General features: G+C 35.3%; 4 protein-coding genes and 1 long non-coding RNA gene across 12 annotated transcripts; 4 read left to right on the forward strand and 1 right to left on the reverse strand.

The window, feature by feature from the left end:
• Positions 1-547: 547 nt before the first annotated feature.
• On the forward strand, positions 548-10,543 carry LOC141375372 (uncharacterized). 2 transcript variants are annotated; one of them, XR_012383313.1, is made up of 5 exons: positions 1,650-1,747; positions 4,362-4,404; positions 5,116-5,163; positions 7,609-9,449; positions 9,500-10,543. It is a non-coding gene; the product is annotated as an uncharacterized lncRNA (long non-coding RNA). The 2 variants fall into 2 exon arrangements; XR_012383314.1 differs by lacking the exons at positions 1,650-1,747; positions 4,362-4,404; positions 5,116-5,163; positions 9,500-10,543 and adding an exon at positions 548-670 and having other exon boundaries at positions 7,609-9,116.
• A 721-nt stretch (positions 10,544-11,264) lies between these two features.
• On the forward strand, positions 11,265-59,763 carry rras2 (RAS related 2). The gene is given in 6 exon segments (NM_001017815.1): positions 11,265-11,605; positions 53,243-53,330; positions 54,601-54,703; positions 56,868-56,976; positions 57,844-57,962; positions 58,970-59,763. Coding segments are annotated over 6 exon segments (609 nt in total). The 5' UTR covers positions 11,265-11,503; the 3' UTR covers positions 59,058-59,763.
• A 13,350-nt stretch (positions 59,764-73,113) lies between these two features.
• On the forward strand, positions 73,114-226,891 carry tub (TUB bipartite transcription factor). Of its 6 annotated transcripts, none has more exons than XM_009303181.5 (12): positions 73,114-73,316; positions 177,518-177,569; positions 191,010-191,172; positions 198,629-198,763; positions 209,255-209,431; positions 211,661-211,782; positions 218,315-218,506; positions 219,658-219,770; positions 222,304-222,418; positions 223,623-223,721; positions 224,696-224,867; positions 225,625-226,891. In XM_009303181.5, the coding sequence occupies exons 1-12, from the start codon at positions 73,255-73,257 to the stop codon at positions 225,756-225,758; spliced, it is 1,536 nt and encodes a 511-aa protein (XP_009301456.1). In that variant the 5' UTR covers positions 73,114-73,254; the 3' UTR covers positions 225,759-226,891. The 6 variants fall into 6 exon arrangements, with proteins under 6 accessions (XP_009301456.1, XP_697114.3, XP_073764630.1 ...); XM_009303182.5 differs by lacking the exon at positions 73,114-73,316 and adding an exon at positions 160,914-161,465; XM_692022.8 differs by lacking the exon at positions 209,255-209,431.
• Positions 74,611-82,759, forward strand: LOC110438773 (uncharacterized). Its single transcript, XM_073908526.1, has 11 exons — positions 74,611-74,856; positions 75,049-75,124; positions 76,250-76,343; positions 76,539-76,685; positions 76,760-76,887; positions 76,962-77,098; positions 78,288-78,381; positions 78,460-78,795; positions 78,888-79,062; positions 79,278-79,405; positions 79,773-82,759. The coding sequence occupies exons 2-11, from the start codon at positions 75,113-75,115 to the stop codon at positions 80,085-80,087; spliced, it is 1,566 nt and encodes a 521-aa protein (XP_073764627.1). The 5' UTR covers positions 74,611-74,856; positions 75,049-75,112; the 3' UTR covers positions 80,088-82,759.
• Positions 226,892-232,712: 5,821 nt separating the features above from the next.
• ric3a (RIC3 acetylcholine receptor chaperone a) lies at positions 232,713-243,252 on the reverse strand. 2 transcript variants are annotated; one of them, XR_012383315.1, is made up of 7 exons: positions 243,024-243,252; positions 241,025-241,233; positions 238,899-238,977; positions 238,249-238,336; positions 235,058-235,203; positions 233,450-234,982; positions 232,713-233,299 (listed from the first exon to the last, which is right to left on the reverse strand). XR_012383315.1 is itself a non-coding variant. In XM_017357039.3 (6 exons), the coding sequence occupies exons 1-6, from the start codon at positions 243,241-243,243 to the stop codon at positions 234,171-234,173; spliced, it is 1,554 nt and encodes a 517-aa protein (XP_017212528.2). In that variant the 5' UTR covers positions 243,244-243,252; the 3' UTR covers positions 232,713-234,170. The 2 variants fall into 2 exon arrangements, 1 of the variants encoding a protein (XP_017212528.2); XM_017357039.3 differs by having other exon boundaries at positions 232,713-234,982.
• Between the last annotated feature and the right edge of the window lie 12,720 nt (positions 243,253-255,972).

Consider the following 255,972-nt stretch of genomic DNA (forward strand, 5'->3'; position numbering starts at 1 on the left):
GATTTCTGTGCGCTCAGATTCCGTGTGGTCCTACTCATCAGCTCATTAACCGAAAGATCCATGAACTGGTCCTTGTGTGCCAAGTAAGAAATGCATACAAAATTTACAGAGTTGGGGGTAACAAGGACTGCAATTGAGAACCACTATCTTAAGGGGATTGTTCACCCAAAAATAAAAAAGATCCCAGTATCTATTGAAATTAGATCCAAACCTTTAAGAGTTCTTTATTCTGAAAACCTGAAACCATTGACTTCCATAGGATTTGTTTTTCCTACTATAGAAGTCAATGGTTACAGGTTTTCAGCATATTAGGATTATTTTGTTTTGTTTTGGATGATTTTTTTTTTGATTTCCCCAGAGTTATCTGAGATATCTTAGAGTCATCTTAGAGTCATTTCTTAGTAACACCTGAAAGGTCTTGCTTGTCGTCTTAATGCAGTTCAATTCATTTTTATTTCTGTAGCGCTTTTTACAAGATTGTGTCAAAGCAGATTAACAGATGAAGTTGTTAAAATTAAAACTGCTTCAGTTCACTCTTCACAGTTAAAGTTCAGTTTAATGTAAATGCCACTACTGGAACCAAAACACTGAAAAGCAAGTCCACCAATGTGCAGCTCCACTAGTACCAAGCCAAGCAAGCCAGTGACATCAGTAGAGGTGTAAAGTAAAGGTAAAAAAAAATCTTGATAGAAACCATTTCTCCTCTAGATCGATCTAGCCAAAGGTCTTGTGCAGAGCTCAGGGTTCCAACACTTCTTGAAAGTAAAAGTACTTGCATTTCAGACATATGGATTCAAGGCCTGAAAAGTCCTTAAAAACAAACACAGGTTCATGAAAGTCTTTGAATTAAATTTGTTTATGATATGGTTTCAACAATCGTACACAATTATTAAAAAAAACAGAAATTTATCAATTAAAAATCTTAAATTTAAATTGTGTACAATAACACTAATGAATAATGCACATTTGATCAGTATTTCAAAAATGGCATTTAAATATTACAAGTACTGAATTCAACAAATTTTATTAAAGTTTGTTGAACATGACTGTTTAAAAAATATCTGAGATTTGTAATGTAAATATTAAGTGTTATTTCTCAGATATGGGTTGCAGCTGGAAGGGCATCCGCTGCATAAAACATGCTAGATAAGTTGGTGGTTCATTCCGCTGTGACGACCCCAGATTAATAAAGGGACTAAGTAGAAAAAAAAAAATGAATGAATGAATATTAAGAGTTAAATACAGTAACCACTTTCATGGAGCTACATATGCTATGCTAACTGAATGGGGTATGAATTACAAAAGTGCTTGATTTAAAATGAATGGTGCTTTAAAAAGTCTTTGAACCTGCTGTTCATGAAAGTGTGGGAACCCTAAGAGCTGCAGTATAGGCGCTGGAGAACTGAGATCGATGGACGTCTGTTGCCCTTTCGAAAGTTGCACCTACAGTAGTCTGAGCACTAGTTTTTCCATTAACAGTGTGTATTCAGCTTCTCGTTAGCGCCAACTAATGCCCCAGTTCACACCACCATGCTTCATCTATGAACTTGAAGAGGGCCTGTTTGGATGCTTGGAACTGAGGCTCACTGGACAAAAGAATTGAGTTTTTTCTCTTCAAGCTCTTTAGCTTTTATTTACAATTCTTTTAGCAGGTTATCATACGGCTTCAATGTGGAGAGGCTTGAGTGTGGCCACTCCGCCAAACAGCTCAGATTGGTGGTGTATTGCAGTGATGTTTGCCATTTCTGTAAGTTTTTTCCATTTTACTTTTTTAAAATCAATTAGCGTCACCATCAGCTTCTTGGTCACCATTATAAATTAGTCTTTTTTTTCCTCCTCGAGGTATCTTTATTTCTATATGTGCAACATTTAAGGGTAACGCTTTATTTTGAAGGTCCATTTGGGTATTAGTAGACTGTCTCCTTAATATCTGTTGATACTGCTCCTGTATCTGTATCTTAAACTGACATTTAACTGACTATAAGACACTTTGCAAGTACATGTCAACTTACACTAACCCTAACACCTAACAGTCTACTTACAAACTAATGAGAATGTAACTTAAATTCAACGAACTGACTCAAAATAAACTGTGACCCATTTAAGTATTAACAATGCATTGTACAAGTATTTATGCTGCTATTTTTACTATGAACACTGTATTTATGCTTAAAACGACATAATAAAGAAGTGTTTTCATTGGTAAAGTCACATGGCACTTGAACACAGTTGGTAAAGTCACATGGCACTTTATTCTAATTAGCTGATTTTAACAATATTTATATGAAAGTGATACATTTGTTACATTATAAGTTTTGTATTGTCATACTTTAATACATTCTTGCTGAATAGAAGCAACTTTACTGACCTCAGTCTTTAGAACAGAAGCGTATGCAGTCATTGTACTTGGTCACCAGTCATTGTCCGTTAAAGTGCAGCGGAAGCAGTTTTTGATGTAAATGATACATTAGATGAAAGTAGCCTCCAGTTTCATGTAGAGTGGAGTAGATGGGTGTGAAAAGTGCTGATGTGACTGTATGTAAGTCCTGCATTTAATTCCATTAAGCTTTTATAACAAGGAATTTTAATGGCAGTAATGGAGTTTTATGAGTCTCCCAAACTTGCATATTGTTATATATTATACATGTAATCAGGGGCACAGCTAGCAGTTATGGCCCTATGAAGGAATGTTTGAAGGTTAACCTTAACCCCCTGCTAATACTTTAACCCTTATGTGCTGTTGGGGATGGTTTCGTCCACTCTTGGGGCTTAATTTGGCCCCTTTTTCTCTGTTTTTCATCAAATATAATGCGTATTGGTCTTATTTTGATACATTTTTGGAAAATGCTTCGAAAATATTTAAAAACTTAACACTCTGGTCAAATTTATTATCCGTTTGTTATGTTAGTGACTGTTTTGCCTCATTAACATAATGGCAGAAGTGCTTTTTTTATTGTAAAGCCATCCCAGGTAGCAAAGAATTCTGGCCCAGATTTGGCATAAAGCTGGCCCAGCAGGCATTCATCCGACACTGGCATACAGCATGTGGGCCAAACATAAGTGGCACACAAGACATAACCAGATGTCAAATGTAGTATTTGGTCCAGATGTCAAAATGTGGGCCACGTGTTTGGCCTTTCTTGAACCACATTTAAAATACATTTAAATTATATTTGAGGAAAGAAAATCTACCAATTAGGTTGCTTGGAGGAAAAACACGCACATAACGTGCCCTAAGCAACCTCCTTAAAGTTAGCCCCCCACCCAACTCTAAACGCTGGCACACTGCAAAAAATGCTTTTCTTGCTTAGATTTTTTGTCCTGTTTCTAGTCTAAATATCTAAAATTTCTTATATTAAGAAGCAATTTCTAGACAAGCAAAACATATAGTCTTGTTTTGAGAAATAATATGCCAATATTAAGTGAGCTTTTCCCTAAAACAAGCAAAATAATCTGCCAATGGGATAAGCAAATTAATCTTGTTTTTCTTTTGACGTAAGATCATTTTGCTTACCCCATTGGCAGATTATTTTGCTTGTTTTAGGTACTAAAGAGCGGTGTTGTCGCGCGCGTACTGAAGGGCGGGACCGAGGGTGTGTCGCGTCGCGGGGGCACTTTTGATCATTTTGGAAGGGCACTTTCTATCCAAGACTAAAAAGGGCATGTGCAGTGCACAGATTGAGCCCTATGTGTGCACGTGCCTGAGTGTAACACTAATGTAAGGTTTAACACTAGCAAAACAATGGGTCGCCAAAGTGTGTGGAACCTAAGAATCATTCTAACTGACCCCCCGCTTAGCATGTAATCAATGGAAAGTGGTAATAAAATCCCATAAAAATAAAAATGTGGTAATAAAGTTATGAGTAAACGGCATAAATTCAAAAGCTTTAGCTCCTTTTCATAAAGTTTTTCATATATCATGTAAGAACAGCCTGCAACAACTCATAATTAAAGCACCCAAGACTCTCCATTTGGCAGTGACAAAGCAGGAACTTGATTAGTTTCTTTGACATCTCTTTGCACGTCAGCTCTTTTCTTGCAAATGCAATTTCAGTATGAGACTTTGATCTATATTGTAACTAGTCAGCTGCTTTTGTTCTGATGAGACACATATTTGAACATGTTCAAAACATTATTACACTGAAGATGAAAAAAAAAAGAAGAAAATGCTGCATTGTTTTAGGTTTTCAACAGTTCAGTTGATAGACCAGGGCATTCATGTAAAATTCCAACAAAATTACACACTACTTTGCTTATATTAAACTTTCTATTGTACCTGCTATTCTGTTTGTATGATTGGTCACATTGTCTTATCATATGGCTTGTTTAAATGACATATTTTTAATTGTTTTTCACCCAAGGACAGTGGAGATTCCAGACAGGAGAGCGTGGGGAGCAGAGAGGGTAAGGATCTGTAAAGGACCTTGAGCCATGCAGGAATCAAACTTGTTTACACTGTAGTGCTATTTGTCAATGCACTAACCACAAGGCTATTGGTGCCGACATGATATGTTTTGTAAACGAACATACCATGTGTTTTTATTGTTGTTTGTTTTTGAAAATAGGCACATTTTACATGTCTCCTAAAGTTAAACAGTTGAGCTATTATTTATGAATCCATTCAGCCAATCACTGGGTCTGGTGAGAGCGCTTTTTAGCTTAGCTTAGCATAAATTAGATTAGACCATTAGCATCTCACTCAAAACATGTTTAAAAATGAGATTCGATAGTTTTAGTTTCGTCAGTCCTGGAACATGACGTGAGGGAAGAGGGAAGAGGGAAACTTTAAATAGAATTTGTTTTGGAGCGAGATGCTTATGGCCTGATAGGATTTAATGATTTATGATAAGCTAAGCTAAAATTGGAGATTGGGTGAATGGATTCAAAAATGGTAAACCTCAACTGTTTAACACTAGGGGACCTGGAGTGTTACTTTAAGTCCATAGGACAGCATTCAGTTTCTCATACATACAGGGTAGTTACTCAACAAAAACGAACATATTTGGAATAACCCAAACATTTTTGGTCTCTATTGATCACCATTGTGTTTTTTAAAAAAGACCATCAACTTTTGGTCACCAACATTTTTAAAATATCTTCTTTTGTGTGGGGCAGAGAAAGAAAACGTATACAAGTATGAAGCAACTTGAGAGTGAGTAAATGGTGAGTAAATATTCATTTTTGTGTGAACAGTGCTGTTCTTGTCAACATTTCATATATATTAAACAAGTTCTGGCTGTAAGTACAATTGTTATTATGTTTTGTAATGTTTTTACCATCTCATCAAGCACCCTTTGAAAACGTTGCACTGATTGGTCAGCCACATTTGTCATTAAAGAGTAAGTGAGTGGTGAATCACTAAATGACAAGGCTATGGTTTCTGTTTTGGTGTTACACACGCAGTAGGTGCCTTTTAATCATGCATACAGCAATAATGAAAGTGTTCCATGGTGTGAGTAATAATGTAAGTGTTTTGACTTTTGCATTAAGAGTTGTATGTTCCTTTAATTTGTAGTAGTTATTATTATTTCATTTGTAGTGGCTATTTTTTGCAACACTTACATATGCTCTTAAGCTGTTAAATGCTTGATACCAATTGGCTGATCAATATTTTAAAGTGTGCAATTCTTTTCACGGAACCACACAGTTACAATAGTTCCATAACAGCATTACAGTTTAATGTCACTATACACTAAATGATTTTATTTTATCGTCCCTACGATAGTCAAAAATCAAATTAAAACAAACAGAAGACTGGATGAGATGCGAAAGAAACTACACAGTAAAAAATAGAGGCTTCCACACAACTTCTTTATGCTGTACCAACATAAATCAATTAAGCTAATTTAATAATTTTTGCTTATTTAAGTTGATTAAACAAAACAATTAAGTTGTCCCCCCAAAAAATCCAAGCATTGTTGTTTCAACTCATTTTAAATCAGTAGTTTGAACAAGCAAGTCACTTTTCGAGTGAAGTACTACACACAGGAGCTGTTTGAGGGCAAAAACTTTACAAAAGTCCAAAAAAAAAAGTTATGCCAATATTCAACGATTAAATATATAGTAACAATGAACATGCACAATACTGATATTATTAAATCTTTTAGAGTGCCGTTTAAAAATATTCAGATTGTTGCACTGACTGTAGTGTTCATCACAGCAAGAAAGGCTTCAAGACTTAAAAGGCAATTTATATTCAAACATCTACATTTTCACATCTTAATCTGAGTGAAAATCTAAAATAGACAGACAAAGTAAGATTGAGAATAAAAATAAGAGCTATACATGCTTCCTTTGGCTTAAACCCTACTGTTTTAGACCCCCCCCCCCACCTCTCAAATTATATTTAACGGAGAGAAGATTTTTTTTAACACATTTCTTAACATAATAGTTTTAATAACTCATTTCTAATAACTGATTTATTTTATATTTGCCATGATGACAGTAAATAATATTTGACTAGATATTTTTCAAGACACTTCTATACAGCTTAAAATGACATTTAAAGGCTTAACTAGGTTAATTCGGTTAACTAGGCAGGTTAGGGTAATTAGGCAAGTTATTATATAATGATGTTTTTTTCTGCAGACCATTGAAAAAATATATAGCTTAAAGGAGCTAATAATTTTGACCTTAAAATGGCTTTAAAAAATAAAAAACTACTTTTATTCTAGCTGAAAAAAAACAACAACAAATAAGACTTTCTCCAGAAGAAAAAAAATATTATCAGACATTTTGTGAAATTTCCTTGCTCTGCTCAACATAATTTGGGAAATATAAAAAAAAGAGGGGGAGATAATAATTCTGTCTTCAACTGTATATATAAAGTTTCACACAAAAGAAAATGTGTACAAAAAGTATGGGGTCTGAATAATGCACTCAAAAACTCGAAAGTCGTAATCGTTATATTAAATGGAGACCATAACTAATCAAATTCAGTAGTATTTTTTAATAACATTATTAATGAATCTGTCTTTGTTTCACTGTTGATTTTAATCCATTAATGATACTTCATTTTAAAGCATTATCTATTATAATCTTTCTGGAATTTAATTTGTTTAAAACATTTGTTTTCTCTGAACAATTTGGTTATTATAGATGTTAAAGTAGCCTTCTTCACAGCTTAAGTCAATATCACAATAATACTGTGATCAAAGCTGAAAAGGTGACATCACTATAAGCCTACTTGACATACCAAATCTGAACTGTTTTTTTTTTAGGTGTGGTAACTAATATAAGCAGTGCCGTGTCTGAGAGCCACACATTCCCCTTAAAACATTATATTTATTCACAGTTGAGGAGCTTCATGATGAGCTTTCCTCATAACAGAAGTGGCATCAAAAATGAAAACTGTTTTAAGTGTATTTATTTCATTCTACTCTTCTTTTAAAAACATGTTTAAAAATCTTACCAGCCCCAAACTTTTGAGAGGGGTGAGCTTGGGAGGTGAACAGAAATTTTATGTGCCATTAAAGATTTCTAGTAAAAAGCAAAATAATTGAGGACTAAATAAAGAGCGTTCATACCGTAGATAAGACTGACATTTCTGGAAAAAAAAAATTATCATTTACGTAACATGTACTTTGGTTATCTTTTTTTTCTTTTCAGGACTGTGGGAGGTGGAACTTTGTCTTCCAGGCGACTGCAGTGGGACCATGTGAACTTTAGAGTTCTGGATTACGAGTTAATTGAAATTCCTCAAATTCCTTTGGGTTGAAGAGAAGGAGTCAAAGGGAATTGATTAATTCTGCTACTCAAAATAATACTGTATCGTTCTGACTGTTTGCATTCGAGGAACTGCTAAAAGAGTATGCAAACAGTGCCGTGCGAGAAAGGAGAGTTTATGCAAACCACGGCATCCTCCAACAATGGCATTTCTGGAGTTCTGCGGTGTGGAATATGCACCGAATTTACATTTTGCAGCCGATGCTTCCTCGTGTTGTAAACATTCTGTTGCTTCACATTCCCTCTTTGACGAAACCCCCAGAGGTCATAGTGCCAAGTCATGACATGTGGAGGATTGTTGGGGGTTTATTAGGATGGGTCATTGTGTTAAGAAACACTGAGTAAGTAAGTGTCGCTCACTGTTCAGCAGCTGTGGAAATAAACAGCTCCGCTATAGACCCTGGACGTACATGTGGGTGGAAAAAAGCCGTTATTGTTATATATATTTCACACATGCTCAGGTGCTAGTGCTACACTGCTAGTTAGTCAGATTTCCATACAGGGAACAACTAATTTTAAAATGTCTCCTACGGGTTTCCCACAATCTATTTTAGATGGTTTGTTCAAGAGAGTAACGTAATCAGGAGAACAAACTAAAGTAAATGAGAGTAAACAGAGTACCATGTTAACTATAATGATTGCTTCTGGCAAATTTGTGCCAATGACAATGTGCAAGTGGGTTTCAGAATCCTTTTGTCTTTATAATTTCAGTAGTGTTTGATATCAGTAATATGTTTTTTTTTTTTATTGTTACACTTATTCTACACTGTAAATATAATCAATTAGACTATATATGTTTTTTAGCTAATAGTAACTTATCAAACTGAGTTAATCATGTTCTAACTTAATTTGATTAGTTATGCAAGTCAGTTTAGCACAATGTAAGTTCAATGGACTTGTAAGGTTAATTTGATTCAGCTTAAAAATGTAGGGCAACCTGGATTTTTTTTTTTACAGTGAACAGATTTGAGGTAAAACTGCTTTTCCAGGTTGGTTATTAATATGACAGTATCAACACAAAATCAAAAACAAGTCACACTGATGGTTACTAGAATGTTTGTAACATAAATGTCCAGTTCGTTTTTGATTTTACATAATCTAAATAATGAAATTATCACTAAAAGCAAAAAAAGTTGTTCTAAAAGTGTGCATCTGTTTTTTAAATTATGCTTATATTTTCTGTCTACTTATGATACATTAACTAAATTATTACAACTGCCAATCAAAATGTTTACAATTTTATGCCAAGTAATTCATGTTCTTTAAGTCAATAAATTTAATGATATTTGAAATATGATTATTTAAACATTATTACAAATCAACAAGGCAAGGACTTTCCATTCCTGTGTTTATTCACAGAAGTGTCATGCTTCATTCATTTATTCATTTTCTTTTCGGCTTAGTCCCTTTATTAATCTGGGGTCACCTCAGCCAAATGAACCGCCAACTTATCTAGCACATGTTTTAAGCAGCGGGTGCCCTTCCAGCTGCAACCCATTACTAGGAAACACCCATGCACTCTGTGATTCCCAGAACTGACATGGTTTACAATATAATTTATACAATTATTTCTTTTAAGTATTCAAAGGATACAGTAAACAGTACACAACTTAGAGTAGTGGTTTTACCTTTTTTATGTTTTATTTTTACAATCAAGCATTTGAAATATGTTGGAGGTGGCAAGTTGGCTCTGTCCCCTCACAGCAAGAAGGTTGCTAGTTTGAGTGCCGGCTGGACCAGTTGGCATTTCTGTGTGAAGTTTGCACCTGGAAAGGCGTTTACTGCGTAAAAAATACACTGGAATAGTTGATGGTTTATTCCACTGTGGCAGCCCCTATTAAATAAAGGGACTAAGCCGAAAGAAAATGAATGATTGAGCCCCAGTAAGTCCCAGTCCCGATTTACAGGATTCAAATGTCCTTCTAATGACTGACTTTATCTGGTAAATAAATGGACATTTAGCTGCTCTTTAATCAGATATTTAAAAAGCAAAGCATAACTTAAACCAGACAAAGGCGCTTAAAGGGATGGTCATTTCAACCCATAGTGAACATTTGCAGTTTATTTACCCAGCCTCAAATATCAAAGACGTAGGTGACAATTTTCTTCAGTAAAACATTAAAAATACTTTTTTAATACTAGATTTTAAAGTTGGTAATTCGTAATGCCAGTCTACAGTTACCTTCACAGACAAAACAGGCAAATTAAAATTCATACTCGTGATTCTGGTGATGCATTGAGCTATAGAAGCAAAACAATTGGTTTGTGCTTGAAACTATACATTTCAAACATTATTACCTTTGATTCAAAGACTAAGTATGTACTTGACAGTTTGGAGCATGATATTCTTGTTTAATAATGATGTTTTGTTTTAGCAGAAACTGTTACACTTATGGGATTAAATTATTATCAGTTCATTCATGTGGAATAATGTAATAGATCATCAGCATGCTTCCTTAAACCAGCCAGTATTATTGTTACACCTGAAGTAACAAAAAAATCTAATCCTACACAAGTGGCCTTGAAATTTTTTGGGAAAAATTGGCGTTGGAATCACAAAGGTTGAGAAACACTGCTCAATACTAATGTAATGTAATGTAATGTAATGTATTGTAATAATGTAATATTATAAGTGTTGTTTGGTTGCTGATCATACTTATAACTAAACAGTCGCATTCAAATAGGGATTGTGAGAAACTTGTAGGAACATTTTTTAGCATGATTTAAATATGAAAATCTGAAGAGGATAATCATTTTTTATGCGAAAAATTATACAATCACAGTACATTATAAAGAAAATGGAAAGACAAAAAGAAAACATTTTTGGAAAAAGAAAACACAACAACAAAAACAAACAGAAGGGGTATATTAAATGAAGAGGATAACCATATTGCACATCTGTGTGGATGTGATGCGTCATTTATGCCGAATATCATTCAATTTTGGCTCATTTTAGAGGGGTTTTCCCACCTTTTTTGATGCTAACAAACAAGAATGACCACAATAATGACCATAAACTGATACTGACATAAAGGAATGACCAAAACAATGACCATAAAAACCAATATTAAATAGTTGTTTGATGCTGACATACAATAATAACCTCAAGAATGACCATAAACTAAGGAACTGGAACTACTTGATATGTTTTTGATACTAACATACAAGAATGAGCAAAATAATGAGCAGATACGTAGACTTGATACTTTTTTGATGCTGACATACAGGTAAAAAAAGAAAGAATGACCATAAACAAATACTGGATACTTTTTTCTGACATCGAATAAATAGCCTACCATAAACTTATACTATAAGGAGACACGTATGATTTTAAAAGATTGGTCAATGTGTGCAATTTATTACACAATTTTGCAAATCTTAAATAACAGAGTTAGATGAATAAATAATACATTACATTATCTCGGCAGCCAAACCATGAAGGCGGGAGTGTGAGCGCGCGCCCCCTCGCGCCCGCCGCGCGCACTGCCAGCACTGATTAGCCGTATCTTCCCCTCATCTTGCAGCACAGGCAGTCAGTCAGTGCCTGGTAGCGATTTGGACGAGGGCGTATGGACTTGAGGCAGCAGTGTATGCATTTCCCACAGACTGTGGTCGTACTTTTCTCCTGTCGGACGGATTACCACTGAGTTGACACATAGCCCAAAAGCCGCTTCGCATTTTTTCCGCTGCATTTCTCTAACTGAAGGCCTGTCACAGAGTAAAGTGGCTCGGTGTGCGTGTGTTTAGACAGCGGAGCGAGAGCAGCAGTGTGTCCCCGATGGCTGGCTGGAAGGACGGCTCAGTGCAGGAGAAATATCGCCTGGTGGTCGTCGGAGGTGGTGGCGTCGGAAAATCAGCGTTAACCATCCAGTTTATCCAGGTAAGCGTATACATGGCGGAATGTTATGTGGTTTTCGGCCCTTTAAAAAGATGTGAGGGTGTTGAGGAGAAATGGGTGGATCTTGCTCACAGAAATGGGGACCCCATGAGCGGAAAAGGGGGTTCAGGAATCCAAGCTAGGCCTGCGACACTTTAAACCTTCGCTTATATTTAGAAATAAAACAAATATGCGAACATAAACATCGAGAGCAATTCAAGAGTTAACGCATGTATCGAGAATTAAAACTCTGAAGCGAAAGTGCTGTGTGTAACATTAGTTCATAGGTATGGGAAACAATTTTGTAAACTGTTGCATATTACACTTGGAAACACAATTATTAAACAGCACACGGTTGGAATACTTGTATTGTTTTGTCGGAGTTTTAGAGGCAGAATAGTGACTGGGAATATATTTAAAGACTGCATGACAAAGTTATGCAACTGTACCTGAAACAATATTGACATAAGTTTCCCCGCTTTTTCTTTTGGAGAGTTGACTAAGCCCCTCAGAAATGTACCATGTTACTGCCAGGATACTATGGTAACTGCTGTTATAAGCTTCTTCGCTCAAATCTTTCTTTATGAAAGTGACATTTCTTGTATAACAAGTTGTTTCCACGTTACTTTAATTGTATTAAGTATTGTTTAATACTAGTTTTGTTATCCTCTAACTAAAATGTTTGTGACACAAATGTAAATTTCAAAAGATCAAATTCTCAGTCATCACCCACTACTATGCCAATAAGCACTTGTTTTCAAACTAGATCAGAATTGTATGTATTATAAAATAATGTGATGTAGAAAAATGTATTCTACTGAAAGTAAATAGGCATATACATAGATTTATATATTTATTAAATATGTTGTCTTTCTTGACAGAAGATAAAAGTGATGCTATACAGTACATATGAAAAGTTCAGATGCAAAAACCTCTAAATTCCATCTGAAAATTTCTTGTAAAGTGAGCAAATTTCTCAGCCTCCTATGTTTATGTTCAGTTATTTCACTTTAAACCAAATTAAAAGAACGTATTCGTCACTATAAAAGTAATATTTCTAAACCTAAGCACAAGAATCAGAGAAAAATTTTCATTTTAGAAGACATTTGGAGTTTTTCAAATATTTAATGTTTCTTTGCTAATTATGATTAATCAACTCCATAATTACATTTGTGCAAATACATTTTTAATATATAGTTTCCAAAGTTTTCCCAAAAGTCCTGTAAAAACAGAAAAACAAATGGGCTAATGCATTAAATGTAAAAATAAAAATATGATGATATAAATGCCATAAGCAGTGTAGATTGTAAGGTTTTCTGTCATGGATGTGTTGACAGCTCACTATATGAAGCCACAAATCATGATTTGTTACCATCCTTAGCTCTCTGTTCATTCATACAGTAAAATAAAACAAATGTTTGTAGTTGACAGTGTGCAACCTTAATATTTGAGAAAATAAAAGTAGAAAAAAGCTTCAAAACTAGTTATATATGACATAACCTTTTATTTTAGTTTTACTGTGTCATTAAATTACATTTTGGGTAATTTATGTGCACCGAAATGGTGCTTAGGTAGGTAGACACCTGACTAAGGTTTGGGACACGGTCTAAATCTGTCCCTCATAAAGTAGTAATCTCATCTCTCAGTTTGTCCTAATAAACTTTTAGCAAGCCCTTTATAACTTCTACATTACAGCAGATTACAAGGTAACACTGTGTTAAATAACTGGCGACACTGGCAATGTGTCAATGAACTAATTTGGGCATAATTCAAGAAAATGTGGTTACATGAACATGAGGGTTGATTCAGCTTTCGTTACTAACACTTAACATGAAATCAGCATTTGTTGTCTTTCAGAGGTAAATTCAAGCGTAACTATTTGATTTTGGCAAAGAAACCTATGATAAATGAGTGAAAAGGTTGAAAGTAATTTGTTTATTGTATGAAATCAATATATTATTAATATCCTACCATTTTATTTCTGCTTTAAAGCTGCAGATTAATATCAGAACAGGCTAAATTCTCTTTAACCGGTTTGCTTTATCACAGTACTGCTACATCTTCCTTTCAATCCTGCCAGATTGCTGTCTTTTAACCACAGTCTCCTCCACCATACCAGTTTTATCTTAAAATATCACCTTATTTAGTCCTATTTATTTTGCAAGCATCACTAAGAGATCAATTCAAGTAGATTAATATGCCCTTGCGATTTTTACTAATGCTTAACTTTTGCTGGCAGTGACACGTTAGAGCTTAATGATCAACATTCGTTGACATCAAGATCTGTTACTAGCAAATAGGCCGAATAAACCACTTTCAGATAGCGATGAAAATCAGACTACAATTACACATTAACCAAGCAAGCTTTTGCAAGTGGAGAAAGGAAAATCAGCTGCTTTTAAACACGGATTAGTGGAACTAAAGAATAATATTGCTGATTTTAAATGTGTGAAAACGAGAGTAGTCCAAAGAAAGCCATAAATGAGCCTTCCTGCCGGAGTGTTTCTAGAAGCCTTTGCCAGAGAGAAAGCAAAGCCCAGCTGTTTTGTGACTCCAGGCTTCCCCATTCAGATGCGTGTTACTCTGGGAGGTTTCATCTGAGTCATGTTGGGTTAATGACCATGGAGAAGCCGGAATCTGGCCTCCGAAAGAGGAAGTCCCTCCACTCCTGCTTGGTCTCCAAGGACCTCCTGGATGTGTATGGGAAACTATGCGCTCCTGAGTGCTTTGCGGGGGTATGTTAGGTGCATGCATGACATTCTTCATTAGGTATGCTGTCAGGAAAGGTAATTGATTGTGTCAAAATTTGGTTGAAGATACAGCAGTGATGAATAACCCCTGCTCGCTACACGATTGTAACATGTAGGCTAGAAATCATGGTGTCACAACGATGACTTTACTACAAAAACAGAGTAGTTGAGCTCAAACTAGCGTCATGATAGGGGCTATGATCAGCAGCAGCCAGGCATGTGACTCTGAACAAATGGTTTAGTTTACGTCATTGTGATGCAATTCAAGCTGTGATGCACAAGCATTGGCTTTCATAGAAATATTAGATAGTTAATGATTGCATTTTTTGTGTTACAGTATGATTATTTAAACAAGTAATCAACTGGCTTTATTACTTTTTAACTATTTTTAAACTTGTGTGTCGTGTATATTAGGGTCAAAGACGAAGAGGAGTTTTCTAAACAGTAGTTTATTCATTCATTCATTTTATTTTTGTCTTAGTCCCTTTATTAATCTGGGGTCGCCACAGCGGAATGATTCGTCAACTTATCCAGCATGTTTTACGCAGCACATGCTCTTCCAACTGCAAGTCATCGCTGGGAAACACCCATACACTCCCATTTACACACATACACTATGGACAATTTAGCATTCACCATACCGCATGTCTTTGAACTTGTGGGGTAAACCGGAGGAGCACTCAGAGGAAACTCATGCAAACACAGGGAGAATATGCAAACTCTACACAGAAATGACAACTGTCTGAGCCAGGGCTCAAACCAGCGACCCTCTTGCTGTGAGATGGTTGTGCTACCCACTGCACCATCGTGATGTCCCAACAGTAGTTTAATAGAGCTTTAATCTTTTACACATACATTAGAAAGTATGTTGTTTTAAGGTTGTTATTATGAAGAAAACAGTAACAACTTTTAAATGCTTTTATCATTATTTACAGAAAACACCTACTAAAATTTGAGTGTATTAATTAAAATAATAAAAAGTCTTGTAATTGGGCCTTTAAAGTTGAGCCAGAGTCAGCACCAATAGCCTAGTGGTACTGTGCATTGAAAGATTTAGCATAGAAGCGCTCATTGCGACCCGAGTTCGATTCCCGGCTCGAGGTCCTTTGCTGATCCTTATTCTCTCTGCTCCCAATGCTTTCCTGTCTGAATTCTCCACTGTACTATACCATGATAAAGGGGAAAACCCCTAAAAAATAATTATACAAAAAAAAAAAGTTTAGCCAGAGAGGGCCTGAGCCTGACAGAATTTAGCCCAAGCCTGGCATTTTGATTGACAGGCTTTGAACCCGGCATTATTTAAATGTGTGCATGCATAACTTTAAACACCCCAGACTTTGCTGTAGTTGCTATTGTTTTTTCGATTTGTACCTTGTCTGATTTTCCTCCCAATCAAAATGTAGGTAGCACATATTGATGACAAAATATGCCATCGGATTTTGCTACCATTGTATATTTAATGTGTAGTAGTGTAATATAAAGCTGTAATATCACCCTAATCCCTAAACTTAACCTCAGAACATAATCGCCAGAGGCAAGCCTCCGTTTTACCTTCTTGGTATCAATTTTTGAATCTTTCTCATGCTAATTGAAATGCATCAAATGCACTCAAGCCCAAGCCCAAGCCCAGCCAGATTCCGTTTAAAATGATAGAAATTAAGCCCGCACCTGACCAAAACCATTGGGTTCATTCGGTTTTGGGCAACGATCTTCAGCTTTAGTCAGGCATATTTTGAATAAGAATTATTATTCTAAATAATAGTGAAATTTATTACATTGCAACTACTTTATGAACCACTAGGTCTACCCTTTTGTCAGCATTCAGTATTTTATTATAAATGTATATTATTTTATTTTCATAAAAAGTTATTTAAAACAATACAATACTTACTTATAAAGTTGTTTTTGTAAACTTTATTTAGTACAGACACAATAATTATAATTGTTTAATTAATTGGCTACTAATATTTTATTATAATTAATAGATAATGTATAAATATGGATAAATAAATGTATAAATTATGTGTTTTAATTTTTTTTTAAACACCTGAAGTGAGATAAACATAGTTTAAACATAGTTTATCTTAGTTGAATTAAAGTGATATAAAGCAACAACAACTTGATCCCCCCCAATATCATTCCTCAGATGAGCTTTTCGTGAGTAACGGCTGGTCCTCATTAGCGAAAGTGTGAAAGTGAAATCGTTGTAGGCCTTACTGACCTTTTCATCGCTTCAGACAGTCTCAGAGTACACTAAGCGTAGCATGGCGCTGTTGAAGGCACGGTCACATGTTAGCTAATATTAGCTCTTATCACTGGCTCTCTCATTTCTGGGAGAAAGGACTCCCTGCAGCACCGTTTTCTTACGACTGCAACATGGTCAGACCATGCCAGTTACGTATGCGAGTGTGTGTCTTTAAACAAGGCCTTTACTATGCTCAAAGCATGCAAAACAATATTCAGTTCAGAGGATCATTGTAGACAAGATGCATTTGCCAATATGTGAGGTCATTTAGGAGAAACGCTGTACAGAGCTGTAATTGAATAAACAGAGTAAATCATATGGAGGTGGGTCTTTTCTGAGATTACTGAAGTTGTGGTGATGGTATTGGTGTATATTAGATTAGTAGTTACATGCTAAAATGTTTAAACCTTAAAGTGACCGTAACTAAGGACTTTTACTTTGTTCCCACAATAACATATTTGAGCCATCTTTGTATTGAATAATTAAAAAACATATTCAATATGATTTTAAATATATTCTATAATTAAAATAATTAGCTTTGGCGTCACAGGAATGGTTTATATTTTAAGATTCAATAGACTTGTTTTTTTTTTAATTATATAACATTATACTGTTATATATAACATTTCTGACAATATTTGACTTGATTCATTTTAAAAAGGTTTATTTTTTATTTTTTATCTGACCTCTATATATGTTAGTTTGGGGGGATTATTTCTGAGATCTGTATTTGAGATGCAGAATGTCACATACAATGGGTTGATTTCCTCTTGATCTTTTAGATATAATATATTACACTCTTAAAAACAAAGCTTCCAAAAGGTTTTTTTTAGTAATGCAGTTGAATCTTTTGCAATTGGTTAATCCGGGAACAATTTGTTGTTCCCTAAAGAATATTTCAGTGTACAGTTATTAAAAGAAAACATCTGGATAATCTCTAAAGAAAGTACCTTTTTACACCACACCTTTATTTTGCTCAATAAAATGGTTCTATGGACATTAAATGTATATGGAAGCATTACATGGTGTCCGCGGGGTCTTAAAAAGTATTATAAATACTTTATTATATTATAATATAAACTATTATTAAAGTTTATAAATCAATTATGAGAAAATTAAGGCCCTTAAAAGGTATTTAAAAGTCTTAATCATGTGAGGTCTTAAAATTCCAAAAGCAAAAATATGTTAATTTCCTTTTAATATTAACAACTGCGTACTCAATCCACGCTATTGGTTCGGGCCTGTGTGCGTTTAGCCAAGCTCCTCCATCCAGGTGATGTCATGTAATGTGTGACAAACACAGGAAGGTGATGTGATGCTCTCCAGATGTAGCGAAACCATTGAGCGAAACAGACAGCAAAATGGGAAAATGTAAGTTTGCGTACTTCTGTTTAGAGAAAGTCATCTGTCCCTGAAAACAACCGTGTAATTTATTCTTCCAAACTTTGTTTCTTTAGAGCTTATCTGAATTCTGTTGCATGGTTGTACCCCATTAATTTATTTAACTACAACTGTTTATTAAGTTAAAGGTTTGATACTGATTAGAGCTTGAAGTAGCGATGAGGTCTTAAAATATTCTAAGAAGGTCTTTAAAAGGTCTTAAAAAGGTATTGAAATTAGGATTTAGGATTTCTGCAAATATCCTGCATCAGTGCCAGTAGCGAACCTTTATTTTGAAGAGTGTGTGATGGGGATTATTTACTCACCCACATGTTGTTGTAGACATATGACTTTCTTTCTTTCTTTCTTTCTTTCTTTCTTTCTTTCTTTCTTTCTTTCTTTCTTTCTTTCTTTCTTTCTTTCTTTCTTTCTTTCTTTCTTTCTTTCTTTCTTCCAAAGGCCACAAAGAAAGAATTGTACTGGTCGGTTAGGGAGGTTTTTCTAGCTTCAAAAATGAAACAGCAGCACCACAAACGCACCATAAATGTTGTTTTATTTGACAAACAGTGTATTTTAAGTCTTCTAAAGTGATAGGACAGACTAACAGACTAAAATCTAAGTTACGGTTTTGTAAAAATCTTGAGATCCATCTTAGGTTGGCTTAGTCAGATCTTTTGAATTACTCAATTGATCTAGTCCACAGTGCAGCTCTGAATGATTTGTTCGCAAATTAGACTAATGCAAGCTGAGCTTGCTGACGCAGTGATCCTGTCTCAATGCCTAACAGCCCCCAGAGTGGAAGTTTATGAGTGAAATAAAGACATAAACGTTAATGGAAACATCTTTTTTCTTCTTGAAACAAATCACTACATTTCTACAAAGGCTTTGACTGTAGTTAGCGTGAAGATCTCTCTTTCTCTCTTTCTGTGTGTGTGTGTGTGTGTGTGTCTTTGTGTGTGAGTGGAGATGTTGTTTTTTTCCGCCAGACTCACCTGTTGATTTCTCACACTGATGTACTGATAAAAATACACACACACATACTGTATTGGTAAACATGCTATTTTTTTACTACGCTGATGTGGCTTAAAAGCATCCCTTTTCTATCTTAGTATGAGGAACCTTATAGCTTTTACCACTGATTACCCTGAGAATGCATTAAACTGGTCAAAAGACGTGTAAACAAACTAAAAAAACAAGACAAGATGTCACAAGATTCAGACATAAACAGGACAGCTCAAGCATACCTGCTTTTTTCTCATCATAGTCTCATAGAGCATAGAATTAACAATACAGTTTTAAAAATGACTCGCAACACATCTTTGTGTTTGTGTGCTTTTTAACTTCTTTAAAGTCTTTCTTTGCTAAGTAAGAATATACATCATCAGCATCACAGTGCTTCCCACACGTAGGGTCCTATCATACAGCCGGTGCAATGCGGCGCAAGGCGCGACGCAATTGTTGTTTGCTTTTTTCAGCTCGGCGCAAGAATCGTTTTGACGTTTTGTGTTACGCTGTTTAAATAGCAAATGCATTTACACTCATATGTGCACCCATAGGCGTTTTGGTCTAAAAAAGGAGGCGTGTTGAGGCGCATTGCTGGCGCGTGGCTATTTTGAGGAACTTAATTAGACTGTCCAATAGACCATATTTTTATACACAATTTGTTATTATTGTTCATTTATTTGTTTGCTGGAAATTAGAACTGAATTTAGAAATAGTTTTGAAAAAAATCTTTGCGCTTAACAAACAAAATTAATTATGTATAGGCTAATAGATGTCTGAGCGTACAACACGTTTCCCTATCCATGAGAGTGAAAGTGAAAGTAAAGAATGAGGAGGCTCGTCTCTCATTCTCGCCTGCAGATGCTCTGTTTAACTGTTTTCTTGCTAGTGAAATGCTCATTTTTTTTTACTTACAAAGTCTGGCATGTAAATAGCAAATGTGCTATGGTGCGACGCAACTGACTCTTAAAGGGAATGGGAGATGAGACTCTGATTGTTTTGTTCTCAAAACACATTAAACACATTATAACTCATTAAGAGAAGAAGCTCAAATCTTTTAGACCATGAGCCACGGCGCAAAGTGGATTTTTCCATTCTTAAAATAGCAAAAGGGGATTCTGACACGTTCTTAATGCGTTTGCACTTTGCGCATATATCGTCAAAATTTAGCCCATACTTCACTTAGGCTGGCTGCCCAGATATATTAATGACCCTACAAGTATATTTGGTGGTGACACATGAATAATACTATTATTATCACCCTTGTACACATTTTTTGTCTCCACCGTAGTTTCTGAATCTCCTAAAATGTCCAGGATTCAGATTTTGCTTTCGCTTTCTTTAGTGACCGTTTTTTGTATGTGTTTTTGCAGTATCTTTTCACAGCTGACTACTCGCACACTGCGGCTAGAAAAACATTATATGATTAATTATTTAATAAACAACTCTTATAAACTTTACCCTATACTCGGAGAGGACAAAATGACATCTATACTGGTTGCAAAATATTTGTACATCATTAGAAATGGTTAATCAATTAATTTGCTTAATTTAAATAATCTACACTTTTATTCTTGTAATTATTATAACTTTTTTGGAATATTGTCTATTTTTATTCCTTTTTTGTTTTATTTATTTCTCATTTGCTGTATATTTTATTAATTTAATGATTTTAATATATTACATACAGGACTTTATAAATATCTAAAATGCTTTGGCAATACTCTACAACATGTCATGCCAATAAAGCAACTTTAGAGAGAGAGAGAGAGAAAGAGAGAGAGCAACCTTTATCTGTCAGTGGGTGCACATGGCCCCTAAATAGCATAAAAAGAGAAATAGTACATTTCAATAACCTTTTTAAATAACTTTAATTCATTGAAAAGAAATGGAGTATAACAGTGTCATATAATGAATAAAAATATAGTCAAAATCACATTATTTTTTGTTGACTATGTGCTGTGGGTAAAAGGTGTGTTTCAAATCGGCTACCACCGCAAGTATATTTCAAACCTGTGGGAAGCACTGACACCATCATCATCATCACAGTTGTACATTGCTTTTACCTCTTTTGTGGAACCCTGCTTTACAAGACTTGTACCAGAGTGCTCTGCATTACAAATACAAAGTGAGCTACCAAGCAAACTGGCCACATCAGAAAAGTTGTCCATATGGAGATTGATCAGTAAAGCAAACGTATATAATTTAAAATCATAGGCAGCATCAAGTTGTTTGTGGTATTTTTTGTTTGTTTTTTTGGTGTTGTGTAAAGAACTGCATGAAAATAAATCCTTTATTTTTCGATAATATGTCAACATAGATATCATTAGTGTGAAAAGGAACAAAAGTTGTTGGCATCATACTGTGAATTAGCATTTATTTTACCCTGAAACTACAGTCAAAACTATGTTTAAGACCATTTTGTATTGTCACAAAATGGTAGGGTGAGTTAAATATTTCCAATTAGCCATAGTGTGAACATTAAGAGAACCAGGATGAAATATGTAATCTAATCAGCCAAGAGTATACCAAACTCAAATATGTAAACGAATAAGCCCTGGATGTCTAGCCAGATATTTTATTTTCATGTTTGTTGTATATAGAGAGTGATGTAGAATTGTTTGAGAGATGGAATAGTGTTGCAAGCTGTACTCGAACACAAATCCCATACAAAAGCACTAAAACTTAATACATGTTATATGAACTAAACAAACTGAAGATTATTTCATTCAGCCTTGTTAGTAATATCTGAGTTAAGTCATGATCACATAGTTCTACCCACAATAATGATAAATCATGCATTTTATTGAGTTAATTCACAATGATAAAGTGCTTTGGCTTCTACCACTGAAACTCCACCTATGAGCTGAGTCAGAGTTCATTTTTTTGTTCTGATGTAATACTCTCTAGAGATGCTGTCAGCTTAAGTCAACCAGTGAGGTAGCTAAATAAGTATTGTTGTATATGTACTGTTATTCATCCCCATCTACTTTATTAACTTTATTTAGCCAACCATTTAAATAAAATGTGAGTGATCGTTAGTTGGTATAAAACTGTAAAGCACTTTGAATGTATATCCATACAATAAATGCTCTATATTAGGGCTGCACAATATATAATCACAGCATCGATAACGCAATTTGTTTTCCTCTGGGGAACTATTATTTATTTTAGTTTGGCTGGAATTAAATAAATTTTTATTAATATATATATATATATATATATATATATATATATATATATATATATATATATATATATATATATATATATATATATATATATATATATATATTTTATTTTAAGATCAATATTATTCGCTCTGTTTAGAAATATTTGTTCTTTTTGGATTGTCTAATGAACAAAAGCTCTTATACAATAACTTGCCTATTTAACTTGCCTAGTTAACATTAATTAAGTCTTTAAATAGCACTTTACGCTGAATGCTGCATCTTACAAAATAACTAGTAAAATGTTATGTACTGTAATAATTGCAAAGAAATTGGTTATTAGAAATGAGTTATAAGTTACTAAAATATGTTGAAATTTTAATAAAATGTAAAATGTGTTGAAAAAAAAACACTTATTTTTAAAAGAATAAAAATTTAACAGGAGGGCTAATAATTTTGACTTCAACTGTAGATAAAAAATTGAAATTTAGTTAAACCATTAAATAAATTAACTCAGTTTGTAATAAAGCTCTTTTTGTTTGTCTTGTTAACATTTATTAGGTCAGCTCATTATGGAACTTATAGATTTTGGCGGCTTTTTTTTTTCATGTTTTCATGTCTATTATGACACAGGATATGTTGTGGGTTATTGTCAGTTGCTGATATTATGTTGATTAGAAAAACACATCCTTTGGTCTTCATATTGTAGTTGAGGAATAGCCTAAAAATAAAATAAAATAATTATTCTCATTGTCAGATCTCAAGATCTATTGGTAACCAAATAGGTTACAACAAAGCAAGTCAATGTTTAATGATTTTGGTTCTTTACAACATGTTTTTTTTTATATTTGATATGAGAAAGGTTTTTTTTTTAAAATGATATAATGGTAAGTAGTAAAGGATGAGAGAGTTTTTATTTTTGTATAGCGGATTCCTTACTCCCTTTATGTAGACAGAAGATTGCTGTACTTAGTTTACTGTTCATTCCTCATTTTTGTTTATTGCCAACAGTTTGATAATTCTGTTCTGTTCCGTGTTGTTTGGAAAAACAGGGCTATAAACAAAGCCACTTCTGTTTAAAACGTATACAATCATTGTTTTATCCCTTATGTATTATCTTCCTCTTTAACATGCACTTTTTGTTTTTGCACACCCACACTTTCACTATATTTCATTGAAAGATGCTCTGTATTATGGGAGGGATTTTTTTTATCTGTCCATATTTAAAAGTCTTATGAACTTGGGGGCTGTAAAGGAAATAACATCTGATGTCATGATTTTGTTGTTGTGAACATTTTTAAATGTGCTTGCAGAGATGCTTGATTGGTTAAACAGAGGGTTAAAATGTGAGGTTCAGAACATGGATATATCCTCTTAAGGGACTTAAATTTATTTTTGCAGTTTTAAGATGTCATTTATTTCTGTAATGGCAAATCTGGAAGTGGAATGTCTTTCAGAACTTTTTGTGTTGAAGGACATTTCTTGACATTACACAAAAAAAAATTCATAGTGTTTACTAATTTGTTTTAAGGTAAGTAGTTGCAAACAATTTATATGGGCTGAATTTAAACAAACAAGTTGAACATTACTAAATTTGATTTGTTTGTTTAAATTCAGCCCATATACAATGTTTGCAACCACTTATCTTTGAAAAGACTCCAATGAATCACTTATTTTCAGCGTAGAAAGTTTAAAAGAAACTGCATTTTTTAAAAAGTTTGAACGATTTGATTTTTGTATTTTTGTAAAAATTAGATTTTTGTAAAAATAAATAAAATCTTAAAATAAAATGTATTAGTATTTTTACATAATTATTGTCAAAGAAATATAATAAAGAAAAAAAAACGTTTCCCATTACACACTTTTTTTGGAATTTAATTTAGTTGAATAGCATGAATATGTAATTGACAAATAAAAAAGCCTTTTCCAACATTGACAATAGTAATAAATGATTTCTAGAGTGTCAAATAAAAAAAATATTATGAGAATGATTTCTAAAGGATCATGTGACATTTGAAGACTGGATAATAGTTATCAATATTTTCAAAAAGTAATCAGTATTTTTAATTAAAAAAAACAATAAGCCCACCTACCCAAAATATTTACAAAATTACCCCAAATTCCTAATTCTGTTCTATTAAACGATCAGTAGTATGTTTGTTTTATTACAAAGAATAGCAATAAATTAAATATTTTATCCTACTAAATCAACAATAAACAGACATTGAATCAAGCTTCAAATTTGTATAATTTAATTGTACAATCTGATTCAAGTTGCTATATTTAAATTAAAATAAAATGCATAATTATTTCCACATAATTATTTTCAAAGAGATACAATGAAGTAAAATGGTGACACATTTAAAATATTACATATTTTGTGCTCGTATAGTTTTAGACCTTTAAGTATCAAGAAGTTCTAGTTTAAAAAAAAGTTTTCCCATTACACACACTTTTTGAAATTTAATTTTGTAAATTAACATGTATACTGTATGTATGTCTGTTGACACAAAAAAAAAACCTTAAAAAACCGATACATTTTTTTGATCTGAAAGTGAAAGATCATGCAAGTAAAATACTTTTTATTTCTTTCAAAAACGTTTCAGAATAGTATTTATGTTTATAATAATGCTTTGTTGGAAAAAATATGTAAGCCTCATAAAAGTAGACATGTTGTAATGAACAGTCATGAATAAAGCAAATTAATTTAAGTGCAGGGAGACCTGTGCAGAAAAGCTAAATGATAAAAATATACGACATGACCTCCTTAAGAAACAGTACCTTGAACAACATCTCAACACAAGGCCTTTGCTTTTTTTAAATAAAAAAGAGGCCATGCGTCTCCCCACAACCCTCCCATTGGTTTCCCTGCGGAAATCCATTGATTCAAACTACATAGCACATTAGGCAGATGCTATAGGCGTAAACTTCAGAAAGAGCTAAGCCTCGTCCCAGCTGTAGCTCATTCACCGCTGCGCTGACTTATCCACTTCTTTAATAAAGCACAGCGACAGGCCAATTCATCGCAGTGTGTCTCAGGAGGCTACACCTCATCATCAGAAATGGAGCACACGGCGTACCTCATTTACTGCTGTAGCTTACACGCGCCCGGCTCATCTAATAATACACACCTCTCGGATGTTTTTTAAATGAAGTCACTTCTTTCCGATTTGCCGCGCTGCTGAAAACACAGCTCTGCACTGGTTGGAGTATAGCAGTTTGCAGAAGTGGTGAGTTTTGGTTACGTCTGTGCATGTGTGTGTGTGTGTGTGTGTGTTTGAAGGGAGAAGAGTGAATTGCGAGAGGGGGAGGTTTTTTTTAAGCGGTGTGTTTGTCTGATGTTTGTTGAGTGGCGCCCACACACATCTTTCACTTGCATATTGCCTCTTTCGTTGACTTGTGTGGCTTTTATGTGGCTCGTCTTCTTCTGAGGTATCCTGTTTACTTGTGCTAACTGCTGGATGAATGTATGACTGAACCGGAGCTCACACCTTGCCTGCTTTTACGCCGTGCTCTGAAAATGTATACCACAGCTTTTTTTTTTCTTTTTTTTTCTTTTAACTTGTCTTGAAGAAAAAACAACATTTCCATTGCGTGACAAACATACAGTTTAATCTGTTGTATGTTTCTGTGTCGAGCAGCATTCAAACAGTGATTTTCATGGAAAACATGCAGGCTATGTTTGTTTGTTTTCTTCCAAAGACAGTTTGTATGTCTGTTAATGTAATCGGTTATTATCTGTAAACAAGGGCAATAAAAGTGATTTGTCATGCTGAGGAGTCTGGAGAGAGTTTGACATCTGCTTTAATGTCTGTTTATTGACAGCTGTAATCAGAAGTTTTTATTTTTTTAAACAGCATTGGAATGTATACCCTGGAGTTTTTATTTTAAATTTTGTAGTTTACTTTAATTTCCCTTGTTTAAATGGCCAAATGTGAACAATTATCTTTTGTTACTGTTACTGTATTGTCCTCTTTTGGGGCGAATTGTTCTGTAACGTAATAGATTTACAACATGCAGTTGCTGTCAGAATTATTAGCCCCCCTGTTTATTTTTTTTCACCCATTTTCTGTTTAACGGAGAGATTTTTTCATCACATTTCTGAACATAATAGTTTTAAAAACTCATCTCTAATAGCTGATTCATTTCATCTTTGCCATGATGACAGTAAATAATATTTTACATATTTTTCAAGACACTAGTATTTAGCTTAAAGTGACATTTAAGGCTTAACTAGGTTAATTTAACTAGGCAAGTTAGGGTAATTAGGCAAATCATTGCATACCCGATGGTTTGTTCTATAGACAATTGAAACAATATATATATAGCTTAAAGGGGCTAACAAAATTGACCTTAAAATGTTTAAAAACAGAACAGAATAATTCTGTCTTCAACTGTATATATCATACCACAATCTTAAGACAAACATTAAACATCATTAATAATAGTATAATAGTAAAAACAGTGGCTATCTTTTCCCATTAAAATTCAGCGAATCAATCGCACAAGAAACAAATGAAAATTTAAATCTGTTGGTCCTTTCCAACCGTGATCCTGAGGGAAGGATTTGAAATGAATCAAAAAGAGGATGAGACATATCAGATGTAATCTGATGAGCTTTCTTTAACATCTGGATTTCATTCAAATTGGATAACCCCGGCACTTTCACCCCTAATATTTTGCTGCAGGTATTTAATACCGTAGACAATGAGTTCTTCTGTTTTACTTTTAAAGAAGCAAACCAACAAATCAATGAAAAGGTTCAAATAGGCCTTTTAAAAAAAATACTATCAGTAGTCCTATCAGTATTAAACTTCGCTAATTTTCGCAGACAATAAAGTCTTTGTTGGCCTCTCCTAAATAGTCTACGTATTTTCATTCAAATGTTATTTATCATAAATAATAGTACATTTCGACTAATTCAATCAGGTGATTATCAATCATATACCTAAAACTACTGCTTCCACTGAAGGTCAATGCAAATAAATGCACATGCACAATTCACGATTTGCAGTATAAGAAGGTGTTCGCGTATAGCCACCCAATGTGGCCAACATCCATCCAATCACCAGCAATCCATTCTAATAAAACATTTAATTAAATGTTAGTTTTTCACTTTATTTAGCATAATGGTTTGATTATTTTCTTACAATAATATTTGTTTAAAAGTTCTCCATGTATTTACTGCTAAGGACACTGACCTGGACAGATTGTTGTGCATACATTTAGTACATTTAGTTTATTATAGTTCAGTTTTTTTTTTAAAGTTTATGTTGAAAAAAAAATGTATGTATACAACTAGAGCTTGCTTGTTTTGACACAGTATCTAAAATATAATTTTTTGTTATAATAATAATAATTATTATTATTATTACATTGAGAGGGCAAATAAAAATATTTTCCATCTAGGCCATTTAGAAAATTTATTGAGGGTTTAGCTCTATATGAGTCTAAAATTTAATTTATAATGGTCTTAAAAATGTTTTAAGTCTTCAATATAACTTCAGCCTGGAGAAACCCTGTATATAAAACGCTACTGCTTTAAATGCTGGGATTACATTCTTGAAGGAAACATTAAATTGATCTGAAGCACATTAAATACACTTATAATACATTCACGCTTTTTCGAAATTCAAAGACTCACAGTTTGCACAAAAACAGCCGCTTCCAACATTGACGATAATAAATGATTTCTAGAGTGCCAAATAAAAGAATAATTATAAGAACGATTTCTGAAGGATCATGTGATGTTGACGACTGGATAATAGTCCAAAATATTTACAAAATGTCCCCAATAACCCCAAATTCCTAAATCTGTTCATTTGGAGTTGTTTCATTAAACAAACAGTTAAAATGGTCAGTAGTATGTTTTTTTTTTATTATAAAGGATAGCAATAAACTAAACGTTTTAATCTATTAAAACAATAATAATATACAGAATTTGAATCAAATGATCAAATCTCATTTTCTTTACTGTATAATTGAAATATACTTTCTGACTGAAGTTATTATGGTTATTTATTGAAGAGCATGGCGATGCAGTGTTGGCACTTGTTCCAGCCTCGGTTGGGTCAGTTGGCGTTTCTGTGTGGAGTTTGCATGTTCTCCCTGTGTTCACATGGGTTTCCCCCACAGTCCAAAGAAATGCAGTACTGGTGAATTGGGTAGGATGAATTGTCCGTAGTGTATGAGTGTGAACGAGTGTGTGTGGGTGTTTCCCAGAGATGGGTTGCGGCTGGAAGGGCAATCACTGTGTAAAAATGTGCTGGATAAGCTGGCGATTTATTCCGCTGTGGGGACCCTGGATTAATAAAGGGACTAAGCCGACAAGAGATTGAATGAATGAATGTATTGAAGAGCACTAAATAAATCTCGTTATTTCGATTTTTTTTCATTTGATTAACATTTAATAACAGGTGTTACTTTCAGAGATCTATAATGAAACACTAGATTGCTTTCTCTTTGTGCTTATTTAAGACAAAATTTGTTGTATTTCAAATAAAACACTCTAAGATCGACATGTTTTTATAATATTATGTGTATTTGTATGTTTAAATGATCACCCAAAACCCAAAGTATCCACTTTTGTTCCTCTTCAAATTATAGTAATATAATTTCACACTGTTACTTTTTGTTTTGATCATGATGCGATAAATGCAGCCTTGTTAATTTAAAAATCATACTGATACCAAGAGTTTGAACAGGAGAGGGTTTATATTGTAAACACTTATAAGTTTCGTGAGCCGGATGAGAAATGATTTGCTTTCTGAAGCCTGGGTGAGTAAAACAATGCAGGTCTTTATTGCTGCAGCAAGTGTGGAACAGTCGCACACAGGAGGGACGTTATGAAAGTGCTGACCTGATATCACACTCCCAGACAATTGCAATTGCAGTTGCTCAACCCCCCCCACCCCCCCCGCCCCCCCCTACTACTCTCTTTTTTTCAGTCTGTCTTTCATTGTGCTGTGGAGCAACGTCTAAGCCTTTTGGCATTGACTGCCCTGATGATTTTCCATACAGGCACGTGCCACGGGGTCAGCGGCTTTATAGTGGGCTTTGATGAAGTTACAGCTCAGCTGCTCTGTACTGTAAGTCACTGAGCTCATGGCGCCTTCCCCCGGAAGTCTGGCCAGTGAATCGGCCCCCCTCTCTTGCATTCCTCATGTGCCCTCAGTATGCATGCATACCTCACCCCGTCCCCCTGAGCAAGCCCAGTGTGAGCCACCCACACCCGCAGTTTAACACAGGAGACCACCATGTGAATTTTCAGATGACTCTTTTATGCACATTTAAAGCCGGCATGCAAAATCAACTTCTATATTTATGAGATGCATGTTATTGATCGGATATATATCGGATATATATATATATATATATATATATATATATATATATATATATATATAAAGTAGACAACATTTCAAGTGGATCAAAAATGTTTCTCAGTTCTCCCAAGGCAAGAATGGGTGATGATCTATCCATCTATCCATCTATCCATCTATCCATCCATCCATCCATCCATCCACCCATCCATCCGTGCGTTTCAGTTCTGCAGACAAAAAATGTTCAGTTGGCACAAATTAAGAAGTTTTGTTACCTCTCCAGAAAACAAATAAACCCAACTAAATGTTTCTCGGATTACTGACAAATAATTTTATGTCAGTGCAGCAGATGTTTTTCCAAAGTTGAGTGAACACGAAAAAGCGAATGGAAATATTATGTTTTTTTTGTTGTTGTTGAACTAACTTCCCATTTTTATAGTGTTTATAAAATTATTTATTTAGGTTGTTTGAGTTTACATTTTTCTTTATGCAGATTGACTTACATTTTATGTTTGTGGCTCTGTATATAATGCACATGTTTGCTGTATTGTCTTTATTTATTTTTATTTTTTGTATAGCCTAATCAGGGGCGAGAGTTGCAAATAAGCTTCATGCTATATGCCCTATGTACATGGATTGTCTTTGCATAACAATGTCAAGTGTAATGTCCCTGTAAAAAAACAAAAACAAATTAAATACAAAATAAAGCTAAAGGTTATGAAGAATTTTCTTCTTTTTAAATGGTAAAAAATTGATTGACATACGTTGATGTCATTGCCAGAGGACATATACTTTCATTATGTTATGTAATGGCATATTAGTATTTTAGAGATAAGTCTCTAGTAATAGTATTTTAGTTCCTTGCTCCCCAACTCTTTTAAATTTAACAGTATTGAAAGCAGAAAAGGTTTATGTTTTGTTGGTTTTGTTGGTTTATGATATATATTTCTTGCAAGATGCAGTGACAAACTATATTTTTTTACTCTGTAAAAATGCTATCTCAGGACAAATTAATAAAGTTAACTGTTTTTACAATTTTATGTGGATTAAACATAAAACAATTAGGATGTCCCAACAAAACCTACAGATATGTGTTCAATCAGCTCATTTTTCATATCGTATTATTCATATTAACCCTATTTGTGTAATAAACAAACGAGTTGAGAATCAAAAGACACGTGAAAGAGAAACCATTAAAGTGACAGGGTGATATTCCTGCTGCCGACTGTTTTTATCTATAATCAAACAAAAGAAGAAAATCCCTCACTGCTCTGGACTTTTGTAGCTAAAGTGTTTTTCTTACAGTGAAGATGCTTAAATCACAGTTTGTTTCATATTTTTATTCTATTGTATTTATTTCTCTTTCCTTTGCAGGGTTGAAAATAACTGTATGCAGTTGAAGTCAGAATTATTAGCCCTCCTGATTTTAGCAACCTTTTTCCTCCCCAATTTCTGTTCATTGGAAAGAAAATTTCTGAACATAATAGTTTTAATCACTCATTTCTAATAACTTATTTATTTTATCTTTGCTATGATGACAGCACATAATATTTGACTAGATATTTTTCAAAATACAAGCATTCAGATTTAAAGTGCGATACAATGGCTTAATTAGGGTAAATTAGGCAGTTCATTGTATAACAGTAGTTTCTTCTGCAGACAATCAAAAAATATATTGCTTAAGGGGGCTAATATTATAGACCTTAAAAGGGGCTTCAAAATATTTAAGCCTGCTTTTATTCTAGCCAAAATAAAACAAATAATAGAAAGAAGAAAAAATATTTGTGGAAATACTGTTAAAGTTCCTTGCTCTGTTAAACATCATTTGGGAAATATTTATAAAAAACAAAAATTCTCTGGAGCGCTAATAATTTTGACTTCAACAGATAATCGTTTTGAATTATCGTGATTCAATTATGACCAAAATAATCATGATTATGATTTTTACCAAAATCGAGCAGCCCTAATATGTGCATGAAAAATCTTAACTCTTTGAAGTTTGAATGCATCTCATTTTATGCTAATTTTTTCGTTCCAAATTATTTATGCATATATATTTTGAATTTTAATCACAGTTGATGTTTCCATCCAATCTATTTTCATGCAATATCCCAAAATTTGCACACAAATATGTGAATGGAAACCTATTTACTGTTTAGGTTTTCTGTTTACTGTTATACAAACCGTGGTAGTAATTCAACATAATAGTTTCCTGAATGTATTCTCATTGTTGGAGTAGACATGTATCCAAGTCAAGATGTAACCAATCAAAGTCTTTGTAGAGCAATAAACAACCTACTTTTAATACTAAATTCTGTAATTAATATAATAATTGTATATTCTATTTTGTTTTTAAATTAAAATAATAGTTCATCCAAAAATTAAAACCAGTTTAAGTTTTTATTGTTTGTTTGATATAATATGTTGTGTAGACATTCTGAAGGATGTTGGAAACCTGTAATCATTGATTTCCACAGCATTTCATCTCTGAAAACTGGACTGACACAGTTTCAATTTACAAGGACTTCTATGTTAAGCTGCTTTGACACAATCTATATTGTAAAAGCATTATTTAAATAAACATGAATTAAATTTAATTGAAGTATTTGTTTTTCCTACTATGGTTGTCAATGGTCACAGGTTTCCAACATTGTTCAAAATAGCTTTTGTATTCAACAGAACAACAACAAAAACAACAACGACATCAACAAAAAAACCAAACAAACTCAAGAATGAGTAGTTGATCAAGATGTCCTTGCTGCAGTCTGTAGCACGATGACGTATTTGATCAGGTCCAATACATATTGGACATTGTAATGCCCACTATGGTAATGCCCATAGTGGGATGGTTGGGTTTAGGGTTGGGGTAGGAGACGTGAATAGCTCACAATGTAATGGGTAGTTTAATAATTAATATAAATAATTCTCAATTCTAGCAACAACTGCTCGTGCATGCATGTCAACCATGTATTGGACTTGATCCAGCACATCATTGTGCTGCAGGCTGCAGTACGGATGCATATTTGTATTTTATATTTTGAAAGTGATATAGCTTTAAAGCAATTCTCATTGGCTATGTTTACATGGACATTAGAATTATTTGCCTTAATCTGAATAAGACAATAAAATGATTAAGGTGTTTACATGAGTTGCTTTTCGAATGTTCCTTTCATGAGGTTATAGCGCATAATTTGATTAACATCATCGCATCTCCACACTACCCACATTTCCTCCAGAGTTTCATGTAATTTTGGATGTTTCATTTTTATTTGTCGACTTTAACTGCAGTTTGACACTTGTTTACATGTCTGTACTGCACTTTAATAATGTGACTAAAATTGGCATACTACACATGTCGTAATCCGATTTCTGTTTTGTTAGATAATGGCCTTAATCAGCTTAAAATAATCAAAAATTGCTGTTTACATGGTAGACTCTTAATCAGAGTATTGTCTTAATCATATTAAAATCGGTTCATTGGTGTTCATGTAAACGTGTCAGCCATATCCAACTGATCTGTATGACCGTAATGAAGCAGATCCTCCCAGTCTGTTGAAGGACGAGGTCCTGTCCACGGGGGCTGTCCAGTTGTCAGGCAGCACACAGGTTCAGCTTAGATGGCCGAGTTGAGTTCATTAGTGGCACAGCTGTTGCAGGGCTGTCCCACCGAGAGCAGGAGCTGCAGAGCTTCTCAACAGGTGATGGACGTGTGTCTCACAGCCTGCTTCACGACCCGGACAGCATGTGGCTCACTATAACCACTTGGCCTCAGAGGACACATGTCAAGAGGGCTTGAAAAATGTTTGGCATAACCAACCAAAACATTTGATATTTTTGTTTTTCTTTTTTTTTCCCCCTGACCCGACCCCAGTTTGCACTCGTCTAGCTCTGGTTGCGGTAGCCTGTAATCTTGAGCGACCAAAACATTCTTTTGGGATTAGGATGTAATTCCTCTGTCAGAATAGAGCGATGTTTGTTGGGAAGGAGGAGCGCTTTGATTTAGTGCGATCCGTATCAGCCTCCCTGGGTGTAAAAATGGTGTCTGGAAATGAATTGTACCGCTTTCTCAAACAGGAGGGCTCTTGAGGACAGTCAGTGCATAGTGCCATTAGCTCTTATTTATTAGCAGCAGTCTGGTGCTTTAATAGCATTTCTGTTCTCGATGTGTTGGGAGACCGCTGGCCTAAAACGGTAATGGTGCTGTATTTCTGTCTGGCTGCCAAGCAAAGATCTCATTCAGTTGGTCTTTCTGGAACAGCGCACAAGCCTCTCTGTAACTTCCAAAATATTATAATATTACGTAGCCACAGAGCTTTTTTTGATCAGAAAACTCTTTTGTCCTTAGAAAGCCATGGTGGAAGTGGAATTCTGGTCGTGTGGGTGGTTAACATCGAGCCGAGTGGCAGTAACCATAAAAGAAGGCTGTTTGATTAGACGGGGGTCGAGAGGGTGAGTGCTCTCGGCCCTCTCGCGCCTCTGATAGTCGTTTTTGACATGGCTGACTCGTTCCACATTCCAAGCATTGAATGACTGCAGTATGCTAACACATGACTTCATCCAACTCTGTGTCATGTACTTCCTGGAATCTGAAGAGGTTCGGTAATAAGTCCTGCTGGCTAAGGCAAGTATAACTATTAGTGTTACTCATACACATGGACATTAAATTGTATGCTTTTCTGGCCAACATTTAAATTTAAAAGCTGCTAGGAAATGCACTTGCCACTTTATACGCACAACATATGCACTTCTAAAATTGTATTGTTGCTTCTTTTATAATTAGTTATTGTTGCCATTTTACCTTTTTATCTCTTGTTATTCTTGTTGTTTTTTAGGCAAATAGGACTGCACTGTTGTCTTTGTACAATGACTATAAATATTCTGATCTTACTCATACAAACATTTAACACCAAGTATTCAATTTACTTCATTTCTCATCTCATACTGCTTGTACTATGGACATGATTGAAGCTAAATTGGAATTGTTCCTGTAGCCCATAAAAATTACAGTAAATGACAGTACAGAAATGCACTGTAAAATAAAAGATGTTAAACTACAGAAATGTATTGTAAAATAAAAGACGTTAAATTACAGAAATGTACTGTAAAATAAAAGATGTTAAACTACAGAAATGTATTGTAAAATAAAAGATGTTAAATTACAGAAATGTATCATAAAATAAAAGACGTTAAATTACAGAAATGTATCATAAAATAAAAGATGTTAAATTACAAAAATGTATCATAAAATAAAAGACGTTAAATTACAGAAATGTATCATAAAATAAAAGATGTTAAATTACAGAAATGTATCATAAAATAAAAGACGTTAAATTACAGAAATGTACTGTAAAATAAAAGATGTTAAACTACAGAAATGTATCGTAAAATAAAAGATGTTAAATTACAGAAATGTATCGTAAAATAAAAACTGTTAAATAAAGAAATTTACTGTAAAATAAAAGACGTTAAATTATAAAAGTATACCATAATTCAATTTGGCAAATCATTTCGGTAATTTAACATCCTTTATTTTACAGTAAATTTCTCTTATTTAACGGCCTTTATTTTACAGTTGATTTCTGTTATTTAACAGGCGTTATTTTGTGTTTACAGATTTTTTTTTTTACACTGCACAATTGTGACAAACCAAACACATTACGGTCTTTCAGTAATTGTACCTTGATTGTTCTGAGATCTGCTAAACATGGAAAATGTTTATTTACAATGGAAAAGATGAATGGACACTAAAGGTACACCCAGGTACACCTCTATCCTCCAGCTTTTGACTTGCTGTCATTGTTGCTTGAGTTATTTTAGAGTTCCTATTAGTGGTGCAAAAACAACGAGGAAAATAGCCCTATGGGAAATTTAGTTTTTAAGGCACCACCCCGGTGGTAACAGAGTTCCTGTAACTACCCCATGCAAAAGCAGTTCATTAAAGGGTTAGAAAATAGTAGCAACCACATCATAATGACTTGTGTTGGGCGAGTCGAGCACCCCTCAAATTGGTGAGTATTTCTCAGTATGTTTTACCTGCGAGAAGTCACATGAAACCAGCAACCACCATGTGGCTTTGGTGCTGTTCTAAAGACATCACATGGAAATTATAGATGTATGAGCTCATGCATTAGAGCATTAGTGGAGTCAGAGTTACATGTGATTAATGAGGTCAAATACTGTAGTTATAGACCAAGATTAATAAGTTATCTAGGATAGCCAAGCAATTGCTGGTGAATGGTACTCTACTTTAGGTATTTGTGCCACTAAAAAGAGAATTGCTGGGTGCCAGGTTTTCAAGTCTGTCTCCAACCAAAACAAAAGGTCTTTGCAATAACAAATCAGAGGCCGCAGGGGCAGCCTAGCAACATTATTGGCTAAGCTGTGGAGCTCACAGGAAGGCTGACAGTATTTCAGTAAAAAACCTCCTACTCCTGCTCCTGTTTTTTGGTGTGATTTAGAACAATGCTTAATACCAGCTGACTAGGAAGTGTGAAAAGCAGTTCCTCAAATTGCACGCGATGATGTTAAGCGGTCAGCTGTCAATTAGAAGCCAGTTGCGTGAAATGAGCTGTTTGAGCATGTTATGAGAGGTGGTTGCTGGTCATGTGTCTTTATAGGACCCCCTCAGAGTTCAAACAGAGCATTTAGGCCATGCTGATCTTTAGCAGCACGATTGAAGCCCTTAAACTATTCGTCAGCTCTCGTAGTCTCTCTGTTCTTTTAAACTCTGCAGGGATGGTTCTCTTGTTGACCAGGCCATCAACAGGCGCCATTGAACTAGTTCAGGTTTATGAAGATACTTTTCAAAATAAACGCTCACAGGTGTCCTCACTAGTACACACACACACACACATCTATAATGTTTTGGACTTCCCCATGTGGTTCTCTGTGACTCTAATATGAGTTTATACTTTATAACAAGGCACCTGCAGATTCTTCCTGTCGCAGATGGAGGTTTTCATGCCTGACCAGCTGCTCGGAGGAGTTTCCAGGGGTTTCAGATTATTTGTTTAAGCCACTGCTGGGATTGATCAATGATCTAAATGGAATACTTGATTAAATATGGAAATTGAGTCATGTGTCTTGCTGGTTGTGCAGATTTTGCCTGAGGCTTTTGTCCATGTGATGAGAAAATGCATGGTAATGCATTTGATATTCTGAAACAAATGATGTAAACACAATGTCTCCAAATGTTCAGATGAGTATTAGACTAACTGCTTAGCAAATAATGATATAAAAGGGGAATTCAAATCAAATTCAATCTGAGGTAGTTAACACAATGCATCTTAAAAAGATGATCACTGTCTGAACTAGTTGGTGCTACATTTATTGAGGAACTTTCTTTCTGCATGCAATTGGGGCATACGGGGGTATTACAGAAAGATCACACTTTGAAGTCTTGTTCTGCCTGTTTGTTAATCATGGTAATTTATGTTAGGACCACATGTAGGATGGCTATTTCTGAAAAGCATTTTCTAAGTGAGTTATTTCATTGGAACTATAGATAGGAAGGTGGTATTGCAGAAACATTCATTCATACATTCATTTTCTGCCGCTTTTCCGGGGCCGGGTCGCGGGGGCAGCAGTCTTAGTAGAGAACCCCAGACTTTCCTCTCCCCAGACAATTCCTCCAGCTCCTCCGGAGGGATCCTAAGTCGTTCCCTGGCCAGCCGAGGGAAATAGTCCCTCCAGCGTATCCTGGGTCTTTCCCAAGGCCTCCTCCTGGTGGGACATGTCTGGAACACCTCCCTAGGTAGGCGTCCAGGAGGCATTCGAAATAGATGCCCGAGCCACCCCAGCTGACTTCTCTCAATGTGGAGGAGCAGTAGCTCTAATCCGAGCTCCTCCGGGGTGTCAGGGCTCCTCACCCTATCCATAAGAGTGAGCCCTGCCACCCTTCGAAGGAAACTAATTTCGGCCGCTTGTATCCAAGATCTTGTCCTTTCGGTCATGACCCAAAGCTCATGATCATAGGTAAGCGTAGGAATGTAGATTGACTGGTAAATCGAGAGCTTTGCCTTTCGGCTCAGCTACTTCTTTAACTTGAAATCTATCCAAAAGCTAATGAAAAGGACACACTTATAATTGCACTGTCTAACAATGGCATTACATTTATTGATGGTTGAAAATGAAGAACGAAGATGTTTAATGGTGAAAAGGCTCTTGGAGGACCCTGAAGATGTTACATTTTAATGACAAAGCACATAAATAATTACAGACTTCTGTGCAACATGATATTACAGTTAGCACAGGAACTGCAACTAGCATCACAGAGCATTCGTAGTTGGTGCAACTGACTAATGCAGAACATTTCAAAAGTTTTTATTTGGCTCATTGGCAGCATGAACAATGCTGGTTGTTTGTTAACAGTCCTAAAAGTGGATTGTCAAACCAAATGACACCATTTCTAAGATTTTTGTACCAAAGATAAAATTTTGCAAGATAGGATAAGAATCCTAAATCAAGTGACAGAAATGTAGTTGCATCGATTGTCAACTCCTCTCTTATATAAAAGAGTAAAATTGGATAGTAACATGTCCATCAGATGCTCACTTCGAAATCTTGGTAGTAGAAGTTAATCTGGATAGTTTTTGCCTACTGTTTTATCATATACTTCTTTGGCATCCAGGTTTTTGCCCACTATAGAGTAGGGTTGTCACGATACTGGTATTAAGTACCAATCAGTACTGAAACATTTGAGCACAATCTTAAACAGAGCTGATTTGCCATTGTGTTCACTTGCTCAACAGAAATGACTGTGAAGGTCATCAGTTCAACGAACTCACCACTGTTTAATGAGTGTAACCAAAGATACAGGGACACTAGAGCGTTACAAAGTCACATCGATCAGCTGGTTTGTCTATAAGCTGACATACGAGCAATCCGCTGATGAATCATGGAATTGAAACGCTCCAGTGTCCCTGTATCTGTTGTTACAATCAGCAAACAACAGTGAGTTCAGCTAACTAATGAGCTTCACAGCCAAGCACAGTTATTTCTGTTGAGCAAGTGAACACAATGGCAAATCAGCGCTGTTTAAGAACATGCTCAATCAATAGTGCTCAAATGATGGCGGGAAATGGACTTTTTTAAAAATTTCAGTATCGATTGGTACCAAATTCCAGTATCAAGACAAGCTTACTATAGAGTAGAAGAAACTAGGCTTTTTCAAATATGAGGTATGCACAGCTAGTGTTCAGCCAATTATGAATTTCCTGTGAGAGCTTTATGTGACTATTTTAAATGTCATAATGTTCCATTTACAGCATCGATGTTGTAATGTAATTACAATACGTTTTAATTAAACAAACTTTGGCATCCATATGGTTGTGAAAGCATAAAAAGAGATTAAAAACTGTTTAAATGCAGGCACCAGCGCAGAAATACCATAGAAAATACTGAAGTAAAATAAATTTTGATATTTGTTAGACATGGCATGGAAAAATATTTTTTAATGCAGCGCTTCTTGTTTGGTTGCGGCGGTTTTGTATGGGAGGACAATTCACCGGAAGCCCTGGGGCTGGCTGACTGAAGTTAAAAGTTTGTGTGCATATACCTCATTGAATTCAAACCTCTTAAATGTTCGATTCTAAATCTTGCCCAACTTTGACCTGTAGAAGCGCTTATGCTTTATGATGTACTTAATAATTGTCCACAGCCTTAGCCAGAAATGTTGCAATCCCCATGCGTTCTTTCAACAATTACTCCCTATACACTCCTTGTTCTTGTTCATATTGTTATTATTAAATGAACCTTTTTGCTGTTGCATGAGCTCATGGGAAAAATAGGCGTTTCCCCAGGAAATGGAGGCTCTTTTGTGTGCTAGTCAGTCTGTACTGAACGAGAGGGAAATGGAGGCTCTGAACTCACGATGTGGACGCCTGCACCACGCAATCCATCTGCTTCATTTTAACCTTCCCATCGCAGCTATTTGCCCATGATTACAGACAGCTGCCAAAGGCCAAGCTCGTCCACCAGCTCATGCAGAGGTCAGCCATGTGAAGACCTCTGAACATCAAGAGGTCATCGTGGGAAAAGTTGAATAAGGAGATTGTTGGCTACAGGTTGCTCAGCGTGATTGATATGCTTGAGTGGTGTGCAGCAGTCCACTACGTAACATGGCCTGATGAGGGTCATCGGCTTTAGGGAATCATTAAATAACGCAGCGTAACCGCAGTTTGTCATGTGTCCCTGACCTCCCAGTCTTTAGCATCCTATTTTTCATCCTGATTATCTTCAAGACAAAGATTCTTCCTGTAGCAGCTGGTCTTGGACTGTAAGCTGGCACTGTCTCCAGCAGTCAGCTACACTGTGATGAATTCATTCCAAGATGAATCTGTCTCTTCTTCTCTCGTTTTGTCCTGGAGCCTATAAAAATGAAAACCAGTTGGCATTGTCATTTTTTATTTCATTTTAAGCTACCCAGAAGAAGATGCGTATCATGCAACCTTAATGTAATGTTAAACTGAGCTGGACTGAACGGTAAACCACATGAAAATTCATGGATGAAGTGGAGTGCTCTCTATTTGTAAAGCATATTTGTTCTTACTCGCCTCACAGCAAGAAGGTTGCTAGTTCAAGCCCCGGCTGGGCCAGTTGGTGTTTCTGTGAGGAGTAGGGATGCAACGGCTCTTAGTTAAAAAAAAACATATCGTCCCATTGTCCTTCTACTGTTCAGTGCGCCTTGTGATTTGCGGTTCAGAATATGCATTATTAATATTGGTTTGTTAATAAAAACAAGTGCAACAAAGCAGTTCCGCCTTTGTACACCTCCGATTACCTTTCATTTACCGTGCGAAGACCTGTCCAATCACCTCTTATTACTTAAATCTGTTGTTAATATCACATTTCCTCACATGTCGGGGTGTGTGTGGAGATATAGTGCAGGTGATGTCAAATCAAAGCGAATTGCAATCAGTGGGCCACAGGCATGGGTATGGGTCGGTAAAAAATTCTGTAGATATGATAACCTTACATGAAAATTCCATGGTTTGAGGGTATTGTGATTACCCCCCCCTCCCCCTCCCCATTGAACACAATATATTTTAATTTAGAATCATTGACCTCTGACATTCTGCTGTCTTCATTAGTTTAAAAAACACAGATTTCTTTATAATTTAAAACATTTAAAACAGCATCTTTGAATATCTTTTCTGTAAATGTAACAAAAAATGTAAATACAAATTTAAAAAAAAAAAAATCTTATACTTATCTTAGGAATGATATAGCAGAACATTTCGGCGGTATACCTTGGAAGCGTTTATCGTTCCATGCCTAGTTTTAATAGACAATCAATGTAAATTCAAAACCCAACAAATTCTGTTTTTTTGTTGTTATTGCAAAGAAAGCCAAGATCAGTGGCCACTAACAGGCAGCTCGCGCTCCGTGTCCAGACCCAGAAGCGTCTCCATATGGATGCAGGCGTTCAGCAGGCCTGTTACTTCAGTCCTGCTCCTGCTGGGTGTTTTTCCACATACAATCGCTCCTGCTATCGACTCCACTATTTACCCACTGTCTGCTAAGAACAGTTTTCTTCTCGACGGATTGTTCCTACTGAATTAAGAGAGAAGAGCCGAACACTCTCTCTTTGCTAAAGTTTCATTCACTACGATGGTGCTGATTAGTGTAATGGAGTAATAATAAAATCGTATAGAAATAAAAATGTGTTGTTGCCTTTGTAATGTAAGCATGATGTAAACAGAAGTAATCAATGCTCTAAAAGTGCACAGTTATTAAGATGTTGACATCATTATTATCTGCATAATTAGATGAGACTTTTGATTCAAGATGTAAAATATAAAAGGGGAAATTTAAGCTTTTTCTCTTTTTCTTTTCTTAAGCATTTTATTGTAACATACAATTTTCAAAATGCCCTACTTAAATTAATGCAAATCTACAGTCATATTTGTGAAGCTGTTGCATTGTCAGGTGTTTGTTACTCTATACATATGTTATTGTTCTTTGAATTGTTTTGTAGGCATTTCTTTTTGTAAGCATAGCACAAACCGTGCCATATCGAAAACGTGAACCCAAAACCACGATACATACCGAAGCGTGAGTAGATTGAACCTTTGCACCCCTAGTGTGGACTTTGCATGTTCTCCCCATGTTCGCGTGGGTTTCCTTCAGATGCTCCGGTTTCCCCCCACAGTCATGCAGTATAAGTGAATTGAATAAGCTAAATTGTCCGTAGTGTATTTGTGTGAATGAGAGTGCATGGGTGTTACCCAATACTGGGTTGCGGCTGGCAGGGCATGTGCTGGAAAGCCGAAGGAAAATGAATGAATGAATTTGTTCTTACTTTAGCATATTATATCAATTGTTCACAATAGTATGTTGTTTTTAGTTTGGTTTAACCAAGACACTGTTCCAAGTCTTCAGATGCTACACAGGATATTTAATATTTTCTACTTGCAGCATGTAAAGGGACACTTTGTATTGATTAATATAAAAGAAATCTGGGATTCTGCTTAAGGCTTGGCACATTGCCCTCGAGGCGAATGTGATTTGGCTGCATAACGAAAGCCTGGCTTTAATTAAAGAAGCAGAACTGAAAGCAAGGTCTCCTTGAATCTGACTCCAAGCCATACACCTGTCATTTATAATACCTTCCCATACCTCACATACTTTTACATAGAGACACAGTTAGAAGTCTTATGGATTTTCTCTACTTTTTGCCTCACTCGCTATTTCATACGGAGACCCGTAAGGAACGTGATGGTTGAAAAAAAAATGGGTGGAAGAAAAAAAAAGTATAAAAAGAGTAGGTAAATATATTTTTTAATTTTTTTGCGTTCCCTCGCAAATATGTTGTTTGACAAACACTTCACTTCATACATGACAACCCTCCTGTTTTTGCCGGGATTATCCCGTATTTTACCATTATATCCTATTATTAGGTATTTGCCCTTATTTCTCTCATATTTTTAATCTTAAAAGCATGTTAAAATTATCATCAAAATGTCTGCATTCACTTTTCCATTAAAGCTGTGTGTCGATCAGCGCCCTACATTTGCAATCTCTGAATCAGCGATTCAGAAAATGTAATTATTTTGAAATCAAGTATGCTAATACACCCTTCATTAAAAAATGTCTCACTTTTAATATCAGCATATTTTCTGTCCAAAACTTGTTAGTGAACTATGAGAGCAAAAGCATAAAATAAATAAATAAAATAATGGTTCATTGATTGTAATCGAGTTAAATTGTTTAATTGATCAAGATTTGGATTTTAGGCCAAATCGCTCAGCCCTATTGTATAGTTTCTATAAATCACTGCTAGTTTACAGCTATGCATGGGACGTGATTCATATCCCAACGGTGTGTTTGATTGATAGTATACAGTCGAGGCATCTCTGGTTATGAAGTAAGTGAACAGTGAAATGTAGTTGGTTTAACACCCACATGCTTATCTTTGTTTGCATTTGTATTGTCAAAAACAGTTACAGATTTGTATCTTTTCATATTGCTCCAAGACTACAAACACCGCAGTCTACTGCTCTTTGCGTTGACTGTGGTTTGCAACGGTTGGCACTGAGCTCAACTCTTTCTTTCTTTCTTTCTTTCTTTCTTTCTTTCTTTCTTTCTTTCTTTCTTTCTTTCTTTCTTTCTTTTTTTTGGGGGGGGCAAACAAGCGCTTACTGTTTAAAGGTGTGAATTCATTGGCTGGACGGAGGATGCATGAATGGATGGAGGGATAGTTTGGTGTTGAAAAGCAGAGAGAAAAGAGAAGTGACTGAAGTGGAAAGGAGTGTCCTCATGTGTGCTTACAGCAATATCTCTTTAGTGAAATCATCAGCACCCAGAGGACTGTTCTTTGCTGGCTCCTAGCCCCGTAGGTGGAGTTTCCTTCCTTTAGGCCAAACGTTGGAGGTGCCATGTTGGTTTCGACTCACTGGGGTGGGCCTTTTTCCTCTCCTCTCCCAGAATGCTTTACGTCAGGTGGTTTAGATCGCCCTTTATGGCAGCCAAGATTTGTGTGACACAGTTGGAAACTCTGGCTAGCACTCTTTCATTGGTATACCTTGGCATAGAAAGCATTATAGATGAAGTATTGAGGCACTCTTAAAATGCTAAAATATAACTTGACTGAAGCCTGAAGTGTTTATTCGGGCATGGTCTGCTTTGGTAGTCCCAGCGTGCTTCTTTTTCACACATGACAGTGCAAACTAACGGGTAGAATAGTACATTTGTTAAAAGGAAAAGCTGTGATTTGCATTTAGGATGGTTGTTTTTAAGAACAAACAGCCCCTGTATGTGTGTGTGTGTTTATTTGTGGCCAGAAACAGATGGACCCCCCACTGCTGGAGTTAGCCATTAGTTCTGGTCATTCATAAATCTGATGAAGGTCAGCAGGGACGTGCTGTCACACAGAGCAAAGATAGGACAGGTGGGCATTGGGTCGGCCATGTGTACAGGTGGGCATTACTAAGCAGCTACCCACAGATACTGTTTGAAATGCAGGCTTTGTTCAACCACTGACTGGCATCTACACCTGCCCTATGCAGACTGTTTGGATTTATGTAGTAGCATTTCATTTGACTATACTGCTGAAGTCAGAACCCCCCCCCCCCCCCTTCCCCCACCCCTGTTAATCCCCCCCCCCCCCCCATTTCTGTCTAGCATACAGAACATTTTTTAAACACATTTCTAAGCATAATTGTTTCAATAACTCATCTCAAATAACTGATTTGTTTTGTTTTTGCCATGATGACAGTACGTAATATTTTACTAGATATTTTTCAAGACACTTCTATACAGCTTAAAGTGACATTTAAAGGCTTAACTTGGTTAATTAGGTGAACTAGGCAAGTTAGGGTAAATAAGCAAGTCATTGTATAATGATTATTTGTTCTGTAGACTATCAAACAAAAAAATAATCAAGTAATGCTTAATAATTAATTGCTTAAGTAATTAGCTCAATAATATTGACCTAATAATGGTTTTAAAAAATTAAAAACTACTTTTATTCTAGCTGAAATAAAAAAAAAAAAAAACTTTCTCCAGAAGAAAAAAATATTATAGTAACTACTGTGAAAAATTCTTTCCTTCTTTAATGTTTAAAAAAATTGACAGGAGGGCTAATAATATTGACTTCAACTATGTATAAATCTGTAATTTAGATATATATTTGGGTATTTTTTATTTAAATAGGTGTTAAAAAATTTGTATTTTATTCAACAATGTTTCATTAAATTGCTGAAAAGTAAAGGAAAGAAACCTAAAAAAAGTATCACAGTTTTCATAAAAATATTAGGCAGCACAACAATGTTTTCAACAATGTCTATCCTTTCTCAAAATCTACAATTTAGAATTGTCACATGCATACAGTATATAGTTATTAATTACATTTGTGGTTAATAAGATATATGATGCAAATACAAGTATTGTACAAACATGGCTTAGTTCCATCTTTGTCTTAAGCAATCTTTTAATCTGAAATATCCCACAAAAGAGGTGCGAATAAAGCAGTGTTTCCTTCCAATGAGTCAATGAGAACAAAATCGTCACTTCCTGATTAACTGGCACAAAAATATCAACAGTAAAAATGGAATTTGCTGTGATAGGAGAAGCTGTGTCAATCTTTCTTCATTTATTAAATGACTTGCGCCTCAGAAGACAATGCCGACATGCAATGAACACATGGTGGCATTTGAGATGCAAGAAATAAGAAGAGATCACATGCCATTTTTAATGCGCAGACTGGAATTTGTTCGGTATAAGTGTTTCCATCATAGTTATCAGAGTTATGTGCATATGTTTTTTATGCAGATCTTGGTGTTTGCATTAACCTTTTTTCATTCGCATGTCCAAAATAGTTAGGTGGAAACATAGCTACAGAAAGATACAATTTTATTGAGGAAGGAAATGTCAAATTGATCAAATCACATTAAACTTAATTAAAATAAGTGTTGGGGAACAGTTACTTTTGAAAGTAATGCAATACTATATTAAGTTTCTCCACAAAAAGTAACAAATTGCATTACTAATTATTTACCATAAAAAGTAACTGTTACTTTACTTTTCAGTTACTTTTGCATTACTTTTCCTTACCTTTTGTGAGGCTTGATCCCTTTCAGAAAGTGCAGGTTTTTTTTCTTCTTCTTTTTTTTACATGGATGACCACTGCAATTTACAACATACTGTATAACATGATTTTTTTTTTAAATATTTAGGAAAACGTTTTCTTCTGAGAACTTATACATTCCGTATATACAGATTATTAAAAGTTTAGCCCAATTGTGCTAATTTTGTCCTTTTTGTCTTATTAGTTGTAAAGTACTTATATGTAAATTAACTCTCCCTTGAGACAATCCCCTTGTCCTTTTCTTCGATGTGTTCAAAATAATGAACGCATTTTCTCACTGAGTGCATGATTCACTGTGACTGCAATTTATTTTTAAAAGCTAATTAATGCACCCTTTTCACGAGACTATTGTGATGCTTAAATCCTTGAAAGTTTTTTTTAATATTTCGATTTTTAAAAAACATATGAACATCTTTATGCGTTTATGTATGTATTATATCATTTTTGCGTCAAATTACAAAAAATGAATTACCGCTTATGCAAGGTGTTTCTAATGCAGCGACTAGGGGCGGGACAGTAAATTGGATGTTATTCTCTCCTCTGACTTACATCATCAGTCTCACACTTTTTTTCCCTTTTTTTCCTGAAAGTCTTGATAACACCATCGTGGAGTTTTTCTTTTATTATTTCAGCAAATAGGAGTGTATAAAAATGATTTGTCGTACTCTCCCCATTCACTCTGCTCAAAGTTTATCCAACAGTATGTTGCCTTCCGCTTCTGAGAAACCCAAAACTTTAATAAGGGTCTATTAAACTAAAAAGTAATTTACTTACATTTGCATTTGTCATGTTATAAAGTAATACATTAATTTGCCTGTTACTTAGAAAAGTAATATTATAACATATAACTCACATTACTTGTACTGCATTAACCCTCTATATGAATGAAATGAGCTTTAAGATATACTACATATGAAGTCCGTACCATCTATTGTTATAGTTAAAAATAGTTTTTCAATTTAGAACAGTGCACATATTTTGACAATTGATTATGGTTTATACTATTTTTGTGTGTGTCTATGTGTTGTGACATGTATGTATTTATTATTATTATTATTATTATTATTATTATTATTATTATTATTATTATTATTATTATTATGTAACTTTGTCCTATGCTGCCTCTCTTGACCAGAACTCCCTGGTAGACCAGATATTGTATCGCAATGGGACATTCCTAGTTAATCAATCAATCAATCAATCAATCAATCAATCAATCAATCAATCAATCAATCAATCAATCAATCAATCAATCAATCAATCAATCAATCAATCAATCAATCAATAATAATAATAATAATAAAAACAATACTGTTTTTAATATTCCCTATATAAAATGCTGTTCATCAAATAATCATGCTTTTAACAATAAAGTGATTAAGCAGAAATTAACAATGCTTATGTTTTCAATTATTCCTGAGCGCCAAATCAAATCATTAGAGTGATTTCTGAAGGATTACAACAAAAAAATTAATAATTGCAGTTTCGCTGTCCCAGGAATGAATTGCATCTTAATTAAAATTACATATTTTTTCAAAAAATTATAACCTTATAATATTTCACAGTATTATAGTCCTGTATTATTGGTACTGTATTTGTTTTATAAAGAGATAATCCGCTTTGGTGAGCTATAAGACACATTAGAAACACAAACTTGTGAATGATCGTGTCGTGTGTGTGTGGTCATCAGTGAGGGACATGCTGTGAGCTCTGAGAGGTGTTGCTCTGCAGGAAACTGTGTGGAATGTGTGGTGTGAGCTGCTCTGTTTCATCATGACTAAAGCTTTGGACTGATCACGTGCAGACCTGTGTTTTTCAAAGCTCTTTCAAACTTACTCATCAAGTGTCACTTTCACTCTGAATCGATAGGAAGCTAGTCATGACACAAACAAGGTGTTTTGTTTTGTTATGCATACTTTAATATGTGCATCCAAAATGCAATGGGTAGTTTTTTTTTTATAGTGTCTGTTGGAATTAGCAGCAGGAATCCTCTCTTGTCTGCCTGTCCATCTGTCTTGCTTTCTCTCACCTCATCCCGCCTGAATCCCCTCTGCGACGAGTGAGCGATGAAGTGGACTGCATATGCAGCACTGCTGATGAATTATTGAGCAGTGGAAAGTGGACATGATGAAGTCTTGCATACAGAGGAGCCACTGTGTGAAAGGATGACTGGTGTCAAGACAAGAGAGCGAGGGGTTACAGGCTTCGTTATGTCTAAGCACAAACACTAACATGCAGCATTTGCTCATTTTTAGAAGTGTTTGCAAATTTACTTAGGCTGTGGTTTAAATATAGCATTGTACTACAAATAATTCTGTTTTTTACAGATTTAATGAGGTTGTAAAAGAAAATGTCCATGCTTTCTGTCCTTTATGAAAAATAGATCAGATCACATGTCTCTGGGACCCCATTTACACATGGTATTAAGACACATTTTTTTAAATCCTGTGGACAATGCTAATAGAAGTATAAATGGGGTCTAAAATATCAAATTTTAATCACTTCCAGAGACTCTGTACAATCTTTAGAGGTCTTTACGATAAAAACGTAACTTATACAAGGCCCACACAGAGTCTACGCACACAAAATTTCACAGATTTCGGCAGATTTTTATCCCATCATTGAGTCTATTTATTTACTTGTGAAATTGTGAATAAATTAAATTTATTCAGTTTTTAAATTAATTTCGGTATAATTATTGACAAATATGAAAGTGTTCATTTAATTTATTTACAATACAGCTCGTAAAGTCATATTTTCTGTCTTTTACTAGATGTAATATATGAGAGACTTGCTTTGTTTACCAAATAAGTGGATCTAATTAGATTTGCATTGTAAACATTAAATAAAAGTTAAAAATGTATTATTTTTATTTCATATATTAAGTTTTTAGTTACGATACTCCTAAAATCATTCTGCATAAATCCGCAGATCCTTTATACAAATCCTCCGCAGAAATAGTTCAAAATGTCTGCGGATTCTGTCTGGCCCTACAGTATTATAACTTACCTAAGAAGCCAAATTACATAAGATATAAAAGTCAGTGTTTGTTCTGCACAATTCAGCTAACTGTATAATACATCCTACTGGACTGTTCTGCTTTACATGATTCCAGAAGGCTTTTTTATTAAATTACCTCCTGAGGACATTTTTAACAAAGTGACTCCAGGAAAAGTTTTAGAATTTTTATCATGCATTAACACTAAAAATTTATTTGTTGTTTTTATTTGTAAATGTATTAATGAAATGTTCTTGAAAATATGTTTGTGAAATGTCCATGAAAATAGCCTTTGTTGCTGAAATGACTTTAAATAACAATTCATCATCATCATCATCATCATCATCATCATCATCATCATCATCATCTTTACTTAAGACATTAGAAGATGTCTCCAACTTTTTAAAGACATTTAACAATATTGGTCAGTTGTTTTTCTTCTATTAAAAAGTTTGTTGGCAGTTGAATTTTTTTTTAGGAAGGATTTATTTAATTGATCAAAAGTAAAGGCACATCTACATTATCTAAAGTATTATTAACAGTGATAATACGAAATATTTTTAGCAGCAAATCAACATAACAAAAATATTTCTGAATGATAATTTGACACTTATTACTGAAATAAAGCATTCATATCGCAATGTGTGCATCAGCAATTGTCACATCACAAGATATGCAATGTTAAGTCTGAAAAATCTGTCACATTCACACTCAACTTTATTATCCCGTTTAGGGAAACTAAAATTGCAGCAAAGTTCACATTACTAAATTATTACCACAAAACATATAATACATCATTTTTGATGCATCTCCCTCTCTGCTGAATTTATTTAGTAACCTAATGGCCACCATTATAAAAGAATTTCTAATTCTGTTTGTCCTGCAAATAGGAACTCTAAAACGACGTCCTTATGGCAGCAGCTGAAACAATAGCTGATCCAGGGGGCATAAGATATCCTGAGCTCTCTTTAAAACATAATTGCGGTAAATTACAATTGGGCCAGTTTGGTTAAAACCGATGATCTGGCCTGCCACCTTCACAAGGCTACTCAACCTGCTCTTATTTGACAGACTCAGATTTCCGTACCATTATAGTTATAGTTAGGTTACCATAGCATTAGTTGAGCAGGAGCTACAGAATTGTATTTAATTACTGTATTTAAATGGAATTTATATGATTTAACAAAAAAAAAGCTATTTTCTTCAAATTTTTGTCTTTTTTTCTAGTCTAAGCATCTACTTTTCAAAATGAAAACAAGATTTTACTTATCCTACTGGCAGATAATTTAGCTTGTTTTAAGGACAAATTCAAACCATCTTCTGAAACTGTATTCATATTGCAATATTTAATCGCAGGAAAATAAAACATTGCATTATCAGATTTTTCCAATACCGTGCAGCCTTAATAATAATGGTTATAAATAATAATAATAATATTAATAATAATAATAATAATAATAAGAAGAAGAAGAATAGACATAAGAATAATAATAATAATTATTATTCACTCACTCACTTTTCCTCATCTTAGTTCCTAATTTATCAGGGGCTGCCACAGTGGAAAGAACCACGAATTACTCTACCATGCATTTTTTGCTGTAGATGCCCTTCAAGCCACTAAAAACAACAACAACAACAACAACAATAACAACAACAACAATAATAATAATATATTTTATTATTTAAAATTTTATTAGTATATTGTTTCTTTATACAGCTTGTTGAGAGACTTTCAAAAAACATTGTTAATTATTTTTTTAGCGAAGTATATGACATTGTTATTATTTATTTGTTTTGTTTTGCAATATAAACTTGTTTTAATTTTTTTAGAAGTTCAAACCCTTTTCATTGAATTGTTGCCACAAAAAGGAGAACAAAGTTAAACTCTCATTTTTTTAATGCTTCTCGTTTCACTGCTAAAAACAGATGACTGGAGCAGCGATTACAGGAACATCGATAGTCAAACTAATAATAAGAAACTACTGCTTTGACATTGTTGTGTGTGAGAATGAGCATGTGTTCAGTTGACACAGAGACAAGCCTGAGCACAACGTTTAGCTGTCGTCACTTCAACAGCCTCCTGGGATGGGAGGAACACAAAACATGGGAAAAATGTGAAAAATGCCTCCCTACAACTCCCCCTTCCACTACAAACTGATACCGTGTTCAGAAACATAGCCTGTGGAAACGGAAAATGTTGCGGTTAATTAACTGTAATTATCAGCCCCAAATGGAAATAATGTTGACATCAAGCTCGTGTTTGCACCGTAAACACAAGGGCAGACCTCTTTTTTTATTTTACATAACAGTTTGTCTGTTACGTTGTGTTATGGGTGTAAGCCCTTATTTTGCATAGCTTTCAAAACAAATGCTCTTTATGCATTCAAGTCGGTGTTGATGTTTGCGTACAAACTGGTTCCTCAAAATGGATAATGGTTTTAGACAAACTTCCTATGACATCACGTGTAAAATTTATATTTAAATGAGCTTCAGATATAAGTCAGCAAATATTTTGCAGCTTCACTAATGTCTTGGTAGAAATGGAATCTTAAGTTATAATAATTAATAGACAACAGTTGAAATAAAATTATTAGTATTTTTTTTCTTTTTTAAATATTTCCCAAATGATGTTTAACAGAGCAAGGAATTTTACACAGTATGCCTGATAATAGTTTTACTTCTAAAAAAAGTCTTATTTGTTTTATTTTGGCTAGAATAAAAGCAGTTTTTAATTTTTGATAAAACATTTCAAGGTCAATATTATTAGCCCCCTTAAGCAATATTTTTTAATAGTTATTTTTGATTCAATTACTTGCCTAATTACTCTAACTTGCCTAGTTAACCTAAGTAGCCTAGTTAGTTCTTTAAACTGCACTATAAGCTGAATACTAGTGTCTTATATCTAGTAAAATATTATTTACTGTCATCATGGAAAAGATCAGTTATTAGAAACGAGTTATTAAAACTGTTATGTTAGAAAATGTGTTAAAAAATCTTCTTTCCATTAAACAGAAATTTGGGAAAAAAATACACAGTGGGCTTATAATTCAGCAACTTCAACTGTATGTAATTTTAATCATCCTTTTCCATTTGTACATTGTGTAAATTTATGTGACTTTTGGACTTACTCCATTTTTACACTGACTGCAGTGTTCAAATCTGCTGTAATGTTGAGCTTTCCCATGTTCATATTTTTTATTTCAGTGTTTTGTTTTGAGTGTGAGCCAAAACAAATGCTCTTTATGCTCGTACATATCTCAGTCAAAGCTTAAGTTTAAGGCCTCCTATTTTAGCCACTTTACAAGGTGTAAGATAAGCCTGGGTGTATCCAGAATGTGTCTGTAAAGTTTCAGCTCAAAATATCCATCAGGTAATTTATTATACCCTGCTGAAAATGTTAACATTGAGTTTTGAGGAAATTTTTGCCGTTTATTTTTTATTTTTTGTAGTCTGTGCTTTAAATTAGCTGGTTCATCCCAACCACCATTACGACACGTGTGTTTGATTCTCCTTTGTCATTAATAAGCAGTCAGTGACTACGTTTGGACATCAGTAATCAAATTATTTTCCTTAATCTGAATAGGACAATAATATGATTAATGTGTTTAAATGAATGTTTCTTTCATTATCTCCTTTTGCATGTTATAGCACATACATCAATTGACATCACTGCGTCACCAGACTATCCATGTTTTCTTCTGGAGTTTCATGTAATTTCGGGTGTTTCATTTGATATTTTTCAACTTTAACTGCAGTTTGGCAGTTTCATTCATGCTCTCACAACAAACTGAGGTATTGGATGCGAGTTTGAAGTAAGGACCGGTGTTTTAATAGAATTTAATACTGCACGCGAAAAAAAAAAAAAAAACTTTCAGCATTTCATGATGTGTATGTGTGTGATTTACTTGTTGTTGTGTTAATTCAAGCCTTTCTGCAATGACGAGTCACACACAATGTCGTTGCAAAATTCACACAAGTTGAACTGTCTACTGTATTTTAAAGACTACTTGCTACCTAATATACACTACTGTATGGATAATCGTTGTTACTGTACAAAATAAACCTGATTTACATCCACAAACCGGGATTAAAACGTCCTCTTTATAGTTGTACTTACATTATGCAGCTGTGGTGATTCCAGCAGTTATGAATTACACAGCGATTTTACGTCTTTTCTTCATTACAAACATGCTGTTTTAAGAACATTTTATAGATTCAGAAAATGCAAAAAGAGCTGCATATCGATAAATAATGTTATGATAGCTGATTTAACATTAAGTTATGATTAAATTGCCTCTTGTTACAGTTATGAAATAGTATGATAACGAGCAGAAAATGTTGATGGGCCAATGACAAGACCACATTCAAATGGATGTCAAGATCTACCTTCCTAAAGATTTCATTTGCAACCAATATCAAACACACCTGCCTGTAATAATCAAGTGCTGTTTAGGTCCTAATTAATTGATTCAGGTGTGTTTGATCAGGGTTGGAGCTGAACTCTATAGGAAGGTAGCTCTCCAGGAACAGGGTTGAGCAGCCCTGGTCTAAAGCATCAAAATCTGATGAGGTTGTTTTATGGTGACCAGATGTAATCCTAACAAAAAATTTGGATGTGATGTTATGCCTGAACTGTATATTTTATTTTGAAGTTCCTTATGTTGTTTTCTTTCTGTTTTTGTGTAGTCATACTTCGTCACTGACTATGACCCCACGATTGAAGACTCGTACACAAAGCAGTGTGTGATTGACGAGAGGCCTGCACGGCTGGATAGTAAGTACACTGCTGATGGACGAAGGAGTCTGATTCTTAAATAAATCTTAGGATTATTCTACAATGTAGAAGTGCGCTTGTTTTTGCACTTGTTTTAGAACTTCCGATTCAGTAGCTATGGGAGAAATGACTAGGAATAACAAACGGCAGAAAACAGTCTAACTACTTCCTCCACAAACAAGTTTATTCATGATTATACATTAAAAGCAGAATAGTATATCAGGAAAATGTCAGGTTGCAACATCAAGCAGCATAATGAGCTATTTTTAACATCTACAAATCAATGGAAGTGAATGAGATCGAAAGTCTGAAGACAAAAAGATTTTAAGGGCCAGCTCTTACGTGAAGCATAAGGTCAATAATTCATTCCTGTGATGGTCATTATTTCAGTATTAAGTGTCAAATGATCATTCAGAAATATTTCTTATCTTATATAGATTTGCTGCTCATGAAATAATTCTTCTTCTTATTATTATTATATTATGTAGATAATGCTGTTTTCTCAGCTCTTTTTTGTACGTGAGTTTATTTTGTTATTGAGAGGAAAACGCACAGCTATGGCGATTTGGGGAAAATATCTGATTGCGATTTTTATTTTTATTATTATTTTTTGATAGATATTGCGATTTTTTTTTTTTTTTTTTTTTTTTTCGATTTGATTTGCAATTTATTTTTGTAGTCAAGTGTCAGCTCAATAATCTGTATCATAGCTTCTTACTGTTAAAATGCATTGAGAGTTATTTAAAAAAGGAACTGAAAAGATATTACCTTAAACATTTTTTCAAATTAATTTTAAAATATTCAGAAATAAAACACTTATTTTTCTCTACTAGAGCAAACAGTTTCTTATTTTGCTGGTGTTTTTTGTAATTGCATACACTTTCCTAAATTGCAGATCAATAAACTCTCTCGGCCACCATAAAAAAAGCATTTTGACATTATTTCTTAAAACAGCACAGTACAAAATAATATGAATTTGTAATTCATGCTGACTTTAATGTGAACAAGTCTTTGATAACAGAATAGGCCACTAACTCACAGTATTGCAGGCATCATTTAAGACAGCGGTTAAAAAAGGAAGCAAACTTTGGTCTCTTCATACGATTATTATTTACTCTCTATTTAAGATTCTTACATGTCAGTAAATACTCTAGTCAGTTCAAAACTGCCAAAAATACAAGACAGAGCACAGCTATGGAGCTATTATTGATGATCAAAGCTACAGTGCTAATGTGACTAAATGCTAACATGGTGGTTTTGTGTTTGTTAGTCCTGGATACAGCAGGACAGGAAGAGTTCGGAGCCATGAGAGAACAATACATGAGGACAGGGGAGGGTTTCCTTCTGGTCTTCTCTGTCACCGACCGGGGAAGGTGAGCAAACGTTCCACTCACGCTTTCTCTCTCAACTTTCTCTCCTTCTTCCCCTTTCCCTCCACACGGCCTGTCTCAGTTTCACTTTCATTCAGTTTCAGGCTTGCCGTTTTTAATTCACATCAAACCACCTCCCTTTACTCAGTCACATCGCCGTCTGTAGCTGTAAAATTAGAGATGATGCTTAATTACACCTCAGGGTTTTGTCTGCAGTTACAGTAAATAGATCTCACGCACATTGCAGAGCAGTGTGTATTTGGTCGTTGTGGGAGTGTTTGTGCCCTCTCGGTCTGTCCCAGTTTGTGTTTATGCTGTAAACAGACTTTCCTTCCTCCGTTTACATTACGGATGGCACAGACCTCTCAGAGCACACTCTCCAGAGTCCATGACAAGCATTTCCTCCTGAATGACATTTAAACGGCTCGAACTGTTAGAATCAACAGAGAGCTCATATCAGTGTCCTTTTCTTCCCAGTTTACACACACACACACACACACACTCTGTCTCTCTCTCTCTCTCTCTCTCTCTCTCTCTCTCTCTCTTTCTCTATGATGGCTTTCAGTCATCTGACAGCATTACTGGAAAGTTTATAGTAACGGCATGAGAACTGGGTGACCTTGTGTCATCCTGTGTACTGTGATGCTGCTCTGTGGGCCAGAACAGAAAGAGAGTGAGACACAAACACAAGTCTTGCCAATAAAGCTCTATTAAATTGAATTTAATAAAAATTAATTAAATTAAAATGAATTCAGTTTAATAATAAAACATTTTAAAAAATTATATATTTTAAAATGTTTAAAAATAAAATAAATAAAATAAAAAAATTAAGTACATACAATATTAAAAATGTGATTTTAATAAAAAAATGATTAATTATTGAAAATTAATTTAATTTAATTGAATAAAAAAACATAAAAACATTTTAAAATAAAATGCAAAAACTAAATAAATTTAATAAAAAATACAAAAGTAAATATTAATTTCTTTTTATAAAAAAATAAAATACATTGAATTAAGAGGTGGTTTAAAATCATTTTAGTTTCTTTTTTTGTTAAAATACATTCCTGATTTAAGCATATCCAAAATACACTCAAATGCCATTAAAAATGATTACATTCGTCAGTTCTGACATTCTAAATTATGTTATTCTGAGATATTTCTGCTGAAACTAATAACTAGGCCCATGTGAAATCTGCAGCCACAGAAATATGCCATGTTTTTTTTTTTTTTTTTGTCAGTCCATCATTGAGCCCGTTTATTTACCATTATAAAGCCTGAATGATAAGCCTGTCTGGATTTATTCTGCGGGAACAAAACTGCCTGAATTTACTTTATTCCTTACTCAATACATCAACATTATATTTAGAGACCAGTTCTATTCTTATTCTTGCTGCAATCAAACACAAAAACAATACTTAAGGATCAGGTTCTGTCAACCCTAGGCCTTTATTGTCCCTTGTTTTCCATATAGCCAATTTTGCAGTCCTTGCTAGACTTTTCTTGCTTTAGGGTTAGTTTAGAAAAAGAGCTCCGCTTTGTGTGTGTGTTTTCATTGCAGAATATATTGATATCAAATGATGTTTAACAGAGCAAGGAAATTTTCACAGTATGTCTGATAATATTTTTTTCTTCTGGAGAAAGTCCTATTTGTTTTATTTTGGCTAGAATAAAAGCAGTTTTTAATAATAAAAAAAACATTTTAAGGTCAATATAATTCGCCCCTTTAAGTTATATTTCTTTTTGATAGTCTACAGAACAAACCATCATTATACAATAACTTGCCTAATTACCCTAACCATGCCTACCTAACCTAATTAACCTAGATAAGAATGTCACTAAGCTGTATAAAAGTGTCTTGAAAAATATCTAGTAAAATATTATTTACTTTCATGATGGCAAATATTAATTAATTCAGTTATTAGAGATGAGTTATTTTGTTTAGTATAACTATTTTGTTTAGCAATGTGTTGAAAAAAATATTTTCTCTGTTAAACAGAAATTGGGGAAAAAATGTACAGGGGGGCTAATTATTCTGACTTCAACTATATATACAGTATTTTTTTAATTAGTTAGAGCAATTACAATTAGTCTAATAATTAGTTAGAGCAATTACAGCCATTTTCAAGCAGTTTTTAATGGCTGTGTATCACCTTGTTTTCCTCAGTTTTGAAGAGATCTACAAGTTTCAACGGCAGATCTTGAGAGTGAAGGACCGAGATGAATTTCCCATGATTCTAGTTGGTAACAAAGCTGATCTTGAGCAACAGAGACAAGTGAGTGACTTGAATCACGTATAGTGTCATTTCAGAGAACTACACTGAATCAGAAACAATATGTCGATCTCAACACTCTTTATCTGCACTGAAATCATAGCATGACTTGGTACTTTATTGTATCTGTTGTAGACTTTTAGTCTCTACAGTTTTTGCTGTAAAATGACACATTACAGTACTGTAAAATGACACATTACAGTACTGTATACACGTTCTTACAGTACACAATGTTGCTGTTAAGATGCAATTAAGTGTGGATGAAATTCAGTCCTGAAAAATCAATGAAGAGTGCTGAAAGAGTGAAAAATATCAGTGTGTCTGTGAGGGAGAGAGCTTGTAATAAAATATATGGGGTTACTGGGTGCATTGTGCCATTAAAGGACACTCAGATTGTGTTACACTGCCACCTAGTGATAGAACGGAGAACATCAGCCTGTCCCAGTTTACTGATTTAAAGGGACAGTTAACAAAAATTAAGGGACAGTTTTTAAAATTTGTTTACTCTCCATCAAGTAGTTCCAAACTTTTGAGTTTTAAGTTTTTTTTTCTTAACAGAAGAAGCTATTTTAAAGCAAGCTTAAAACCTGTTACCAGTTGTAGGAAAAATAAATACTATGGAGGTCAATGGCTTCAAAACATTCCTCAAAATATCTTCTTTTGTCCTCACCAAGAAACAAACTCAATCAAGTTTGGGAAAAATGCAAGGGGGATTATTGATTACAGAGTTAAAGAAAATTGATAAACGTATGCTTATTTTTTTACTTCATGGTATATTTGACATTCAATATAATTGTTTAGCCAATCAGAAAGTTAAATGTAAAAAAAAAAAAGTGCTGCATTTTAATGGAGGATGACTATTTTGTTCAGGTGACCCAAGAGGAAGGACAGCAGCTCGCTCGACAACTCAAAGTCACATACATGGAGGCCTCAGCTAAAATCCGGATGAATGTAGACCAGGCTTTCCACGAACTGGTCCGAGTCATAAGGTAAATGTGAGAGAGAGAGAGTGTGTGTGTGTGTGTGTGTGTGTGTGTGTGTGTGTGTGTGTGTGTGTGTGTGTGTGTGTGTAAATGTTGTATTATCCTGGTGGGGATTTAAACCTGAATGCACACATTTTCTGGGGACTTCCCCACCAGGATAGCAAACCTGTGTGTGTGTGTGTGTATTTGTGTCTTTGTGTAAAAAAGTGCTGTTTTCAACAGATGGTGGCAGCACACAAACAGCAGTAACTAAAATGGAATAGTGTGCTTGCTAGCTTTGAAAATCTGTGCATTTGATAAAGTTTAAAGGATTAATATATGTGAACTGGGCTATTAATCGTGTAGGGCGGGGCTATCAGTGCAACTCATTTCTGCCTTGCTTTAGTTCTGTCATCAGTTTTTTCATTTGTTAGCAACGTCCATCTTCCAACGAACCAATCAGTTCCCAGTAGCCGATATTATACACCGGCCTACATATCTTACACATTTCAAGACTTTTTCCCCTGGATTGTTATATGTCAACAGGATAATATTTTAATAAATTGGGTTGTGGCATGGTGGCTCATTAGTTAGCACTGTCTCCTCACATCAAGAGGGTTGCTGGTTCAAGTTCCATCTGGGCCAGTTAGCAATTCTGTGTGGAGTTTGCATGTTCTCCCTGGGTTCATATGCCGCCAGGTGCTCTGGTTTCCCCCACAGTCCAAAGACATAGGGTATAGGTGAATTAGGTAAACACAATTGGCCGTAGTGTGTGAACGCAAGAGTATGTGGGTGTTTCCCAGTACAGGGTTGTGTAAACCATGTGCCCGAATAGTTGGGGGTTCATTCCGCTGTGGCGACCCCTGATAAATATAGGGAATATGATTTAAAGGAATGAATGAATAACTTGAAGGAAATTAATTTGTCAGCCAGATGTCTCCTACTGTAAGAGCATCAGATCTTCATTAAATTTGAGAATGAAGAGAGTGTTTATACAGACTTTATACAGTCTTTCTCTCTCTTTTTTTTTATAGGAAGTTCCAGGAGCAGGAGTGTCCACCTTCACCAGAGCCCACGCGCAAAGAAAAGGACAAGAGTGGCTGCCACTGCGTGATCTTCTGATTGGCCGCCAAGTGCCGCCAATCACCCAGCTGCTGTCACCGGCCCCTCCCCCCACACACACCCTGCCTTCTGACATCACGTCCTGTGCGGATCAGTTCGCTGCCTTTCTACATGTGCATGTCTTCAAATCAGCAGTCGCTCTCATAGCCTTATCAGGGGGCCTTTGTGCCTCCAGGACTTCACTACTAGAAGAACCAAACTGACAAAATCTTGACAGAACTCACCATTCTACCTTCAACTAGAGTACTGACATCAGCGTGACCTAGAATATGGTAATTGTGCCCCAACACTAAACATCGCTTATTACAAAAACACACACGCGCACACACACAATTTCTTTTTTTTTTTGTATTTCGAAGGATTTTTGTTTCCTCTTGCCTTGTGACATTTGTACTCTTGCTACGATTTAAAGGATTAAACGAAACACCGTTGGGATTGCGAATGACTACTTTTAGTCATCGGTCTTTTAGAGATGACGTTCTAAAGCTTTGTTTGTGTGTGTGTGTGTCGTGCCATATCTGTTTTTACTTGCATATGTTAAGCAGCGATTGTACATAAGTGAAAATTTGTGTGAGTTGAGACCACCTTTATATTGTGTGCGCGCGAGTTTGACCAGCTTGTTTTGACATGTGTTAAAATGGTAATGTATACTCGCAGAAATGTACATATATAGATAGCCTCTAACATGATGCCAACTTTGTCAGTAGTGAAGTCGTTTTTTAATTTTTTAATTTCTTGTTTTATTTCTCGATATGCCTTTTTTTTGGTCTGCTTTTTTGCATTTTAAGGCTTCTTGGCGTGTATGGATTTGATTATTTTAAGGGATAGTTCGACTAAAGAATGAAAATTTAAACTCTTGTTTCATGTTAAACCCCTGCAGGCACAAAACATCAACATGATGTCATATTGACGCTTTACCTCAACGTCGTGGGGATGTTGGATTTTGTTTGTAAATGAAAAGCAGGTTGATGTCAGAATGTCTAACGTCCAACTTAAAATCAACCTAAAATCAACCAAATATCAACGTTTACTCATGTTACACCTTGACGTTGTGTGGACGTTACAACTATGACATCAGACGTTAGATTTTGGTCACTTTTCAACACAACCTAAAATCAACCAAATATCAGTGTAATTGGATATCATTATTGGACATCAAAATAACATTGTCCTTAGATGCTGGCTAGACATTGAATTTTGGTCACCTGACGTCATGATCTAAATCTAATCTTATAATAATATCTTATGATGTTGTGTGCCTGCTGGGACTTTTCCAAACCAAAATATTGGTCCCTGAAACACACATGCAACCTTTTAAAATAGATACTGGGTAGTTTGCTTAGAATCTATAGTTCTTACTTAAAAATTTTGTGATAAAAATGTCAGAAGGATGCATCATAATTATTTTACATGGTATTCACATGGCCATTTTGAATATTCAAAGCTAAACAATATGACATACTGTACTTTTTTAGAAAGGTCAATTTAAGTGTAATCTTATGTAAATTTAAAAACAATTACAAATACAAAATTTTACACCGTAAGAAACCCAGAGGTTTTCTGCTAAAAAAGGTCCATAGTTTAAAAGGATAGTTCACAAACTGAAACTGAAACGCCTGCTTTGACCACGATAATTCATTAGTATGGTGTAGGTCCTGCACATTGGCCAGAGGGATTTAGAGCCTTTTTTCTAGCAGACTAGTAGCCAGGTCACTACATAATGATGGTGGAGGAAAACGTTTCTTGACTCACTCCCTCAAAACACCCCAAATTGGCTCAATAATATCTAGGTCTCGTAACCGTGCAGGCCATTCACTTTCATGTTGATCAAACCACTATGTCGCCAGTCTTGCTGTGTGAACTGTTGCATTATCATCCTGATACATGGCACTGCCTTCAGCATATAATATTTATACTATTGGGTGCACTTGGTCCTCTAGAATGATTTGGTAGTCTTTGACACGCCCATTTAGCAATAGTATTGTGTCTAGGAAATGTTATGATATTGCAGTCCCAACATCACTTATCCACCCCCATGCTTCACTCTGGGCATGCAACAGTCGGGGTGGTAGACTTCCTTTGGGCTTCTCCACACCGTAACTCTCCCGGATGGGGGAAGAACAGTTAAGGTGGACTCATCAGAGAACAATACATGGTTCTGATTGTCCACAGCCCAAGATTTTCGCTGCTGGCACCACTGAGACCAACATTTGGCATTGGCATGAGTGACCAAAGATTACTTCAAAGGCCTGGCCATGTATATTGACCCTGAGGAGCTCAGATTGAACAGTTTTGGTGGACACAAGAGTGTCTTATTGTTTTATGTTTTTTTTTTTGGAGACAATCCGCGTTAGCTCTCTGGTATGTCAGTCAATGAGGATTGGCCACAAGGCTGGTCGAATTTAACAATGAAACCTCCAACACTAAAATTGGCCAGTGTTTCAGTGTCATGGTCAAACACCTGTATGTGTGTATGTGTATCTACATTAATATTATTATTTTACTTTTTTGCTAAATGGAAATCTATAGGGTTTAATGTAGGTTTATGGCCGACTAAGGCTGGACAAAAAATATATATGTACACAAAAAGTCAAAGAGGTTTGGAATGACATGACAATTTTCATCTTTTTGGTTGAGCTGTCCCTTTAACTTCTATGATTGTGAAATGTATTGTACATGTAGCCAGATTGTTCAAGCCTTCTTGACTCTCAGCTCAGACTTTCTACAGACTCTCTCCAGACTCAGGTTCCACCATATACAGTGTTTTCACATTGTTCGGACTACGTTCGCGCAGTTGTGCACAAAAGCCTGTATGTTCTCTGCTAAGTACCCCACGAGAAGTTGTGTGTTTTTCTGGCCTTGTATTTTCAATTCACTTTTGCAGTGATTTTCTTTTTAAAAGTTGGTTTGGAAAAGCATTTAAGTGACTGAATCAGTGTAAAGACGGGGGACGGTTGAACTGCTGACATCACAGGCATCTTTTAAACTTTGTTTCATGCACATAATCAGAACAAAATAAGACTTTTTTTTTAAAATATATCACACACACGAGAGAATTCATACACCATATACACACATTCCCTCAAGACTGGCCTTTTTTTATAATCCGGTTTGACATCTGTGTGACGTTCACATTTAAATCTGGTGTTTGTTATCTGATAATTCATACACCGAGGGTTCATATCACTATGGCATCGTCACACTTTATTCTCATCTTTCTGTTTTATTTCCAGCGTGCATTTCTGTATGAGGGATACAAAAAAACTCTTTTAGTTTTCGTGTTTTATCATCATGTAATATAAGAAAAAAGATGGAAGTGATCTTTTGAATGGACATGATTAAATGTTTTTACTATATACTTTTATACATTATTTTCTTATCAGACTAGTAATGAGTATTTTTATATGTTTGTAAGTGAAGAAAAAAAAATGCTTTTGCGGCACAACTGTGTATATGTAAAGAGGAGTATTTAATTATCTCAGTTTGTTTTTAACTGAAAAGGTCAATGTATGTGGAACTGTGGCTTTTTTGGTGAACTGAAGCAGATAAACCACCCAACTAGCTGTCCACCTCATAGTGTATAACGTAGAATAAGTCCATGAACTCAGGTTCATATCCTACACAAAACCTTGTTCGTTATACCAGTGAACGGCAAAATGGCTAAAGATGAAAGCGAGTAAGAACAGAAGTGCATGGCTCTTCCTCGTCCCAGAGTCTGTGTACATCCAAACCATACTGTGTTTTATTTGTTTAACACATCTTTCCTTCCCTTTGTATAGCCTTTGGTGCTATAATAAATTCTATGATTTATCTGTGATACATTATTTTTGCTTTTCCTTCCTGAGGAAACATAAAATGCGAAATGTTCACAAACATGTTCTTTATTTGTTTCCTACAATTTGTTTTTAGGAAAGGCTAGGATTTTTTTTCTACTCTTAAAAAAAAAAGTATTTGGAAATTACAGGGACATTTTGCAAATAATTTTAAGGAATTGGCTATCCATTCATTTAATTTAAGTAACACTCCCCTTTTTTTGTTAAATACATCTCCAGGTTTGTTAGGGGCAATTTTAGCTTAGCATAAATCATTAAATCAGATTAGACCATTAGCATCTGTTTCAAAATGTAAAATAATAAATAAATAAATAATTGCTTTATTTAGTTGATCTTAGTATACGATGTAACTACAAAATATGCAAGCTTCAAATAGGATTTTTTTAACGAGATGCTAATGCTAAGCTAAAAAGCTTAAGCTTTAGCTAAGCTAAAAGTGCTCCTGTCAAACCTGGAGATTGGCTGAATGGATTAAAAAATGTTAACTCTGGGGAACCTTTCAAATTTCCAAAAACAAATGTGTTGTTCGTTTATGCTTGACATTTTTGAAGAAGACTGAAATTTTCTTAAAATGTAACTGGATATAAGTTGTTTTTGCAGTGTGCTAGTGAAGCTTATGATTTCTCTCCATCAATTGAACAGTATAAAATGTATGTATTGGATGTGCAGAATGTGCTATACACCATATTAGTGTCTGTACATTTTTTTCAGTATAGTGCTGGAGAAAATATTTTATCTATGAATTTGTTCTTATGATTTATTTGTCTTTATTTTACAAAGATGTTTCTGAAGCAGGTTTTTAATAAGTTATTATTTATCTGTAGTAACTGCAGTGTTTTTTAGGAAACGTTGGGATGATTTTTACAGTGGTGTACGAGAGAGCTCAGATGTGGCTAAGAAAACACATGTACAAAGCCCCCCACTATTTTCACAGATTTGACAACAACATGCACATCAACACATGCAAATACAGAAATGCACTGCAAATAGAGCAGACCACAATGGAAATGTGTCAAGGAACCCCCCAGAAAAGTGATGAACCTGTCTGCTTCCGGTTTAGTCAGCAGTGAGACCAGAGAGGTGAGTTTTTGTTTATTTTAACATCCTAATCATATGTAGTTTCTTCTTGTTTGTGTATTTTTATTTCTGAGAAGGCCCATTCACACCAAGCATGTTGATTATAAATATATAACGCTAAATATACTTGTGTCCACCCTAAATATGGAGCCAGATCATATTATATTGTAGGTTAAATTTACAAAATAAAATTAAAACATGCACGACACAATTGACATTTAAAAAATCCAATTCATAAGTTCAAACAACGCATTGAAAATACTCAAGTCCAATTAATTTGGTGAAAAATATCACGGATTTTTACTTGTGAATTAATGAATTGTGTGTTTACAAATTTAAAAATTTAATTTTGTAAATGTGAATCTTATTTTGCATATATAAATTTTATTTTGTAAATATATAATTTTTTTATTTTTTGATCTGGCTCCATATAAATAATCTGTTTATTTTTTTTGTTTATGCTTATCATTTGGTATTACCCCTTTGTAACCAGAAGATGTCCTCAGTGTTAATAGTGCGTCTGATCAGTGAATCCAGCTTACGTAATCTACCCAATCAATCTAACCAAACTAACAACAAACTATTTCCCCCAGCAATTTCAAAGGAAGCAACATAAAGACACAAGGACTGGATATGCGGGGTAATTTTATTTTTACACTTTAATTTGCAAGCCTGCATTGCATAAGTTCCTTGTATTTGTAGGATTCTTTTGCACTCTATAACCAATTGTTTCCTATATAGTAATTTATGGTATAGTTATGTCTCAGGATGTATCTACACACTTTACTATTTCTCAACAATTATTTTTGCCCTCAAAATCTTTAATCAAACAGCATAACTTTTCCCGCTCCCCTTTTCCCTCAAAACAACTTTTCTTCACTTTTGGTCGCATGGAATGTCTTTTGGGTGTGGCTATAAGTGCATCAAATTTCTGCCCTGCTTTCATCATTTCTTCAAACTTCCAAAAATCCAGTTGGGGCCCAAAAGATGAAAGCTTGCACCACCCTAATTTTTTTCATTTTATTATCATTTCATTTGGATGTACATCACAATATGTATACTGTATTGACAGCAACTTAACTTTTGAAAATCTTATCTCCCATGTCATAAAAACTGCCTTCTTTCATTTGAGAATTATCACTAAGTTGAAAAAAGTATGCTATCCATCTCAGAAGCAGAAAAGCTAGTCCATGCTTATATGACTTCTAGGCTGGATTACTATAATGCTGTTCGCTGGTTGTTCAGCTTTATTAATAAACTTCAGTTAGTCCAAAATGCAGCTGCAGGGTTCTTACCAAGTCTAGAAAATATGATCATATCACCCCAATTATATCCTCCTTACACTGACTGCCTGTTAAGTTCCATATTGATGATAAAACATTGCTTCTTACCTATAAAGCTTTGAATAATCTAGCTCCTGTTTATCTAACCAACCTTCTGTCTCGCTACAATCCAACACGCTCAAGATCTCAAAATTCAGAGCTCAAGTCTACTAAAGGAGGTCAAGCCTTCTCATTTATGGCTCCTAAACTCTGGAATAGCCTTCCTGATAAAGTCTGAGGCTCAGACAAACTCTCTCAGTTCAAATCTAGATTAAAGGCTTATATTTTTAGTAAAGTGTACACACAATGCATCACATAACAGTATAATGCACGAGTCTGCTCCATGCTGGTGAGTCAGCTTGACAACCACCTGTAGGACACACCCCTGATAAATAAGGATCCAAGCCAAAAGAAAAAAAAAATCAAATTGTAATCCCAAAAAATTATTTCTTTATATCTTTATAGTTGTGGTCTCCCTGCTGTATTTTCTCATGCGTCACAAAGTGTCAAGTAGATTGTTATTTTGCTGTCTTCTTTGACATTGCTCCAGTGGGAAAGGAATGACAACTTACTGTGCTATGCCATCAGCTTGTTTTAATATTTATGGAGTCTGCTGGGATTTCTTGCATGAGGTCTACAAGCGTCTGGTAACATTATGTTAGAGAATGCTCCGAATTAAGTGGCTGGCTATATGTGTCAGATTTATGTGAGCTGTTTACTAGCAACTGTAAATGTAAATGTACAGTCATTGTTGAATCTTACTCTGAGACAGGGCTGAGTTTCCCAAAAGCATCCTAAACTACCGCTGCCAGTCATTTCTACCATCTAGTAGACTGCAGTGTTTTCAGAAAATAAAAGTCTGGGAAGGTTTTGCTACACTGAAATAAAATAATTGATAAATTACAGGTAAAAGAATCAGAAAAGTGTATTTATAGTCCAAGTAATTAATGATAATGTCCTTTAGCTGTGTGTGTAATCAGGGTTAACTTGAAACAGGTGTGTGAAAGCAGGGAATGATGGAGTTTGTAGTTCGGAAGGATACAGGGAGAGCTCTTCAGTGACACCTGAGGGCTACACCGCTGGTTATCACAACAATTATCTCACTTGCCTCATTGGCAGATTATTTTTCTTGTTTTAAGGAAAATCTTACCTAATTTTGACATATTATTTCTGAAAACTTTTTTTCTTGTCTAGAAAATGCATCTTGATATAGGAATTGTCAAATATTTAGACTAGAAACAAGATGAAAAAACTTTTTTTTTCTTTTGTTATAAAAATCTACCAGACAGGTGATAAACCATACACACTAATAGAGGCAAATTAAAAGTGTAATCCAAAAAGGTCATGACCAGTGGCAAAGAATCACAAAACAAGACTGGTCAAAAACAGAATAGAAAGAATGAGAATAAACACTTAGAATTTAACAACAAACAAGATTCAGCAACAGATGTGCGAAATAAAAGTGTATTTATAGTCCAAGTAATTAATGATAACGTCCTTCAGCTGTGTGTGTGATCAGAGTTAACTTGAAACAGGTGTGTAAACGCAAGGTATTATGGGGATTGTAGTTTGTAAGGATACAGGGAGTGGTCTCCGGCGATCCATGAGGCCTTAAAAATCACTTACCCCATTGACAGATAATTCTGCTTGTTTTAAGGAAAATTTCCCTTCATTTTGACATATTATTTTTAAAAAGAAGACAAAATTTTGTTACTTGTCTAGAAAAAGCATAAGAATTGTTAGATATTTGTACTAGAAACAAGATGAGAAACTTTTTTTTCTTTTGCAGTGTATTGCCATGGGTTACAACACTCATAAGTGGGATAAGTGGGCTTTAACACTCACCAATACCTGTTGGCAGTAGATACTCATTATAAATGGTGAGTGAGTTAGGTAACAGTGTGTACTGTAAACATACAGGTCTGTGAATGTAGCTGGTCTATAAGCTTGCCACACTTTTATTTCCACCCCTGATGAGCACGCAGGGAGAGCATTGCTGTTCTTGGGGTCAGAATGTACAGTGCCTCAGACTGGCTGTTCTGGCTGTTGTTTGGCAGGCATCTGGGTCATGAATGGCTGGATTGACAGCTTAATGTCACTGGGCTTGCAAACATATGTTTGAAGCTCCACTTGCCTGGCAGCGCATGTACAGCCAACCCAGAAAAAAAAAGTGTGCTTCACCCTGGTGACAGCAGCCTTTTTAGATCTCAAATATACTGCCTGATTCTGTGATTTCTGGATTGGTATAAACAGTATAAAATTGAGCCCAATGGGTATTATATCCATGCTTTCATTCTTAAGGTTAATTTTTTCATAAGAATTCACTATTAAGACTATTCTTCAGGACCCTATTCATTAAAGATCTCCTGAAGTGCTTTGAAATGTGCACTTAGACATGAAGACAAGGTGGAACATAGAGTAGATCCTCCTCTTAGCCAATAGTGTTTTGTTTTTAATCACAGCTGTACCAATGAGAGTGGTTGAGCTCAAGCGCATCACATCAAAACCAAATGAGAAGTGTCACTATGGGGGAGGAACATGTCAGACACTAGAGAGCATTTGATTGGTCAGAAGATTTAAGGAGAAACTGAAGTATGAGGTCATGTCAAAAGAAATCGGTAACCTATTTAGGTGCAAGTGAAAGCAGGCTTTGGATAATTATCTTCGACATAGTGTTTGTTTTATACTGATTACTTTATCAAACAATATTTGTTTTCAACATGCACTCGCTGTATTTAAAAGTAGCACTATAAGCTTTCAAAATCAGGATATCTTCTGAACATTGCATATCCGTTTTAAACCAAAAAAGAAAAATTAAGAAAACAACCGTTTTTTCTTTTGCTCACAAAAAACTAAAAAACAAGATTTTGGTGGGATTTTCGTATTTTTAAATTAAGGGTAGAAAAAAAAAGACTTTAAAATTCATTACACACATGTAGGCCGTGATGAAACATCCATTTTCCATTGATTGGTCAACCAAATCTGAGCTTATGACATAGCCCTCAAAATAAAGGTCCTCTGGAGAAAAGCACTCTGGCTTTTAATTATCATTATTTAAATATACTGTATATATAAACTAAGTTTACATATTCAGTCATTTGATAAGTTATCAGGCCTATATTCATTGCGCCTTTGTAAAGCTCTGACAAGGTGCCTTTATTTAGCTTGTAGCCTATATAATAGTTTAGATTTGTTTTACATGTTCCATTACTTCAAATGTAATTATTTTTATATTATAGTTCATATAAAATATTAAAATGTTTTATTATTGCATATTCATCTTCTTCAGTAGATTCGTAAATGTAAGGACTGAGCTATTAATAACTGTAATTCTCCAAATGGTAAAGGCTTGATTAAAGTCCTGTCATTTTAAAGATTTTCTACAATTTAAGCAGAATTAGGTTAAAGAGAACTTAAATCTGCATAGTGCGCTGATTTCTGTGCACATCACAAGCTTTACTGAACTCACTTCCCTTTTTTATTATTTCATGTAATAGAAAATGCATAAAATAAAATGCAAACAGTAGACAGCATCGTATAGTAGCCTATTATGCAATATTTATATGTGCAATATGGAACTGGGCCACTGTACCACTTTAACATAACTTTCTCACGAAGAGCAAATGTCAAGTTTACTATTAGAGAAAACACATGAGAAATAGGCATTGTGGCTGACCGTATTGTATAAGCTTATTGCCCTTAAACTTCCTTTAGTTCAGCTCCTAAATGAGTTGGCTACCTAGAGATGTTGCTTGATCAACAGATCCTAGTGTATTTTATTTAAACCTACTTATTTAAAATACTCCCTGGAGCCTGCCATGGGCTAGACCTATAAATAATAATAAAAAAAATAGTATTATTATCAAAAAATAATAACATATATGTATAAAATAACACATTGGGCACAGTTGCTATAACAAAGGGTACCATTTGTTTTGATTTTATTTTCTCCTATTATAATTATATTATATTTATTATGAATATAAAAGGAGGAAATAAAATCCAAACAAATGGTGAACAATATTATTATTATTATTATTATTATTATTATATAGGCCTTTCTCGGAAACAACCATGCAAACCAGGTGCTGCTAATGACTTTCTTTGCTCACCATCAGGTGGGCAGCAGCAAGACGTTTGGCAGCGAACTATGACCTTATTTTTAATGGCAAATGACTAATAATACTGCTAATTTACGTTTTAATTTAATTTATACATACGCAATCAATGTAAGCCTGATAACTGATCAAATGACAGAATATGTAAACTGAATTTATATATATAATTAAATAATAATATTTAAAAGCCCGGGTGCTGGTCTGCAGAGGGCTCTTATTTTGAGGGCTATATCATGAGTTCAGAATTGGTTGACCAATCAAAGGAAAATGGGTGTTTCAGCACTGCCTACATGTGTATAATAAATTTTAAAGTCGTTTATCCATTAATGAATTTTCCTAATTAAATTTTAATAGTATGAAATAATTATACTAATGGATGAATTTTTTATGTATTGTTATTAATATTATTATTATTATTTTTTGCGTTTCACACCGTGGGCCATGTACTCAGAATGAAGGTCAGTATTTTTTTCTTTCCTATGTTATGGTGTATATTCAAGTAAATATCTTCTCGAACAATACAACTGTGAAGAGCAGGACTTGATTTTGTCCATCAAGAGCTGGCTGGATCGTTGGATCATTGTGGTTTGACATGCCAGTAAATGTGTTATGAGAGAAGAGATGTCCTTGTAAGTGGGTGGGGGGAAGCTATTTTAATTAAAGATTTTATTTACCCCTTAGCGTTTCCAGGTTTCCTGTAACTATGGCTTAGCACAGTGGCCAAAATGCTGGATCGCTAAGGGGTTAAAGGAGACACAAATTGCAAAGAAATAAACAATTTCATATTTCAGGCAATAATATAAGCATATTCCAATTCTTTTTCAATTTTATAAGTAATATTCCACATTTTTTTTTATAAAAAAAATGAATCAAGCTGTAAGTACACTTATTTATAGTCCAACTTTTTATAGATGATTTCTAGGTGTCTTAAGTATGCTACTATTTATTTTTAGTAGTTTTAACTTCATAATTTTTCTTCTAATCTTTCAGTCTTACACTGACTTGCATTTACAAAATAATAATGACCATTTTACGGCGACTTAACAGCTATTTAGTCATTCTAGGCATTAGTCATTATCAGAGCATTTTATATATATTAATAATATATTATATTATACTTCATATACTTAAAATGTGAATAAAATGAGACATCAATATTATTGGTCCAAAGATAAAGGAATATTCTTCTACTTCTTCCTCTTTTTTTTATTCTTCTTTTTTATACCCAACATAAGGTCATTTCAGGAGTACATTAGCATATGACTAAAATGCATTCCCAGTTTTTCAATTAACATTTGCATGCTCAGTTGCACCTGATTTTCTTGCATTTTTTTGGATGCTTTGTGATTTTTGTCTTCCTTTTTTTATTTGTACGTACCTTATTCTCTCCAGTATTTTGAGGGTTAGTGACTTTGTCCACATAATCCGCTTCTTTGTTTACTGAATGACAGTTGGACTCTCCAGATCACCCGCCTCTGCCCCAGCAGTGTTTTTCTCAGTCCATTCATGCTGTGATCCGGTCAAGGAGTGCAGAACTTACGTAGGCAGATCACTAACTGATCCTCATTACTTTCTTTCTCTCTATTAATAGATGTCTGTTTGCATTTTAGCACAGGTTGGTGATTCAGAAATAAAGCAGCTAGCAACTTGAAAGTAAATAACAGCATTTCATGTTTTGTAAAGATTATTTTTAGAACATTTTACCATGGCAACCACAAATTATCTATTTTTTGGTAACAGTGGTTTAATCATGGTATTTTGTTGTTTATATTGTAATATATTGACTGCCAAATTACATAGTAAATCTTTACTGTTAAAACATATGGTTACCTTAACAAAAAAAGACGTAACAAATAAAGTAATAAATGAATAAACTAATAATACAAATAAAACTGTTGTAAATTATACACTATATGAAATTTGGACTGCAGTGATTGGTTTAGCACCATAAGAATTTTTTGTCCAATGACTACATATTCATAGTTTCTATTGCAGTTGCATCCTTCATGGCATTCAGTTGGCCTATTTTATTTTTCAGGTGTAATTTAAATCTGTTTTGTTACATTATGCATTGTTTCATATGCAAGCAAAAAAAAAAAAAAAAAAACCTGGCAAGCGATATAGTGTTTCACCCCCTTATTCTTAATATAGTCTTTTATTAAGTCAGTAAATCAGTTTTCCAAAAGAACGTTGACAGTATAGCCACTTTATTAAGTGCACCTTACTAGTACTGGGTTGGAACCTCTTTTGCCTCCTTAATCTCTCGTGGCATAGACTCAACAAGTTACTGGAAATATTCCTCAGAGATTTTGGTCCATATTGACATGATAGCATCACACATTTGCTGAAGATTTGCCGGCTGAAGATTGGATTAGAATCTGGTGACTGTGGAGGCCATTTGAGTACAGTAAACTTATCATCATGTTAAAGAAACCAGTCTGAGATGAATTGTGTTTTATGACATAGTGTGTTATCCTGCTGGAAGTAGCCGTCAGAATATGGGTACACTGTGGTCATAAAGGGATGGTCATGGTCGGCAACAACACTCAGGTAGGATGTGGCATTGACACAATGCTCAATTGGTACTAAAGGGCCCAAAGTGTGCCAAGAAAGTATCCTCCACACCATTACACCACCAGCAGCAGCCTGAACCATTGATACAAGGCAGGATGGATCCATGCTTTAATTTTATTGATGCCAAATTCTGACCCTATCATCCGAATGTTGCAGCAGAAATTGAGACTCATCAGACCAGGCAACGTTCTTCTAATCTTCTATTGTCCAATTTTGATGATCCTGTGTGAATCGTAGCCTCAGTTTCCTGTTCTTAGCTGACAGTAGCACCCAGTGTGGTTTTCTGCTGCTGTAGCCCATCCACCTCAAGGTTGGACGTGCTGTGCATTCAGAGATGCTCTTCTGTATACCTCGGTTTTAACAAGTGGATATTTGAGTTACTGTTGACTTTCCATCAGCTGGAACCAGTCTGGACCAGTCAGACCTCTGGCATCAACAAGGCATCTGCGTAGAACTGCCGCTCACTGAATGTTTTCTCTTTTTCCTACCATTCTCTGTAAACTCTAGAGATGGTTGTGCATGAATCCCAGTAGATCATCAGTTTCTGAAATAGTCAGCCCGTCTGGCACCAAAAAATATACCATATTTGAGTCACTTAAATCACCTTTATTCCCCATTGCTATGCTCAGATTGAACTGCAGCAGATCGTATTGACCATGTCTACATGCCTGAATGCGTTGAGTTGCTGCCATGTGATTGGCTAATTAGAAATTTGCATTAACAAGCAGTTGGACAGGTGTACCTAATAAAGTGGCCGGTGATTGAATACATACATATTGATTTGGAACTAGTAGACCACAATTTGCTTTTGGAAAACTGGTTTATTGTCTTGATAATTTTGCATGCATTGCATATAAATAATGCATCATCTATCTTCATCCCTAGATGTACTCTATAGCCATTTGGCTGCTTGCCATATAAAAAAAAAAGAAATAACACAAGTTTCCTCGGTTTACACTGGCTGAAAGGCGCATGACTGCAATATTTCTTCGGATATAATCTATAAGGTGTGCAGAGAATATAATCCAGAGGTTTGCTCTCATTCATTGTTTTCCACTACTGACATTTCCCCTCTCTCAGTCAGTGGTTCAGTCCGCCTGTTTTAAAACCCTCAACCAAACGCTTTTGTATTGTAAGGCTTTCAGCTCTCCATTACAAACATCTGAAGGCGTTCAGTGTAGCGAAGAAGAAGAATAAGAAGGTTTAACACAAGACGCAAACAATATTATCACACAGCTCGCGTCGCGCATAATCGAGGGTTTGCTGTTCACCGATGACCATGGACGGACTGAGCAACAATAAGAGCATGTCTTACAGCCGATGGAGTTATGACAGGTAGGGACGCCGTCATACAGTAAACAGTCTACCAAAATTTGAATTGTTATGTTAGTGTTGAATAATTTAAACGATTTAAAGTAAAACGCGAGGAGGAATGTTGACCACCTAATCAACCCACAGCTCATTGCAGTGATATGAGACGCTGGTTTTAATGACAGAAGTTATCTACAAAGTTCGTGGTTCGTTTGAGAAACAACAACAAATGGCTTCTTTTAGTCAAAATGAATGATACTTCGCAAACGTGATCCTTTTCGTAAAACCGCTTGTAACACGGCGACTGGAGACATTTTTCCTGTTTGACAGCTGAATGGAGAACTGAAGGTCTTCTGTCGAACAGTGCTGTTTTATGTTCATTTAAGCGTCATTTTTGTGTTGTACAGTAGTGGTTATTGCGCATCAGCGTTGCTTTTGGAGAGCCAAACGTCACGGTTTTATTTCAACACGTGCTGTTTGCAGCGTAGGCTATCTCTGCTTTATTTATTAGCCAGGCTTCAGCAGCATCCTCTCCGCTCCACTGTCAGCATCCAGCTCTCTGGAGGCATCATGAGATCTGCCTCGGTGCCTCTGTTTATGATGCCAGAGTTCATCATGTCTGCAGTAGGTGACACATTTGAAATTTCAGTCAAAACCAAGGATGTGATTGGTATGCTGTGACTGCGCTCGTTGCTCCCCAGAGGAACTAGTCTTACTCTGTAGCATTTCTCCATAGGGCATGCTAAAATAGAGCATTTGGAGTACATATTATGTATTATGTGCCCCAATCTGCACACCTCTAAATATAACATTTGCTAAGGTGTATTTGCTGTATGAATCAATAGCTTTATCTAATAAGCTGTAAGATTCAAATGTGATTTAAAAAAATGGGTGGGGCTATGGTATATTAAAATTCTGGTCAATTAGTAAACTACATTTTAAATAGTTCTTTAGCAGTGCTGGTTGTAAAATTCATTCATTTTTCGGCTTAGTCCCTTTATTTTTCAGGGGTCGCCACTACGGAATGACCTGCCAACTTGTTCAGTATATGTTTTTCACAGCAGATGCCCTTCCAGCTGCAGCATACACTCTTACATGCACACATATACACTACGGCCAATTTAGTTTATTCAATTTACCTATACTGCACAGCAAATTGTGAGGTGTTGAATTTCTGGTGTAAGCTCATGTAGTGTTTTAGTGTTAAAATCTAAGTGTACATATACTGTTTTTAACGCTGGTGTGGGTTAAATTGTGACTTTAACAGTGTGTATCATTGGTGTTGCCTTTCCATACTCCTCATCGGTGTTAATTGCACATACGGGAACTTGAGGTGACTGAGTCAATACGGTCCGCATTTGACGATAAACTTTTCATTAATGGCTGCTCCTGCTGGACAGATTCCTACCGGAAACTTGACATAAACGCAAACGAAAGACACGCGAGTCGGAATTTTTACATTTTAGAATTAAGAAGCCGGTTTAGCAACTTTAAAATCCGGGATTGTGGGACTATACCCGTGAATCATTGCAGCATCAGCCACACAAAGCCATCAGGTGTTGAGGTACGTCATTTTCCTCATTTAATAGCACAAACTTCAGTTTTTTTTTATTTGTAATGTTATATATACGCCTGGGCTATTTGTTAATTACACAAATTGTCCTAAATACTTTTGTAAAACCTTAATGTCACGAATCATTTTAAATGATTTTTGGCGCGGGATTCTACACCACTTCAGTGTATATTTTACATACAGGACCCCCTCGTGAGTCATCAACACGGAGCGGAGCGATGGCAGCAGCAAGTTTTCCGCTCATTTAATGCCAAAACAGGTGAGTTGTTTTGTACGTTTTTATCGAAATTATAACGTAGTAATTTTATTTGAACAAAGAGAGTATTGCAGAGTAGTGTAAGTTACGCTTTCTGCCTTTAACGTTAACTTACTGCGAATGCCTCATAAAATGTCACTCATAAATTTAGTTTTAGACAGCTTTCCTATCTTTACACATGCTTAAAATCTAAATTTTACCGTCTGTTTATTCGTTTGTGCGTAAATGGTAGGGGTATGTTGTTGAAACTTATTTTAAATGTGATTGAATCAACCAATGCAATCCAATTTATTATTTAACGTCGCAAATTATGTGCTATTGAGCATTTTACACATGGTACACGATAACTGTAAGTGATTCTGATCGGGCATGTGGAGAATGAATTCGTATCCTTACATGTATACCGTTAACAGCATTTCTTTTACGTTTGCCGTCAGCTAGTGCGTATAATTTTGAAAGATTTTAAGGCGGGTTAATGTACACTGATTTAGTGTTCCTTTTTTCAAACGGAGACTCGACGCCTTGCGTGTCACGCTGGAAAAATAACGAACTATGCATGAAGCAAGTAGAATAAAAAGTAAGTTTTTCCTTTTCATTTTTGCTTGAAAACAAAATCATTAGCTTAACTTTAAGTTATACCGTTTTACATTAAGGATAGCAATTTAGTGTATGACGTCTGCTGCTGTGGTAAATGTTTTATTAATACTGCAAATGCTACTGATAATATATTCTAATATTCGTTTTATCATCTTTCTCCTGGAAAAGTCTAATGTTACTATTTACTAATATTATTTTTCATCGACGTTTGAAGGAAAAATGTACTAACCAGTCAATGTTTTTTTTTATATTTCGAGTTAAAATCCTGCACTAAGACCGGTTTTGTGCAAAGATTTGAATCTAATGTTTTTTGTGACTTGTCCAACTATTGCAAGAATCCACAGAATGTTAAACTCTCCATAATGTGCAAAGTTGGATGTCTACTTTTACATTTCGTAAAAGAAATGTGGTAAACCAGACTTAGAATTTTGAAGAACATTGATATTTATTTATGTAAATGTTTTTCTTTTTTTGTTTGTTAGTGTTTATTGCCCAAACTCTATTATAATCATATCTTTTATTTCTAACCAGATGATCAACAGAATGCTGTTTAAAGTACAGTATCAAGCTCGTAAGAGATACATGAAACTTCCAGTATTGGCATATGATGCCCTTATACGGGAAGGTAAGTTTTCATTCAATTTTTTTTGATACCTGGCATTTTTTTTGTTTTTTGGCTAATGTCTCTATATATTAGTTTAGCCTAAAACACGTTTAGAAACAGATATCATGAAACAACTGATGGAAAATTGTAATTTATTTAAATATTTGTTTTTCTATTCACCTAATTATATTATTTATTTTATGCCATTTTGTGTAGTCAAGGAGAAATTTGGTATATCTCCAGATCATACCATTTATTTGGCAGACGAGACCGGAACTGAAGTGGATGAAGATGTTTTTGCTGATATTATGGAACAAAAGCCTGACACACTTTGGACAATTGTTGATTCTATGGCTACAGAAGGTTTGCAAGGCTGCAAATGCAAATATGTGTGTTTTAAATAGTTATGTATTTGTAACATTTCATTTTCTTGTTAGATTCTACTGCCCCACCAACCTCTCAATTTTCAAGTGAAATGAAAACGTTGTCACCAACAGACAGCTGTGTTTCTGTTCCCTCAACAAAAAGACCTCGAACTGACGACCAATTTACTGAGGCCAAGGAGGTAGAATACATGATTAAAACCTATATAAATGTTGCCTTATGAAATGATTTGATCAATTTATCTTTGTTTTTAAGCTTGTAAAAGATGTATTGGGGAACAAAAGTGCAGGGGAGAAGATTTTTCAGGAGTACAGAGCAACTGGGAAAATCACAGATTCTACAAAGCGAATTCTTGTGAATGCTGTAGTTGGAGACATGATTGAAAAACATGGGTAAAGTATTTAAATATAAGCTGTTTTTACAATGCATTGTCATCCCAATTAAAGGGATAGTTCACCCAAAATTGAAAATTTTGTCATCATTTACTCACCATTTACTTGTTTTTTTTTTTTCTTTCTGCTGAACACAAAAGAAGATATTTGAATAATGTTGTAAACATGTAACCATTTTCCCACTGATGGGTTGCAGCTAGAAGGGCATCCGCTGCGTAAAACATATGGTGGATAATTTGGTGGTTCATTCTGCTGTGGCGACCCCAGATTAATAAAGGGGCTAAGCTGAAAAGAAAATGAATGAATGAACATGTAACCATTGATTGTGCTAAGGAAATCAATGGTTACAGAGTTCTAAAAGAATTTATTAAAACCACTAATTTGTGTTCACTAGAAAGAAAAAAAAAGTCAATGGTTTCAAAGAACTTGAGGATGAGTAAATAGAGGAAATCTAAATTTTGGGGGACCCATCCCTTTTTAACAGACTTGAACATTCAAATCAAAATCTTTGAACTGTCTAGAAACTTGAGTCCAATTTTGCATATTAAATGGACATTTAAACTAAAACTGAAAATTTACTTGCTATTTGCTCACCCTTAAATAGTTTCAGACCCTTATGGCTTTCTTTATTCAGTTGAACACAAAATAAGATATTTTGAAGAAAGCTGAAAACTTGTAACCATTGACTTTGTTAGTAGCAAATGCAAATACTATGGAAGTGAATGGTTACAGGTTTTCAACTTTCTTCAAATTATCTTTTTGTGTTCATAAAAAAAAGTCTAGCAGGTTCGATAGAAGTAAAGTCTGGGTAAATGATTGTTAATATGTGGGGTATAAATGAGAATCGGTTGTACAAAGTGTGTTACCTTGTGCAGCAAAACTGTTGCATCACTTCACTACCTCATCATGGGATAGTAAAGTGTGCATATCAGAATCTTTGTGACGGTAATTTATCTAAATACTTCTCACTCAGTGTCCTATTAATACTTTGTTTTTGGAAATGGTACTCTGCTTACATACTGTTTCATATGGTAGTATGTGTACTATGTGAGTTTGTACACAGCATAAGTCTGTATTGCTTGTTAAAGATTAAACTCTGCAGAAGCAGCACCCATGTTCTAGTTATTTGTTTTAATGAAGTACACAGGTTATTACATATTACACACTATAATTTTATTTATCTTTGTAGGAACATTCCACCAAAAGAAATACGAATTAAATATGCTGTTGGAATAGTGACTCTGTTCCCCTCCCTCAAAGATCCCTACTCCAAAAGAGGCTATGTGAGTTGTTGTTTATTTTCCCTAAAAAAATAAAGTGTCTTTTTAATTTAACTAAAACATCTTGTTTTTTTATTGCAGGAACATTTTTATGATCCAGAAGGTAACTCTAGATACATAGCCTGGAGACTGAAAACAGTTCAGCGCAACAGTCAAGTCAGTAGGACCAGCATTCCACAAGGCATCTCTGAGAGGAGGGGCCCTATCACTGAAAGAGCGTTTTTGACAACGAAGATACAGCTAGAGGGAGATAGCTGCCAGGAAGCCATTTCATTTCTAAAACACTGTTCTGATCTGGAGCAAGTGGCTGCAAAGATGAAATCTACTTTCCAGTATCGGCAGGAACTGATCCGCAATCCTGAAAAGTCGTCATCTGTTTTCAATATATTCCCTAGGTTTCTTGACACAAAAGGCCTGGTATGTGCTGCACCAACTGATGGTGGTTTAAAATGGATTTTAATCTGCTGATGTGACATGACATTTCTGTTTTAATCTATATAAAACATTAGGTGCTTCAAGACTTTGAGTTGCTGTTTGGAGTAGAGACTTCAGCAAAGCTGGAGAAGTGGGGATCTTCTCTTAAACACAAAGTAATTGGAGAAGCCAAAAACCTGACCCAGTCATTTCATCTGAGTCGTCTGATCGAGTCTGCAGAGCAATGTGAAAGCAGTCAAGAAGTTACAGGTAGTTATTTATGTATCTCAATAATTGTGTGTTTCTTTTATGGCTTTTAGGCTTTATTATAAGTAATTTTAAGTCATACACATAGATTATCTTGATTTAATTCATGTTGATTGAAACAATTGTGGGCCATGGTGTTTTCTGAAAGGATGTGATTAATCATATGCATTTGTTTTAAAAATAATGGGCCATGATGTTTTTCTTTTCTTGACTTTTAGAGTGGGACAGTGACATGTCTTCACTGTTGTTGCTTCTCTATCTCCTTCCACCACCTTCAAGTGGAAAGAAGAATATTGTAAAGATCAGTGTCCAAGAAGCATTAAACCACATAGTAAGGTTCCACAAGGTATGCTTTGTGTTTGGGTTGGACTAATTAGTGTTCCAAATGTTCTAAGATGCAAGTTAACAATGGATATTAACTTAAATAGTGGTAAATGATTGCAAAAAATAAAATAATTTAATAAACTAGGCACATTTTGCAATGACTAGTGCTGCACTGACCGAAATAGTCTTGCATAACAATAATGTTGTTTATCACAATATATTGTACAACAAAAATTTGAATTTGTGACAGGCCTACTGTACACACTTTGTGGCTGAATTCAAACATTTATTTTGCAGACGTGTTTGGAGCAAATTTACGGTTGATCTGTAATTCTTAGATGTACATCATACCCTCTTTTGTAAAATACTGAAATTTTTTTTTTTTTCAGTCCTGTTGCAGTTTCGATGACGTGCTGAGGGCAGGACAGACAACACAGCCGTACATCTTGGCAGTCGGAACTTTGAAGAATTGCATCCATGACTATTACATCATCGTGGATGGACAACTCATTCCCTGCAAGGCGATGTCCTCTCTGGCTGCTTTTGATGAGCTTTTCAAAGCACATTATGTGTTCGGCATTTCATATGATGCTGCTTTACACAGTATGTACACGTTTCTTCAAACAACGGTTTACAACATTGACGTTGGTGTCACTCATGAAAGCCCTCGAGTCAGGGATCTTCGAGCCAAGATTCTAAATTAGGACACTACTGCAGAGCTTAAAAATGTTTAGGTGCTTTGTTTGCAAGTTGACTTGCAGTACAGTCAATGATCTAATACGCCATCTAAAACTTTCTCATGCTTTTTATCCTGGCAGAAGATTACAGTTGGTATGCAATCAGGATGATTGTTGTCTAAGATTTGTTTCATATTCAGGGTTTAGAAAACATCTTCAACGTAGGCACAACAGTGAGGTCTCTGACATGTCTTTATTTGAATCCTCCCCGGCTCCTTCTGTTGAAAGTGGACCAGCATCTGTAACACAACCTTCCAACTTAGTTTCAGGAAATCCAGGAACATCTTCAAACACTGATGAGAGAAAGTTGAGAACTCTCTTAATATTTCTCCATTCTCACTTGGCTGGACAAAATGCTTTTGAATTTCTACATTTTTGAACATAAATTTCAAAGTCTGCAATAAAGGAACATATACAAATTTATCAGTAATTGGAACCTGATCATATGTACCTGTAGTTCTATTGCGTCTACTGTCATATCTCACTCCTAAGGGTATTTCAATAGGTTCTACAACACCCCAGTTTCTCTTCAAAATTCTCTTCAGATACAACTCTTCTATGATGACTTTGAAACTTCGAATCCCCTTGGTTCTAAGCATGGAATCCATAAGATTGGAAGTATTTATTTTGTTTTGAGAAACCTGTCATCAAAGGTAAACTCTGCTTTAATGAATATTCATCTTCTGGCACTTTTTCACACACAAGATGTAAAGCGATATGGCTTTAATGCCATTTTGGATCCAATTGTGCGTGACTTTAAAATTCTTGAGACATCTGGAATTACATTGCCGATCTCAGAGGATCCTGTCCATGGAACTATAGCTCAAGTAACTGGAGATAATTTGGGAATGCACACACTTTTTGGATTTGTAGAATCTTTTAACTCAAATTATTTTTGTCGTTTTTGTTTGGTTGACAAATGTGCTTCACAGAACATTTTCTCTGATGACCACCCAGACATAATACTGCGTGACAGACTTCTACATGCTCAACATTGTCAAAGCCTCTTTTCAGATGCTGGTCCACAATCATCCTTTGGTGTGAAAAAAACATGCTTGCTGAATGAGCTACAGTATTTTAATATTTCGGACAATTTTGCATTCGATATAATGCATGATATATTAGAAGGTGTAGGACAGTTAGAAATGAAATTGCTTTTTAACCATCTATCACACAGCGGCATTATATCTTCACAAACTGCAAGCAATAGAATTTACTCATTTAACTATGGCTTTGTTGAACGTAAGAACAGACCAACAATGATTAATTTTGAACAAGCTGGGAATGGTTTGGGTCTCAATGCTATTCAGACATTTTGCCTTATTAGAAATCTGCCTTTAATTTTTGGAGATCTGGTTGAAGTTGGAGATAAACACTGGAGTTTGCTACTGCTTTTACTTCAGATAATAAATATTGTGTTTTCTCCAGTCATCTCAGAGGGCATGACTATTTATTTAAAGCATCTGATTTGTGAACACCATACACTGTTTAAAAAACTTTACCCAAGGAATCTTATTCCTAAGCACCACTTCATAACCCATTATTCCAGATGCATCAGGAAGATAGGCCCGCTGGTTCATGTGTGGGGAATGCGTTATGAGGCGAAACATAGCTTTTTCAAAAAAAGTGTGAAGAATTTCAAAAATATTACCAAATCTTTAGCGCTAAAACACCAGATGTGTATTGCATACCACTGGGAATCTCAGCCATTTAAGAATATTGACTGTGGGCCTGCAACAAACGTTCAGCTTTGTGACCTGATTGACTGTGAATTCATTGCAGAAAGACTGCAAATTGAAAATGAAAGTAATGTAGATCATCTTTCTTGGATTACTTGTTTTGGAACTGAGTATCGGTCAGGCCTTTTTGTTTGTTCAGATTTAAGAGATGACATTCCTGTGTTCAGTAAAATTACTGATATTATTGCATTTGACAGTCAGTATTTTTTGCTGACATGTGAATTTGAAACTGTATGCTTTGTTGAACATCTTCACTCCTTTAAGGTTAAGGAGGAGCTTTGTAGAAAAGTTTCCCTTTTGAATGTTGAAACCTTGCGTTTTTTTAGGCCATTCGACCTTCAGATAAGTTATGGATTAGAGGAAAATGACTTTTATATAGTTCCTGTACACGTTTTCATATGAACCACTTTAGTTCAGTGATGGTACATTGCTGAGGCTTTCCTGTATGTTTAGATTTGAAAGATGCTATTTCTGTGCTCAGTAAAACGTCTGATATTGTTTGATGGACAGCATTTTTTGCTTGCTTATGAAATTGAAAGTGTGCTTTTGTTGAACATTACTAATTTCAAGGAAATCCCCCTTTTTGAATGATTTTTGCTGTGGTTTTAATCCATGTATTTTTTTTAAACAACTGTATGCAAAAATTACTTTTATATTTTTATAAAGCATTTTGGTTCAGGAATGAGGCTTTAGCTCATGTTGTCTTGTTTATGTTTGGCAGTGATAGGTAAAATATTAAACATTTCCACTGAACTTTTTTCAATGTGACAAATGTTTGTCTAAAAAATGACATTAATGACAAATTAAAGTTTTCAGGTATGAAATGCATATTCTGTGAAGTGATTTAATGTTGCCTGTGCTGTGTATTTTAAAGAAAATAAATTCTGTTTTGTAACTTTCTCCATGATTGTTTAATTTATGCGCTAAACACTTATTTTAATAAGGCTGTAACAGAAGAATTTATTTAGATTTTGTTATTATTCCAGGGTGTTAAAATTTTCAAATATAAACTTATCTTTATGAGTTTCATGTGTGGAAAATGTTAACTTTTACTCATGTTAGTTCAAAGAAAAATAGAATTTATGCTGAATATGACCTGGCTATGGTGATGGAGTATTTACTATTCACTATATCTAGTTTATAGTTTTTACACTCTTAGTGTAAAATTATTTACTCAGCTTAAGTGTATATATTCAACACTTTTCAAAGAGTAACTTATACACTGGGCTGGTGGGACTCGTATATACACCAGAAGAGAGTGTAATTTGACACCTGAGGAGTTATATGTACACTGGACAATTTGCCCTGCAGGTGTTAAAAATGTTTAATGTGGTGTGCATTTTTACACTCTAAGTGTAAAATATTTTACACTGCAGAGGTGTACATATTCAACACTTTTCAAAGTGTAATCTGGACACTTCGCTGGTGGGACTCATATAGACACCAGAAAAGTGTTAAATTCAACACCTGTGGTGTAAAATGTACACTGGCAAATTTGCTGTGTGGATGTCTTTGGACTGGGGGAAACTGGAAACCCACACAAACACAGGGAGAACATGCAAACCAGCAACCTTCTTGCTGTGAGGCGACCACTGAGCCACCATGTCGCCGGTTGTCAAATTCTATTTGTAAAAAAATAAAGGTGCTGGCTAGGGAGAACCAAAAAGGAGTTTTCACAATGATGCCATATAGATGAACCTATTATGACTTCCCAAATAATCCTTTAGTGAAAAGTTTAAAGGACCACAAGTCAGTCATAGTGTAAAGAACCTTTTCATAATCTGAAAAAAAAAAAAAAACGTTTTCTACTGTATATAATCTTTTGTGTAATGAAAAGATTCCATAATGGATCAATCAATGCTGTTTTCTTCCATAGGGAATTTAACCATTAAACCATGAACCTAACCAACATAAGTGGATGAAAATGTGATGAAAAGACAACTGTACAAACTGTTAATTGACAGCTTTTATGTTAGATAAACTGCATCTACATTCATTAATTTTTCTTCGGTTTAGTTCCTGATTTATCAGAGGTTGCCACACCTACATGTATTATATTTAATAATATTTTGAGATCATAGGGATGTCAAGTCAATGACATAATTTGTAGCATGTAAAAAATAAATAAATGCATGACACTTCCTGTTTTAGAAATGACCTTTTTTTTTTTTTAAGAAAAATTTAATCAAGTTTAACTTTATTGTTGTTCTGCTACATGTGTGGAAATTCACTGGAATGTCTAGGTATGGGCTGGACTATATGATTCTGATAGTATGATAACTGTGGATAAAAATGTCACGGTTTCACTGTATAGAGATCACTGCTCTAAAATGTATATTTATTTTAAATGTCTGAGAAAAAAATAAAAATGTTTTCCACCATTTGAACACAAAATATTTTATTTTCAGAAACATTTGGGAAATATTTTGGCACAGTAAACATGTCAGGGTAAATAGATCAACTGAATCATTGACTTCCGCTGTCTTGATTAGTTTCAAAAACACAGATTTCTTAACAATTTAAAATGGCATCTTTGGATATCGTTTTTGCTGGAGATGCAGTTGTCCTAAAAAGCAAAAAAAAAAAAAAAAAGCAAAACACTTTTATTTATTTTTATTTTTATTTTTTACATATAACGTAGGAATGGTATTACAGAAAATATTGGTGGTTTTCCAAACCGCAGTATACCTTGAAAACAGTTATCTTCCCATGTCTAGTCATGTCTCCCACGACCACAGTGCTACACAAATAAACAAAATTATAAATATGAACACAGCATTGGATGTAAGAGCTAATTTAAACAATGCATATAAGGGCTGCACGATATCAGAAAAATCCAACATCGCAATATTTTGTTATTCTGCGATTTATATATTGCTATCTCTATTTACAAAAAAAAAAAATCTATTTACAAAAAAAGTATAATTTTAGATTGCACAAATCATAATAAACAATCTACAATCATAGATAAATACAATAAAGAAAAATATACAAATTAAATTCACAAGGTTTTATTGTTTTCCAAGGAGTTTAACAGGTAAGAAGTTATTGAATAATCAAATGCTAAATTTTATTAGTTTTCATTGTATAAATAATTCAATAAAAGGAAACGTTAATAAAGTTACGGTACAATTTCAACATGTGACTCTTGCGAATGATCACATTGCGATATCAATGCTGAAACGATATATTGTTCAGCCCTAATGCATAAACTATACATACTTAAACTATACACATAAACTAAGACAGACTAAACAAGTGCTTTTAAGTAAGACTTACCGATATTGTGCAAGATATATTTCTTTCACACTTTGACAAAAACAAGTAGTGCAACATGATTTATGGTAAATACACAAGTAAAAATATATATTTTTATTGAGTTCTTGTAAGGTGGAGTTTTAGTAAAGGATATGGAGCATATGGAGAAGAGTGTTTCTACTGGCGGTTTATCAAGTCCACTCACCTGTGTAAAGCACACTCAGAAATGCACAATGTTTTTCAAGACATATGTAGTGAGTTGAGGAAAGTACCTGGTGCAAATGCACAAAACTATCAGTTAAAATGTCAGTTTAACACCCCAAGTCTAGGGGATAACAACATGGGCGTAATAAAGTAAAACGACACTCAGTTGAGAGTAATTGAATAGATTCATTGTAGAAAAAAAGTAGCAATTTAAATGAGCATCTCTTCAGGGTGGACACAGGCCAAAATTACAAACAAAAGAATCTGGAAGGTAAACAAACTAAATAACCTGTAAATCTTTTAAGCTTACTTTCCTCCTTGAACATAAACAAAGTCAAAAGTAATCAAAATAAATAAGCAGACCACACCCAACAAGCTTAAACTCTCAAAAAGTTGCAAGCACACATGAACATTTGGACAATATTAAAGTTTAGTTGTCTGCCGGAAGGGTAGGGAAATCAAGGAGCTCTCCACTCCCAGCAATCATTGCACCACAAATGAGCTCCTCTAATTCTGCCGGAAGTTCCCTTTTATAGCTCTCTGCGACCAGCAGCCGATCAGAGCCTGGACCATATTGAAACGATAGCCTATGGGATAACAAAAAACAACACAAGAAGGAGGAACAGAAGAAAAAGACATATGCAATGCACAACAAAACTAGATAAGTAAATAAATAAACTTTAGGCGTAACAGTCAGATAGATTAAAGAAGGTGCTTTCAATTTGAATTATTAATTAAATAACACAAATAACGAGGTTTGGCTACAAAAAACTCTTCTCTGAATCTGAATGTTGTGAAAGATGACTGAAGGGATTTTTTTTGTATCTGTCTTAAAATAATGTCATGTTTGGTATTTTTGGTTTTTCATTATTTGTGTTATTAGTGTTACAAGGATATCTGTGGCAAGAAAGTCCCTTCTGTTTGGCTCCTCCAGATCAATTTCTCTTTGTATTCTGTACAACAATAATGCTGCAGAAAAAGCTGTCTCAGGTTTTTTGGGATTATTCATGGTTTGCTGAAAGCAATTTGTTAATTCTTGTAACTGTGAGGAGAATAACGCCACCTCATTATCCTCACTTCTCAGTGAAACACTTTTCTGACTGTTTGCAGTTGAATGGAAGTTACTTTGATAATTAAGGCATAAGGCAAATCGCATAATTACGGGTTGGTTCACTGAGCCTGGTTTCTCTCAAGGTTTTTCTCTATTTCTGTTACCTGATGTACTTTGGGTTGCTTTTCACTGTTGCGTTTAGATTGCTTAGTTATGTTCTAAAATACATTTAATTTGCAGGAAATAAAATTGAGTTTGATGGCACTGAACCTTTTAAACGATGCTTCAAATTGTTTTACAATGAATACATTTTTGAGTCAGAACGGTGGCTCACTGGTTAGCATTGTCACCACCACACAGCAAAAAGGTCACTGGTTCGAATCCTAGCTGGGCCAGTTGGTATTTCTGTTTTGAGTTTGCATGTTCTCCTTGTGTTGGCGTGGGTTTTTCTCCAGGAGCTCCGCTTTCCCCTACAGTCCAAAGACGTGTGCTAAAGGTGAATTGATTTAGCTAAGTTGTTTGTGAATGCGTGTATGGGTGTTTTCCAGTGTTGGATTGTGGTTGAAAGTCTGCTGGGGCGACCTCTGATTAATAAAGGGACTAAGTCGAATAGAAAATGAATGAATGAATGAATGAATGAATGAATAACTGGGGCGGCACAGTGGCTCACTGGTTGGCATTGTTGCCTCACAGCAAGAAGGTAGCTTGTTCGAGCCCTGGCTGGGCCAGTAGTCATTTCTCTGTGGAGTTAGCATGTTCTCCCCGTGTTCACAAGAGTTTCTTATGGTTACCTCTGGCAAAGATCGGTGCTATAACGCCCCATTTACAGGGGGCGTCAGCATCAATGCTTTCCATTCACCTTTAATGGGTGACGTTAGGCGTTGCCGGAATGCATTGTGGATCCGTTGGCGCCTCTTCAGAAGCGTTGCTTGCTGCAGAAGTTGGGACTAGCTCAACTTTTCAAGCGCCGACGGAAGTGTCAGCCAATCAGACCGCTGTATGCAAATACATCAGCTCAGACAGTGGCCTATTGCTGACTGAATTTCATTGGCTGACGCTTCTATGATGATCGCTTCAGCCCCAACTTCAAACACGTCTTCAGTCAAGCGTTAACGCTGAAGCCCCGTGTGAATGGGGCGTAAGGGAATTACATACACTGAATGAGTGTGTATGGGTGTTTCCCAATACTGGGTTGCAGCTGCAAGGACATCTGCTGTGTGAAACATATGCTGGAATATAGCTTAGAATAGAGACTAAGCTGACTAAGCTGAAGGAAAACGAATGAATGAATAACTTTGTAGTTGAACTTGATTTGAATAATGCCACTGATACAGCTGTTTTTTTTTTACTAACAATTCAGATTGGTCTTATCTTGAGGTTTACATAACAATATTATTGGTGTTCGATTAATCTATTCTTAGAGAGTAGGAAAATATGGCACATTTTATTAGGTCAGAAGTAGGGCTGTGCAATTTGGGGAAAATATCTAATTGTAACTTTTTTTTAAAAAATAATAATACAAATATATTTCATATCTCAGCCCCTTGCGATTTAGCTAATTGCAACGTTTCTATTTGCGGTTGCGATCCGAATTTGATTAATCGCACAGCCCTAGTGACAGGAACAATATGACACACGATACATCTGGGATTGTACTTGTACACACCTGGATTCCTTAAAAAAAAAAAAAAGGACACACACTTTATCGTCAGTACACGATTTCAGACACAGCACATGTCCCCCTGTCTGTTTCCCCAAGACCCTTTTGGCTAGTTCATTGCTGGCGGATGCATGTGGGTGATAGGGCACAGAGGTAAATGGAGAAAGTGTTCCTATGGCAAAGACAGTGCTTCAGAGAACAGCTGGTGCTTCTCCTGCAAACAAAGGGAATACTATCCATCACTGAGCACTGTCTCTGATGAATGGATAAAAGAGACAATTCCTGCCAGCACATCAGACTCGAGTACATCCCAGATCATAGTTCTGTCTGTATGATACCCTGCAAATACGCTTGCTGCGACAGAAACAAAGCAGCACAATGTTTTGTTAAACTGATTGTAGTCATTTTTTAACCAGCACCGCCATAAGAGCATTTCCCTCATCTATTTTATTCAACCCATACCTTCTGTTAGATCAGCTCCAGAATGATGCTCTGAGCTAGTTTAAGATTTAACAGAAGCAGCTCTGATTACAGATTCATACACGCACAGCTCACGCGAGCATTACAATCGACAGCCGTCCTCATCAGCTCTGGAGTTGCTCTCAGGTTGTCTAATCAACAATCCCACATCCCCATTAACACAGAGGCAAGGTGTTTGCTGGAGATAGTTTTCAGCACAGGCGAACTTCAATAGACGTAGTTAAGCATTTTTATATTTCTGTCAAAGAGTAGGGAGGCTGCTCCAATTATCCAAATTAATGTCAAGTGATCTCATTAGGAAGCTGATAAGGTGCCTCGCAATGGCCATTAGACAGACCTGATGATAATTTATTCCTGCTTTTTTTTCTCTTCTTTTCATAATAATCACAGTAGCAGACAATCGTTGTGTTTAATTGACCCTTTGCTATGCTCAGCCTGCTTGGTTACTGTTGCCAATGCTGGTTGCACTACACACTAATAGATTTATGTTTTGAAGATTTATTTTTGCCATTTTAGCTTTTTTTTGACAGGACAATGTGTATTGACACGATTAAATGTTGGAGAAAGAGAGGGGGTGGGACTGGAAAATGTTTGTGAGCCAAGACTTAAACTCGGGATGCCTGCGCTATATACAGTCGGTCGGCACACTGCCCACTAGCCTATTACATTGACGCACTAAATGTTTTTTTTTTTATTCTTTTCTTTTGAAAAGGTGTGAGAGATGTGTGAGACCATAAACACAAAGGGAAAAAAAATAGATTTAACTGTTTTGTTCTACCAAAACTGTTTGTCACTGTTTGTGACACCACACACATGCAGTCCCAACTATGAACAAAGGAAATTTCACAAAATCTCCCAACACAGATGTTGTTAGCTATGTTTCCATCCACTCAGTATTCTTTAGGTTAGTCTCTGATTTATCAGGTGTTGCCACAATGGAATGCCAATTATGTTTCCATCCAAAGATACAAATTAGATTTGTATGCAAAACTGGAATATTGCATGAAACATGTGCGAATAAAGCACAATATACACCCAGTCAATGAGAATAATATTGTAACTTCCTAATAGACTGGCACTAAATTATCTAAAAGAAAAATGGAAGTTGTTGTGGTAAGAGAAGCAACTGTTGATATTTTTTTCTTAAATAATACATTACTTACGACAAGCCGAAATGCAACATGCGGGGGCTTTTGGAGGTGCAAGATCGCTTTTTGGGAGTGCAGCCACGCAATACAATTCTGGGTGTTAATAATACCACTCGTATGACAGATTTTGGCAATGACCAAAGGGATTTTAGAATGACCAAAATAACATTTCAGATGTTGAGCAATGTGGTCGCCTGGTCGGTCTGATGGATTGTCTTCTAATGACATCTCAACACTCCCATTTTTTAAATTACATGATCTATTTTAGCATGATCTCTTAAGTTTTTACTTATTTATTTAGTTATTTTTCATGCGCATGCTGGAATTTATTTTGAAATGTGTTTCCATTGTAGTTTATGAACATTTATTTTTAATCAGATATAAAGTTTACCCTACTTGTGCACACCTTAGCAAATATGTATGCGCATCTTTCATCTTTCCATTAAACATTTTTATGTCCATGTCAGAAATATAAAGTATACAACACATACCAAAACATAGCTAGTGAATGCATTCACATCCATGTACATGCATATGTCCACGATCATATTTATATACTTTTTAAATGTTAGTGTATGCTTTATTCTTCTGTTAAAACTATGACGGCTCAGAACAATGTTGTATGTCTAATTTGTATCAGTTTTGTGGCAAGTAACTATGTAATAAGGAGAATTAAGTACGTCAGTGTGGTTGTTTTCCGAGTTTTTTTAAATGCAACAGCTGATTTAAGTGTTGACAAATGTGTCAATAAGCCTCTCTGGCTTTAGTCTGTAATAACAGTTGCCTGTACAGGATGTACTTTATTCCTTACTTAACAAGCACAACTTTATATTTTAACAATGCATGTACTACCTAAATAACTAACTAAATAACTAAATAACTAACATTTAATGGGACATTATTATAAAGTATCTCCGAAACAAGGTTATATACATTGTATTTCTCATACCTTCACACGTCTTACTATAGTGAGACACATGAGAACTGAGATGGTGCAAAATTGGTGGGAGGCACACACTTCTCACATCATTCATCACCGCAGCTCATGGACTGAATTCCAATATGGGTTGAATTGCTTCATGAATTACACAGAACGTCGTCTGTGTTCTTCTGACTAATACAAGGAACCATAGTATGACTTTTATGTAAAGACATACTCTCTCAGTGGCAGATGCTTGATTTGTGGGATTAATTTTGTATTTCTGCTCGGAGCCAGAAGGAATGTTAAGATTGCTCAGGGGAAAGAGGTCTCCAATGGATGACATCTCAATTTTCTCATCACAGAGAAGGTCTGCATTACCTGTAGAGAGAGCTACCTGTTAGCATTTATATTAGTCTCGGTGCAGTGATTTATCTTGTGCATTCACCCCAGAAGTACTTGACCTGATGGTATCCATCTTTGATAATGGGCGTGTGGGTCTTCTGGTTTTAGATAGCAAGAGAAAATGTCATACATTATGTTTAACTCTTAAACAGTCTGTGACACAGAGATGTATATAAATAGATGCCTCATTACTGGCTATTTCTGCGGCCAAGAATAGAAAGGGATGGTCAAAGTACTGTATGAACGATCCAAAGCAAGTTAATAATCCTGCATCCAGAGTTTTATCCATATATCTACAGTTTATGAGTATCTATATTTTAGCAGATTATTTATTTAAAAAAACAACAAAAATATTATTAGCATTTAAATGTCATGATTCAAAGACTTTATTTTTAATCAACACATGTAAAACCAAACTTAATACATTTTTAATAACCTGTGAAAGGTTATCCTCTTTCATTTGAGAATTCAACATTTACAGTATAACCACAGGCAGCAATGTTGTGGCATCTTGGGAAACTTGGGTTTGTAATTGATGACACATTAAACATTTACATTATCACCAACATACATAAAGTACACATATACACTCACCGGCCACTTTATTAGGTACACCCTACTAGTACTGAGTGTGGCTTCAAAACTGCTTCAATCCTTTATGGGATAGATTCAACAAGGTACTGCAAATATTTCTCAAAAACTTTGGTCCATACTGGCATGATAGCATCAAACAATTGCTGCAGATTTGTCAGCTGCACATCCATGTTGCAAATCTCCCATTCCACCACATCTCAAAGATGCTCTATTGCATTGAGATCTGCTGACTGTGGTGGCCATTTGAGTACAGTGAACTCGTTGTCATGTTCAAGAAACCAGTCTGAGATGATTCGTGCTTTATGACATGGTGCGTTATCCTGCTGGGAGTAGCCATCAGAAGATTGGTACACTGTGGCCAAAAAGGGATGGTGATGGTCAGCAACAATACTTCGGTAAGCTGTGGCATTGACATGATGTTCAATCGGTTCTAATGAGCCAAAAGTGTGCCAAGAAAATATCCCCCACACCATTACACCACCACCAGCAGCCTGAACCGTTGATACAAGACAGGATGGATCCATGCTTTCATGTTGTTGACGCCAAATTCTGACCCTACCCTCAGAGTGTCGCAGCAGAGATCAAAACTCATCAGACCAGGCAACGTTCTTCCAATCTGCTATTGTCCAATTTTGATGAGCCTGTGTGAATTTGTAGCCTCAGTTTCCTGTTCTCAGCTAACAGGAGTTGCACCTTTCCACCTCATTCTGATGCTCTGTTTGAACTGCAGCATACTGCAGAGTTGCTTCCATGTGACTGGCTAATTTAGAAATTTGTACCTAATAAAGTGGCCCTTGAGTGTATACTGTACTTTTAGACTCGCATACACACACACACACACACACACACACACACACACACACACACACACATACACATACAGTAAATATTTCTTTAATGCTGGAAACAGTTCTGTTAAAGCATACACTAATATTCAGTAGTTTCAAAAAGTTATTACACTCTAAAAAATGCTGGTTTAAAAAAAAAATGAAATAAAGACATTTAACCTAACCACTCCTAGGTTTGTTCATATTTGACCGAATGTTGGGTTACAACATCCAAGCTTTTTTAGAGTGTACCGACTACAATTGTTGGTTAATATTATTGCATTTGCACCTTTTTTTATTGTCTTAAGGCTGTAGTTCCTGGATCCACCAACATGGGATAAAGAGGTGATGCTTTACTTTTTCTGACCCATGGGTTGGTTTAGTGAAAGGTTTAGGAGATGCATCTGGGTTGTATTCATGGTAGTGCTATCATATTGATCCAGATTTGGTATTTGTCATTCATTCATTTTCTTTTCGGCTTAGTCCTTCTATTACAGTTTTTCTCAAATGCTAAAACACATAAGCCAATCCTCTAAACCAAATGGCCAGTTGTCTAAACACATTTACTAAATCTAGACACCATTTTCCAATATCATAAACACATTTCACATGAAGACACAATTCATAAAACACAGTGCTTTCGTTCTCATAAATATAAACTCATTTTTCCTTGCTAAAACAAAAGTTGCAAAAGAACTTTGCTCATATTCTCAAATGAAAGCTCATGTTATGCTAAATGCTTGCCACAGTCAGAAATATTAGAACACAATGAACACACCAGGCATCATTCATTACACACGATGCCTCAAAATTGAAGACACTTGTTTCTAATGCTGTGACCACATGTATAAAAGCAAATTCAGAGTGCAGTTTGCTGAAGATTACAAACAAACACAATGGATGAAGGCAGAGTCAGGGGAAGAGGAATTCGAGTCAGAGGAGGGAGAAGAGCTACAGTAGCCACAGATGAAGAGCAGTAGGCCAACGAGAATGAGGAGGAGCAGACCAACGAGGAAGAGGAGGAGGCCAACAAGGGAGAGAAAAAGGTCCAGGAGGGAGAGAAGGTACCCCCAAGACAACTTCAAAACATAATTATGGACAATATTACTCTTTGTGCTGCCATGGGTTCATGGCTTGTCCACCGGCATGCTGTCCTTGAGTCTTACAACACCCAATGTCTTCTAACTTTCCTTAAGGAGCTAAGAGACATCCTCCTGGACCACCAACAACACCATCCTGGGCCCGCGGCCCCGCACAACTCATTCATATGATCATTTAGGACAATGTCCACTTCAACAGAAGAAACCAAGTCAGAGAGTTGTTCATCACCAACAGTAACCACTTATTAAACGTCTTTCTGCCACCCTACTCCCCTTTCTTGAACCCTATAGAGGAGTTCTTCTCATCGTGGAGATTTATGATAGACAACCATACACTAGAGACAACCTCCTAAGGGCAATAGAGCCGGCCTGTGTTGACATCCCAGTGGAGGCCTTCCAAGTTATTCGCGGGGGTTTTACTCATGGTGCCTGGCAAAAGACCATATAGCCTGCAATGTGGATGAGGTAATGTGGCCCGATGCAGCTTAGTGACATGATGCTGCACAGTGATTGTGGTGTGAATGATAATATATATAAGTAAATAGAAAAACTTCACACACTGATCATGTTTTCAAGAGTACTGTTGTTGTATGCAATAGATTCTGTTTTTGCATTGAGTTGTGTAACAGATATGTACATGCATTATTTCTATAAATGTATACTTTTCATATGAAACACACAAATCTAAATGTCTAATCCTCTGCAGGGAATTTAAAAAGATCTCTCTTTACTGTAAAGTTTCTAAAAACATGCATTGGCAGTTATGAAACAAAGAACCTTCTCACAAATTGAGCATTGTGTTTTCAATTGTTTTGCTGTAGTGTGTAATGATGTGTATAGTGTTTATATTTTTGAAAGCTTCGAGCTGCTCTTTTGGTGTGAAAGTCTGAATTTTGAAGTGAGAAGGTTTGGTTGTGTTTATGTAGCTTTAGAATATGATGTTGTGTTTAGACATTGGGGAACATGGAGGAAACGTTTGTGAAACGTGTTTTGGCATTTGAAAAAAACTGTAATCTGGGGTCGCCACAGGGGAATGAACCGCCAACTTAAACAGCAAATGTTTTACGCAGCGGATGCGCTTCCAGCTGCAATCCATCACTGGGAAACATCCATATACACTCATTCACACACGTACACTATGGACAATGTAGCCTACACAATTCACCTATACCACATGTCTTTGGACTTGTGGGGGAAACCCCCACAATAACCCACTCGAACACAGGAAGAACATGCACACAGAAATGCCAACTGACTCAGCCGAGGCTCGAACCAGCGACCTTTTTCCTGTGAGACTATATCGCTACCAACTGTGCCACCGCGTCGCCTTTGTTATTTGTAAGAATTACAAATCCAAAGGAAGAAGTGATGTTGTATTTTTGATGCCCCTCTGCTAAAATATGATGGAAAATGCTCCTCGTGAACAAACGCTGGAAAAAAAAAAACAGCAAACATTGTAATAATGCCTTTCTAAATGATTATGTTTTTGATCTTTGTTGTTTGTCGGGTTAATTAGAGGATGTCCATGCTGCTGGAACTCAGCAGACAGATGTCCAAACAGAGCAATTTATGTGAAGCTAAGTAAATAAGTGTTCTTGTCTACTATCGACATTTTGGAGGTTAGTCTGGAACAGGGAAGTAGATTTATAAGGCTTGTTGTTGATTCTGTTCACAATGCACCCTGTTGTACTGCAAGCAGACGACATGTTTGTTTTGGTATACAGTATGTGTGTGTGTGTGTTGGTACGAGTGTGTTGCCTGGTCTTATCGAGTACATAAGTGCTGTCCAGTTTTGGCCCCTATAGCAGTGACCCCTGACATACAGTGGACTCAGCATATATGATTCATTTGGGACTTGTTTCTGTGGCAACCGTTCACCTTTGACTCTATGTAGTTCAATTTTCATTTACTGCAGCTTTAAAATGGATGCTCTGTTTCTATTTCTTATGGAGTCGGTTGATGCCTTGGCTATTGAGGATGGAAACGGCAGCAGTCTTGGCTGGGATTTTCAGTTTGTTTACCATTTGAATGAATCTTTTTACTATTGTTGTGTTGAATATTAATATGCTTACTTGTGAATTTTGGTTATGTTTGTGTGAACTTTTTTTCATTTGCATTTAAAAAAAAAGATTATATAATAATGTAATACATAAATGAAATGTAATAATTCATATTCATATTTTGCACCAGGTCAATCTGTTTTAAAATAAATAAAAACATTTGTTATTTAATAATTGCTCTACTGATATTTCTTTGAGGACAGTTTACACTTTTAATCTGCAAGGATAGTAAAAATTGTTACCAATATTGCAAAAAAAAAAAAAGAAAAGGTTAAAAAAAAACTTTTATTTTTTTCTTATTTTATATATCGAATAATATTACACTCGAAGTTTTTATATATATATATATATATATATATATATATATAAATGTATGTGTATATATATATATATATATATATATATATATATATATATATATATATATATATATATATATATATATATATATATATATATATATATAAATGTATGTGTGTATGTATATGTATATATGTATATGTGTGTGTATATATATATATATATATATATATATATATATATATATATATATATATATATATATATATATATATATATATATAATTGTATGTGTGTGTGTATATATATATATATATATATATATATATATATATATATATATATATATATATATATGTGTGTGTGTGTGTGTGTGTGTGTGTGTGTGTGTGTGTGTATATGTATATATACATTTTTGCTGTTTGTTTGAACTACTTGAACTACACAATTCTTGAGATATTTTTGGGGAAAACTTAATTGTTTTTTGTTCAGTCGACTTAAATTTGCTAAGTTAACTAGATCTGTTTGTGTTAGGACAACATGAGTTATGTAAAACATCTGCATTTTTTACTGCATATAAAATATTTATCATAGTTTACACATAGTTTGTCAGTGCCTAGCTCTTTGCAACTCTTACGCGTTCAACCACTGAAGCTAAGCAGGAATGCGCCCGATCAGTACTTAGATGGGAAACCACCTGGAAAAGCTAGGTGGCTGCCGGAGGTGGTGTTAGTGAGACCACCAGGGGGCTGTGTGGGTCCCAGCGCCCCAGTATATTGATGGTGACTATATAGTGCTCAGTGAGCACAGTTTTTTGGACGAAACATTAAATCGAGGTCCTGACTCTCTGTGGTCATTAAAAATCCCAGGATGTCCTTTGAAATAGAGTAGGGGTTTAACCCTAGCATCCGGGCCAAATTTGCCCTCTGGCCTCTGTCCATCATGGTGTCCTTACCATCCCCATATCATTATTGGCTTCATTACACTGTCTCCTCTCCAACAATCAGCTGGTGTGTGTAAAAACTTTTTACCCCCACAGGATTTAATGTTTATGCTGTTTGTTCAAACTACACATGAGTATTTTTCATGCAAATATCCAACATGACAAAAAATTTCACCAAAGAGTTTTTACCAAAATAGCGAAACCTATTCTAAGTTTTTTTTGTGTAGTAACTGTAAAAAATACTCAATAATGTCTCTGTAAATGTTTTCCAACTACTATATTTGATTTAGCAAAGTCACGAAAGTGGCAATTTCACATCTGTCACATCCATAACGCAGAGGTGTCACATCCACAACAAAGCTTTTTCCTCAGAAATGCAAAAAAATCAAACAAAATAAAGTCAGTCATGTTTGTTCTCTAGAGAGCCAACTCTTGTCTTTTCAATTAGCATTATTTCTTTTGGGTTGTGCAGTTTAATCACAGAATTTCTACAAAGTATGCTGTAGACTCTATACTTGCAGGTCACATCCACAACGCATGCCTATTTTCCTCATTTAAAATATAAAAAACATATAAAGAATGAAATTGTTTTGATTTCATAACTCTGTGGTGAGTTTTTTTTTTTTTGAAAATGTAAACAGATGTTTCAATATAATGCTAACATATACTTTCTCTGTGTATTTGTATTTTAAGTTTTTAGTGAAGTCACATCCGTAATGCTGGAATTGCTTTTATTTAAAATAAGCTAAAATGGCACAATTGATGAGATTTTGGGGGACAACCTGATGGATTTATGTCTAATCCACTTAAATCTGTACAAACCAATATCCCAATTTAATTCCTTCATGTTGTCCCAACACAAATTGATTGTGTAGAACTCAACATTTTTTACAGTGAAAGGAGAAGAACAGTATAATAAAAGAAAACTCAATTTTTCGTACATTTGAAGTAATATTTAACAATGTTAGAATTTCTGATCACATCAGTCCAGATTTGGTGAGCAATGAGATTATTCTAAAATGAAAATGTGTAACATACTCATATTTACTCATTACATATTTATTTTATATTTAGTCTATATATCGGTTGTTCACTAAAATGTACAGATGAGATAGACGCTGAATACTATTTTGTCTCTTACTATTTAAAAAACCAAATCAATTTCACTTTATTAAATATCACTAAAACACATCTGCAGTATGGCAGTAGTCACAGTGTTGCTCTTGGAAAAACATGTTAAGCAAACAAATGCTGCTCTTTTGATTTCCTCACTGTAAGGTGTGAGTATAAGCCTTTTCTCCCTAAAGGCCAGAAACGGGGCACAGAACAGAGAAACTGCACTGCTCTAATTACTGTCTCACACTCAGAGATGTGGAGCTCACCAGGGAAATGCAATCGCAGGCTGGAATATGTTAAAACAGAATTGCTTAAAGCACCAGTGAGAGAGAAAGAGAGCGATATAGAAGATCGCCCTGATGTCCCTGTAACACATCAAATATGAGACATGTTTCTTCCTGCTATATCTACTTCTCTCTGCCTCTCGAAAATCAGCTCTAATTGTCCGAATGCCTCTGAAATGACACTTAATTATGAATACTGTGGTTTTGATTTTATTACGGCCAGTTACTCATCCACATATATTACCTCTGAATAAACAGACAGATGATAATTATAAACCAAAACAGGCTGAAGACGTGTTGAGTGGCGTTGATTGTTTATTTATTCTTTATCCTCTCAGTTCACCTCAGAACCTTTCTGCCAGTTGAATCATCTGAGGGTTCTGATTAATTTTCAGTGATGAAGGGTACTCGGTTGTGTGGGAGGAAATGATTCAAACCTAGAAGCTTTTTAGAAATTAAAAGGCGTTAGGATGACATTATTAACATTAGCTTAGGAATGATTTTTTTTTTTTTTTAGTGAGCTGCCTGCATAGAAAGTGTTTAGGGGATAAAATTTATGATCTCAACAATATATGACTGTTTTAAAAGATGAAACACAATTTGTAAGTGATTTTTGGGACAACTTAATTGTTTTATGTTTAATCCACTTTGGAGTAATACGTTACTTTAGGATTAACTAATAAACATGAGACAACATGAAGGAATTGTGGGTGTTTTAGGTAAGCTCTGGTAATTTTTTAATAAATTAACTGTATTCTGAGTATCTTGCATTTTAAATTTGCGCTATACACACACGTTATTTAATGTTTTGTTTACAGAACTTTTCTTTTTGTTTTGGTCAAGGTGATCTGCGACAATTTACCTACACCGGAAAACTATTGCAAGTAGGCCTGGCACCTGGTGTAGTGATCAGATATCACCAGAGAAACAAATGGCAGATACAAAAGCTGAAACCCTGTTGCTCTGGAAAATTGACATTTTTGTGGAACCCAGCATACTTTACACTGTAGGTGCTAGGCAGGATGAATATGCTATATTTGACCAATATTTGTGTGAGATATGCATTTTCAGTATATTACAGATAAGCAGATTTGAGTACTTGTGGCCACCACACGTAGTTGTTTCTTGGTAACATTATAAAAGCTTGTAAAGCTCTATTATTAACTTCATTATATATATATATATATATATATATATATATATATATATATATATATATATATATATATATATATATATATATATATATTTATGTGAATAACATTTTAATAGCTTCAAAAGCTTCAATAGATATTGGCGGGGACCTAATTTGACTCCACCCCCCACCCCCATTGTAAAACTTAAATGAAACTTCACATTTAAAATTTTAAGTTAAAGAAATGTCTGACAAAAAATAGTTTAATAAGCACTTCTGTGCATAATCAACCTCCACCGAATCTGAACACATTTTTTGCAAGTATAATATTGCCATTTAGGCACTTTAAGCGAAAAGATGACATAACATGTCCATGTTCTTTTCCTTCTCTGAGTGTGCAAACAGAACAGCACATGTTCTATTTCGCTCTTAAAAAAACTTTAAATCAATCAAATACAATTAGAAATAAAAACAACATTAAATCAAGCATGTTGTATGGTGCAAAAGTAAATTTACATGATTTTACTTTGACATGGAATGAATGCAGACATCTGGAAAGGGGAGGCATGTGATACAATAACCATTTTATCTCGATTGTTGTTTTTTCATGTTCATCGTGAAGGCCAAAATTAAAATAAATTTTTATTAATTGCACATCTATTAATATTATGGTGGACTTTTAGCGAACTTGACTTCAAGTGACTGACACTTTTCTTTGAAGTGTAGCTGCTTATGTCCATGTCTCACCCGGGTCTTGCACAGTAAGCCTGACTGGACAACTTCTACCAAGCATTATATTATTTTGGAAGTGATTTAAATTATCGGTGGGGACATTTTAATAACCTGTGGAAATTGGTGGGGACATGCCCCATCTGTTCATGCTAATTCTACACCTTTGCGTTTGGTTCATGATTTTAGTCAACTATAAATCCATATTCATTTTGCACAATGTTTTGCAGTCATTTTACATTCGTAGAGCCATTGGATTGTGTTTTTTATTTTTTTTAACCCAGGCTTATTCTGATTACGGACCTCTATATACATTTCTGGAGAGAGCGAAATATGTCTCAGGAACTACATTTTTTTTTTCATTTTTTGTTTTCATAAATCCACCTGTGGCCCCTGTGTAGGATTTTTTAATCTCAATTTTCTTACTAGAGCCATTTGTGCCTGCTCTTCTCGCGTAAAACCAACAGGCCAATGTCAACTGACTGACTGATACCCCGACTCACCTCCTAAACCCAACCAATTGTGTTTTAAGGAGCACAGATTGACCAGCACTAACCCTCTTCCCTAAACCCAACCAACATTTAAAAAAAAATAAATCCAGAAAAAGAAAAGCCCTCACGGCAGCCTGATTTTTACCACCTTTTCAGATTTTACCACATTCTCACCCTGTTATTTATTTGTTTATTTTATTTTTTGGCTTTTGTTTTTGTCTTACCTGCTTTCTGGAACCGTTATTCGCCGGACTCAAACCCTGTCATCGTGGTCAACTTCGCTCTGTGTCTCAGATCCTCTGATGTATGCGACAAGCTCTAAACCCAACTTGTAGTGTTTTGATAAGCAATCCAAAAAAAGAAAATCCCTCTCGGCAGCCGCATTTTTAGCCCCTTTTTTTGGATTTGACAACATTCTCACCCTGTTATTTTCTTTCGAACCCTGTCGCCATGGTCAACTGCGCTCTGCGTCTCAAATCCTCCGACGTACGCAATGAGCCACTGGACAAACTGGTAATAACGAAAAAGCTGTCCACTTATAGGTAAGCGGTCAGCTGGTAAGCGTGAAAAAGAACTGCATAATACCGCACCGTAGCATTCATTTTAAAGATTAAATGCAGCCATACGTTTCTCTGGCTACATAATTTGCGATCTCCAGAAATGTAAATAGGGCTACAGTTCCTTTTCAGAATGAGCCTATGTTGATTTTTTTTCCCCCTGCATACCACACAATTCCATTTTACCAGCCATGGTAACCATGGTAAGAATCAGTCAGTCTTGAAAGATTGTACTGAGGATTGAAATGTATCATTCTGATGTCAAGTAACTATTTATATCCATCTTTGTGGGTGCTTTCAGTTAGTTTAAGTATTCATTTATTTTAGACTCCATTAACCATTCTTTTAAATTAACCTGAATAAAATCGAGGTGAATTCTGAAAGCCTAAAAAGGCTTTTTTTTTTTTTTTTAGCAATTCTATTTTGCTAATCGCTGAGTCATTTTGCTGCAGGAGCTGAAAATGACAGATAAACAAAAAGAGTAAACTGAAGACTTTATAGGGATTATTGCATCTTTTATTCTTATTTAAGGAGAGTGAGAGCCATACATTGTATTCCTTTAAAATTGCTCACACAAGTATTTTTGTTTCCTATTCATCAGTCAGGATGATATTGACATTATTATTAAGGAGCTCTGTCTCTTTGGTTGCCAGTAGACATTTTCCCCCAAAGTAAAATAGCTTTTATTGATCCTACTTGGAAAATAAATTAACAGTTGTTTATTTTGATCATTTAAACAGTAAAGGTTTTTAAACCTTTTCAAGTGCCTATATTAGGAAGTATTTACAGTATTTGAAGTCTATATTTTTATTTTCTGTGTCTTATAAACCACTGGGTTTTATCCATTTCCCAACAAAGAAAATCATTTAAAATAATACATAATATAATAATACATTCTACTATGATCACTTATTCTTTTATTTTATGTATTCATAAGTATTGATTGAATATGCATTTATTATTTTGACATTGACACTGCGACATTATTACCCGTACATTTGAAAGTAAAACACTAAAACTATACTTACACTGAGTATAGGATACTGCTTGTGTATATAAAGATATATATATATATATATATATATATATATATATATATATATATAATTTTTCTTATATACTATACACATTTATATAAAAAATAACCTGTTTGTTCTGTTCTCAAATGATGATGCATTGATAATGAAACTGAAGGCCTGTAAGTGCTGGATGTGCAAATGTATATTCCATGAAAACCTTTTTTCTTTTCTCGAGGAAACACCTCTTTGTTATTGTATAGCCGATTGTTTGACGTCATCCTGAATGACCAATGCTCCCCTTCGCTGTACTTATTGGTAATGTAATGGTTGACATCAATCACTAGATAGACATTATCCTGAGGTGAAGCTCTTATAAATCAAATACAGGAAGAGGGTGATAAAAGATATAGTGTAATTCAATGCAATATCTTTATCCTTGGACTGAACTGGCCATAAGGAATAACTGTTTCCTGATCTGCCAGACAGCTTAAGCCTTGCTTGTCAAAACCGAATTTATATTTTCAATTATTTAAAAATGTAGTCTGCTATCATCACACAGTACAATATGATCAAGTCAAGATTGAGTCACAAAATAAAGGCATTCAAATGCTTCTTATGAACCAAGATCTTCTAATTAAACATGGATTTTATGCATCTACACGTAAATGTTAACATTTTTATGTATTTTTTTTATTTATTCAATTATTTGAGAGTATTATCACATTAAAATAACTTCTGAGAATGCTCTGGTGTAACTATAGAACTATATGCACAATGATGTGACACTGTTTTAATACAACAGTTCAAAGAACAAAACATTAAAGGGCACCTATGATAAAAATCTTCTTTTGTAAGCTGTTTAAACAGAACTGTGTAGATATAATGTGTCCGCTGTCATATTGGAGTGATAGCAGCACAATATATATATATTTTTATTTCCTGACATTAAAATAGAATCTAAATCTCTCCTATTTTGAGGCCAACCGCTCTGTGACATAGGAATCCAGTTTCCCCACCCACCAAATTGATTTACAGCCGCACATTAATATGTCTGGCTTACACTGGGTTAAAAAGATCTGTTTAGCTCACTGTGATCTTCAATCATCATCATCAGTTGTAATCAAGAATGAGTTTTACAAATTTAAAAGTTTTTAAAACATTGCATGTTTGTAATGAATTACAGCGATTTTACCGTCTTTATCACCAAAGCCTCATGTCAGTACAACTATAAAAGAAAACGCTTCAATCCTGGTTTGTGGGCATAAAATCAGGTTTTTTTTGTTCATTAACATAAACGTTACGTGAGATCTGCTTCCTTCATGTCTGTCACTGTGCTGTTTATCTGGCACAGCCGAGGCAAAGATTGAGGCACACTCTGGCAGGCACTTGGGAGCGGTGGGCAGAAAGAACTAGCATTGAAGGCACAGGCAACAAAAATGGCTACATTGTGTTCAAAGCAGAAAATTTTAATAAATAATCTGATTAGTGTTTTGAGCTAAAACTTTACAGACACATTCTGGAGACACAAAATACTTATCTTAAATCTTGAAAAAATGGTAAAATAGGTGCCCTTTAATGTTTAACTTATTAATATTACGACCACGGTCACAACATCAAATGAGGGAAAACACAAATGGACCGGTCTAGGGGTTTTATTAACACAAGAACCAAAAGTAAACTAAGTATGGGGAGAAAACACAACAAACCTAGGAACACAGAATGGAGCACAACTCCGCGTCTAGAGGGCCGCTCAGATTCCCCATCACTGAAGTGCTGCAGTGTAAGTTCTTAAAGGAACTCTACTTAATCAAAACAAAAACATCAACAAAACTCTAGAGGCTGACAAAATAACAAAAATAAACAATTAAATACATTTATGGACATGTAACACCTTCATTCCCCAGAAGTGTTTCATCACCACAAAAACATGCCATATAAACACCTTTTCCCGAACACCGTGTCATTCCTCCAGTTGGCTTCTGCATTCTCATCATCCTCATCTTTATACACCTCTTCCTCCCAAGCTACTTCATCAGGCACCAGCTCTCCCTCTTGTGAGGGTCTGACAGACAGAATGTCCCGAATCCAACCTGGTGTAGCCGTTTCCTGATGGTACATGTCATACACATAATCATCCTCTTTCTCTCGATGTTCAGTCCCGAGTCCAGCTCCCAAAACGATTCAATGCTTCAACGCTTCAACCCTTCAAATGATCTGGCGCTGCCAAACACTGGAACCGTAATCAACAAAGACTTAATATTCTCGAAAGCACATTGGCATGCATCGGACCACTCAAACTGATTCTTTGGACTTAGGAGGTCAGTTAACGGAGAAACAACCATAACAAAGTTCTTGCAGAATGCACAGTAGTAACCAACCATAGCTAGAAAACGAAAAATCACAAATTGCCGTCGCCTTAGCTGCAACTGGGCATATATATATATATATATATATATATATATATATATATATATATATATATATATATATATATATATATATATATATATATATATATATATATATATATATAGCAGAACCTTCACAAACCATACAATCATCTATTCTTGGCAACGGATAACAATCACTTGTAGTTACGGCATTTACACGTTGATAATGCGTACAAAATCTAAATTTGCCATCAGATTTTTCTACCAGCAACACGGTGAACTCCATGGACTAGTACTGGACTCAGCGATGTAATTTTTCCAACATGTACTCAATTTCTTTTTGCAGAAACTACCTTTTAAGTGGATTAACACGATATGGATGTTGCTTTATCGGCTGAGTTAAACCGTTATCAATATCATGCTCAATAAAAAATGCTCAGGAACAGTGGTGCTTTTTGAATCAGAGAGCTACTACTCTTTCACTACGGCCAAAGGACCGTGAAAATTGTGCCCAAACCCAAGTTTTGCAGTGCTTTAACTTAAAGCCTTTTTTTTTGCATTTGGTGACCAATAAAAAATCCAAAGCAGACTCAATGACCCACACTTTGACTGGTGTTTTGTTGCGGTCTGAATCTGATTTTATATGAATTAGTTCTGTAAAGCATTGAATGACTAATTTATAAAAAGTCACTTATTTCTGTCCTGAATGAAAGCATTTTGAACAAGTCAAAGTGGATGACTCAAATGAATCACTCATGAAGACTTGCCAACACATACTAACATTGAACCTACACTGAGTCACTGAAGAGAAAACGGTTTCTGTGTCTGGTTTTGGTTTGGTTGAGCATCCCTAGTCATATGTGATGATAATATAATATAATGATAATAATATGGCTGGGCTGTGTGTCATTGGGAAAAAAAAAACTATGCATTGTGTCAATAAGACTTGATGACTGTTATTATATGAGCTCAAACAAACAGGTAAATAAGAACAGTGATCATAACATGAAACGCAAATGATAAATGGCCATAAAATACAGTAAAAACAATTTGGGGGTCAGAAAAAATGGCTCAAACTAGAATTTGATGATGACAAAGCTAGAATGTGTTTTTCAGAAAGGCATTTAAGCTCGCATTGGAGAGTTGCATGACCTGTTGCATGAAGTTGCATGAAGCAGAATAAACCCTGGACCCCAGGGCAATGGAAACATGTAATGTAGTCTGATGAGTCATCTATCACACGTCATTTTCTATATTCGGACTGCTTTATGTTGGCAGAAATACAAAGCGCACCTTTAACACAATGTTACCCCTGGATAAACACTGGAAACTGGAGACCATCTTATATGGTAAAATACATTTGCAAACCATGTACTGAGGCAAATCTCAGAAATAAAGGTACCAAAGCTGTCATTGGGGTGGTACCGTTCAAATGGTAAACACATGAACCTTAACCCATTTATTCACATTTATTCTGAATGGTTCTTGCATGTAGCCTTGTTAACAGTGTCTATGTATATGAACATGTTTTGTGTTTAATATTGCCCAGGTTTTTACATTTTTTTTCTAGAAAATTGTATTTAAATATTCAGCAGCTATATTTTTGATTTTGGTTTGATTTATTTATTTTGAACAGAAAAATCATACATAAAACAATTCTTCATGGTTAAAATGGAGCAGTATGAAGAATAAGCTTATTAAGCACAAGCCGGTGGGCAAATATGTAGTATGCACCCTTCAAGGTAAAATTTGAATAGGAGTAGAGCATCTGGTATTCTAACTCAAAACAACTGCTTTCAACAGATCAATTCATATTCATAAACACATTTAATATGTTTACTAGTAGAAAACCACTTGATATGAACCCCAAAAATTATCTATCATTTAATTTTATCAATATGAAAACACAAATAACTAATACATTTTTCTTAAAGTGATTATGCACTCTATTTGCCTCAACAGACTACTGTGTATTTTTACGGTTTAATATACAGTTGAAGTCAGAATTATTAGCCCCCCTGTTTATTTTTTTCCCCAATTTCTGTTTAACGGAGAGATTTTTTTTAAACATATTTCTAAACATAATCAATTTAATATCTCATTTCTAATAACCATAATAAATCATATATTTTTTTTTTATTTGCTTCTATATTATATGAAACATCACATATATCTAGTTTTTTGTGAAACTATGTAAATGAATGCGTAAACAATATGTTGTTTTTGCAGAGACTATCGTTGGTTGTGTTGATTATGTGGCATATGGTGTCTTTCTACTGGTGCACATGTATCAATTAGGTGTTTTAGATTCAATATATTGAGGGAAGGCGATGGCATAGCATGCATATTTAATCAGGTCAGATGGATATACAGATCAATAGGTTGTTTGAATACGTATGTTTTTTTTTTTCAGTCACTCTGTTCCAAATTTAATTATTATTATTATGTTGTTTTTCATTCAACCTTAATGACCAGCAAATAAAAAAAAATCAAAAATAAATACTAAAGGGTTTTAAATAAATTAAGAAACACACTTATATTTAAAATAATTAGATTATAATTCAAATTATATTTTTTTTTGTCCGAAATATGTATAGAGTATTTTGTCATTGGTTTATTGCTGTATTCATATAAAAAACAACTACTGGTTAATTTATATTAGTGTATAAGGCATGCTTTCTCAGTGTTGTTTATACATTTCTTAAGACCCCCTTGGCTGCTTTCGTTACTCCAAATCAAAAAGTAATGCAAGCTGCATAGATTCTTTTGTCTTAAATGCTATGAATGCAAATGAAATGTGAGTATCTGCTCATATTTGAAATGAGGTTTTTATTAAAGGAGGAGGCTGTTGGACTAATAAGCACAGCTTTGCACTCAATCTTTTTCACATGTCAGAAACCAGAAGACCTGTAATGCTGAGAGATGTTTTCTTTGCATGCATTTTGATTTGAATGTAATGGTGTGTGTGTGTTGTGCTGCCACAAGTGTGCACTTAATTGCTCATGGTTTCATGGCTAGCTCTTATACCACAATGCAATTTTTCGCATTTAAACCAACATAAAAGCTTGTTGAGAACAATGAAAGAGCCTTATTTTTCCACTGGTCGTGACTACTATAAATCAAAGTGACAAGTCACTCTGTGCACTGTATTAGAGGCCAGCATGATAACACACTACAGCTGACCTCAGAAAAGATCTGATTCAGTAGAGAAACACTGGCACCCTCCGCCTCTCATTAATTTCAAGGTGACACATGTTGCTGTGATTGTGATCTACAGCTGCTGAGTGGAAATGTTCTGCGAAAAAAAAAAATAAATAAATAAAAGATGGAAAATGGATGATGCATAACATTATCCATTTCTCCCATTGTGAAAATGTTTCCAATAAACTTGTGAAGATGGACTTTACATAGGCCTGGTGTATGTAACATTACAGATGCAAGCAACAAATGCCTTCCTAATGTCATTTTGACCGAATAATTCTAAATACAAATGATAGATATGCCAATTCTGGGCCAAAAACTAAACCCTTTAGACAAAAACCAAAACTAAAAATGCTTTGTAATAATTATTCCTTATTTTATAAAATTAAGTCATTTTGTAAGACTTTTTCAATTTTACTCATTAACTTGAATTACACGGATTTAAAAAATGCAAGCTGAATAAAATAACCACATTTTACTGACGGTGAACAAGTTGTTATTGCATCTTTATTAAAAGAACATAGTTTTATTGTTAAAGGGATATAGTTTACCCAAAAAATATATATTTGAGCTATTAATATACCATTGTTTTGATACTTTTTTATTGTATACGTACATGCATCTATTTATTTATCTACAGTACTTGTAATTTTTTTATTTTCTTTTTATTATTGTTTTTTTATTTTAATGTTTTTTATTTATATATACACAGTTGAAGTCAGGATTATTAGCCCCTCTTTGAACTTTTTTTTCTTTTTAAAAATATTTTCCAAATGATGCAGGGCAAGAACATTTTCACAGTATGTCTGATAATATTTTTTTTCTGGAGAAAGTCCTATTTGTTTTATTTTGGCTAGAATAAAAGCAGTTTTTAATTTTTTTAAAAACCATTTTAAGGTCAAAATTATAAGCCCCTTTAAGCTATATTTTTTTTCGATAGGGTACAGAACAAACCATCGTTATACAATGACTTGCCTAATTAGCCGAACCTGCCTAGATAACCTAATTAAATGTGACTTTAAGCTGTATAGAAGTGTCTTAAAAATATCTACTAAAATATTATGTACTGTCATTATGGTAAAGAAAAAATAAATCAGTTATTAGAAATGAGTTATCAAAACTATTATGTTTAGATATGTGTTGAGAGAATCTTCTCTCCGTTAAACAGAAATTGAGGAAAAAAAATAAACATGGGCTAATAATAAACTGTTATTTGGGGGGTGGACACTTAAAGGAATTATTTATTTATTCTTTATGGTTTTATTTTGGTTTATTTATGTTTTGTATGTATATGTTTTTATGTCATTAGTTGTTGTCACTATGTGAGTTTTGTTTTGTGGTACTGTTTGTGGTACTGTTGTGAAATATTGACTCTTGATTGCAAACCAAATGTACTTCCGAGTATAAATAAAGTAACCTAACCTTTTATATATATATATATATATATATATATATATATATATATATATATATATATATATATATATATATATATATATATATATATATATATATATATATATATATATATATATATATATGAGTGTCACAAAAAAATACAGGCAAAACAAAATTAATACCTAGGGCTTCTGATGATACACTGAAGTTTTGAGTGAAAGATTTGAACTCTGCTAGGAAAAGAACATTATTTACAATGTGATTATCTTTAATCCACAGTCTTGACAAACACATTCAGCACAGTCTGGAGCTCAAGCTTCCTCTGGCATATTGACATCTATATCAAACTTTGAGAATCAGCGAAGCCAATAATCCTGACTGATTTTTATTTATTTTTTTTTTAAAGCTGCATCATCCAGGATAAGCACAAGTACTATTTTGATGAATCATTCAACACCGCATCCCTTGCATTTGAATTTGTGCTCATGCATTTATCATTATGACAGAAACTTCAGACTGTAAAGGTTTAATCTTCATAATCATTACAGCTGATTGCTGAGGCCGTGAGGTAATAACATTGTAAAGGAAGCTATACAATATTATATTTGTGCATATACATTAGATTAGTCAGTACTGAAGCCACATCTGGAGCTTACCTAACAAAATAACTTACGATAATGGTCCAAAAACTAGTACACCCAAATTTATGTTTCAGAAAAATATTAAATTCAAAATTTTAAAAAGAAGAAAAATCAAGAGAAATAAAAAAATAGAAAAGTTTTGTAGGTTGTAATTTTTTATTTTGCAATATTTTGCTTGAATTAATTTGTAAAAAAACCTAAACAACAGTGCTCAGCATAATTAAGTACACCCTATTTTGAAAATCAATATTTGTATCTATTTCTCAGTGAATATAGGCAATGTATTTTGGGTGCATTTACAAACAAAACAGATTTATTGAACAGATATATTTATTAAAACAATATTTTAGTCACCAAACATATTTAGAAGTTGTAAAGATAATACAATTAAATCCATGACATAAAGATGTCGACCATTGACAGATGGAGATTCGGCTGTGGGGAATAAAGGGTTAAAGTTAATTTTCACAACAATACTAACGATACTGCTGTGTTTGTTCCTGTCATATTTCTGGTTTTTGATAAAAACCTATGCTGCAGCGTGGGATTCGTCGACCATTTGCTATTAAAGGAAGGGGCAGCGAAGACTATTACGCATACGACTTTGTCAGACTTTGACAGGGACTTTGTCAGAAACTATTGCAGTTCATATGGACCAGTTTCTTTTTCCAGATGCCTCATTTTCTGTAGTTTGCAAAATATGTATTTAATAGTGTGCTGTAACTTGTAATTGCTCAAAGTGACTTGTAATCACGTACCTAATATAGATCAGTGCTTGTACTGTATCTCTCAGGTTATTTCTGTATGGGCTATCATATCTATCCAAAACCACCGTGCCATTTGACTTTGCTATGGTCACCATCTGCTGTTCCTTACACGGGAGGCGTGGTCATTTTTTTAATAATAGTTTAACTTTTGTTGCTGAGTTGATAAATACTGAATGTGTGTTGCTGTAATTACTCGGGGTTAGGCTTAGGAGTAGAGAAATATTGGTGTTTCACTGCATTGCTTTAATGCATTTCTGCATTGGGCTCACACATGCTTTGATCAATCAGCGCAAATAGCCTCACCCAAAGGAGGGGTTTGGGAACAAATGAATCGCTGAACAAATCAAATGGGAGAAATTGAGATAATTAGGTAAAAATAAATGCATATTTAAGACAATAAAAGTGTTTTTGACCTTGCATGCATATCAGCCTGTTGTTGGAGACCACCAAAACCAAAATATGATCTTGTATAATGCAAAATAGGGGCTCTATAAATAAAGCTTAGTATATGATAACAACGTATCATATAGACTTGTAACATATACACTTGTAATCATGTTTATCTATCCCTGTACATATATTCATATATTGTAACATATTCACTTGTAATCATGTTTATCTATCTGCACACTACTGATTATTAAGAGCAACCTGTACATATATTCATATATTGTAACATATACACTTGTAATCATGTTCATCTATCCCTGTACATATATTCATATATTGTAACATATACACATGTAATCATGTTCATCTATCCCTGTACATATATTCATATATTGTAACATATACACATGTAATCATGTTCATCTATCCCTGTACATATATTCATATATTGTAACATATACACTTGTAATCATGTTCATCTATCCCTGTACATATATTCATATATTGTAACATATACACTTGTAATCATGTTCATCTATCCCTGTACATATATTCATATATTGTAACATATACACTTGTAATCATGTTCATCTATCCCTGTACATATATTCATATATTGTAACATATACACTTGTAATCATGTTTATCTATCTGCACACTACTGATTATTAATAGCAACCTGCACATATATTCATATATTGTAAATCTGTTCATAGCTTATCCAACCTGTATATAATGTTCATAGTACATCCATCTGTAAATATCACCATAGTTTTCTATAACTGCACTTTATAATTTATTCCTGTATCCTGCACTTGCTGCTATTGCACTGCTGGTTAGACCTAAACTGCATTTCGTTGCATTGTACTTGTACATGTGTAATGACAATAAAGTTGAATCTAATCTAATCTAATCTAATCTAATCTAATCTAATCTAATCTAATCTAATCTAATCTAAAAACACAGTATTCAAAGCTTTTGTCCTTATATAATATGTAGAATATTAATTGTGTCTGTTTAAGTTTATCTTAACAGTGAAGAATGCATTTTGACACAAAGTTAGCTTCTCATTCTCACCATGTCTTTAAAATTCATGAACTCGCTTTGCAAGTCAATTTTAATCATAGGTTTAAGAAATCACTTGCAAAGTACCAATCATTTTGACAGATACTGATCATTTTGTGACTAGCTGAAAGCAGATAGAAGCAGATTACAATCAACTGTTCAGTGCATTCCCGCGCAAATAATCTGCATGCTGAAGACTGAATCTAAAGACATCAAAATCTGTTACGTCCTGAACAAGAAAAGAAGGAGAAAAACCCTCCAGAGGTCCAGCTGTGGGAACAGCTTGTGGCATAAATTAAGATCTCATTTCTGGCACAAGAGCCATTGCCCCAAGCACTGTTACCATTTCTTGTTCCTGTGCCCTGAAATTATTTGTTGCTTGAAAAATCAAGTATATTCACAATTTCAAAAGGTTGAATTTAGCTCTCAATTATGTGCCAGCTGGCAGTGAGAGGCGTCTGATGACTGAAGCCTCCAGGGCTGCAAAGGTCTAAAAGAATTTAATTTAATTTAATTTAATTTAATTTAATTTAATTTAATTTAATTTAATTTAATTTAATTTAATTTAATTTAATTTAATTTAATTTAATTTAATTTAATTTAATTTAATTTGACTTAATTTAATTAAATTTTTTATTTAATTTAATTTTATTCTATTTTATTATTAATTCATTTTACTATTTTATTTTATTATAATAAAATTTGATCATTATTCTGTTTCTTATGAATACAAAAAGAAGTAAAATAAAAAATCCCCATGTTTCTTTTACGATTTTTATATTTTACTTTTTATAAATTTTTGTATTTGTTATCAAATGTCGGTTTATCGTAGTTGACCTAAAAAAATAAACACATTAGTCAAACACATTAGTTCTACATAAACTTCAAAGTTGTTTGAGTTGACGTGTCTTTCTCTGATGGAATCTTCACAGGCCTTGAACATACAGTACAGTCATCATGTACATGCACAACACAATGACAAATGTGTGATTCAGCTTAATGGTATATTTGAACCCCAGCTGCTGTTGATGAAGGGTGGGTGGTGAACCTGCTGCTACACTGTTTCATTGCTTACTCTAATGTGCTAATGTTACGTGACTGGACAAGATATACCGGTTGTTCTTAAGAAGTCTTTGCTGATTTTAAAATGGTTTTAAATGCATCCATCTCATTTTATTCATGCTACTCTTAAGATTAATACAGTAGCTGAGCCATTCACCAGTACGTATATACTTTAAGACATATTATCTGTATGTAAAGCCTTTATCAAAAATAAAAAATGTATATTTTCATTTGCCTAAAATATATATTTTTTCTTTTATGAGAGTGAAATCAGGCTGAAATTAGGGCTTTATTTTTATTTTTTACATTCTTTTAGCTCTATATTCACTAAGGCTCACTTTGCTTATTATATGACATGATGGTGTCTTAAAAGTTTATCCACACTGTAAAACCCAACAGTCAACTTTATCAAATGAAATAGGTTAATTAAATACCTCATTACTTCAACTAAAATGGAGTAAGCTCACAGTACTCATATAGATTAGATTAGTTTAACTCAAATGGTTTGTTGCAATTGGTTTCCTCAAACTGTTTTAGTTGACTTACAGTACTCAGTTGGTTTGAGTTCTCTTCAATTACTGGGTTTTACTGTGCTCGAATTGCTTCATTTACTCATAGATTAAGTTCACAGTACTCATTAGGATTAGTTTTTGAACTGAAATGGTTTGGTGCAATCAATTTCCTCTTATAATTTGAGTTACCTTAACTCATTGGCTTTTACAGTGCAGAGATTAATACAAAAACATGATTTATGAAGTCAGCTATAAATTGAAGCAGCTTTCATACACGTAAACACAGCACATGTCTTATAAGTAACAGAGTGAAATTTGTGCTGTCATTATAGGCGCATCGTTTCGAAAAAGCATCCTGTTATTCACTTTTCCTAATTTCACATTGATGTTTATCTGTTTATCTGCTCGGCACCGCAGGCATCATCGTTTCATTTTGTGAGCCGTGACATGCTCTTTGAAGCAAGGGCGTTACTTAAAGTGCTCTCAGTCACTGATAATCTCCACTGGATGTTCTGCGTCATCTGACATTCATCACTATTTAGGCTAAACAGCACTTCAACAAAAATAGCAGCTCAGGCAATTTATGATCATGAGGGTATGTAGGATTCAGCTACCTTTCATGTGTACTGATTTTACAAAGCATATTCCATGTGATTTTGTTATTTATTTATTTTTTATCGTATTTTTTTATTGAAATAAACACTTCCTGTACTGACATTTTTAGTTTTATTTATTTTATTGTTCTCATACGAATGATTCTGTGTGGAGTTTAAATGTTCTCCCAATGCTTGCTTGGGTTTCCTATGGGTGATAGGGTTTCCCCCACAGTCCAAAGTCATGCACTATAAGTAAACTGGGTAAACTAAATTAGCCTTGGTCTTTGAAAGTGCAAGTTTGTGGGTGTTTCCAAGTACTGGGTTGCAAATGGATGGGTGTACGCTGTGTAAAACATATGCTGCATAAGTTGGTGGTTCATTCCACTGTGGCAACCTCTGATAAATAAGGGACTAAGTCGGAGGAAAATGAATGAATTTGAAATAAGGATTTCATGTTACATATGTTAAATTCTATATATTTTTTATTATTCATGCAGGCAGAAATAAGAGCTAGACATTGTAAATGATCAGTTTCTGGGCATGGTGAAGCTCAAATGCAAGCATTATGTTTTGTTATGGTTTCTAGATCGAACGTCATGTTCATAAAAACTGTGCAGCATGGCTCAACAGGGTTTGAGATAAGTTTTTTTGTTTGGGGTGTGTCAAAAATTTCAGCCCAATCAGCAGCAATATGAAAGTAAACCTCATGGTAGCTCTGTGCGATTAATCGATTTAAAACATTGCAATTAGCTAATTGCAAGAGACTCCGAAATAAAATATATATGTGTAATATATAATTTCCCCCACCCGGAGCAAATGCGTGAAAGTCGTCTGCGTGTGACTGTCTTACTAGCCAATTGAGTGAGCACACTTTTGTTCTGCCCAATCAGAATTGCATGACCAAACTATGCGGAAAGCCCATAATAAAACAAACAAACAGAAAAACGTGGACGAGTGGGATGATGGCGTCTGCTGATTCAGAAGTATATTAGACAAATTTAGATCAAAGAAAAACAGCATGTCGTTAATATGGGAATATTTTGGTTTCAAAGTCACCGAACAAAAACTGGTCATTTGTAAGAGCTGTCGCAGAATGGTTGCCACAGCACATGGAAATACCAGCACCTAAAAAAGCACCATAGGCGACTATATGAGGAGTGTCTTGCTAAAATGTAAACTAAAAGGATTGCTAGTGACACTCAATCTAGTAGCTAGCAACAGCAAAATACAATTTCAGAGTTGTTTGCAGCTGTTACACCATATGATAAAAATATTACAAAGGCACCAGGAGATAACTAACGCCGTAACTCACTACTGTTTGCTCTAGAGAAAAAATGGTCACACTTTACAATAAGGTTCATTAGTTAATGTTAATTATTGCATTTACTAACATGAACAAACAATGAACAATACATCTACTACTGTATTTGTTCATGTTAGTTAACGTTAGTTAATGAAAATACAGTAGTTCATTGTTAGTTCATGTTTACTCATGGTGCATTAACTAATGTTAACAAGCACAGACCTGAATGTTAATAATGCATTAGTAAATGTTCAATTATGATTAATAAATGCTGTACATGTGTTGTTCATGATTAGTTCATGTTAGTAAATGCATTAACTAATGAACCTTATTGTAAAGTGTTACCGAAAAAATTGTATTTCATTTCTGAATATTTCTAAGCAAATTTAAATAAAGTTGAGTAAGTTAATATCTTTTCACTTTCCTTTTTTAACTAACACTCACAGCATTTAAGCAGCAGGAAGCTATGATACAGATTATTGAGCTGAAGCTTGTCTACAAAATTAAATAGCAAATCAAATCAAAATGGCAATATCTGTTAAAAAACAAAAAAACGCAATACATTTCCCCCCCCTCAAATCACACTGCCCTACCATGCGTTATTAAAGTAACAGCTCAAACAACTGGTCTAAGAAAAATCTGTTTTCTTTTATTCTGGATGGCAAAAGCAGTGACTAATGTTGAGCATATTTTGCCGTATTAAAAACCTATTTAGGACTATATCTTTAGGCTTTAAAAATTGTTTCAAATGAATACAAAGCATGGCCTTCAAAGCTGCCATTGTTGCAACTCCTGCAACTTCAGAACACCCCAATGTTTAACACACTGTTTCTCTTAAAAAACATTTTGCAATGTTTTGTTGTTTAATTTTCATTTGTTCTGTTTCTCACCATTCATCAATTTCCGTAGACTTTAATTTCTATAAGTTTTTAATTTAGTTCATTATTAGATCATTAATTAGTTCATCATCTCAGTGTACTCAAGTTCATCAGTTCCTTCTAGTCATTAGCTATGTGTTTATCCGAAAATACCAACTAAATGTGCATACAAAACTGAAGTATTCATTCATTCATTTTTCTTTAACTTAGTCCCTTATTTATCAGAGCTTGCCATAGCAGAATAAACTACCAACTATTCCAGCATATGTTTTGCGCAGTGGATGCCCTTCCAGCTGTAACCCAGTACTGGGAAACACCCAAACACTCTAAATTTCACATATGCACACATACACTATGGCTAATTTAGTTTATCTAATTACTGAAGCACCCAGAAAAAAACCCACACGAACACTGGGAAAACAAGCAAACCCCACACAGAAATGCCAGGTCGCCTGGAATATTGTAATTAAACATTTGGAATGGAATATAAAACATTTAATAAAACACCTTATTTTAGTTTAGTTTCCATTCAATGAGTCAAAGAGAACAAAACTGTCACTTTTTAACAAACCTGCACCAAGCCTATGGCCCTTTTTTCTTAAACAATAAATTACTTGAGCCTCAGAAGACGAAACAAAGGAAACATGCGATAGCTTTTAGAGACATGAGGCCTCTCTTTAGGAGTGCAGCCACTCAAGACTGTTCTGGAAGGTTATAATGCCGATCCACTTTGATGACAGACTATGGCTACGGCATTTTAGGATGACCAAAACAACATTTCAGGTTTTGTGCAATGTGGTCTGTCTGCTGGTTTGTCCATTAGTCCCATCCTATTGTGCCACAGTTCTGATAGAAAAATGGATTGCCATTGTGCATGTGTAAATTGACTAGGTTCACCTTTTAAAACAAAACCTCATGTCTTTTTCTGATACTTATATTAAAATTTATTCTGTAAATGTGTCTGTCTAGCCTATTACATCTCATGTTTAATTACGTTTGTGTCAGGATATTAGTTGGGTCTAGGGATGTAACGATTCACCTGACTCACAATTTGACACGATTCATGATTCTAATCTCACGAATCACTTTTTAGTCAAGATTTTTAAACAAAATTATTTGAAACAAATTTAAGGTGAGCCCTTTTATTAATATATTTATATATTTTTATTATATATTTTATTCTGCCATAATTAAATTGCTATTTTGAAGAACAACATAAAAAATATATAAAAAATAATAATACAAACTAAAGAAGACTCATTAATAAAAACAAACTTAAACTGTGACTGTGTTAGTATTTGACATCATTTTTAAATGAATATATGCATATCTATGTTTTTAGGCATAAGCCGAGGTCTTTGCACATTTACAATGTCTCCTGCTGATGAAAAAACTGTTTCACTGGTGGCTGAGATTGCTGGTGTGGAGAGGAAAGCCTTTCCTAAACCAGAGAGCAGTGTGTACAGAGGTGGTCATTAGGCCCTCTGCTCCAGGGGACGGGCCACTGGCATAAAACAACTGATTATAAAATGACTAATTAGATAGTAGGATAGGGACTGGAGTTGAACATGATTATGGAGGTGAATAATTAATAGTGGTGTGGCTTATTAATAGTTTTTTGTGTGTATAGACATCTGTGACAACAGTTTTTCACTGTGCTAATGGTTTGTGCTCATGATATTCATAGTTTTGTTAGTGTAAGTAAACGCCTTTTTGCAGTATTTGCACACAGTTTTGTGTTTTAGCTTTCTCTGTCATTTTACTCTGCTGCCCCACCTCTTGCTCGATGCTGATGTGCAGGTAATACCTGGTTTATATTTCTGCGCCGTGTGATTGGCATGACCTACGGCGCATTTCTTGTGCATAATTGTGCACTTCTGTGTTCTGTTTGTGTTGCTCTGCAATAACACTTTCAAAAACGCTAGCTGGCAGTGAGGTTTTTATGTTCTTCTGTGTCGAGTTTCTTTGCTGGTGTTGTGTGTTTTTTTCTGAACGCTAACTTAATGTACAATAGATCAGCTGAAATTACACTCGAATCTGCGGTTTCATACTAATCATCTTCCCGCCCACACATAGTTTTATCTGATATATGTATCCGCACTCAATCTGCACCCGATCGTCACTTTAATAATTTAAATCTTTGTTTTAGGCATGATGATAGGTCAACGTGGATATTAACAGCAGATTCAGTGAGCTTTTATCTGCGCATCTCTGATAGTTAAATAATATGTTAATCCTAAAAGTTTTTGAATGAACATTTATTTATAAAAACAAAAGTTTGTGTAACATTTTCTTTTCATTTTCAAATAGATACAGAAATTAAAATAAGACATTTTAGCTTTTACAGATACAGGAACAAGTTACCAAAAAAGATGCCACTTCAGCCTAAACGGCAGCTATGTTGTGTTTACTTGGCCTTTTTCTTTGCACTGTGCAAAAACAGAATAGCATCCACTGTGCCTGGATTCGGGCGATTCCGCCTCTCCTCCAAAACGCAACCATCTACACTGAATGAGCGTTCACGCGCACACTTGTTGTAGGAATAAACAAGATTCTCCTCACAAGGTGCTGCAGTCGTGGAAATAAGCGATCTCTCTCAGAATGATAGCAGATTTTCCTCTGACTCTTGCAATTCATCCATTATTTTGGGCGTCTCATCTTCCCATTCTGCAAGGTCCACTCTCTGCTTTTTTGGTGGTCCACTGCCATGTCCCGCTATATCCACCTGCAACCGACCCGCAATTAATTATAATGTATTTTTTTATTACCCGACCCGCCCAATGCGTGGATTATTCCCATTATAACCACCATCATCCGCGCATCCCTAATGTACAAGTGACACAAACTCGCTCATTTTGAGGCTGGAATGCCCAATAACTTTAATCATGAGGTAAACACAAAACAAAACTTTCCACCTGGAGCTCTTTCAAAGGACTCCACACTTGTAAACACTCACTCCAACAGGTTTGCGTGGCTCTCGGTTCCACACACTCTTATCATCGCTACCAAGCCATTAAATCACAGAGCTTGCGCTACGTGTTGTTGCGAGTGTAGTTACATTTTTTTTAAGAGGTGTGCGTCAGCAACGGTGACGGCGAGAGCCATATGACCACACGAAGGCTGCGCCGGAGCATAAACTCATGCTTGACGCACAAGTATAAATCAGCGTTAAAGCGAGCTTGCAACTGTAAACACAGCTCCCCCTCTGTTTAAAACATGTATCACAATTGACTCAACATTTCTACCGATTTGAATCGTCACATATTTCAAACAATTTTTAACCGGCTCACGATGGGTCGTTACATCCCTTGTTGAGTCCTTGTGGTTTAATCAATATTGTGCGTTTTTATCTTATACTTTTTAGTGACACCAGTAGTGGTTATTTTATTTCTGTATATTTTTTTTACACAAGGGTTGTCCAGGTCGGTCCTAGAGGGCCACTATCCAACTCCAACTTAACTATATTTTATTGTGTTTTTTTATGGTGCTGAATGAATTAACTGTGCAAACCAATTTACCTTAACTCTAAAAACACTGAAAAAAGTAACCCCCCCCTCCGCCTTCGTTTTGTTTGCCAAAGCACAAAGTGGTTCTGACATTTGGGATTTGAGTAAGCACATTGCAGCAGCATGTAGCTTGACAGTACATGAAGGGTCGGTCTAATTAAACGCTAAAGCTCTTGTTTCAAAGGTCAATTTTCCTGGCCGATCTGCCTCCCTGGGCACTGATTAGATGTCTTTTGTCTGCAAAACCTCCGCAAGCAACACCCCCTTCGCCCGCACTCCGCGTCTTGACAGGATTCCTGAAATGAGTGGTGTAGGTGGCAGTGCCATTTCATCACCGCTTTGATGATGAATCACAGAGGTCTGACAAAGCACTTGCCAATTGTGCCGGTTAAAAGGAGAACTGCATTCTTGGGTCTCACCAGCTCTGGCCCACATGAGGAACCCATGTGGCTTGTTGCTATGGTGAACAATCATGGTGGAGATGGGAGTTGACAGGAGGAAGCACGGCTGTGGGCAATAAGGCTGCCTTAGTAATTACAATCTACTCCCTCCGCAGTGAGTGAGGGGTGTAAAGAGAAGGATTGTGACAGCTTTATGTGTGAGCCTGGCATTGCGTTGCTGTGTAAATAGGTTGTTTACTGATAGGCTGCTTTACAATGAAAAAACCAAATGCTGTATGGAAATTCATGATTCATTATTCCCAGATCTAATTAATCCTTGGTAATCCTAAATTAAGATAATTTTAATGCAAATATTGAGTTTAGTTTTAGGGAAATGATTGTGATAATGGTCAACATAAATGTTTTAGTGAATTTGATAAATTATTGGAAGTCAATTATTAAATGTAGTTTTATCAGTATTAATATTTCTTAAACTTTTTTACTATTGGCTAGACAATGATTTTTTTTTCTCATAAGCAAAGCCTAAAATAAGACTTGTGGTTTTATGACATCCATTAATGCTTGGGAAAAATATTGTAAAGAAAAAAGGGAAGTAATAAAGCAGATCCTGAAATAAGCTCTGCATGATTGGTGGCTGACGAAGTGAGGTAGTTTTTTTTTGGATTTGTATCTTAAACATTTGTCATGCCCCAAAACCTTGAACTCATCTAATGTATATTAATGAATCCATTGCAAAAAAATTGAGCTCTTTATAAAAGGTCCTAGCGAAAAGTTTTTTTTTTTCCCAGGAAATCAGTTTTGTAAGTTTGTTTGCAGCCACATAAAACAAATGTCTGTATTATTCCTGAATGAGCAATGGCACTATGTCAAAAGTCTTTATATTATGCACTATGATCATCATAAAGTACATTGCACTGAAAAATATTCTGTACAGTGGCTTGGAACTGTCAAACCACTTCTCAAACAGGGTGTCCGCTGGGTCTTATAGTATTAAAAGTTGATTAAACCAATTCTGAGAAAATGAAGGCCCTTAAAAGGTATTAAAAAGTCTTAATCGGGTTTTTACGAGTTTACGAGTAATTTTTCTTCAAGCGTTGTCCAAGGTGTTTGACTCTTAAAAAGCATAAATATATTTATTTTTCCCCTACAATTAACAACTGCGTGCTCAATCCATACGATTGGTTCAGACTGTTATTAACAACTGTTTATTAAGTTAAAGGTTTGATACTGATTAGAACTTGAAGTGGTGTTGAGGTCTTAAAATATTCAGAGAAGGTCTTTAAAAAGTCTGAAAAAGGTATTGAAATTACTTTTAGGTTTCCTGCATATACCCTGTCAAAACCTCTTTCTTTAAATGCAAACATAAAAAAAACAGATATCTCTCAGATGTCATGCCAAGCGCTGCCATATGGCACACTTTGTGAAGTTCCTTTCTAAACTAATTTCGAGAGGATCACTTGCTAATGATTGTTCATGGCTGGTCCCTCATTAGCTATGCTGACTCATCCAACAATGGTGATTCCTAACTCACTATAAATAAACAGAGTTTCTTATCTCAGTATCTTCGTCTTAAAGAATTAAACCCACCCACCCACACTCCCCCTCCTTTCTTGATGGGTGACGTGGCGGCCCAATGATTAGCACTGTTGCCTTACAGCAAGTAAGTTTGCTTTATCAAGCGGAGTTTGGTCTTTCTCTTCGCGCTCGCGTGGGTTTTCACAGTCCAAAAAATACACATCCTAAGTAAATGGAACACACCAACATGGCATTGTCCAGTTCTTTGCAAGCTGTATATCTTATTAGCCATCTAATATCTGCTATTAGCCAGAAATAAGTCGGGGGAGTTCTCGAGATCTACCTGAGCTCAAACTGCTCTCTTGCTCTGCTAACGGAAGGGAGCCCAGGGCATGAGGATCTTATAAGCTCATGGCTCTCTCCCGGGACAGCATGCCAAACTAGTTTATTATCAATCATCTGCTAAGTGTGAACTCTTGAAATATGACCCCACATGAAATACTTTAGCAGATCTTCTGTCATCTTCTGATTGATTTAAGTATACAGGATTTCCGAGAGACGAGTTTGCAGCAATCTTATTCAGCCCGCATGGAAACAAGTCTGAGCTGATATAAAACTTTCCAAAACATTCATGAATTCTTGATTTACTGCCTGCAAACCTGTCTATTATTGTGAGGATAATTTTGTGCAATGAGCATTTATCAATTTGACTCAAATGCTGGATTATTACAAGTATGCAATACTCAGTGCCTAAAAGCTTTAACTAGGGTTGGGTGATAAATAGATTTTATCGATTAACTCGGGTGTGAAGTTTACATCGATTTGTTTGAATGAAAAACGGTTTCACCCTAACACGTGACACTCCCCTCTGAGTCCCTGTAGTTCCCCTCGCATTTGCCATAAAACACACAAATAAAATGCAGCATCAGGGAGCAGGGAAGAACACTGAGAAATGTTACGCTCTTTAAAGTGGAAAAAAAAACAAGAACACAAACACGTCCTTCAAAACAAACGGCATAATTTAGGGCTCTCAGTCACACATTCACCATCAGACACACGCATTTGAACAGCACCATTGGTTTTTCATGGTAAGAAGTAATGGAGAAGACAATTAACAAAGAAGACGCGTATATGAAAGGAACTGTTACCGATCTAATGTTGGAATACAAAGTTTCTATTTCCATATAAATTACGTGGCCCAGCCGCAAAGACATTTATTACTGTAAATATTAACACTGACAAAATTCGCTTACTGCGCTAGACTAATCTACCAGATGCAACGACCCCACGCAAATAAAAGCAATAAAATGCAACCCACTAGCCTAATGCGAGTCATTTATATGGACTGATATATCACAAAATAAAAAAATAAAATAAACCTCTAAATGCATGTTCTTTAAAAAAAACTAAACAAAAACAAATAAATCATCTTGAAAAAATCATTTTAGTTCAGTTTCACTGTAGTTTACTTTCAATCTAATTGTATAAAGTGGTTACATTTAAATTATTATTATTATCATCATTATTATAAAAGTCTTTTATTGAATTATGAATACAGCTTGTTGTGAAAATAATCTGGGATTTAAAAAATGGCCATATTGCCCAGCCCCCAGCTTCAACACATGATGTCAACTAACACAACAAACTTGTTTTTTTTATTTTTTATTTTTGGCAGTGAAAACCTTCGAATATTCTCTCATTTTGGTCATAAAGATAAGACATCGCTCAAAACAGTAACTCTAGTTTTTTTTTTTCGTTTGTTTTTTAGTGGATACTGACAAATACAACAAAGAAAAGTTCACTCAGTCTTCCTGAGCTTTTTGTAGAAATACTTCACCAAAATAATGGACGGATCTCAGTACAACGTCTACAGACCTGTCCTACTGATTTCCTATGTATTTCTAAAATATTATTCAAAGTACGGATGTGCTGTTGTTGTACACGTTTAAAGACGTAAGTTAATGAATGATGCACGGTTGCATGATGAGATATTATTCTGAGGACCTTTCCACATCCACAAACATGGCACAGCACAAAGCGAAACATGATTGGTTGGTAACCTGTCTGTCATATAACATACTGGGCAGTCCTTGACCAGTTGTCAAAGTGGCCAAAGTTTAGCTATCAGTCTGTGGATGTTAAATAAACTACAGGCAGTTGAGTATATTTGCTGCACTTGTTTGCATATAATATACACGAGACTGAATGACGATTGAGCCAAGCAGTGGCACAGTAGATATTGCTGTCGCCTCACAGCAAATAGGTCGCTAGGTCGAGCCTCAGCTCAGTTGGCGTTTCTGTGTGGAGTTTGCATGTTCTCCCTGCGTTCCCGTGGGTTTCCTCCGGGTGCTCCAGTTTCCTCCTCAAAAAACATGCTGTACAGATGAATTGGGTAGGCTAAATTGTCCTTAGTGTATTGTATGAGTGTGTATGTGTGTGAATGTGTGTGTGGACGTTTCCCAGAGATTGGTTGCGGCTGGAAGGACATCCGCTGCGTAAAAACTTGCTGGATAAGTTGGCGGTTCATTCCGCTGTGGCGACCCCAGATTAATAAAGGGACTAAGCCGAAAAGAAAATGAATGAATGAATGAATGAATGACGCTTATATACTCATGGTGAGGTTATTTTTATTATTTTCTGTGAAATAAAAAGAAATGGGAAATAACTTTGCACTTATATATTGATAATAAAAACAAGAAAAATGACTAATGAGAAAACAGTAGTTAAGAGAGCATCTGATCATAGCTCTGAAATTCACTTGTATTGACAACATATGAGGTCATTAAAATGACACTGTTGCGATAGTTTAAATATTTGAGATTATAGACCTATGTAGATCTGACTGTGAGACTCTCATTTCAATAAATGATTATTTTTTATGGCACCTTGATATTGCAGCATAGAACAACTCTTTAGGCATTGTCTTGAACACCATACAACCATTCCTGTGTCATTTTGGGAGTGCATGTAAATGTTACACACTAATTAATTCTTTCTATTGAAATGTTATTTATATTAGGTTCACATAAGAAACATACAATATAGTTCCAGTGAAATAGGAAGCTATCCTTATGTGAAAATGAAAGGGGAAGGAAAATTCAGCTGTCAGACAAATGCACTGCAGTGAAAATGTCTTTTCTGACAATCTACTAACATCACAGGATACATTTGGGCAACTCTGAATAGTGTTATTCTTTGTGCCATTGAGGTCAGCGGTAGTGGCTTCCAGCAAGGCGATGTCTCTAAAATACAGTAGCCAAGTAAAGCTTGCAGGAATAGATGGCTCCATCTATAACTTCAAAATAGATGTCAAAAATGTCTTTTTGGCAGTGAAAAAATTAGAGGATCTCCAGGTATATCCAAATGCAGAAAGTCTGATAGAATAGAACATGCTGCTTTTAGATTTATAACATAAATGACAATACAGATCAGATTTTGTACATGATATGCACTCAGTGGCCACTTTATTAGGTAACCCTTAGTAGTACCGCATTGGACCCCCTTTTGCCTTCAGAACTGCCATAATCCATCATGGCATAGATTCAACAAGGTACTGGAAATACTCCTTAGAGATTTTGGTCCATAATGACATAATAGCTTCATGCAGTTGCTGCAGATTTGTCAGCTGCATTTGTCGGATCCCAAAGGTGCTCTATTGGATTAAGCTCTGGTGACTGTGGAGGCCGTTTTAGTACAGTGAACTCGTCATGTTCAAGTGACCAGTCTGAGATGATTTGTGCTTCATGACATGGTGCATTATCCTGCTGGAAGTATAGCTATCAGAAGATGTGGTCTTAAAGGGATGAGCATGGTCAGCAATAATACTTGGGTAGGCTGTGGTGTTGACATGCTAAATTGGTACTAATGGGCATAAAGTGTGCCAAGAAAATATCCCCCACACCATTACACCACCACTAGCAGAGTGAACCATTGATACGAAGCAGGATGGAGCCATGCTGTCATGAACTGCAGCAGGTCCTCTTGACTGTGTCTATATGCCTCAATACATTGAGTTGCTGCCATGTGATTGGCTGCAGTAACGATCAGTAGGACAGGTGTACCTAATAAAGTGACCAGTGAGTGTAGGCCATATTGATTAGTTTATAAAATATTATATTATTCAAAGATTTTTAGATGCAGTAAAACATCTATTCCATAATAATCAGGTTGAGCAAAGCCTTCCTTTCCTCAGGTGTGGATAACTGGAAGATAAGTGGACTGCAGTAAGAGGATTGAATTAGAAATCTTTGAAAATCGCATCCCCTTGATTTGTCTTAAATCCTTCACATTAAAATCACTGGGCGCATCTCAAATGAATGGATGCATTCTAGTAAGGCTGCTTATCTAGGCTGCCACATTTCTGAAGGATGACTCAATTCAGTGGATACTTAGTAGGCAGTCTGTTTTGTGTCCTTCATTTAGCATCTTTTGAAGTATTCATCAGGAGTCCTTCAGTCACGTCCTTCAGTCATCCACAATCCTTTGCACACATTCCAGTTCATAAAAAAGAATTAGTTGAACTTTTCAGTTTCATAATTTGATGCGAGACAAAATAAAAATGTTTAGTAGATGCAGGGATATTACTTAGTTTGGTAAATTAAGCAATTCAAAAGTTACATTAAAAGAAACTGTAATTCTAAAGAAAATGCATGAAAACAACACAACTTGAACAGCCTGATCTCACAAAGAAATCTATTTTATGTATTAAGATAAAAGTGGCTAAGTCATATGAATTCTTATTGAAATTAAGTATTTTTTAAAAGAGGCATGCCATAAATCCCCACCCCTAAACCCCCATCATCATCAGGGAGGAGCAAAAAGTATTCAAAGGTATGAATGAGATTGTACAAATTAGGGCTGCACAATATATCAGAAAATTATCACTATTGCAATTATAGTATTTGCAGTATACTTATAGCAAATATGTTAAATCATACTGAATCACCCTCTAGCTCTTCCCAGGATTCTCCCATATTTTACAATTCTATGCCACTATCATCCCGTAAAGGTATTTTCTCGTATTTTCAATCTTTCTATAAAGAAAAAAGCAATAAGCATTAAAGGATCGATCCTCCCTATAAGCAAAGCATACTGCCAAACCACCAGGGTCAATGAATTTTATCAATTATATATTAATAGCAATGTTTTTCACATGCGTTGGCGCCAAACTTGGTAGTGTGCAATTTAACATAATTGCCTTTAGGAGTCGCCAACGGAAATAAAACAAATGCACACAAAATACACGTACGCCAGACATGAAGTTGGCACAGACCAACGCACATTCTCACGTTATTTTCATCAATAGTAAATCCTAACTTGAGCATAAAACCTGGCATACGCAAAGTTTTTGTGCATACACAGCGTTAATACATGAGACCCTTGGTCTATTGCACAGTCTATTTCAGTTTCTTAAAATAGCAGAGTGTTTTCTTTGTGCATTTATAAAACAAACAAACAAAATTGCAAAAATGTAATAGTTAAACCTGGTAAACCTTTATAAAGTTTTATTTATGGATGTGATTGTTGTAGTTCTGCATGTAGCCCAGTAAGATTTCAATGTAAAGGTATTGATTTCTTTGTATATTCTTATTCACACAGCGATATTGTAGTTATATATCCAGTTGAGATAATCTTGACCTAACACTGATGATATACACACCATGATTTGAAGCTACAGTCCTCACAGAAACCTCTGGCTTTTTAAGACATCTATACTAGGTTAAGAGAATATGCTTTGATTATGACACTGCATGCTTCTTCAGAAGATTTAAGAGTGGGTTTGCAACAAAGAAAGCTGCCATGTGTAAGTTCACAGGAAACGGAGAGAGCCAAGGGCAAGTGTTTCACAAAGATTACTTGTACATTCTGTACTAAGAGCAGCTTATAGACCGGCACACGTCCCCATGAATATAAATGAAGCATCTCCACAGGTGCGGTGTGTGTGTGTGTGGGGTGTAAGACTTTCTGCATGCTTATGTGTGAAGACATGGAGGAACCATTAGTGGATGCTGACGGAGTAAAACTGTAGGCTGGAAGTGGGTCAGTAGTCTGCTGGATAAATGAATTCACACACTTTATATGACATTAAAACTACATGTTTCATCAGTCATGATGTTCTAGAGTGGTATATAGATCTCTTATATAAGCCATGGTGTTTAGTTTAGATTGTTGCAGTGTGGCTATGGATATTGCAACTGCTCTTTTATGGCTTAACATTTCACAATGGTCTTTATGTTGGTGTTCGTACTTAGCATATGCATCTTTCTGATCAGAATGAGAAAATGAAAACAAGAATCTTTAGATGTCTTTCCACATAAATCAATGTGCCACCTTTAGATAAATCAGCTGAAATTTTAATATAAGACTAGTGCTCCATCTTGTGGCTACATACAGTAGTTTACACTGAAAGGACAGTGTTTAGGTGGTTAGCATACAGTACATACTCAAGCCCGAAATTATTCATACCCCTGGCAAATTTAGACTTAAAGAATTTGTTCAATTGCAAATAAAAGAATTTTCCCATAACGATGCTATATTTACATCATTTTATGAATAAAAGTAACTTTTAAGTCCAAATTTGCCAAATACCCCCACCCCCCACCCCCTTTCCTTTCTTCATCAACCACTCTTCCCGGTCTTCACTTAGGTCACTTTTACTTTCGCCTCTGTTGCCAATTTATATACAGTGCCCAAAATTATTCATATCCCTGGCAAATTTGAACTTAAAGTTACTGGATATTTCATCAGCACTCAGCATTTTCCCTTGTGTCTGACATTGTGTATGGTCTTGGGAAGGCATCAATAACTCACTAACATCAATATTATTGTCAGGAAGTCATTTTCCTGCAGCTCAAGTGCAAAAATGGCAGAATTTAAATTATACTGTGTACAGTTGAGGTCAGAATTATTTGCCCCTCTGAATTATTACCCCCCCTGTTTATTTACCCACAAATTTCTGTTTAATAGAGAGAAAATTTTAAATTTTAAAAGTTTAAATTTTTTTTAAAAACAAATTTCTAAACATAATAGTTTAAACAACTCATCTCTAATAACTGGTTTATTTTATCTTTGCCATGATGACAGTATATAATATTTGACTAGATATTTTTCAAGACACTTCTATACAGCTTAAAGCGACATTTAAAGGCTCAAATAGGTTAATTAGGATAACTAGACAGGATTGGGTAATTAGGCAAGTTGTTATACTGCAGATGGTTTGTTCTGTAGACTTTCGAAAAACAATACAGCTTAAAGGGGCTAATAATTTTGACCTTTTAAAAAAACTGCTGTTATTCTAGCCCAAAAAAAAAAAAAATTCCTTGCTCTGTTGAACATCATTTGGAAAAAATGGGGTCCTGGGTCACCACGCGAACGCAGTGAGGACATGTAAACTCCACACAGAAACGGCAACTGACCCAGCCGAGGCTTGAACCAGTGACCTTCTTGCTGTGAGGCGACAGCACTACCTACTGCGCCACTGCGTCGCCAGAAAGGGAATTTGTATACTAGTAATTTTCTTCAGGAATTCCAAACCTTCTTGGCAGAAATGCATGGGCATGTGATTCTGCAGTAACTGCTTTAAAGTCCCCAAGAAATCAAAACTAATCATATGATTTTGTTAGCTCACATTGCTAGTTTTGTGGTCAACAAATCATCTGTGCAGGTCATTAAGAAAAAAAAAAAATTGTTTGCCCTTCTAATCTTTGATTGAAATCTGAAAATGCACTTCCTGTTTGTTTTCAGTTAACTTAGGAACTGAGGAAATGGGCGTGGCTAACAAATTTAGTTCAACTGTCAGTTTTGACAACAAACAGAAATGGTGAGCAGGAGGAGTCTGTTAGGTTCTAATAACTCTTCTAAATCCCCTTTACCGATCGTTCTGAATGAAATGCCTACTTTACTACATCTATTCAGGTAAAAAAGCCACACCCACTGTTTGCTCATGGAATATTCTGTTTCTCTAGGAACTTCGTCACAATATAAAAATCAAATATAAAGATCGCAGCTTCCAGTTCATGGGGACTTTAAGTGTTAAAATGAACATGTAATTATTTATAAATTTTTTTTTTAAATGCAGTTTATTCAACCATTCTAAAAACAGAATATGCATGTATGTTCAAATATTAGGTATGCGTAATATCATATCGCTTGCAATAAACTAGTAAATAAAATTCTCTCCACAATTTTATTTTACTTATCAAATAGCAAACATACATAGCAATACGTAATACATGCTTCAGTTAATCAAATGTATGCATTTGTTTAAATTGTATCTAATTTATTAATAAAACTTATGTTTCTCTGATTATGTCAGCTCTGATTAGCTGTGTAAAAGTTTACTCTGTGGGTCAAATTATACAAACTACGAGTCTTATTTTCGTTTACTTTTAGGCTATATGTAGTAACACCTATAGACAGAAACCCCTATTTTACAAGACAAGTATCTTGTGAACTGTCACAGTGTGTATCAGTGCTCTAGATCTGCTGGTTTCAGATTGTTGAATGACTTCTTGCATTCACAATGGTATGAACTGTTATAGGGGTGGTCAAATGTATATTTGTATTTTAATATTTTAATTATTCAAATTATTATTTAACATATATATCAGAGGAAATAAATTCTTACAATTAAAAGGCTGAACCTCATGCATATTGTTTTGACATCCTTTAGTGGGAATCAAATGGTAATTAGAGGGGTCAATCCCCCCCAACCTCCGTGTAATTCGCACCCTGTTTAGCACGATGAATAAACATTTTTGTAGGAATAATTTCTCAGCCAAATTTAATTTGAAACTAACCTGCAATTAATATGGTAAATTATTCGCCACATAGTGTACTTAATTGGTTTCAATGCTTTTTAAAACTAATTAACATATGTAGGCGTCACGGTGGTGCAGTGGGTAGCACTGTCGTGTCGTCTCACAGCAAGAAGGTCGCTGGTTTGAGCCCCGGCTGGGTCAGTTGGCATTTCTGCGTAAAGTTTGCATGTTCTCCCAGTGTTCACGTGGGTTTCCCTTCACAGTCCAAAGACATGCAGTATAGGTAAATTGAATATGCTAAATTGTCCGTTGTGTAAGTGTGTCAATGGAAGAGTGTATGGGTGTTTCCCAGTGTTGGGTTGCGGCTGAAAGGGCATCCGCTGTGTTCGAGCATCCTGCTGGATAAGTTCATTCTGCTGTGGCGACCTCAGATTAATAAAGGGACTAAGCCGAAAAGAAAATGAATGAATGAACATTTGTAATGGTTTATCTATGAATCATTTTTTTTAAAGACTATTATGAGAACAGTGATTTGAATAACAGAGATGGTGCAAAATGTATTTTCTCTTGTTTATTTATTTATTTATTTATTTATTTATTTATGCAATTGTCTGAATTAAATCTTCATTGGATTAATGTCAGAATATCATAGAATAATGTATATTTTGAGCTATTCGCTAACAAAATAAGTAAGTTTGTTTACATATTATACAGTATGTGCACGTACTGTTATTATGCATATATAAAATGCACACACATACATGGATATGCTTAAAGTTAGATAAATATTAACATGTAAATTTTTTATATACAGTATATAAGGGTGTCACTGTGGCGCAGTTAACAGCACTAATATAAGTTGAAAATGGAAAAAATGGACAACGCATATGAAGCATGATGTCTTTATATATTATTTTCCACTAGATGTCAGTGTAAATCCTGTCATTGATCTCCTTGGCTTGCATTGAGGAATTAATCAAAAAAAACTGGATGCTTTCGAAGAACTGATCTATTTTTACTCAGTCTATGATTCATTGCAATTCACCTATATTAAAGTACAGTGCACATATTGTATATGCAGAAATATGTATATGTATCTGCAAAATCAAACTGGAGCTACAGTGTATTCCTCTTCTCTTTCTTCTCTTGTATGTCTTCTGCAGTGTAGTGATAAGGCATCTCCATTCACAGCTCATCAGTGTATGTGAGTACTATTACAATAGCAGAGCTGATGGCTGCACATGATGTGTTTCATAGGCTGATACTGTGCTCCATTTTGTTCTGTGCTTTTTTTTTTTTTTTTGGCAGTAATTAGTCTCTTGTTGCTATGGTTGTGGGCTGCGGTGTTGCAGTGTGTGTGTTGGTTGAAGCAACCAGACGTGGCAAAGACGTCATCTCATTAGTAGCAGTCGGTGAGAGTGTGAAAAGCAGACACAGTCGCTAGCATGTGTGCATAATCAGTGCTTAGAAATGCCAAAAATTAACCTGGAATATTGCTGTGCTGTGGTATTTGGGATTCTTTGGGTTAAAACCCTGTTTCTGTGATATTTAAAGGAGGATTAGATGTGCTATTTTGCTCCTTTAATTAAACTTGATGATGTGCCAGCATCTCAGAAATGTCATGTTTTGAAAACTTTTAACCTTTGGCAATTAAAAGTGAACTTGACATTGAATTAGTATTAATTATATTACCAGAAACAATGGGATAAATCTACAACAGGTCTGTCTGGTTCTCAAATGTGATTGGCTGACAGCCGTGCAATATTCTGCAATGACAGCACTCTTACAACCTCTTCATTCTTATGTGTTACTTCACCCACATAGAGTGACAGCAGATCAATAAACTTACTACAGTTTGACAAATATTGCAGCTGTTGGGCAACATAATGTGCTTTTGAGGCTTTTTATGTGAGAATGTAGTTGTTTAGATTAGAAAAACATCTGTAAATTAATGGTTTTCCATATTTTGTGATTCCTGTTTCCCTATTTATTTATGTTTTTGAATGGCGATGTTGAACCTTGATTTTTCTTCCAAAGAAAAAAAAATTAACCTTGCTTTAAAGTTCTAAAAAGTCACTGATATTAATTTTTTTTTTAATATATTTTAAAGTGATATATTGTCTGGGTTGGTGTTTATTGGAAAAAAAAACCTTATAATAAACTGTCTATACATTTTCTTTTTCTATACATTTTACATGTTTATTTCCCTCTATATTATTTCTTATACAGTATGTTATTTCCAACTAAAGGTCAATAACAGTCACTTTGTTGAACTGTAGAGTTAAACATCAAAACTTGAAAGAGCAAAGACCAAGGTCACAAATGGAACCATAAATAAACAGAAAGCACAAAATAGACTGTATTAGTGTTGTAAACTGTTCATTAACAGACAGTTTTTTTAGTGTAGAGATAGGATAGCACCAGCAGCAGCAACACTGATTTGATATCACTTTACATGTAATAATATTAAATGTTTTGAGTTGACTGTATTAGCAGTATTTTAAGACAAAAAAAAAACATCTTGCTAGTTGTTATAGAAATGTTTTAATCAAAGCATAAAAGTAAAATGAAATAAAACTGTAAAAATATATAATAATAATATAAGTTGTACAGACATGTAGTATGTAGATAGAACAAAAAACTAATAAAAATAACAAAAATTCAACATAATTATCCAAACCTTGAGATTAAAATGGAACAGAAAATGTAAATATAGCAAAAATTAGACTTTGAAATTTAGAAGTAACTTAAAAAAGAATTAAAATACTTATTCATTAATTTTCCTTCAGCTTAGTCCCTGATTTTATCAGAGGTCACCACAACGGAATGAACTGCCTAAAACACTCTTTTAATAGTTTTAATTAAAATAATAATAAATATAATAGTCTAAATATAATAGTCATAATATAATATAATATAATATAATATAATATAATATAATATAATATAATATAATATAATATAATATAATATAATATAATATAATATAACATAATATGGGGCAGTTTCCCCCACGGTCTAAACATATGCACTATAGATGAATTTAATTAAACTAAATTGGCTGTAGTGTATTTGTGTGAATGCAAGTGTGTATGGGTGTTTTCCAGTGTTGGGTTGCAGCTGGAAGAGCATCTGCTGCATAAAACATATGCTGGATAAGTTGGCAGTTTATTTTGCTGTGGTGACTCCTGATTAATAAAGAGACTGAGCCGAAAAGAAAGGAAATGAATAATATAATGTGTCATCTAAAAGAGTTAAAATGAATTTAAAATATAACATTTAAAAACAAATATTGCATTATTAATAAAGGGAAATAAAGTGCAGTTAACATTGGCACTAAAATGACAGATAATGTATAAGACTTATATTTTTTATTTTCTTGTTACAGTAAAACTGGCCTGCAATAGAGTTTACTGTCCACCATGTGGTGCTAGAAATAAGTTCACCTAATATTCCACAAGAGACGCACAATAAAATGATCATGATGAAGGTAAGAGACATGAGATAAATGAAGGAAAAAATAAAGATGGAAACTCAATTCTATAAAAACACCAACTCTAACTTCATATCATGCTAATGTGATCATACAAAACTTTGCTAAATGAAAGAAACATCCAGTAATATTTAATGACCTTCAAATCCAAGAATACAATACTCTGTCCCTTTATTCTTTTTTTCATAAATCCGTTTATTTTATTTTCAGTGCTTTTTGTTCTGTATCACCTATTTTTGTTTGATGCGATGACATTACCTTGCCAACCATGCACCCATAGATGTAACCATGGTAACTAAAATTAGCTGCACCTTGGAGTGGCTCTTCTTTGTACTTGGCAAGTCAAAAAAAAAAAGATTAGGTTCAACAAGGTAGAGAGCCAAGAGCAGCATTGTATGTTTCAGTTTATAGGATTTTTATCCACCAGAATGAATTGCATTATCAGTGGGTTTACAGGTGGATGAGAAAACCATTTAATTCATTACACGGAATTTAATTCAGTACACATGTTTATTTATTGAGCTTGATGCTATAAGTGAAACTGTTGAAATGATTGGTTGTCAACCACTACCCAAGACATTAAATGCACTGCAGCAATTTATTTTCCTTCCTGGGGTTTTGCATTGGAGATTTTGTGCATAAGTTATACAGTATAGGTCAGTGGACGTCACCTCACTATATCACTCATTAATGAGATTCTTCACGAGGTTTAAGGTCTTAAATAATCTAAGGAGGGCTGAAATGAAATCCCAGTGCAGTTCATATAGTTTATGTGGATTGCATTGACAGTGAAAAATGAAGATGATTTTATAGCTGACATTTCAGAGAGCTCCGGCTGTCAGATGGTATCACTGGGTCAATTCAGACTCCAAAACATTTTGTGAGAGTTTTCCACACTAAATGGATAGTGTCTTGAGCGATGTATGGGACTATGCTCATCACTCACCTCTTAAAACATATTGAAGTCAGAATTATCAGCCCCCATTTGATTTTTTTCTTTTTTTAGATATTTCTCAAATGATGTTTAACAGAGCAAGGAATTTTTCACAGTATGTCTGATAATATTTTTTCTTCTGTAGAAAGTCTTATTTGTTAATTTCAGCTAGAATAAAAGCAGTTTTTAATTTTTTTAAAATACCATTTTGAGGTCAAAATTATGAGTCCTTTAAGCTATTTTTTGATAGTCTACAGAACAAACCATCAATATACAATAACTTGATTAATTACCCTAACCTGCCTAGTTAACCTAATTAACCTAGTAAAGCCTTTAAATGCCACTTTAAACTGTATAGAAGTGTCTTAAAATATCTAGTCAAATATTTTTTACTGTCATGATGGCAAAGATAAAATAAATCAGTTATTAGAGATTAGTTATTAAAACTATTATGCTTAGAAATGTGTTGAAGAAATCTTCTCTCTGTTAAACAGAAATTGGGGAAAAAATTAACAGGGGGGGGGGTAATAATTCAGGGGGGCTAATAATTTTGACTTCAACTGTATAGACGAAGTTGACAAATGAATAAAAAATTTGAATAAAATTAATCTATATAGTATAATTGTAGATATTTGAATAATAAATTGAGAATTCAATCAATGGATTTTCCAAAAAAAAAAAATTTAATTTAAAAAGTTTTTTTTTATTTATCTTTATTACATTATGTTCTATAATTCTTCTGGGAAATTATAAGAATAAGCATTCTTTTTATTTATTTTAGTTTGGCTAAAATAAAAGCAGTTTTTATTATTAATTTTGAAGGTCAATATTATTATATGATTATATCATTTTCTTAAATTGGCTACAGAACAAAACACTGTTTATTGTCCAATTACTTGACTAATTAATGAAACTTGCTCTGTAACGTAATTAACCAAGCCTATAATATCGCACTTTGAATAGAATACAATTATCTTAGAAAATACAGTAGAGTAATATGCACTGTCATCATGGGAACAGAAATTAGTTATTATAAATTAAAACAATTATGTAAAAAAAAATAAAATCGTGGTTAAACATCATTTGGGGAAATATTTTGAAAAGGAAAAAAAATCATAAGAGGACTGATAATTTTGCCTTCAACTGTTTATTAAAGTAATATAAGTAATATTAATATTAATTAAAATAGCTAAATAAATTAATAAATTATTAAATGAGTCTAAAATATTATTAGGAATATTTTATTGTCAATTTATTCACAGTACCAATTGGGTTGTTTATAAAATAATGATATAGATATACCTGTTTAATTTAGGATGGGGTTCTTTGCATAATGATGATCATTCCTTACAGAAAGTGTGCAATGTAAATTGTTTTTTTCTTTTCTGAAAGGGATATTTGTGAATTCATTGTATTTAAAATATTAAAACTCCTTGTTATCAAGAGATCTTAATAATTATATATATATATATATATATTTTAAAGGAGGCATGAAATTAAAAGAGGTTAGTATGAGTAGATTTTAGAATATTTGTAAACAATCTGTGTTTAGCAGATATACAATAAAACTGCATAAACATGTGAAGCTTGTAGTTTGCCACTTCTACCTAAATGGATCATTGGTTTTATCACCTCATACTTCAGTTTCTCATCAAATCATGATCAATCAAATGCTCTTTAGAATCTTTTTTGCCCTGCCCCTTTCTATATGCTTTACATTTGATGCGCTTGAGCTCAACCACTCTTAACCACTTTCACTGGCAGAGCTGTGATAAAACAAAACACAATTGGCTGTTTTTCTTTTTTTTTAATAGGAGGATAAATGTTATGTCTCACTCTCTCTTCATGTTTCTGTTAAGATTATGTCAAACACTGAATAAAAAAATGTATAGGACCTTTAAATACAACAACGACCTTGAGCCACTGTAAATCCTTTAGTTACAGTCGTGTAGGACACATTTGGCTTCACATTATTTAGTCTTCTGTAGCTACAATTTGCAGAATAACAGATGGGATCTCTCCATGTCTGCTGCACCAGTGGCCTGACCGTGCTGACATTTTCAACCTCACATCATTTTCAATGCATGCACATATTTTAGCCCAGTTCTGGAGAGGAGCTGAGGAATGGTGGACTGCCGTGAAATCCTGTTGCTTAAAAGTGTGCAGATCAGTATTGCACTGGGAGACAAGAATCCCTTCGTGCCTTCTGTTCAGACTCCTCCACCTGTGCTGTACACCCCTGCCACAGCTGCTGTGTGTTCTGCTGCTGCTTTGATCAAATGGAAATGTGTTTTCATTTAAAATGCTGAGCATTTCAGACACTATTAGGAAGGTAGAAAGACAAGTTCTGTTACAGTTTTGCTTCACTCCTTCATTTTCTCAGGTCCTAGCAATAGAACAAAAGAAAATGTCCCTTTCAATTTTAATGAGACTTTTCAGTTTCGTTATTTTTACTGTAAGTAGCAGCTATGTTGACGACATCAAGAGTGTTGATCTTTTGGCTTTTTTACATATTGCCTTTCAAGCATAGCCTTATATAGCTGTTTGGGCATGTAAAAGGCCTCCATAGTTTTAAAAGTCAAAGTGCACAACAAATGAAGTGTCTGTTTTGACAAAAATATTAAGCAGCACAGTCATTTCAACGTTTAAAATAGTATAAAAATATTTATTTAGCAGCAAATCAGCATATTAGAAAAAGTGTTTTTTAAAATATTGATATTTCGATAAGTATCGATACTAGGGGTGTAACAAAAATGTCACAATATGCATCATGGCGTTATGACAATTTTATTGCGATATGACATCTGTTTTCTCTTATTGGTTGAGCTACATTCCACCTGCTGTCACATGCATTCAGATTGCTTGAACTAGTAGCAGTAGCAGGCCAATATGTGTGCAGCTGAAATAGACGATGTCTCGTCCTCTTATCTGTCCAACATCTGTCAACATTTTTGTTTTCCAGTTACTGAAGAGGACGATAACAAGAAAACAGACAAAACACAAACTGTGTGTAAACACTGTAAAAAAATGCTGCCATACAAAGCTGTGAACACAACGTATATGATGTGCCATTTAAGCGGTCACCACAGCGCCAAAAGCAGGTCGCACACCAGAAGCGCCGCAGTCGGCGGCTGTCGGCGGCGCCCGGCGATGACTCGGACGCAGTTCATTTTTCAGCCGCGCCACAGAGCGCCATCTGATTAGTTTCATGTTAAATATCATTCGAATGTGCGCGTCTGGTGTGTGATACTTTAAACTGTCATGTACGCGCCGTGTCTCGCGCTGAGCGTCGCTTCTGGTGTGCGACCTGCTAAAGTGTCCCACTTAAGTGCAAAGGTGAAGAAATAACGAGATGCATAAGAGTATTTATGGCAAAAGGCATGATACCATTTTCTATGGTCGACAAAGTTGCCTTTTGCGAATTAAATATAAATTAAATATTGTGATGCATATTGTATCGTGAACATCATATCGTGATACACATCATATCATGAGCTGAGTGTATTGTTACACCCCTCATTGATAGTGGTATATTTAAAACAATACATTCTTGCTTTTGGTTAGGATTGATTATAGCATAGATATCCTAGCAGTATCAAAAATAGTATTGAATATCATTTATATTTCTTGAATTTTTCTTGGATTTTTGTCACAGCAAGAAGGTCGCTGGTTCGAGCCTGGGCTGGGTCATTTCTGTGTGGAGTTTGCATGTTCTTCCCTTGTTCTCATAGGTTTTTTCTGGGTGCTCCGATTTTCCCCCACAGTCCAAAGACATGCGCTATAGGTGATTTGGGTAGGCTAAATTGTCCGTAGTGTATGTGTAAATAAGAGTGTATGAGTGTTTCCCAGTGATAGGTTGCAGCTGGAAGGACATCCGCTGCGTAAAACATATGCTAAATTAGTTGGCGGTTCATTCTGTTGTGGTGACCCCTGATTTATAAGGGACTAAGCCGAAAAGAAAACGAATAAATTAATGAATATTTTATCATAAAATTATTGTTATAGATGGTTTTTGATTACATATATGTACTTGTAAGCATAAAACCTTTAAAACAAATGCATTGGTAAGCATACTTAAAAAAAATGGCAGTTTGTTTAAATCCAGACTTTATATTGTAGAAAGACGTTCACTTGTGAGGGATCATCATTTGGAGATCAGTGGCATCAGACCACCAATAGTATCTGTATGAAGCAAGCTGAGCCTGCATATCTCAGTGATGCAATGTCAGACACGATGCACTTAATTTAGCTGGTGACGTCACTGTGAGGGGTAGAGTTAGGTGAGCGCATTAAAAAGCATTGGATGCAGCTCAGATTGCACTGCACCAGGTCTGCATCCAGACCCCTTTCCAGACCACTATGAAACAAAAAAAAAACATTTTGGTGAAAATGCTTAATGCTTACATGAAGAGTGATGGAGATAGAAAGATCTCAAATTTATACAGCTAATCTACCTACAATCAGCAGTGTGAGATTATGCAGATGTGAGGTCTGAAATGCACCTAGTGCTGCGTCACCTCTCAATAGCTTACATGGATGTGCAGCCATAGGAGTTCATGCTCTCATACTTGATTCAAGCATAAACACTCATTCATACCCATTACGTAAGTTTTGTTGCAGAACTGCACTGGCAGCTTTTGCTCAGTCATTGACCTCAAGGTTCCTGCTATCCACATGAGTCTCTTTCCCTTGCCTGACCTAAAAATTTTGTATCGTTCATATTTCTGGCCCAGGAGGGTCCCAGCAATGCTTCAGTTTGCATTTCATTGGGTCTTATGGCTGTTCATCACCACTCTAAAATGTCCTTGACCTTCTTTAAAACTCACTTAGCCTAGAACAAATGGCACCAGTGACCCTTCACAACATTCAAAGCATTAGGCCTCTAGGCAACTGTGTGTTATACAGAGATCAGAGACAGAGGAAGCAAGTGTTGGTAGAGGTTAGGTTCTTAAAGGGATAGTTTAGCCAAAAATGAACATTTGCTGTTAATTTACTCATCCTCGGGTCAGCCAAGATATGTAATGTTTTTCTTTAGTAGAACGTTTAAGAGTTTAAACTACAAATGTGGTCTTTGATGATTCATACAATTCAAGAGTTAAGAGTTTTGTTGTGAGTCAAAATCACATGAATCATGAAAGCCTATAAAAACAGACACAAACAAATGAAAAACTGCGGATGTTGATGATACATTGAGGTCTTATAAAGTAAAAGTATCAATTTATTCATTTCAGTTGAACAAAAATGAGAATAAAGACATTTTAGTTTTATACTTCTACTTTCAAATAAATACAGTTCTTTTGGACTTTTGTTAATTAAGGAATAAAAATGTAAACAAAAATATTTTGAACATTGGTAATAAGAATGATTATTAAAGAGCTCCTATTTTAGCCTTTTCACAAGATGTTAAATACGTTTTGTGTGTCTTCAGAATGGGTCTGTGGAGTTTCAAAATAATCATCAGATCATTTATTATACCCTGTTGAAAATGCCTATTTTTCGGTCAGAGGGATTTGTAGCTGTATTGCACCTGTGCCTTTAAATGAAAATGAAATGGTTCTCCCCACCCACTCGTGGGATATTTTGTTTTTAGAGAAGGATAACCAGGGCTAGATGTCAGGATAAATAAAGCAAAAAGACAGACAGCAACTCAGATATGATGAAACATACACCCACGTTCACAAATACCACAGCAAGATGAATTAGCCACACACGTTACAACATTCGCTACAACAATTCGAATGTTACAACATTCGCTGTGCACGTGAACATGCTTTTTTACCATTTGCTGCTTTGCTCATCCACTCGCAGCAAATGTAACAAGATGCCCACCAAATTGGTACATATGCTTCTGTATAGAGATCTGTTATAGCTAAGATACTGTGCAAAATAAAGTTGATTTATATTTACAAGAACAAGAAGAGGCAGGGAGACGCAGTGGCCGCTGGGTCGTTGGTTCGAGGCTCGGCTTGGCTCGGCTCGGCTCAGTTGGCGTTTCTGTGTGGAGTTTGCTTGTTCTCCCTATGTTCACGTGGGTTTCCTCCGGGTGCTCCGGTTTCCCCAACAGTCCAAAGACATATGGTACAGGTGAATTGAGTAGGCTAAATTGTCCTAAGTGTATGAATGAGTGTGTGGATGTTTCCTTTGTTGCGGCTGGAAGGGCATCCGCTGCGTAAAAATGTGCTGGATAAGTTGGCGGTTCATTCTGCTGTGGCGACCCCAGATTAATAAAGGGACTAAGCTGACAAGAAAATTAATAAATGAAAGAAGAGGCAGTACACACAAGAAGTGTTAATTATACAAAGAAACTGTTTGTGCCCAGACAATGGACTATATGCGCAGCTAGTGTTTTTTAGCCAATGACAAACTTCCGGTGAAAGCTTAATCGGCTATTTTCAATTTCATAGGGTTCCTTTCACAGCATCAATGTTGTAATGTAATTGAAATACATTCAGTTTCCATTGAAAATGCTGGGGTCAATCAAATTGTCATATTTTAAATACATGGCGGGGAAAATAAATTTAATGCAGTGCTTCGTGTCTGGTCTGAGACCCACTTTATATTGTATATATTTCAGGCAGTGAAGATCACAGATTTTTAAAAAAATCCATTTTTAAAAGAAAGACTGGCTGGCTGGCTGAAATTAAAAAGTCCATGTACATATAACCTATTAAGTGCTAAAGTAGGAGGGTGTTTTTTTTTTTTTTCAACATTTAAAAAAAACATCCACAAACCGGAACTCGTGTTGTGTGATTAAAGCGCCCTCATTTATAGTTGTGTACACTATTAGTCTGTGCTGATTCTGATTCTCAAAATGCTATAAAAATGCAAAGAGGTGGAATGGACCTTTTAATCCTAGTTTCTTTGCAAATCCTGCCTTGTGGTGCCTGTCCATCAATATCGGTGGGTGGCAAAACTGCACTGCTATGCCATGTTGCACTGGGCCTCAAAATCGATGGAGTTTGAATGCTATTTTACCGTCAAGCATGCATTTAAATACTCTCTAAATTTTAAAAAAGAGACTTGTGTTTATATCACTTATATACTGTCTTATATACAACATCTCAAATATTACTCTGTGCAACTGTTATTCTCTAGTTAAATATGAGCACCAAATTAAAGTTTTTCTCAGTCACTTTGATGCATTTCTCACAACAATATTTACATTTGCACAACAGTTAATGCATTTCTCAAAACAATTAGTCATTTGTGCATATCCTAGTAGCAGTTTCTCATTCCTTCTAACAAATTGCAGATGCTTTTGTACATGCATCAATTGCTTTCATACAACTCTCTGCTATTTATAACATTATCATTTGCTTATGTCATGTCAGTCAAAATTAACTAAACTTGTAAATGCTGAATAGTCATCCCATATAAAACTAGTCCTCATTTCATTACTTGAGTCATTACATACAAAAACTATGAACTAGTTGTCAAAATCTGTCTAGCAAATTTTATATAAAAAAATTAAATCTTTTTTTTTCTGAAAATGTCTTCTAAATTGAACAATTTCATGAATGATTTACTGACCTGTGTATGTTGTAGGTTCAGTTCCTATATATTCTGCAATATAGTTTACAGTTGTGCCCAGCTCTACCCAAAGAAAGCCTATGCTTGTTAAAAAATACAGTAAGGGTGTATTTATTCTTTTGCACAATGCTGTGAATAAATTAGAATTGCAACAAGCAAATGCAGTAAACATGTGAAACATACATATTCAGTGTCTTGTACTCAGATACCTCTCTAAATGCAGTGATGTCTAACTTTGTTGAGTTTTCAAATGGCTGTGCAAATAGTATAAAGTGCATCTTGAGCATTTTTAGAAAGTGTCACCAACATCTGACTTTTTTGCATGTCCAGAGTAAACTGTCATTAAAACATGACAAAGCCATTTGACTGTCTTGTTCATAAACAATGGTGTCAGGACTTTCCATTTTGATGATACTGACACTTTGATTGACATGAATACTTGCTTTTGAGGAATGAACTATTCATTTTGAGCATGTGACGCGCTTTTGCAAGTTATCAGCTAGGTTTTGCAGTTTGTACTAATTGTTTTGAGAAATGCATTAACTGTTGTGCAGAAATGCACTGGTGTTGTGAGAAAAGAACCAAAGCGACTGAGAAAAACTGTAGCATATTGGATTGATTTCTGAAAGATCTAACACAGGCTTATTGTGGTTATGTACCCCTGTTTACACTTCTGGAGAGTGCAAATTATGTAACCAAAAGTACTTTTGGCTGCATTTCGTCTTTAAAATGAATGCTACGGAGAGAGTATGATGCTGCCGATGGCTTCTGTTCCTTTTATCGCTAACAACTAGGGCTGCACGATATTGGAAAAAATTTGACATTTTAATATATTGTTTTGCTGCGATTTTATATAATGTGATATGAATTTAATTTGGCCAGACGACTTTAAAAGCTCTATTTGGAAAGATTTGATTAATTAGATCGACTGGGCCAATAAAGTCTTTTTCTATGCAGTGCATAAAATATAATAAATCACAAGCATAAATAAAAATGATAGAGCAAACATAAAAAGTTGGTTTTCTGGGGAGTCTAACAGTATTCAAATACAAAAATTGAACAAACGTAAAAAATAACATGGTCATTGTTGTATAAATTTTAAACAATAAAAATTTGATAATATCTTTATCTTTTAATCTTTAATAAGCAAACTAATCTTGTGATGTGATTATTGGAGATACACACATTGTGATATCGATGCTCAAACGATATATTGTTCAGCCCTACTTGAACCAACTGGCTGCTTACCAACCTGCCACCACTCCCGTTTTTTCCCAGGATTCTTCCATATTTCAGACCCATCTCCCGTTTTGGTATTTCTCCCGGAAAACTCTCGTAATTTATCCCCCCCACCCCCGGGTAAAGTGTATACTGCGCCCTCTGGTGCATTTATGTGAGAAGAGAGAAATATGAGATCATCAAAATACATACATATGCAGCCTAAAGTGGATGTACCACCAGTTATGTATTTCATAGGAATAAAATATATTAAAACAGACAACAGATATTTTACACTTTCATAATATTTCCAGTATTTCTTTTGGACTGAATTTGCAGTCAAATTGATGCAAGCTTGGCAACCACGAGAGACTTTATTTAGACAGGATTCCAAACTTTAGTTTCATCAGGAATTCAGAATGGCTTGTGGTTTTGCATGTCACACAGTTAGTGACAGTTCACTGAATTCTTTGCATAAAAAAAGGCAAAAGATATGTGAAAGACTTTTATTGATCATAGGACCACAGAATTGACAGGAATCTTTTAAATGCAGCAGTGAATAGTCTGTTCATATACTTGCATCCCTAAGGAACATCTCCGGCTTATTAGCCATGTCACTTTACTCTCCGGAGCTGAAACATGTTTCTAATCTGGGCATATTAACCTGAAGCTCTGCTCCACTAAATGAACTGAATGAGGAATCAGGTGATTTGGGATAAAGCCGTGGCCTCATTAACAGAGCTAATGAAGACCCCCTTATTGAATTCTTATGAGTCACTGTTGACAAAATAACCATGTTAAACACATTTATTTCCAATATAAAAAAAATAAAATAATAATATACGTAATACATGATGTAAAGGCGCTTAGTTCTTTTGTCTTTTGATATCAAATTGATATTTACATGTCTTCATATATGTCTGACTGTGTGTTGTAAAGACCTTTTAAAATCATATAGAAGAGTTTAATCAATATTTCTGTCATAAATCTGTAGCGATGTATCTTTTACATACATTTCAGCCTTACATTTAATAAGTTGCATTGTCTGTTTGAATGATCTGCTGGCTTTCTTACTTGTTTCAATGTCCGCTATAAGATTATGATTCATTTTAATAGTAAATGGTATTACAGCTGAAATTCTTTTGATTGAAGCAAATCTTTTGAGTTGTGATTTTAATGATCACATTCCTCTCGAAATAATACATTCTGTAAATGAATTAGTGCCATGAAGGATATGTTTTAATACTAACATGTAGAAAGTCATTTATAAAGGAATTTGTTGTTTGACTTGGATTTGACAAACAATGATACTTTGAGATTTGAGACCACTAGATGTGAACATGTATTCCTGTGACTTTATGTTCCTGAGCTGTAATGTCAAAAGTTAGTATCGCAGTTTATGGGCCAGATTTACTAAACAGGCCAAATTAGTTTGAGAGCGCAATCGCATAAAAGCACCGATGGGAGTGGAAAGTACTGTGGGTGAATAATGGTGTCAATAAAAATAAATTGACTATTGCAAACCTTAATAAAATGCATTTAAATACTCTCCTCCTGTAAGTATAGTGCCTAAAAGGGAAACAACAAATGCATGTTAATAAGGTCAGGCAGAGAAATAACTGACTCTATGCTTTTTCATTGTTTATTTATTACTGTGTGTTATTTTTAAAGTCAAAATAAGATTTGCATGGTTGCAAGCTGGTAAATTTAGCCTTAAAACATTCCTTGCTAAATGAATTCTAGAGAGACAGCAGGGTTCAACAACTTGTCAGATTTGACCAATCAGCTTAATTGTGATCCATTGCAATGTGTGTTTTTTTGTTTTAAACTGAGAAGTGTTTAAAAGAGAAGTTTTTGTTTTGTTTTTAGTGTAGTGTTGACAAAAGGCTATTAAAAAAACAAAAATGCAGGCCAGGCCCATGGAAATACATTTTTGTTAATGTAAAATACATAGTTTCGGAGCACATTTCAAATCACAAATCCACTAGAGGGCACGTCTACTTTTTTATAAATCTGAAACGTGCTATTTAAGTTTTGTTTTGTTGTATGTTTAAGATACATATCGTTTTTGTACGCTTCCACTGTAAGGCAGGACAGATCCCCAAGCGAACCACTGACCCTAACCACTGACCACTGACCTAAACCCTTCCCAAAACCCAACCAATTTTGGATGCAGTAATGGTTGCCCCATCCATCTGGATCGAAAAGTTATGGTGTAGAGTCGAGTTGGCAGAAACTACAAGCATTTCCGTTTTTGCGAGGTTAAGCTGAAGATGATGATCTTTCATCCAGTGTGAAATATCCAACAGGCAGGCTGAGATGCGAGCTGGAACCGAGGGATCATCAGGATGAAAAGAGAGGTATAGCTGGGTATCATCAGCATAGCAGTGGTAGGAGAATCCATGTCTCTGGATGACTGTTCCTAGAGATGATGTGTAGATGGAGAAGAGAAGTGGCCCAAGAACAGAGCCTTGAGGTACCCCAGTGTTTAGATGCTGTAGGTTGGACACCTCTCCCCTCCAAGACACCCTGAATGACCTGTCAGTGAGGTAGGATCTGAACCATTGTATAACAGTGCCCGCCATGCCCAGTGACTCGAGCGTAGATAGCAGGATCTGGTGGTTGACAGTGTCAAAAGCAGCTGACAAATCCAGCAAAATGAGGACTGATGATGTAGAGTCTGCTTTAGCCAGTCTGAGATCCTCCACGACCGAGAGCAGGGCAGTCTCAGTTGAGTGGCCTTTCTTAAAGCGGGATTGCTTGTTGTCCATGAGATTGTTTTGAGTAAGAAAGTCCAGGACTTAATTGAACACTACTTTCTCCAGAATCTTGGCCATGAATGGAAGCAGGGATACTGGTCTGTAGTTTTTAAGTAGCGTATGGTCCAGGTTGGGTTTCTTTAGCAGTGGGGTTACCCTAGCCTGCTTAAATGAAGTGGGGAATAAACCAGAGTCAAGAGATGTGTTAATTATGTGAGTCAGTGTTGGTATGACTGCAGGAGAGATGGCTTGCAAGAGATGAGAGGGAATGGGATCGAGTGGACAGGTGGTTGCATGGCTAGACAACACGAGTTTGGACACCTCAGACTCAATATAACTAAAGCAGTCTTTATTGTACTGAGTGAGAGCGCTTTTGTTCCTGTTAAACTAAACAGTCACATCATTGATGATGTAAGCTCGCTCAGGCTTGATGGGTAAAAATGCAGTGTGCAGGCTGTCAGAAGAGAGGTGAGGAGGGGCAATCACACTCGGTCATGGTTCAAGGCAACAGTACCTAGTGTGAGTACACCCTTAGATAATTTTAAGTCATGCTCAATAAACAAAGAGGCTTTTGCTTACATATACGGCTTTTATGAAGCAGAAGTCAATGCAGCCTTCTTAACCAAACCTTGACCCTATTGGTATGAGCTTGTCATCTAGAGTGAAAAACTGTCTGTCTTTCATACGTTTTGTGTTTTTCATTAGTTTTTTTTCTTGAGTAATCTGTGAATGAGATCTAAATGTCACCCTATAGTGCAGTGTGTTCAGGCGTGAGCTCTGGGGAATAGATTCAGACCATCAGCCATCTCTTGCACTTCCTCTTTGCTCTCCCCCCTCCCCTTTCTCTCTCTCTCTCTCTTTTTCAGCGCATAAAGATTTACTCCTCCGTTTGGAATAAAGACTCCTCTGTTTGTATATACCCTCCTCTACAAATGGCCCAGCTGCCCATCTGGGATTTCCAGCCACTGCTAATGCAATCCCAATTAGATGTCCGTAAATATTTATCCTCACAATTGTGGCAGTAATCACCAAAGGTCTGGATCTCGTTGAGAAACGCCGCCTTCTAACTGTTTTTTAATGAAGAGGTTATCGGATTGTTTTAGATTAGAATGGATGGGCTGTGATTCTGTGATTTAGTTTGATTTTAAAAAGAAAAAAAGAGAAGAGACCGAAAGACTTAGAGTTTCTTGGAAGTTTGACTGTTTCTTGGTATTTGTTTGTTGTGATAAAAAAAAGTAAGGTTTCTGAACCTACGTCAATGAACTCATTAAGTAAAAGCAGACTAAAATAAAACATCAAATGATTCGCCAATTAAAATGGATAACCTTGGGATTGGTTTTAGATGGTGGGCTGAAGCCGGAATATATAATGCAATCAAAAGGCACTTGAGAATGTGTCATCAGATGTGTTGCCTGCTAATTCACTAGCACTCAAGAAAGACTCTTCTCCTTGCTTTATTTACACACACAGGCATCTGAAATTTTATTTCAGATCACTGGCACATTTTCCATTTATTTGGACAAAGTAGCAATATGAATTGACTTTAACTAATGTTTAATAATGGATGGAAAAATTTTATTATTCCATTTGTTTCCCAGTGATTGACAAAATATGTGTGTATACATACAGTATATGAGAGTGTCAGGCCACCTAATGAAATTGCTATAGCCTCAATATATGATATAAGCATTCCTATGTGAAGCATTTCTATCATGCTGTCTAGCTCATAATATGAAGTTAACTCAGAGTTATGACTAAAGAAATGGGAAATAGATTATTTATTATGGCAGGTGAAGGCAGTATTTATTATCAACAGAAGCACTTTTGAAAAAAATCTCATAACTTTCCTTGAGTTTTTTTTTTCACAGATTCTGTCAAGCCATTTTAAGCCCTAGCCAGGTCTGGGTTTTTAAAAGTATAGATTTTTTTTTATATAACATAATTAAATAGTTATAATATTTTATTATATAGGGCTGGGCGATATTGCAAATATCACAATATAATGTTTCATGTTATTCTGTATCGATAATTATAAAATATTGTTTAACAATCCATTTAGATATTAAGGGTTTTTAAACCTCTTTATTTTCATTTACCAACATTGCTAAGGCAAATAGTTTTAATAGTCAAAAACTAAAATATTCAAACTAAATATCTCATCTTTTTTTGATGAAATAAACATAAGTGTTAAAGAGACTCTTAAACTTGATAGATTAAATGTTACAAAGTGTGTGCCATGGTAAAGTGCAAATGTAATTGTGTCAATACTAATGATACAGTAAATCTCAAACTTTGTAAACAAAACATATTATGATAATAAAAGCTGAGCTTTCAAGTAAAGGAACCAGCCATCATTATTCAAATACATATTGCCAGGAGTGTCCAAACTCAGTCCTGCAAAGATTAGTTCCAACCTCAATCAGACACACCTGGGGCTAGCTAATCAAGCTCTCACTAGGCTTTCTAGAGGCTAGCTGGAGCTAAAATCTACAGGACACCGGCCCTCCAGGACCGAGTTTGGACACCCCTGCATATTGCATTAATGCATTACAAATTGTGAAGTTGAATGATTATATTTTCTCCTATTTTAAAAACTCTTTCAGATGTGAGCTAATGGCTGGCATGTACAGTACATAAAAAGAAACCAAAAAGCCACTCTGGCAACATCTTTACATTCTTTTTTTTATTCGCAGTCTCCTCGCTGCTGCTAGCCACCACACTTATTTTCACATGTGTTGTTATTCTGACCTGAAGCTACAAGCATGGGAGTGCATGGTTTCCTTCACCATTTTATATGCACTCTGCACACGTGCTCCCCTGGCGTTTTTCTGTAACTAGGCCACCATCAACTGTTTTCTCAGAGGATGACAAATGTAGAAACCATTGCTGCAGCTCCGATACAAGTTTATGGAGAAAAGTAAAAAGCACTGGAGTATTTGGATGTGTTGCGTTTCTAAAAAGTGCTTTATAAATAAACTTTGACTTGACTTGACTTGTTTGTCTGAGGTAATTAGTCTACCGTTATTACTGAAATGTCTATATTCCACACAAAGTGTGAAGCAGATTGGTTACTTCTACTTGCATGAATTGCGGTGTGTTTGCTGCATTCCTAAAAGTTGAGATGTTTTCACCTAGGGGTGCCTGGAGAATGCGCATGCGTCACGTGTGCGCCACTTATTATTGCCATTTCTTCCAAGGCATGCACTCAGCAGGCACATTTTAATAAAACTATAGCCTTTTTACCTAAACTTCATACCAAACTTTTTTTATTATCAATATTGATGTGTGTTCGGTCAATAAATAACGATACAGAATTTATTGCCAGCCCTAGTTTAGCTTTTTTATCTTAGATTTTTCAGACTCGCTCTAAAAGATTTCCTTTGGAGCATTTCGAGTTTATTTCCGTTCTAGTCATGCTAACGAAACATTGACTTGAATCAGTATTGTAGGTTAGAGTGAAATGACGTCAGTCTTTCATGTGTTTTGAGTTTTTCATCCCTTACACCTCCTCTATTGAGTAATCCGTGAATGATATCTAAATGTCACCCTATAGATGAGTCTGTCCACACATGAGCTGTTATTTCCGTCATGGGGAATCAATGTAGACCATCAGCCAATATTTTTCCTACTGCCGCTTTCACTTCCTAAAACTTTATATCTCATTTAAAAAGCAGCGAAAGCTCACACTAATTGTCATGTAATTAAAAGTTTTGTCCAACATCCTGCAAGATCTAAACTAAACATGTTGATCATTTTTTCCCTAATGAAATTGATATCACTATAAAAAATACAATTACAAAGGTGCAATTAGTCATAGCTGTCATGCTTTAGCTGTGCAGTAGCTTTAAAAATACCCAACCGACATATTTGTAGAGCTTTTTTTTTCTGTTGATGATGACTATGGATGTTCTTGAAGCAAAGTGTGGATTAAAAGTGCTGCTCAAAGCTAAAAACAGAACATACAACTACAAATCAGTAAAATGCATTTAATGTTTGTCTATAAAAGAACATTACATGGTCACTGCTTAAGCCAGGCTCAGACCACAGGAGCTTTTAAATCCTAACCGATTATGAAATCTGATTGCATCATGCATATAAGGAAAATCTTCACCAATTTTTCCCTTCAAATCTCAAACATGGTCACATTGCACAGTTCTAACAAACTGTGTCATAAACACGATATTAAGATTATCTTGCCAGATGAAGCATCTCACGTGATCTCACGTAGCACATTTCAACAGATAATGTTTTTAGAGTTCAACACTCCTCCAGTACATTCAAATTAGAGCAGATTTCTTCCCAATGTTCCTACAGTTAATCGTATAGTGTACATGTAGTGGAGTCATTGGCAAAGTTCCACAAGCACCTCCTCATTGACATAATCCCAAGTATCAAACAGCCTTAATGCTGCAAATCACAGCAAATCAGGAGGTTTAAGATTCAGTCTGTAAATGCCTCGCACACTAGATAATCTGGGTTGAACATCAGAACAGGCTGAGCATCTTTTTCTCAAAATGTCAGGAGGGGGAAATCAAGGATAAATAGCCAACTCCTGTAGAAAGAGTCTTAAATGGGACATATTATGGAAAAAAATACTTTTAAAAGGGGTTTAACACAGTTTTGTGGCAACAGTGTGAATATAGCCAGCCTCTACTGGTAAAAGTTATTTAATTCTATTCTATTAATTCTATTGATAAAAACAGTTCACATACTGTAATCACTTTGATTAACATTCTCCTCTTGTACAAGTCATCAGAGGGGAAAGCCTCGCCCATTAGTGGCAATCTCTCCCTCATTAGATATTAGACAGACCTAAGTGAGAAGTAGTCGTCCACCATCAGAGTTTTGGATCTGTCACTATGGTGACAAAGACATTTATAGCTCCACTTTCTTTTGAAAAGAGGACTAGGAGCAGTATCTCATTCGAATTTAAAGTGACAGTCACCAAATATGGCACAATTTGGATCAAATTTTTAAAAAGGGCAGTTTCAAAGAGAAATTATTCGTTGTGTGGTGTTTTGAGCTAAAACTTCACATACACACTTTAAGGACATCAGAGACATATTTAACATCTTGTAAAAAGAGGCATAATAGGTGTACGATTTTACCCACTAGTCCAGGGGTGTCAAACTCAATTCCTGGAGGGCCGAAGCCCTGCACAGTTTAGTTCCATCCCTGCTCCAACACACTTACCTGTAGGTTTCAAACAAGCCTGAAGGACTCAATTAGTTTGATCAGGTGTGTTTAATTAGGGTTGGAACTAAACTGTGCAGAGCTGCGGCCCTTTTGGAACTGATTTTGACACCTGTGAACTAGTCTGTTGTTTTTCATTTCATTGGTTGGTGTTTACCCCACGTAAATCAGATTTTACGTCATGATACCATCTGGTATTAATCTTTTAGCATTAAAAGATTTGCTGATACCTCTGAAATGTATTTATATGTTTAGTTCAAAATCTTTTTCTGTTTAGAATATAACTAAGCAATTTATTGTCTTTGAGAGATTTACATAGCATAAGTCCTCATTTTTAGATAAGCTCACAAAACAGTAGGAATTTGTGTTCATTTGAATGTTCATTTGAATAAATTATTATGTACTTATTTTGAATAATCTTCAAAACTACTCTTAAATAACTGGTTTGCAAATAAGGCAATACTTAAATTAGTTGAGAAAAAGTTATGTGAAATTACATGTTTATAAACAGTATAGTATGCTGTATATTACAGTATTATTAATATAGAGTTAGTGCTTAACAAATGATGAACTAACTATTTACCAATGCTTAATGAATAGTTGTGAGAGTGCAGTTATTATAGTGTTACCATAAAGTGTGTTTTTAGATGGAGAGTGATGAGTTGCCTGGAAATTGTCTAAATAAAAGTCCCTTTTGAAAATATTTTATAGGTATTAATCATTTTTAATATATTGTTACAACATTAGGCTTTACACTGGGCAATGCAAAAATAGCAAAAATCCTACTGTTGAATTGAGGGGCCATACTGAAAAAAATGATTCACTGGATTTCCTCAATTTTTTAAGGCAAGTTGCTTCAAACAATTTATACTGTACACTGTAAAAAGTGATTAGTTACTTAAAGCAAGTAAACCAATTGCCCTAAAAGCAACAAGTTCGTTCATTCATTTTTTTATGGCTTAGTCCCTTTATTAATCTGGGGTTGCCACAGTGGAATGAACTGCTAACTTATTCAGCATGTGTTTTATGCAGCGGATGCCCTTCCAGTTGCAACCCATCACTGGGAAACATCCATATACTTTCTTTCACACACATACATATGTACAATTTTCAGCTTACCCAATTTACCTATACCACATGCTTTTGGACATGTGGGGGAAACTGGAGCACATGGTAGAAACCCACGCGAACACTGGGAGAACATGCAAACTCCACACAGAAACACTAACTGACCCAGCCAAGGCTCGAACCAGCGACCTTCTTGCTGTGCTACCCACTGTGCCACCATGGAGCCCCAAAGCAACAAGTTGACTTTACAAAAATAAAGTAAGTAAAGCCGCTGTAACTTGGAACTGTCAAGCTGACCTAATTAGTATAATTATGCTAATTGTACTCACCTTTTTAAAACCAACTAATCCCTTTTTACAGGTCTGTTTTCAAATAATTACTGCAATTGTTACAATATTACGTATTTGGTGCTTCATTAAGTCTATAAAATCTACAATTATTGCCTGTATTGTATTTAGAAGACACACTGGAGTCTGGAAGAGCAGATTTATTTTGCTCTGTCATTTTGCTACATACAGAAAACAACCCAAGCTCATTTTGAAAACGTAGTCCCTTGGACGTTTCTGGAGACCGCAAAATATGTCCCGGGAGGTACGTATTTTTGGCTGTTTTTGATTTTGCAATTTTGCGAGAGGCTGCAGTGTATGCTTTTTCGTATCTCGAATCACTCTCGCGAGTGCCTTTCACACCCGCGCTGTTCTTGCATAAACTCACCAGAGGCTGCTGTCGGACGGTCTGATTGACTGAATAATTGACTGTGCGACCGGCCAATCAATTGACCCACCCTCCTCCTTACCTAAACTTAACCAATTTTACTGATTGACCCACCCACCCACTGACTTCCCTAAACCAACCGATGATTTACAAAAGCCGTCCATAAAAAGAAATGCCCTCGTCTCATTTTTACCACGTTTTGGGATTTTTTTTACCGCATTCTCAACCCTGTTTATTCCCTCGTTCATTTTATTTTTTAGATTCTGTTTTTGTCTTACCTGATTTCTGGAATCGCTCTTCCCCGTACTCGAACCCTGTCACCGACATCTTGGTCAACTCCTTTCTGCACCTCAAGTCCGCAGACGTACATGATGAGCTAACAGGACAAACTGGTTGCAGCAGGAAAGCCCTCCACACAGAGGTAAGCGGTCAGCCGGTAACCGCCGAATGTAATGGCGTCACACCGACCCGCAGCGTTAGCTTAAAACAATTACATGCAGCCATACGTACCTCCGGCTACTTAATTAGCTGTCTCCAGAAACGTTCGCGGGACTACGTTTTCAGAATGAGCCTGGGTTGACCGAAAAGCTAGAAAAAACGAATATAATATAGGTGAATTGGAAAAAGTTATTAGTTTACTTTTTTTTTTTAAATAAACACCAATTTGCATAATAATACAAAATTAGGTCAACTTGACAGTTCCAAGTTACAACGGATTTACTCACATTATTTTTGTAAAGTCAACTTGTTGCTTTTAAGGCAATTGGTTTACTCACTTTATGTAACTAATCACTTATTACAGTTTGTGTGCTGAATTTAAACAGACAAATTAAGTTTAGTAATGTTCTACTTAATTTGTTTAAATTCAGTCCATATAAATAGTTTGCAACCTCTTACCTTAAAAAACAAATCAAAAGAAATCCAATGAATAGTGTTTTTCAGTGCAGAACATCTTCATTTTAAAATAGCTTTTCCATTTTCCAGAATCAAAATAAAGTAAACCCTCTAATACACACTTGCTCCCTTGTCAGTGACAGTGCATTTGATGAGAATAATAGAGAAAGGTCTTCGGCGCCCACACTCAGAACTGTGTAGATTTATGTTCATTCATCAGCGACCGTTAGCACCTCGTGTCCTGCATGTCTGATGGAGTCTCTGCATTATTAACAAAGCTCTTCATACTCTGACTCTGCAGCTGTCCGCACGCTCGCCTTGGCAATGCCAGCTATAGCCCAATGGCACACAGAGCCCCCCTGTCACAGCTCTTCTTAGCACTGAAGCGCTACAGTGCATCAAAACGGCCAATATCTACTTAGCATTTGTGCCAGTGTCACACTTCATTGACTCTTTTTGGGACTCAGCCAATCGAGTTAGCGGCGTGTGCATGCTATTAGCACAGCTTGAGCGAGGGCTACGTAATTTTTAGGAATGGTGGCTGTAGGTTTCGCTAATGGATCTGCCCGGGCGATGAGCTCAGTATAGTGTGACTTCAAACGGCTTGCAGCGCCATCAAATATTTACCAGCCATGCTGCTTTTCCACCTGCTCTCTCTCTGCTGGAGCGTAGCGGAGCGCAGCATCCCTCCATGTTTGCTGTTTTTGACCGCTGCTAGGACGAATGTTGACCTCCATTCCCCTCCAGGTTCCTGATTACCGTCTTTGGCCACCAACGTGGCATGTGATGCTATCGGTTTCTTTTTTTGACTGATTGACAGCAGGTCAGACGTTTTGCTGATCTTTGGCTTCGGTCTGACAGCCAAACTAGTAGCAGCTTTCATTTCTTTCATATAATCATACGCTGTCATGTGTCTTAAGACAGATTAATTGCCCCCTCTTTAAGAGTTGAATGTTTAAAATAAGATACATAAATGTAAGTGCTGATGGGCTTGTATTCTGTACAACAGTGAATACAAAGTTGTGGGTAATTGGTAATTTTAGTGCAGTCATAGCAGTGACGTGAGGTGCGGTTTGTGGCTGTTGAGGCACTGACTCTTTCAAAGTCAAAAGTCAGATTTACAACCATATCCACCTGATATCTTTGCCAACTACTGATTGTTTCATATCTCTTTCTATACACATGGCAGGTACAAATGAGGCCAAGGAGGAATGTAAAATGTATAGCGATTAAATATGCTTCCCAAAAAACACCCCGCTGGATGCTACAGACAACCACAACAAGTGACACACAAAGCACCACGCCGGATGCGCTCTCTCTCATTCACACACACATTGAAGCAATTCCTTTAGCTCCAGCATTGGTTGTGCATTACAACCAATGACAAATCCATTACAAATATTTATTTTATTATTAGTATACATCTTATGATGGCAGGTGAGAATAATAATCCCTGAATGGACATCCCTGAGTTGCTTTATGAGAAGTCAATTCAAACTGACACTACAAATTCACTTTCTGTCACTAATGTTCAGTACACTCTAAAAAATTATTTTAAAATAGAGATTTGGGACAACTTAATTGTGTTTACAAATGTATGTATATTGAACATAAAAAAATAAGTTAACTTTATTGATTTGTCTTTGGACAGTATAAAGAAATAGTTTTTACCACATTTTTTACAGTGTAATGACATAATAGTCAATTTATGTCATCTCCAGCTCAAACTGTTTATGATATGAGATGGATGTTCAAAAGATTACCCATTTGCAAAGCTGTTTGCGGTGTATTTGGAGTTTAGAAAAAGTTTCTTTTTAGTTTGTAAATGTATGAGCCTCAGGGTTTTCTCAGGCCCTTTACCATGGATCATGTTGCAAGGATCATGAAACTCTACTTTATGTTTTCACAGTACTCGTATGCATGGATGTAAGCGCAAGACAACAACTTTAACGTTATGACAGGCACACTGTAAAAAATTAATTGCTTGCCATTACATTATGACAGCGTGGGCTATTCTGTCAAATCAACAGGTATCCGAATTTAAAATAAATTGTGGGACTGTTGTGCAGCACTTTGTCATGTTTTACCTCTTCTAAAGAGACGCTCTGTATCACAGAAGTTATCAAAACCATGTATTTATTCACAATAATTAACACTAACAACAGGTACTGGAAACATCTGATGCTGGGCAGGCAGTGTGGCAATTCAGATAATGGATGAAGGACTGAATCTGCGGTCACACTAGACTTTTCTCCCCGAAGACTTCTATTTATACACACGCAAATGCGTCAGACCAGAAACGCACGCTCGTGTGTCAAGTGTCACAGATCGCTGTGTTACAAAGTTCAAGCTTGGTGAACTCTTACCTGTGAAATTGCATCACTTGACTGCATGAGACCAATCAAGGATCAAAACAAGACCTCTCTAAACAGGAGTTTAAAACATGGACCAATCGCTCGTTTTTTTTTAAAATGTCTAATCGTCTCGTTTAATCCCGCCCCTTTTCGCAGCGCCGCACGACAGAATTCGCAAGTTTAAACTCTAGTGTGACTGCAGCTTGAACAAAACACAGGAATATAAAATCACATGACCTAATGATATGAATACAAACAGAAGGGAGACACAGGTGGAAGAAATGATCATAAAGAATCGGTGGGAAAACAGAACAATGGAAATCACTAAATACAGTACAAACAGAAAACACATGGAACACGGAACAACAATAGAGAAATAAGACTGTGACAGACTTATTATAAGGTACTAATTTTGTAAGTGTTTCTTTAAAGAACATGATCCTAACACATGGATGCTGTGTTTATGCCAAACTTGTAAAAAAGATTTGGGTTTTTCTTGCATATTGGCAGCCATATTGCCAATCTAACTGGTGTATTTATAGAAATTTCTCATATCCCTTCATTTGAAGTGTGGTCCCAAAAAAGCCTTTGTTTGTACTATTTGACCCTATCCCCACATCTCCAACCAAAAGAGAACCCAGACTGTAAAGTAATCGGCTTCGTTCATTGGTTGATGATTAGATTGTAAGATTTGGACTTAATAAAAAGAAGAGTGCAACTTTGCAGTTAATTTTGCATTAAAGTGAACTAATTGTTTAAAAAATTTCTTTATGGATTAAAGGTGCACTATAAGTGGATTTTCCCCAGCAACATTGATATTTGAAAGCACCAGACAAACATATCAATTCGCCAGTAGGAACGTCCCTTTTTAAAATCTCTGCGTTAGTACATCTGTAAACTACTTTCTGCTGATTGGTTAGTTTTAGGACTCATTCCAACACGGTGGTCAACACTATGGTGCACCTTTAACTATACACAATAAAATCAAAAACGTGTAACAGAGGTCACAGTCTTTAGTATCCTTGTTAGAGCAACCTACCCCCATGCAAAGAATCGCCAGTTCAATCCCAGCTCAGACCAGGTTAAGTGCAGTAGGACCGTTGGGTTACATGTGTGGGGCTCGTCTGGGATGGGGGTGAGTGTAACAAAGGCCAGCTAGTAATGTGCTATCCAGGTAAACGTCACTTCTTTGACCTATAAAGGTGCTCTTGTGATAAATGCTAGAGGCCATTGTCTTTAGTCTCCTTGCTAGAGCAACCGACCCCCATACAAAGAATCGCTGGTTCGATCCCAGCTCAGACCGGGTTGGGTGCAGTAGGACCAGTGGGTTACACATGGATGCTTGTTGGTGATGGAAGTGAAGTTTAGGAGGGTGAGTGTAATGGAGGCCAGTTAGCGAAGTGTTATACAGGTAAACCTCACTTCTCTGACCCCTAAAGGTAGTCTAGCGACTGATGAGGCCATGGTCTTTAGCCTCCTAGTTTAGACTGGTTTATACTTCTGTGTCGAGTGGTTGTTGTGACCCATGGCATATGCCTTGCACATTGCCATGCATTTATACCTCTGTGTGCTGTTTCTGTCACTCTGCAATAACACTTCCGAAACGCTAGTTGGCAGTAAGGTTCTTATGTTCCTCTGTGTCGAGTTTCTTCACGGGGGGGTTGTTTTTTTATAAAAGCTACTTACAAGTAGCTTAAACTTACTCATTTTACGACGGGAACAAGTGGACATGCAACTACTTTATTCATGAGGTAAACACAAAACAAAAGTTTCCATCTGGAGCTCCTTTACAGGACTCGACACTTCTAAATACTCGCTCCAACGGGCTCACAGCTCTCAGCACTGCCCACACTCGTCAGTCCTACTATGCCGACAAATCCCAGAGAATTTTTTTAAAGGTGCTCATCAGTGTCAGCCAAGGCGAGGGGTGTGCGACCATGCAAAAGCTACGCTGGACCATACACGTGCGATTGACACAGAAGTATAAATCAGCTTTTAAAGCCACCGACTCCTATGCAAAGCATCGCTGGTTTGATCCCAGCTCAGACCGGCTTAGATGCAGTAGGACTGGTGGGTTACACATGCACTGTGGCGTAGCGCAAAATGCGGAGGCCCCCCTGCAAGGATCACCGACGGGGCCCCCAGATGAAGGCCGGGGGTGGGGGTGGGGGGAGTGGTGTCAGAGCCAGAGACATACACATATACCTATGAACAGGAGTTATCCTGGATGTTAGTATGTAATTTTTTTTTTAATTATGAAAATTTTAGTTTTTCTTTTTCTCATACTGACAGAGGGAGCGATTTGTTTGTGAATGAATCTCTGTTATGAACGACTCGTTCACTCGCCGACAATAATACAAGTTTCTGGCAGCGCAGCATCTCGTTGTCATATTTCTTTTGCATTGTTTGCTAATTTTATTCAACAAAACTAGCATAAGCCAAGTGTTTAGTGCGAGTTGGAGCTGCTTTGCCTTATGATGAATGCAGTAAGTGACTGTTATCATCAATAACGATAACTAGCCTGTTTAGCACAAATTTCAGAACATACAAAAACATAAAAAACCTAATCTTACCTATGAAATGTTCTGCCTTTGTGCTTTGTTTTCTTTGTTTGCTCGTTACTACACCCGTAGACAGCGCTAAAGTCCTGCATTTTCATGTAATAACACTGTCTTGACTAGCGCGGTTGAATGACATTTGTCCTGGGAACACTGTACCAATGTGGCGGCGCTATTGACGCATGTTCAGGGTCCCTATGCGATATCTAGTGTATATATCTATGTCACAAATTGAGGAGCGGGGAAATGAGGCGGGGTGGAGCGACAACGCGAGGAATCCATCACAAACTGAGGAGCGATCTCAAACCGAAAGCGGCGAGAGCGTCAAAGTAGCCAGAAGTCATTCATTTTTTAACGAGAACCGGCGGCGAGAAACAGCGGCGCGTCTTCATTGGCTATGATGCGGTTCGACGGCAAGCAATCAGAATGAAGTAGTCCACCTTGAGAGGAGTTCAGAGAACACAGTTCTGTGAACTTTGGTTCCGACCACAGTTGTTCCCAAGAGTTTGATTATTGCGGTTCCTGGATTTTCAATCATTGAAAATCGCGACGACGTGGGGCCCCGTAATCACGCGGGGCCCCCCCGCGGTGCGTGCCCTGCGGGCCCGTCCGCTATGCCACTGCACATGCATTCAGAAAATAGAAGAAAACAGTTGTAAAATCTTAACTTTTATTTTTAAAAGCATTTTTCTAAACAGCCAGACACACAGACATAAGTCTAATGTTTGATTTTCAGATATTATCTGACAAATCCAGCCCTAATACTTCACATAAAACATATTGTAAACAAACGTTGATTGATGGTTTATCTCACACATCAGACGTTTCCTCTCTGAGCTGGTAGTGCTTGACCAAAGAAAGCTGGGATGTGGATCAGACCTTTTTATGGTTCTCCGTGAGATTTAGAGCACAGTTCTTCATTAAACTATAATATGCTCCAGTTTCCCTTCTGATTTTACCTATAATCTGATTCATTTAACCAGCAAAAACAGCACACACGCAAAGCGCCCAGAGCGTTTTATTGGTCAAGGAAGAGTGTGCGCTTGAGCCATGCACTAAATCAACAAGACTAAGTGTGACAGTAAGAAAGATGAGGGAGTCCAGAGGAGAGATGAGGAAGCTGATATACAGTAACACAGAATACGCTTCAGGCTGCTTGAGGATATTACAGACAAACACGACAGACTGCGCTTGAGACAAATACAGAAGGACATCTCATTTAAAAAACCCTACCAGAAGCTAAAGGAAACAGTTTTTCATTATGAGCCCCTTGCATTATGTTAATATGTCTGCTTAAATTCGAAAGCAGAAAGTCATGCAGCGTTCTTTCAATTCTGAATATCGTTTTAGCAATAAAATACAACATCTTACATCATACAACACCTTAGTCCTCGAGAACTGCTAATAAAAGCAGCATGATAACGTTGATATTAAAATATGTATATGAAGTCATTTAGCTGAGTGAAGTACCCAAGGGGACTTTAAAAAAGGAGATAAACAAAGACAAAATGGTGCGTCCAGTTTGGATTCAGCATGTTAAATCAAAGACAATTACAACTGCGCTGCTCTGTCCCATGTTAATGAGCCCAGCTCTGAATGAAGGGATGAATAAATCATGGTTCAGAAAGCACATTGGAGGCTCCTGCTTTTCAGAGCCTCGTGCCCGTATGTGTGTGTGTGTGTGTGTGTGTGTGTGTGTGTGTGAGCGTTGACGGACCAGCAGAGCATCACGACGAACATCAAAGCTACTAGACAAAAGCAATTCATTCTTATATGTTCTCTGTTCTTAGGGCTGTGTAAGGTTATAATGGCAGTGGTCTGAAAGAGAGAGAGAGGGAGAGAGAGAGAGAGGGAAAAGGGAGGGAAGGAGGCACAGATGAGGATAGCGAGAGACACCGTATACAGAGCAGCGAATAAGACGATGATGAGAGACGCGCAGTGAAGGTGAAAGGACGAATAAAACACGAGGGATTGTGGACAAACAAAGACGACAGCACATGTCGAGGGAACAGGAGTCCAGATCCACTGCGGACTGTGAACGGAGACTGTGTGAATGGGAAAGACTGTAGATCAGCTGGCTTTACGGAGACAGAAGTGCAGGGGATGATTGGGCTGCATGGGCTCTGCTGTTGGCATCGCTACTGCTGTCCTAAACCGCTACGCTCTAGTCCCATTGATCGCACATAGATATGAGCTCCAAACACTCATCTGACTGGATCCCTTACAGGTATACATCAGCGTATTTGTGTTGAGCTAGTGTGTGTTTGCTTGGTTTCTTTTGGTGTGGAGGATGTTGAATGGATAATGAGTAATTGTTTAAGGGGGGTGCAAAGGTGGCAAAGGTGATTCTCTCGTCCTCGTCTGATACATGTACTATTGGGTTCCTCATGCTGCTTGTTCAGAGCTAGTTTGTAAGTGTCTAAGCAACTGAGGTTTGTTTATATCAGCTGGTCTGATATTAAATGTTTTATACAGGGTTTTAATGGTTAAGATGGACCACCGGCTGCTGTTAATGTCACTGGTGCATTGTCGCTGCACCTTGACTATGTTTAAAGTGATATATGTTTGCTTTTATGCTTTAACAAGTTTTTGAGCAGTTTCTTGTGACTTGCGTATATATATATATATATATATATATATATATATATATATATATATATATATATATATATATATATATATATATATATATATATATATATGGGATTTTTTTGGTGGAGTTTGTGAGAAAAAGTGCTCATGCATTTGCTTTGTAAAAGTCATAGCTGCTGCATTTATTTGATTAAAATGGAGTAAAAGGATAAAATTGAGAGAAATTATTCATTAATTTATTTTTCTATGGTCACCACAACGGAATGAACCACCTACTATTCCATCAAATGTTCAATGCAGTGGATGCCTTCCAACCACAACTTCTGGGGAACATTCATATACTCTTGCATTCACATACACATAAACTACGACCAATTTAGCTTATCCAGTTCAATTTAGCTTATACCGCTTGTTTTTGGACTGTGGGGGAAAACGGTGCACCCGTGCAAATATGGGGAGACTCCAAAAAAAGTCGGCACTCCGACTTTTAAATCATCAATGATACATGAACCACTCTGTGCTCTTAATTGTATAAAGTATTTATGTATTTATATATTTCTTTTTGTATTTTTTCTCTCTTAATTTCTACTAAACTATGCGCATGCATTGTATATTTATATTTGTCTTGTAGTGTTTTAGTTATTTGAATACACCAAAGGTGTAATTGTAATTTCACTTCTTTGTACACGTGGCAGTTTAACATGTGGAGTCGGGGTACAACAGAGTTGAGGATCCACACACAATTTATTTAGGGTGTCTACGGGGTCTTAAAGTATTAAAAGTCAGCCTGATCTTACGAGTAAGTGTTTTAAGTTTTGTCAGTTTAGTGGCTAATTCGTATGAGTTCAGTTGTACGAAAATGTACGATTTTAAACCCCTACACCCAACCGTCATTGGGTGAACAGCAAATTGTACTCAATAGTACGATTTAGATCATATGAATTGCCGTGAGATTGTGTTGTAAAAGTTGATCAATTATGAGAAACTTAAGGCCCTTAAAAGGTATTAAAGTCTTAATGGTATTTTTACAAGGTCCTAAATTTTGCTCAAGCATTGTCTAAAGTGTTTAACTCCAAAATAGCATAAATATATTTATATTCCTCCTAATAATAACAACGACGTGCTTAATCCACATGATTGGTTCGGGCGGCTTTGCGTCCAGCCAAGCTCCTCCATCTGGGTGATGTCACGTAATTTGCGACAAACACGGGAAGGTGCATGTAAGTTTCCATAATCCCGGTTGGAGAAAGAAGAGTTTAAACAGAGGCTGAAAACAACTGTAATTTCTTATTTCAAGCTTTGTTTCTTCCGAGCTTATCTATTAGCTGTTCATAGGGGTAACCCAGAAGCATGATCAGCAAAGCAGGCGAATGGTCAAGACAGACAACGAAAACAACGGAAACAATAAAACAAGGCAAAGGGACAAAACACGACTAGACAAGACAGCAAAACGTTTCATGGTGTTGCAATAACAGAAACTTTTGTGTGGAAACAGAACAGGTGTGTTGTTTGGTGCATGACGGGAGTTGTAGTTCATAAAGTGACAGAATTGTAAGCCTGCATCGCTGGTGATCGTGACAGGTAAACTTTTAAAATAAAGCTGATTTTGACTTTAAATTGATCAAAAGTGACAGTAAAGGCTTTATAAAGTTAATTTCTGCAAGAACACGTGACACTGTCAGCTGAAGTAATGACTGATGATAATGTAGGATTTTAATTTTACAAAATCTCTTTTGTATTTAGCAGCTGAAATTCAAGTCATTTTACACATAAATTCAACAATATGTAGAAGAGACTTTATGAGTTCTGCATTAATTCCTTGTTTATAGGCTTTAAAGACGTTTTTTTTTCTTCTTCTTTACACTCAAAGTTGGCCCACTCAAAATGATGTACATTTTGAGCCAGATTAATTGTTTGGATATCAATAAATATTAATTGATAACTTTTTGTGACATTTAATACCTTTTAATTAGAATAAAAATTAAATAAAACAATAACTTAACATACGACTAATAGTGTTTTTACCCCAGCTCATTTTCCATCCAATAGTTTAAGTGTGTTTGCATCCATTTTGCTTTGCTTTTATTGCTTTTTAACGTAGCATTGACTAGTGACATATACATGGTCTGATCACAGTAATTCGTAACAGCCATGCTTTTAATTTCTGTGTGCTGTTGGAGGCAGTTCTGCTGCCTCATTGTCATGGCTGCACAGCCTCCCCTGCTTTCTCATTGGCTCTTGGTTGCTATAAGTTACACAGGCACTTTCCTCCCCTCTTTCTCTGAATGACTGCATCAGGGAGCACTTGCTGCTTGTTGCGGAGAGCTAAAGGTACTGCTCAACCTGCCCCAGAGGGTCTCAGACTGTCTCCGTGGGAGTGTGTTTTGTTTGTGAAGATCTGCCCTCTCCCACACCCCAGTTTCCTGTGTGTGAGCTGCATGATTGTGACCTGAATGGATCTGAGTAACGAGCTTTGGCACTTGAGGAGCTCAAGGAAAGCGTAATGGAAATTCTTGTTGAGGAAGTGTACATGAGTCAGGTGTCGAATCTGAACCTGCAGATAAAAGTACTGTACATCTCACATGTCTGTATTAGGATTAAAATGAGCACAATTAAAATAAAAATGAGTCATAATTTAATGACAAACGCATGTAAGAACTTCTTTCTTTTGTTAAGCACATTGTATTATAGTAAACCGTAAACACTATAATATCCTTTAACCATAATCTGTTGTAGTAATTCAATAGTTGCTATGACAGTTCAGTATTGGGTAATTTGTTTTGTTGTATTAAGTTTTTTACAGCTGTAGAGTATATTATACACTACATTTGACTGTATTAAATCTAAAGCATACTACAGTATTTACAGTTTATACTATAATAGTAATTACATAGTATTAACATATAGTACACATAGTATTTAAGTGTTATAATTAATATAATATTTCCAATATTATACATTATGGTTCAAAAACGGGTGGCACAGCGGCTCAGTGGTTAGCACTGTCACCTCACAGCAGGAGTTCACTGGTTTAAGTCCCGACTAGACCAGATGGCATTTCGGTTTGGAGTTTACATGTTCTTCCCATGTTTGTGTGGGTTTCCTGTGGGTGCGATGGGTGTTTTTTAGTACTGGGTTGTGGCTGAAGGGTATCTGCTGTGTAAAACATATGCTAGAATACATATGCAAGCTGGTTTTAAGGCCTGATTAAAAGACCCTAATCATCAATCCATCCATGATCAAAATACAAAAATTATCCTGGGACTAATTTTGATCATGATGTACATCTTTCTTTACATTCCGAAGTCAAATGATCTGAGATGATATCTGCATTTGTTCTGTTTCTGTCTTATTTGAATGTGGGTCAAAGATTAAAAGGGGTTTTAAAGCAAACTAGCATGACCTACATTTTTTTTTACTGTGATTTACAGAATAAAAAATGTCATTTTCTAAATATCACTCAGTGACTAACTAAAAAGTCACTCTGTATGATAATAGTTTATATACCAAAGAAATCTTGTCGAGCAGGTTTTAGAGCAAGAATCATTGATGACATAAAAAAAGTCTATTTTAGGATCACAGTGCAGCCACAAAATAATAATTGATCTTTTGTCATTTTAAATATTCACACTTGACACCATTAGGTTTTAACGTGTGAGCAAAAAGATTAATCATTTTAAATATAATAACATTAATCTAGACACTAATGACATGTAAACACTAATTCATTCTTTTTTTCAAGATTTATTTTTGGCCGTTTTGCCTTTATTGTGATAAGACAGTAATCAGACGGGAAGAGAAGTTGAAGACAGAGAGAGGAAGTCTTCTAATAACAATAGTTTATAATAAGCACAGTCTAAAAATGCAAAAATTGTTTAATAAACATTTTGGTCAAATACAAAAAAGTTAATTTTGGGTAAATATAAACAAACCCAACTGCTGGGGTAAAACTGAATAAAACAAAACAAAACAATGAAAACAGTTGGGAGTGTCTGTAATTAAATCTAAGTTCAGTTGAAACATTCCATGATTATTTGGTGTAAAATTGTGAAGATCAGCCATTATTTCAGTCATCTTTTAACATTTTAGTTGCCCGCTACGTCAAACAACATTGAAGTTGACTGTTTACCGGAATTTCAGCTTTTTTTGTTTGTAGAATCTTTTTGTAAATTTAATTTGATGAAGAAACCAAAATGGGATACTGTATGGTTGACCTATATATTTTATTTATAAACACTGGCAAAAGATTTAAGTTCACAGACTTTTCAAACTTTCTGCTATTACTTACAATTTAAGATATTTAGGTGAAATCTAAGAGCTCCCTCATCCTCCAAAAACAGGCTCATATAAAAAATATGGGGAAAAAACAGCCCATATGCCATCAGTGGTTCAATCTGAAGCTACGAGAAACCTTGTGCACACATAAAAATAACTAAAGAAATGAAGATATTTTAGGGGAAATGTGAGAGCTCCCTCATTCTCCATAGACAGCGAGGTTACCAAATTCTTCAAAGTTCAGAAAGGTGCCAAAACATCATCAAAACCGACCATAATTCAGTTGTTCAGTCAAAATATTGATTATCAAACTGCAATATTACTATTATGCGCACATAAATAAAAATAATGATTATATTCAACCTAAACATTTATTCTACTCAGTGTTAGTATAGAGAGCACTTTCATGTGTGGCATTTTGTCTAGGGGGTACATTTTTATTTTTTTTAATTTTGCAAAGACACTACAGTATACAGTGGTTTCTCGTTTATCGCGGGAGTTCATTCATTCATTCATTTTCTTGTCGGCTTAGTCCCTTTATTAATCCGGGGTCGGATTAGTCCCTTTATTATCCAGCAAGTTTTTATGCAGCGGATGCCCTTCCAGTCACAACCCACCTCTGGGAAACACACACACACACACACACACACACACACACACACACACACACACACACACACACACACACACACACACACACACACACACACACACACTCACTCATACACTACAAAAAATTTAGCCTACCTAATTCACCTGTACCGCATGTCTGGGAAACCGGAGCACCCGAAGGAAACCCACGCGAAAGCAGGGAGACCATGCAAACTCCACACAGAAATGCCAACTGAGTTGAGGCTCGAACCAGCGACCCTGCGACCTTCTTGCTGTGAGGCAACAACACTACCTACTGCATTTTATCCAAAGCGACTTACAAATGAGGATAAGGAAGCAATTTACACAACTATAAGAGCAACAATGAATAAGTGCTGTAGGCAAGTTTCAGGTATGTAAAGTGTAAGAAGCAAAACATTAGTAATTTTTTTTTTCTCTGATATACAGATAGCAGTGGAGCCAGAAAGCCACTGCTTCGCCCTATCGCGAGAGTTACATTCTAAAAATAACCCGCAAAAGGTGAAATCCATGAAGTAGTCAGTTGTATTTTTTACAATTATTGTAGAAGTTTTAATGCTGTAAAACCCCTCTCTGCACACTTTATACACTTTTCTCAAACTGGCATTAACATTTTCACACTTTTGCCTCTTCTTTAAACCCTCTCAAAGTTCAAACCTTCTAAGAAAAATAAGTCCAGTATTACAGAATGAATCCGAGAATCAAAAACTGTTGTCAGGCTGAAACATTCATTGCTGTAAGCTAATGGTTCATAAAGCTTTTTATCTTTTGTGTGGATAATGTTTGCATAATGTTCTTTTTCCTGCAGTCACTGATCCACAATGCAAACTCCATACTTAATAGAGGGTTGTACACCTGATGCACCACGCACATGACAGTTGTGCACCGGATGTGCACATTCACATGTTATACCTATGTTTGCATGGCGCTGCGTTGGCACGTCGTGACGCTGCACATAAAGTGTGTGACCCCCTTTAAGGATGGGCATGTTGGGGAGAGTTACAACCCTTTTTGCATCATTGTTGAAACTCACACTGCTGGAGATTGAAGATTTATGTTCATTTGACAAGCTGAACGCATTCTGTACTGTACAGGAGACATGGAGGAGATTGATTGACTATGGTCTACAGCCACTCAGGACGCAAAAAACAATGTGCTTTAAAAAAGAAAAAAAGCCTGTCAAGTTGCACAAAACAAAACATGAAACTGCGAGACTGTGAAAGGTGAACCGGCAAGGGACCATTTTTGGTCACACTTTACAATAAGGTTCATTAGTTAATGTTAATTAATGCATTTACTAACATGAACAAATAATGAACAATACATCTACTACTGTATTTGTTCATGTTAGTTAACGTTAGTTAATGAAAATACAGTTCATTGTTAGTTTAACTCATGGTGCATTAACTAATGTTAACAAGCATGGACTTGGATGTTAATAATCCATTAGTAAATGTTCAATTATGATTAATAAATGCTGTGCATGTGTTGTTCATGATTAGTCCATGTTAGTAAATGCATTAACTAATAAACCTTATTGTGAAGTGTTACCCCCCATTTTTTACTACAAAACTGCAGGTTAACTATGTTTAAATATAATGTCCACTCTATACACGGCTCCTAAACTTTTCTGATTTTGATTGGAATGCATCTTTTGTAAAGCTATACATTGAGTTGAGTTGAATTGAATTGAATTGAACTGAATTCTTCACTACACAGTGCTTTTGAACATGCACCCTATACTGACACTGAGGAGAATAAATATTTAGATGAGATATAATCATTGTTTTTGTTTATGTGCACACAATATTATTCTTTTAGCTTTAGAATCATTATTTTGATTGAACAACTGATTTATGGTTGATTTTGAGGATGTTTTTTGGCACCTTTCTGAACTTTGAAGGGTTTGGTAACCTTGCTATATATGAAGGATGAGTAGCTCTCAGATTTCGACTAAAATATCTTCATTTATGTTGAGAAGACAAACAGAAGTTTCAGTGGTTTGAGAATGAGATGAGGATGTGTAATTAATAACATAATTGTCATTTACGCGTAACCTAATCCTTTAAGTGTCTTTCCTGTGAAAACAAACAAATTAAAAAACAAAACAAAAAAAACTGTATGTAATATTATTTTGGAGGTTTCTTTGTTTGTCAGTAGTATTTCCAAAGGTTTTAGAAAGTATTATGATAATCCAGAATATAATCAATATAAATTTCCTCATGAAATAAAGGAATCATGCAAAGATTCAGTGTATAAAATTGTTCTTTAGAGCTGTGGTTAGTAGAATTACTCGTATGTGAATCCGTTGATTTCCATCCAAATAAGAAAGTAGGTCAATAATTAGACTAGCAGCAGTAGGGCGATCTGCTATTAAGTGTCTTGCTCACAGGCAGATTGGAAGTGTAGCAGGATCTGAATGTCAGCTTTTGTCCTAGCGTTCAATATCTTTATGTTTGCCACCTCCTATACAGTACATAGGCTAAATGTCTAGGGAAAGAAACTGCGACAAACATGTCCTTCTCTTACATCTGTCTCAGTCCTTTGGGCTCTGTCTGTTTTGGTCATGACCTGATAGGCATCTCCTGTCCTGCAGATGGTGCTTACTGTGAAAAATGCATAGAGCTTCGAGATCATGCTAGCAAAGCTTGAGATCGCCTCAGCTGGCCCTTCTGCATCACAAACACTCATTTCATACCCAGTCTAATAGAGAGGTCTGGTAGGTCACAGGCCCTGCACATAAACACACACACACACACACACAGAGAAAGAGAGCTCACTTGAGGTTAAGGACCTTGTTAGCTACAAACATTAAAAGATAAGTACTGTTGCCTGTTTTTCATTTGAACATATTCATGGTAATGTGCACGTACATTAAAATATGTTTTTTTTTTTCAGCAAATAGTTTTGACTCTGCATATCCCACTATAGTCTGGATTTTGCTAGTGCAGACAAATGTTCTTTAAACAACATCAGTGTTTTATTATATAATATGGTTGGGTAGATGAGTATATAAGAGAGAGAGAGATTGAAAGAAGGCTGAAAGAAGTGTTTTTCTTTAAAACGTCCTTCGGTTGGCTGAAATAAAGTAAGTTTGAGCCAGTTTCCCAGAGCTTTGATTCATGTTTTTTTTTTCTCGTCCGTACGTTCAGTAAATTGCAGCAGATAGTTGTGAAAAGAGAGAATCAATTCCAGAATTTCATTGCCGCTAAGAAAAGGTGTGGAAGAAAGATGCGAAAAGTACTGAGGAAAAAAAAGTCTTGCATAATTCTAGTAATTCTTTCAAACGGCTTTGAAAAATGTTATTGAAATTTTATTGACAAGGTAAATGTGAAAAATTCTTCTGCATAAATGGTAAGGAAGTGCTGTGCTGCTTATAAAAGTGCTCAAATGATATTAAGACTAAAAAATTCTGCCCCCTTTCGAAATCTGTATGAAGAAAAGATAAACTGAAGTTGAACTGAATTGAAGTGAATGGTAGATTATTTAAAATCTTGTTATGTAAATATTGTTTTGATGGATGCTGAGAGTTTCCCAGAGATGGGTTGCAGCTTGAAGGGCATCCGCTGCGTAAAAACTTGCTGGATAAGTTGGCGGTTCATTCCGCTGTGGCGACCTTGGATTAATAAAGGGACTAAGCTGACAAGTAAATGAATGAATGGATGCTGAGAGGCGACACGGTGGCGGCTCACAGCAAGAAGATTACTGGTTCGAGCCTCTGCTGGGTCAGTTGGCATTTCTGTGTGGAGTCTGCATGGTCTCCCCGTGTTCGCATGGGTTTCCTTTGCGTGCGCTGTTTTCCCCCACAAGTCCAAAAACATGTGGTATTGGTGAGTTGGGTATGCTAAAACTGCCTAGTTTATGTGTGTGAGTGAGTGTGTATGGATGTTTCCCAGTGGTAGGTTGCAGCTGGAAGGGCATTCGCTGCCTAAAACATATGCTGGATAAGTTGGCGGTTTATTGCGCTGTGGCGACCCCAGATTAATAAAGAAACTAAGCCGAAAAGAAATTAATGGATGCTGAGATTTTAGAATGTTGTTTTGTTTTTGGACTTTCATTCTATTTTGTTTGAGAAAAAAAATAAATAAATCAGATAAATGTACAACTTAAGTGTCTCAGTATAACACTGTGTGTGTGTGTTATTTATTTAAAAAAAATGGCCCACTATCAATAATTTCTTACACCATATATTTTTATACATCACATATTTTTATACACCATATATATATTTTTAATAGCCAAAGAATATCACTGTAACACATACAAGTGTACTAGATAAAAACACATGACTGGATGCATTGCACTTCTTTTTATTCTAACTGATGCAGTGTATAGCATTACATTTTTTATATATTCCAGGATGACAGTGGCTCAAATTGTGAAATTTTTCACAAATGCATGTTCCACCACTTCTTGAACTCCACTGAAAGTGCTGGAATAGACCGTCTCACTGTCAAACATTTAAATATTTTTTTTTTTATCCTGTAAAAAGCTGTATACTTGGAACGGTGTATACCTGGAAAGCTTGCTGGGAATTTGTGCAGATGTCTAAATAAAGTGACTAAAGTATTCTACAAATGCAGTTTAAATTTATTGTACATACACTGATGGAGAAGCAGCATTTTCTATGAAATGAGGAACTATATGAGGTGCTATACTTAAATAAGTCTTAAAATCAGAGGTGCAGTAGGTGCTCTGCCTAAAAGCCATCCATTAGCATAGTATCTTTGAACCACAATCCCTCCCCTGCCGTCCAAAGCCACATCTCCTGATATCATAAAAGCACACCTCAAAGATGACAAGGCCCATTAGGTCATGTCATTCGCCAGTTAGACAACTTCATAGTACTTTATAAAATGACAATTTCAGCAAAAACTGTATTATAGCAACTTATAATGTGCAGTTACCATAATGCACAATATTTCATGCATGCAAGGATCGCTGGTTTCACTCTATCATGCACTTACTTACTTACAATGCTTAGGGATTTGCTGGCAGGATGCAGGAATGACCTTATTACTAAGCCAAACCCACATGCTATTTTAGACCAAATATTGAGAGTAGCATGGTGAACAATACAGGGAGCGTGTTATAGGTTATCATTGTTCAAAAATGAACCAATGTGAATATAAAACCAACTTCACCCCAGTAAAGTAGGCTAGGCGGAATACCACTGTTTATTTATGTTTTGTTGTTAAACTAAATAAAAATCTACATTATCGATGCTGTAAAAAGTCCCTTATGAAACTGAAAATAGTTGCATCAATTTTTCACCGGAATATTTCAGTGGCTAAACAACACTTCCGTGCATACAGTCAGAATTATTAGCCCTCCTTTGAATTTTCTTTTCTTTTTTAAATATTTCCCAAATTATGTTTAACAGAGCAAGGATATTTTCAAAGTATGTCCGATAATTTTTTACCTTCTGGAGAAAGTCTTATTTGTTTTATTTTGGCTAGAATAAAAGCAGCTTTTAATTTTTTAAAAACCATTTTAAGGTCAATATTATTAGCCTCTTTAAGCTTGAGAAAAAAAATTAACAGAGTGGCTAATAATTTAGAGGGGCTAATAATTCTGACTTTAACTGTGTAACCCATTGGCAATACAACAAAATCTACATCAGCTTTGCGTGACTGAAATTTTTAACAATTTTAAAACAAAACATTACCAGTCTAAAAGAAATACTTCGGCTGTAGTGTGGTCCTTCTTGCAGCGTGCAAAAGTCACTCCAATGTTGATTTAGCATTTGTTTTAACTGCTGCCACTCTCTTGTGTCCATGTGACTGCGGCGCATGTGCACATGCAAACAACGCATCTGCGTGTTCAGATGTACAAATCTACATTTGATGACAGACAGTTTTTGCTACTTATCAGAATCATGGGAATTATCGGCCTGACAATGTTTAATTGGATGAACATTTTTTTGGTTTTATGCCTTACCCACAATATACAAATACATATAAATGCATTTAAATCATTTACTTTAATCATTACTATTGGTATGTGAAGAGACTTTTAACGAACACAACAAAAAATGTTTCTGAAGGCAATCACATACTGCACCTTTAAGTCTTAAAACCAGTTAAATGTGAATCCAAATTGATTTTTTTTAACACACAACTTAATTGTTAACTTTTCGTCAACTGACAACCCCCCTGCAGTTTCCTCGCAAACTCTACTATTGTGCATTGTCTTTTGTTAACATTATATTCAATTTTTTCAAGGACACAAATAGGGAAACTATGGCTGATTCCAATGCACATATAGTTAAGTGGTTAAAGTTGGCCAAAAAGGAAAATGTTGTCATATATTACTCACCCTCATGTCATTTTAATCCCCTGAGATCTTTGTTCATCTTCAATATTTTTGGTTTATTTTTTGCACTTTAAACATCTTGGGACCGTTGCTGTCTATGGAGGATGCGGGAGCTTTCAGATTTAATCTAAAATCTTTTCATTTCTGTTTCGAAGATGAACAAATGTCCCAGGGGGATTGTAACGACAGGTGAGAAAATAACAGAATTTTTATTTTTTGGTGAACTAACCGTTTAAACACCTACATGTACACACACACATACACACACACAGGCGCAATCACAAAGTGAATTGTCACTCATCAGTGAAGCTTGATGGCAAGGGAGAGGAATTCTACTGCACATTGCAGGCAGCTGTCGGAACATATCAATTTATCTTTCATCCCTTGTTGACCCTCATTATTAGGCTCTGTTTATGTCATTATCTGCCAATCTGATGGAAACTGACACCCTTGACTGCTGACATTAGGCACTGTGCTTTGAGCATGTGTTCATTTGTGTATTGTAGCTTTAAAAGGGAGATCGTGAATGTGCTCACATAAGCGTGGCTGTTTTTATATGCTGAGGTTTGTGAGTGTCTGTATTTGAGAATGAGTGTGTGCATGTAGACATGTGTCTTCCTGCTCATGTGCATGTGTGATAAAAATGGTGCCAGTGCTGGCAGCCCATAGAGAGTGACACTTTCAGGTTTAAAAACAGGAAAGTAGAAAATTTGCATTCGGTGCAGCTGGGTGCTGGAATATCCTTCGGAAAGAGAGAGGAAGAGATCTATCTATCTATCTATCTATCTATCTATCTATCTATCTATCTATCTATCTATCTATCTATCTATCTATCTATCTATCTATCTATCTATCTATCTATCTATCTATCTATCTATCTATCTATCTATCTATCTATCTATCTATCTATCTATCTATCTATCTATCTATCTATCTATCTATCTATCTATCTATCTATCTATCTATCTATCTATCTATCTATCTATCTATCTATCTATCTATCTATCTATCTATCTATCTATCTATCTATCTATCTATCTATCTATCTATCTATCTATCTATCTATCTATCTATCTATCTATCTATCTATCTATCTATCTATCTATCTATCTATCTATCTATCTATCTATCTATCTATCTATCTATCTATCTATCTATCTATCTATCTATCTATCTATCTATCTATCTATCTATCTATCTATCTATCTATCTATCTATCTATCTATCTATCTATCTATCTATCTATCTATCTATCTATCTCTGTCTGTCGATCTGTCTGTCCGGCGGTCTGTCTGTCCGTCTGTCCGTCCATCCGGCCGTCTATCCAGCTGAAACACAGTGTAACATATTAGAGCAATGGGTTACAAATACAATATTGTTTCCCATTCTTAATAAAATAGTAGCCAAGCAATATCACTTTGCAAAATTGCCCAGCAAATTTGCCCATAAAGTTGTCTGATGTATAATCAACATAAATGTTTTTTTGGGTCAACTATCTACTACTTTATACACTCAAAAGAAGCTACCAAGAAGCCTGGAGTTCTTAAATTGTTTAGCTGTATTTTTTATTTAATTCTTTACATTTTCTATAGTGGGTCCCACTTTATATTTGGTGTACTTTTTTGTTTTTACAGTGTACTTGTAATTGATGAAATTCCTCCATCTGTAAATTCGGTAGAACTTTATAATAACTACACACTATAAATCATTTATTAAGCATTAGCAAATAGTGAACTCATTATCTGTTAAGCATTAACTGTACATTAATAAACGTTAGTAAGCAGTTTATAACTGCAGCTACAAAGGCTCTATTCTTGACTTATAAACACCTATATAATGTGGTTAATTGTATTTTCATACTCTGTTAAAGATTTATTTTTCATTACTAAATTAAGTATCGAATTATTTACAAACCATTTGTATTTAGGAGTAGTTGAGGGTTTTTAGGACCATTCAGAATGAGTTAGCAACTGATTAATTAACTATTGAAATCAACGTTTATATGTCTTATTATGCAGGCATATACTAATAGTTAACTTATATGTTAGTAAATGCTTTATTAACTCAACTTCATGCAGTTTTGTGACCTAATCTAAAGTGAGGACTATTCATGCTTTATAAATGCCTTATAAATGACAATTAAAGGCTCAGTATCAAATGAATGATAATCTGTGCAATCTTTTCTAAAAAGTAAAATTACTGTAAAGTTTAAACATTGCCACATAACAGGAGTGTCAAAATATGACATCCAACTGGATAAAACAAAAACAATATAATAATTTAACATTATAAGATGCAATGTTTAAACTCATGTTTAAACAGTGATTTTATTTTAGATAAGCTTGCAAAGATTTCTTTTTCATTTGAAGTACAGTTTCATTTGTGTCTCTTTAATGAAATAGGAATGAATAATTTCATTTTTCATGTTCAGAATTTAACTGAGCCTTTATTTGTCATTTATAAGGGATTTATAAAGCATGAGTAGTCCTCACTTTAGATTAGGTCACAAAACTGCATGAAGTTGAGTTAATAAAGCATTTATTAACATATATAGTAATTATTAATATATGCCTGAATAATAAGACATATAAATGTTGATTTCAATAGTTTATTAATCATTTACTAACTCATTCTGAATGATCCTAAAACCCTCAACTACTCTTAAATACAAACAGTTTGTAAATAATTCGATACTTAATTTAGTAATGAAAAATAAATCATTAACTAAGTATGAAAATACAATCATTAAACACATTATAGGTGCTTATAAGTCAAGAATGGAGCACTTGTAGCTGCAGTTATAAACTGCTTACTATTGCTTATTAATGTAGAGTTAATGCTTAACAGATAATGAGTTCACTATTTGCTAATGCTTAATAAATGATTTATAGTGTGTAGTTATTATAAAGTGCTACCGTAAATTCTGCTTTCTTTAAATTTTAAAAGTCCGTTCTGGCCCAATACACCCATAAGTGGTTCTTATTTCTCATCAGTTGGAATAGAATAACTTTTGCAGCGATTATGATAGAGACATTTGTCTTTTTTCCTTTGATTACTGACATGTGCAGGAACTAACAAAATTAATTACAGCAACCTAGACCACACAGAACCTCAGAGGTTCACTTTCAAATTTAAGTTTAGAAAAAAAAGGGCTTCTTTTTTGGAGGGGTTTATTATAACAAAGACAACATATACAATTATTTTTATCACTTTCAACAGTGTTTTATAAAAATTCTAAAGGTTTTCTTTCAAACTATACCAAACTTTTGCATTTACACCTCTGCTTGTGGATTTGGGAAGCTTTTAAACTTGGGGAGGCAAAACCCAGACGGAAACCCCAAAATAGAACTTGACATTAAGAGGTTAGTTTCTGTAATTACATTCGTAATTATACTGTTGACCATTCCTTACACCCTAACCTACCCTTAAACCGGCCTATGGCACCAAACCTCCCCCTAACCTCACCCATATCCCACCTCACTGAATCAGTGGGCTATATTATAAACACAGTAAAGTAAGTACATTGTATTAGTTTTTGATACAAATACATAGTAGTTAAGGCCACCTAATACACAGTAAAGTGGGACCCTATAGGGTGCAAAGACCTATCTGATTAGCACATTTGTGTGTGCTTTATAATGTCAACAAGAAAATAAATGCCTGTGCTGTTCTGAACTCAAGCTGCTTTAATTCTCTCATGACATCCAGATGGGAGCCAAATCAATACCGAGAGCAAACACAGCAGAATTCTTGTATTTGTACGAGTGCATCTCTGTAGTCTGCTTGTAATTATGCTACTACCTAATGCGCCCAGGTTTTGCGTTACAGATTACAGAGCACCACTCTTCCACACCACTCTTGATCTGTCACACTTCTCTCCGCATGGCCCACCGCAGCCACAAAGGCGGCCCTCCATTGCCATTTAATTAACACAGCTTTTGCCTCAGCAATAACAGGCGGCAGAAATGCATAAGGGGGTCTGGAGTGAATGTGTCATGGCTGATTAAAGGGAACGAGAGCAGGGACAGGCAGAGCACAAAGGCCTCACCATAGACCTCCCTCCACAGAGGACCAGAAAGAACACAATGAGTCATAGGCATGATCAACACAGCAGCGCTGCCTGTGTCCTTTGAAAAAAACATGTTCATACGTACTATTTATATACTCTTCTGCCCACATTTTAGGTTTAATGGCCAGTGAATGAAGACCAACTGCTGTGATTTATTGAAATAATAGTGTGGCTAGACATTAGCGCTTTTAATGATACATGAGCTTGCTTGAATACTAATGTCATGTCGTTAGGGAAAGACATGAACAGCAGGGAACTGAATCTGTCGATAAAATCAATGTTTCATTATTCTTCTCTTGATACTAGACAGTTGATTATGATATCTAGACAGTCTGCTGTTTTACTCAGTTTTTCTTGCTGAAGCTTTCCATTATTCTTATTTTTGTCTTTTTTTGCAGCACATTGGATGATGAGGGCACGAATCTGCGGCAACAGAAGCTGGACAGACAGGTGAGTCTTCCTTTAATTTACTTTCAGCATTGCATAAGGCTCTGCTTTAAAAAAGATCTATTTATATATCTAAAAACAAGCAGTCGAAAAATGAGAGACAGATAATTCATTAAGGAGTTACATCACATTCAGAGACTTATTCTTAAGACAAATAAAAGAAAACAGAGTTGAAAAGTTTCCATATGCCATCCCACCTCTTTCCCTTACCTTTATCTGCTGATACTTGCATAGATAGCTTTGAAAATACGTAGATGTGTTATGCTTTCATTTTGCGAGGCTCGTTTCTCTATGGTCTTCATTAGCTTTGTGTTTTGCATTGGGTATTTGGGTAATCCTTCGTTATTAATCATAGCAGACTCTGAGGAGAACAGATCTCTGGAAACCTTCACAATGTTTTGGACAGTCAGTGGTAGTTAGCTGTAGTTTTTCTTTGTCACAAGTGTATCTCTTCCACAGATGTTTTCAAAGAGGTTCTTCAGACAAAATGTGACAAAGGCTACTGAACCGACAGTTGTTAACATGACTAAGAATCCTTGATGTGAAATGGATTAAAGGGATTTATTTTGCTACGATGAATGACTTGTTGTCAGGTTGAAAGTATTTCAACATCTTTTTTTTGTACATAAGCTTAGGGTTCTTGAAAATGGTGCAATAAGTGATGCAATTTTAAAGTAGTTGTTACCAGTGTTGGGCACTCTCTTTTAAAAGAGTAACTAGTTATAATAACAGGTACTTCTCACAAATAGTAACTTAGTTAGTAATTGAGTAAATGGTTTGTATGGGTGTTCCCCAGTGTGTAAAACATATGCTGGATAAGGGGCCGTTTAGACCGAACGTGCTTTTATGTTCAAAAACACAAGGCACACCTCACTGCCTTTTTTGTTGACAAGATAAAAAAAGAATGCGCTTTTTTGTGTCGCTAGACAATGATTGAATCAGCTGGGTATTGTGCGCGAGTGTTGCTTTTAATATTAATATAATTGTAATATTTAATGATATTGTGAGATTTAAGATTTGCAAAGTCATATACTGTAGCTCCGGATAACTCAAAACAGCAACCACAAGTCTCTCCTTCATCTTCAAAAGTCTCCGATGTTGTCTTGACAACACAAACACTGCAGGCACCTCAACGGAAACCTTTGCCTCTGCTTTTATTTGATTGGAGAATGAAAAAGACCCAATGGACGTAACGCCATTTTATGCTCAGAGCTGATGTTTGTGAGGTGCAGCAGGTGGTTAAAACGTGAGACGCACAGGGTGCATAAGCAGCGCGCTCAACGCTCACAGCCATTAGGAAACCGTTCAAAAAAGACGCCTCTCATCGCAAAAAGCATTAGTTGGCAGTTCATTCCGCTGTGGCGACTACTGATTAATAAAGGTACTGAGCCGAAAAGGAAATAAATGAGTGAACAAACTAATTACCAGGGAAAATAACTGTTGCAATATTTTAATAAAAATCTAATTTGTCAAATTACTATAGAAAAAATGTAAAACATTGTACATTAATCTTGTACTTTAATGTACTTTATTGTTGTTGTAGGACAATGTGAGAGACAACCATCAAATTCAACATAAAAGTATTAGAAAATAATGAAAAGTAGTGCTTATATTTACAGTTTGCAAACGCTACCTTTTAACTTGTTGGATTTGCCATCAATCTGACTCCTGGTCTTTGGTGTGTGTTCTCAGTTATACCACGTTCACAGACAAACCTATCATCAAATCATCAAACGACAAATGACATGGGAGCTGTGTGGAATTCCGATCATCTTAGTATGAGGAAAAGTCAGATCGAATTGAGCTGTGGATCCGTTAAAATATTTGAACTCCTGCAACTAGACTGTATGCGACCGGCTGACTGAATGTGATGTATTCCAGTATTGTCCAAGCAGGTCCAGAAAAAAAGTTTGTTAAAAAAAAAAAAAAAAATTCTATTCATAAATGTGATTTTTTTTTTTATGTTGTCTCCACATTCCCTCAAAACTTTTTAGCGGTCTATGAGTTTCTAGTATTCATTGATTTAAGGGGTGTATTTCGTCAGTTGTGTCCAAACCTCATGTGAAATGGAAAGGCGGCTTTAGAGGGGACCTCTGGTGATATACCCATACATACCCCTGTCAAGATAAATTTTTTCTTCACTCTTGGCACATTTCTTGAGTCCTCGCTGTCGCAGCTTGATGATGTACTGGTTGATGTCCAGATTTTGTTGGAAACACTTAATTATTTATATTATTTAGTAAATTACACATTACATTGTGTGTTATTAACACATACACCTCCCCAACCCTAAATCCAACCGTAACAGTAACATTGGCATTACCATAGTGGGCATTCCAATGTCCACTACGCATTGGACCTTTTCCAGGATGTTATTATTATACAGACTGCAGCGAGGACATCTTGCTTTTCTCAAATTCAACAAAGTTTCATTCTTTTGAACATATTGCAAATGTTTTGGTACATTCAAGCAATTGATTATAAACTCTTCCCTTCCCTACATAATCAACTGTTTGTGTAATATATTAGTCTAATATGGTTTGATATGGCTTAGAAACGGCACTGTTGTGCATTGTTTGTGCAGTCATCAAATCTGTAGGCATAGATTAATTCCAAAAATACCAACAGATTACACTGTCATAGTGACAATATGGCCCAGCATTTTGATCATCTTGTTTATGATCAGTGACACGATTACTTGACATTCTCATCTTCACTGACACAAATGCTTACTGTTCAGAGATGATTTAATGATTTTGAGAGAGTTAGTATATATACTAGAGCAGGTAGTGTATGGAGTGATGCTCTAGTACAAAATATTTTGAGAAATGCATTTACTGGTTTGCAAATATTAGGAATTTCAGGAATATGGGGCGAAGTAGTGGCGCAGTAGGTAGTGCTGTCGCCTCACAGCAAGAAGGTCGCTGGTTCGAACCTCTGCTCAGTTGGCATTTCTGTGAGGAGTTTGCATGTTCTCCCTGCGTTTGCGTGGGTTTCCCCCGGGTGCTCTGGTTTGCCCCACAGTCCAAAGACATGCTGCAGGTGAATTGGGTAGGGTAAATTGTCCGTAGTGTATGAGGTTGACAGGCCCAGACCACAGGCTGGCCGGAATGTGTAAAAAAGTTGTTATTATATGGACAAGTCTAAAATGGCTTGTTCCAAAGAGCCGACCCCGCAACCACATGGGAATAAGGCTGAAGAAGAAGAAGGATTTCAGGAATATATTTAACACACTGAGCTTGTTTTTGCATTCAAATAATTAACCTTTGTGTACCAGAATTTAATTATTTAGATGTTTAACTAAGACTTAGACTATCCTTTAATTATCTATTAAACATATCATGGTCAAAACAAACACCACTGTGCAAATCTTTAGTCTACATATGTTTTATACATTCACCGGCCACTTTATTCGGTACACCTTGCTAGTATTGGGTTGGACCCCCTTTTGCCTTCAGAATCTTTTGTGACATAGATTCAACGAGGTAGTGGAAATAATCCTCAGAGATTTTGGTCCATATTGACATGGTAGCATCAAGCTGTTGCTGCAGATTTGTTGGCTGCACATCCGTGATGCAAATATCCCATTCCACCACATCCCAAGGGTGCTCTTTTGGATTGAGATCTGGTGACTGTGGTGGCCGTTACAGTACAGTGAACTCGTTGTCCTGTTCAAGAAACCAGTCTGAGTTGATTCAAGCTTTATGACATGGCGCGTTATCCTGCTGGTAGTAGCCGTCAGAAGATGAGTACATTGTGGTCATAAAGGGATGGACATGGTCAGCAACAATACTCAGGTAGGCTGTGGCATTGACACAATGCTTAAATGATACTAATGGGCCCAAAGTGTGCCAAGAAAATATCCCCCACATTATTACACCACCACCACCAGCCTGAACCTTTAATACAAGGCAATAATTCTGACCCTATCATCCAAATGTTGCAGCAGAAATTGAGACTCATCAGACCAGGCAACGTTTTTCCAATCTTCTATTATCCAATTTTGGTCAGCCTGTGAGAATTGTAGCCTCAGTTTCCTGTTCTTAGCTGACAGAAGTGGTAACCGGTGTGCTCTTCTGCTGCCCTACCCCATCCGCCTCAAGGTTGGACATGTTGTGGGTTCAGAGATCCTCTTCTGTATACCTCGGTTGTAACAAAGTTATTTAAGATACTGTTGCCTTTCTATCAGCTCAAGCCAGTCTGGCCATTCTGGCCTCTGACATCAACAAGGCACTTGCGCCCACAGAACTGCTGCTTACTGGATATTTTCTCTTTGTCTGACCATTCTCAGTAAACCCTAAAGATGGTTGTGCATGAAAATCCCAGTTGATCAGCAGTTTCTAAAATACTCAGACCAGCCCGTCTGGCACCAACAACCATGCCACATTCAAAGTCACCTGAATCACCTTTCTTCCCTTTTCTGATGCTTGGTTTGGACTGCAACAGATCATCTTGATCATGTCTACATGCCTAAATGCATTAAGTTGCTTCCATGTGATTGGCTGATTAGAAATTTGCGTTAACAAGCAGTTGGACAGGTGTACCTAATAAAGTGGCCGGTGAGTGTATATATTTGTGTACAGGTTTATGTGGTTTAAGAAGACATAAAATTGTATAATGACATGGGTATGATATAGGTAAAGCATGTCTCTTGTAATTCACAATGCTCAAAAATCTTAACAGGATCTTTTGACATAAAAAATTTGGGGGTTAGGTTTAGGGGTAGAGCGAATATGTGTTTGTGTGTGTATGTGTGTGTATTTTTGTGAACTGCCATATTTGTCCTATTTAGCTAGCCATTTTATTGTAAGTTAACTGAGAAGTAATGAAATGTTTAAATAATGACCATTTTTTTTTACAATCAGTGTTATTCAAACAGATTTAGTTTGGTTTGCTCAAATTTCAGACAGATATATATATAAAAAAAGATTCAGTGGTGCATTTTTAAAGCATCAGAACCACAGCGCTGGAACCGATTTAGGGTGTTAGAGGAAACAGAAAGAGCAGGCGCCTGGATGCCTCGATGCCTTTTATCAGAGGAAGCTGACAGCTCCGAATTCTTTTTCTGTCAAAGTCCTTCCTTTCTTCATCCATCGAAAAGTGTCTAGAGGTGGGCTGTAGATGGTAGATAGGATTTTAATGAGCCGTGCACATTAGATACACAAGCCTTCGTGTTCTTTCCCTCTGCAGTGAGAGTTTGCCCTCGAGGATGCTTTGCATTTGTTTGTGTCCTGTAAACACCAGCGGTTCCTGCAGCTGGATAGGGAGATGAGCATCATTTTCTCCTAACCAATAGCTTTAGCCCAGAGCGCTCCACTGCTCTTTAATGAACCTCCTACTCTCTTCAGAAGACCATGAGACCAAATTACCATGTTTATTGCTATCCTGCTTTCATAATAACCTTGAAGGAGCCCAGCCTGAAACTGTTAAGCATCACCTTAGCTAGGCTTTTTGTGCACTCTGTTGCCTCAGGAGCCTTTGACAACTGCATTTCAATGAATTTTAAGGTGCTGCGTGAGCACGTACTCCAAACGATGCATTTTATTGATACCGCAAATGTTATGGCTTATTTGGCAGCGCTGTTTAGCATCAGCTTTGAGAACAGAGGAGAGCACAGACGGTGAACGTGTTTAGGCAATGTGTTCGCAGATAAACAACTTTTTATTAGAACATCAATATGGGGATCTGCGCGCGCTGCACAAAGGCATGTTTCCCCAAGCAACGAGGTGCCGCCAATAGAACGAGCTTTGTTTAGAAAGCCCCCGAGGGAGATGCAATCTTGTAGGAACATGAAGCCTTATTAAAAACAGACAAAAAAGTCATTGTTTCCGTGTGAAGATGACAAATTTTTGAGCCAAACCAAATCACAGGATGTATCAGAGGGTTTTAACTGGTTTGTTTTAACGTTATCTCTGTGAAACTATGAAGAAAAAAGTAGGACAGGATGTTGACACCGATCATACTAATCAGTTTTGATTTATGGATTTTGAGTTCACTTCGTTATTGTCCCATTTTGGTACCTACATCAAAGTACACTATTTCAAATATAACTTTATAAATGTATGAAAACTTTTATTGCTGTAAATTCCTTGTGAGTGAAATTATATTACATTGTCATTCAGATTACATTTACATTTAGTCATATAGCAGACGCTTTTGTCCAAAGTGACTTACAATTTAAGAGGCCTTACAGTAGTAGGGGGAGAGAGAAGAGTGTTTCTTCAGGTGGTTTGTCAAGCCCACTCACCTGTGTCAAGCACATAATGAGTGATTGTAATGCTGTGTTAACACTATATGCGGCATGCGTTAATAAATTGCGATATTTGCGAGTAAATAGACGCGTGAACATTTTGAGTTTACTTGCTTCATTCGTTTGTCAAATTAGCCTAATTCTCATGTCTAATTTACTTCAAAATAGAAGCGGATTCGTGTCATGAGCAGGGCTTCTGTTTTGCCCGGTGACTCTATCTTCATTGCTAAATGGCTGAAATGGATTTTATTGAGATAGTGGTTATGCTTTATGTGCTTAGGAAGGCTGAAAAACAGTGTATATTTGTTCGGCGCTTTGTCTGAGTCCACTATATCCTTTCAGAGGTGCACCCAGATCTCTGAGTTCATCAACTTGTAATGAGTAAGGTGTATTACCACATAAGAAATTACTACTGAGGGAAATCGTCTTCGCAATCTTATTTTAAGGGCTATCCATATTGCTCCGAATACAGGCTGTTTCAAACTCCTCCACAAACTATACCTGGATGATGGAAGCTTTCAGCGGTGCATCAGACAGAGCTGTGCCCAGTTTGATAAATTTGTCAATTGTCTGTTGTCAGCAAGAGGATTTGCCCTCAGGACACCAACAACAGGTGTTACGTCATAATCAGGCCCCTGCAAGAGCAAGCTAAAGTTCAGACTTTCCAACTCAAGCGATTCATGTGATACGCACAAAATGCTCGACTTGCACAGCTTCATTCGTGTGAATCACATCGTTCACGCTGCCTTATTTATGCGAATTGCATCGCATGATGTCTCTTCACATCTTTGCATTGACTTGAACATGGTAATCACTCGCTCTTGACGCTTTATTCGCGTCTGGTGTGAACACAGCATAAGAAAGTGTCTGGTTGTAAATATGCAATACTCGTGCAAGTGTCTGTTATGATGACAGTGACCTGAAACATGTATAACAAATATTTTTATATAAAAAAATTAAACAACATACTCTGACTTCCACTAATTTAAAATAATAAATGTAATGTGATCATGTAATTTTTATGTAACCTCTTTTGGTCTGCATATCAGGTGCAGACCATGCCAACTGATGCTGTACATCACTGTACTAATAAGGGCTAAAATGAAAGTGTCCAAATGTAGTTAATGTATACAAGTAATTAAATTAAGAATTTTTTTGCAGTGTTTTTTTATTATATATTCATAGTTCTACATTATACATTGGATGATATTTAGACAATCTTAACATGACAGATTTATTCTAACATGCAGTATATATTCATTCATTAACTTTTTCTGACTTTGTCCCTTTATTAATCCGGGGTCGCCTCAGCGGAATGAACCGCCAACTTATCCATCACGTTTTTACTCAGCGGATGCCTTTCCAGCGGCAACCCATTTCTGGGAAACACACACTCATTCACACTCATACACTAAGGACAATTTGGCCTACCCAATTTACCTGTACCACATGTCTTTAAACTGTGGGGGAAACCGGAGCGCCCGGAGGAAACCCACACGAACACAAGGAGAACATGCAAACTCCACACAGAAAGGCCATCTGACCCAGGCTTGAATCAGCGACCTTCTTGCCCTGAGGCGACAGCACTATGTACTGCGCCACTGTGTCGCCTGCAGTATATATAATGAATGAAAATATAAAGATTGTGATCATTATATAATACAGTGCATTTCTCAAATCCTTTGTTTTTTTAGTTGACAAACAATAGGCACTAAATGGTTTTCCTGAGGCGAATGTAATATTATTTGACACATTGTTTATTACAAGGCGTTTAAACTTTTCACAGTAGAAACACAGAGTGAGCCATTATAAAGTGCAGTTTAGTATATTGCAATGCTTCTTTTAAAATACTATTATTTATGTTTGTGTCTTAATATAACTAGGAATAAAGAGGAAGAGAAGATCAATCTATATTCTGCTTGAACGTAGGCTTGACAGCAGTCTGTCACATCACATAAGAAACTATCAAACCACATTTATTTTGCTTTTGGGACTAAAGTTCACAGAATGTGACAGCTTCAATTCAAAGTAAGCAAGCATAGAGCGTATTGTAACTGGAGGCATGCTACATCACATAATGTTTAATAAGGTTTTTTTTTTTTTAACAGACTCCACATAAAACAACACACACAAAGGTTTAGAAATGGAATGGTGTTTTTTCCTTAGTTTGATTTGCTTTGATATGCAGTACTCAAACATGACAACTGTACTCAGATCTGCATCAAATCATTGTTCTGTATCCAATTAAAAAATAAAAGAATTTAATTGAGATGTGGCAGAAAATTGACCCAGTGGACAGTCAATCCAGGAGGCAACATAATTCATAATTACAAATGTGCCATAAACACGGTTAAAAATAGTCCAGTCTGGGTCCTTTTTTTGCAACCCAACAAAGGATCAAATAAAGAACAAACCCAGCACAGGATGGTTTTGACCTAGCTAGGTTGGGTTAAATGTTTAACATAACATGCTGGGCTGTTTTATTGAACTCAACTATTGCTCAATAAATTTACAATAGAGCTGGCTTAAAATGAACCCATAACAATGAACCCACAACAAGTTGCGTCAAAGCTAGGGATGCTCTGATCAGGATTTAATCAGGTGATTTTGAGTATCGATTCCTTGTTATGGTGATTGGCTGATACTGAGTTCCGATTCTAATGCTTCAAGTTTTATAATGCATAGAGCACATTTTCCCTTTAGGTATGAACCATAAGAGAAGATCTTGCCTCATCTAAGAGAATAAATGAAGTATGCTGCATTTAATACCTTAAACACATCCCTTTGGTGTGAAAGTGTCTTGGTCAGAAGCAGCTTTACAGAAAATAATTTATCCAATCATTTAACTCTGGCCTAATGCCTTTATTTATCAGGTGTTGCCACAGTGGAATGAACTGCCACAGAAAATAACGCATATATAGAAAACACCAACCTAATATGATGGTAGTGGAAACACTGCACCTGTAAGTTAAAGTAGTATCGACATATGAGAGAATGGGTTAAATAAAAATAAGCCATCATAATTTTAAAGAGTAAAAAATGATTGAGTGAGCACATTAGTTACTGAAAACCAAGCAGTGTGTCTTCATCTTAAATGAATGTGTAGTTGCTGTTCTCATTTTATTGCAAGAATAGTGTCCAGACGAAACCTTGATTGTCCCCTAGCAGTATTAGAAATAATACACTTAAATTTAATGGTAACACTTTACAATAAGGTTCATTAGTTAATGCATTTACTAACATGAACTAATCATGAACAACACATGTACAACATTTATTAATCAATATTAATTGAACATTTACTAATGGACTATTTACATCCAAGTCCATGCTTGTTAACATTAGTTAATGCACCATGAGTTAACATGAACTAACAATGAACAACTGTATTTTCATTAACTAACGTTTACTAACATGAACAAATACAGTAGTAGATGTATTGTTCATTGTTTGTTCATGTTAGTAAATGCATTAATTAACATTAACTAATGAACCTTATTGTAAAGTGTGACTAATTTAATTAATGTAGTTTTTCAATTAGAGCAAGTAGAGTTCCAACTTCACCAGGGGTGTCCAAACTTGGTCCTGGAGGGCCGGTGTCCAGCAGAGTTTAACTCCAACTTCCTTTAACACACCTGCCTGGAAGTTCCTAGTACATCTAGCAAGAGCTTGATTAGCTGGTTCATGTGTTTAATTGGGGTTGGAACTAAAATATGCTGGACACCGGCCCTCCAGGACTGAGTTTGGACACCCCTGAACTTAACAATGCTTACTGTTGACTCTGGGACTGATCTCAGAACTATCTGTACCATTCGCAAGCATATTGTAGCTCAATGAGTAAGCAACAAGCACATTACACAACACAACACAGCACAGCATTACAAACAAACAAACAAACAAACAAACAAACAAACAAACAAACAAACAAACAAACAAACAAACAAACAAACAAACAAACAAACAAACAAACAAACAAACAAACAAACAAACATTAATAAAACTGCCAACACCCAAAGCATGAATGAAATACACTCCTGCTATAGGTGGTTACCTCAAACCCCTCAAAATCTTAGTTGAAAATGAATTTTGAAGCTAAGTGAAGATTGAGCTCTAAAAAGTGTTTCTTTAACATCGACGTTAATTTTATTGTCAAGATTTTCTTGTTTTTTAGAACTTGTAATGTACACAAACTATAAAGAAAGCAACGTAAAATGATTGTTCTCCTTATTGTCCATTGCTAAAATAATTTAAAATATGACGCGACCCCCCCCCCCCCCCCCCCCCCCCCACCACAGAGCTTGCTGAGGCCCCCTTGTGGGCCAGGACCCCACTTTTGGAAGACGCTGATATAAAGTCAATTTTTTTTAAAGAATGTGTTGATTGCTTATTACACACACAGGGATGTGCAGCATCACATAAACACCTTTTAACATGAAAAATTAAAGGTCTGCTGGTAAGTTTGAACCTTGCACACTAGCAGATCTGTTTCTTCGCTAGTGAAGCAAGAAATTCATGGAAGACACAAAGTATTCCATGTTGCGACAGCCACTTGCTCTTAAGGGAACAGCAGATGAGACTTCAAAACACATCCATAACTCATTAGGAGAGTTTTCCCCATCCTTAAAATAGCAATTGTGAATTCAGGTATGCCCTAAGTGCACCAGCTCTATGATATTTAGACCGTTTGCTTAAATCGGTAAGATAAAGCCCTAAGAATCTGTATTAGCTGGATTATGGATTTTATAGCTGCTAATGACATGTTTCTGCTTGCAGTATGTAGGCTCGTTTTCTGGTTTAAGGGTTTTTCATTTGCTCCACCACCTGCTAGCACAGGGGAAGAAAGAGTTTTTCTGCCTGACTGGACAGAGCCGGTCTCAAGCCCACTGCTGGCTCAAGGATTTCTTTAATGTTTAATAGACTCCAGCATTGGAACTCTTGACTGTAGCTTTACATAACATCAGGTTGCTGTGAAAATGAAGAATGTTGTGTGGGGAAACCCATGCTGGGTTGAACATGCAGTCGTGTGTGAAAGCAAGGCTTGTACTGGTTCTGGGACACTGAAAATTTCATAAAGAATTGACACAGTGCTTGGTTCTTATATGGGCTTTTTTCTCGTCTTGCTGAAGCTTGAAAGTTTTAAGCTTAAATAAGGATTTTTTTAATTAATATTCTTTTTTTCTTTAATGGAAAAGTTAATGGAATAATTTTGTAACTTATTATTATCATGGATGAATGCTGAAAGCTCATTTATTTGACGAGAGAGGGGAGAACTACTGCTAATAGTCACATTTAACTTTATTTAACTTTAATATTACCCAATACTTTTTACTCCATGAAGAATGTCTTCATTAAAGCATATAGTTAAATGACTTGTCAAGCTATTGAGGTCAGTTAGACCCCGTCAGAGATTTCTCGAGGGAAAATTAAAGGAATGGAAAACTTCAGTGCTGTGAGTCACGGAGCTTCATTTGAGAAAGTTCTCTCGTTTGTGGCAATGATCCTTTTTTAATTAATTTGATTACAAATGCAGTCAAACAGTAATACAAGTTTTGTCAAATGTGAAACTTTTGTACGTATGTTTTGTATATTTTAACAATTTATCTTGATTATCACACATATTTGTAATATACGCATTTGAAAAAGAATGTATGTTCCTTTTTATCTGTTTTCAAAGTTACATTTCTGTGTTTTATTTTCAGTATATCAGTATATTTCAGGAGTAGTAAAATAATTTATTTAAAACAGATGTTTGAAATCAGATTATAAATGCATTTAGTAATATTTTTTCCTGACGAAACTGTTGTTGTACTTTTTGTTGTGCCTTTAGGAAATATTTTAGTGAGTACTATAGGCATTTATTTACATGGTAAAATAAGCATAATCTAGTGGCCTTTGCCTTTCACTTAAGCTTCTTCTGATACCAAATGATCAACTAGAAGTCAAGTTATTATTTGTTGTTCCTAAAACTTGGATAGGCGACAAGACTTTTGTCAGGTAGTGTATACTGTATGTTCACATTCCATTGTAGTATTTCATACATCTCACACAATGTGCTCTGAGTTTCATAGAGTTTGAAAATTGTAGTTTGGTACATGATCCCTGGAAATATTTAGATTTCTCTGCACAACATATGTGCATTTAAATATAATTTAAATGTTAACATTAATACATAAATAAAAATGACAATCTTTAAAACCATACCAGTACCTAATAACAAATTTGTCAAGGAGAAACAGTGTTGCTGATGCAGTGTTGCTACGCCCAGTCAGTAACTGGATGGGAGACCATATGCCAAAGCTACTGTAGGTTGCTGCCAGAAGTGGTGTTAGTGAGACCAGCAGGGGGAGCTCAACCTGCAGTCTGTGTGGGTCCTAACGCCCCAGTATATTGATGGGGACTCTACACTGCTCAGTGAGCGATGTCTTTCATAAGAGACATTAAACTGAGATCCTGACTCTCTGTGGTTGTTAAAAATCCCAGGTGTCCTCATCACTTTGTCTCCTCTTTACCAATCAGCTTGTGTGTGGTGTGCATTCTGGCACAACATGGCTGCCATCGCATCATCCAGGTGGATGCTGCACACTGGTGGTGGATGAGGTGACCCCCCAAAAAAATGTAGAAAGCGCTTTGAGTGTCCAGAAAAGTGTTTATACTTTAACAGTATGTTGAGTGATTAGTTTAACCCAAAGCATATAGGTTGTACATAACCAGTGCTGTTGTAAACATTTACTTTTTGCGTTCCGTCCGTGCTGCAAGAATACTTCTGAATTGCTAGTAGGCAGCGGGGTTTTTATGTTTCACTGTCTGAAGTTTTTTTTTTTACCAGTGAAATGCATGTGATTTTACTGTAACAGTAGCTCAAACTCAAAAAATAACAAGTACAAAAACTTTGTAACAAACTGCCAGTACATTTTCTGTTATTTTACAGACTTATTTCTTTATATATTATTTCTTATACATAATATTTTATAGTATTAATCTACAAAAATGTCAATAAAAGTCACTTTGTTAAACTGTAGATTTCAACTTTCAACATCAAAAGTCAACAGAGCCAAGATCAAGGTCCCATGATGCAATTCACAACTGTAAATATACAAAATACAATCACAAAATATGGAAACTCTTAATTAACAGATCTTTTTTACAGTGCACTGTATCCTCAAGCTAATGCTTGACTGTTAATGTGTTTGAAGCGAGCTCTACTGGAACAGAAGCAGAAGAAGAAGCGCCAGGAGCCCCTGATGGTGCAATCTAATCTGGACGGCCGCTCTCGAGTGCGCAGGACCCGGCAGTCAGAGGAACAGGCTCCCCTCGTGGAGAGCTACCTCAGCGGAAACAGCAGCACCATCTACCACGGTACAAACTACAGTTCAAATACAACACACACTATCACAACTCCAGATTCGAGGGTCACATTCACTCTCGAGGGCATGAGACAATATTCCGAGCCGTCATTACACTGACATGCCAGTATCGACTCAAGCTGCTCAAACAGAGAACCCTACAAAGGCTTGTGATTGAAAATGGAAATGCTTGTTTGCTGATTGTTCGGCAAACAATGGTGCCATTCTTCGCTCTGCCAGCGGCACTGGCTTGAGTTACTCTATTGATCTCTGTCCTAGACTGCTCACTGCTAGATAAACCCTTCCTACAGTGACCTCAATCATCTCTATTAAAACATTTGCCAGTGTCAGGGTCTTTCCTCTAAGCTACGAGAAGCCTTTTCTTCATTTTCCTCATGGTCAACTTGTGAGCAAACATTATTCTAAGCTGTTCTTGTCGCATTTCCGTGCCATATTTCTATTTTGGGACTCTATGGATGAGGCCTACACAATGAAATAGCCTGTTCTAGAGAGGATGGCAGAGTGTCAGAGACAGCAAAACTGCATTTTGTGGATCATGTCAGTCTAAAAATCTTATTCATTCAGTTTAACTTAATTTTTTTATGATTGTTTTCTTTTCTTTTTTACATTTCTATTTATTTATATTTAGTTTTAATAACTTTAGAGCTTACAATTAAAGTGCTGGGCCAATAGACACTATCAAATGTTGAATTGTGAAAAAAATATATGTTGATAACGATGATAAGCTCAGGACGTTTACACTCTGTATTGATCTAAAAGTCAATCACAAAGCAGAAATATGCCACTAGAGGGATCTGTAATTGTGTTGATATTAGTAATGCACCAAATTTTCAGCTGCTAGAAATTTTTGGCCGAAAATATGAGCCGAAAATAGGTTATGCTGTACCACCCAGAATTGTTTAGCGCTCCCAGCACTACTCCATATGAAACCTTTTTGAGCTTTCTGTGTTTCACATGCTGTGACTTTTATTCTATTATATTTACATCAAGAAAGCAAATTTTGTAAAGCGTGCACACATTTTTATTTATGTCAAATGAGAATTTAAAGATCCCCTAATATGCATTATAAAAGGTCATATTTTGGTTTTGGGGGTCTCCACTAACAGGCTGATATGAATGCAAGATTAAAATTTCATTGTTTTATAACAGTGGTCTCAAACTCAATTCCTGGAGGGCCACAGCTCGTTTATCTCCAACCACCTCCAACTCATATCTGCTTAATAGTCTCTAGCAAGGGTGTAGATTTGCTGTTGTCATTGGTGGGGGCATGCATCCCTATAGCGCATGCATAGAACAGCACAACTTCTCTAAATGCTTAACAATACAAATAACAATTAATGAAACACGTCCCATGCTGCAAAAGTCAATTTACATGATTATACTGCAATCTGGCTTTGAGAAGTATGGATGTAGAGAAATTTAGAGAGACATGTGACGCAATTAAACCGTTTCATCCCGATTATTATTTTTCACAATCATAAATAGCAAAATTGAAACTGAATTTCGATTAATTGCACAGCCTTGGTTAACAGTATTATGGTGGCTTTCAGGCGAACTTGACTTTAAAAACTTAAACCTTTAAAAAGTAGCTACATATTTTCAAATCTTGTACAGTGAAAAAGGAATGGAAAAACTCCTTGTTTTGGCGCCTCTCGCATGCAAACGTAAACACCAATCCAATCATACTGTCCTTGTGTGTTTGTGGGAGGAAGGACCCGAGAATAGAATGTGATTTAACTTAGATTACTAAAGGGTTAATGGAGCATTATTTTATTTTTAAGGTGATTCAATTATTAGTGGGGACATTTTAGTAATTGCTGGATATTAGTGGGGACACATCCTCTCCATCCATGCCAAATCTATGCCACTGGTCTCTACTAGTCTTGAACACCTTGATTATCAGCTGTGTTTGATTAGGGTTGGAGCAAAACTGCAGATCTGCGGCCCTCCAGGAATCAAGTTTGAGACCTATGTCTTATAATATGCATTTATTTTTACCTAGTTATCTCAATGGCTCCCATATTATTTGTTCCTTAGTGTGATGGTAATCTGCAGTGATTGGTCCGATGTCCCATTCTGTTGCGATTTGGTTGACTGCGTTCAGCACGAGATGGAGAGAAGCGCTCACCATGGCTATGAAGTAGCAGAGAGTATATGTGTGAGCCTGATGCGGGAATGCATTATTATCACGTCAGTGTAGGAACAGCTGGTGGTGGCCATAGCAACGACAAACGGCGAGAAATTGCAAATTCAGTAACCGTATTTAAATTGGTAAAGGAAGAAGTGCACATTTCAACGTGTTTTTTTAGACACGATATGTAAATAGCCCCATAAAGATTTAACCTGAGAGATACATCACAAGCTGTGCAAACTACAGAAAACAAGGAAATCAACCATTTTAATCACACTTACATGTTGTGATCTGAAAGATGAAGAAACTGGTCCTTGTCAAGGTCTGACAAATTTCCATACATTAATAGTCTTTGCTGATCCTTTCTTTAATAATAAACAGCCGGCAAATTCCACGTTGTAGGCTAGGTTATTATGCTAATCATCAGAAAAAATGACAGGAGCAAACACAGCACATGGTATACTGTGGTATTATTGTGAATATTAACTATTTATTTTTCACAGAGATGGGTTGCAGCTGGAAAGGCATCCGCTGCGTAAAAACGTGCTAGATAAGTTGGTGGTTCATTCCGCTGTAGTGACCCCAGATTAATAAAGAGACTAAGCCGACAAGAAAATTAATGAATGAATGAACCAATTATTCCCCACACCTGTATCTCTGGCCATCTCTCAGTGATCCAAATCTTCGTGTTATGATCAATCCTCTCCTCCGCACTCCTTTAGTGGAGGGGAAGGGCGCGTTCATGCTTAACCAGATCCGTCACTTCATATATGAGCAGGCAAAAGATTCAGATACAAGACGATTTATTTATTCAACTCTGAGTTGACTCTTTCTTTTAAGAATTAATTGTTTTAAACACGGTGCTCTTTCAGATTTAAACCTCAGCTGGATCTTTTCATCCACTTAGAGCTTTGTTACACTGTATGGAAGACCATTTTCAAAACTCCATAATAGGGGATCTTTAAAATGAGAGAATTTAGAGCTTATCTGTTGTGGCTTGATATTTGTAATGAATGTTGTTTATTTATTTATTTCCTTTATGTAGCCGGGAGATCACATTGAGACAGTACGGTCTCTTCTAGTGAGACCTGGTCAAGATGGCAGGCAGCACATAAAATTTAACACACAAATCACAGAAAACAATATTACACAATTACAAAAATCACCATTCATAAAAAAGGTCAGATCATAAAAAACAATTACAAGTATCCTTTGAAGATGCTGTACAGAAGATGTTTAAATGTACTCTGAGTCTGAAGTGTATCAAGATTGAGTTGATTTTGCAGGTCATTCCAAGCTTTAGAAGCATAAAAGGAAAAAGCACATTTGCCAAGTTCAGACAACACCCTTGGCACTGTTAAACGAATACAGGAACCAAATCAAGTGTGTTGGTTATTTATGTGATATGTTAGCAAGTAACAAAGATAGAATGGTAAACCTGAAAGTAAATAAGTGCAAATGTAATTTCCTCCTTGTTATAAAGATAACCAATCTAAAGAATCGTACAAAATACAGTGATGCGTCTGTGAGTCTGCACCTTCAACAAAGCGTATTGCTGCATGATGACCAGAATCTAGTTTTCTAAGTAGAGTAGCAGCTGCATGCTGCATATATAAATGATCACCATAATCAATTGTAGACAAGAATGTACTCTCTGCTATTTTCTTATGAGCTTTATAAGGAAAATTTTTTTGACTGATATAAGAAACCTAATTTCGGCCTAAGCTTTTTCAATAACTTATCAATGTGTATATCAAAGGCTCATTTCTCATCAATGAAAAAAAAAAAAAAAAAAAAAAAAAAAAAAAAAAATATATATATATATATATATATATATATATATATATATATATATATATATATATATAAGAGCTAACTCATATAGACTATAATATAAACATCACTGTAATTTCAAATTTGTCGACTTGACAAATTAGTTTGTCATGTACTGGATTTGTGATAATTTTTAATAATGACACTTATAAAACAAATTGTTAGGGGATTTATGGAAACTAATCATTATTTTAGACCACCGACAGCTTATTTGACATTATTTTAAAATTAAATAAGAACATGTGACTCAACATTGTGACTTAAATTTGCCTTTTTTTTTCTCTTAGCAATGTACATTGGAACTGCTGTCAGTTGTGACTTATCTCTCAGTTTAGGTTTAAAATGTAGCATTTATAATTCATTTTATTTGGTCTTTGTTTCCCTCAATACATTTGAATGGTTTAGGTTAACAAAAACAATAAGCTGTGCACACTTCAAGCAGCCTTTCAATGCATGTTATGACATGCTAATGCCTATGACAAATATCTGACCTTATCAGAAATTCTGGGTCACATTCCTGCAGTGTGTCTCTTGATACAGTATCCTTTTATTGAAGAACCAGGGGAGGTTTTTTCAAGCTGAGGGACAATCTCAAACTTATTTTCAGCTGACATGATGCACAGATGTTGTCGACAGAGTTTAACTGGTATTGAATCCACAGCAGCCTCTTAAATCATCATTCAGTTGATGCCGGTCATTTGAAACCTGTGCTGTGGGACTTTATTTCTTGCAGGCTTGTGTTGTGTTATGAAAGAAGAATGTCTGTTGGTACTAGCGGTTTACAGGATTATTAATAATTTACATTTTTTCCTCAGTGTTGTGCTGTCTCATCAAAGAGAAAGCACCTTTGGCTCTCATCCAACCTGAGTTTATATTGCTGATAGTTCTGATAGATGTTAGAAGATAGATAGATAGATCTGATAGATGCCCTAACCTGCCTTGTTAACCTAATTAACCTAGTTAAGCCTTTAAGTGTCACTTTAAGCTGTATAGACGTGTCTGAAAAATATCTAGTCAAATATTATTTACTGTCTTTATGGCTAAGATAAAATAAATCAGTTATTAGAAATCGGTTATTAAAACTATTATGTTAAGAAATGTGTTAAAAAAAATCTGGCCTCTGTTAAAAAAATAAAGGGGGGAATAATAATTCAGGGGGGATAAAGTCAGAATTATTAGCCCCCTTTGAATTTTTTTCAGTGCAAACTAATTTTCACTGTATATCTGATAATATTTTTTCTTTAGTACTGTTAAAGTTTAGTACTGTGGTTTGATAAGTGATCTGAAAGATAAGACCTGCTTACATGTACCTGAAATGTGCAACAAAACTTTTTTTTTATGTTTCACAAAAATGTAGGCTGATGCACATATTTCCAATGAGCCTGTGCTAAAAAAACAACCAAATAGATTGCTTGTGCAAGCAGCTAAATACAACATATCTAAGTTAATCGCCCTCATGCTGACATAAAAATAAAATTGTGCACACTGCCCTGAAATTACATCTGACTGGAATAACTAATCAAAATACAGGATCATTTAAACACAGTGTGTGTGAATATTATAGACTGTTTCTTACCCACATTTTTTCACCTTCCTATTTCAATATATGCTTTTGAACATGATTTGCAGTCTCTTCTAAGCATGCATTTTATCAATGCATGTGATCTATTGCAGTGGTCCCCAATCTTTTTATCGCCACAGACCTAATTTAGGTGGAAGGGGTTGGTTCTACATAGACTGCTAGGCGAGCATCAACCATTTTGTCAGAGGATGACAAGCTGACAAAACATTGCTGTACCTCTGATACAAGTTTTATTTATGGAAAAAAAATCACTGCAGTGTTTGGGTTGTCTGTGTTGTTCTGAAGTAATGAATCTACTCAAATGGAAAAATGTGTATATTACATACAGTCAATAAAGGTACGTGATTTGTCACTAGGGTGCTACCTTTTCAAAAGGTACAAATTTGTAACTAAAGGGTCCATATTAATACCTCAAGGGTTGATATTATTTCCTAAAAAGTACAAAAGTGTTCCACTTTTTTATTTTTTTATTTTTAGATACACATATATTTTTGAGGTACCCTTTAAGTACAAACATGTACATTTTAAAAAGGTACCACCCCAGTGACAGTTCGCGTACTTTTATTTCTGATAGTGTATACACGCATCACTCCCATTATGTGTGTGCCTCCATTGGAAATAACGAACTTGCGTGCAGAAAAGACATGATATGTGAACGACCCCTTAAGCTGCTGCCATTTGCGATATCCAGCAGTTGATCTTCTGATTCTTGATTCACCTAATTTGTTGACAAATGGGTTGTGGATCCATTTCTTGGCAGCTCGTGAGGCCTTTTCCCCTTTTGCAAAGAAACTTTCCAAAGACGTGTGTTTTTGCTAGCTTACAGATTCAATTTTGCCGTTCAAGTGACTGAGATAACCGAGAGAACACATAAATTTTTCAAAAATAAGATTTAAAAAAAAAAAAGTCATTCAGACTTAAATAATAAATAAAAAGAAAATAATAATGATTTAATTAATACCAATTGTTACCAGTTAATTCACAGTCTGGTACCAGTCTGCGCCCTGGGGATTGGGGACCGCTGTTCTACTGTAAGTGATCAAACACACGATTGTTGTGCTACTACACAGCGCTCTAACAGTCGAGTTACACAATCAGTGAATTTTAGCAATAATGAAAGTACACAATGCATTATATCTTACATAAAACTGACAAACAACCTATCCAGCTGTTTATGTTATAGGGCATGTTGATCTCTCTTGTGAGGCTCATGTGGTTTTTCTGTCAACAGAGATATTTTTGCACCCATTATATCCTTGTATAGAATTTGGTTCCAGCACAGACGCACTATATTAGAGCAGCTTACTCACCTGTGAATAGACGCCCTCAGCCCCTCAATGCACGAGTAACACAAAATAACTTCATTTCTCTGAGTCACTCTCACTTTGTACAAAAATAGCAAAAGTCAACGTCTCTGGTGTCTTTTCATAACTAAAGCATTGATCCCCTTTCTCTCACTCTGTCTGACAGGCTTGTCTTTTCATGCCGTTCAGTGTTAGTGATGCCCTATAGCGATTGACAAGCCTCAAAGTAACATTGATATTTTTTTTTGGCGAGTATTGTCAGAATTTATAAGCTGAGACGAGTCCTCCTAGATCGGTGGCAAAAAGAAAGCTCAGCAGCTCACAGCCTTGAAGGACAGTTAAAAGAAAGAGGCTGTGAGAAGGAATGAATTTCCCTCAATCCTTTGATTTTGCAGTTGCTCTGACAGCCGCAAAATCCCCTTCAATTAAAACTGCATCCAGGAGTGTGAGATGTTTGGTTTTTTAGGCTTGCAGCTGTGCTTTGTGTCTTTGCTAACTCTCTTTCCTCTCCTCATTCATTTTAACCCTTGTCTTTATTTTCCTCCTTGTTTTGTATTCTCTTACTATCTTCTCTACTCCTGCCGTGATCCTCTTTAAGTACAAGAAGCGGAACAGGAAGAAGTTAAAGCCGTAGCAGAGGTTCAGGCTCCTCGCTCGGCTAAAAAATCCAAGCCGCCTACCTCCACTCCTCAGACTGGCAGCGCCAAGAAGGAGAAAAAGGGCAAGCACAAAGGTCAGCTGAGCAGCCTGTTGAGTGTCAGGCCCAGCATGTGCACGAAAATCTGTGTGTGAGTTCGTGTTTGTGTGTGTGTGTATGTGTATGTGTATGTGAAGGACATTTGTGTCATCCAGTGATTCAGTTTGTGTTGTGATCAGCAGTACTGTACGGTGAAAAAAGATAGGACTAGTAAGATTTATTTTTGGTATAATTTCAGTATAATAAGGTCGTATCAGTTTTATGAACATGTTTACAGCTTATATTAGTCTTTGTTAATTATAGCTAATCTAAATGTTGCTGTTATTTCACGGTGCATTGACTGATATTGCATTTCAAATTTGCATTAGTATAGTGTTTCTCAGCCACGTTCCTCGAGGACCACCAGCTCTGCACATTTTTCATATTTCCCTAACCAAATCTGATTCAGATTATCAGCTCATTAGTTGACACTGAAAGATCTCTAATGGGTGTAACAGACAAAGGAGACATCCAAAACATGCACTGCATTAGTAAATGTAAATTCTGTAAATGTATTATTCAACACTAATTCATGTCAACAAATGTTAACTAAGGTGAAGTGTTTCTTGTTCGTTATTATAGATTTTAATTGAAGAAATTACTGCTTTGATTCAGCAAGGATGCATTAAAGGTGCAGTATGTAAGTTTGACACCCAGTGGTTGAACTAGGTATTGCACTCCTGGTGCAATACACACGCAAGAGCAGATTGCCAGATTGACGACACCAATAGAAAGGTGCCTCAGGCCCAATGCCAGTTCTAACCCTACCCCTGGTTTTGTGCGTTCATGTGAAGTTTTAGGGGTGTCCCAATTCTCTTTAGCTTGAAGGTGTAGTGCTAAGGGCAAGGGCTAGATACCCCTTTAGACTGAAAATTTTCAGGACCACGCTCGAAACCAAGGGGTAAGGAAATTTCCCAGAATACACCAGCCACAACGACAGGACAGCTGCATCTGAACATAAGAAAATCCACAAATTAGTATTTTTTTTTTGTCATTATTACGAATTTTTACAACTATCAAGCACATATTTTAATACATTCATAACCACGTTCGTGTTTTACCATCATGCTTTTAAAATAAATGCTAAAATTTAAATAGCAAAATTTATTGTTTTTTAATCCATAATAACTCCTGTATAGCAGTCCCACAGGATTCTGACACTCGAGGACACTCAAATACCCTGTCAGAAAAGTCTAGTGGCTGAGAATAACCTTATAGCAGTCACTGTAAAAAGGTCAGTGTTATTTTCGTGTGTTTACAGAGATAAATATGGCCACAGTGTAAATGCACTATACAGTTACGAGCTTATTTCCACATTATATCATTATAATAACATAATATATGCCTTCAGTGATTTCCTGAAGATAAATACCAAAAAATAACACCACTGGAATCACTACAGCAATCGCGATCGTCTGATCTTAATTCATTTTGAGAGCGATCGTGATGACATATGATGACGTTTGCATGTGCTGAAGTGCTGTTCCATTTCTTAGGGGTACATCTTGAAGCCCTTCCCCTTCACACTCTGTTTCAAGGGCCAAGGCGAAGGGGTACTAAAATAGAATTCGCATTGAGCCTTACTGTCGAGCCTAAAGGCTGATTTAAGGCTGATTTCGACTTACTGTGACTCAGTTCAAGCTAATACACATCAGTGATTCAGCATGTACATTTATTAATGTTAAAGGTTTAATGTGTATTAATTAGATTGTAAACCTTACCATTTGTTTTGAGTGCAGTGAGTGCACTATTCTATGCTTCCGAATGGCTGTATTTAATTTTCTGCCATGTTTCCTCTGGTACAAACAATTGCTTATCACTACAGATTTCGTGACGTGGCATGTTGTTTGGGCACAGGGTTATAATGTAACCTGCTCACCTAATGTTTACATTCATAATATTTATATTATTTTCTAATTATGGAATTCACGCTGCGTCGCATATCGAAATCTGCTACTGTACTTTGATACTTTGAGAGCCTTCCTGACCGAATAAATCAAATACACTGTTTTCCACAAAGGCAACCCAGGGTGCTGAAAAATAATTGGCTAAAGTGGCATTGGGCAGCTTAAAGGGACCAAAACAAAGACAGACGTTCGGGCACGTAACAGACGTTTTTAAAGAAGAATATCTGACTTTAGCAATGTTTTTCAGATAAACAAGAATGGTCACTTAGCATGTTTCTTAAATATCTGCAAACATATTATGCTATTTTTATGCTTTGGAAAAGTCGAAAACTTACATACAGCACCTTTAAATGAATCAAATGTGACAAATAAATACATATAAGGATAAAATACATATTTCTCATATTTCTCTGTTAATCAGAGATTCCTAAAAATGTCAAAGTTATTTTTTTTTATAAATAATCGGAAAAAATAATCGATAATAATCAAATTTTTCGATTTTTATCAACATGGACAAAAATAGTAAAAATACATAATAGAGGGACATTTGAAAGATTTTGTGACATTGAAAACATTATCTTTTTTATTATCACTTTTATTTAATATTTAAAACTGTAATTTTAATCAAACATTACTTGCAATATAACAATCTTACTGACCAAAACATTTTTAACATTTAGACAAGTTTTTATTTTACATTGAATTCAGCACTCAAGTTTCAATGCATACATAAATTAAAAGTCAGTGGGGTTAATTGGACCCACTGACTTTTTAAAATACAAAGAAGAATTACAGTCAAATCATTTTGATTTTATACAAATTAGAAGAAAGCAAACTAATAAAAGGCACAGCATTTAAGTCACAAAGCAGCTGGTATGATTTTAATCTCTCGTGTGGTGTGTAATTGCTTAAACTACCACTGTTATATACAATCTTCTAATGTCTTCATCTTCTCCGTACTGCGTTTTTGTATTTCATTCCCCCTCATGTAAATCAGTCTCTCAGTGTTGAGGATTTTTCACTGCTTTCTCTGTCAAAGGCAGCATGGCACAACATGTTAATGAACACATCCCTCTGGAGGGACACCAAACTGCTGCCAGTCTTTTCTCGAAAAAAAAAAAAAAGCTGCTTATAGGAGCAGCTGCTGTCCGTCAGCCAAGAGCAGTGCTGAGATGACCTACTGCAGCCTTCATCAATAAAAGACACAAACAATCATGAAACAGACAAATGCTTTCTCTTTATAATGCCCTAGATATTACACTCATAGGCTCGGTCTATTAAGCGGTGGCAGTAGTGATGCATTTAGCTCACCGTCAGCACCGTTCTGACTCACACAAGGGAGCATTTGGATTTTCTAGGGGAGAATGCGTTTTATATTTGCTGAAAGTATGACTTTTAGTTGAGCAGCTGACTTTGCTACACTTTTAAAAAGAAAGGCACAAAGGCTGTCTCTGGGCAGCTACCTTTCCAAAATACCAGCACTTGAGCTTAACAAAACCTTACTACTAAAAATACAATAACTGCATTTTAGATTTTACTAATTTTACATGCATTTACAGTAAAAACACATCACTAACGTAAATGTATAGTAATTTTTGTAAACATAGAAATTTATTCATTCACCTTTCTTCGGTTAAGTCCCTTTGTTCATCAGGGGTTGCCACAGCAAAATGAATCGCCAACTTATCCAGCATTTTGGAAAAACCCACACACTCTCACATTTGCACACATACACTACAGTACGGCCAATTTAGTTTAATCAATTCTCCTATAGTGCATGTCTTTGGACTGTGGGGGAAACTCGAGCACCGGGAGGAAACCCATGCCAACATGGGGAGAACATGCAAACTCCACACAGAAAAGCAAGCTGACCGAGCTGGGACAGGCGACAGTGCTAACCACGGAGTCACCATGCCATCCCTAAACATAGAAATGCTCTATATATAAAGAAAAGAAAATCTATAAACAATCTACAAAATTAATTATTAACCGTGAAGAACAATCAGATGTAAACACATGTCATTCTGTAACTGTAATTTAATAGTATTTTACTGTAAAATGATGTATTGTAAGGTTAAGATAGATTAAAGTTATTCATAGTATTTTGTACGTTTTGTGGTGAAAAATCAATTCTGAGAAAAAGCATCACTATTCTCTGTTGAATAGATTCTGATCTTAGTCTTTGACAGCAGATGACACTCTAAGATCATTTTCTACTGTACATTCAAATCCTCAAGAGGAAGAGCACGTGTGTGTGTGTTTTCTTAAGTCATAAAGACTCAGAGCATATCATTGCTTCTAAAAATTTCTGGATGCAACAATGAGTAATGTTTTTTTTTTTTTAAAGCACAGCATGAAGCATGAGGGTAGCTCCAGTAGTTGATTGATCCTTCTGATTGGTCTTCTGAGTTGAGTTCTTCTGATTGGTCCACTGCTTTGAAACTGACATAGAAAAAATTGAAGTGCAATTACAGTAAGTAAAAAATGATGCTCTTATAAGCAGGGCGCTTCAAAAGACACAAGATGCAAGCATAGTGGTCATGCACTTATTTCAATTATTTATTTACACTGAAAAACAATAGAAAAGTAACATATTGTGAAAGGGCAATCTGTGTGAATGCCCACTAATTGGCTTTATGTTATGAGATTAATCTAAACAGCTCACTAGGATTGCCAAAAGTACTAGTTGGTACCAATATAAACCAGAACCAATATTCACTTTCTTTTCGGCTTCGTCCCTTTATTAATCTGGGGTCGCCACTGCAGAATGAACCACTAATTTATAAAGCATATGTTTTACGCAGCGGATGCCCTTCTAGCTGCAACCCATCACTTGGAAACATCCATACAGACCCATTCACACACTTACACTATGGACAATTTGGCTCAAACCAGCGACCTTCTTGCTGTGAGGTGACAGCGCTACCCACTGCCCCAACGTGATGTCTCTCAGTACCAATATTTATACTTATATATAAATATATATAATATTTATAAAAACAAAGATAAATGGACGCTGGAGTTTTTCAAAGCCATGTCCATCTGCTGGTCTATCTATGAGCTGACATACAAGCGATCCACTGATAGATCGACTTATCTACGTGGCTTTAAAACACTTCAATGTCCGTGTATCTGTTTTTGCACTCAGTGTACAGCGGTGAAGAGTGGTTAACAGCCAATCCCAGGCATTTCTGTTGAGCATGAACCCTATGGTCAATCAGCTGTGTTCACAAACGTGCTCAACAATGCTCAAATGTTAAAGGGAAATTAGCATTTTTTAAAATGTAATTAATTTTTTGGTACAAAACTCGATACTTTTGATCACCTTACAACTCACTATGAACACTCTTGTAATTCATTGAAACTTTTCCTATCTTTAATAATGATTATTTTAGGTTCAAGTGGTATTTGTAAGGAATTGGATGCAAGCAGAGTTCGGCTTCTTGTAAAACTTACAGCGACTTCTGCTGTTAAAACTAAGTTCATAATCCCTTCAAGTGTTCAAAACATCATTATCTCCCCTGCGCTCGTGAAGAAACCCTCGACACGGGTCATAGACATTTATACGTGACAAAACCAACAAATGGGTTACATCAGATGTTGTGCTACATTTTCGTGGTCACACATGACAAAAGTAAATATAATTAGAATGGCCATCATTTAACATACAATTAATGGTTAAACTTTTCTTTGTCTTCCATGGACCTCTTGTTATAAATCAGGCCATGTTATTAAATTTTTAACATTTATTGAGCCAAATCTCAAAACTGTGTCTGGTGTGACTGTCTCAAGAACAGTTTACAGTAATTACAGCTTTTCTAAATTAAAAAGAAAACTGTAATAATTTATAAATACCTCAGGCATTATTTTACATGTGGCTATTTTAGTAAACGACAATCATTTTTTATCCATATATTTGTAAACACATAAGAAGTTAATAAATTTTGTTACTGCAAATCATGTCCTCTGGATTGACACTACAGTATATGCTAATTTTAGATTGCAATTCCACATAAGCTTTAATTTTCTTGAGAAGTTCTGTTATCATTTGGTGTGACATCCCATTTATTACAATTGTCCAACAAGTTTGACAAGACATGGAGAAAAAAAGACTCATGCAAGCCCGTCTCTCTAGATGCAAACTATTGCTTTGTTTTTATCTTATGATTAAAATTTTTGCATGTCCGTCGATTCCCGCTTCAAAATGAGCGAGTTTGAGTCACTTGTACATTAGATAGCATTTAGAAAAAACAAAACACCAGTGAAGAAACTTGACACAGAGGAACATAAACATCTACTGCCAGTTAAGGTTTCTGAAGAGTTATTGCAGAACAACACAAACCGCAAAATATGTGCTTTGCATGCACCTTGGGTAATGCCAATCACAACGCAGAAGTATAAATCAGGCTTTACAGGGGTTTGGGGGGAATTGACTCTCCTAATTAATGCTTGATCCCCCTTGAAGGACATCAAAACAAGATGTATAGGGGGGTCAGTCCTTTAATACTGATAAATATTTCTCTCTGATTTATATAATTAAAATTATACATAACAAAAATGTACATTTGACCACCCCTATAATGGTTCAAACAATTGTAAATGCACAATCACACCAATCAGTCTATTCGAGAAACTAGTCTGAAATTGGCAGATCTAGTTCCCTGATAGACATTGTGTTCACAAGACTTTGTTTTCTTGTAAAATAGGTGTTTGTTCTAGATTTAGCATGAAATAAAGTTAAATTAGACACATGGTTTGTAGTTTAATTTACTGTAACATCTGAAGTAGCTAATCAGAGAATACTGTAGGTCAGAATACTCTAAATATTTCTCGAAAGGCTGAAAACGTATATAAGCTTTATTAATGAACTAGACATAACTAAAAATATATACATAAATGAGTGAAGCATGAATTACACAAACTAACCGAAACAGTTGTCATCTCGTGATCATCAGTGTATAATTTGCACACTGGGTACAGTTCAGTTAAAATCTAAAAAAATTAATAAAAGCATTGTTAACGTTAGTGAGCCTTTATATTTTTATACCCTAACACATTTTTTTCTTATATTTTTATTGCGTATTTGTCAACTACCCACATAAAGATCTGTGACTCACAATTGATGATATCAAATAAGGCTATTACTAGAGCCAAAGGTTTGAAATAGGTTGAAAAAGGTTTGAATAAGCTGATATATTTAAGCTTTAAAAGCTGTTCTTGATTGACTGATCAGTGTTTTCTGTTCTTTCTCTAACGATGACTTACCTTGTTAAGCAGCCCCATTACAGGTCACTTTAACTTCAATGACAATCACAGTCTAAATGCAATACTGATTATTGTGCAATCACAAGCTCTAATGCCCGTTGGCCATCTAGTCAGAGCTAATTCTCAGACATTGTTCAGCAGACGTATCCCTGGAGGGGGGGGCAAAAGGTCTCGGTAGCGATAATGACTTGATTTGGCCTGGTTGAATGCATGGATGACTGGATGGGTGGGAGCTGTAATCGGGACATGTTGCATGTTGCTGTGCTTGACTAGGACAACATGTTCCTTCTCTGATAGTGACTAATTGGATGAAATACAAAACCCAGGCTGACATAAGTGCATCTATAAATAGATGATAGCAAATTCTTGAAACCCCAAGGGCGCTTGAAAGCGTCAGCACATGCGAAGTTCACTTTAAAGGTTATATGTTGCATTCGCTGTCAGTGAAAAGTTTGGGATTATCGTTTTTTTGTGGCTCAAGACTCCATTAACTTGATCGGAAATACAGTAATATTGAGAACAGTTAAAAGTGACTGCAGTTTAAAAAGATGGCTAAGCTGATTTGTTATCATCCATAACTACATCATCTATATATCTTTCAAATAAATCATACAAATATGTTGATTTGGTAACCAAGAGTATATAAAAATGTATTTTGGTTGTTTTGTCATTTTTGTGGAAAATGGGTTTAAGGTAGAATTAAATGCTTAAGTCAGCAAGGGGCACCTTAAATTAAATAAAAGTGATAACAAATTTTGTAATGTTATAAATCAAAAGCTTTTTCTTTTTTTTTTGTGATAAATTTTTTATTGATTTTACATGTGAATAGTCACATCATCTTTATAATATTCTTTTAAATAAACAAAGCAAGATTTACTGCTCAACCCCCCAGCCCACTCAGGAAAAAACCCACACTAGCCCCCAGCAGTGCTAAAGTTTATGCCTTTAACATAGCAATCAAGACAAATAATTAACAGAAAACATATAAAAAGTTGAATACACATACACCACCAATTATCTTTTGAGCAGATGTTAGTCCTGCCAACCAGACCTTTCTTTGTTGCTCTGTCAAACCCAAACTACAATCATCATTTAAAAGTAGCACAACAGGTTGCTTTGGTATATCTTTTCCTATAATTTTAGACAATATTGATGAAGTTCTTCTCACATTTCCACACCATATGTATAAATGTTCTAACATGTTGCAATTAGCTGCAATTGAGGCTTGGAGATAATTTACAAAGAAAACATTTCTTTGGTATCCAGTACAATCTGTGACAGAACATCAAATGTATTAATTGGTGATTTGAATTTTTTGAAGAACAAAATATGTGTTCCCAAACCGTCTCCCAATCAATCTGGTCCTCAGATAACTCCCTAGGCCAAAATAGGTATTCAAAATAATCAAAAGCTTCTTACATTTATAATAATATAAGGACCAATATTTGATCATAATTGATACTGATTCATGTAGGCACAGAAGACTAATTAATGGCTGTTGAAAATGTAATTTGCCATAAATTTAACTATGTACTTTTTATAACTCTCATAATTGTAATAGTAAACTGCAATGCTAGTTTTGCAACTGTAGTTTAACAATATTAGTGTATTTTGATGTAAAAAATGCAGTCTTAAGTTGTTTACACAACAGAAATATTCTTGTTTTTTTATTTTATACAGATATATATTTGCTGTAATTGTAAAACTCAAAAACAAAGGGAAAAAAAACAAACTATAATCGAAAATCCTTTTTCATTAACTAAAATAAAAATTAAAACAAGTGTTTTTTAAAAATTAGAACTAGCTGAAATTGTATTGTGTAGGCTACATACAAAACTAACTTAAACTAACTAAAATTATAGAAAAAATGTCCTTTGCGCTCGTCCTTGTAACTATATTTAATACATAAGCCTACTGTATGCCTTTTAGAAGTAAATCTAGAGTCAGAGTCTGTAAACCTGCTGCCGTTGGCCAAATCAAGCTGGTTCTTCTCTAGTCATCCTTGCTGTTGCTCCTGTGACAAAAACAACGAGTGGACATGTCAACATTAAATAAAACCGAGGCAGAGACTTTAAAGTATTAATTGAACACATTTGTGTCCAATTATGAGTTTTATTTCTTTATTAGTGATCCTGATCATAAACAAATCTTTCTTTTTAATCAGATATTCCAGGTGAAACAGTTGAACTACAGTAATTCACCAAATAGAACTAAATTATTTGAAATGATTTGCGTCTCCAGTAAGCACTTATCTACATTCTACTTACTTTTTAACATGCCTGATACCCTCGTCTGACTCAAAATTACCAGTACACTGAGATCAGATTTGAGAAGCGGTAAACCAATAATACTTCGCATGCATGATTCAGTGAACCGCACACAAACAGTACATGACAGCCTGCTGTGACTGAACCAAACTTAAACAACTGCAGCGCGGGTAAACCGAGAGGTTAAATGAGAGGATCCGGTGAAACATAAGTTTATTTCGTAATAGAAAGTCGTAATGGAATTTAAACAAATTAATCATGCTTCAGGTGGGTTGCAAAACATAATTGTAAGAAACTTTTCAGATTATGGCGATGTTTTAACTGACTGAATAAATAATTGCTGGCTACATAATTTTGATATGTTGAGTCCAAACATGAGTTCATGTTACAGAGTCTTGCACACATATTTTACTTCAGGCTGCTGTCTTGTGGGCTGTTGTATTTGAGTTTGAGGATGGGTAGATGGTAGGGGTAGATAGTATTGTTCTTGTGTCAAAAAAATGTAGCCTTATCTTTGTTTGACTTTTTATTATACAGTATTTATTCTGATGATTTTGAATCATGCACATAACAAATATGCCAATTTACACAAAAACAAACAAAAAAACTAAAACTTATACTGAAACTATTAAAAGCTAAACTAAAACTAAGCAATTAAAAAAATAGAAACTAATAAAAACTAGTATATCTACCTTTAAAAAATGAATTAAAACTAGCTGAATTTGAAAATAAAAAGTCATAACGAAATAAAAAACTAAAATTAAAAATCTCAAACTATTATAAACTTGCTCAAAAATGTATGTAAATGAAATGAAAGACTAAAACAATATATATTTTTTATTGAAAATAGTGTCATGTAAACATACCCCTGGTCCATCAAGAGACCATCAATGCAGAGCAATTCATTCCCCCATTCAGATTTGAATGTTTGTCTCCATATGGATATTGCATATTTTCATGAACGTCGTTATTTTGTAACACCCACAAAATACAGTGAACATACAGGACGGTTGAGTTAACAGTGTTGCTGTGTTGTGGTGGTACCACAGGAATTGATGGGCCCGCTGCCTTCCAGGATGAGGGTCAGGAGCTGGGCAACCAGATTCAGATCCTGACCGTGGGCCACTCACCCGCCCAGGAGAGCGAGGCAGAGGGCCAGGGGGAGGCAGTGGGCAGCACACACTCACAGGGCAAACAGGACCTTCGGGTCACCATGCTGAAGAAAGGTACACCAGCGATAGTCCTCCAGTGGAGAGAGAGAGAGAGAGAGAGACAGATGGGCAGAGACTCGTCCCGATTAAGCCATGCAGATTTGCAGTGATCTCCTAACATGCTAAAAACATCATGTTCCTGTAATATCATCATCTGGCGACTAACGTTTTAAGATCTACTTACGCGCTATAGCTTTTAAAGCCTGTTAGCCGGCATCAGGACATCGGCCTACTAAGATGCTAATTGTTCAACTTATCAGTGTTTATGAATAGATTAAATCAAATAGAACCTGAGAAGTCTTGACAATCTAAACATCAGTCCAAAACTATACTGTAAATAAATTGGGTAATTTAAAAAGTCATGACATTGTATGTTTTTACTTTAACTTACTTTAGAAAGTTCATCAGTTTATCGACTTATTATTACGTTAAACAAATTTTAACTTGATCTTTTAGGTCAGCTTATTTGATGTAGGTTAAAAATACTTGTTAAGTAAAATTTATTTCATTTAATATTGTAAATGATCAACAGTTTTTAACAGTGTATAACCCTCAAGTCACGATTGTAGCTAGTTGTTTTTCAGTGGAAAGCTCAGGAAGAATGTATTTGCTAAGTTTGTGTTACGAGAACACAACACACCTACTAGAAACAGATTATATACTTATATCAGTGTAATAACAACACACACACACAGACTACCTGACAAAAGTCTTGTAGCCTATGCAAGTTTTAGGAAAAACAAATAATAACTTGACTTCTAGTCGATTATTTGGTATCAGAAGTGGCTAATTTGAAAGGCAAAGGACTCTAGATTATGCTCATTTTACCAAAATAAAATATGATCATGGCTTGATTTATAATTATCTAAGTAGGACAGTTAGATCTGACTTTGCCTAGACAAAAGTCTTGTCATTTAACAGAAATAATGTACAGTGTAGAATATAAAGTCACAGTGCTGTGGAAAAGGAATCAAGATTCTTTGGATTCATCTTCCATGCCTCTTCCTTCATCTTACCCCAGACATGCTCAATAATGTCCATGCCTGGTGACTGGGCTGGCCAGACCAATCCTGGAGTGCCTTTACTTTCCTTGCTTTCAGGAACTTTGATGTGAAGGCTGATGTATGAGGAGCAGAGCTATCCTGTTGAAGAACTTGACCTCTCCTGTGGTTTGTAATGTAATGGGCAGCACAAATGTCTTGATACATCAGGCTGTTGATGTTGCCATTCACTTTGCAGATCTCTCGCACTCCCCCATACTGAATGTAACCCCAAACCATGATTTTTCTTTATCAAACCTGACTGATTTCTGTGAAAATCTTGGGTCCATGCGGGATCCAATAGGTCTTCTGCAGTATTTGTAATGATTAGGATGCAGTTCAACAGATGATTCATCTGAAAAATCTACCTTCTGACACTTTTCCAAAGGATCAACTGGAAGTCAAGTTATTATTTGTTGCTCTTACAACTTTTGTCAGGTAGTGTACATTGCTGTACATCCCAATTTATTTGGAAAGGTAAGGGTTTACTTAACAATACACCTTGGAGCAAATTTAGATCAACGACACAATATAGTGTTGATTTATGGATACTTATCCATTTTTTATATCACATTTTTTGCTAAAGACCTTATGTTTACAAAGTTTACATGTTAACTTGCACATGAAAACATCGTCTTTGTAATAAAAAGCAACATGATTTAATAACTACTAACAGAATAAGACTAAAAAGTCAAACTAAAAGTCAAAGTCGCACGGAAGATTGTTAGTAAGCGTCCAAACAAAGCGGTCGAATGTTTTGACGTTTTGGTATGCATATGCTATAAGATACTTTTAGCCAGTAGTTATGGTAACTACATGACTGATGGGGAATTCTTGGTCTGCCTCTCTCTCCTCCTACAATGATATGTTTGGATCAGATAATGTCTTTATTGTCTGCATGAACCGATATGAGCCGATCTGGACTTTAGACAATCATTTAGTCCTAGTGCATCTCTTTCTCTGCTTATTTGTTGAACAGAGTAAAGAGTTTCTTTTTTTTTTTTACCCAAATGTACTCAGTTTGTTGCGTCTGCTGAATTTCATGCCATATGCTCTCTTGGCATCAGAGTTTGCAGTGTTGTTTGCGCTGCATAATGTCTCCCATGTTTGCTTTATGCCTGCTGCTGTTCTGTCCTCATGTACTGCTATCCACACGCTGTTTGATTAGAGACTCAATATTTTTTTTTCTTCTTCTTCTTCTAAGGAATCTCAAGTAGCATGAACTTCGATGAAGAGGAGGACGAAGATGATTTGGTCAGCTCAAGCTCATCTCAGCTCAACAGCAACACAAGACCTGGCTCTGCCACCAGCAAAAAGTCCAGCAAGGTAGATTCCTGCTTTTATTGCTTATGTAGAGGTCAATTATTAATTTCGTCAATAAATGACATTGATTATTTTACACAGTATGAGAAGCAGATACAGTAAGGAGGGGTAGAGGGACAAAAAGCATGGTCACTTTAGTTACACATTCATTGCTGTGAGAGAAACGTAAAAAATATATAGTTTATACAGCTGTTCAAAAGTAACAGTAAAGGGAAATGATATTTTTATTTAATAAATCAATTAATCAATTAAATGCAATTAATTGATTAATGATAACAATATAAAGTCGTTTACAATTTTACAAAAGATAAATCCCAAGGGTTTGCACCTGCTATGGTGGGGACGGGTGAATCAAACAAAGCCCCCCATTCCAAGAATGAATATGGAACATAGTATGTATATACTGTATATATATATATATATATATATATATATATATATATATATATATATATATATATATATATATATATATATATATGCCAAAAGACCAAAAGTTGGATTATTATTAGGTTTGAATTTTTATTTTTTATTCAAATGGTCAAATTCTGACTGAGGAAAGTTGAATGTACTTGCCAGTTTGTATTTGCCTGTAGGCTTCAGTTTTTAATTTAACCTAACAAGTTTTAACAGATTTCACTCATTCATTCATTTTCTTGCCGGCTTAGTCCCTTTATTAATCCGGGGTCGCCACAACGGAATGAACCGCGAACTTATCCAGCACCTTTAATTGCAGTGGATGGTTTTAACAGATTTCTAAAACAATTTTTTTTAAATGATAGACAATAATAAATTTGTATTTTAAAAATAAGTATCTTTTCATATTTCTTTACTCTAAATTTTCATTATTTATAAAACTGTAATATAAAACTTAGTTTAAATGCAAATTTGTTAATAAACACTTAAAATAGTATGGTAAGCAATTAGACAAAATGGTAGGAAATATTTTAATCAATTTTTATTTTTGTACATCAAAAACTGTAGTTATGATAACCATCCTGACAAGATGATCCAGCTAAAATTTGTTCTTAAATGTCTCTAAAATACAATATTTATATCTCATAAATAGAGAATTAGGCAATTAAATGCAAAAAGGTTCAGTTTTTGACCAAAAATATAACCACACTATAAGGCTACAGGCCTTATAGTGTGATATCATGTTAAAAGAATGTTTATTAACTGATATAGATTTTAATAAAGACTTCCATTTATTTTAGTCATAGTGCAAATGAAACTCATACAGTTGATACCAGAATTATTAAACCCCCTTTGATTTTTTTTTCTTTTTAAATTATTCCCAAATGATGTTCAACAGAGCAAGGAAATTTTTACAGTATGTCTGATAATATTTTGTTCCTCTGGAGAAAGTCTTATTTGTTTTATTTTGGCTAGAATAAAAGCAGTTTTAATTTTTTTTTAAATATTTGAGGATCAAAATTATTAGCCCCTTTAGGGTTTATATTTTTTTGATAGTCTACGGAAAAAAAACATCATTATACAATAACTTGTCTAATTACCCTAACCTAGAAATTAGTTATTAAAACTACTATTTAAAAATGTTTCGAAAAAATCTTCTCTCCGTTAAACAGAAATTGGGAAAAAAATAAATGGAGGCTAATAATTCAGGGGGTTAATAATTCTGACTTCAACTTTATATCCTTATTAATAAAAGTAGCGGGAACACAGGTTGTAGTTTTTCTGACAAATAGTTTCAACTGAAATTTGCTGTGTTACTCTGAGAGATTAGGAGAACTGGCAGGGATCATATTTATACTGTTACATTTAGCTGTTTATTCTGCAGTTAGTTTTCAGGGCATATTATTCACAGACTATATTAGTCTGCTATACCGTTAGGCTGTGCGTTAAAGCGGGGGAAAAAACACAAGCATTAATGGCATTATCATGATGGTGTCGTTCAGTAGCAAACTTGATTTTATGTGATCTACACTTTTCATTGAAAAAAGCTCCATATGTCCATCATTGTTTGCTGCTGCCATACTCACTTGTGTGTTACACACCTCACATACCTTATTCAAGCACAGGTAAATTGCCCTGTGCAGTTTTGGCGCTGTTACATCTAAACACACCTACAGCCAATCACAATACTCATATGCGTTTGGGGGCGGTGCGACTCGAGGAGAGAACATGATTTAACCCTTTCTGGATGTCCAGGTTAATGTTGACAATACATTTTTTTAAAGTGAATTAAATTATTTTTGGGCACATTTTAATAGTTGGTGGATATTGGTGGGGACATGTCCCCTCTGTCCATGCTAAATCGCAGGCCCTGAATCACCCATTTCCATTCTCCTGAACTACATTCCCCATAATCATCTGTGCTGATTATAAACTCACCTGTTCCCCATCAGCTAGACTCAAATGGCCTCCACAGTTGGAAAGAAAGAATCACGTCATAACAACTGTGAAATGTCTATATTGACATGATAGCATTGCAAAGTCTCTGAGGAATGTTTATAACACCAAAGGTGTGCGTTGTTTTTCTAATTATTCAACGACTTAATATTTTTACCTATCATAAGACACAATTACATAGGAAAAACGATTTTACCAAGAACGAAACAAATGTACAATGACAGATTCCTTACGAAAAGGGAATGTACCACACAGGAAGTAATGCAGTTAAAAAATTGTTGTTGTCGATGGTGGTAAGCGCTGTAAATTCATGTTGTGGAGTACAGGGCATAAATAAAGTTTATAGTGACTGAACATGGACTGCGGTCGAGGGATGTTTTGCCAGTTTTATGGCAAACACATGAGCAGCTTAACACGGTTTTGCTTTACGTGTGGTCTGTGTTTGGAGTTTCTAAAGGACGTGACCAGATGGAAACACAAGAAATACTGCGTCAATGTGTTCAATATTTTGACGAGGACCACTCGTATGCTGTAATCGTGAACATGATGTCAAGTCTACACGGTGTAAACATCTGCTTCGGGGCTCTTAAAAGTAAATTGAATGAAGCCGGTGTAACGGTTTAACTGGTGACTGTGTTAACTGGTGACTCTTTCCAGATGTAAACTATTCACGTTTGCACATTGACACATTCATCACTTTTTGACAGCAGCAAAACATGCCCATACCAAATAAATATTCTTAATACTTGGTGTCAGTGTCATTGTAAACGTTATTGATTTTAATATCCATGTAGCAGAACAGTATGTAACCAAAATTAATTTAAAGAAATAACTACAATTGACATATGTCATCAATGGGATTCGAACCCAAGTCAAAACATTCAGCACGAGTATCAATCAACCTCTCTAACTAAGCTAATCAGAACTACACGTTCAAGTCGGTTTTAATGTCTTTATCAGTCAACATGTACTGTGCTTTGGTTGTTAACTTGTTTCATATACTCGCGTTTACATGTTTCTACATAATCTCATGCTATTTTCTCAGAATAGCTCTAAATAACAAAACCTTGTTTTTTATAGTCATAGACAAGCTGATATTTTCTGGTGTGTGGTTCAATCCGCTTCAATTCTGGTGTGTGCTACATTTCCTTTCCGTAAGGAATCTGTCATTGTAAATTTGTTTCGGGACTGGTAAAAGTGTTTTGCGTCTTGTTAATTCGTTTTTTCTAAAATGTCAATTTGTTTCTTCCTTGGTAAAATCGGTTTTCCAATGTAATTGTGTCTTATGATAGGTAAAAATGTTTTCCAAAGTGTAAATTTGTGTTGAGGTTCGTAAAAGTGTTTCACTCTTTGTAATGTTGTTTTGCACTTCCCAGCCACCGTAGTAATGCCTCTATGCCAGTATGTATATAACTCTGTAAATCAATGCAGATGGCAGTTAAATATACCATAGATACAAATGAATATTTTATAGAATATGAAGTCAAAGCATCACAATATACCTACATGCATTATTATTATTATTATTATTAAGTTTAGTTAAATATGCAACAAATTAGTGCAGAGTAAAAGGTTAAAGACTCTTTGATTAGTTGCTATTTTGCGCTAAATTAGTTTTGACCTTTGATTATTGGTTTTTGAAGGTTGGCTGCTATTTTAAGCCATCTCTGTGTATGCGTATGTGTGTGTTTGTGTGTCCATCCTCACTGCCCAGCTGTGTTACATGTGCAATGCTGACACAAGCAGTCTGTATTGTCATGCTAGGATTTATTCTCTTGGCACAAAGCCTGCTATGCTGGAGATGGAGGGTCATAGTCCTGTTGTTTCCTATGGCAACAGAGAAATGATTACATTCTTAAAATAACTTGATGGAAACCTTGCCTGTTTGAAGCCTTGGCTCCTGCTAGTTTCTCATTGGCATCCTCTATGTAGTGTGTGTAGAAAAGAAATGTAAAACTATTACTGATGTAATTATAGTATACAGTATAATATATTAGTTAAATGAATTGCATTTGGGTTTTCATTAGCAGTAATGCATACATGCACGTATTTATTTTAAAGCATCTTTATTTGAGTATTATAGGTTTGCATGCTACATAGACTGTTTGCACCTAAAAATATGTCACACTGCAGGAAATCTATTCTAAAGAGCAATGTAATATATATATATATATATATATCTATATCTATATATATGTATATATATATATATATATATATATATATATATATATATATATATAAATTTTAAATTTTACATATACACTCAGTACATTTTATTCTACAGGACTGATTTTCTAGAGGATGCTATGTATTTGTTAGCTCTCCATGATATTCCAGCAAGTCTAAATTTGGCTGTTATTTATTTGGTTCTGTAGTGGCTCATCCATGTCTCTTGAGTCTGACCCTGCTAACGTCACTGAGCTGCTTTGTTGCTCTTTAACATTTCAGTTTTAATCCCAGCTGCTTACATTTCAGACCACAGGGACGTCTGATTCATTTACAGCAGGGTCCAAGCGTCTATGTGTACTGGTGACAACACTTCTATTATGCGTTTTTGTCATTTTATACTGTAAAAAGCAAACTGACCATCTGTACAAAGGAGTTCACATGCTTACTGATGTCCACTTGATTAACATTTTTTAAATAAATCAAAATTTGATTTTTTTCTTTCGAATTATTAATTTTAGATTATTTGATGTAAATTGTTTCACAATTAGAATGTTTTAGTAGCTTTTCTCAGGTTTAAAAATAATGTATATATATTTTTTTTAAATTTTAAATAATATTTTGGTTAAAATCAATCTTATCTAAATTATTTTGATTTACCATCCATCCATCCATCCATCCATCCATCCATCCATCCAGCCATCCATCCATCCATCCATCCATCCATCCATCCAGCCATCCATCCATCCATCCATCCATCCATCCATCCATCCATCCATCCATCCATCCATCCATCCATCCATCCATCCATCCATCCATCCATCCATCCATCCATCCATCCATCCATCAATCCATCCATCCATCCATCCATCCATTAAATATTTTTGTTTATATCTGGCCTACATTTACATTTCACTGTATGTTGTTTCTTCAGTGTAATAAAAGGTTTCAAAATGCTTTGAATTCATTAATTTATCACACATTTATATTTTCCCCTGTTTACATTTTTTAAACCTGGGAAAAGTATTTATAAAAATATTTTAAAATATTTTATGTATTTATTTTTTTTTGAATGTATTTAATTGTGTTAATTTTATTAAATATTTATTTATTTATTTTTTTTTTTTCTAAAATTGTTACATTACTTTTAGCAGGCTAAAACATTTTAATTAGATCTCACACTTTTCATTCATTCATCAAACATTTATGTTTTTCCCAAGTTTAAAAAAAATAAATAAAGTAAAATAAATAAATATATATATATATATATATATATATATATATATATATATATATATATATATATATATATATATATATATATATATATATATATGTATATATATATATATATTATTACATTACTTTTAGCAGTTTAAATACATTTCCTATTAGATCTCAGACTTTTTCATTGACTGATTGATTGCTTTGGATTCATTCATTTATTCATCAAACATTTATATATTGTTTTATTTATTTATTTTTTAAAATATTTTTTAAAATATTTATTTATTTATTTATTTATTTATTTATTTATTTATTTATTTATTTTCTAATATTGTTACATTACTTTAAGCAGGTTAAATACATTTTCAATTAGATCTCAGACTTTTTCATTGACTGATTGATTGCTTTGGATTCATTCATTCATTCATTCATTCATTCATTCATTCATCAAACATTTTTATTTTGTTTTATTTTATTTTATTTTTTATTTTTTTAAACCAGGAAAAAAATAATCAAAAAATGTTTATTTATTTATTTATTTATTTATTTATTTATTTATTTATTTATTTTCTAATATTGTTATATTACTTTTAACAGGTTAAAAACATTTCCAAAGAGATCTCAGATCTTTTCTTTGAGTGATTGATTGCTGAGAAATTATAAAAATGGTTGTGTTATCATAATAGTTGAAAATTGTACATTTACTTCAACATGTACATTTATAATTGACTGGAATGAATGTCTATCTGTCTAATGAATGTGACAGGAGGCAACATCAGCTTCCACCCCGTTGGCCAATGAGCCATCCATTGACGTAGATGACCTGGAAGAGTTCACTCTCAGACCCGCCCCACAAGGAGTGACTGTCAAATGCAGGATCACGCGGGATAAGAAGGGCATGGACCGGGGCATGTACCCCACCTACTACCTCCATCTGGAGAGAGAGGACGGCAAGAAGGTCAGGCAAATGCACAAAAGCTCATTATTCACAGCTTTTAAAAAGACTTTGACTTCTTTGGAATTCATCATTGTTGTGCACCAGCAATCAAGCCCAATCAGTAACTTTCCATTTCTCCAATTTGCTGAAGGGCTTGAAATGATTGATTCTGATGAAAAGAACTAAATTTAGACCACACGGAGGTTCAGATAAACGATGATTATCCATAATGTTGCAGCTCCGCAAAAATATTTGTCAAATAAATACCATCACAGCATCACATTTAAAAAAAGTGTACTATGTAGTTTTTTAACCAAATAAAATAACACTTTTTCAAATATTCAGTATGTATGTACTCAAGACAGGCTCATTGTGAATACTTAGTTCTGTATACATTTTTTGTGAGTGCAAATTATGTAGCCAGAGCTATGTATGGCTAAATTTAGTCTTTAAAACGAATGCTATGAGGCAGTATGCCTATGGCTAGCTACTAGCTGGCCGCTTACCTTCTATATTAATCTGCGGTCACCACGGCAGAAAGAACCGCCAACTTATCCAGCATATGTTTTATGCAGCGGATGCCCTTCCAGCTGCAACCAATCACTGGGAAACACCCATACACTCCCAAACACACACAGAATTTAGCCAACCCAATTCACCTGTACCACATCTTTTGGCTTGTGGGGGAAACCAGAGAACTGTAGGAAACGCACACGAACACGCGGAGCTCATACAAACTCCACACAGAAATGCCAATTGACCCAGCCGAGGCTCAAACCAGTGACCTCCTTGCTGTGAGGCGATTGTGCTACCCACTGTGCCACCGTGACGCCCCATAGATTACTCTAATGAAAATTAATCAACTTAATTAATACTTTGTAATATTAACTTAATATTGAATTTGACTGCCAAAAATGAGTGCCTGTGCAACATTAGATTTTGTCATACAGGGTCACAAACATGCTTTAAGAATGCTTGCTTCCTCCTGTCAGTATAATCTTGACATTTAGGGAATTATCTCTAATTTTGATCCTCACTGTATATTGTTTATGCCATTCCTCAAAGCACATGACAAATATAAAAACACTTTCTCAGAATGTTTATGCAAGCTCTCTCATATGGATCATTTTGCGCTTTTGTTCAGTGCCCAATTAAATTCTGTTACACTTTAGGTTTTCCTTTTAGCCGGGAGGAAGAGAAAGAAGAGCAAAACATCCAATTACCTCATCTCCATCGACCCAACTGACCTATCACGAGGCGGAGAGAGCTTTATTGGCAAACTGAGGTATGTTTAAAGCTGATTCATCATGGCATGTGATTCATTTGGTAGTGTAAACCAAATCTGTGCTGTTCTTTTAGAGACGAGAGTCATGTGTTTCTTTCTAAACACTGGAGAAGACCTTTAGTGAGTTTGTGTTCATGTAAGGTTCTGTGATTAATACTGTGATTGGGTTCATTGCTGGTGTGCAGATGTGTCCTTATCAATACAGCACCTTTAAAAACATAACCTTTGATTTTCTGTATGTTTATGTGTCATAATTATTAGTGCAAAAAAGCTTTGTTTAGTGCTGTCAATTCATTGAATTAACTAAAAAACATTACCATATGTATGCATTACTGTATATTGTAGTGTATAATTGTGGTTTGCAGTGTTTTTGACCATCTAACCTTGATCTAATCTTGTTTTTAAATAAATAATTTTTAAAATTTTGCATCCGAGTGAAATTTCACAAATCAGTATGCATATCAGTATGTATATATGTTAGAGATAATACATCCAGGAAGTTGTTATTGGGAAACAAAGCTGTTGAATAAGACTTGAAGGGCTTTACAACCAACTGGATGTACTTTATCCTGCTTTTTATAAGGCTTCTTGCACACAAAATGTAAAAAAATTATACCTAAAACATTGTTCCAAGCCATGATAGTTATTGATACTTTAATAATTAAACGCAAAGCTGCAGAAACAGCTGAATGAAACCGATGGAGCATACACTAACCTACAGATTGTTTAGACACCAGATGGTGTCAAAATAGTCAGATAATACTGTATGTGGTAAGTATATGTATAAGTGAATGGATGTGAACATATTCACTGATGGTCAAAGTGCCCCGATGAGCCTATGTTATTAGTTTCAGCACTTGTTATCTGGCATTAACATACTGTGCAATATCATGACTGACAAATCAGAATCAATATTCTAGAGAGCTGTGTAATAAACAGCCATATAATAGTGGTAGGAGTGTGATGATGCATTTATATAACGGTTCAATGGCATAAGTGTGTAAATAAAAATAAAAGCAACAATGGAGTGTCACAAAACGCTTGGCGCAAGGAAGTAGAGTGGGTATTTTCGCCAGCAAAAGTGCTGTATATATAAACAAATCAATAGTCAAAACACAATTTCAAATAGATTCTATTCTTAAAATAAACAAACTTTTATTTGAAATCTAAACAACTACATTCTCCAAGTCTCAAACATAGATTATGTGGCTCAACAGCACAGTATTTGTCAAAATATAATTAGTTTAGTCCTCTGCTTTTGTGGTTCAGTATTGTTACAAGTACAAAAACTACAATCCTATAATGCTGCAGTATTATTTTTAAAGACAAGCAAACTAATATCAGTAATTAAATAAAAGAAACTATATAAATTACAAGCAATAGCACAAATAAATACAACATAACAAAGACTCTGTTATGTCTATTAGTATTCATGTAAGAAACACTAGATAAATTGAATAAAGTAGACTGTTTAAATGTAGACTAATACAGAATAATCACTGTATAAATTAAATATAGATTAATCCTTATTAAAGCAACAAAGGTTATTCAGTTAAGAACAATGAGTGATTGTCCTTTGTTGTTTTATTAAAATGAATGTCACAGACTGCTATATGTTTATTAGATAGCCGCCAATTTAAGACTTTATTCTTTAGGTTTTCTCTGTTGATTTAAACTGAAACTGTTTCTGACTTCAGTAAAAAAGTATGGAAGGGTATTGATGTGAAAGTCTTCAAATAAAACTTGAAGATGTTATTGCGTCAGTACAGTTTGATGTTGACAATGCTGATTTTTTCTTTTTTTAGTACACTTAGACACGCACAGTTTATCCATATTGAGAATGTGTTTCTTCAGAATGTGGACTTAGGAAAAAGCTACAAAAGATGTCATTGGGCTGTACTTTCTCAAAAGATAAATGTTTATACCTAAAAAAAAAGGCCATATAGGGATCCTATATATATATATATATATATATATATATATATATATATATATATATATATATATATATATATATATATATATATATATATATATATATATATATATATATATACAGTATATATTAGAGCCTAAAATTGATAACTCTTTTGGGTCCCACTTTATATCAAGTGGCCTTAACTAATATGTACTTACACAGGAATTAATAGTTTGTTACAATGTACTTATTGTGTAAATACATGTATGTACTCTGTACTTATGCTTGATTAAATACATGTATGTAATTACATCCATAATTAACTTTTGTAATTACATTTGTAAATACACTGCTGACCATCCCTTACACCTTAACCCACCCTTAAACCTACCCATACCACCAAACCTGTCCATAAGCCAACCTCTATCCCAACTCAAAAGCACCACAAGTGTTCTCAAATACATTATAAACACAGTAAGTACATTGTATTTATTTGTTGATGTAAGTACATAGTAGTTAAGGACACTTAATATAAAGTGGGACCCTCTTTTGAATTAATTTTGAGTTATCGCCCCAATTTTTATTAATTAAACAAGGTGACTATCATCTCCACAGATCAAACCTTATGGGCACCAAGTTTACTGTGTACGACAGCGGCATGAACCCAGTCAAGACCACGTCCAGTCTAGAAGCAGGGAATCTCCGTCAGGAGCTGGCAGCGATCTGTTACGTGAGTCTGAGATCACACTGCTGCTCAATACGCTTCTTCAGGTTGATGTTTTCAGGTCCAAATGCTCTATCAGAGGCTAAAAGCAAACAACAGATGATGCTATTACACACGGACAATGTGCTCTAATACTTTTAAAAATGATCATGCTTATATCCATGCCTAATATGAGATGGTCAGGCAGTGATTCATCTTAAAAACATATTTATTCTTAAAATATTAGTGAACACCATGATTTTGTAAGATTTACTTTAATGTGAGATATGACTGTAGAGGGGTCATACATGGATTTTGAGATTTCACAAATGAGTAGAGGTTTGAACCTGAAAAAATCATAATATTTGTACAATATTTTGTATGCCACAATCTCACAAGGGTATAGCACCATCTTGCTAACAAAAATAGTATAAAAACCGGTGATACTATAAACTGTCCAAATAATAATTGGAGTTTATAACAAAATAAATAAAATATAATGCATGTTAATATTGATTTATTATTATCAATTCATTTATTTTCTTTTCGGCTTAGTTCCTTTATTAATCTGGGTTTGCCACAGAGGAATGAACCGCTTTACGCTGTGGATGCCCTTCCAGCAGCAACCCATCACTGGGAAACATCCATACACACTCATTCACACACACACACACACACACACACACACACACACACACACTACAGACAATTTAGCCTACTCAATTCACTTATGCCACATGTTTTTTGACTTGTGGGGAAAACCGACACTCGGAGGAAACCCATGTGAACATGGAGAGAACATGCAAACTCCACACAGAAACACCAACTGACCCAGCCGAGGCTCGAACCATCGACCTTCTTGCTGTGAGGCAAACGTGCTATCCACTGCGCCATCGTGCTGCCCTATTATTATTATTATTATTATTATTATTATTATTATTATTATTATATTTTTGTTTGGGATGTGTTTTTTCTGCAATTATCCTGTTGTTGTTTTTAGAATAATGAAAATAAATTAATTAAAATAATAGAATAAAAAAGCCACCCTGTGGCCACAACGTCTCACGGCCATAAGCTCACTGATGAGCCAAGCCTGACCTCTGCTGGCGATGTTTTACACAGCAATGAGAATTTGCACAAGAAATGTGTGAAAGTCACATGTACTGTATGTGCAAGCGTGATAATTATGACTAATCCAGAAGTGAGTGTTTGTTTGTCTTCTGTCCTGCAGGAAACTAATGTTTTAGGATTCAAGGGGCCTCGAAAGATGAGTGTCATTATTCCCGGAATGAACATGGACCATGAAAGAGTCTCAATCAGGCCTCGAAACGTGAGTGCAGGCAGTTAAAAACAGTTGTGTATCAATAGGCCTTAATGATTTTAATTAAGTCTTTATTTATTTATTATTTTGTTTTGCTGTAGAACTAGTATGCAGAAAAGTAATTAGTGATAAATGATATTACGGATATAATATAATATGATATCCTATTCTAAGTATTTTTTTCTAACTGGTATTTTTTTCAGGATCAAATCTCATTCATTTAATAATTCATTATTGTTATTCATTATAAATATATTTCTTTATTTATTTAGCATTTAATATATCTACAGTAACTCATATGCAAGTGTACATAAGTGTACAAGTATGTGAAAGAGCAAAACAAAATTATTTCATAATATGAGTGTATAATATGTAATTTTTTCATTTATTTTTTTCTATAATATAATATAATATAATATAATTAATATAATATAATATAATATAATATAATATAATATAATATAATATAATATAATATAATATTTAATGTTGCTTCATTTGTTTCTACTAGGATCATCAACAAGAAAATAATTAGCAGTTTGAAAATACAAAAACACTTCCAAAATTGTATCTCAGAAGAAAAGACTGATCAAATGTGTACTTTGATATAATATTAAAGAGGCTTTAAATGGACTTTTTACATGAATAATCTTTAGTTAACAATAATTTTCAGCATGTTTGTCATTTGTGTTACATGACCAGTATAATGTATCAGTAATTTTCCACCTATTTAAATGTCCTTAAATGTTCTTTCTATCCTCTCGTGTTAACATGTATGTTTGTAGCGTGACCTCCTGTAAAACTGAAAAAAATCAGTGTGTTTGTACATGCTGATTCTGAAATCATGCGTGTTATAGGCCAGTGGCAAACAATAGTCAGAGCAAAGCAGTAACCTTTGACCTAAATTTGAAACGCAGATGTTAGCTTTAGTAAAGATGCCCTCTCTAATGGAAATGTAATCCGTCTACATCTGTCTGTCGCAGGAACACGAGTCTCTGCTGGCTCGATGGCAGAACAAAAGCACAGAGAGTGTGATAGAGCTGCACAACAAGACGCCGGTGTGGAACGATGACACTCAGTCGTATGTGCTCAACTTCCATGGCAGAGTCACACAAGCATCCGTCAAAAACTTTCAGATCATTCATGACAACGACCGTGAGTCCAAAATTATCTTCAACTAAAATTTAAGTCGTAACTGAACACATGAATATAAAAATTATTTCTACTATAAAAAGAATATCTAAATATAATCTTATAAGAAAACTACAATTAGGGGCCTGCAATGTCTTTCATATGCAATAAAAGGCCAATGTTATTTTTACATTGTGTGAATCAGCATTGTCAGTTCTCACATGGTTTTATACAACAATTCGACAAGCAAGTGAATACGAAGTTTCACCAGCAAAAGTAATTCCACATGAGCCAGAGCTGGAACAGTTGTACATCTCAGAAAGGCAACAGGTTTTAAAGGGCATCAAACACCGGATGCACCGATCAGCGCTGCGACACGGCGCACACTTGACAGTTGAAAGTATGAAAGTATCGCACACCAGACGTGCACATTCGCATGCTATTTAAAATAAGACTAATCAGGTGGCGTTTTGTGGTGCGGCAGAAATATGAACAGTGTTCTGAGTGGTGGCTGGACACCGCAGACATGACCTATGTTTAGAATTTTAAAATGCATGGCGCTGCGTGTCGCTATGAGGCGCGTTTCCAAGTGGCACTTCTGGTGTGCTTAAGCCACTTTAAGTCTGTTTAAAACTAATTGAATGAGGTGATGATTCAATGACTTTGTTTACATGGACATCAGTAATCGAATTATTTGCCTTAATCTGAATAAGACAATAATATGATTGAAGTGTTCTTATAAGGCATTCTTATAACTGCATTCTGTCTTGTGTGTATGCAGCGGATTACATTGTGATGCAGTTTGGTCGTGTCGCAGAGGATGTCTTCACAATGGACTACAACTACCCTATGTGTGCCCTGCAGGCGTTTGCTATTGCTCTGTCCAGCTTTGACAGTAAGCTAGCCTGTGAGTAGCCATCTTTCTCTGCCTGCCTCAGCCACGAAAGGACCCGGCCAGACCGCTTTACAATCCCCCAATAAAGGGCTGCGCTGAACTGCAAGGCAGTAGGGTCCCGCTCTCAACATCCTCTTTTGGAGGCCTGAATGCGTATAGAGTTCGTCTTTGTGTGAATATGTGCGAGCAAGGTGGCGTTTCTGCTTTTTGAAAAGGAAAAGGGGATCACGGTTGGGGGAAAGCACAAAGACTTCGCAGTTCAAATGCATTCATTTGAATCGATCACCGAGTCGCTTCTTTACTTATCCGACAAGGTAAAACTAACATTTTGCTAATGTTCAAAAGAAGGATCTTTTTACGGTAGTACTTGTGTCCCTTAAATTAATTTTGCCATGGTCATAATTCTAAAAGAATTAACATTCACTAACCGTTCAACTCATACTGTAGCTGTGATTTATAACAGCTTGGATATTTGATTTAATGAACTTTTGTAAAATGACTGTCATATGTGACATTTCTTCAGTTGTACATGTCCCTTGTGTCATGCAACATCAATTTGATTTGTAACATAACAGTTTATGCTTAAGAAGGACTCCAAAGCCAGTATGACAGTCTGACATATTTATCCACTATTTATGTATTTATAGATTTTCATGCCATCTGCTGCTTGTGTTTTACCCCATGCCCATAATTCACTGTGCTTCAAGCTCAAATCTTGACTGGGGCACCTTTGAGCTTTTGGTGTGGATTAATTTCACTTCAACTGATGAATGTGTGACTGTCTCATGACGCAAAGGTGGTCATCATCAGTCCATGTTTTTCACACTTACATTTTTAAGGGAACATGAGATACAAAAAAGCTTTTATATCATTATATTGAGGTTCACGCCATGGGCCTCGTTTATAAAACATGCGTAGGAACAGATTTGATGTGGAACAATGCTGAGCAGACCCTCACACATTCAATCATGGCAGAGTCTGAGTATTTGGGAACCTGAGCATTTTTTGCCACTTACAGAAATTTCACATGGAACACATATGAAACCACATGAAACACACATGTAACGAGTATGAAACACATGAATCATTTGGATTTGTAACATCTTTATGTCAAAAAAATAACAGTCTTTTAATAAAAAAATGAGTGAAAAATTGTACAAAACCAAACGTTTTATGCATTTCATTCTTGTCCCATCCCGCCCTCCTACCTTCCCCCTGAACAAATACTGCAAAAATCATACAAAACCAAACGTTTTATGCAGTTCATTCTTGTCCCCTTCCCCCCCATAAATAATGCAAAAATGTCACAAAAGCAAACTTTTTATGCATTTCGTATAGTTTTTTTTCTTCCAAATACTGTAAAAATGTTATAAAACCAAATGTTTTATGCGTTTTGTATTAATTCCCCCCCAAATACTGTAAAAAATGTTTCAAAATCTAACATTTTATGCTTTTCATATTATTCCCCCCCAAATGCAGTAAAAATGTTGCGAAACCAAATGTTTTATGCGTTTCGTATTATCCCCCCAAATACTGCAAAAAATGTTACTAAAGCAAACGTTTTGTGCATTTTGTAGTTTTTTTTTGTTCAAAATACTGTAAAACTGTTACAAAACCAAATGTTTTATGCGTTTCGTACTATTTTTACCCCAAATACTGTAAAAGTGTTTCAAAAACAAACATTTTATGCAATTTATATTATTCCTGACCAACCCAAGCCCCCCCAATGCTGTAAAAATGTTACAAAACTAAACATTTGATGCATTATGTATTATTCCCCCCCCAAATACTGTAAAAATGTTTTAAAACTAAATGTTTTATGCATTTTGTATTATCCCTCCCACATTTCTGTGTGGAGTTTGCATGTTCTCCCTGTGTTGCAGTAGGTTTCCACCGGGTGCTCCGGTTTTCCCCACAAGTCCAAAGACATGGGTTGTAGGTGAATTGGGTAAGCTAAATTGTCTATAGCGTATAAGTGTGTGTGTGTGAATGCGAGTGTATGGGTGTTTCCCAGTGATGGGTTGCAGTTTGAGGGCATTAGCTGCATAAAACATATGCTGGATAAGTTGGTGGTTCATTCCGCTGTGGCGACCCAAGATTGTTCAGTGACTAACCAAAAAGAAAATGAATGAATGAATCTTAAATGCTGTAAAAACATTACAAAATCAAACGTTTTATGGATTTCTTTTTTTTTCTAACATACTGTAAAACATTTTCCAAAATCAAACATTTTATTTTAGTGTTTCACATTTGTTTCATGTGATTTGTTTCAAGTGAAGCTCATGTGGTTTTTCTGTAAGGAGCCATTCACAGTGCTGATTGGTGTTCGATTTATAAGGTACAAGTGAAACTAGTTTCAAGGTCATTGGTCTTTAAGGGAGACATGCACACTTTTATGTATACTGTCCGTCTGTTTTTCTGAATCAGATGTGCATGCACATTAAGAAAGAAGCTTAGATCAAGCAGTGGATGATTTCTGCGCAACATTTTATAAACAAGGCCCTAGTTGCACCGTTCTGAAAGCCCACTAAGTTCTAAATGGTGTCAGAAGTGTGTGAGGGTCAATATCAGGGTAAGTACATTATCATCTCATACTAACCCACTACATTTGTGTGGGGGTGTACTGAATGGAGCACTTTATTCAGAGATTAATGGTGGAAAGCTGTAAATATTGTGCCTTTGGACGAGACACTTGTGATGCTTGAAGTTGGTGAGATGCTACATCTGTTTTCTTCAGCCATCACGCAGCTTCTGTCTTGTGTATTTCCAGTAGTTTCTAGAATGATCAGGTTTATTTGCCTGCTTGTGGATTAGTTCCAAAAATTGAGAGGCTGCTTATTTGACACAATATTGTATGACTAGTGTGTTTACATGCACTTCAAACAGTAACATTCTGCTGGTGTAAAACGGTGAAAACGTGGACTCACAGAAGCTGATCATAGCTCAGTTACAACTGTGCATGTAAACACACTGAGCAACACAGTTTGATCAAGTCTTCTTACATTCCCTGCTGCATGAGTGTAGTTGTGGAAAATGTGGATCTAACAATGTGTCAGTGGAATTTACACACACAAAAATCTAATAGCCTACATAACATAATGGTACACTTTTGTCTTTGCTAAACAATACTGATGAATGAAGAAGGGAAATATGTGAAATTGTATTATATGTGTGGCAGAATAACCGGCAAAATCCAAAAACCTGTTGCTTTATAGCATCTTAGACGTATTCGGATGGCTAGACCGAGTTAATAGCTCTGCTCTAGCACACATTAGCCTATTTTTAGCATAGTTTCTTTCCTTCCAGTCACATTTGAACATCACAGCAAAATATTGCCATTGTCAAAAACAGGGGTGTCTAAACTTTGTCCTGGAGGGCTGATGTCCTGCTGAGTTTAGCTCCAACTTGCTTCACCACACCTGCCAGGAAGTTTCTAGTACAGGGGTGCCCAAACTCGGTCCTGGAGGGCCAGTGTCCTGCAAATTTTAGTTTTAACTACAATTAAACACACCTGAACTTGCTAACCAAGCTCTTTCAAGTTATACTAGAAACCTCAAGGTCGTTGTGTTGAAGGAAGTTGTAGCTAAACTATGCAGGACACCGGCCCTCCTAGACTGAGTTTGGGCACCCCTGTTCTAGTATATCTAGTAAGAGCTTGATTAGCTGGTTCAGGTGTGTTTGATTAAGGTTGGAGCTAAACTCGCCAGGACACCGGCACTCCAGGACCAAGTCCGGTCTAAAATCGAATGCTGGGTTCCAACCAAATGCAAATTTAAAGGGGTGATCCAGAGTGTATTTTTTGGGTTTGTTTGTGTTTATAAGAAGCAATGTGTGCTCATGCTTCACTTGTAGCAAATCACCTTATTTTTTCACATATCTTTGATTATATGCAGCTACTCAGCTAACATCAAAACGAAAAATATTTCCTAGTTCCTCCGAAAGATTGCCTTCAATAGGCTCTGATTGGCCAGATAACATAATGTTCTGTGATTCGCTGATCGGCTTTACGTCACCAGGAAAAGCATCATGCCCCTACAAGCACTCACTTTTGTGCTATGTAAATACTGTCAGTTAAAGTAGCTGTTAGCTGTATCAGTTTGAGCCTGAATCAGACAGAAAATGACACAGCTGAACCTCACGCCTGCATGCTCAGAAAGTGTCTTTCACATTTATTCTGAATAAGCATGTGCAAGTAATATGGAACTTTCACATATCTTTTGCGAGTTTGTTATTTGAGATGTAGAACACAGGGAAAGCAGCTGCATACAGAGACACTGCAGCTCTGCTGAAGATTGTGGGTGTTTACAGCCATTTGATGGATAATTATGAATTTGTAGCTAAATTGTTAGCGGTGCCAAACAGCATTTTCCGTTGTTTACATCCTTGTTGACGTCCTCGCTACAACATACCATTAACGCTAGAAACTTAATTGATAGATTTTAACAAATACAAATACTTACAGGTTGTGGCTCACAATCCACAGCTTTGTCGGTTGGACGAATATTTAGCCAAATCAAGCACTGAACTGGGAAAGATTCTGGAAGCTGTCCTTTGTCAAATGCTTACTACATATATATTTTATAATTTTTTTATATAATAAATGTAAAGCCCAAATACAGAAACAGAACAAGCTCTGTGGAAATAGTAGCATTTGGACGCCATTTTAGCTTTCTCTGCTACATTACAGCGCCTCTGGCCACATCCCTTTGTTGCTTGCTGGGTGTATGTGCATAACCTGAAGCAATTGTGATCTCACTAACCCGGATGTATTTTTTTGTAGTCTTCAAACTTTGTTCGCTGTAGGCTTTGCTAAGCTAACTCTGCAACAGCCAATGTCTCCAATTGCATTGAACTTTGAGCATATTAAATTCAGATATGTTGTTTATGTTCAAACAGCTACATTACACATGTAGCTCATAAAGTTTAAAATATGATATTGTGGTGGACCACCCCTCTAAGTATCAGATTACAGTACATACAAAGTCAATGCAAACCTGAAGAAGGTGCCTCAATCGCATTTTATTGCACAAGTTCAAAGAAATTCAACTTGAAGAGAAAAAACATTTTGTGAGTAGTCTAGAGCAAGTGACACAGTGCTTTGCATATGGTGTGAACCCAGCATTACACTATTAAATTTCTAATGAATTTGTTTCCAAGAAATGATTTATCATAATTTTTTCCACTTGGTATTAACAATGTTTTTTTGGTAACCTGCTCTCAAGTAGTCAATGAAGATGCTTTTGCATTTCCACCTGGTATTACCATGCCTTTAAATGCATCTCAAGATTTTTTTTCTCTCTTATTTTGTCACACTCTACAATTTATCACTTTTTAGCGCTCAGTGTGATTCTCCAGGACTAGTGAATGGACAAAAATACAAAAAAAGCAAGCAATCCATTTTTTTTTTTTGTACAGTTCAGCAAAATATGAATACCTTGTTTTGTTGTGTTTTCTCAAATCACATTCCAAAATGAGCACATTCTTTTAGTAGACAAAAAAAAGGTAAGGTGGTCTTTTCTTGTTGCTTGATTTGACAATAAGCATGAGCATCAGAAATTTGAAACCCTTTTACACAAAAATTTGGCATAGTTTACTTTAATTTTAAGAAAACACATTTTAATGGTCAATGTAAACAGAACTGATGAGTGCACCTTTCATTTGTTGTCCATCGCACAGGAGAGAGAAAATACAAGTGCATTTTACCTCAAAAACATAAAGTAATGTTTAGAATGTTAGTATGTCAGAAACAATTTAAGATAAAGACCGGAAATGTTCCTCACATGGCATACTTTTATTATTATTTTGTCATAATGTTGTACTCTAGCTTCATACATCATGTTTTTTTAAAGTCATATCCTCCCCAGAAAAGTATTTTTAATATTACTTTTTTAGAAAAGAATATAAAATATATATATTTAATTATTTGGCCAAAATGAAAAGAAATCTATGTAAGTTCTGAACATTTGTTTTTTTAACTGCCTCGTGATACCATTCCAGCACTTTCTATACTTCATGTAATGCTCTAACAGTGCATTCGCTCTAAATGGTTAAGAACACTGAAAATGATGTGTTTTTCTGCTATTTTTTATCTGTTTGAAAAGAAATCTCACCACTCTTGTGTTAAAGTGATAATGTATAACTGTTATGTCACGCTGTTTTGTAAAATGTGTACATTGGTCAATATACAGTGTTTGTATACAGTACTCAAGATATGAAAAAATAAATCTGAGCGTGGATTTTCGCATCTCAAATATTCAAGATTGAATTTGTGTGTTTGTGGTAATTCAATGCTGTTGAAGTGATGTCAACACAAAGCCAATTCTGGTCATATGGAATTTATTGGCAAATATTTTTTTGTCCTAAAATGCTTATTATGATACAGTTTGCTCTACAAATGTTCCCTAACCATTCCTAGAAACATTATATTTTTTTCTAGGAAAGCCTGAATGGTTAGAAAGCATTTCTGTAGCGAGACAGACTCACAGTGTGGTTCATGCAGAGGTCTAGAAGGGAACAGAACAGCATTGTTTTATGTTGACAGCTGGGTCACTTCTTCACCTTTTCTTTCTTGTGACGCATCCTAAGAGTCCCAGAGGCTTGACCTTCGGAAGACTCTGACTTATTTGAAATGACGGTTACCTCAGATTGGTATGTTTGTAGGAAGTCAATCAGGTCTACTTTCTGTTAGCCAGGACCGCATTCAACATCATCATTAATTCCCAAGCTTTCTGCCCCCATCACGGGATCCTTCTCTTCCATCTCTCCCTGTCCTTCTTCATCATGTTGCTCTTCCTCTTCTTCACTTTCTCTGTTTTCAGCCTCCTCTTCTTGTCCAGCATGTTCTTCTTCTTTCTTATTTTCATACTAGAAAAAACTTTATCTGAGTGTGGATTTTCGCATCTCAAATATTCAAGATTGAATCATTGTGTTTGCGGTACTTTAACGCTGTTGAAATGATGTCCACACAAAGCCAATTCTTTTAAAGGGAAATTTATTGGCAGATAGTTTCTTCTTGTCCTAAAAATGCCTAATGTGACACAACTTGCTTTACAAATGTTCCCTAACCATTCTTAGAAACAATCTTTTTTTTCATAGAAAAGCCTGAATGGTTACAGAGAAACTGTTTCTGAAGCCAAACAGATTCACAGCCTTTTGAAGGGATGGTTCTTTTTTGTTTGTTTCTGAAAAATTTGACCTTTTTGCATTTTTTTGACTCATTTTCTATTCAATTGTACATTTTAGTGACATTTTCAGCACTAATCTTTGCTGCATCAGCTTGTCTCGGATGGTGATCATGACCATACTTTTTTGATGCACCAAAAAGTTTTGTCAAAGTGCTCACCATACTATTTTACTACAAAAAATTTATTTACAAAATTGGAATTAAACTAAGTTTATCCAGTTTTATAAATATTGTTATGAGACATTTAACTGACTATAAGAAACTTTGCAAGTACAGTACATGTCAGCTTACATTAACCCTAACCCCAACATCAACCGTAACCCCAACCTAACAGTCTACTTCAAGGATGTCAAACTCAATTCCTGGAGGGCCGCAGCCCTGCACAGTTTAGTTCCAACCCTAATTAAACACACCTGATCAAACTAATTGAGTCCTTCAGGCTTGTTTGAAACCTACCAGTAAGTGTGTTGAAGCAGGGTTAAAACTAAACTGTACAAAGCTGCGGCCCTCCAGGAATTGAGTTTGTGCATCCCTTATAATCTAATGAGAATTAGTTGCAATGTAACTTTAATTCAACAAACGGATTATCAAGATAAAGTGTGATGAAAAAGACTTAAGAAATTATCATCATCCATCACTTAATCATCTGTTAACTTTAAAAAAAATAAAAACTGTAGCCTATGGGCAAATAAAAACTACCCAGCTCATTCAACCTTCCTCAGTCGGAATTTTGCCACTTCAATAATCTTTTGTCATGAGACTGGTCTTGCAGATTCCTTGGATCATACAGAGAACATTGATATAATTTATTCCCTAATTGACACAACTTTCTGTCCACCATCTTGAATTAGTTTGAAAATCTGTTGATTTGAACTCTCCATAGATTGTTAGCCCACCAAATTTGGCTGAGACCATGCTGCCAAAAGGTTATAGAATTTTCCATTTGCTCTGTAGCTTGTTGCTGTGCTTGTTCATGATGTGGCCGCTGGGCTTCTTAGTCCCGATAATTGCTGCTTGCAGCTATTTTTTAAAATAAAATTTTTCCTAAAGCTTTCTTTTATCAATAATTTTCAAAATTTATGACGGCATAGCAGTCAAATATGGGACAAATGAGCTCATATTGGGGTCAAATTTTGACTTTGTCAGTGGAGGGGTGGGTCTTTTGAACCCCTCGAACCCCCCCGGCTACGGGCCTGATATAGAGGTCTAGAAGGGAACAGAACTGCATTGTTTTATGTTGACAGCTGGGTCACTTCTTCACCTTTTCTTTCTTGTGACGCATCCTAAGAGTCCCAGAGGCTTGACGTTTGGAAGACTCCGACTTATTTGAGATGACGGTTACCTCAGGTTGGTAGGTTTGCAGGAAGTCAATCAGGTCTACTTCCTGTTCGTCAGGATCGCATTCCACGTCATCATTAAATCCAAGGCTTTCTGCCTCCATCAGGGGATCCTCCTCTTCCTTCTCTTCTCTCTCTCCATGTTCTTCTTTATCATGTTGCTCTTCCTCTTCTTCTTCCTCCTCTTCTTCTTCTTCTTCCTCACATTCTTCACTTTCTCCATTTTCATCCTCTTCATTTCCCTCCTCCTCCTCTTCTCCTTCATGTTCTTCTTCCTCCTCTGTCTCATACTTGCAGCCAACAGCGCCACCCTTTGGATAATGGAAGACATGTCTGTGATCGCTGAAGGTGATTTGTCGTCTCCTGCTTGGTTTCTCTTCTCTTTCATCTGAATACTCGAGTCCCTCATCATCTTCATCAAAACTTTGAGGAAGGCAGGGCTGGTCCTCTGCGATGTCTTCCTCTTCATCTTCTTCTTCCTCCTCATCTTCTTCTTCTTGCTCTTCATCTTCCTCATCCTCTTCATTATCCTCCAGGTTTAGTTCCTCATTAGCGCACGTGTCATCAGCAGTCTCCTCCTCCTCTACTTCTTCTTCTTTCTCCATTCTCTCAGCAAGCTCCTCAGCTGTGAGTATGACTTGGTCCGGTTCTTCCAGTATAACACTAGGATATCTGCGTCTGCGTGAGGGGATTTTGTATTCGGGGTAGGTCTCGTCTGGATAACCTTGGGAAGCAGCAAACAAAATTAAGCTAAGGACCAAACAGTGGACCCAACACATACTGTAGCCTTGAGGGATACCTTCCCAGTCTGCATTGTAAGGGGCCTCCTCAGCCTCCTCCTCCGGCGTCGCTCCCTCTCGCAGTTGTCTCTCCCGCATCATCTGACTGATCTCCTTCAACTGCTTCAGTTTCCTCTCCTCTCGCCTCCGTGTGCCTCGACGTGACCTAAAGTCAGAACCGGTGAGTCAGACAACAACATGCAAATACAGCAACTGCAATGGCAAAACCAATTATATATAACTGTATTTTTGTTAATTATTATTTTATAATAATAATATTATTAGTATTTGTTTTCACTTCAGTTCTTTGGCGCTCTATCGTAATATGCAGTACATGAGCGACCGCCGAAATACCTTGACGGCTAGAATGACCGTTCTTTTTAACTTGGAGGCTGACCTGATGGCAATGTCTTGAGGGGGAAAATGTGTGAAGTTTTCCATTCAGATGCCTAAATAATGTGTTATTTTTTCTATTTCTTAGATACAAATATGAACTTTTTAATGGAGTTAATAGATTTTAACCAGTGATATCAATAAAGAACCTTGATTTTAAGTGTACTTCTTTGTAATCTCGTTTAAATATTATTTTGGTATATGCTGTAGACAGGCGGTTCATTCCGCTGTGGTGACCTCAGATTAATAAAGGGACTAATCTGAAAAGAAAATGATAGAATGAATGCTGTAGACAAAAACTAGAATAAAAATATATTAAATTAACTTAAAGCATTAATTAACACAAAACATATAATTAATTAATTCATAACTCATACAGTTTGAGTTCTGCTTAATATATGAGTTGCCAAAACTCTTTTTGTATTAAGTCAAAGTAACTTTTTTTTAAAAATTATGAGTTAAACTTGTTAATATTATGCACTTAATTATTAATTTAATTCATTTAGTGATTTTCACTGTTTGGTTTTGCAATGTAGGACATTGTAATGAAATGGCAAAACTAATTAAATATAACAATATTTTTTATTAATTATCATTTTAAAAAAGTAATTGAGAAACAGCAACGCTCAAACTAAACTAAGTTAAACTTTAGTAATTAAAGCAATCCACCAACAGTATAAGCTGCGGTGACGCTGCACTTTTCACCCCATAGACTTCCATTCATACGCATGCAACTGCAGCAAACCCGAAATGTAAGCTTGTGCAACAAGTTTCGCATTTCGCTGCATTTTAAAGTTCAAGCTTGGTAAACTCTGACCTGTGAAATTACATCATGTGATTGCATGAGACCAACAGAAGATTAAAACGTGACCTCTCAGTAAAGAATTTTAAAATAAGGAGCCAAACATTAGTCACTTTATCAGTGACTACGTTTACGTCAGTAATTGAATTATTTGCCTTAATCTGAATAAGACCAGAGTTATAAATGATACCGCACACTGTATTGGAAAAAACCCTCTGCATTTCGCGATGCAGGTGTCTGTGGTCTTTCACTCAGTTGGTAGGTGCAGAGAATAGTGTCAAATAGCCGTGGGTGTACAGACTATCCTGTCGCAATTTGTGGTGAAAATCCTACATGACGATCAGTTTGATTGCCGCGTTTACAGGTCTGTACTGCACTTCAATAATTCATCTAAAATCGGCATACTTTACATGTCTTAATTTCATTTCTGTTTATTTCGATTATGACTTTAATCGGATTAGGGGAATCAAAAATTGCTGTTTACATGGTAGACTCTTAATCAGAGTATTGTCTTAACTGCATTAAAATCAGATTGTTGGTTTCCATGTAAACGTGCTCAAAGGTGTTTTTATCCTGCCGCAGTAGGGCAGAATTTTGCAAGCACAAGCACAACTCTAGTGTGACCACGGCTTAAGACTTGCTGAGAGTCAAATAGCTGTCAATTGTAATTAGAGGTGAATAATCAATAAAAGAACATCTTTTATTATTGGATATAATTAAAGTGTTAAAAAATGTCTCTGAATCACAAATCTATCATTTTTTACTGTTTGTAGGTATATGGCAAATCCAAAGTTACTCATTTAAGGAATATACTTTAACCGTTCATGCATTTCTTGGAAAACAAACACTTGATGCTTGTTATACTCTAGTTATGTGTTTTTTTAAAGAGGCAATCCCACTTTTATTTCATCAAGTTTTACTATTATGCTTGCGAATGTGGGTGATGATTTTATTTGCTGTCTTTTGTATCAAGTTTGTATCAAGTAATAAGATTGATATACTGCATCAAAGCGGTTACTTCTTAATTGAGTTAAAAGAATGAAAACATAAAATCTGCAGAATTTCAACAAACTGTACACATTAAATAGTTTTTGTACGTACAGTAGGTTGGGTTTTTGTTTTACTAAAAGATGCCGCAGAGTGTGACGTCACTTAAGAACTATCACACGGCCCACAGAGATTTATATTTAACAAAAAACATTCAAAAATATGGGAATATTTGGAAAGCAGGTCAGTGGAATTTAAAAACCATTTTGTGTGAAGAGCCCATTAGCAGATATTAAGCAGACACTGTATTAATACTCTACTAATACTCTAATGACTGGTAGATTACGTGTTTTGCGAAGCCACTAGAAAATCTAAAGCAAAAGTGTTTGGAATATATAATATTTTTTAGTAGATTTGAAAGTTTAGTTAATGTTAGCTGCACTCAAAAACATATTGTTGCTGCTTGTTCAAAGTACTTACTTTAAAATAAGCTGAAACAACACAATTCTTGAGATTTTTTTGGAGGGACAACTTAATTGTTTTATGTTCAATCCACTTAGATTTATCACGTTAACTTAATCGATTTGTTTTGGGACAACATGGATGAACTGTGTGGAACCCTGCATTTTGTACGGTGTAATGTATTTATTAACATGAACAATTAATACATTTATTTCAATATTTATTAATCTTTTTAATTTTAGTTCATGGAAATGAAGTTGTTCACTGTTACTTCATGTAAACTCACGGTGCATCAACTAATGTTAAAAAGCATGAATTTGGATTTTATGGCATTAGTAAATGTTAGACGATGATTAATAAACTCTGTATGAGAATAGTTTATTATTAGTAAATACAGTACATTAACTAATGAAACCTTATTGTAAAGTGTGACCGCTTAAACTAATACCTAGGATAATCGCCTTCATCAAATTGCCTTTTTTCACAGTAATGGCATGCAGACTGTGTCAGCGCTTTGATCAATATAAGGTTGGATGGTAGAAGGAGAGAAATGTGACGTGTTTTTACCTGGCAGATGGGTGGACAACTTTAGATATCCTCTTTTCTCTGGCCTTTTCACTCATTCTGGCCTGCAGCTGCACCAACTGACAAGTAGCTGCCAGGAAGACAATTGAAGGAGGTTTACAATCACGTCAGATTCACTCAGTCAAACGTGTGGCTGCCAGATCTCTGTATTCTCATTGTTGCACCTAGACAAACGCTTGCTTGATTTTTTTTATTTTTATCAATTTGTTGGAACAGTTTTTAGCATTTCATACAGGGAGTGAGCTCAGAGCTGATGCTCCGTCAGTCGCTCCCTCCACCCTTTGGCATCTATTTGATGAATAGAGCTAAACCTCTTACTACTGATCCAAAAGACATGCCGTTAATTGGTATTAGGAGCTTCTAGGCTTATAAAACATTACTTCTGATTGCTAATCCTGCCTCAAACAAAAGGGAGAGAACAAAGCTTGTCAGGTCTTGGAAGGGATCTTAATCTACCTTATCTGGAGTTGCATGTGGTTTAGCTACTGATGTGTGCTCATATAAGTTAAGAAAGAAATGTGATTAATTTTTTTTAAAGGTTAACTTGACAAAATAGTGGCATTAGGATGATCTAGCATGTTAATTAGGTGTATAATGCTGTTAATCTAGGGTTGAGGTGTGTGCACACTCACGCATCTCCTCAAATGTGTATTGTGACTGCAGCAAAGGGAACCTGCAGCCCTGTCGATGAGGTTTGTCCTTAGAGGTCAGCTGTTGAAAGATCAATGCAAACGTCATTGATTCTGCATCTTAAGAGCAGATATGTAAGCATAACCAGATTTAAAAAGAACTATGGCAATAAAAGATGCATTAGTTTAAATACAGCAGCTGTTGATAACTTCAGAGCTATGAATACTAAGATATTTTCATTTAAACTAATTTGCTAAAACGTGACAGTGAAGGGACATAACAAAAGATTTCTACTTCAAATGAATGCTTTTCTTTTGAACTTTCTATTAATCAAAGTATCCGGATAAAAATCTGCACATCAGAAAGATTTTTTTACAGGATCTTGCGACACTAAAGGCAAGAGTAATGACTTCTGAAAATTTATCTTTGACGATAGATGATTAAGCTATGAGTTCAAATATATATAAAAGAAGAAATGGTGATTTTAAATTGTAATAAAATTAAATAATATTAAATTAATATTTTTGATATTGCACAAAGGTAATTTTTCAGCTCTGAGACTGTTGATCGCCTCTCTCTCTATCTCTCTCTCTATATATATATATATATTTTTTTTGGTTTGTTTGTTTAATCTGTTGGCATTAATTAATCTTGAACACATGTTTAATAGCATAATTCATGAAAAAAACTACAATACCCATGATGCTGTACAGAAAATTGCTGCAGCTTATATATTGTATAATTTTTTATTTTAATTTATATATTATTTATATATTATCTTTGTATATTTATGCAAATTATGTAATACACTTTGGTTTGTGGCTTATAATGCTTTGATAAATACATTTTTTTGCATCCCAATAACACTGTAAAGACAATTTTTGCCGTTTTATTTTTTCAACATAGAAATAGACTTTTCTTATAATCTCACCTTATATCAATCAAAATGACAAAAATTTTTGATTAGTTAACAATTGTATACCTTAAAAAAAAATACTTGAAACCTGATTAACTTAACAAGTAAAAGTAACACACACTCGCACACTACCTGACAAAAGTCTTGTCGCCTATCCAAGTTTTAGGAACAACAAATAATAACTTGACTTGTAATTGTTCATTTGGTATCAGAAGTGGCTTATATGAAAGGCAATGGCCTCTAGATTACACTTATTTTACAAAAAAAAAAAAAAAAAAAAAAAAAAAAAAAAAAAAAAAATATATATATATATATATATATATATATATATATATATATATATATATGATAATGCCTTGTTTTTTTAATTATTTAATTAGTACAATAAGATCTGACATTGTTTCTGTCACTTAACAGAAAATATACAGTATAGAATATAAAGTCATGGTGTAGTGGAAAAAGAATGAATATTGTGTCTGACTCCCATGAGCTTGGAGGACTGCATCCATACATCTCTACAATGACTCAAATAACTTATTAATAAAGTCATCTAGAATGGCAAAGAAAGCATTCTAGCAGGACTCCCAGAGTTCATCAAGATTCTTTGGATTCATCTTCAATGCCCCTCCTTTATCTTACCCAAGAAAGGTTCAATAATGTTCATTTCTGGTGACTGGGCTGGCCAATCCTGGAGCACCTTGATCTTCTTTGCTTTCAGGAAGTTTGATGTGGAGGCTGAAGTATGAGGAGCAGCGCTATCCTGCGGAAGAATTTGCTCTCTCCTGTGGTTTGTAATGTAATGGGCAGCACAAATGTCTTGATATTGATGTTGCCATCCACTCAGCAGAGCTCTCACATACCCCCATACTGAATGTAAATTTTTCCTTCACTGACTTGACTGATTTCAGTGAGAATCTTGGGTGCATTCGGGTTCCAATAGGTCTTCTGCAGTATTTGTGATGATTGGGATGCAGTTCAACGGATGATTGATCAGGCAAATCTACCTTCTGACACTTTTCCAAACGATCAACTAGAAGTCAAGTTATTATTTGTTGCTCTTACAAATGGCATTGACAACAAGCACTACTGAAAAGTGGACAGGCTCTACTGCACTCTATTAAAGCCCCCACTTAGTCTTTTCTCTAGGTAAATACTAATTATTATTACAGGAGGGCTGCTGAGCTGAGAAGATTTCCAGACTTTCTGACTCACCTTGACGAACAGGTAAATGATGTAAAGAAAGATCCCGAAGCCATAAACAGGGATAACCTGACCCAAGAGATTGGGCTTTTTAACACCTTTGAAACTGGCAATGGCATCAGGGCTGTAATGCTTGATGTAATGAGAGTCTGTATCCCAGTGATCATGATCTTCAGACAGTGAATGGATGTGTCGTGATGGAGGTAAATGCCCTGGTCCAACTTCAAGAAAAAAAAAAAAAAGACAGGAGGTAATCTATAATCAATATTGTTTATACAATCCACTCAACATGTGCACACATTTACATCTATATTTTTGGATGTCTTTTTAAAGCAAGGACTGCATGTAAATAGAGGGGTAAACAGTTATCACCATACTTCCTCAGTTAATTGATTACATTAAGAATTGCAAACTTTTTTCATCAAAAGTTTATTCGAATGTTGTTTACATATACAAAATGAGGCATACTTGCATTCATTTGCATACATTTCTAATGCAAAAATCTGAACATTTTATTAAGTCAGGTTCACATACCCCTCTTTTAAGAGGCCTCTATTGGCTGCCCGTCCAATTCAGAATAGGTTTTTAAGTGCTTTTACTTATTTATAAATCCCTTCATAATCTAGCCCCAACCTATCTCTCAGAGCTGTTGCATTTTTACACTCCTGTGAGATCTCTTAGATCAAGTGATCAAAATCTTCTTTTAGTTCCTCAGTTCAGACTGAAAGATAGAGGGGACAGTGCTTTCTCTGTGGCAAGTCCTCGATTATGGAACACCCTGCCCTTTGTGATTAGAATGGCTCTATCACGGTCTATTTTTAAATCACTTATTAAAACATACCTTTTAGGCTTGGCTTTTAAATATAATTTTAATAGTCCTTTCTACTGCTACATTTTTACATTTTTTTTTCAGTCGTTTCTCTTGTCTTATTTCTATGTTTTTATATTCTGTCTTTTTATTTTCCTTTGTCTTATGTACAGCACTTTGGTCAGTCTTGTGACTGTTTTTAAATGTGCTCTATAAATAAATGCACTTGAACATTTCTTATTTTTTTTCACTCTATAATTCAGAAAATACTGAAGCAGACAAAAAATAAATACATTTTATTTAAAAATAACTTTTTGTAGAATAACTGTTGTGCATAACCAGGTAAATTATTTATGAACAAATCCTTCTTTACCCATCATGCCAAACATATAAGTAGTTCATTCTGCTGGGGCGACCCCTGAAAAATCAGGGACTAAGCCCAAAGAAAATTAATGAAATCCCTCTGTAAAAACCCTTTAGAATATAGATATGACTTAAAAAGTTTGTTTTTTTCATAAGTGCTGCTGAAGTCAAGATTTTGACTTATTGCAGAAAAAACGTAAAAACAAATTAGAATTGCAATTAAAATCTACTCACACAAAGTGCTAAAATGTGACAAGAAATATTAAAGGTGTATTTTGGATGTCTGCATTTTTACATGGAGGCCAAAAAAAAAAAACCTGCATGTAAGTTATAATAATCCCTCTAAACTGACATGTGCATGACATGTTTTTGCCAGCAGCGTCTTGTCTTAAAAATATGTTAATCGAAACTGTTTAAATATTTAAAAATCAATTGAATAAAATTAAGAAAATTGTACATTCATTATAAAAGTTACTTTTACATTATAAAAATATATTTTATTTGACTGAATATATTTTGATATATGTCCTTGTCTTCAGTCTCTAAATGGACGTTCATTACTTGATCTATTTTATTTACATTTTTGTAAAAAACTTTCCCATTGTAAAATACCATTTGTACATCAAAATATGGAATAAACAAAACAAAAACATATAATTACTCATTAGGAGTAAGGAAGGACAGGTGTGTTGTGACAACAACATTAGGATAAGGTTCTCGAGAGTTTGGAAGTTGAGGGTAAAAGGACCTGCACAGAGATCACAGGGACGGTCACATCAGCACTGACGTTACTGACACAGTAAATGGAGGGTGAGGGATAACATTGCCTCATGATCTTACCATCCGAGCGCACTGCTTCTTTCTTCACTCTGGGTAAAAATAACCTGGGCAGGAATAAAGACATGCAGAGGACGAGGCAGGAGACGAAGGTGATCTTCTGACACGTGGAAATCGCCATATCGATAGCAGAGAGAGAGAAGACGCCGCAGAGCAAACGGTGACGGACGTCAACATCACGACATCTCTTCTGTCCCGATGACGCGGAAATGACTGAAAACATTAATCCGACATCCGGGTGAGATTAGATTGACACATTAAATCACAAACTCTCTCAGAATTACTATCCATTTTCCTGACTTCTTATTAACCTGTTTTTGAGACATGTACAGTACTTGTTTTCTTTATTGAACTTTTTGCTTTGGATACCCAGTGGAAAACAAAACAAAGCATCACAAACATCACTTTTAACTAATAATTAGGCAGTTTGTGTGTGTTTTGGTTTTAATCAGAAAGGTATGTCACACAGTGAGTGCAAATTAGTCGATTCCCATTAAAACAAATAAAGTTTCCAGTATCTTGTACTAGGAAAGTCTTTAGGCCTACAAATTCTGACCTATTTTGCAGAATTCCAAATGTAGCCTGCATTGCACAGAAATTTTGAAAAGGAAATCTTCTTTAAATTATATTGATTATTATTATTATTATTATTATTATTATTATTATTATTGATGTGTAAAATGATAGTGTCTTGTTGTTGTTATTCACACATTCGTCCAGTAGATGGCAGTGCTGTCTTGGTTATAGCGATCATTTAAAGTCTTCTATTGAGATCTGAAGTGTCAACATAATTCATAGCTTTTGTAAATGACAATTCAATTCGTGTAAAATAACGCAATAGACGTATACCCGAAAGTATTACAAAAATACTGACAAATGGATGCCATATATGACAATGTATGGCAAAATGAAGCACATCATGAGATTAAAGTCATTAAAAATATATATATTTATAAAACTTTTATGTATATATAAATATATATATATATATATGTATGTATATATATGTGTGTATATATATATATATATATATATATATATATATATATATATATATATATATATATATATATATTTATATATGAAAAGCCTGTTTTTTACTGCCACAATAGCAAGCAAAAATCACAGCTATTTCTATAACTGTACATAATTTGTACAGTTATTGATAAAATATAATCTATTTTAGAATGTATTTCTTGTAATTAATTTGTAAATAATAAATAATCCATCCACGTTTAGTTGTAAGGTTATACATTTATTATTATTATTATTATTATTATTGTTGTTGTTATTTTTATTTTTATTGTAATTAATTTGTAAATAATAAATAGTCCATCCACGTTTAGTTGTAAGGTTATACATTTATTATTATTATTATTATTATTATTATTATTATTATTATTATTATTATTATTATTGTTGTTGTTATTTTTATTATTATTATTGAACCTGATGTACATTTTGATATTTTCGTATATAAAGATTGAAATTAAATATATTTTGAATTTCACAAAAATATAATTTTTTTGAGTCTCACTGCTACACAATATGTTTTAGCATACATGTAATACACATTTTAGTCAGAGAAAAACATGATAATCATGCCATATAGAATCAATTTAACTTACAACTTTATTATATTTCTAAAATTTGTAAATGTACTGTAATTTGCAAAAAATTTAATAAAAAATAAATGTAGTCTAGTCTTGAATTAATAGACCTACCTAGTCTGTTGACTGAGTCATGAACAAAATCATTTAGTAATTCATTCATGGCACTCTTTATAATCTTTTTTTTCATATCTTTTAAAACTCAAACTTTTTTTAATTGATTAAACAGAGGCGTACACAATTGTACATAAAACAGTATACAAGGGAATTAACAACAAAAATGATTAAGTACATGGATTTTTTTTTCAGCAGTTGGGATGGCTTAAGAGCTTTGAGATTACTCCGTATAGAAGTCAAGGAATCATAAAATCTTTTAGATCAATTACATTTTTTTTTTACAATTTGATAGTCAGCAATAATTTTGTTTTGTGGATGTGGAACTTTCCAAATAAAATGAGATTTTTTAATTTTGTTTTTATTAAATAATCCAGAGTTACAATCCATAAATAAAACTATTTCATCAGTTATACTGATACATTTATAATACACTTCAAAAAAGTAGAAATTTGTTTTGTGTAACTGCAATTAAAAAATTAATGGAGAATTGTTTTCAGCTCCATTTTTCAAAGACAACACAAGGGTAAAATACCTTCCTTGAACTTACAAACAAAATCATTGCATGGATGATTGTTTAATATTATGTATGAAATATGTTTCTTTTTCTTTATTAGGAATTATGTGTTTTATAATACCAGATTTTGACCAGATTTTTTGGGGGAAAAGAATGAAGGGACTGCTTGTTTCCATTAAACCATTCCTATTGCAAGAACACTTTTATCTGCAGTTAGGATTTCCCTAATATGATTGTTGTTAACTTTTTTTTTTATCCATGATTGAATGGCCCCCTTAATAGTAAGCTCTGGAGGAGAACCAGATACAGTTGAAGTCAGACATATTAGCCCCCCTTTGATTTATTTATTTTTTTGTTTAGTTAAAAAAAAAACATTTTCCAAATGTTTAACGGAGCAAGGACATGTTCGCAGTATGTCTGATAATACATTTTCTGGAGAAAGTCTGTTTTATTTTGGCTAGAATATAAGCTGCTTTTAATTTTTAGAAACCAATTTAATGTTAAGAGTAGCCCCTTACACCATCTTATACAATAACTTGCCTACTTACCCTGCCTATTTAACCTAATGAACCTAGTTAAGCCTTTAAATGTCACTTTAAGCTGTATATCAGTGTCCTAAAAATATCTAGTGAAATATTATTTACTGTCATCATGACAAAGATAAAATTAATCAGTTATCAGACAGGAAGTATTAAAACTATTATGTTTAGAAATGTGTTGAGAAAAATCTTCTCTCCGTTAAACAGAAATTGGGGTAAAAAAATAAACAGGAAGACTGATAATTCAGGTGGGCTATTAATTCTAACTTCAACTGTGCATGATTCTCTTTATTATCTTTGAACAAATATCATAACTTAAAGTGAAAATACCTTGTTGCAAAACTAAATATTGAATTTATATTAATCTACAGTACATTTCAATTAAGTAACATTTTCCATTTCACCACATGCAGTTTTAAAACGTGTAAATTGAAAAAGTGGTGATGTGACGCATGCGTGCTGTAATTTCGTGCAGAGCTGGAGCTCTTCCTCCAGGCCAACTCATCTTTTATCTGTTTACTGAGCTGCTCTCTTATCAACGTTTTAACTACCTAATTATTCTTCATTAGGCTCAATTTAAGAGCAGGGAATTCACTGCCACCGAAAGTCACACTGTATCTGACACCTCACAGAAAGGTCCGCGAGGAGAGACAAATTATGTTTTCAAAAGAACAAGGGGGAAAAATGGTTTGTCTGGCAAATCTTAGTCCTCGTATTGTTTATGCTAACAGCAAAAATATGCCATTGACTCTTATGAAATGCTCGTGCCCCTTCCTGTCGTGTGAGCGATACATTCACATACATGGCAATCAACACACCTTCGCCAAACAAAATTGCTTTCAGAAATAGCAATCGTTTTCTTTCTCTATATTCATGCAAGTGATTTGTTTTGCAATGTCACCTTACTCAGCGGTGGCGGACTTGGTTCGCATGGAACCCCTTTTTGCTCTCTCTCTTCTCTCTCTCTCTCTCTTTCTCTCTCTCTAAATCAGTCAATTTATTTCCAAATTGCAAGTTGAGTGCAGGAGCAAGGGCTTCTTTCACTACTGGGGCGAAATATTAAATCAATGCGCACTCCCATATATCGAGTGGGCTTTAATTTTTATTTAATATTGATGGGAATGAAGCTGGCTTTGAGTGTTGTGAAGGACATACTGTTACAAATCCAGAGGCCTTTATATTCATGGAGGAGAGACCGGTGGATATATGCTGTGTAGACACCGGCTGGTCGTCTTTCTCCATTTGTTAGCTTGTGAAAAAGCTAAAACGAAAAATGGATGCCACCTTTGAGATGCCGCTGAATAATCTGAAGTGCTTCTGGAACTGAGATATGTGAGAAAGGAGGAAAATAGACGACAAATAATCTGAGTTTTAACCATGAGGTGTCAGCAGTGTTTGTGTGTGCTGGGGTAAAACATAACCGGACACTATTGCGGACGTGTTGTTGATGTATTATGCGGTGAAGAGAGGCAGCAGATGGGGATCCTGATTAAGGCTGAAACGCAGTGTAAATAGTAATCTGATCTGTAGCTGCGGTGTGCTGATTGGGCCTCGGCCAGAGAGAACTGATTTCCAGCAGCACAACACGTCAGGTTACTTGTTGTTGCGCCAATGGGTTCTAGGGTCAAAGGTCAAACTACACAGGCGATTTTGGTAAATGGTTTGCACAGTGTGTTGCTTTCAAGTACCTTGTTGTAAATTATATTAGAGTACTTACTTTGTGATTTTTTTTTTTATCCTCAAAATGTATTTTGTAAAACCCTCAGAAATCTAAAGAAGGAAGAAAAGAAAAATAAATCCTATTTACTGTAGAATAGAGATCCGTCCAGGTTCATTTCCACACAACATCAACAATGATGATGATGATAATAATAATAATAATAATAATAATAATAGTAATTTATTTATTTGCAAAAATCTTAACATTACATTTATCTTTGCATATATTTTTGTAATGAAATGTCATCTTAACCAACAGAGGAATTATGAACTTAATAGAAGAATAGTTCACCCAAAATTGACAAAAAAAACCAAAACTCATCGTTCACATGTTACAGTACAAACATCTTTTTTTTTTTTTATTCTATTCAACACAAAGGAAGATATTTTGAAGAAAGCTGAAAACCTGTAACCACTGACTTTCATAGTGTTTGTTTTTCCTACTATTGAAGTCAATGGTTAAAGGTTTTCAGCTTTCCTTGAAATATCTTCGTTTGTGTTTAACAGAAGAAAGAAGTTTAGAACATGTTATGGGTGAGTAAATGATGACCGAATTTTCAGTTTTGGGTGAACTATCTCTTTAATTTACAGTAATAAAAAAAATGGCTACTCAGTACCTGCTTTTACTTGCATTTACTTGAGCAACTCAGAGAATATATAATCTAAAACTACTAAAAATAAGTAAATCAAAGTTTTTTTTTTTTTTTAATGTGAAAAAAGGTGTAAAACAATAGATCCCATTTCTCCCATAGTCAATGTTTGGGAAAGTTTCTTTTGAAAGTATTGCAATACAATATTGAATTATTGAAAACCCATGCATACACGGTGGAGAACATGCAAACTCCACACAGAAATGCCAACTGGTCCAGCTAGGACTCGAAACACTGACTTTCTTGCTGTGAGGCAACAGTGCTAACCACTGAGCCACGGTGCTGCAAACTGTATTTTTTGTATTTTGAAAATACTTTTACAAGAGAGCTCGACATTTCTTCGCAAACCTTCTACAAACAGGCCTATTGGATCAGTCCATTCACAATTAAACTGATTTAGTCAAGTAAACAATGATTAATGATTGACAGCTTTTCTTTGAGCAAGTTTAAGTCAGCTTCTCTACACCTCATTCACCTCTACTGTACATAAGTAGGGATTCATAAAAATGTGACTTGTGTTTCTCTCTGATTTTAGATTTTGTACAAATATACAGAATGTACAGTCTTGAAGATGTTCTCTTTAATCACTGTTAAAACCATTTATTGCAGATAATGAGTTTGAATATAGTACTATAAATGTTGATTGTAAAAAAATTGCCACCATCTCCTAACAGTCTAATATTTTAGAAGGCTGATATATGAAGAGATCATTAATTTTTTGTTTACATATTTTTTTCTATTTTTTTCATTGAAATATTTAATGCTCAGTGTATTCGATTTCTAATAACTATTGAAATCTCCAGTTTTAGTCATTTCCATAAATCATGTTTTTCTATGGAATCGTACTCTTAGTGTTTTTTCAAAACCTGATATAAAAGTTTCCACTCTCTTTGTTGCTGTGGATTTTTTGGATGATGGATATTTTGTTGACACGGTGCCTGCACATACAGCAAATATAATTCAAAGAGGAAAACAAAAATCGTAATTACCACAGCTAGCATTGCATTTGCATTGAAATGGTTGTTTATGAATCCAGTGTCAGTTTTCATTAAACTGCTTAGTGACAAACTACATATATGGCACAAATGTCAGTGTATAAAAATAGTGGTGCAAATTCCTCCCGGCGAGGTAATTACATGTGCCCGACCTATCGTTTTAAAGGTAAGCCATAACCGATTGTGTTTTCACACAGGAAACAAGCAATTGATTGGCTTTGTTTGACATCTGGAGTTGTTTTGGCAGTGCGCTGCATCTTTGTTGTGGCCGCTGTATGTGGTGCAGAGAGTGTGGGCAGGCGAAGAGGGCCACTGTGAGGGTGGAGAAGGCACCGAGGTTCAGCTGATGGAAGCTTTGATCTCAAACAGCGGGGGGGAAATGACATTATTTAAGGTGCCTCACCAGCACCACGCTGCAGCACAGCAAGAGATGCGCTGTAAAATTGCAGGTTCAGCTGCACACGGTTGAAATGCCGGACACACACATACACTCACTTGTGCATAAACACACAGACAAGCATATTAGCGGAAAGCCACCCACAGGCGAGTCGGCATCACAAGCGCACACATGCCTCACTGTGAGGAATGTAAATGCTTCAAATACATGTGGACTCCTCAAGTGTGACAGAGAGCTGTTTGTTTTTACATGGCTTGAGTCTTGAGTTCAGAACTTTCAAACAGACGGAGGAGACCTGGGGAAAAAAGTTTAGATTAGATGTTTATGTGGTTTGACACTGAATGTTTTTAAGAACATAAAATACACACAGTTGTTAAGTAATCATTGCGTATTTCTAGTAGTATAGATGTTCATTCATTCATTCTTTTTTCTTCAGCCTTGTCCCTTTATTCATTAGTGGTCACCACAGTGAAACGAACCGCCTCTAATCCAACATATGTTTTACACAACAGATGCCCTTCCAGCTGCAACTCAGTACTGGAAAACATCCACACACACTCATACACTACGGCCAATTTACTTTATTCAGTTCACCTAAAGTGCATGTCTTTGGACTGTGGAGGAAACCAGAGCACCCCGAGGAAACCCACGCAAACAAGGAGAGAACATGCAAACTCCACAAAGAAATGCCAACTGACCCTGAGACTCAAAGCAGTGACCTTCTTGAGCTTTCTTGTTAACCACTAAGCCACTGTGTCACCTTTATAGATGTTCAGTCTCCTTCATTCATCTTTGGTGCTGACTTGTGCATGGAAGCTACAAGTTGCAACTAGGTATGTACAATAATGGAAAACAATTACATTGCAATATTTTGCTTTTCTGTGATACAGTTGATGTTAAAATTATTAGCCCTTCTGTGATTTTTATTAATTAATTAATTTATCAATTATCATTTACATCTATGTGATATTAACTGAGCAAGGTAATTTTTTTATAATGTATTTTTTTCTTCTGGTGAAATTTTGATTTTATTGTTCGGCTTGAAAAAAAGTTTTTTTTATTTATTTATTTATTTACTTTTTTATTTTAAAGTCAATATTATAAGCCCCCTTTCCCCCTCCCAACTGTCTACAGAACAATCCACTGTTCTCTAACAATTTGTCTAATTACTTTAACTTAACATAATAACAATTAAAAAACAATCTCTCCATTAAATAACAGTTAGGAAATATATTTTTTAATAATTAAAATTTTACTGGAGGGCTAAATGTTTTGACTTTAGCTGTATGTTGCGATACGAAATCTATTTCACATCATGGCTTGAATAACATGTGAACAATTCATCATTTTAGAATGTACAAGATAGAAAAATAATTGCTTTGTTTGGGGAAAGTCTGAATAGTAGTCAGACACAGATATTGAATAATCAAATGTAAAATAACATTTCAAAGTCTTAACTATATAAATTAAATTCAGTTAATCTTTATTAAAGCTACAAATTATATTATTTCTTGCGCCTGAATGCTTTAAAAAATGTATGTTAACAAAAATAAATAAATAAATAAATAAACAAACAATGTTGATGTTATGTAAAAAGAAAACGCAATTAAATGATCAGCTTTACCTCCATAATGGCTATACTTTGCAATTAATCTACAACTTAAATGGATTTAAAATTGTAATGCCAGGTCGCCTAAAATGCTTCCTTGACATTGATGTGGATGCACACATTGCAATGTTGATGCTGAAATCATACATTGTACAGCTCTAGCTGTAACCTATATATAAACCATGTTAGCTTACACCAGTGTATACATTATCAAACCGCAGAAAGCTCAGTTCAGACACTCATGAATATAATTAAGACTGTCTGCCCAGGCTGAGGTTGCACGTAAATATTCAGTTTCTTCCAGACTGATCATTTCGCTTCATAAGACCTCAATGTATCATCTGGACGTGCAGTTATTAATTTAGTTTTGCCTGTATGTGTTTTATTGAATCTAAAAATGCTGTTAGCCATTAATAAACATTTACTAAGAAACAGCTTTAACCCCCCCCAAAAAAATTGTGTATATATACATACATATATATATATATATATATATATATATATATATATATATATATATATATATATATATATATATATATAATGACCTGAGGGTGAGTAAATTAACCCTCATGTGTGGTTTGGGATGTTTTCATCCACTTTCGGGTGATTTTTGAGTCTCATTTTGGCCACAACTTTTTCTGTGTTTCAGCAAATGGAAGGATTTTTGGAGACAAATCTTATTTCGACAAATATCTTGTGAAAATGTTTAGAAATTTCAGAAAGAATGCATGATTATTTGGTGTCATAGGTTTGCAATCAAAATATGTCATTATAATGGAAGTCAATGGTGCAATAACAGTCACAAACATAACAAAAGGGGAGTCAATTTGAACAGTACACTAGGGCCAACAGCAAATTTTAATTTTGGGGTGAACTATCGCTTTAACTTATAATTTAGGCCCTTGATGACATCATCATGGAGTAAGTGACATCTTAATTTTAGTAGGAACACAACATCCCAAACACGTGTAAATATTGACATGATTTCCTGAAAATATATTTGCAGGATTGTCTTAGACATAATAAATGTTCCATCCTGTTAGAGGTAACAGACATTGTACCGTACAATAACATCAACATAGATTTTAAACAACAAAACAAAAGTAAACACTGTCTTGTCTAAGAAATGCAAGCCGAAATGCAAAACATATGGAAATGACCTGAGAGCAGATTTCTTTTATAAAGAGTCATTCTTGTTACAGGTTTAAATCAGAGATTGAGAGATGCTTTGACAGTTTTGTCAACCATAAATTTTGTTCACAAATACAAAATATAATATGGGATTCTTGTAATATTTACAAGTGTTTACTGCTTGTTCTGGTGAAGTACTGTAGGTAATTGCAGATTTCAATTTGTAATTATTGCATGATTATGATGTCTACTGTTGTTGTTGTTTTGCTAGCTTCTTTGTTACGAACATTTATGGTTGATTGGTTGATGTACCCCCCCCCCCCATGGCAAATTATATTTTTATGTTGTAAACACATTCAAAACCACAATCTTCTTTTCTTTTTAATGTCCCCTGCAAATTAAATTCAGAGTGTGATATCTGTCTGTCTGTCTGTCTGTCTGTCTGTCTGTCTGTCTGTAACAAGAAAATGTACCAACCCCACCCCCAAACTCAACCGTCATTGGGTGATGAGTAAATTGTACTAAATTGTATGAATTAGATTGTACGAATTCATACGATTTAGCCACTAAATCAAAAAGTTACGAATTGCTGTGAGATTGCGTTGATCTGTCTATCTGTCTCATTCATTTAATCCATTCCTTCACAGCAGCTTAAAATGTAATACTTCCTCACTTTACCTAGTACATGCAAAACTGTAAACTAAACTGAGTCGTACCAAAAACCAGTACAACCAAATTTCATGAGTGTGAAAACATATTAATTTTAATTTTGAAAAAAAAAGGAAAAAAAAGAAAAAAAAGAGTGATCAGTAGTTTACGGGATAAAACAACAAATTAAATTTACTAAAACTTAATTTATAAATTGTAAATCCAGTGAAATTGAGAATTCTCAAGTTGTATCTGAATGTTCTCAATATACAGTAGATCAATGAACTGGATGGTAGCAGTTTGCCATGGTTATTTATTATTTGGCAACATATTGCTTGTTTTTCTAGTTAGATTGGACAGTTGACTATTTGCTTCAGTTGTGAATCCAGGTCATGGGATTGAAACTGTTTGGAGCGAATATCCTTGGTGCATCCCTTGTGTTTAAGACAGGAACCTTGAATAACCTTAACCCACTTTAATAGGTGATAATGACTAGTGCTCCACACAAAAAAAATTAAATGTATATTAATAATAAAAAAAGCGAATGAAAGAACAGTTAAAAAGAGAGAAAGAAGGAGAGAAAGAGAGAGAGAGAGGGCGCTTCTTCAAGCAATTATTAACAAGTTAACTTTGTAGTGGAGACACTTTATCCCCGAGGACAAACAACCCAAATGTTTGCAAAATATAATTAAGCCGAGGCATCTTTAAATGTCATTGCAGCCTGTGCCATGTTTCAAATTGTTCTGCATCAACAGAATTTAACGAGATGGCGAAGGAATCCATTCCCTGCAAGCATGTGATAAGCCACACATACAGTGGAGCACTTTCATTGATTGCCAAAATAAAGCATTTTGTATGCAAATGGGGGAATGGAGTGGGTAAGCTGATTCAGCCTCATGGACACCAAATAATGGCCTTTACAATTAATACTCTCGCATGCTATCCATTGAAACTTTCATCTCCCGTTTAATGGCTCTGAAACGTTTACACCCCCCCCCATCCAAAAAAAAAAAAAGAACACAAGAAAAAAATGGTGTGTTGTTCCAATGGATTAATATGAAAGCCAACAAATAAATAAAGTCCAAACACCCTGTGTCTCCACATGAGCCCCCCCTATTCTTGGCCCATTCCTGCTTTTTTTTGCCGCTGCGTTTCAGGCACATTTTGGATTAACTGATAATCTTTGAACATGAAGGAAGGTCTGGGATCCCCCAGGGGCCTGTGCTGGGGAGAGTGAGCTTGACAGGGGGATTGGGCCTGATGTGGCATTGTTTGAATGTAATGTGCTTGTTTTTGTACTTGTAAACACGCTTCTCTTTGTTTTAGTAATGCCTCCCCCTTCCTGTGTAGATCTTTCTGTTGGTGCAGCTCAGGTTTGTACACATGGAGGCGTGATGGGCTAACGGCGATACGATATTGCAGACCTGATCAGATTGCCTGAAGGGAAAAGCTTGAGGCTAGCAGACAATGGAAGTCAAAGTAGAGCGTGAGGTGATCTTATGGCCTTTGTTGCATGATCTGGATACTGTGTGTTAACATGGTTTTGTCTGGTAACACTGCACTCCAATTTTTAAAGCATTGATACTGCAGTATAAAATGTGACCTTTTGTAAGATCTAGTGGTGGTCCTCTTGAGGCAGGCTATTTATTCGTAAATTAAAAATCACTAGACGAGTGATGTAGAGTAAATATTCAAGGAACATTGTAAACATTGTAGATAAGTGATTGGAACAGCCTGGCTTCTATGTTTTATTAAAGGAACTGACTGTTTTTAAAAGGAAAATGTTAAACGGACCAGTCCATTCATCATGTGTTGACTTTGTCCCTTGTGTGTTGCATGTAGATTTAACAGGTTTATGGAAATTGTCATCTTTGATATCAATTTGTATTACTACAACAGTTATTGTTTAAATTTATTGTAATCAAAGCAAATGTATGTACGAATATAGAACAAATAGTAGATTAATGTGTAATTTATTCCAATTTATTCAAGTGATTGAGTTTTCATTACTCCAGTCTTTATTGTGCTGATATAAAAGTTATATATATGAAAAATATCACATTCATAGCAGTGTGTTGTGGCTGTATACACTACTATGAGTGTGATATTTATTTATTTATACAACAGTTGGACAGCATATTTGTGTAAATAAAAAAGAAAATCAAACTCTAAAAACCCTTTTGTAAAAGGAACTACTTTCTTCCGCCATTCTGTCACATCTGCAGCTGACATCAGAAAAGCAGAAACTGTTGTTCATACACTAACATCACTTTAGATCTAGTATTTGAATTATTCTCTAGCGTAATGTCTAATATATGATATATACTGAAATGCCATCAGTCTACAGAGATATCTTAGTATTTCTCTCCTGCAATTTGGAGATCACAATATTACTATAGGATAAATACAGCACTACAACATACAAAAGATTGAGAGACATTGACTTAGTCATTTACCTGTTTAATAATGATTTGATCAGCTGTAGTCTGAAATTAAGCTGTATTTCTCTCAGGGCTTATTATGAGTCTCTGTCGCTATCTTGTGGATGAACATCATCAACCGTCTTTGCTCAAAGACAGGCTAATCCCCCAATGACCACCGACGCGCTCTCTCTCAGAAATTATAAATATTTTAAAATAGGCACTATCCTTAAGTTAACTGCATAGTTGCAATCTAAACAACTACATTCTTGACTAAAATCACAAAAGTATATTATGTTGCCCAACAGCTGCAATATTTGTGTACTGTAGAGTGTCCTCTGCTCGTTGCTGTATGTGGGCGGAGTAATACACAAGGGTGAAGGGTAAAGAAGTGGTGTTACTGGTGGAACATCGCACTGCTATCAGCCAATCTGGACTGTTTTAAAGTAAGGTGAACATGCGGGTCCAAAAGAGGATTAAAATCCTTGTTTTTAAAGGTCAGGTAGACGCTGGTATTTTTTTATTTATTTTCTATTTTTTTATAGATTTAAGCAAAGCAATGGCTACTTTCACTGGAAAAATGTTAACCTAAAATGTATT

Source organism: Danio rerio, chromosome 7 (assembly GCF_049306965.1).
Source record: "Danio rerio strain Tuebingen ecotype United States chromosome 7, GRCz12tu, whole genome shotgun sequence".
Lineage (NCBI taxonomy): Eukaryota > Metazoa > Chordata > Actinopteri > Cypriniformes > Danionidae > Danio > Danio rerio.

Bases quoted from the DNA above. Each gene is read 5' to 3' on its own strand.
- tub (XM_009303181.5), top strand. From the start codon at position 73,255: ATGACCATGGACGGACTGAGCAACAATAAGAGCATGTCTTACAGCCGA. The intron at 73,317-177,517 runs GTAGGGACGCCG...CTTTTTTTGCAG, and splicing joins AGCCGATGGAGTTATGACAG to CACATTGGATGATGAGGGCA. The intron at 222,419-223,622 runs GTGAGTCTGAGA...TCTGTCCTGCAG, and splicing joins AGCTGGCAGCGATCTGTTAC to GAAACTAATGTTTTAGGATT.
- LOC110438773 (XM_073908526.1), top strand. The intron at 78,382-78,459 runs GTGAGTTGTTGT...TTTTTATTGCAG, and splicing joins CCTACTCCAAAAGAGGCTAT to GAACATTTTTATGATCCAGA. The intron at 79,063-79,277 runs GTAGTTATTTAT...CTTGACTTTTAG, and splicing joins AAGCAGTCAAGAAGTTACAG to AGTGGGACAGTGACATGTCT.
- ric3a (XM_017357039.3), bottom strand. From the start codon at position 243,243: ATGTTTTCAGTCATTTCCGCGTCATCGGGACAGAAGAGATGTCGTGAT. The intron at 238,978-241,024 runs GTGAGTCAGAAA...ATCTTTCAACAG, and splicing joins TCATTTACCTGTTCGTCAAG to CTGACCTCTAAGGACAAACC. The intron at 235,204-238,248 runs GTAAAAACACGT...TTCTGACTTTAG, and splicing joins GTTGTCCACCCATCTGCCAG to GTCACGTCGAGGCACACGGA.